The sequence below is a fragment of the Manis pentadactyla genome, chromosome 4 (assembly GCF_030020395.1).
Source record: "Manis pentadactyla isolate mManPen7 chromosome 4, mManPen7.hap1, whole genome shotgun sequence".
Lineage (NCBI taxonomy): Eukaryota > Metazoa > Chordata > Mammalia > Pholidota > Manidae > Manis > Manis pentadactyla.
The window spans coordinates 80,770,872-80,981,199 of record NC_080022.1 but is presented as its reverse complement, the minus strand read 5'-3'; the positions used below and the strand labels follow the sequence as shown (position 1 = coordinate 80,981,199).

The 210,328-nt window shown below is 44.1% G+C and overlaps 1 protein-coding gene across 1 annotated transcript; it reads left to right on the top strand.

Annotated features, from left to right (window-relative positions):
* The first annotated feature begins 34,696 nt into the window (after nucleotides 1–34,696).
* ABCA4 (ATP binding cassette subfamily A member 4) lies at nucleotides 34,697–164,130 on the top strand. The gene is given in 50 exon segments (XM_057499461.1): nucleotides 34,697–34,968; nucleotides 41,557–41,650; nucleotides 42,516–42,657; nucleotides 45,540–45,679; nucleotides 50,771–50,898; nucleotides 55,378–55,575; nucleotides 70,727–70,816; nucleotides 73,100–73,340; nucleotides 74,337–74,476; nucleotides 75,097–75,213; nucleotides 75,893–76,090; nucleotides 90,976–91,181; nucleotides 91,830–92,006; nucleotides 93,915–94,137; nucleotides 97,314–97,535; nucleotides 99,390–99,594; nucleotides 103,001–103,066; nucleotides 105,601–105,690; nucleotides 107,427–107,601; nucleotides 109,381–109,512; nucleotides 110,429–110,568; nucleotides 111,024–111,161; nucleotides 112,135–112,328; nucleotides 113,406–113,490; nucleotides 116,210–116,415; nucleotides 116,770–116,818; nucleotides 120,244–120,485; nucleotides 121,164–121,288; nucleotides 121,757–121,855; nucleotides 122,677–122,863; nucleotides 126,984–127,078; nucleotides 128,550–128,582; nucleotides 130,035–130,140; nucleotides 130,263–130,337; nucleotides 130,588–130,757; nucleotides 132,358–132,535; nucleotides 142,663–142,778; nucleotides 143,797–143,944; nucleotides 146,810–146,933; nucleotides 147,283–147,412; nucleotides 149,747–149,867; nucleotides 150,314–150,376; nucleotides 151,443–151,549; nucleotides 153,551–153,692; nucleotides 156,972–157,106; nucleotides 158,470–158,573; nucleotides 158,660–158,752; nucleotides 159,562–159,811; nucleotides 161,086–161,172; nucleotides 164,053–164,130. Coding segments are annotated over 50 exon segments (6,870 nt in total). The 5' UTR covers nucleotides 34,697–34,902.
* Nucleotides 164,131–210,328: the final 46,198 nt, after the last annotated feature.

Genomic DNA, 210,328 nt, shown 5'->3' with positions numbered 1-210,328 from the left:
CTATCTTTAGGGCTCTCTGGCATCTTGTCCAATTTATGCCATCAGTCTGTAGATGCTTTCTAGTTTCCTGGGGCATTAAGCGAGTAACTCCTAAGAAGATGTTGCCATTTCTAGAACACCCACAGTGTGCCCTGCACCCTTCTACCCAGTGATGTGGCAGTCAGTCATTCATCAGGAAGTTGTTTTATGACATGTGGAAAGAACATGAGCCAAAGAAAAGGGCGATAGTGGGGAGTCCTTTAAGAGCTACCAGAACACCAGAAATTTTTGTGGAAAGCATATTGTTCAAGTTCCAAGAAGTCATTTGTGAAGGGCTGATCATAACTTCCTTAGATAAGCTTGTTTTATATGCTGAGAACTTAATTAGAATATGAGTATTTAAAATTACTTTGAGTGCACTTTAGTCAATGTATTTCTTTTGATATAGAGACCAAGAAGGTTTGATCCCTGTGAGGGACTTGTTGTCTAGAGAGCTCAGAAGCAAACAGAATCATACCTCACTCCCTGGGTGATTTAACTTAAAGATGGTACTGTGGCTCCACTATTCCCGGTAACAATGTGTTACTTCAGAGTATTTGTACAACTATAAAATACAGTAGCAACCATTGTATATTTCTGTGACAAGTGATAGTTGATGTAATTCTCCAATGTAGTTCTCCAGCTTTTTCTTTCATAGAGGCAGGAAATTGTTTTGATGCATTGATGTGATTATACATGTAGACAATTCAGTAACATCTACTGTTTAGCAAAATTACTATATTCACAATCAGTATACAAAAGTCAGTTGTATTGTGTATCAGCAACTAACAGAAAATTCAGAAAACAAAGTTTTTAGAAAGATTTCAAACAATAGCATAAAAAATTTTATAAGAAACATTTTACATTAAAATTTGATAAGAATAAATCTAACAGTATATACAAAATCATTGTGGAGAAAACTAGACTATCAAGAGGCATTTAAGGAGATCTTAAATAAATGAACTGCACTATGATGTAAATGGATTGGAAGCCTCAATATTGTAAAGATGTTCGTTTACCTTATTTGTAATCCCATTCAACATAGTTTTTGAACCATTTGAAAACAAATTGCAGACATAATGCCCATTACTCCTAAATTCTTTAGTAAGACTTCTTTAAAACAAGAACACTCCTTCATTAACAATAGTATGATCATCAAAATCAGGGGATTAACATTGACATATGACATCTAATCCACAGACCACATTCAGACTTTTCTGATTGTCCCAGTAATGTTCCTCTGCTCCAGCATCCTAAGCCAGGATCATGGACTTAAACATGGTGCATTTAGTTGTCCTGTCTCTTGTCTCCTTCAATCTGAAAAAGTTTTTCAGTTTTGGTTTATCTGATGATTCCTCATGATTAGATTCAGGATATACTTTTGTGTCTGAAATGCCACAGAAATTATGTCTTCTCACTATATCATGCCAGGAGGTGCGGAATGTCAAACTGTCCCATTCCTGATGATGTTAACTTTGATCCCTTGGTTGGGATAGTATCTATCAGGTTTCTCATTAATAAAAAAGAACATTGTGAGGAGCTTCTTGAGACTAAATGTCCTGTTTCTCATTGTCATCAGTTTAAGTCCATTAACACTTCTTGCTTTAATCAACTATTAACTATCCTTGCTGCCAAATGGTGAGTCCATCATTCGTTGTGCTTTAACTAATATTCTGTGAAGAAGAGCAGTCCCTTCTCCATCCATTCATTTGTTTATTCATTTACATCAGTATGGATTCATGGAGTCCTACTTTATTCACCTAGTTATAATATATTACTGTCATTTATTTTGATACTGAACTTTCCCCAGATTTGGTCTATGGGAATCACTTCAAAATTGCATGTTTATATGTCCTTTTGACTCTGAGCTGTTCCTTATTTTTTGGCACATCAAGGTGTCCCAAGCTTATCTTGTACTTTGCCTGCCCCAGACATTTTTCCAAAGAGCCCTTGTTCCTTTAAAAGGAAAATAGCATGTGGAAACTAAGAGCTTAGAGGGCTTACTGCTACTGGAATGGCATTGGTTTTAAACTCAGTTGGTGGACAGATCAAAGAAATGTGTATGCATATATATACACATCTATATGTATTTCTATAAATACATATTGAAAACCTTGAGTTCACATTGACATCTTCAAATCTAATTCAATACCTCAGGGCTTAATTTAGTCTTTTCCTTTCCATATGTGTAACTCCTCTCATAGAAATCTGGCTCCCATAATCCTAACATGCCAGGAGAGACTAGCCTCAGCTACGAGGGCCAGGCTGGCTGAATCCATGACCCCAGTGATGTCAATCCTGACCATGGTGATGTCAATCCTGACCATGCCACATAACCCTGGCCCTGGTCATCTGGCTGAATCCTCAGCTCCAGCCAGAAGGGAAGCAAGGGACAAATTCATAGTGTTTCAGTAATGAGCAACTATTAAATATTTGTTCATTGAGTTTACTAGGAAAATTTTTTAAATGAATGATTATACATATTTATCAGAAATATTTAAGCATGGATATATTTATGGCATTTATAGAAAGTTTCATGATTTTGCTATCTTTTTTGTCTCAGCTCTAATACTTGCAAGTAATTTTAAGTATTACTACTTGTAGTAACTAAATCATATTACATAATGCTGTTTAATGTCCTTAAATCAGCCAGTTTCTCCATACATAAAATTAGCATACTTACAGAAAATAGAGTGAAAGAAACTAATTATCCATGTTTCTGAGTTAAAAGTTTTATTTATGTTCATTATTGGCTTTTAAGCAAACAACAAATAAGTTAATATCTATACATCACATGAAAACCCATCTCAGGTTTCTAAATATGGTCCTGCCCACTTATTACAGAATATTAGAAGTCTTCCTTAACAGTGTTGAAAGAATTGGAAAGAAAAGATTGTAATAGTATGAATAGACTAGTAAACTTTTTTGTCTAGAGAGTACTGATCAATAAGTGAATGTGGCTCTGAAATTTTAAAATGGGGACATAGACTACTTGTGGTCAGATCTTATTTACAACTGCAGGCTCCTCACCTGGCATGTAATAGTTGCTGTGTGCTGAATTAATTATCTGCATCTCATTTTACACCTAAAATTTGCTTTCTGAGATATTTCCAACGAAATCAGAACTTATCTGTATCCAGCTATTCACATTGTAAGAGTTCATCCAATAAATTGCCATTCAAATCAGAATACACATTTTCTACTGTGATTCAACACAGTTAGAGAGCAATGAACTATGAATTCTCCATCTGCAAGTGCAGATACCTAGTAATCCAGATTCAGTGGGAGGTTAAATGATTTTTTATTTTAAACTGGATCATAAATGCCAAAGTGTTTGTTTATGTATCATTTAAAGAATAATTATAAACTCTCATTAGTCCCGATCCCTTAATAGAATGTTAGCCTCCAGAGCACTCCTCCCGCATCACAAGCCTGTTCCTCCTGCCATGACCACGCCCAGGTCCCTTGAATTTTATGTTAATCATCCCCTAGCTTTTTAAAAAATTGTGCTACCTATGTATTATTTAATTTTGCCTGTTTTTTTAACCTTTTAAAGTAGAATCATTGATTCTTTTGTGGCTTGCGTCTTAGAGTCAGCATGTTTTTGAGATTAATCCATGTAGATGTTTGTAGCTGCAACATATTTTCCCTTCTTCCCTATTTTTAAACTACAATAAAGTATTCCTGTGGTAAATATTACTACAATTTATTCATCCCGCTGTTGCTAGATGTTTAGGTTGCTTTTTTTTTTTTTGTCATGAACAGTGCTGCATTGAAATTTTAATCTTTACTGTTTAGAAAACAAGTTTGCTTTGTGGTTGTCTCATTTAATCTTTACAGAGATATTCTTAGACAAGCAAATAGACATCAAAGAGGTTAAATAACTTACTGAAGGCTACATATCTAATAGGAAAGGGTGACAGGACTTGAAGCCAAGGGTCTTTATTATAAATTGTGTCATTTGTAAATAATTTCATCTTTAATTTTTAAGCCAGAGGCTTTTATAAATAGTATACTTTCAGACTATATTTTTTCTTTCTGGTCTTAGGATACTGAAGCTAAGGGTTATCATAATCCACTTCCAAGGTCATTTAGCCATTAAAGTTTATTCATTTAGTTAAAACAATTGCATCTAAAATTGCTAGTTTTTCTGGGTTACAGTGAGTTTGATAGGTTAAACTGTGCTAATAACGTGATAGCAACAGAGCAGATGACAAGCAATTCTCAAAAGATTTGCTCCTCCATCCCAAAAGATGCCCTCCCACCCATCTACACTCTATCCCGAAAGAACAGTTTGGGAAACAATGCTTAGTGGAGAGCTGCTAAAGATTTTAAGCATGAGGTATCCTAGCTTCTGCTTGTAATCAGGAAAAGAGTCAGCAATCCAGGTGAGAAATGGGCCCTAAATTAAGCCACTTTCTGTGGGGCTGATGACCTAAATTCCAATTTATTTTTAGGAAGATAATTGACAGGGATTAGTGACCCATTGTGAATGTGCAGTGGGTGAAGGTTGAGAGTAGAGTTGAGCAGAGTAGAGAAAGGGATGTCTAACCTGGAAGCCAGGGACATAACAGCTTTCTTCAAATATTTTAAGTGAAAACAAAGGATTCAACTTAAACATCTTAACTGTGCACTTTTAGGCAGAATGAAGTCTCATGACTGGGGGTTAAACAGAAGCAGATCTCATTTCAGTACCCCCTAAGGAAGCTATTTATGAATAGAACTGTTTTTAAGTGGAATGTGTTATCCTGTGATTTGGTGAACTCCCCAAAACTGGAAACATGTTCGAGATAAAAATTAAACCTCCTATGAGGATTATTATTATTAGGGAGGAAGTTGGGTTCAATGATCTTAAAGTCTTTTCAAGCTCCAATGATGATTCTATGACCTTGAATTTACAGTGAAGGAGATTCTTCAGGGTGCTACTAAATCCTAAAATTACTGCATTATGTAATTTCAGTATTGTCCTTATGCCATGGTTATTAATATCAACAAAGAAGCATTGGAACCTCATTAACTAGAAGACATCTTTAAAGTACTGGGGGAAAAACATCAACCCCAAATCCTATAAATAGTAAAAATATCCTTCAGAAATGAAGGTGAAACAAATGTTTTTGACAAACAAGAAAGGATTAGTTACCAGCAGGCCTGCATTAATCAGAATTCTGTTGAGGGTTCATGACAGAGGGAAAATGATCCCAGATGGAAATACAGAAATGCAGAAAAGGCTGAAGCCCTCTAGAATGGGTGAGTATAAATGAATACTGACTTATAAAACAATATAGTACGTTACATGGAGTATAACATTCAATAGAGTTAAAATACATGACAACAATCATGGAAAAGATGAAAAAAATAGAAGTATAAAGTTCTAGCATTACCAAGGAAGTGGTAAATGTAATAATATGCATTCAATTTAATCCAGATGTTTGTTGTAATTATCAAAAAGTATGATAACCTAAGAGGAGAGGAAAATGAAATATCTGAGTAGTCCAAAAGAAGACAGAAGAAAAAAAGGTAAATGAAACAGTGGATCAAATAGAAAACAAATAGGATGGTAGCTCTAAAAATCACCTAAATCAATAATTACATTAAATGAAAACGGCCTAATACTCCAAATAATAAACTAGTATCAGGTTAAGGAAGAAAGCAAAACCTGTGTACATCCTGTTGAAGAGACAGGTCTTAAGTAAAGGTGCACAGGAAGTACAAGGATGGAAATAGACCACGCAACCACTAGTGGAAAAGCTCGTATCGTTATACTAATGTCAGCTAAAACGTTTATCACAAGAAGCATTCCTGGACATAAAGAAGGATATTCTGTAATGACAAGTCAGTTTACCAAGAAGACTTCACAATTATAAATAACATTGTTTCAAATATATAAGGCAAAAATAAAACTAAAAGGAAAAGGAATACAACTAAAAGGAAAAATGGACAAATCCACAATCCTAAGGATTACTTTAACATACCTCTGAACAAACAGGCAAAAAAGGAGTGAAAATAAAGATTTGAAGAACAGTAAACTTGACCTGATATATAGAGGACACTGTCCACATTGACAGAATTCGTATTTCACCTGAGTCCATATTTAAAACACCAAAACTGACAACAAGCAGGCCATAAAGTCCCATAATATTTCAGGGGATTGGAATAATTCCAAATAATGCTCTCTGACCTCAGGAAAATTATACCAGAAATTGTAACAAGATAACTAGAAAATCTTCAAGTGCCTGGAAATTAAACAGAACACACTTACAAATAATCCATGGATAAAAGAAGAAATAACAACAGATATCAGAAAATATTTTAAGGTGGATGATAATGAAGATGTGCCATACCAAAAAATAGGGGGCTGTCGCTAAAGCAAAAATGGATAGCCTTAACTACATTTACTATAAAAACCAGAAGGTTAAAATCAAACTTTATCTCAAAAGGCAAGATGTGTAGTAAATCAGATCTCAAGAATGTAGGAAGAAGGAAATAATAAAGATCCAAAAAATCATTGAAATGGAAAATACAGAACGCTAAAGAAAAACAATAAGCTGAAAGCTGGTTCTTTGAAAAGTTTAATTGATATATCTCCAGTAAGACATCAATTAAAAAAGAGAAAAGAACATCAGGAATGAAAAAATATCATTAGAGCTTCTAGAAACATTGAAAAGATGTGATGAGATATTCAGCAACTGGACATTGATTTGAAAATATAAATAAGGACAAATTCCTCAAAAAAACCAGCGAAATAAATAGGAAATCTAGAGTCTCCTCTGGTAGTAGAAATGGAATCAGTTATTGAAAAGCCTTTCCACAAAGAAAATGTAAAGCTTTACCAATGAATTCTTTCAAATATTTCAGGAAGGAAGTACCCCAATTTTATGAAACTTTTTCCTACAAATAGAAAAAGGGGATACTTCCAAACTTCCTAAGTCTTACCTAACTGTGATACCAAGACCTGACAAGGACATCACAATATATAGAAAAGGAATGTGGGATATATAAAAAGGATAATATATCACTACCAAGTGAGGTTAATTTTCCATGTTGGCAAATGTAGTTTAACATTTGAAAAATCAATATGATTTACCATGTTAATTTTTAAAGGGAGAGAAAGATAGTTAACAGATGCAGATTGAAAAGAGGATTTGATGAAATTCAACAACCATTTATGATAAAAACTGTTAACAAGCTATGAATAGAACTTCCCTGCAATGATAGAGATACAGCCTACCTGAGACATACTTAGTGGTAAAATATTGGAAGTGTTGCCCCATTCATTGGAGATTCTGAATGACACAAGGATACCTACAATCACTACTTCTATTCAACATGGTACCAGAGATCTTAGCCATACAAGGCAAGGAAAAAAAGGCATAAAGATTGAAAAGGAGAAATAAAATAGTCATTTGTTTGCAGATGATATAATTATGTGCATAGAAAATCCAAATTAACTTACCAACTATTAGAATTGCTAGGTGAAATTAACAAACTGCTTATAAGTTCAGTACTCAAAAGCCACTATTATTTCTAAATTAACACCAAAAAAAGAAAATGGAATTTAAGAAAGTGAGACCATGTAAAATAACATCAAAACATCAAAGCACTAGGAAATCTAAGGAGCTATACATAGAAATACATATTTCTACACTGAAACACACAAAATATTTTTATATACATTAAAGAACTAAAGAAATAGAAGAATATGTATGTCATTTAGGAGAAGATCCAATATGTGAAGACAGGAGTTCTCCCCAAATTGATCTATACATTCAACCCAGTCTTATTTATTCTTGTTAATTTTGTAAAATGTACTTCGAAATAGGTAATCTCACGATCCTCAGAGAGGCAGAGTAGATGTGTTGAACTCTCCCTCAGTGGCTTCAAAGAGGGTAGCTTGCCATAGTAACACAGCTAGCGGAAAAAGTCACACTTGAACCCATGAGCTTCTTACAACATTCTTTCTCCTCTGCTCTTCTACCAAAGACTGCTCCAGTCATGTTCTTCCTGGCCACGGTCCTTCCTGCTAGGATACCAGCCCTACAGGACATATGTTATAGAATTTAACCTACATCAAAGTTTAAGGCCTTTTTTAAAGTGTTCTATATATTACAGAAGTTTTATTAAATTAAGCCCTTGAATTTAAAGTTAGAAAAGCTTTTCCATGCAGCACTGGAGTTTATAAACTGGTTACCAGCAGCTACTTTGAGTACTACATTAAAACTAGCTCTGTTCAAAGGACATGTAAGAGATATGAGCCTAAGTATTTAACTGAATATTTGTGATTAGCTTTGTAAAAACAAGGTGGTTCTAGCTATCCCCAGAAGTTAAGATATGTTCTAATACTTAACAGCGAGAAGCTGAAAGCTTTTTCTTTAAGATCGGGAACAAGACAAGGATGCCCACTCTCTCCACTTCTATTCAACACAGTACTGGAGGTCCTAGTCACAGCAATCAGACAACAAAAAGAAATAAAAGGCATCCAAATTGGCAAGGAAGAAGTTAAACTGCCCCTGTTTGCAGATGACATGATATTGTACATAAAAAAAACCCTAAAGAATCCATTCCAAAACTACTAGATCTAATATCTGAATAGAGCAAAGTTGCAGGATACAAAATTAATACACAGAAATCTGTTGCATTCCTATACACTAATGATGAACTAGCAGAAAGAGAAATCAGGAAAACAATTTCATTCACAATTGCATCAAAAAGAATAAAATACCTAGGAATAAACCTAACCAAGGAAGTGAAAAACCTATGCCATGAAAACTACAAGACACTCATGAGAGAAATTAAAGAAGATACCAATAAATGGAAACACATCCCGTGTTCATGGATACGAAGAATTAATATTGTTAAAATGGCCATCCTGCCTAAAGCAATCTATAGGTTCAATGCAATTCCTATCAAAATACCAACAGCATTCTTCAATGAACAAAGCAAATCGTTCTAAAATTCATATGGAACCACAAAAAACCCTGAATAGCCAAAGCAATCCTGAGAAGGAAGAATAAAGCTGGGGGGATTATGCTCCCCAACTTCAGGCTCTACTACAAAGCCACAGTAATCGAGACAATTTGGTACTGGCACAAGAACAGAAACATAGACCAATGGAACAGACTAGAGAGCCCTGATATAAACCCAACCATATATAGTCAACTAATATATGATAAAGGAGCCATGGACATACAACAGGGAAATGACAGCCTCTTCAACAACTAGTGTTGGCAAAACTGGATAGCTACAGTAAGAGAATGAAACTCAATAACTGTTTAACCCCATACACAAAAGAAAACTCAAAATGGATCAAAGACCTGAATGTAAGTCATGAAACCATAAAACTCTTACAAGACAACATAGGCAAAAATCCCCTGAATATAAACATAAGCAACTTTTTCCTGAACGCATCTCCTTGGGCAAGGAAAACGAAAGCAAAAATGGACAAATGAGACTAAATCACACTAAAAAGCTTCTGTACAGCAAAGGACACCATCAGCAGAACAAAAAGGCATCCTACAGTATGGGAGAATATATTTGTAAATGACATATCTGCCAAGGGGTTAACATCCAAAATATATAAAGAATCACAAGCCTCAACAACCAAAAAGCAAATAACCCGATTAAAAAATGGGCGGAGGATATGAAGAGACAATTCTCCAAAGAAGAAATTCAGATGACCAACAGACACATGAAAAGGTGCTCCACATCACTAATTGTCAGGGAAATACAAATTGAAACCACAATGAGGTATCACCTCATAACAGTTAAGATGGCCAGCATCAAAAAGACTAAGAACAACAAATGCTGACAAGGATGCAGAGAAAGGGGAACCCTCCTTCACTGCTGTTGGGAATGTAAACTAGTTCAACCACTGTGGAAAGCAATATGGAGGTTCCTCAAAAAACTAAAACTAGAAATACCATTTAACCCGGGAATAGCACTCCTAGGAATTTACCCAAAGAACACAAGCTCTCAGATTCAAAAAGACACATGCACCCCTATGTTTATCGCAGCACTATTTACAATAGCCATGATATGGAAGCAACCTAAATGTCCATCAGTAGATGAATGGATAAAGAAGAAGTAGTGCATATACACAATGGAATACTATTCAGCCAAAGAAAGAAACAAATCCTACCATTTCCAACAACATGGATGGAGCAGGAGGGTATTATGCTCAGTGAAATAAGCCAGGCAGAGAAAGACAAATACCAAATGATTTCCCTCATTTGTGGAGTATAAGAATGAAGCAAAACTGAAGGAACAAAACAGCAGCAGACTCACAGACTCCAAGAAGGGACTAACGGTTACCAAAGGGGAGGGGTGGGGGAGGGTGGGTGGGGAGGAAAGGAGAAGGGGATTGAGGGGTATTATGATAGTACACATGGTGTGAGGGTATCATGGGGAAGACAGTGTAGCACAGTGAAGACAAGTAGTGACTCTGGTGTCTTACTACACTGATGGACAGTGACTGCAATGGGGTATGCAGGGGGGGGACTCGATAATATAGGTGAATGTAGTAACCACATTATTTTTCATGTGAAACCTTCATAAAAGTGTATATCAATAATACCTTAATAAAAAAATGGCATTAAAAAAAAAGATACATTCTAGAGCAAGTCCTAAATTTGGGGGGATCCTGGTCAGAGCTCATGTGATAAAGACAAAAATTTCCTAGCCTGAGGTATTTGGGCGGGTTGCATTAGTTACAAATTCTTTTGGTTGTCCACTGAATAAGACATTTCTTTCCTCACTACTTCCCTCTTTTTAAGTCTAATTTCAAAGTGAATTTCTTAAAGCCCATAATTTTATTTGGTCTAAACTACGGTCTGACAAGGCTCCTTATAACATAGTGTGCTCTGAGGTGTTCGGGATTTCCCCAGTGTTACCCAACTCCCTTGGAATCATACTGAAGTTATCACTGGTTAGATAACAGTTGGGGTAAAATGTCTAATAATTAAATGAATAATTTTTAAAGAAAGTAGGCATATACCAGTTGGCAAGTGGAGCTGGAGCACTAGGGACTTATTCAAGAAATGTTGAGGAAATTTAATTGATTTTACTGACCTATTAATGTGGAGTTGGACAAGGTAGAGAATGGTCAGCATCTGGAAAACTGGTCACAGGATAAATGGGTGAAGACCTGGGGATGTAAGCATCCCTGGGAAAGAGGAAATTTGGGGACATGACAGTTTTCCTCGAATAGTTCTGGAAGTGAAAAGAGATTAAAGGTAGAGTGTTTGGTGCGCCTTTAGAGAGAAATATGGCCAAAGATGATTTATAGGGAGGCAGATTTCTGTTCAATAATATAAGGAAGACATTTAGATTAGCTCTACAATTAGAATAGCTCTAAAATGAAACGTGTGACCTCATGATTTCCCAGTCATTGGAGACACATTCAAAGCAAAAACTAGATGTCCATCTTTTAAACACATTTTGAAGGAATATCTTTTCGGGGAGAGGACATTGGCTTAAATAATTTATAAAGCCTTTTCTAACTCTTTAACCTGAAACTGTTAAGTCTTGAGCTAAGTGAATTCTTCCACTTAGACATATATAGCCCTGTTTGTACTATTAGCAGGGAGCAAATAAACCTCATTACCCAGCTAGGCTGCTTCCACACACTCTGATACGCAGGGCAGTTGACCTTTGCTGACGTAGCTTGCATCCTGTGCTCTCAGCTCCCTGCCAGGGATCCTCGCTTCTGGTTCCTAGTGCCCTGTCTCATGGGTAACATAAGTGTGATGTTACTATTGTATTACTGTCTTCATGGATTTTTGTATATTTTAGAAAGCTCTAGGTTATGTTATATGTGTTTCTTCATAACTTAATTCAATGAATATTTAGTGACAACTTACCATGTGCCAGCCACTATGCCAGAGACAAATCAAATTTAAAAATACTTCCTGTCCTTGTTTAGCTTACAACCTAATACCATCAGAAGTTGACTCTCAGTGAATTCTACTTTTTCACATTTGGAAAGGTCAGATTTGTTTAAAGATCATTTTTTTTCCAGTAATGAATAGAAGAATTCTACTGTATAAAAAGTCTGAGAACAGAAGCAGATTTTTATATTGAAGCTCAAATAGTATGACTTGTACTTTTCCAAAAATATTGTCATTACGCATTTCTAAAATTCTGCAGCAAGTAATCAGGATAGTTGTATCCTGATTTAGGAGACTTTAACTGATCACCATTATGAACTCCATCTAAATGGAAATATGTCTTCCATCTAGATCTGATTTGTCAGTACAATAGCCAGAAACTACATGTGGCTATTTACATTTCAATTAGTTAAAATTACATAAAATAAGAATTTTACTTGTTTAGCTATGCTATCCATGTTTCAAGTGGGTAATAGCCACATGTGTCTGGCAGCTACCATTTTTGGAAGTGTAGATATACATTTCCATCATGGCAGAAAGTTCTGTTGGATAATGTTAACTTAAAGAACTAAACACATCCAGAAGCTGGTACTGTTGATATAAAAAAGAATTTCTGATAAGATGCAATACCCATTTATGACAAAAACTCTTAGCAAACTGAATAGAAGAGAACATCCCTAAACTGATTTAATTCCTGCTAAATAACTTGAATCAATAGCAATGCATGATATTAGGAAAACAGATAATTTGAAAAATAGACACTTTGTTGTGTATACACAAAAAGTACCACAATGACTTAAATATATCCCAATGGTTTGTAAAAATGTGCATTGATAATGTATTGATCAAGTGTTACAAATACATAGAATAACCGGTAGAGCTAATTTATCTAATATGTATTGGCATGGTACTGAGACAGACTGGAAATCCTGCCATGAATCCCACTAAATAGAGTAATACCAAGTCAGGGATGTTGCAAAAAGTGAAAATTCTTTAGAACCTCTAGTTCCACAGTTAAGTGTATTAGTCTAACTGCTCTAAAGGGGTTAAACTATAATTTTGAAATTCCTAGGTGTTTCTTTCTAAATACTTTTGTCTATGGTCTGCCTTTAGCTCATTATGCACACATATATGTATGTGTATTTCTTAAATGTATCATTTTATTCGCTTTTTCTCTGTATAATAATTTTTTTAGTTGTAGGAGGGCATAGATACTGATGGAAAAGTCTCCTCTGTTGACTGCAGTTTTATGCACTAGAAAAGCTAAATTCCAATTCAGGTTTTATTTATTTTTGAAAACAGAGCCCTATATGTTAAGTTTGATCTGTAATCTAGGATCAATAATCACATGGTCTAAAAAAGATGGTGATGAAAACCAGCAGCTTCCTACTTCCTTTATTCTGGGCATTGTGCTAGATGCTTAATTTCATTTATTTTATTTCATATAACAATTCTGTGATATAAAAAAGGTAGAATTAGCCCCATGAAACACGATCCAGCAGGCCAAGGTCAATTTTATAATATGGCCCGTATCATGGCCCTAATAAATTGTTAAGTCAGGAGTTGAAACCAATCTGATTCCTTTATGATTATTTCACTGTCCATTATCTAGGGCTCCCAGTTGAGAAGTAATACTAATAAATGCCTTTTTGCAAGGGGATGCCTTAAAAAACAGACATTTTTTTCTCACAGTTGTAGAGGTATGAAGTCCAAGATCAGGATATCAGCAGATTCGGTATCTGGTGAGAACCCTCTTCCTGGTGCAGACAGCTGTTTTCTTACTATACCCTCACATGGCAGAAAGAAAAATTGTCATTTTTTGAGTGCTTTGTATATGCCAGACAATTCTAAGCATTTTTCTTGATCAGACGATTGAAGCACATATCATCATCCATAATTATGGTTGTTTTTTGACAGATGAGAACACTTAGAGACAGTGAGACTGCCTCACCCAGTGCAAAAGTAGTAGAGCTAAGCTAAACCCAGAAACTGGGCTTCAGAGTCTGCTGTTGTATCCATCAGGCTCTAAGCTCTTCCCTCCAAACTTTAAAAATATACTTTGGTGGGTGCCTACAGCCTGAGCACAATGAGTTGGGTCCCTTAGAGTGGTCCATCAGTGTGGGGAATGACCTGGGAAAGCCAGAGAACATTGCCCTGGCAGCCCCGGGGAGAGAGGGCAGCAGCTCAGGTGAGGTGACCACTGCCAAGCGGTTCTGAAGGGCTCCTGTCTGCAAATGCTGCCCAAGACAGGAGTGTGAGCAGAGGGCTGGAATTGTCCAAAAATGGGACTATTTTAGAGGAGATGCTATGAAAAGGTACAGGGTTTGGAGGAGCTGAGGGTTCTAGTTTGAGAAAACATGGGCCATGGGTCCAGACTTGATAGGAAAGAGAAGGAAGTCAGCGTGGGAGTAAACACTCTGGGAGGACGGCCTTTTACTTAAAACTATTCAACCTTAATTGGACAGGATGAATGTTATAGTGCATTATTAGTTGATCAGATAAGGGCATCTTAGGTGTTCCATGTGATATGCTCTCACTGTGATTTGAGTATAATCTGAAAAGCAGTTTAAGTGGGTTGGTCACAGCGTTGGGACACAGGACTCATCTACATTTGGTCAGTATGTAAATTTTCTCAGGTTAATTTACCAATATCTGCCTATTGAAATTGTGACAACCTTTTGACTCAGATTTCACTTCTGGGAATTTGTCTTACAGAAATACTTCCTGAAATTTTCAGAAAAGGAATTTCTCAGAAGCACGTTCTTTTTAAAACTGTGTATTTTGTAGTTGTTTACATTAATTTAAATATACTATACACACACATATATATATAAGTTTACCATTTCATTCAAAGCATACCCTTAATCCTTTAATACAACTTTAGAGATAGGCGTTTCTACTGAGTAGGTAATAGTTCTTGTCTGCTAAGCAGAAAGAAATATTCACTAATTCTTCTGTCTTTTAGACTGAGAATAGCTTGTTCTAAAAAATTATATAATTTGTCTGTTATTCTGGGAGTGTGTCCATCTTTCAACTCAGGCTTTTTTAATCAAGTGCCATACAGTTTGATTTTGAAATATAAAATCACAATCCTTACTTTTCTCTTTTTTAGGTGACATTATATACCTGCCTTCATACCAAAAGCTCAAAATACCATTCCTTCCTCAAAATGAAAAATGTCTGAAAAACCCCTAACCTCTTTCTCTAAATTCCAATTACACCTGTAACTCTGCCCGTGGTGAGACTACTTCTTGCAAATCTTCCTAATGAGAGAAATGGAAGAAATAGGAAATGTAAGTTAACCTAAGTCTTTCAAGTGTTTTTCTGTAGTATCTGGAATATCACCACTTTGCCCATCGTGAAACTCTCCAGGGGAAGTTAAGCACTTTGGTTTTGTCAAGATGTGAACCTAAGCCAGTCTAACTTCCAAGCGTCTGGTAGTTCTGCCTTCCCAAAATGGTATCATGCACATTTTAAGAAATACTGATCATAATAAAATAGCTAAGTATATTGAGAATGTACTAGGTCAGGCACTGTTCTAAGCACTTGTATCTATCTCTCAGCAAACTTTAGTGACCTATTGATTTATAAGGTTATACATCTATGAACTCAGTCAGACTTGGCTGTTAATTAAGTGCCCTTCAAGTTTGGTTTGTAAAACATTAATTGACATTCATTCCTTTTTTTTCAGGGAACATCAGCGTTCTGGCCTTGGACCAAGATGTTCTTTAAAAACAAAATCTGTAAATATCTAGATCTTGCTCAGCTTCACATTCTTGAACTGCTTTCAGAATGCTGAGAACATTGCAGCCCTAACATACAATGACATTCTATAAGCCTCCTGAAGGACCTCTGAGCAATATGCGCATCATTACATCTTGTGTTTCGAAATTTATAAATGCAACATGTTGATTTAAAATTTTTTAAGTTCCATTTATTTATTTATTTTTGGCTCCTGTGAAATGGTCTCTTTTAATCTATCTTCAATAAGGTACAGTTGTCAACCTGATGGGTACAATCAATAGAAGCAGTTTCACTTTCTAGAGTGGAATTAAGTTGCTTATTTGTAAAAATAATAATTCTCACTGCATTGGTTAAAAAAAGCCTCACCAGTGTAAATTATGTAATTGTAAAAAGATATGACAGGATTTTTTTAACAGTTTTCCTCTGTTAAACACAAGCTTTTATATTCCAAATGACAACTGACAACTTCATCATCTAATATTTTCTGTGTTAGCCAAAGACTAGCAACTATATTTATATATTTTCATAGTAGGATTTTAATTTTTACCAGGGACAGTCGTTTGGACTGCATAAAGAAGATACATGTAAGCTTATTTCTAGACCATGTGGTTTAGTTAAATCTCATTACTTGGATTTTAAGATATTTTGATATATTTTGATAGTTTGTCTTTCAGCACTTGGGCTTTGACATATGTAAATTATATGTAAAATTTTCCAATCAAATTTGATGCTGACAACTTAAGTATTTTATGTAATGGTGAAGAAGTTCAGAACTGGATTAGAGATTTAAAAACCAGTGTATTTGCAACAAAGCAGAAATATTGGTAGAGGAATGAATTATTAGTGTTTTAAAGCCATCAAACCATAATCCAAATAATATGGATTTGGAATCTCATGATTCAAAGACCAGCTGAACTGTACTTTTTCACTGTGAAAGGACACAAGATAAAACTGTCAACTTAAATATGGCCATAAAAATAAATACAATAGTTTTTAGCTTTTTCACGAATATACGAAACATTAAAAACCTTGTGATATATTTATATTAATTATATACATATAACTATGTATCTTCATATGTGAACAATGCACAAATTGTTAACTAGTACAAAGATCAGATTAATTTATGCTTGTTTCTGAGGAGCTGAGCAAGTCCAGTTGTTCAGAGTATGATACATGGTTTTGAGCAGGGTACCAAGCCATGGCCCATAGACCACATCTGACCTGATGCCAATTTTTGTAAATAAGGTCTTACTGGAGCAGAGCCATGCCCATTCATTTATATAGTTAGTGTCTGTGACTGCTTTCCTGCTACACCATCAGAGTTGAGTAGTTGTGACAGAGACTCGACAGACTGTAAAGCCTAAAATATTTATTATCTGTCCCTTATAGAAAAAAGGCAGTTTCCTGACCCCTGGATTTATGAATGAGTCAGACTGTGAGATGTTTTGCTTGCTAGTCCAATAAGTGTCTGTTTTACATACAGGTTTCCCCTCTTCTAGGTTTTCACTAATGTCTAAAATAGAATATAAGATAGAACAAGATTGCATATATATATATATATATTATACTCAATTTTTGCAACCTATTTCGAGGACTAATGGCTCCTCTGAAATTGTGGTCTCTTAGACTTTATTCAAGTCTGTGAGCCACACACTTGGTTTTCAATATCTTGAATCATACTTCCCTTGTCTGTGAGATGCACCACAGTTCACGAAAGTCATATTATAGCCCTGAAAGTCTCTGAGCACCAGAAAGTAGTGAACAGCCCTCTCTCTTTGCCTTGGAGCTTCATTTTCATTCCTCACCATATGACATTTAAAAGAGTTGTATTCCTTAAGGAAACCTAAAAAAAAAAATCATAGTAGCTAACATTTCCTGAGCCTCCATTATGTGCCAGGCACTGCTAGGTACTCTACTTACACTCTCTTATTTCATCCATATAAGCTTAAGAAATAGGTTGGTGTAGGATCCCTGTTTTATAAAGGAAGAAGCTAAAGCTTAATTAAGACACTTACTTGCCCAAGATCACACAATCAGTAATTGACAGAGCCAGGACTCCGACGGAGAACTGTCAGATTACAAAATCAGGACCCTTCATTTTATTATTGAATAATAGGTGTTAGTATTTTTGCATTTTAAAGTATCCTCACATGTCTTTTAATATATTAAGACAACCAAGCAAGGTAATGTAATGGAATTACCTGGTAAACCGACATCTTCATTTCCCCTCACTAGCAAACCTCAATGGGAGAATCACTCGTTGCTGTCATTCCTTCCTTTTGCTTAGTCTCCCTTTCCCAGCTCCCAGCACCGGCAACTTACATACTCTGAGATGAGTCGGGCAGTCCTGCCTTTGGGGTCTCTGTCATCTCATCCCACTTATAACTGTCAGCCTGTAGACACTTCCCAGCTTCTGGAGATCATTAAACAAGACAAGCAAACAAATAAAGATGCTGCTATTTCTGTTAATGGAAATCACTAGCTGGAAGGTGCCCTACTGCAAACGGGCAGAGAGATCTGACTGATGGAAAGGGCAACAGCTTTGCACTTGGAAGCCCACTGTCTACCAGCAGTCCTCATGGCTGGTGAGCTACGCGGGTGCATGAAAGCCAGTGTCCAGGGGATTGGAGGACTCTAAGGAACCTGGCTTTATGACTTGAGGACTCAATTACAAAGATGGCAGGGCAGTTGAAAATGTCTCTTACAATGCACATTTGTGCAATGAATATTTGTTGACACAGAGATGGATAAAGTATGTTTCCTGTGATGAATTTTCAATGCAAAGCTCTCAAAAGCAAACAGAATAAGATCCTCTCTTTCTTAGTTCATTTACTTGAGGAATAGTACTATGGCTTACGTAAGCCCAGCCAATATAATGCCTCTTACATTTGTAAACTCCGGAGTTTATTTGAGGAATGCACAGATGGTCCTATAACATAAAATCTATTAATGTAATTTTATCTGGGGAGGGAGTGGGATGGTAACCTAAAATATCTGCATTATACTTAAAGGACAAACAACACCGGAGACATCCTGATACTGAGAAACAAAACACGAATGTCTATCACCACCATTTAACCTTGTACTAGAAATATTGGCCAACATAATTAAGCATGAGAAAGAATGTAGAGCAAAAATCTTAGAAAGGACAAAATAAAATGATGACTATTTGTAGATGAAGTGTAACTGTAACCCTAAACCCCAGAGAATACTGACAAACCACAACCTTAGAGAGTTGAGTGAGACAATGGGGTGGAGGGAAGGAGCCTAAGAGCAGCCGCTAAGAGCTGCCCCGCAACAGCACCCCTGACCCACCTGCTGGTCACAGTCACTGGTGAGGAGCAACAACACAATTGGCTGTTTTGTTTAGATTCTCTGATTTAAAAATAATATGTATATCCTCCCAACTCTGAAGATTCCCCTCAAGTCCGTGTCCTCAAATCACCCAACAGAATCTTCCTGAATCAGTGAATATATGGTAAGCTAATTAAGCATTTTCCCCAAACAGCCTATTAGAAACGAAAAACCTTAATGGAATTTTGGGCACGTACGTCATTGGAGGGCTCCCTGGTTGGTTCCCTTCCTGTCATGGTGGTCCTGCCCCAAATTCTTCACCTCATGTGAATTGGGTCTCTGGAGGATTTTCAAAGAAAAATCAACTTTCCAGGCAAGGTTGTTGTCACTCTTTCAGTAATCCTTGTGCATACGTATTCCTGTTATAATACTTTAAATCCAATGATGCTGACCCAGTTACAGCTAAGGATTAAAGAAATCTGCTTAGAATTGAATTGAGTCCAGTAGAGCAACGGCCAAGAGAAATGCATTCCACAGCATGCCCTTCAGAGAACCTGGCCTTAGCCAGACTACAAGTCTGATTTCTTTTCACATGATGTGAGTTTCATTTAAACATGGATGTAATGTATGTTCATACATGTTCATGGCATACTGGTTTAGTCTCATGTTTCCTGGACAACATATGCAGGGTCTGATGCAGAACTTAGTTATTTGCAGCTCTATCCTAAAATAAAAATCACGGACCATATAATTTTAATACAAATTGTATACATTCTAGATACTTTCTGTTTGTATGACTTTTACACAACTTCAAATGCATCAGAATTATGAAAAAGTTCAAGCACTGCCTTTTAAACTAGAACCAGTTTTTCTGACTATAAGCCTTTAATTTGAAATTCCAAAAAACCAAACAGCAAAGTCTGTTACTTCTGCCATCAGCCAGAATCTGCCCAGAAATATCTCTGTACTTTCCCTAATCTCTGCCAATTTGGCATTTATCCTTCTATCTATACATTTGTTTCTATGTTGTATTTGATGTTATCTGTCACTATAGTGTTTTGTCTAAAATGTGTTCTTACTGCATGTCCTATGATGGATATATTTTTGTCAATATTATCTATTGTAGACTAAAAATTCTCAGAGGTAGCACTTTTAACGCTATGGTTTTAAACCTTAATTCTGCATTAAGACCACTTGGGGAGGTTTGTACATTGAGCTGCATGGATGTTACCCCTGAAGGTTTCAGTTCAGTGGATGTGGGGTAAGCCCATACTTTGGTATTTTTTAAAAGCTTTACAGATAGTTCTGATGTACAGCTAAGAGCTGAGAGGCACTCTTTTTCAATACCATGCCTAATTCTACCTACCCAGCATAATTGCCTGGCATATAGACAATCTTCAAAAAACTGTTTACAGAATTGAGCTGATTTGAGGTGAGTTTCACTTGAGGGTCATTGGCAGTCATTACAACGAGTAAGTCCCATGATTCTAGGTAAATAAAATGCTCACAAAGTACAGCTACACGTGCCTGAATTGCGTCATTACACCCACCAAATTAGTGATTTAAACCGGACAGGCCCACTCTCCCTTATAATCAAAAAATTTTTCTTTTTGGTAAGGAGATTCCAGTTGCCTACAATCTAACACTGCAGGAGAAATATGCCTTTGTTGTCATTAAACATTCTTCCTAATTATGGAGTCCTTTCCATTGAATTAAAAATAGATAAATAATCGTGCATTCACATAAGGGCTTCACGTAAAAGATCCCAGAGCTGAGTTATATGATTCAATGTGTTAAACATCCCAAAGATTTGCAGATAATAAAACGGAAGTCAATGTTATCTTTTCTTAGTGGAAACCCTCGTGGTGGTTCCCCTGAGAGTGACTGGACTATAGTGATCCTAAGACTGACAGTTAATGGGTCTTGGGTGGCAGAGACTGAAGGCCCACTCTGGCACCCCAGGGGAACGCGGCCTGTCTTCTGGTTTCTGGAGTGCCTCACAAATGCTAGGTGCATCTGAATCACCCAGAAGGCTTGTTCAACATGCACAGAGCTGGACCTCATCCCCAGACATTCCTGCTAGGAGGCTTAGGCACCCAGCCTGGGAATGTATGTGTTTAACAGCCATTCCAAGTTGCTTCTGATGCAGGTGGTGTGACCCTTACTGAAATTGCCCTGGGATGTGCCTTGTTGTACCCCCCGCCCTGCAACATACAACCTGCTCCCCTCCTCCCTCTGAAGAAAGCCTATGCAAGGGCTTGACAACCTAAGCCCTCGTGGGGTTTTCCCAGGTGAGGTACACACTAAACTGGTTTTTTAACCCTTTTTTTTCACAAGTGTATGGTACACCAAATAACCTTTTATGTCCCCCTGGAGACATTTATTCCTGGTTGAAATTCAGTCTCAGAGCCAGTGTTTTCAAAGCCAGTGAATTAAACTGTCTTACTGAAGTGTTGTACAAATCCTACCTTTGATCTGAGTGAAAATAGAATACAGACTCTACTGAAACAACTTCAAATATAATCTAAACAAGAGAGAACACTGCCAAGTAACCTGACTTGGTAACAGTTCTCTGTAGCGGGGAGCAGCTGGTAAACAGTTCTGCCAAAGTGCTCATCTGAAATGGTGACTCAGCTGAGAAGACTGTGCGGGGAAACGAAGAGTAACCAGCTCCCCAGCTGCTGCGGGGCGGCTGGGATCTTCCCGTCTGTGGGCGAAGGGCCCGCGGGGGGCCGCAGGCTGGCGCCTTCCCCGCTGCCTACCGGAACTGTCCTGGGCGTTTTCCTCTCCTTTGCTCTCCAGTTCATTTTCCCTTACTTTTTCTCAGGAGTGTGAGTAGACCTCTGGGACCCAGAGCCCTTTGAAGAGTATTTTTTGGCCTTTTAAAAAGATGATACATTTACCTGCAGCCTCTCAGTCAAAGGTCTCATCTCCAGGATTGAAAGGGCATGGCAGTTTATAAAACCAACCCGTCTTTTCCTCCCTTTGGATGTTCACGGTGTTAATTAAAGTCTATTGTGATGATTTCTGAAATGAGAAGGAAATGGGAAATTAGTATCCTGAAAATGAATTGGAACCCCAGACAAGCTGCCAATACGTGAGTGAGTCATCAAAAGGTCTGGCAGCTATTTGCCATCTCTCAGCACAGAAGGAGGTTAGAATGGAAATCAGCGAAAAACAAATGACTCAGTTTTCCGTTTTAGAAAAGGCTCCATTCCAGCTGTCTGATTTCCCTGTTTTAATAAAAGGGATAAAACCATGACTGATCAATGGCAGTCTAAGATGGAGAGCTAATGACTGCTGCTTGCGTTGCTGTCAGTCAGAAAGGGGATGCTTCCCCCTCATTGAGGCACTGGGGACCTTTTTTGCAGAATCTTATGACATTATGTGCCAGGAAGATGAGATGTAAGTCAAAGGAAGAGTCAACCATGCATTTATTTCCTGCTTTGTCAGAGACTCAGGTGGTGGGAAAGAATGAGAAAGCCTGTGTTTCTGTCCCAACTCTGCTATTTACAAACTAGGTGACCTTGGCAGGTCATCCAATCTTTTTGAGAGTATTTCCTCATCTGTGAAAGGAGAATAGTATCTGTATCACAAGGCAGTTGTGAAGGACAGTGAGTTAATATGCCTGAGTTAGTGTTCATTTTCAGCCCTATAAAAAGGTAATGTATCTTCTGAAGGTTATTTGGAGGGATGGAGACAGTTACGAAGTCACAGAAGTGCAGTGGAGAAAGGAGGATGTACTTATTACATTTAGACGGAAACTAGTAAATGTTTGGATGGACATTCCTATTATCACAGGTATATCTCTGATGTGTGGAGAAGGACCTGCATTATAAAAGCTCCGTCACGTCATCATTGATTTCGGAGTATGGGTTGCAAACGCATCAACAGTAGACATTTCCTCTCAAAGTAATTATAGCCGTCAATTAATGCTCTCCCGATGGAGCACAGTGATGACTCTTCTTTTCATCTCCTTTAATCACAGCTCCCCGTGCAGGAGTTTTCAGCAGCCACCACGTACACCAACCCCAGGCATCAACTACTATTACTCCTACTTTACAGATGATGATCAAAGCTAAACTTTTAAAAACATTCCCAGGGTCATAGACCTAATAAGCAATGGAATGTAGTTTCAAACCTAAATATGTCTGACTGTAAAGCATGTATCCTTAGCCACCCAAATCTTGAAGAGATTGGCACAGTTTTCCATTGAATTGGAACAGTAGTGTTGTCTGTGTGACAAACTGACCTTGACTTAAGTTCTTATCTTTGAAATTGGTGCATGAAGATGAGAATACCACTCACACACACACACACACACACACACACACACCTCTCCCTCACATCTGGCCCTTTAAACCATGAATTTGCCAAGGAGAAGTGTATAACTGACAATTGAAGAGTCAGAGAGCTTAGGTTCTTGTTCCTGCCTTATTCCTGACTAGCTCTGTGTCTTTGAGGAAGTAATTTAAACCCTGAACCTTAATATCTTCCATGAGTGGGGGGTCATGATGTTTATCCAGACCATTTCATGGGGAGTTGTGAGGATCAAATGAGATGGTGCTCATGAAAATATTTTCAGATACTCAAGAAAGGGAGAGTTTTATTAAGAGCTTCTTCAACTAGAAAGAGGTTGGGAGGAGGTTTGGGAAGTAATATAGAAAGAGAAAGATAATCATTAACCCCCCACCTGTAATGTCACTTCCTTCATGATGCATTTGATCATTTAAAGAATTGTCTCTCCAAGTATGGTATACCAATTGGCATACCACAGATTATTTTAAGAGACATGTGAAAAATGTATTTTAATAGTTCTGTACACTGAAGTATTCTAGAAAATATTTTAAAAACTGTGATTTCTCAGATTATTGTGAAGGAGTCAGCTAAGTATAAAAAGAGTCAATTCAAAGTGAGTGAAACTCTACAAAGTACAGGTGTTAAACGCATCTGGCAAACGTGCTACAAATAGAAGGCAAATGATTTTAGGAAACACTGACAAAAGCTTGCTCTGTTTGAAAACAGTCTTAGAGGAGTTTGTCAGGGCTATCTCTGATTGATCTCTATTGATCCCTTCAAGTCTTCAACAAGGGCAGTAATAACAGCAAAGAGGGCTGTTGACAAAATCCCCAAAGCTCTCCCCACGCGCCCACCTCCCCTACTCTGGCTGAGGGCACTTACCCCAAAGGAAGGCAATTTGAGTCAAAGGGTTGTTGCATTCCCTTTCTAAGAGATATGCCTTTTACCCTGCATCACATAGAAAACCCAAACCATGGATGCACCTTCTCCATGGGATGTGAGTCTCTAGTTTGAAAAGTGAGAATTTACCTTCGGTATCTTAAAAGTCTGATCCACTGTATTTCAGAGGAAAAGCCCAAGAGCCTTGGAAAACGTTTGTAACAGCCCTGCTGGGATTAATTCCTCAGTTTAGGCCCTGAGTGTCTGCCATTCTCTAGCTGCAGTTTCGCTGCTACAGGTTGAAAGCCAAGGATAACCATTTTCCTATAAGGTTTGTTTTGTCTTTGAGGACAAGACTTTCACTTAGGATGGTGTGGATAAAATGTGAGTTCCTGTGGCCAGGATTCTCATCTGCCCTGGTTGACTAGCTCACTGCACACCTGTGAGCAATACATAGCTGTTGACTCTATAGAAAGAGCTCCGCCCAGTGCTCTGGGTGCATGCCACAGTGGCAGGGCTGCAAGGCTGCAGGAGAGCAGAGCAGAGCAGAGGCTGGAGTGGTGGCAGTGCTGAGGACAGAGGCCCAGAGGACAGCTGTGCAGGATAACTGTGCAGAGAGGCCCACAGGACAGCTGTGTGGGACAGCAGTGCAGACAGAGGGGCCCAGAGGCAGAGACCAGCTTGCTGCATGCAGACTCGCTCTGAGTGAATGGGATTTTAGTGACTGACCTGCCACCTGGAAATAAAGTTGGGTATAAGCCTTTCACCCCAAGAACGTTTTGCTGTCATTTTCTTTGGTCACATTGAATCCATAGCGAACTTGCCTGGGGCTGAAACCCATTGGCAAGACAGATGGCTTCTCCAGGCTTTGTTGAGGAACTAGTATTGACCTGATATGGTCTCTTAAAAAAGCAACACAATTTTCTGTGTTAAGGGACTTCAATGGACCATGTCCAGTCTTTCTCCAAATAAAATCTAGAAACTTGCTCTCAAATAGCTGTTGAGAGAAAAATGACGAAGCAGCATTTTTTAAGAAAAAGAACCCTTCAGGTATTTTTGTGAGGAGCTCCTGGTTTCACGCATTTTCCCTCATCATTTTAACAGCAACATCCTGATTTTTAAGACGTAGAGAGGTTTAGAGAGTCACCAGCAGGCCACAGCTGAGGCACAGATCTGAGTCTGAGCCCAGGTGTGTCTTGTTCTAAAAACCATGACTTTCTAGCATATCACATAGTGCTCACACTTAACTCTTCATTGATTAAGTGGTAACGAGGGGTAGCTCTTGAATAATTCAATTTCATTAAGGAGAAAAGAGAATCGGAATTTGATCAAGCTGTGGCACAGCAGCTGCTTGCCCACCTTTCCTGGGGGCTCCTGGCATGATGGCCAAGGGCGACTGCTTGGACTCCAGCACGCCAGGGCTCCTTGGGCTCGATACGATGACAAAGCAACATGCCCACTGGGCCGAGCCGCGGTGGATCCAGGGCAGGAGCCCAGACTGACACACCTCTTCCCGGCCCTCTTTCCCCGACGGCGGAAGGAAGCAGAGGGCCGGGGGTCTGTGAGTCAGGAGCAGGGGGAGTCCGGAGTTGTCTGAAGAGACTTCCCTTACCAAAAGAGGATTTTTCCCATTGACAAAGTTAGCTGAAGGAATCCGACGACAAACCACAAGCTTTCCTTGTCAGGCTGAGCAGGCGAGGTCCACGTGACGTATTTTCCCATGCCGTTTCTACCACTTCACAGAACGCTGCCTCAGGAGTTTTCATTTTCCTTCTGTTCTCCCCACACTCAAGGTCAGACAGTAACTGAAAAACTGATATTGTTTCTGGCCTTGCTTGGGTTTGCCACATAGTGGGTACATTGGAAGGGAGCGCCCCCCAACCTTTCCCCGGTAGCAGGGATGCGAAAAAACAGGCTCTGCACCTGTTGTTGGAACTTGTGCGGACACACTCGGCAGGGTCTGCGGAGATTCGCTTGCCGACCTCCGGACGGCAAACCCCAAGGGCCGGCCCCAACCCCTCCTTAGCATTGTAAAGCAGGAGGCACACACTTTCCACACAGGCACTCAGATTACTGCCACTGTTTGTCTTACTAAACGGATCACCACAAAGAACTTGCTCTGAATTAGTCCAGGCCCTGATTCTCAAAAACTACTTTTGGCGCTGAGAGGTCTCTTTCCCTCTGTTCTTTACCTTTGTCACTTCGTTGTATTGCTTGCCCTTTGGAATGCCTGCTCTTGAGCCGAGCTCAGGATGCTCTGAGATTGCAGAGGGACGGGTCTGGCCCGGGAGCGAGTTGCTCAGGTGTTATCAGACTGCGTGACCAGCAGCTCAAAGCCCTGGCTGCAGCTCCTGTGATAACAGCCCAGACTCATGGTCTGCTATGAAACACTTCTTGGCATGCCCTCAACTCTGTTATCTGGCACTTAATACCCAGAAAATGTAAAATCTCTGGGCTCTGGTGGGTTTTCTGAATGTCAAGACAGCAAAATTCTAAACAGCTTTTGAAGTGAGTGTATAAAATGTGCTTGGAATAGCAACCTGTCTTCTCACTTTTGATAACACTTGATTTAGTTTTATTCTGCTAGAGCAGAGCTCTTCACTCTGGGGTGTGTGGACTGTCCCTCTCCCCCACCTCACAGACTCCACAAAGACCCCCCCACCCCCACCCCAGGCCAAGATAGATTATGTGCAGACACTTCCAGATCCTTACTTTCCACATGCATTATTTCCCCAAATTGATCTGCCCTTGATGGAGGTGGGTGAACATAGGTGCTTCATATAGTCTGAAGAATGAGACGAAAGTTGGTCCAACTCCCAAGAAATGATCAGGGCAGGGTGTCCAGGAAAGAGAGGGATACAGAGAACCCAGTGGGGGTGTGGCTGGGTGCAGGTACATTGAGGTGGACGATGAGACATGGAAACAGGACCATGTTTTCCCAGAGAGAGCAGACCCTTGGAAGAATCCAGTCCTCCAGGAGCAGAAATAACTTACCTGGGAAAGGAATCTCTTGAAAACATTTTTGTTGGCGCCAATTATTGGTTTAAACTGTCAAGCTGAATTGAGTAACAAGACTCCACCTGTGATTTGCCAACTAATTAGATGAATACATTAGCATGTGTGTGTGTGTGTGTGTGTGTATGTCTGTGGGGGGAGCAGATTGTCTATGAATAATTTGGCCCCTAAGAATTCTACACACCATATGCAAGTTACTCTCCCATTGTAAAGAGCTGACTAAACATATACTTTGCTTAGCAAAGCCCATTGGAGGAAAAAAGAAAGATGCGACTATCTCTAAATTTGCATGATTTTTACCAGTTTATAACTCCCAAAGCATTTTCACATTATCTCACTTAGTCTCCTTATTTTTCCTATGGCACATTTAAGATAGGAGCGCCAGGGTGCACTCCCCCAATTCCCTACCTCAGCTTCCTGAGCAAACCTGCATGTACAGCCTGCTGGCCTCCCTCCCCACGGTGTCCTGGAATGCAAGCCCCCCTCTTCTCCTCCCCCCACCCCACCACCGCCTGGCCTGCCCAAGGCTAATTCCTCCTCCTCCCCTGCCTTGGGACCCCATCAATCAGCCCCCACTACCTTTAGCATCTTTCTTTCAACTGACTCTTTCCCACAGACTAACAAAACCAAATCCCTCCTGTCTTCAGGGAAGCAAAGACCCGCCTGACCCCAGTGTCCCCTCTAGCTCCTGTCTCCATCACTTCTGCCTGCACAGTCCGCTTCTTAGGGGGCTGCGCTCACACGGCTCACTCTTCAGCACTCTGTTGTCTGGTTTCTGCCTCCCATTAAACCACTCTTTCAGAGCTCAGTCGTCAGATCCAAGGGACAGCTTTCGGGCTTTGTCCTACTCGCCTTTCTTGAGCCATTTGGTGCTGTGGACCAATTCCTCCTTCTTGAAACATCTCCTTTCTGTGGTCTCCAGGACACCCCTCTTTCCAGATTTTTCCACATTATCTCTAGCTCATCGTGCCCATACTCCACTGGGTTCTCTTCCTTCATCTGATTTCCAAAAAAAAAAATTTGTAATTGAACTGTAACACACAGAGAAAATTACAAATCACAAATTCACAGACTGATAATTTTCACAAACAATACAACCAAGTAACTAGCACCCAGATCAAAAGAAAGACTCTTTCCAGTACCTCCAGAAATACCCCTGGAGCCTCTTCCACCCACAAAGAGTAGCCATCATCCTTCAAAAATCAGAGATGAGTTTGTACTTTAGGTAAGTGTGGCTCACAAATGCTTTGTGTTGGGCTCTTTTGTTCAGTTTTGTGGATGAGAGAATTATCTGTATTTTTGGAGCTTTCGTTTGTTTGTGCTCATTGCTGAACAAGCTGTGACTGGGAGAGTACATAACAATTCATCTGTCCCTTCTTCTGTAATGGGCATTTGGTGCAGCGCAGCGTTTTGCTATTAGAAGGTGTGATGTGGTAAAACACTCATGTGCTGTTTTTTAAATGGTGAGCTCCCTACATGTCCATCCAACCTAGACATCTCCCTCTACCTAGTGCTCAAGAGCAGCTCTGAAATATTCAGGGGAAGTAGATCAGCAAAGGTTTCTCTGACAAGACAGCAGCATCTCTTCTCACTGAGACAGAAAAAAGCTCATGGAAATGTTGCAGGTGAGTATTCTTTCAAATAGTACTGTTTTGATAAGCTAAAAATTCAGTATCTGCATATTATCTAACAATAATAGCAAACTGAAGTCCAAAAATCTTACAGAAAAGTTTAAATTAGTGCCTCTGAATGTGCAAACTTCTCATCAGAGGGATGAAATTCATAAAATATAATTCATTTCTCAGCGCATATGACCAATGACTCCATAATGCCACCAAACGCTTAAGTTCAATTATTTTGGCCATTAATTTCTACTCGACAATAATTAATGGTGGGGCCTGGACCTCTTTTATGACACTTTGTAGCTGTTTCTAGCAAGGCAATGTAGAAAATGGGCATGCCGGTCTCCCTGCAGTGAGTTCCAAGTCAAGGCAACACGTGCTAGCTGGCCACCACGAGACTTGCTATGGAGACCATGTCAAATGACAGTCCAGACTGACAGCTGAAATTGAGCTGTAGATTTTTAGGTAAAGGCAAAGTTTTGGGATTACACTTGCATCAAGCCTGTAAAGAAAATTTTAATGTATTTTTATGCTGTTGCTTTACTTAATAATTCAAAAATTACTTTTGTTTTGGTATACTCATTCTCAGGAAAAAAATGTGAATTTAAATCTAGTAATATGGGTAGTACTACATAGTAATAGATACTAATTTTATTCTATCCTAAAGAGATGGGGGGGAAATGCACTACCCAAATTCTCATTATTTCTAATGCTTTCTCCTCCAAAGATATTTTTAAATATGGGACTTTCAGAGATTATTTTTCTGGAGAAATTCCTCTGCTCTGTGCCAAATGGTTTTGAAATATTCATTTCTCTCTGATGATAAACTATGTGGTATTGCTTCTACTTTTAAAAACAAAGAAAAAAATGCGTTTACAGTTTCACTTTGAGGCTCTTTGGAAAGAATTCTTGTAACATTTAGTGAATAGTAAATAAGTTTTAAACAAAAGTTCCTTCAAAACTGGGAATAAGTACCAATATCCCACTTGATTCATGGGCCACCAAAGTATGAACAATCAGTTGCTCTAACTGGCAATGTTTTGGTAAAGTATGAAAATGCTTCAGCTCCAGCTAATAATGTACAATGAGTGATGTGATTTGAATCTGCAACACATCTTCCTCTGTGATATCCTTCACACTGCTTAGTGTGTTTTTAAAAACTGTCATCTTTTCCTAATACAAGAACTGGCAATATTGAATATTTCAGAGTTCTTTTACTTTCTCATAAGACATTCATGACAGTTCTTCTCCTTTAAATTTTGCTGCCACCCTATTGAGATTTCTACTTTTATTCATATCACAATCATGTACCTACCCAGGAACTTTATTCAGATACTTTCCAATAGGCTGCAAATGCATTTATTTTCCCTATGCCAATTGGTCTGGCTCATATCCTCTCCTTGATTAAGATTACTCACATCAGTCAGGAATCTTTTGGTTGTAATTGATAGAAGCCGAACAAGCTAATTTAGGCAAAAGGGGATTTTAGTGGAAGGATTGGGGTGCCTTACAGCTGAATTGCTTTAAAGAAAAACAGGGGAGCAGCTGTGTCCTACGGACAGCTGGAAATGGGGACACAGCTGCAGCTGGGACTCACACTGTCTGCCTCAGCCTCTCTGTGCATTCCCCTCATTCCCCTTTACTGCAGATCAGATTTCCCTGTGGGGGCCTGGGGGGCCCACAGCCTCCGGGTCTCTGCTAGCCTGTACAGCACTTTTGTGTGCAATTAGAAAGGGTGCTCCTCTGTGTAGGGGCAACCTCGCAGTTGCATAGTTTAGTGAGCAGAAGGCACAATTGTGAAAAGAAAAGGGTGTTCCCTTTTTCTTGGATGCAGCCCTCTCCCAGGGCCCAAGGTTGGGTCAGCAAAAGTAAGTGAGCACTCTTTGCCTGGGCCTCTTTGCACAGGGTACAAGCTGAACCTACTGACCTGGCATAACGTCTTTCTCTACTGTCTCATAGCTTCTGTACTTCTGTAGTGATGGACTCATACTTCTCTCAGGTCCACTGTCAAAAATTCTGTGAATAAGCTCTGATTGGCTCAGCCAAGGTCACATAGCCACACATGACCAGCAGGCTATGGCGAGGACCCTATAGCATTTGCAGGCCAGCCGTACAGCCTGCCGTTAGCATTGGAGCCATCCACAGAGAAGCACAGAGCTTGGTAGGGCAGGCAGCCGACTCACTGGCAACCTCTATGGAGCTTTGGATTTTTTCTTTATGAGTAACTTTCATAAACTGATGCTTATTAATCTATTGCACTGTTATCAAATATTATTGAGTAAACTGAGGAAATATTAGGTTATTCAGGGCGATTTAAGGGATTTCAGGTATTAATTACCCAGTGATTTAGTTTTGAATTTGGTAGGAATAAACTCAAATTTAGAAATCAAGATTTCCTTATTTATCTTACAGTTCTGATGTCTCAAAACTCCCTTTATGCTTACAAAACAGATTTGTAATGCTTTCTGCTTCACCTATAATCACTGTTTTCACAGAAATATAATATGTTCAATGATGTGTTCCAAATAGAATTTTTAAAATTGTGAATTATTTTCCTCCAGTACTGAATTTTTGTTTGAAGAGTATCTGGTACAAGTAACAGAATGTGTTTTCCTTGATAACACTGAATTTCACTTCTCAGAAATAACAAGGACAAAAATCTTTAGAACTTCACCATTTGTCTTGGCAACTTTGTACTTCTGAAGGTAAATATGGTTGATACGGTCCAACACTTCACAACTCTCAACCCATGTGCAGGGTCCTAGCTTGCATTCTCTATGTTTACTTCAATTCCAGATTTACTTTAGTCAGTTAGTGCTAATGGTGATTATTATGAAAACAAAATATACAGTAAGCACCATTCTCGATTAACTAGGTATATTCTTGGAAATATTTAAGAAAACTGAGAACACAGGCTTTTATTTTGACGTAATTTTTAAATAACTGTAGTTACCTAAGGGGTTAGAAAATCACACCAAAATAAAGTTTAATATTGAAAGAGTAAGTGTCCTCAACATCACTGATCATTAGGGAAATGCAAACCAAAACCACAGTAAGACATCATTCTACACCCATTAGAATGGCTATTATAAGACAAAACAAAATAAAAGACAGAAAATAAGTGTGGATGAGGACATGAGGAAATTGGAACCCAAATGGGAATGTAAAATGGTGCAGCTGTTAGGGAAAACAGTATGCAGTTCCTAAAAATGTTAAATATAGAATTGCCATTTGTTCCAGCAATTCCACTTCTTAGTGTATACCAAAAAAAATTGAAATCAGAGACTCGAAGAGATGCATGCACACCCATGTTCATGGCAGCCTTATTCACAATATCTGAAAGGTGGAAACAACCCGATCACCATAGACTGATGAATGAATAAACAAAATATGGTATATAACTACAATGAAGTATTTGGTTTTGAAAAAGAAAGGAATTCTGTCACATGCTACAACAGGAATGAACCTTGGAGGTTGCACTAAGTGAAATAAGCCAGGCTCAAGAAGACAGATACATGATTCCACCTATGTGGATACCTAGAGCAGTTAAATTCTTAGAGATGGAAAGTGAACAGGGTGGTTGCTGCGGGGAGGGGGAATAGGCAAGGGGGGGTTACTGGGCAGTAGGGAAGGTGTCAGTTTCACACGACACGATGTAAAAGGTTCTGAAGATGGATGATGGTGATGGTTGGAAAACGATGTGAATGTCCTTGACACCACCGTACACTTAAATATGATTAAAGTGGTAATTTTATGTACATTTTATCACAACAATAAAAAGAAGAGTAAGTGTCAACATCAACAAATAGATTTGTTCAGGCAACCCCAGTTAGATGGGAATAATGCTATTGGGGTATCATCATTTGAATTATAACAAAGTGCTCGTAGTTTAGCTTTTTCTCTTGTAACTCAGTGAGAAGTGGATTATGTTAAAACTACAACAGAACTCAATTTACAGAGCTGATATATGATGGCTACAACTTTTTTCTTCCCTTTGGGAATTTGGAAAGAGGCGTATTCCTTCCCCACAGCACCCCCAGCCACTCACCAAGTTCATCTTCTCTGGGGAATCTGCTCAGTCACTCCCAGGGCTTAGCCTTCAACCTCTCTGATGATGACTCCCAAATCTGGTGCTCCATCTCAGAACTGCCTGCTGAGTATCTCCACTCAGAGGTCACTTCATAGGAGCACAGAGACCTCAAAGTCAGAATATCAAATATGATACATTGATATGCTCTTTTCTCCCACATCCAATTAGTCCCCAGTGGCCCTCTTCTGGCATTCCCCTCAGTTATGAGCCCTGCTGTGTCGGTAATCCAGCCAGCCGAGCCCCAAGCCCTCATCACTCAAGCTGGCTTCTTGCTCTTCTTCATTGCCTCCTTCCAATAAGCCACCCAGCCCTGCCGAATCTCCTTCCTTCTAGCCCTCCAATACCTCCCCTATTTCTGCCTTTGCTTGGGCCCTAGGCTCCCCTCAGCCAATGCCCGCTGCCGCCAGAGTGAACTTATACTTTTGCCAGCCATGGATTAAAACCTGCCATAGCCACCTGCGTGATAAAACGTGCCCTCTTTAGCATGCAACAAGATCCTAATGCTTCTGCACAGAGCTTGCTTCTGCTGGAGTGCCCTGCATCTCTAGGCTGCTCAGAGGTCACTTCATAGGAGCCCATGAAGTCTCAGTAGAGCCAATGGTCATCATCAAATCCTCAGTGTAGTCTCAGTGTCCCTTCCTAGCCTCCTCTTATAGCTCTCCATCGTCCACAGCCTCCACGCCAGCCATGCTTTGCTTCTTGTCACTTCCCTGGACAGGAAAAACTATTCCTGCCCCCTCTCTTTGCATAGGTGTTTACTGATGTGTGACCCTGAGCAAAGCATTTAATCCCTTTGGGCTTCAGGTTCCTCATCTGTAAAACAGAGTAACTATCTACCTCGAAATATTGTAGTGAAGAAAAAATGAGATAATATATGCACAAGGAGTTTGAAAGCCATTAAAGTACCATAAAATGTTATTTTGCAATCCACTGAAGCCTACCTTTAATGCCATCCCTTCCAAGAAGACTTTTTATATCCTAAGCAGAAATCGTCCTCCTCCTGGAAGGCCCCCATGCATAGCCCACCACACACATACTCCATCACTTCTATCATGTGTTCTTTAATTTACCCAAGCTCACGGCTCACGTCTGCAACCAGATCACAAACTCCACCCCATCAGCATCCATTTCTGCTCTATAGCTCTTCCTCCACCTCACCCAGGTCTCAAGGGTCTAGAGTATTTCAAAGAGAAGCAACTTCTGAGATTTGAGGAGATAGAAACTAAAAATTCCTGGGAGCAAAGTAGCAGGGAGGCTCCTGTTCAGAGTGCTCCTCAGGGTCATGGACCCACTCCCGGAGGGCGAGTCCACCCAGCTACACCTCACTGCAAGCTGGATGACACTGCGTGGCCCACCTCAATCCCTCCCTGCATCAGACACAGCTGGTCAGTCATGGGCTCTGGCCTCCAAACCTGGAGGGATTCTGGAACATTTTCAGCACAGGCTCCAAGGAGCTACAGCTAGTTGATCAATTTTAGCACAAGAGATAAAAACTGTTTACCTTCCACTAAGTTCAGAGATGCCCCCAATAGCTGGCCTAAAGTCACTACAGAGTAAGAGGAAGGGCTGAAAAAGGGAGAGAGCACTTCAGCTGTGGCAAGTGGGTTGATTGGACTAAATGGGGTAGTTGAACCCTGGAAGGCTATTGCAGAGGACAAAGTCCAGCATATATTTAGGCAAAGATTTTGTCCCAAACTGAAAGTCAGTGATTCCCAAAGGCATCCCCTTAGGGAGCCCTTGGAACCCCTGTGATGGAGGAGGGGGCCTGAAGGTCTTGGTTTCCCATTTCCCTTCAGTTTGCTTAGTACCCAGTCACTTGTGTCTTTAAGTTTCTCTTTTCCTAAAAAGGAGCCAACATTGTCGGCCTGCTTTCCTCAACAAACAGCTTACATGTAATTAAAAGGGATTACACTTGGAAGGGGGAAACCAGCCTTTAATCCCCTGAGAAGGACACAGCGGCCTGCGCTGGACGTGATCTGAGCAGCCTTTCTGTGCACTGCTGTCCGTCCGTAGACAGAGGCTCCTATGATCGTCTGCTCATGTGGTGGGCTCCAGCATGGGCTTCTTGAGACAGATCCAGCTTTTGCTCTGGAAGAATTGGACCCTGAGAAAAAGGCAAAAGGTAACAGGTGCATTCTGTGGTCTCAAAATGAGCTTGGAAGGAGGACAGGGTGGAAGACCGGCTGTGGGGAAGAAGAGAACAGATTTATTCCAAGCACTGAATCCCCATCAGTTCAGGGAGGTGGAACAGGGTTTTCCTGGGCACTGGAAGAATATGAGGGAAGAAAGGGGGCCACCTGCAGAACATCTGAAGACCTGTGATTCAGTGTCTCAGTCACGGTGCAGTCAGAGAGGATCTAATGGGCTAGGGCATTAGCTAAGGGCAAAGCTGGTAACTGATCGGGTAAAAGAGACTCCAAGGTATACGGAAGTAGCAATTGCACGACACAGCTACCACCCCCAGAGCTGAGGGAACCAAGGGGAGAAAGTGGAATTAAGACCTGAAAACACAGAGGAGATGTCCGTGGAGCTGAAACTCGGGCCCGGGAGGGCAGGTGCACTAAGGCTGCTGCGGGGTCCCTGAGCCTGGCCTCTGGCCCAGTCTCATGAGGAGGGAGCCCTGGCTGGTGGGTGGGTTTGGAGCTGAGGGACAATAGCACAAACCAGCACAAAAGGACACAATCTGCTGTGTGCGCGGATGGTCTTTCAGCTGTGTGTGGCTTGGACGGGACTTAGGGAGGCTGGACACAGAGCTGAGTGGGGATCCCCTCAGACATGGGGCACAGTCCTTAGGCTGCTTTCCTTTGATTAGCTGGTTGGATTTTTAAATTAGTGTTGAAGTTACTTGCCCTCAGGAGCCAAGCGCTAACAGTAGAGACTCAATCCCTTGGTTCCAGAGCTTTCCTTCTAGAATGAAAATACATAAAACCTAAATAGGACTCATTATTAAATTCATTCATTTACTAATTTATTCCTTCAATCAACAACTATTAATAATCACTAAGTACCATGACAGGTGCTAGGTACAAAATGCAAACAGGACAATCTCAGTCGCTGATGACATGATGTTTGTAGTCCAGAATGGTGAGGAAAATCTAGTATGTGACTGTTCTCTCTGTCACTCACTCTCTTTCCCATAAGAAATTAAGATTGTTGATTTTATTCTCAATGTGCTTTTCATTGTCCTCAAAAAAAATACCTAAGGGCAGTAGCTACTGGCCTGAAATGATTTCGTTCCTGTGGCCAGCATGTTGCCATTAGAGGGAATAACCTTATTATCAAAGATGGGGTTTGTCTCAGTGGCCCTCACAGTCTCCACTTCCTTTCCCTGGTGTTGGTGGCTGTCCTCTGTTCGGGACTTGGGGGGGCTTCTAAGGGGAACACACTGTCAGCCCTCTGTGGTGAGATGGGGCCCTGCAGGCTGAGCACCGTGGCTGGGGACCCTCCCAAGGTGTACGCAGTCTGGGCTGACATTCGTTTGATGCCGTTCCAATGGCCCGGGAATCGATCTCTGTCTGGTGCACCTCCAGCCAGGCTCCCCACAGCCACCACATTCTGGGGATTTCCAGCATGCTAAGTGTGAGGGAGGCAGGCCCCGCAGTCCCCAGTCACTCTGAGAGGGGGCTGGGTCTCCTTCCACAAGCCTTTGGTCCTTCTGGAAGCTTCTGTCTCCTCAAGATGGTGACTCTAAGGAGGAAAAGTACAACACACTTAGCCCATAACACAGCTCCTAGATTTTAAATTCCTCAAACTTCCATGGTTTGGGGTGTTTACTACTGTGAGCAAGAGCAAAAACAGATACCAGATTTCCCCATTTCTTCTCTCCCAATCCCTAAAGGCATAAGATGAAAATCTTCAGATCTCTATGTTCCTCCCTCCCTTTTTTCTTTTTCTGTTAACATTTATTAAGTGTTACTAAGTGCCTGCCACTGTACTGCACCTCATTTAACCCTCACCTCAGTTCTGTGGTAGGTATTACTGTTTTCCCCATGAGTCCAGATGAGGTCATCGAGTCTCCAGGAAAGGTTGCTGACTGGTAGGGCTGGACCTGGGGCTCCAGGACAGGCAGACACGGCTGTTGCTCCACACTGTCCCCCTGTATCAAGCTCTATCTAATAGACTGGTCATGGAGACCACAGAAATAAGGGGGCCATCTGATTTATCATCCAAACCAAGGCAGTTTTGAAAGGGAGAGAGACGCTATTAACAATCGCAGCTGGACAAGAAATGTAAAGTAGTACTAGACCTGGCAAACTGAGCCATATGGTCGCCCTGTATCTCCCATACAGCTGGGTGAGTCGGCCACAGGCCTGTCTTTATGGACTGTGGGGCGCGGGGGGCCTGTGCCCACACACGCTTACTGACCCAACATTATGTGCAACATGGAGCAGAAGGAAGCACCTGGTGGGGGTGAGGATGCGCTCTGGGCACTCAGAAGAGAAAAGGGGTGGAGAGGATGAGAGAGGACTTCCCGAGGAGTTCATCCTTAGAAAGTGCATGCCCAAAGGCAGGAGCTCTGTCCACTGCACAGGACAAATGCACATTGCTGCGGGCCGGGCGCTGTGTCGGGGCGGGTTCATAGAGACCATTAGGTGTGTCTCTTGTCCCCAGAGCTCATACTCTAGGGCCCCTTGGTGTCATCAGCTGGCCCCAGCTTCCATGTCAGGACAGGCTATTTAGGAAGTCCTGAGGGCTCCTGAGAGTAGGGAGCCTATCATTTCCTGGGCCGCAGACCCGGGCACCTGGTACAGCTGCCCCCTTCCATCCTGGGCCAGCATCAGGTGAGGAGAACCTGGCAGGTGCAGGGAACCTGGACAGCCTGCTGCAAGTGTCCCCAGGTCCTGAGTCATATTAGTCCAGTCCCAGAATCCCATCTGGGTTCTCAGGGCAGAAGGGAGAGTCATGCAGATCACTTCCAGCCTTGGCTCCCCGCTTTTAAATTGGAAACAGAGTAGGGGGGAAGAGAATCTAACTGGCCAAGATTTAAAGCAAGCACACCTCTGCCCTTCCCTGGGACCCCTCCTCCCCCACATAGACTGAGTGGTAAAGAGGCAGAGGAGGGAAAGCAAAAAAAGACAGAGAACAAGGAAATACTAGTTTGGGGAAAAAAAAAGAAAAATTTCCACCGGCCCCTTCTGAGCCTGGGCTGGGGTTAATTAAAGTTACAGACATGTATAAAGGGAAGGGGCGGGGGGGTCAGAGCCACCCTGACAACATGTTTTTAATTACACTGTGGAATTTCTCCCTGGGGTATGCCTGCTCACACTGGAGCATCAAGGACAAGGGTGCCCCTCTGGAGTGAGGTTGCCGAGCCAGCTCTGGGGGAGGGAGAGGAGGTGGTTGGGAGGACCGCCCCGCTGGAAAAGAAAAGAGTCGCAGGTGGTCTTTGTGCGGGCGTGAGTGTGAAATGCAGCCCCTCCAAAGCAAATGCTTGCTGAGCTTCAGCAGTAACGCTGACCTCTCAACAAATGTTTGTCAAAGATTGCCGGCCAGTGGTTCTTAGTCCTGGCTGCACACTGGAATTACCTGAGAAGTGTAATTTAAAAAACAAACAAACCCCAAAACCCAAACTGATGCCCTGTGCCCAAAGGCACTGGCCCAACTGATGCGCCAGGCCTGGGCTCCACCCAATGCCAGCACGTGGCCCCTGGGGACCGCAGACTTTGGTTAGTGAGGGTGATCCATTGAGGGGCAGGGATTATGAGCAGAAAACAGAAGCCCTGACTCAGAGAAATGGTGAAGCGAAGCACCACAGGCCAGGCAAAGAATGAAGGAGGAAAGGAAAATTCTCAGCTGGCCTCCCACTGAGGGCGGGCTTTTATCCCAGTGCCCTGCAAAAACTGGCACTTCACCAATAGGAAGATGAGTGAGTGAGTAGATGAGAGGGTGGGCAGCTAGTACTGCAGAGATGGGTGACATGCACCAGCTTGGCTTTGGAAATTTTATCCACGGACAGTAGGCCAGCCCCTCCCCCTTGGTCCAAACCTCTCTAATAGATGGAGAATGTGACAGTGTGTGGTTAGTTTCTTAGGAAGCCCTGTCCTTCCAAACTGGCAAATAAGCAGTTCTGATTCAAGGAAGGGAGGGAACATGAATGTGAGTGGAGGGCAGGCCTAAGAGCTTGCAGATGATTTTAATTACATCTCCTTACTCGTGAACCTTTACAACGTGTGTCCCCTACAGTGTCCCCGTGATCTTTGTGAGTACAGAGGGTCATTAATAAATGGCTCGTTATTAAATGTTCCTTGTGCCGGATTCTGCTTTAGATGTCTTACATGGTTGATTCACTTCATCCTCACAACTGCTCTGAGAGGTGGGTCCTGGTATCAGCCTCCATATTACAAATGAGCCCCTGAGGCATGGAGATTAAACAGGTTACCCAGGATCATACAGCTACTAGGGAGCAGGGCTGGATAAGAGCCTCAGTATTGACACTTAACCCTCAGTACACAGTGTACACAAATTAGTCCCATTTCACAGATGAGAAGACCGAAACTCAGCAATTGAGCAAGCTCCAAAGTCATTCTTCACCCAGATCATCTTATTCTCAAACCAGCATTGGTGTGAAACATACCAGACTACTCCCAGATAGACATTGCTACATGGAAGGAGGCTGATTTACTTGGCAGAAAGCCAAGGTTACCAATAATTGTCTTAAGGATCAAATGTGTAGAATCTTGCCTGGTTGCCTCATTTCCTTGGTGAAGACACCGGGAACAATTTCTGGTTTCATTGTTTGCATCTCTCACTCCCATTGCTATCTTGCCAGACTTGCTCCCCGACTTACTCACTGATGGCAGAACCTAGGATGGAAGGTGTGAAGCCAGCCATCCAGTCCATGCCCCTAGGGGTGCCGTTTGTTCAGTCTGCAAACTGCTAGTGGCCTAAGCTTCTGGGTCACCTGGACTTTCCCCAAGGAGCCTCCTAGACCAGTCTTGACAGTTATTGGGCACCTATTATGAGCCTGGCCCTGTGTTGGGTGCCAGAATCACAGCAGTGATGAGGGCATGCTCTCTGCCCCCAGGGAGGGTACATCCAGAGAGGGAACCACTTCCATGAAGGAGTACCACCCTGATCTATGGTGCTGATGTGACGGCGAAGTGCAGGCTGCTGTGGGAACAGCAGTGCTGGTCTAGGCAGGGTGAGGCATTAGTGAGATGGGGTCACTGGGGGAGAGGCTCAGCCCCTCCTCCCTCGGTCAGCAGGCCCTGCGGGAACTGCCAACATTCCGGCAGCTGTCAAGTGTGCTTGGGGTCAGTTCCTTTAACACTGGATGGGAAGCATCCAATACTGGTGTTTTGCTGTCTCGTGGGAGAATGTGTACAGGGAACCCTGAAAAGTGAGTGCCTTCAGGAAAATCTACTGTTCTTTCTTCTGCCCACAATATATGACTGTTGTCTTTGCCACATTCTCCATAGTCATATTTTGAGTAAAATATATCATAAAAAGTTACAACTACTTACTACCTGCCCTAAACATTTTTTGCTTTTTCTTCAATGCATTATCTTTTTCCTCCAATGACTTACAGTATAATTTGTAATGATTTGGTTGCCAATAGACCTTACTAGCAGGAAAGAAACAAAATTTATTGAGTACCTGCTATGGTATCCCCCATTTTGCTGAGAGTACATTTCTTTGGAAGGAACAGCAAAGGGTTAAATTAAAAACCATGAGAATGGCCCTTAGCTGATGTATCTACACTAAAGTCTCTATTCTTAGCCATCTGCTTAAGTTCTCTTTCAGATCTTCTGTTTCCTTCCTAAGGTCTCTGGAGGGGGGTTGCATAGAAGAACTATTACCTTCCCTGATTCACATCCCCTTCTCTCCCTCTCCTCTCACATAACCCCACACCTCCAACCCCACCCTCATGTGTAATCGTCAGCATGGGCTGCAACAGCCAACTGGTTCTTCCTGTGGAGTCAAGAGTCCTTCAACTCTAAAATGAACCTAAATTTAAATGCCAACTTTCAACTGTATGTTGGTATCATCAGCCTCTTCCAATATTATAAAAACCCATGGCAGCATGCCCTGCTTTGTTTCCTTGTTAAAGAAAAAAATGTCAGAAAATCCAGATTTCTGTTGACTTTGCGGTGGATCACAGAGCCATTTGCTCATTCATTCATCCAGGGACCACATATGCAAGGTCTGATGTGCACTGGGAGGCAGGACAACACAGAGGGGCAGAAGGAACACTGGCCCTGGAGACACGAGGCTGGGCTTTGGCACCAGCGCCGTCACTGCTGTGGTGACACTGCTCGGGTCGCCTGCCTTCCCTGGGCCTGTGTCCTCATCCACAGACTGAGAGGTCACAATGAGATCTTCACTACCTGTGACACCAGCATCATCTGGGAGCTTGTTAGGCCCAGGAAATAGGGTGGGACCCTACAGAATCAGAACCCGCATTCACATGCACAGTGACAGCCACCAAGCACTAAGGCAGATATTTTGATCCTTGATAGAAGTCCTGTGCTGATGCAACTTCAAAAAAATAGAACCACAGTAGAACCCAGATGGACACACAATCCTGTTAGTCTGATACATCAGGGCAGAGGCAATGTGGGACAGGGGATGAAAGAAGAACATCCTTTAGGAAACAGGCCACAGCCAAGCCTGTTGCCTAAACTGCTGCTGACATGTGTGCGCTCTAGCTCTGCTTCCTATGATCTCCCAGCATCACTGATCTTCCTCTTCTTTTGTTTTGCTTTTCCAGATTCGCCTTGTGGTAGAACTCGTATGGCCTTTATCTTTATTTCTGATCTTGATCTGGTTAAGGAATGTCAACCCACTCTACAGCCAACATGAATGTAAGCATGATGGGGGAGCCTTGGAAACACTGAGGTCCAATCCTTTCATTTAGAACAGTCTTGGGGGTTGGGGTGCCAGGGTCAGATCTGCTTATCATCATTTTATGCCTACAGTGCAGAAAATAAAGACTCATCAGCATTACACAAACTAAGTTTTTAATCCTACATGTTCTTTGCAAATACTTATATGTGGTTACTGAAAAATTTGTGATTATTTTTTGTTTGTTTTTATTGGTTCTTTTTTTCTATACCAAAAGTCTTACTAGTTTTAAAGGATGCAGATTATAGGTGAATTTTCTGAAATTTTTTGGAGACCAATTTAGGGATATGTTTGTTATATATAGTGCTGGAGAAAAACAAAAAAGTTTTCTGTACAATTATGCCTAATAGAATATTATTTCTTAGATCCCAGAGGGGTCCTGGGACCTGAGTCCCTTTTTCATACCATGTCCCCTCTAGGAAAGCCTTTCTCTGGTTTCTGGCCAGGGTGATACCTTCTCTCTCCAGCAAGCTGATGAGGAGACCTCAATAAAAATGCAAAGCTGCTCATTAACTCATGCTCCTCACCTTCTCATTCATGAGTTTTAAGCCCCTTCCCCCTACCCCCCTCCCCATTTCTGTCCATACGTCTATTAGAACATCTTGTCTGTCTCCGCACTACACTGGGAGTTTGAGAGAAGAGACCCTGTCCCTGGCACCCAGTGCAGGGCCTGATATATATTATGCTTCCTGCTTCTTAAATGTTGATGCATAAAAGAAAGCACCAGTGGGGCCAGAATCCTCCCTGCAGGGGCCCAGGCAACAAGGGTCTGCATCCTGCTTGGTCTCAATAACTGACTCCTTGTCTTCATTTCCTGTCTTAAAGGCCATTTTCCCAACAAGGCGATGCCCTCAGCAGGAATGTTGCCATGGCTCCAGGGGATTTTCTGCAATGTGAACAATCCTTGTTTTCAAAATCCCACCCCAGGAGAATCGCCAGGAATTGTGTCAAACTATAACAACTCCATGTAAGTGTTGAGATTCCCACCATACAGAGAGGCAGTTGTACACCCCTTCATTCTGGTCCTGTGTGGGAGCACACACGTGTGCACTCACAGAGCACATAGCGCTGAATGTTTCTGTGGCCTGTTGAGCCCTTAAGCTGTTAGCAGCAGGACATGTCTCCTCTCTGGAGCATTCTGTTAGGGCACTTGGGGAGAAAGTTTCAAAATAAGGCTACCTGACATAACATTTTGGTCTTTATATTCCCAAGATGTGACCTAGAGCACAAGGGCAGCACCCTGCTGAGATGTGCCCCCTGCCTCCAGGTCACCCCTCTGCTTGGTGGCATCATCAGATGAGAAAAACTCAGGTCTCTTCTGTTCCCTTACATCACTTTAGCCCCATAAACCCTGCAGAGGTCTGTTCCTTTAAAAGCCTTCTTGTACATCTAGAACCTAAAAAAAAGTCAGAGGACCTTGTGAGGGTGAAGGAAATCAGGATTATAAAGTAAAGTTTGCTCCTTGCAAGAAAAGACAAATTTCAGATCCTCTGTTGTAAGTGCCATAATTTCCCTTCAACTGCAAGATCTTAGACTATGACTCCAAAGCAGTGGTTCTTAACCTGCAGGGCTGAATGAAGACTATGCTGAGAAGCTGATGAAAACTGATGGTCCCTCTCCCAAGAAAAATGGACACACACATACAACACTACATTGTGCCCGTGATTTCAGGGGACTTGTGACTGCAGGTTAATGACCTCTGATATGGGGGCAAATTTCAAGTAAAATCCCACAGGAAGCAAGCCTACCTTCCAAATTTCCTTTCAGAGCAGGAAGTAGAAGTACACGAGGTGAGCATGTTCTATAGACAGAGACTCAGTGATATGGACAGGGTCACCCTTCACCCCCTGGGCTGACCTTGGGCTAGAGATTGTGGAATCTGCACTGGAGGGTCACTAACAAGGGCCTGTTAGGGAACAATTCCAACAACTTGGATAAACACCAGGTCAGATGGAAACTGATCATTTGGTTACTCCAGTTTTTCCTCAGAGGAGCTCTGGATCTAATTCCTCTCAGACAAACCTGCATTTCAACTCAGCCTAATACTAAGTCAGCCTGATGCTCAGAGGCTGGGAATGAATTGTGGACACATTTGCCCTATAGCGGCAGTGTTGAGCGGTTATGGCCAAGACTGTGTGCCCCACAAGCCTGTTTCCTGACCCCTGGATTAGAGGAAGATAGAAAAGGGAACACCTCTCTTCCCAGGAAAGCTAGGGAGGCAACATTTTAGCTGGGCTCACATGGCTGCAAACGCTGCCTGGAAACTAATTTGCAGTCTGCAGTTTCAGCTGGGTCTCCTTCAGGCTCCTGAGAAGAAACAGCTGCCCATCTGGAGAGGGATCCCACGTGGCCACACAGTGGAGGCTAGATGGGGCCTCAGTGGGACTGCAGGTGATGTCTATAGATTGAGGGGTGGGAGCTGGGGAAGGATGGCTTCAGACTCCAGCTATACTCGGCATTCAAGCCAGGAAATCTGGGTTTCACACATACATTATGGGTGAGATATTGGCTTATTCAAGGTTCTTTTCCTTGCAAGGTGCAGAAACCCATTCAAACAAGCTTAAGCCCCAGAAGGAAATGTCTCATTTGGGCACTAGACCCTCTGGCAAAGCTAAAGCAGCCAGGCAGACCTCAAGAGGGGGAGAACAAGAACTGGAGAGCTGTCAGGAGCTGCTCTTTCCCACTTGGGCCTGCAAGGTCAGCCTCCTTGTCTACTGACCTCCAAGGTCAGCATCTACTCCATCCACTCTCTCCGTGGACCAGTGTCCTTTGCATCTCAAAGTCCAGGCCAGTTCCCAGCAACTTGGCTTGGACAATTGGAAGAGCATTCTTGAATATCATTCAGATTCCTGGAAACAAATCTGGTCCAGCTTCACGCTTCTTGTCCACTCTTCTTGTCAGCCATGGCAGAGGGGTGCGTGTGTATGCGTGCAGGTGCAGGGAAGAAGTGGTGGATTAAGTATGGCTGTCAGAACTTATAATTATGAATGGTAGAAGGGCAGGTCTCAGAGAAATGGGCAATGGCTCAGAAGAACCTCCAGTAATGTCCATTAGTATCACCTCTATGGATAAAATGAGAGTTCCTGTGGCCAGGATTCTCACCTGGCCCTGGTTGACTAGCTCATTGCACACCTGTGGGCAATGCATTGCTGTTGACTCTATATAAAAGAGCTCTGCCCAGTGCTCTGGGTATGACACAGTGGCACGGCTGCAAGGCTGCAGGAGAGCAGAGGCTGGAGTGGTGGCAGCGCCGAGGACAGAGGCCCAGAGGACAGCTGTGCAGGACAACTGTGCAGAGAGGCCCAGAGGATGGCTGTGTGGGACAGTTGTGCAGGCACAGAGGCCCAGAGGACGGTTGTGTAGCCAGAGAGGCCCAGAGACAGAGACTGGCTTGCTGCATACAGACTTGCTCTGAGTGAACAGGATTTTAGTGACTGACCTGGCACTTGTAAATAAAGTTGGGTATAACCCTTTCACCCCAGGAACGTTTTGCTGTCAATTTCTTTGGTCACATTGAAGCCACAGCAAACTTGCCTGGGACTGAAACTCATTGACAAGACAAACTTGTTTACGATTTCTCTGGACAGGAGACAAACAGAACATAGGGTTGAGAGGTGACCCAGCCCTGCCAAACTAGAAGACTGAACAAGTTGCTCACTACCCCTGTGTGTTAATCCTATATGTACAAAGAAGTAAAATATCTCTTTCTCCCTTGATCTTTGCAGTGTTGTTAAGGATACATAGTGTGGCAGCTGGGTAAAGCACATGGTGTGTTTAAAAAATAGCACTAGGTGTTATTATGAAAATGACAGCAGTATCTTTATTGATGAAGCTTTGTCTTTTTTACAGTTTGGCAAGGGTCTATCGAGATTTTCAAGAACTCCTCATGGATGCACCAGAGAGCCAGCCCCTTGGCCATGTTTGGACAGACCTCCAGACCTTGTCCCAACTCATCAACACCTTCCGGACTCACCCTGAGAGAATCGCAGGTAAGATGGGTCTCAGTGTTCTCAGCCATCACTTGCCTGGCATTTGCCGCATCTGTTAGAAAGGCTGAAGTCACAGGAAAGAGTGGGGAGATTTGGTGGGAAAAGAAGCTAGAGGAGGCACAAGACCCACCTTGGTAAGGACTCCCTTCCCACCAGCCTGGAGAGTAGGAAGTTGGGAAGGAGGACAGGGAAATTTCTCATCCCAGGTAAGTCCAGAGACAGAAAAGAAAATGCCAAGAGAGATCATGTGCTGGGAAGTTTGAGGCTAAGTTAAGTGCTGGAAGCAGGAGGAGAGTACGGGAAAGACATGGAGCAGCTTTCTGAGAGCCCTGGAGAGCGGGCTAGCAGGAGCGTGCGGGAGCAACAGGGCCAGGGAGGCCAGGGAGCATGTCTGTCATGACACAGACATGTACAAGCATCCCGTTTCTTCCAGGCCCTGAGGCAGAGCAGGTGCAGAGTGGGGTGATGCAGGGTGGGCTCTCACGGGCAGGTGCCCCAGAAGGTCCAGGAGGCAGGCCGGGTGAGGGTGGTGGTGGAGTCCATGCATCAGGTCCAGGCTGCATAGGTGAGAAGGGAGTGAAATGGGTGGGCGGTGGGGGCAGGGGGACCGAGAGGTGATTCCCTTGCCTCAGGGGGTTCTCTGACCTTGTTTCTGGACTGAGGAATGAGCAGGATGGAAGGATTGATGGCTGTTTTCAGAAAGCAAGATATTCCACTTTAGGATCAAAGGCAGGCAAGACGGGCAGGTGAGAGGAGCCCCTAGGTGTGGCCATGGTGGCTGAAGCAGAGCAGAGGTGAAGGTTTAAGTGATGGGGAAGTGAAGAAAATGAGAGGCCAGGCTGATGGGTCACACATGGGCACTGAGGGTACGCGAGAGGGTGGCAGGAGCTAGGCCAGGACTCCGGCGTGGTGAGGGGGCAGGATGCAGGCGCTCCCTCTCCTGTGCCTCTCTCCTCCCTGGGGAAAAGCAAGGAGCCCACAAGCCCAAGCCCAGCAACCACACTGGCAGCTCTGTTGGAAGCTCAAGTCGATGTCGTGTCATGTCCACAGCAGGCTCCTCTGCAGACGGCCAGGGTGTGGTGGAGGCCTGGGCGCCAGCTGGAACCCACCCCCAGGGAGGGCAAATAAGCAGCTGGGAGGGAGCAAAACATGCCAGGAACCCAGAAGTTACTGCAGTCCTGGGTGAAGAAAGGCTGCCTGTGGGGGAAAGGTTGTTCCGGAGGTGGGGCTCAGGGTGTCAGGAAGGCATTTGGAGCTGCTGGATACATCCTATGCTCCTAGGACGGGGAATGGGGGGGGTGTGACCCTCAGATGACCTCAGAGGATGACAGGGATGAGGAAGGGGTCTACCAAGGGGATAGGAGAGGCTGGATAGAACTGCTCCTACTCAGGGTTCCAAACAAGAAAAGAGAGAGAATGGTAGAGATCAGCCCCAGGAGCTCCTCACCCATGCGGCTCCCTCAGCCAGGAGCCAGGCAGTGTGCTAGTCCCTGGGGAATGGGGAGGTGGGGCAGAGCAGGTACCCACCCCGAGGACTCCCAGAGCAGAAAGTGGAGGACTGAGGGAGCAATGACCCTACTGCAGGGGGTGGGCAGTGGAGGGAAGCCCAGGGAGCTGAGAGCATGGGGAGTCAGCAGGGGAGAGCTCCCCAAGGGGAATGTGATCCTCTCCCCCATCTGGCCACCTTCGCCGTCTCTCCCCATTGGAGCAACAAAGGACAGGAGTTATGTTCAGATGGTACATTAGGATTGCTTCACTACATTCTAGTTCTTTCAGAAATAGAACGCACATACTCTAGTAATTTTCTATAAACCAGATTATGAACATTACCTTCTTTTCTGCTCTGGAAGGAAGTTTACTTAGCTCAAGCTTGAAGGACCTTGTAAGGTATGAGCACAATTAGCATTTTAATGGAAAGCGAAGAGTCCGGGAGGCACCATCCAGAAAGCATTTTTCTCCCAAGTTTAAGGAAGCAGATAAGAACAAGAGCTTCCAACTCCCGGAGTGATTGTTTATCCCATTCATCCAGTAGGATCTGGGATGAGGCAGACATTTCATTTTGGTGTCTGACTTCATATGGAGTCCGGCTGGAAGGAAGTGTAAAGGAAGTCATCTCAAACCGCAGTTTCTCTGTGGTCGTGACAGTGTGTATATGAGAACTCAAATCACTACTTCCTAACCCAATACAAGACTAGTTCGAACTGGCATACAGATGGCTCCTTCTGCAGGCCTTCAGGCTGTGGGGGAAAATCCTCTAAGTGAGAACAGCTTTGAATGTCTGGGGAGACCAGATCAGGGAGGCCTGCCAAGGCTCCCGCAAGGGGTTTTGGCCCCTGGGAACAGAGCCTCTGCAGAACCCTGGGCGTTGGTGGCCTTGAGAGGACACCAGGAACCCTCCAAGAGTAAAGGGACAGAGTCTCTGAAGAAGGCCCAGGCCGGGGCCTGACGCCCACCACCAGCACTGTGGACTCTTTCTGAGTCTGTCCAGGGCCACCCGGGGAGCACCTTGCTCACCGTGAATATCGAGTCGGCCCAGAGCCTCCGTGGAGCGTTAGAGCTCTGGAAGCTGGCGGCTGTCGCTGGCGTGCGCTCTGCCTGCCAGGCCCCAGTCACCTGGGAAAGTATGCCGCCGGCTGACCCTGTCCTAGCAAACCTGTAGTACTGCATTCTCAGCAGGGGAGGGTTAATGGTAAAACACCAGACAGGAAGCCCCCTCCCCTCCCACCCGCAAGCAAGCTCTGCGGTCTCTCAATCATCATTAAACACTTGGTTCCCAGGAGCCTCTCGCATTCTCCCTCCCGGCTTCTCCCTGCACCCCCCCAACTCAGCTCCCATCAGCTCTGTGGGCCTCAGCAGCCCCTCCCCCAGCCTCTCATCTTCCCAGGGAAGAGAACAAGACGAACCACATTTTAAACTAAATTTACTTTTCTTTCCTCAGGCTCTGGGTTCACATTTCTCCCTTGGGAGTCCAGGGGAGCTTCTGTCTGGTATCGGCCACCTCTTACACTTTGGGCCCCCATCCCTGCTCAGCGTGTGGGGCCAGCACCCTCCTGCCCCTCGCCCTAGGGCCATGGCCACCCGGACCCCAGGCAGGGTGGAAATCACTCCAGTCTCTCTTGCTCTGTCCCTCTCCCCAGCAGGATACCTGCCTGTAAGGTCAGGTGAGTGAGTTAAAGAATAACCAAGAGATAAACAGTCAAATGGGGTCCTGACTCTCAGGTCAAGACAACAGGTATTTATTGGGTGCCTCCTGTCATTCCACACACATTTATCGAGGCCCTGCTTCCATGTCAGGCTTTAAAGCTGGGTGTCAGAGAGAGGTGACTTCAAGGGCTTAGGCTGTGTGCCCAGCCTCGCCAGGTATGCTGAACATGCTGAACAACAGCATCTGCAGCCTACTCTCGAGACCGCATGTGGGTGTTGAGGGTGGTGTCCCCCGAGGCCAGCGTATACACCATAATGCTTTATAAAAAGTAGGAAGAACAACTGAGCTGGCGCCTGGGGGAAGGAAGAAATGAAGCCGGGTTGGAAGGTGGCAGGACTTAGGTTATCGAAGAGGAAGGCAGGCAAGAATAAACTAAAGCAGCCCGTTCAGCCCTCTCCTCCTCTGGGCCCCCTCCTGCATTTGGCTTCCCTAAAGCCTTTGGGCTTTTCCTCTACAAAAGGTAGTAATTTGGCCCCCCAAGTGGCACAGCTCTAGAGAGGCACTGTGGACTGGAACCTCAGGATGGTGGCCCCTACCCTAGCTGTGTGGCCTGCGACCTGTCCCCTTTTAAAAGGAATTAGCACCAGCATCAATCTGGACAAGACCCTGTGTGGGGAAAGCCATCATCTGAAACTAAAGGGATGGGAGTCAAACTCTCAGCGGGTAGGCCTCCTGGTTGCCTAGTGAGGGAAGAATTTGGGGAGGGAGAGGATGGTGTTAGGGACAGGAAAGAGCAGGGGCGTTTAAAGATAGTTAAAGAAGAACTGAGATAAGCAGTCAGCCAGGCTCCCAGGAGAGTTGAGATGTAGAGATACACATTTTCATGAACTGTGGCCATGGCCAGCTTTAGGCTGAGTGTTGGTCCTGGTAGCAGGCAGAAGAGATGGGTGGCCTGGGTGTGAATCCCTAGGGAGGTGTCAGAATATGAACGCCATCAGAACAAGCATTTGTTGAGCGCTCACCATTGTCAGGCCTGGGAGCTAACCACTCAGCATTCTTTATCCAGAGTCACTCCCGCAATAACCATGTGATGTCGATATGGAAAGTGCAGACACAGAGATGTTCAGTCACTTGCTCCAAGGTCACCTGAACTCTTAGGAGTCCTTTATGCCTCCTTATGAAGAAATGTCTGTTTCTAGCATGTTCTAAGAGGAGTTAGAGGGAATGTGACTGGGGCTGATCGGGGTATGAAATTGTATCCTCTCGCCCACTGGGAACTTTCCTTGCCCCAACCATTCATCATCTCTCCTAAGTCAGTACCTGAGCTGAGAGCCTTAGCTGAGCTGACAGAGCACCAAGAAGGGTCCTCTACCCCACGACAGTGGCAGTGTGGACACAGCACGCTTCTCCTTCAATCCTTGACTAGGGTTTTCCACCCTTTGCATTATTGACATTCACGATCAGACAGTTCTGTGCTTTGGGGGGGATGTTGTGGGGGGATTGTCCTGTGCATCGTGTGGATGTTTAGCAGCACCCCTGGCCTCCACCTAGTAGCACCTCCACAGTTATTACCACCAAAAACATCTCCAGACATTGCCAGATCTTCCCAGGGGAGACAAAATTACCCTGCTCTGGTCCCTCACCCCCTCTCAGTTAAGAGACAATCCCAGCCCAACCCCACAGGGCATCTGACCATGCCATCCGCTGTCCCAAGCACACTTTTCCCCTCTTAGGTGCCATCCCCCTGAGTTTCGCCCAGCTGCTTCGACATGGCACCAGCACTGTGACTATCAGTGACAGCAGGAGCCCCGGCCTCCAGGCACTACCAGGGAACCTGAGAACAGAACCTTCTTCTGAGAGTTGTTTAGACATGTTTCCAATCAATTCTAGACGTTCTCCCTTTTTTGAGCCTTTTCCCCTTCAACACCCTGTTCTTTGATATATAGGAAGAGGAATACGAATTCGGGATGTTCTAAAAGATGAAGAAACACTGACCCTGTTTCTCATGAAGAACATTGGCTTGTCTGACTCAGTTGTTCACCTTCTGATCAACTCCCAAGTCCGTCCAGAACAGGTGGGTGGATGTCCCTGGTCAGTGGTCCAGTGGGGGGTGGGGGAGCCCTGAGCCTGAGCAAGACAAGGGAGACTTTGTATTTTTTTCCCTTTTTGCTTTCACATTCAGAATCCACAATTCCTGCCACATATTCAGAAAGATACCTGGGGGTCAGTTGAGATGATGAGGATTCCCATTCCTGCATTCTGAAGTGGTGAAATCCTGGCAACACTTCAGACATCTCAGATTTTTATAACTGGAAGGAACCTTGAGATCACAACCTCTAATCCTCTTAGAATTGAGGAAACTGAGGTTTACTCATGTGTGTATCAAATATCTGGGGACACTTCAGGTGCTAGAATGCAGTGTGGACAATATAGGCAAGCCTTTGACTCCAGGAGCCTAGATTCCAGTGGGGGGCCAGGTGGTAATCAAGTAGACAAAGGATGCCAGGTGAGTCAGGTGCTGTGAGGAACACCTAGCAGCAGCAGGTGTTAGAGGGTGCTTGGGGTGTGGGATGAGATGGTCAGGGAGGTGGTATTTGAGCAGACCTGACTGAGACAAGGCAGCTTGGAGAGGAGCACTCTGGGCCGAGAACCTGGCAGTGCAAAGTGTCTGGGCGTGCTAAGGTAACCTCTCCAGGTCACAGAACCTGATACAGTGGCACGTAAAGCAGGCCTCTGATTTCTGCACCATTTTCTTCTCAGTGCCAGGCAAACTCCTCTTCCATCCCCCTTGCACATTGTGACCTATTCCCCCGACCCCAAATCTATTCCATCCGTTTTCATACGCTCCTATATTTACTCAGTGTTTTACCACTATCACATGACTTTCACATCTGTCAGCTCCTGCGGTCCTCACATTGATCTTGGCATGGCTCACACAGATGGGGAAACTGAGGCATCTGGTGATGAAGTGATCTGCACACAGCTAAAGGACCCAAAATTGTCAGAGCTGGAGTGGAATCCAGGTCTTCTCAGTCCTAATCCAGTATTCCTTATGCTAGCTAGTTCAGTGGTTCTGAGTCCAAGATCTGTAGCACAGCCAGGACTGGGAGATTGTTAGGAATGCAAATTCTCACGCCGCACTCCAGACTGACCAGAGGACTGTGTTTTAACAAGCCCTCCAGGTGATTCTGACAGGCTCAGGGGTGAAAAACTCCACTCTACTGTGGGGCCTCCCAGGCTCCTGGCCCAGCGTCCTGGGTGTGTGGGTTCTGAGCATGATGCACACTCTGAGATTGCAAGATACGCAGCACAGATAGCACAGATGCCCCTCCCACCTCTTCCTGGCCAGGCGGCACCTCCTCCAGACTCCAGGGGAGGCCAGCACAGACACAGAATTTCAGGGCCTGTGTCAGTGCTGAGATAAAGGTCTATGCAGGGTGCCATCTGAGCCCGGAGGAGGGGTGGGGGTGGGGGCCCCCCCCGCCTGGTTGGGGCTGGCTCTGTTGAAAGGGAGTTCTTAAGCTGCTTTTCTGCACAAACAGTGAAGAAGCCCATACCTGCTTTTCTGGCTTCTCAGACCCTGAGGTTCTCACCAAAACTAGGTGAGAGGAACTGAGACTCAATCCTGGGGCGGTGTGTCAGGCCCTTGGAGCAAAGCATGCGCAGTGTGCAGGCCTCAGCTGCAGGGGCTCCCAGCAGGGCCTTTAAAAGTCTGCATCCCCCAACCCCAGCCCACGGTCGGTGGGGGCAGGAGCATGGATTACTCATTTTCCCCTTTGCTTTCTCCTCTGCTCATAAAATCCAAGTCCTGGAAATGCCTGTGATGACTTCCAGTTGGTAATAAAAGGCAGATAAGGGCAGGAATTTAGGGGAAATTTCTTTCCAGTTCCTCACTGACCTGACGTTGGGTATCTAGTTGCTGTACTCCTAGCGTCAGTGCTGAGGCCTTTAGTGGGGAGAGAAGGAGGGGCCGGGTCACCGGCTTGGGCCTTTATTTGGCACTGCTGGCTCTGGTTAGCTGATGCTTCCCTGATCAGCAAACTGCCAGAGCTAAGAGGGAGCTCAGAGCACTTGGGCTTACAGGGGCGGTCCTGCTGACCTGGCTCTCTGCATCTCCGTGCCCACCCTGTTCTCAGCCTGGTGCCTTGGGCGCCTGCCTCCTGGTGTCCACCTCCGTCTTCCTCCAGCTCTGCGACTCCTTAACAGCACTGTCTACTAGAACTTTCCTCTCTGATGGCAGTGTTCTCTCTGTGACATCCAGTATGGTAGCCAGTAGCCACAAGTGCTGGTAGGCCCTTGAGATGGCACTAGTGCTGCCGAGGAACTGAATTTTAAATGTTGCTTAATTTTACTTTAAATAGTCACAGGTGGCTTACAGCTCTCTAAATGATCATCCTCATCAGACGTGGAGTTTTATTTTACCATCAGGATTGGGTACCCGTCCTGGCCCTTTCTGCTTGGTATCTGAGCATCTCTATCTCCATCTAAGGAATTATTAGACAGTGAGAATGGTATAGTTCTCTGGCCTGTCACTCACCTCATCCTCTGTCCCCAGCCAGTAAACTCCTGGACTTGCTTGAAGCCCCAGCTCAAATTTTGCCTCCTCGGTGAAATCTTTCATAAACCCTCCTTTCTTTGTCCTTCCCCTCCCTCTTCCCTACCAGATAAAGAGCTAACTAGCAGTGGTTAAGCACAAGCTCTGGGTTCAAAATCTCAGCAAGGCCACACGGTTAACTCACCACTCTGCAAGTTAACTACTCATTGCCTCTGTTTCCTCATCTGTAAAATGGAGATTATGAAAGTGCCCTACAGCACTTAGTGCCTGGCACACAGGAAAACAATAAGTACTAACCGTTTTTACTAGCTATTCTTGACACTCCATTTTCATGCTCTGGTGTCACTACATTCGGTCTAGCTCTTTAAATGCCTGCCTTTCCAGCTAGCTGGTGAATTCCTTGGGAAGCAGAAAATTCACCTTATTCTCTCTGTATCCCCAGGACCTGTCCTAGTCCCTGCAGAATGGGAGCTCAGTGGATGGGCATGGAATGAATGACTAACTGAGTGAAAGAGTGAGCCGGGACCTTCCCAGTGCCCCAGCTTTCCCACTAGCCCGCTATGGAACCTTCTCAAGTCACTAAACCCCTCCTCCATCACTTTCCTACCCTGGAATATTATAGGCTTGGACAAAATGAGCTCATTGATTACATCCACTTTAAAATGTTTCAGCCTCTGGAATTAGAGATGGGGGTGGGATGCTGCCTCGGCATAATAAGCAAAGTGTGGGAGAAATAGGAAGGCTCTGCCAGAGCATGCACCCAGTTACAGTCTCCTGCGATGGATAGCACCCATGCCAACCCAGCAGGCAGCCTCGACCTGTGTCTCACTGAGGGACCAGGCTTCCATATGTGGTCTGGACATTCTCCATGCAGCTGGGTAGCAGAGCATGGGCCTGCTCTGCAGTCCAGCCCAGAGGACTGGCTAATTGGAAGCTCTGGGGAAACTGTGGAGGCCAGGGAAGCTCCTGAACCTGTTGGTAGTACTCGGGATCTTGTGCACAGCTGGGAGGCCAGGACTCTAGGAGGCCAGTTACTCTGTTGGGTGACCAAGGGTACCTGGCTGGGGTTGAGGACACTCTAGCCTCTGGAGGTTGTCATGGGATTATGTTTCAAGAGTCACTGTCCATGGGCTCCACAGGAGCTGGAGGGCGTGGACTTGCCAGATGTTGGAGTTGTCAAATAAAATACAGGTACCTATTTTAATTTGAATTTCAGATAAACAGCAAATGCTTTTTAGGCGTATATCCCATTTGGATGCTCTTTGGGACATGCTTGTACTAAAGCTTGTTCATTGTTCATCTGAAATTCAAATTTAATGAGGCATCTAATATTTTTAGCGATATCTGATGAGAAAAGACAGAGGGGATTGGTCATCTGCCATTACCCCAAATGCATTCTAACCCCTCCCCATCCCAGCTCCAGGGGGTGGATCCTGATGGTACCTCAGCATCAAATGCCAAGACGGTCTCCCAAATCATAAATGGTTCTCTGATTAAATAAGTCTTGGGAGTATTAACTGCCTGTTGCTACTGTAAGAAATTACACAAACTTCATAACTTAAAACAACACATATTTTTTATCTTATGGTTCTAGAAGTCAGAAGTCTGAAAGTCAAGGCATTGGCAGGGGCAGGTTCATTGAAGGAAATCTGTTTTCCAGTTTCCAGAGTGTCACACGCCTAGGCTGGTGGCCTCCTTTCATCTTCAAGGCCAGCAGTGGCCAGTCAAGTCTTTCTCACATCACTCTGACATTGTTTCTCTGCCTTCCTCTTCCATATTCAAAGCACCTTTGTGATTACATCGGGCCCACCCAGTAATCCAAAATATTTTACCTTAAAGTCAGCTGATTAGCAACCTTAACTTCATCCGCAATCTCAGTTCTGCTTTCCATGCAACATAATTTATTCACAGGTTCTGCGGGTTAAGACATGGACATCTTTGGGGGGCTGGTATTCTCTTATCACAGGGAGGTTTTCAGTGTTGCTTCTCCCCCTGCAGTTTGCTCACGGAGTCCCAGATCTGTTGCTGAAAGACATTGCCTGCAGTGAGGCCCTCCTGGAGCGCTTTGTAATCTTCAGCCAGCGCCGCGGAGCACAGGCAGTGCATGAGGCCATGTGCTCCCTCTCCCAGGGCACCCTACAGTGGATGGAAGATACTCTGTATGCCAATGTGGACTTCCTGAAGCTCTTCCGGGTGGTAAGTGAGTTTGGAGCTGTTCGTTCCTGGGAAGGTAATTCCTGGGGGCAGCAGGGCCTGGTAGTAGGCCATCGGGAACTCATGAACTGACAGTTGAGGAGGGCATGAGTCTGGTGTTCAAGACAGTCCCTGAGGAAACTCCAGGTTCCAAAGACCCAAGGAATCTTGACTGGTAGTCATCCTAGAGCACGTGGGCGTCACTATATAGTTCGCCATTAGGTACGTGTTGTGATAAATCTTCTCCAACACCTCTGGCAGCATGGAAAGGAGGAGGTCTTGTTGAAGTCCCTGCCCTACCATTTCCTAGGTGAGCATGGGCAAGATAGTTGACTTCCTGACCCCTTTGCTCAGCTCTGTAACAAATTAATATTTTATAAAGTGCTAAGAAAAGATACATGAAAAAAATTAATAAATTTTGATAAATGAGAGCTTTATGCTTCCTCCTTTAGGTCTGTTCTTGACCCCAAAGGTTGCTGTTTCTGGGTTTAAAAAAAAAAAAGAGCCTAGAATTATTATTTTTATAGCCGGTAGAAAAATAATAGTCTCAAAAATCTGGCAAGTCCTGATTCTCCACTCTGTGTTCCAGAATTGCACTGAGACACACTGCTTGGAACTTGATAAGGTCTCCTCTTTTGCCAGAAGAATAAACTGAGCAGGAATTACATAAAGGGAGGTGTAGAGCAGTGGTTCTCATACTTCAGTGTAAGAAAATTATCAGGAAAGCTGGAAAAAAAATGCAAATTCCAATCCCCACAGACTACTTCAGTCGATCTGGGCTGGGCCAGGATCTGGCGGTGCCTTAGGTGATTCCAATGGAGGTCATTTAGAGGCCAGGCTTTAAGAAACACTCAAAATAATCCTTCAAAGAAGGTGACATAATGTTTCCAGCATTTAATTGGGCTTATTCTTGTGCCTACATTCTCATTTCCAGAGCTATGTTGTGGGGTGTATTAGTTGCTGAGGACTTGGTTGAGGAATTTGTGTCTTGCCTTTCTATGATCGCTCTTTCAAATCCAGAACACCTACTCTCAGCTTGTCTTAAAAAGCAAGCTGAAGACTTTTTAATATGCAGCAAAATAAAACAAGACCCCACAGTTTTGAGTTCACACATTATCCCTTTCAAAATGTGACTTCCCCTAGAATGTTACTCTCCAGTGCGCCCAGCTCACTGGGTGGGCCTCCAGAGTGGTAAGAGGGGTTGGGACCTGTGGATGTGCCAGAGATCCCAGGACCCCAGAAAAGATTTCTCAGCTCCCGACACTGCAGGGAAAATAAAAAGCCATGTGGCTCAAACTTCTCTGTCCAAAGATCCAAGAGGAACCCAATACTGGACTCATTCCCTGGTGTGTTTTCAGAATCAGACAGAAGAGTAAGGTTGTAAAGATCCCTGTTCTGGGCAGCTGCACAGCCACCCAGCGAGGAGACCAGTAACCTGTGTTTGCAGAGATGCAGGAGCTTTCCTGGGCAGCCAGGATCAGCAATCCCGGCACTAGGAAAGGGGCAGGTCATGCATTTCTTTTTGAAGCACTTTGACCACTGGTATAGATAAATGTATCTTCAGGGCCTGGCCAGCAATTCTAGGAGGATAGTTGTGGATGTAGCAGGATAAAGGGGCACCTGGGCAAATCTTTTCTTTAGAGACTGGACCATGGCTTCAGGATGTTTATTTATCAGACAAGAAAGACCAGAAAGTCTTTCCTTCTGCCTTTACATGTTGCTTGGGCAACTGCTAGAGTTCAGAAACCAGAGACCTTTGGCCGGGCATTCTCAGTGACCTGAGCCAGGTCTGCATGCTTGCTCCCCACCTCTGTCTGTGTGTCTGTGCACTCAACCCTGACCTGGGTGCCTGCAAAGAGGCAGGCACTGTGCGCAAGCCAAGCTCCAACCGTGAGCTCTCTTTGAACTCTCAGCCCTGAAACAAGCAAACCGGCCAGGTCGCAGCAGCATGGCTTACGGATATCAACAGCAAGATCACTGGGCCTTGAGCAGTGGCTCCCAGCCTGGCTTCGTATCAAACCACCTGGGGAGCTTTTAAAAACTAGAAATGCCTACATCCCCACTCCCAGAGATTCTAATTCAGTTGGCCATTAGTATTTTTTAAACCTTCCAGATCATTCCTATGTCCAGCCTAGGTTGATAATCACTGACCTAGAAAGGAGCTTGATTTACATTCTCAATTTCTGTAGACCAAACATAATATGATAGTACCCCAAATGCCTCTAAGGCTTTAAGGCACTTTCATTTGATCACTGGTAAGTCCAGGCTGCTGTGGAAACACATCCCCTCGGCTGTTTTCTTCACAAACCGGGGAGTGGCCCCCCAGAGACCACCTAGAGGAGAAAACCCTGGCAGGAGCTCGGCTTGAGGGCTACCCCTACCCCTGCTCATCACTGGAGAAAGACCTGGCCAACGCCAGATACATGGGTCCCAAGCAAAGAGGACAAACACCCTGTCCAGTGCCCTTAAAATGTGCTTTTCCATTTGACAAGCAGCAAAGTGGCTAAACATTTTAAAAAATTACTAATAAGAAGACCTAAATGAAATTGTAGGCATTATGACAGATTTTTGCTTTTACTGCTCCCTTACCCATCCTATTAGTGTTTTTAGAAAAACAGTCCTGAGGCAGCACAGGACAATTCAGGCCAGACCCTCTGTCTGACCCTCGGTGGGGGGCGCATGGCGAGGCAGGGCTGCTCGGAGGTGAGGGGTGGGGGCCTTTCTCTGGGAGGAGGCTGTTATTGCAGCTGGTTGGCGAGCAGCCATGCTTAGCTCCAGGGTAGGGAATGCTGTGCCCTCTGTTCTCCGGGGCTGCTTCTCATACACACGTACACCAGCATAAAACTAAGATTTTATTAAATGCCAAGTCAATGCTCATTAACAAAGAAAGAGGGGCAATGTCAGTAAACCACTGTGACGGCACCTGCCCCTATTGTGTAAGGAGCTGGGGGTGTGGGTGGGGCGGGAGTGCGACCTCCAGACCCAGGAATCCGTGCCGCTGAGAGAAGCAGAGAGGGGCCGTAGGGGGTCAGCGCCAACTGGGTCCAGCTGTGTTTTTTCTCAGCCCCTTGGAAATTAGCAGGGAGTGTTGTCATCCTCAAATAATCCAAACGCAGTACCCACAGCCTTACTCCACGCCACCCATCCCCCTATGTACCCTCACACACACTCAAGTACAAGTTCACATGTGCACGCACTCATGCAGAGGGGGCCCAGGGGCCTGGGTGGGCTGGGAAGGAAACAAGCAGTCAGGTGATTCACTATTTTTTTTTATTATTTCTTTTTTCTATTTAATTGTTTAATAATGAAGTGTAGTTGACATACATACAATATTAGTTTCAGGGGTACAACATAGTATTTCACCATTTATATACATCAAGAGATGCTCGCCATGATAAATGTAGTCGCCCCTGTCACCATGCAAGTCATTACAGTATCAGTGACTGGATTCCTCACGCCGTACGTACGTTAAAATCCCTGCGATTTGTTTTTTACCTGCAAGTGTGTACCCCATGATCCCCTTCACCTATTTGTCCATCCTCCACCTGCCTCCCCTCTGGCAACCACCTCTTTCTCTGTATTTGTGGGTCTGTTTGTTCATTTGTTTTGTTTTTTAGATTCCACATGTAAGTGAAATCACATGGTATTTGTCTAGCTGCCTGGGCCTCCGTTGGCCTCCCCGTGGCTGAGATAGCCTGAAAGAGTCTGGCTTCACCTGTGGTCTTTTCGGGCTCCACGCCCCCAGCTTGAAGCCCAGCAGCTCAGAGCGGGGCCCCAGCGTCCTGACTGCCAACTGTACCTGAAATGTTTCACACCTCATAAAAAATGGTGTGTCAGTTTCATGTTGGGACGTTTTCCCATCTGATTTGGCCCAAGGCATGCGTGCCCCTCCTTCTCCTCCCTCTCTGATCCTTCCTGTTTTCTCTCCAACTCTGGTGCTCAGCTTTGAAATCTTGCTGAGAAGCAAATCTGTCCCTTCTGCTCTACGTGTTTATTTGTGGAAGTTCGGCAGGGGAACTGAAGCGGATGCCAGGGCCTGCCACGCTGCTGGGAAATCTGTTCCCCTCCCTCCCCCGTTCTCAATGGACGCTGATAGAGGAAACCTGGCCTCCCTGGCATTGGGCCCACGGTTTTCCCCTTTGCAGTCGCTTCCAGTGTGGCGTGATTCAGCTTTCTTTACTTCCCCTCAGCCACTACTCCGTAGCTGCCTTTACTTTTCTGCCTTCATTTCACCTGCATCTCTGACTACAGGATGGCTGACCATTGAGTTCCAGGGGAAAAAAGACCCAGTCCTGGGGGTCCAGACTACATACTCCTTGCAGTGTCCTGCTGTGTCCTTGGCTCTGCTCCCTAAATTCCTGGACCGCTTGGTATACATATGGGTGGACTGCCCACTGTCCAGTGTAAGCTGGCTATGGTTTCTGCTCCACAGCAGTTTGTTAAATTCCAACTGTGTTTCAATTTTCAGATGATGTTGCTGCATTGAAATCTGGAAAGCCCCATGTCTCCAGGATTTTACAGTGAGATCCCATTAGCGACTTAACTTCATGATTTTCCTCTCCCTTCCAATCCTGGCTCACTGGGCTACCAGCTTTCTCCCCCTGTGCATGAGGGTCTGGGGAGGGAAGAAGAGAGAGGACTGGCAAAGGGCACCTGCAGAGCAGGGGTGGCAGCATGGCTATTGGGGGAAAACAAAACCAAGTCAGAAAATAGGTTTTTGAGGGCTTTTTTTGAGAATTATTAAGCCATAGCAAGCAGATTTGATGTACAGCATTAATATCTGTTCTGCCTACATCTATAAAATTTTGTGTCTATTAGAATCAAAATCTCCCCTGGATGTACATTAAATGTACATTAGAACTAAGAACTTGATCATCATTGATTGGCCTGGCCTTGATTTCTTTTAGGCTCCAGGCATACAGTAGGCCAGAGCTTATTTTTCGTGACATATCAGATGTTGTTTTACGAATTTAAAAAGAAAAAATATACGGAGAGATAAAAATTAAGTCACTGAGAACATGAACTGCCCCTGTGAAGGCCACTCTTAGGGTGCTGTCCTGAGGCCCTGAGCTTTGTTCAGCAGACAGTTTGAGCACCAGTGCGTTAAGCATCAGTCTCTCAGGGTAAACTGGCTTGAAAAAGGATTTTGGTCTCTGGTATTTCTTTTCTCTACGGAGTAGTAGAGAAAAGTTCTTAACCTTTTTCTGGATTAGGACTACCTTTGTAAATCTGACAAGAGCTCTAAACCTTTTCCCTAGAGGAGTGTGTCCACATAGACACACAGGGCATTGGTGCTCATGGGCCTCTGAAGCCAGACCCCAGGTTAAGAGCTCTTGTATTAAAATTTCTTTCCTACCTACCATGAATATATGTCTTTTCCTATGGGTATCAATACCATAGAGTCTTGCTTAACTCTCTTTATGAAGCAATCAGCTTCTCCCCTGAGCATGGGATGTGGAAGTCGGAGGAGCTGAGGGTGGGCAGCCGCTGGAGCACACAAAGACCTCCTGGTAACCAGGAGACATGGTCCTGCCTCGGGGCTGGCCCCCAGCTTGATGTCATTTAAAAGATCTCAGCTTTCCCATCTGTAAAATCAAGATAACAAGACCTCTGCTGTGTGTGTCATGGGATGGTAGTAAAATTCACATTGCAGAAGGTGGAAAAGCCCTTTGGAACCAGAAGGCGTCTGTGCTTTCCCCAGAGCAAGGGCACAGTCACTTCCGGGCAGATGCCTCTGTCCCCCCATCATGGCTCCCAGACACGTCCTCCTCAAGCACAGGCGGCGCTCTTCCCGCCTCAGACCCCTCACACTAGCGGGAGATCTGTGTCGTGAGGGAACTTGTGACTGCCCCTAGATTCCAAGCTCAGTTATGTTTTCATCAACCACAAATACCAAGATTCAAGTCACAGCAGAGAGAAAAAAAGGCCTGGTTTCTGTTGAGCCAAACAAAGTCCCATAACTTGTCTGTTCACATACCCCAGAGCCCACTCTCTCATTCAGATGCTCTGTCCCCTCCAGTCCTGGGAGACAGCATGTCTCTGTGAGCTCTCTGGGTAAAGACAGTTTGGCATTTCCCTCCCACCCCCCTGAGTGATTTAGTCTGAATTCTCCACTCATGACGCATTTCCTGGTACTAGGGGTGCCCCCGCCTGGTTGCCCCTCACCACAGAGGCCAGCTTCCTCTCTTTTCATCTGATGCTTAACAACTGTCAGGTTGCAACAAACATGCTTCAAATCCACATTCTCTCTGTTGCCTAGCAACAACTTCCCTCCCGGATAAATCTGGATTTCCTGTAGCAGCAGCCTGGGACTGAATGCAGCAGGTCCAGGTTCTGCCCACCACTTCATCTGCTTTCTGCATCTGTCTGGGTGCTTTTAAGACAGCATCTTATCCTTCATTCCAGAAACTTCCACTGGCTCCCAGAGGCTGTCATCCCTGCAAAGACACTTTGAACCTAAGGCTACCTTTTACCCTTGCTTTAGGTAGATCTTCAACTTAGAAATCAGTGCTGTTTTCCAGATGGTCTTCTTTGAATCGGGGAAAGTAAAATAAACAAAAATTCCGAATCATAAAAAGTTTCTTTTGTGTGCTGGCAGAGCAGCATCTGCTTAACTAACACATTGGATCCAAAGCATCGGCAAATATGTCTCAAACAGGATTTTTTAGTAGCTAATGTGCTGCTAATGTTCTGCTTTAAGAAAAAATATTTCACAGCCCCAAAGGCAGACATGTTTCTTGTCCGTTGAGAACCCAAAGACCTTCTTGGTTGCTATCTAGGGCCTTTATTCAGTTCTCAAGCACAGGATCAAGGCCCAGGGGCCCCTCGGTCCAGCCGCAGCTAATGGGAGGTGATAGGGACACATCCTTTCTGTACCCCTATTTGCATACCCAGTCTTCCTTAGGAGGGCTAGTGAGACCTTACCTTGGCTTGGTAGGACTGGCCTAGTAATGACATGGAAAGGTTATTTGTTATTTGAGAAATTAAGAGAACTTGTTTGGCATAGGAAGCAGTGGTGTGTGTGTGTAGTAATACTTACCATTTTGGCCTATGACCTTTTTTCCAGAAATGTTTTCACATTTCCATTCAAATCAACTTATAGTCTTTTCCAGTTGTTTTGGCAAGAACAATCCATGCACATTTGAATAGATACTGGGGGAGGGAACAAAAAGAAGAGGAGAGCCCTAGGAGAGTCATTCTATAATTTATGGCCATATCAGTCAGACAAGTAGTGAGCAGACACATGTGGGGGGCTCCCCAGGGGGCCAGGCACCGCCCTGAGGTGGAAGTGGTGTCTAAAACAAAGGCTGAGTACTAGGCCTTCATTACTTACCATCTCCAATGGAAAGAGCTAGGAAAGGAGTTACAGTTATGGTGGCAGGCACATAGCTGGAGGTCAGTAAATACTTGAAAAATGAATATTATTAAATTATTAACAAGATCAAAAAAGAAAGAGTTAGCCAGACACAAAAGTGCTTCTCAATCTGTGTTCCTCCAGTTTCCTCTTCCCCAAATTCCTGGTCGTGTACTTAACTCACTGTCTTTCTAGTCACTTTCTCTTGCTGGCTCTACTCACCTCCCTCCCTCCACCTGGAATCCCTGGTCCTCCCCTTCATCCACAAACAGTGCCCTCACACTCATGATCATCAGTTTGTCTTCTTTTAAACATCAGCTCAAGTGCCACTTTCCCCAACCCCAGGTGGAACTGACCACTCCCTTCCTGTAAGTCACCATCATACCTATAGAGACATACCTCATGGAACCTAACAAACCTCAATGGACTCTGTCTCTTTTCCACTAGATTAGAGTTAATTTACTCATTAATTAATATGACACATATTTGTAGAGTGCCTACTGTGTACCATGCCCTGAAGTTAGAAAAACAACATAAAGACTATTCCTATGCTTAAGGAGTTTGCAGTGTAGTGGACAGACAGATACACGAACAATAATAGCAAACCAATATAAAATTGATAAATGAATGCACTGGGAATTCTAGGAGCAGCTAGGAGGGCACATCACCCATGGGGAAGGAAGGCAGGAAGAGCATGGTAATGAGGGAAAGAAGGCTTTCTTGAGGAGGTGAGGTGGTTTCACATGAGTGAACTCTGGCCCCCAGGGATGGAGTGAGGATGTGGAATGGGGTGCACTGGCCATTTATATATGAGGCCCTAAAATGTAGGCATAGTATCTAAGAGCTATGAGCTTCGCAGAGCCTACAGAAATGTTCAAGACATGAAAATAAAAAATTATTGTTCTGAAATACAAAGAAAAATCTTTACAGTTGAAATTACTAAGCGTTAAATTGAATGTTTAAAGGAGGGAATATTATTCAATTTTATTGTTGAATTTAATATTCATAAAATTTGAAATTCAAAAACTATTTTATAGTTCAGGTTTTCCCACTTTAAAAAGTTCCCTAAGTATTTGCAGTGATGGCTGAGAAATCATACCAGAATTACTTTTTATTAAATGAGTTATTCAACGCCAAATAATTACAAAAGCAAAAAAAAAAAACCTTAAAAAATGTACTTATAGATATCTATATCAATATATAGATATAGAGACATACAGATATGATAGAGACACGGGTACTTTTCAGTGCGTTGAATTTGATGTGGGATGGAGTTTTAAGACCAGAGTGTACCTGGAGCCTATGGAGGTAAAGGAGAAGAGATGGAAAGATGCCTGCTTGGGAAAAACATAGCCACAGACAATCTCCAGCTCACACTCAAGTGAAGAAAACAGTCAACAAACTCATAAAGAAAGGGAAATAATTAATAGCAATAGGAGCTGGTGACTTATGTCCAATCTCTCTGGACACATGACTGTGACAATTCCTTATTTTCTGTGCCTCTGGGCTCCTGGCTCCTCTTAGGTGCCTTCCCATCATCTAGGACCTGATTGTTTTTTCTCTGCACAGCTTCTTTGGACTCCAGCCCTTGATTCCAGCTTCCTTTTAAAGCATTCTTTCAGATATCTCTTGGCTACCCTCTTTGCAATTGGAAGGCTCATCCTGCCCCACACTCAGAGCAGCACCAGTTCCTAGATTCCAGGCTGGGGATATTGACAGTGGGATGGGAATGGGGAAGAATCAGTGACGTCTCTCAGACTTCTAGCTTTGGTGACCGGGCAGAGGGTGGTGCCACCAACTGATGAAGGGTGTGCAGGAACAGAAGCTGGGTTGGGGGAAGGTGGTGTGGTCAGTTTAGGATGAGTCAGATTCAGGCAAATGTCCACCAGACAGTTGGGTTGGAGGTACACATTTAGAAGTCATCAACAAAAAGGTAGCAGAGTAAATGATAAAGGGAATGTGAATGCCCAGGAAGAATGTGCAGAGTGAGAGAAACGAGGGTATGGAGGCCCTTGGGAACCTTAGCACTGAAGGGGAAGGTGGAGGCAGAAGAGCTTGTGGGAAAAGCAGAGGAGGAACCAGGCAGAGAGCAAACCAGGCAAGAGCAGTGTCACAGACAGCCAGGAGGAAAAGAACATCATCAAAAATGTCAAGAAAAGCAGAGAGATCTGCAGAAACAAGAACCAGAAGTATCCATTAGACTTAAAAAAGAAGAGGAAACAGGGGGTTCTAGTTAAAGTGTCTTAGGACGATGGTGAGGGTGGAAGACAGGAGTGTTGGTGCGGAAGCATAGTCACTAAATAGTGAGGGAATGGAACACTCTTCCAAGAAGTGTGGGGATAAAGGGTGGGCTATAAGGAGGGGAATTAGACTGTAGCTACAGGGGGATGAGGGATCAGAGAAAGTTTGTTCTTTCTTGTGAGATATATATATGTGGTAATAGTGATGGGAAAGCTGAAGAGTTCTTGAAGGTAAACTTCACAAAGGGAGGACTTCATTCTGTTCATTGTTGTACCCCAAGCACTTAGCACATAGCGGACACTAAATACGGATTTGTCAAATGTGTAATCATGTCATTTAGAAACTGCAATTGGCTGTGAGTAACAGAATGCAGAAGAACAGTGGGTTTTGCTTCCCTCCCAAAATCCTGTGGTGGGTTATTCAGGAGTGCTTTAGAGGCTCCACAAATTTTTTCAAGAACTTGGGCCCCTCTTCTTTTCCCTCACTCGTCTCTAGCATGTGCTTGTCATCATTTGGCGACCTGGACATGTCTGCTCTACCTCCTCCAGCATGTCAATGTTCAGGGCAGGGGGAAGAAGGGGCAGAGGGCCCTCCTTTAAAAGACCTTTCCTGGAACCCCACCCTAAAGCTTCTCTTGATATCTTATTGGTCAGAATTCTATCACATGATCATACCATACACAAGGGAGGCTGGGAAATGTGGCTTTTTAGCCAGGCATTATCCCCTTTAGCAAAATGGGGTAGAGATACAGAGAGATCTCTGGTACAGTGAGAACCAAGTCACAGAGGAAGCAGCAGGGAAAGGATCAAGGGTCTGTGTGCAGAGACTGTCCTCAGAGGAGACACTGTAGCTTCTGAGGGTGGGTGGATGTAGCTCAGTTTGTATCCAGTGAGTGGACGGGAATGAGAGAATGATCGTGACCACTGGTGTTAATATTCTCAGTGAAGACAGAGATCTGTTCATATTTGTATCTTTCATGTTTAGCACATAAATTCACTGCCAGTCAATGTTTAGGGAACCAATAAATGAGTGCTTTTTTTTTTTTCCTGTGGTGTTTTTATGCTGTGTTACTGACTTATTAGAACTCTTAGACAACAGGGTAGTGAAAGTGTGTGAGGGGATGGGTGATGCTTATCCTACATTATTGGAGTGAACCCTTAGTCTTTAGGAAAAGCAAAAACACCATTTGGTCCAGGATGTTCTCCAAGCCTTGCCATATAAGCTCATATGATTGAACTACAAACTGTGATCAAAATGCAGAGGTCTATGGAATTGTCAACCAGGTGAAAGATCTAAAAATAAAGTTAAAAGATTGCTGCTTCTGGAAGGACACATGCTAAGTTTTAATAGTGATTTGTCTTGTTGGGGAGAGGTGCAGGTTACACAGAGAGCCTTACCTCTACTTCATATAAATAAGCAGTTACTACTTTTTTATCCTTAAAAAAAATAATCAAAGTGTAATAAATCCAATTCAGAACTACCTGGGAAATAAAATTGATTCAATTAGTAAAACTCAATAATTGTGAATTTTCAGAAAAATATTAATTTACTACTTCTTCAATGCATCCACTTCTAACAAGATCTCAATACAGGAAATTTGGCTTCAAGATAAAAAGACCAAAATTGATTTGCTTTCTTTTTTTTTAAAGACCATTTAAAAGTAGACTTATCTTGCAGAGCCTTCTCTAATTGGACATTGATGAATTATCATAGCCTCCAAGGCAAACTTCATTCCACTGCTCAGTATTATGATTCAGAAATGTTTCCTTAGCTACTAAAGAAAATTCCAATGGATAAGAAGTTTGAGTGATACCAAGATAAAAAGATAGAGTCCCTGCCTGTGGTGGTTAATTATATGTGTCATGGGGTACAGGTCATGGGGTACCCAGATATTTGGTGAAACATTATTCTGAGTGTTTCTGTAAGGATGTTTTTGGATCAGATTAGCATTTAGATTGATACACTGAATAAAGCAGATTGTCCTCCCTAATGTGAGTGGGCTTCACACTGTAGCCTGAATAGGACAGAAGGCCTGACCTCCCCCAAGTAAGAGAGAATTCTTCCTACCTGCCTGCCTGCCTCTGAACTGGGACATCAGCTTGTTTTATGTCCGCAGGCTCACCTTGGAATGCTGGCTCCCTGTGTCTCCAGTCTGCCAGCTCATCCTGCTGACACCGGCATTTGCCAGCCTCCATAACTGTATGAGCCAGTTCCTTATAATAAATCTCTTCATGTATAAAATTTATATATATCCTATTGGGTCTGTTTCTCTGCAGACCCTGACTAATACATTGCCCTAAGTGGGCATACCATTCCATGCAGTATCAGGCATATGAACAATTAGAGTCAATCTGGTTTTGCTATAATAAGGATATTCATTCCTTCATCAAATAATATATATATAACAGAAGTGGTGCCTATCAACATGGAGCTTAGTGTCTAACTGGAGACAGATGAGAAGTAAATGATAGAATAATTACCAGTGGCAAAGAGTTCAAGGAAGGATATAAACAGGGTGTTTTAAAAGAGCATAACAGGACAAGGGTAAGCAAAGAAGCATAAAAAAGGAGTATCATCTAAATCTACCAGGGAGACACTGTTTTATAGACATTGTGTTAGGAATAAGACTTGAAGGATGAGGAGAAGTTTGCTAGGCAGAGAAGGGTTAGGGGACAGTGTATAGAGCCGGGAGGCCTGAGAAAGAGACTGACATATTGGAAATGTAGGAAGAAGTCTAGCCAGTGGAGAAGAAGCAAGAGAGAAGGCTAGAGAGGGAGCCATGCATCAGCTTCTGAGAAGCCATGTCTGTCCAGCACTGGTATTGACTTTCTCTCTTGGGCAGTAGGGAGTCAAGGAAGATCTTTGAGCAGAAGTGACATAATTGGATTGGCCTATTAGGTACCTCATGCTACAGTGTGGAGGATGCACTGGAAGGGAAGATCTAGTGGCAAGGGGCCAGCAAGAAGTCTATTCTGACAAAATGTTCTGTGAGAGAGCCTGAGCAAAGGCAGCCTTAGGGCAAAGAAAAAACAAGAGGAGAGAGTATTTACTTAGTAGTCATTCACTCAGCAATTATTATTTTTGCATGCAAGGAACCTCTTTTCTATTTTTATGTATTTATTTATTTATTTTTCTTTCAGTTGCCCACATTATTAAATTCTCATCCCCACTAGTGCAGTTACTATCTGTCAACATAGGAAGATGTTACAGAATCATTGGCTACATTCTCCATGCTGTACTACTATCCCCATGACCAACCTACATTATGATTGAGAATTTTTGTGCCCCTTTATCCCCTTCACCCTCCTCACCTACCCACCCCAACCCCTCCCCCATGGTAACCACCAGCCACTTCTCAGAGTCTATGAGGCTACTACTATTTTGTCCATTCTGTTTTGCTTTGTTTTTATATTCCACAAATAAGTGAAATCATATGGTATTTGTCTTTCTCCACATGGCTGATTTCACTAAGCATAATACCCTCTAGATCCATCCATGTTATTGCAAATGTCAGGATTTATTTTCTTTTTATGGCTGAATAATATTCCATTGTGTATATGCACTACCTCTTCTTTATCCATTCATCTACTGATGAACACTTGGGTTGCTTCCTATCTTGGCTACTGCAAATAGTGCTGCGATAAACATAGGGGTGCATGTACCTTTTCAAATCATGGATTTTGTTTTCTTTGGGTAAATTCCTAGAAGTGGAGTTACTGGATCAAATGATATTTCTATTTTTAGTTTTTTGAGGAACCTCCACACTGCTTTCCACAAGAAACCTCTTTTCTATTTTAAAGCTTTTTATTATACAAATAAGTGTAAAAGTAGTGAGAATACTATAATGAACCCCTATGTATCCATCACCCAGTTTCAACAGTTTTCCACAACAGGCTGTTCCTGTTTTATCTGTCCCTCACTTTTTTTTCCCCTGAAGTCTTTTAAAGCAAATCACAGACAACTCACCATAGTATTAACTAATACTCTGAGATTGTTACAGCTGGTTTGTTCAGATCAAAACCAAAATAAGGTCCATACATTTTTATTGATGTACCTCTCAGATCCCCATTCATCTCTAGCAGGCCTTACTGCAGACAGTGAGGAGGGCAGATTGACAGAACCTGGTGATCACTTGCCACTGGCACCCATTTTTACCTGCTGGCTTCCTCCCTTCCTACCTACTCATCTCAGCCCGTCCCTCCTATAGGAGAAGCAGGAATGAAAGTGCTTTGCCCAGCACACACTGAGACTATTTTCAAGGAGTTTGAAAAGTCACAGCAAGACCCAATGCCTAGGCCCAGTTTTAAGGTTAAGGAGAGAAGACGCTCCTCAGTGATATAGTTTCAATGGTAGCTTTGCTACTACCTCCTCTGGAAAATTCTTCCCCAGTCTGCTTTGTTGCTTTCATACATCACAAAGGCTTTCATTTTACAGTTAGAAAATAAGCCTGAAATGTTAATGCCCCATGATAGTACCTACTTATTCTTTGGTTTCAGGGTCAGTGATGATGGGAAGCCCTGCCCTGTGGCAGGGAGAAGGGGAGCAGGACCACAGCTGGAAATGGGAGGCCAGGCTGGTTGAAGTTTACGTCCACCTGTTTCTGAACTGAGTCACAGCTGGGTCAGCTCATGCATCATTTAGGAGAACTGTCCTAGCAAATAAAAAGTGGATGCTTGTGACTTGTGGTCCACAAATACTTGAATCAGAATTACATGTTGAGCTTGTTAAAATGCAGATCCCCTCCAGACTTACCCAAGGTGCACATCTGAGCTTGAAAACCACCATCTTAAAACTTTGCATTCAGTCCTGAAAGACACAGGATCTGTGATGCAATCAGTTTTGAAACCGTGAAGGATTCCAGAAACACGTTGTTCTCATGAGGCTCAGATCTGAAGCCAGCAAACCTCTAGGCTTCCACATTCCCCAGGGAGGTGGAAATGCATGAACAGTTCATATTGTTGCATAGGCCAGGGTGACCAGAACACCACTGTCAACTGGAGAATCTGCAAGGGAACTCCTCTCTCTTCCAAGCTGCCAGCAGCAGCTTTAAAAGAAAGGTGAGGTAACGGGCCAAATCGTCCAAGTTAGAAAGTAATGTTGAACAGAGGAAGAGACACAGTCTACCTGAAAAGGTCATGGAGGGAGCAAAGACAGGAACAGTGATGAGGAAGCCTGAGAGTACCTGCCAAGCCTGAGGCAGCCGGCTGGGCACCCCCACCTGCCCCTCCTTTGCATGCCAGCAGCCATGCTCTGTTTTCCTCCCTCCAGGAGTCTTGTTTGGTGTCACTAAACCTGTGATCAGAATACTTTGGTGTATTGAATGTCACCATGAAACTGTTTGTGATGGACTGGCTCAGCAGGGTGACTTGGAATAAGAGCCTTTGATTTTCTCAATTAGATAAAAGAAGTTTGTTTCTGAAAGCAATCTTGCAGAAGAGGTCCTGTGATCAGAAAGAAGGGAGGAAATGTTTTTCAAGCATACAGGAGATCAGATAGTGCTTATGTGTATATGTACAACTACATATATTTTTTAAAATATATTTTTTTTATCAATTACAGCTTCCCACACTCCTGGACAGTAGTTCCCCAGGTATCAATCTGAGATCCTGGGGAAGAATAATATCTGATATGTCAACAAGAATTCAAGAGGTAAGTGGCATGACAATAGTATTATAATTTCATTATATCTTTCCACCATCTTGCCACACTTATTATATCAAACAACTTAATTGTACTCCAACCTTGTTGAAGAAGAAATACATTTGAGCTTTCCATCTAGCAATTTCAAGGCACCTGTTCATATCCTAAATTATCTGTGTTCCTGGAGTGGAGGCAAAAAAAAGGGAACCATCCTTTTGATTTCATGCCTAGGAAAAAATACCACCTTGTTGGTATGACACATTATCAGGAGACTTACAATTAAATCTAGGTCTTTCCAGTGCTGACATGACCCATTCTTTTATGCTCTTAAAATCCATGTAAATCTATACTACTAAAAGAAATAACATACACTTATAGAGTGCTTCCAGGCACTGTTCTAAAGTGTCTTAACATATCAACTCATTTCACAATAAGGAAAATAATTAATTTTTTGTTTTGTGAAAGAAGGGCATATTTCAATTAACATCTAGTTGCACAAGGCTTTGTCCATATAGAAATTGATTCTCCACTCAATAAATGAGAGGTGCTGATGGCATAATGATGAAGAGGCAGATATGGTCACTGCCCTTGTGAAACGTACAGTCCAATGGGGAAGGGAGATGTAAAATAAACAATTACTTTCAAGTGTGTTGAGTATTATAACAGGGAAGCCAAAGGTGGAGCTTAATTTTCCCCAAACTTTTCCCCTCTCCAGTATTCTCAGCTGCCTTGAGCTTAGTCAACCTGGAAAATCGCATAGTTGGAATCTGGCTTCCTAAAACAAAGCTCAACCTGGATAGCGTGAGAGCAGGGCTGTGCAGAGAAAGCTAGAGAAGGGCCCAGTGTATTGATGGCCACCTGTGACAGGGGGTCTCTCTTTAGCATTTAAAAAATTCTTATTGAAATAATAGAGGTGAAAGTGATAGAGAATGTAAAAAAGTCCCCAACCATACCAACACTTAACTCTTTGTAGGAGTTCCAGAAAGCTTGTTGCCTGTCTAAGCATTTGTGAACTAGGTTGAAACAGATGTCAGCCTTTATATTAACTGATACTAGACCATTTGACCCCAGAACAGCCCCTTCATCTCCAAATGCTTTGATTAAATGAGAAGCATAATAATGGTAATAACCCCTTCCAAGACTGTCCTAAGACTTACTGTTGTTGAAGCAGTTTGAGAATCCAGCTTTATTGTGGAAGCCTAGACTGTGATTATAGGCATGACTCACTGTGTGGATTCTACACAGTGCTCAACAGTTTCAGAGGGCAAGTGTTGGCATGTGGACAAAGACAGAGATGACAGGTAAACATCACTTACTGAAATAGGGGAACTGATTTCAGTCTCACCTGACTGAATCCTAATGTTTTTTTAAATTCCCGAGTGCCTTTGAAAATGAGTAATAAAATGTGTTTTGGGAATAAAAGCAGCATTGTTTTTAATGTTGCGTTTTCCCCTTAAGCAAAGCCAGATGGCATTTTGGGAACTGAGACCCTGCCAACTCTTACACCTTCCCCTTAGTCTTTCCTCATCCTTCCAGATCGACCTGCAGAGGATGAGGCCAGCGAGGGCCATGGGTGAAGACCACCAGCCTCTTCAGACTTTGACACAGAATTTAAAAAGTGTTTTTTTCAAGAATGGAGACTTCATCTGTTCCATATTCGCTTGGATCTTAAAACACACACACACATGCGCACACCCACACACCCACACACACACACACACACACTCTAAAAACCACAAACCACACATTTCAAGGAAATGGAAGAGTTCACATCTGGTAAAACTAAACTAATAAGAAAATAATTTTCCAAATATAAGAATGAAATTCTAAACTAGTTGGCTGAAGAAATTTACCCTGATCTTGCCACAAGAACAGAGCCATGCCCCCATCACATTATTTCCTAGTTTTTTCTAGTATCCCCCTCTTGGTGGGATAATAGCATCCAAGAACTGGCTTACAGAGAAATGTTCTGTACATTTCTCTAAGGATACATTCCCAAGGAATTCTAAAAAAAATGGGGACTGGAAAAAAGAAGTGATATTAAAATGCTTTGGGATTCACTCTTTGATTTTCTTTAAGGCTCATCCTAGTTTCCTTCTAGGCCCTGAGTAGATGCCAGTAGTTTTTTTATTTCACAGTTGGATTAAAGATTGCTGAGAATAGGGGAGTTTTCTTGTAAGTGTAGAAGCCAACTGCATATGTGGGGGTCTCCCCAAACTTTGGAGGTTTGTCTTCACAGGGGCTATGATGCTGGCTACCTCAAAATAACCCAGAGCCTTTGCCTTACCCTAGTTCATCCATCGACCAAGTGTTCAAGACTTGCTGTGGGCAACCAAGCCCCTCCTGCAGACTGGTGGTCCAGAGACCTTCACACAGCTGGTGGGCATCCTGTCGGACCTCTTGTGTGGCTACCCAGAGGGAGGAGGCTCTCGGGTGTTCTCCTTCAATTGGTATGAAGACAATAACTACAAGGCCTTCCTGGGGATTGACTCCACAAGGAAAGATCCTATCTATTCTTATGACAAGAGAACAAGTAAGTCTCCTGAGTCCTGTATGTACACTGGCTTCTGATGTTAGAGAAGCTGATGGTTTGACACTTCCAGGGGAAACCAGTTCTGGAGTTGACTCTCCCTGGTCTCGTTGAGGCAGAGGCTTCTCCCCCCAGAAAGTCCACTTCCCCTGTCAGAAAGGGGCGGTGCTCATGCAGAATTCTGGACATGAGCCATGGAAAGAACTGAGGCCCACTTGGAAAAGGAACAGAGGGGACATTTCCCACTGATCTGATTGAACTAGGGTTAAGTTCTGGAGGAAGGGAAGAAAGATAAATGAGGAGGCAGCGCAGAGCTGCAAGCAAAGCCGGGGTCATAAGGGCCCTAGCAAGTAAACACGGCTGTGGGAGATTTTTACAAACACAATACACCGAAAATCTGTGTGTGTAGTACTGAATTACGTTCCAAATAGCAAGTCCCTGGCAAGTCATCTTTCCCACCTTACACTGTTTTTTTTGGCACCTGTGGGGCAAAGGGGGGTGGGGTGGGGAAGAAATGGGTGATGCTCTAGTTAAAAACTGAAGAGACAGCAGGCAGGCACCAAAACTAGTTGGGCCTTAAGATACCCATACACAACAAAAGAGTTAAGCAGCTAATTGAAAGGAAATTATTGAGACTAAAGCTGAGATTCCAAGGGGAGGCCTACTTGGCTCCCTGGTCCCTTGCCTGCGAGACTGGCCTCTCTGTTCCTTGCAATCATCACACGCAGGCTTCTCAGCACCTTCTTCTGAAACCGAGGAAACCACAGGGTGAGCCCCATCCTTTGTTTCTCCTCCGAGGCCCTTGTTGGGATGCACTGTGGCAGTTTGTTACCCACTAATGATGACTTTGTTATTGGTGGGGTGCAGCCTACCAACCGAGGATGTTTGTGGAATCCTCCACCCCAGAGTTGAATGAGACATGTGATTTGAACACATAAATGACTATGTGTAGCTCTGAGCCACAGGGAGTTTCTACAAATTCTATCCCTTTTCTGGCAGCAACCTTTTGTAATGCATTGATCCAGAGCCTGGAGTCAAACCCTCTAACCAAAATAGCTTGGAGGGCAGCAAAGCCTTTGCTGATGGGAAAAATCCTCTTTACTCCAGATTCCCCTGCAGCACGCAGGATACTGAAGAATGTAAGATCCCCGCTGGTCTTGTCCTTCTGCTGTGTGTGTGTGTGTGTGTGTGTGTGTGTGTGTGTGTGTGTGTGTGTGTGTGTGTGTGTGTGTTACTGTGCCCTCCTAGTATCGAGCCTCGTGTTTGTTTTTCACCAAGTGGACTCCTGAGATCCCCCCGCCCACAGACATCAGTGGAATGCTTTGAGCCTGCTCCCCTGCCTGGGCCCTCCCCTCTCCATGCAGCCTATGATGACGTCTTCTCCCCAGAACCTAAATTATGTCCCTAATGGAAGGGTGCACAGTTCTCTGAACCGTGGGTACCCAAAGAAAGGGAGGAAGGGAGGAAGAGCATTTGCTCACAGGGAGTCCAAGTCCAGCTTTATGAGGTTCTGAGACAATGCCATCATCAGTATCACATGTGCCTCTGAGATACTAAAAAATTAGGTTCTGTCCATGTGGGAGGCTGGGGAATAGCCCATTGTTCTGGGAAACATCAGTAGACTGAGAAAACAAATATACTACCTTAAAAAGCCTTTCCCAAACATTGAGGGTTTGTGTCAGGAGCAGGAAAGATATAACCAAACATTTTCTCTCACATTTTTCTCTCCATTCTTGTCTCTATCTCTGTCTGGTTTTAGGCCAACTCCACTTTTGAAGAGCTGGAGCGTGTTAGGAAATTGGTCAAGGCCTGGGAAGAAGTAGGGCCCCAGGTCTGGTACTTCTTTGACAAGAGCACGCAGATGACTATGATCAGGGTACAGCTGGTGGGGGCTGGAGGTGGGGGGAGGAGGAGGGCCAAGAAAATTCCATATATTGCCTTTTCCCAGTAAAGAGTTAATCACCATTGGAGTCAGATCAAAATTCCACAAGCAGGGCCCAAAGACACTAGTTCCAGAAGCTGTCACCAAGTGAAGTTGTTGACTTTGGGTGGGAAATAATGTTTCTTGAATTCTGGGGGAAATTTAAAAATTGCTACAAGACCAGTGGCTTCCTGAGGTTTCTTATTTTTATGAATACCCTTGAGGGCCTCAGATTCAAGGGCGTATCTCAGGGGGACAGCTTCATAACTGCAAAGATGATTGAGTATGTCCATCTGCTCTCATTTCAAGCCAGGAGACAGGAGTCCTATATAGCAGGGATAATTAAAAGATAATTAAAAATTCATAAGAAAAGGAAAGCTTCCTATATACCATTTTCCCTGCCCCTCTCCCCAACTCCCAACATGGACATCTTGCTTCTATTATAGAGGCCTGTGTCTTTGGGGAAAACAGTATATAGATAGCTATGCCTTATGATGGAAGAAAACCCACTAGCTTTTTAGGGAGCATTAGACTCTATCCCTATTCATTAAAAATTAGAAACAGCCTAAAAAGAAGACATTTCAAAGACCCTGTGGAATTTCTAAATGCTCTGACTGCACTGCTTCTTCCCAAGGACACCTTGGCGAACCCAGCAGTAAAAGCCTTTCTGAAAAGGCAGCTTGGTGAAGACGGCATTACTGCAGATGCCATGCTGGACTTCCTGAATACGGGTCCTCGAGAGAGCAGGGCCAGTGACATGGCCAGCTTTAACTGGAGGGACATATTTCACATCACCGATCGCACCCTACGCCTGGCTAATAAATACCTGGAGGTAAGCGGCAGCAAGCGAGCTGGGGGCCAGCCTGGACCCCTCAAAGACAGCCCTGTGGGTGGGGCCAGAGATCCCTTAGCAAGTCAAGTAGCCTGGTGTTTCTGCTCCCATTCTCCCCACCCAAGAAATACTACTTCCGGCGGCTCCCAAAGAGAGGTGGCACCTGTTCTCTGAGAGCTTGTCCACCCTGTGAACAGTTCCCTCTTCACATCTCCTGCCCCCTACGGGCTCCATGATTCTTCCTTGGCTGCTCCTCCTCCTGTGTAGCCTGCAATATCCCTGTCTGTCCTTAACCCTCTCCTGTCTGCCCTTGTTTCCATGCCCATCACTGGCCAGGGTCCACCAAACCTGAGTTCTCAGGTCCCACTGCTTGCCGGACACTCCCACTCCCAGGCTCTGTAGGCACATCAGACTCAACATGTCCGAAAACAAATTTGTGTTCTTCCTCCCAAAAAACTTATCCTCCTGCACCACTTCTTTTCCTAATCACTGTCTTCAGCATTGCTCCAAATTCTCAAGCTAGAGATTTTAGGGTCACCCTCAATTATCTTTCTTCTTCATCTTCCACACAAAAGCTCTCATCGAGTATTACTTTGTGCCAAGCACCGCGAGAAATGCTTTTAATTTCATCAGCTCATTTAATCCTCACAACAGCTCCCTGAAGTATGTTACGCCTGCTGTACATTGTACAAATGCAGAAGCTGAAGCTTGAAGAGGTTATATAAGATCTCATTCCATAGATGTTAGATGTAGCAGACAGGACCCAAATCTGGCTGTGCCTGAGTTCACAGCCTGCCCTTCTGGTGCCCCTACTGCCTCTGCCATGTCAGCCACTGAAGATAGTTCGGCACCCTATCCTAATGCCTGGGGTTTCTCCCCATACCACCATACAATTTTGCAAAACCAGCTGGGTGTCCTACAGTTCAGCTCAATTCTGGAGATAATGTCAGATCCCAAAGGTTAAGGGTTCAGTCCTACAACACTGCCCCAGCCCCGCTTCAGACACCAGTCACAAGTCCAGCTTGTCCCCTGCCCGTATTACCTACTGGCTATAGATCAGGGGTTCCATGATCCCATCCCTGGATTCGTTTAATTTGCTAGAGCCACTCACAGAAGTCAATTCTGTGAAACAGAAACAGTTTAGTCATTCAATTACCAGTTTATTTTAAAAGAATTTAAAGAGATACATGGGGTGAGGCACGTGGACATGGTGTGGAGCTTCCACGTGCACCCCCCCTCCCTAAAGCTCCATTTGTTAACCAGCCTGCAGCTCTCCAGGCCCCGTCCTTTTGGGGTTTTATGGAGGCTTCATTGCATAGGCATGATGATTAAATTACTGGCCGCTGGTGACAGAACTACGTCTCCAGCCTCTCCCCTCCCAGGAGGTTAGGGGGGTGGGACTGAAAGGAACCTCGAAGCACTTGGTCAGTCCGTCTGGCATCCAGCCCCCATCCTAGGTGCAGTCAGGAGTCACTTCATCGACATAACAGAAGACACCTTTATGGGCTCATCACTTAGGAAGTACTAAGGGTTTTAGGAGCCTTGTGTCAGAAGTGGGGATGAAAACCAAATACAAATTTCTTACTATAAAGCACAGTGTCACACCAAGCTTTGTCTACTCAACCTCCTAAATCCCTCTCAACCGCCAGCTTTCCAGGCTCCCTGAGGCCTGGAGGCCTTGTCGCCTCTCCCCCAGCCTGTTTGAGCAGCATCCTCCCCGTACTCCAGGGTCCAGTCTCTGTCGGCTCAGGTGTTTCTCATGCTGACAGTTACATTCCAAACATACATTTGCTGGCATTACTCTCATGCTTAAAATCTTGGTGCACTCTCCCTGGCATACAAATTCCTCCCAGAACTGCCCTCATCACCCTTTCAGCCACAGCTCACCACACATCTCTGCTCTACTGGCTCTGCACCCGCAGGCATACCCTGACCTTTCACAATTTCACCCTTTGCAAATGCTGTTTTCTCTGCCCATTTACCAGAGCTTTTTTGCTTAAACAAAAGAGGAGTTTATTAGTTGACATAACCTGGAAGTTTGGGGAATCTAGCAATTGCATGCTGCCATGAGACCCTTGTGTCCTTCCTCTGCACCTTTCTGCTTGCCTCCAGCAGGCTTTGATCTCAGCTAGGCCCGCTTCTTTTAGGAGGACAGCTTCTCACAGCCCTCAGGGTCATCTCTGTGCTGAAACCTCCACAGAAAGAGGGAGTGGCTTCCCCATAGAATAAGCAGCACACCTGGACAGTTTTGCATTGGCTTGTCTTCCCTATCTATCCTTGTCTCCCTCGAGGGATTGTGTACGTGAGGGAGGTCTGGGTTACATGCCCCCAGGGTAAGGAAAGCAGACTTAGCCTCTTCTGATCCTCAGGGACTGAGCAGGATGACTGGGAAATGGGGTAGGCTGCTTCTGCAGAAGAAATGCAAGGCACAAAAACCTGAAACAACTTTTCCTTCCCCATCTGTTGAACTTCTATTCATTCCTCATTCATTCTTTGAGGCTCAGCTGTCAAATGTAACCTCTGCTTCAACAGAGGCTCAGCCATTCACTGCTCTGTGCTTCCCTGGCCCTCTCGACACATCTCTCTTAGACCTTGTCTGACTGAGATCTGAGGTAGCTGTTAACATGACCATCTCGGGCTGAACAGCCAGAATGGAGTTCCTCAGGGTCAGGAAGCACATCTTGTTATTTTCCAGTTTTCCATCCAAACTCCCAGGGAACATCTCCATTAAAGGCTTATCACACCTGCCAATGGACCAGGTCAGGGCTAGGTCGAGGTCTCAGGTCATCAGGAACCATTAGAAGGCAGAGGATGCTCTGGGCACCAGGAGAGGGAATTAAGCCAAGGGCCCGGGAAGCAAGCTGCCTGTCCCGCCTCCTGGCTCCTGAGGATGAGCAGCCAGTGAGGAAAAGCCTGCCACCATCAGTCTCCACGTGCTCTTGAAGATTCCCTTGGCCCCTGGTGCCACAGGAATTTTCCCCAGCGTGTGTGACGCTCCCTTGGTGGCCTTTCAGAAGGGGCCAGGTGTGGCAGCAGAGCCACCAAAGTTCAGGTCAAATGATCCCCAGCTTGTCTGAAGGCAAGAATGACCTTGGGTGCTTTTTACAGAACTGATTCCTAAATACCAACCCAGATCAATTGACTCAGGATTCCCAGGGAAGTGGCCTGGCAATCCGTGCATTCACAGACCTGTGAAATTGGTGGAGCCTTGGAGTGGCCTGTACTGTTACTCAGTTGCCATCCCCTCCTCTCCCAGGGCCTCCACCACCTAAGTCCCTGGCCGTACCCACCACTGTCTGCCCCCTGCAGTCATAGTACAAGCAGGATGCTTGAAGGGGGCTTGGGTGGGGGAGTTTGTCTCTCTTCCTTGAAACTTGCAGAGCAGAGTTCAGGGGTTCTCACATGTCTTTGTGAGGTGCCATCAATAATAAGAAATACTTCCCACCTTTTGTTTGACTTGACATTTGCACAGTGACATAAAGTTCTTGTTTTCTTGAAGTATTACTTCTTCCATGTAGCTTGCACTTAATGTAGCACCAGGCACCCTAGAGATGCTTAATATATGTGCACTGCTTCAATAAATAGTTAAGAATTCTGTCTCTGGAACCAGACAGCCTGGGTTCAAATCCCTGCTAGTTGTGCCTTAGTTTCTGCATCTATAAAATGGGGATATTAATTGTACTTACCTAATAGGCTTGTTATAAGAATGAACTGAGTCAATTCATCCAAAGCACAGGAAACAGTGCCTGGCATATAGCAAGCACTTAAATAGTAACATCTTAACAAAATACAACTAAAAAATACTGCTTAGGAGGAGGATGGTGGCATTAATGAAATGAGACCCAGCCACGAAGCTGCTTGTAGTGCTCCTCTAGGGATTATGAGGCCGCTAGTCACACCTTTCCTCAGCCACCAAGACTTCCTGAAGGCCTTGCAATCCCAATAGCTCAGTGAAGAGCTCCTAAGCAAGGCCACGGGAGCCACATGTCCCTGGTCTTCCCCAGGGGTCCCTAAGAGGGGTTTTGATGGTGGCAGAAGCCGAGGAGGTGATGATTCTGATGAGGTTTCTGATCTTCTTGCCTTTGGTGGGGAGCAAGGAGGAAATGCACTGAAAGGAGAAGATGGGAGGAGGCCATGTGGTCCTGGAATTGTCTGCTTGTGTTCCTGTGTTTCGGGGAGTTTGGAGGAGCCTTGGAGACCTCCCTGCTCCCACCTGGGGGACTGCTCAGCAGCAGCAGAAGCAGAGACCCCTCCCCACTGGCACTAAGGGTTCACCAGGGCAGGGCAGCAAGTGAGTTCCCTCATGGGCTGTTTAAAGCTCAGCTGAAGCTCTCCTTTTCAGCTGTGTGACTTGTACGGAGGAGATTTGGGAACTTCCTCCTGGGCCAGCCTCTAAGCCTACTTCCCTGCTTGCTCCAAAAGAGAAAAAAAGAAAACCTTTTTTTTTTCAGGAAAATTAAACAAAAACACTCTTTAAAGTGAAAATCATGTCAATCTAGGTCAGTGTGGCACTCAGATGTGGTACTGAACAATAACAGAAGCCCCAAGAACTAAGAACAAAGACAGTTAAGCCTTTGCCTTCATAGGAAAGGGAAGTGATTCAGTAGGTTTTCTCTACAACCAGCAGAAGGGCTAAAGCCCCCTCCTTTCTGCTGGGGGTGAGGCCTTAGGTACTAGGCATGCCACTGAGTAGCCTGAGTGAGTCCCCTTCCCCTGGAGCCACCTTGCTGGGCCTCTTGCCTGCCGTGGTAGGCTACTGCTTATGGCACCTTCTCACCCACCCAGGGAGGACAAGTGAGCCTGGATCCCTACTTCTTGTGAGCTGCATCACTCTGAGAAAGTCACTTTACCCACTAGGGCTCGATTTTCTTATCTATAAAATCCAGATAACACAACAGACTTCCTAGAGTTGTACTTGAGGACACAGTGAGAGAAGATGCAGAGCATGCAGCACATTCATGCCACTGATCGCTAGGCGCCTGTGTAAATTCTAGACCCTGGGCTCCCCATCCATGAGGTATGGGGTAGGTAGTGCCCTCTTCTCCAGGTGGCATAAAATGGGAGAGGGCTGGGTGCACAGGAGGGATGTTGGGTGCCCGGCAGCACTTACTACGAGCCACGTGGCTGTCTGCCCCTGAGCCACAGCACAAGTAAGGAATGTACCTTTTTGTCAGAGTCAGAAACTTTGTGTAAACATTAGCCAGAGGTGAAGCTACTCTTCAGAATACCCTTAGCGCATTGGCTTAGGAATCAGGGCCTCCAACCCATTCTGGCTCCTCTGTGGACAATGGGTCAGAGGCTCCAGAACTTTTCTTGTCCTCAGAGCACATCCTCAGTAAGGGGCTTCTACAGTCTCATTCATCTCATAACCACATTCTGCCTTTCCCTTGATCCTTGGCCTTTAGCAGGAAAAAGTAAAGGAAGGTGGACGGTGGACTAGGGAAAGTGGTGGTGGTGGTATTTGGGGAGACTCACACCCCTAACGTGTGTTGAGATTCATTCCACCAGCCTTCAATCACCCTCTGCTCCAAATTGAAGGAGATTGAGAGTAAATGAGTCTTCATGTAGGTAAATATCTTAAACTGATTGTGTATATACTTCTATAGTCATAATTCATATGTATCTTATTCACATACACTTTTCTTCTGGAGAAAAGCACAATTTGAGAAATTAAAAACTTATTCCTCTGATTACCCTTTAGTTAAAACAAACACACACACCCCTGCCCTTTGATTTCTTTGTTTAGCAAAAGGTTAGACCTGGCACAGATGGAACCCTACTTAGAGATCACAGTGTATTTCAATTTCATGGTATATTTGAATTTCAGGTCTTGAATTTCTCATCAGGAAGCTGAATTCAGCCAAACTTGAATATGAAAATACCTCTGATCATGGCATAAAATTGTACTTTAACCAGTCACAACTACTTCTCCCTAAGTCTTGAAAAAATACGTACTCATTAACTGCTTTGTCTTGGCTGTCAACACAGTCAATATATATGTCCATTACTCTTTTTATCATCTGCATGGTGATTATCTTGTTGATGAGTTATCAGTACCAGGATTTGGGAGGCTACTTTTCCTCTGTACCTGGCATGCTCCTGGCCACATGCCACCACCACCCAACCAGAAAGTGCTCAAGGAGTGTATTTTATTTAGGCTAGCCTAAATAAAAATAGGATTAGGAAGATAAAGCCGCTGATCACTTAATGTCTTTAGAGTCAGATGTATCAGTCCTACTGCTTCTGTTGATTCATTGACTCCAGATATGCATTCAGAGGCTAGAGAGAAATCAGAGGAGAGAGAGGAAGGTACAGAAGGCTACACCACAAAAGGGATGTTATTTCAAGGGCCATGAAGTGGTTCATAAACAACTCATAGGCAGTGACCTTGTTTTATCTCTTCAAGTCTCTCAGAAACATAGAACTGGGCTGAGCTAGGAAAACGTGAGTCAGGGACGGACTGGGGTCATGGGTGGGGGGAAGGGACTTGCATTTGAGCCTGCTATGGACCAGCCACTGTGTTGGGCACTTTGACATGTCATCTCATATAGTGCTCCTAATTACCTGACTCCTCATTATCATTTTATAGAATTAAAAAGAGCCTCAAAGAGCTGACTAACTTGCATAATGTACTGAAGCAGATAATGGGAGATCCAGAATTTTAATCCAGACTTTTTAGCTCTGATGAGGATGTTCTTTCTCCTATAATATGAGGGGCACATTAGTATTGTTTGGAGAAATTATATAATGAGTAAGGTGAAGGGAGTAATTATTCTTTAATACTCAGGATAGCAGACACTATTCCGATTGGGTCTTTTCTGCTTGAAAATAACTAGACTTAGAATAAAAAACTGAAGGGATTTGAGTCATTCAGTCATGCATAAATTCATATGTATTGATCCACCCACACCTGAATAAATATCAATAATTCCTGGCCCCTAGAAGCTCACATTCTATGGGGAGAGATAAACATGTTATAAGCAATTCTGTAATAGTGGTTTCTCAAAGGACTACTAGAACCATAATTCATTCCAATGGAGTAGAAACAAGGTAAACAAATCCAAACTCAAGATGTCACAGATCTTCCAAAGAATGTCAACTCCTCCTCCAACTTATCTCCAAAATCCCTCCTTCCTCTCCCTCTGCACATACAGCTTCTGTTTACAGAGCCGGTACCATCTCTCCTAGCTGGTCTCTGGTACTCCAGGCTCTCATGGCTTCTATTCAGCTCCCACATGGCTTCCTGTGAGATGTTTCTAAAAACCACAGTCTAGCCACGATGTTCTCACCGACAGGTCCTCAGTGACCCCTCATTGCTGTAAAGGTGAAGCCCATCCCAGTCTAGCCCCTTCACACCTCTTCCACAACACATGGGATTGCACACTGTCCCAGGCCTCCTGCTTTGTGCAAGCTGGTCCCCACACTGCTTCAGGACTCTGCTCCTACTCCTATGTTTCAGGCCTTCTTCTATGCACCATATTCTTCCATCATAGCCCTTGATAATTATTTGTTCTTATGCCTCCTCACCCCCATAGTCCTGAAGCCCTTAAAGGCTGAAATGCTTATTAATATCTTGATTTTCCAAGTTACCTTAGTGGAGCTGCAGTGTAATAAAGTTGATACCCATATATGCCAAATTAAAACTGAATGCTGGGTCTTAAAGATTGAATTTGCCAGCTAAGCAAGGCAGAAAGAGAATTTCAGGCAGGTGGAAGAGCATAAGCAAAGTTCAGAGGGGTGAACCAGCAGACAAGTTCAAGAGAGGCAGATAGTTGAGATAGAGTTGTGGCTGCAGAATCGGGGGAGTGGATGGGCATGGGGGAGATGCAGTTTCTAGTCCCATTTCTAGTCCTAGAGATGGGACTAGAAAGGTCCACTGGCCTGGCTTATGACAGCTTCACCCTGCAGGTTACAGGACACCATCTCCAGCACTTCCTCACAGGCTGTGTGATTTGGGGCAACATCACTGTTCCACTGCCTGAAAAATGAGGATGATAACCAAGCTTCAGTTTCACCAGCATGACTGAACTGGGTGTTTGCGACGAGAATGTACTCTGATTGGTCAGTGCCCAGCTCTTTTGATTATTAAATATTTTAAGAATAGTAACACCCACCTCCCAGAGTGGCTGGAATGATGAAGCAGGAAAGCTTGAGAGCTGAAGTACCGCACAGTTGTCAGCCAGGTTTTTATGTCTTCCCTTGGGCCCAACTAGGTACAAAACGTTACCTGGTGCCTTTACCCCAGTGTGAATCTTTGTGCTCCAAGTTGACCATTTTATTTGTTTCATTATGATATTTATTTATTTTAGAAGCAGACATTTTTTCACAGCTGTGCATTTCCTGTCCCTTTGTTTTCCAGTCTGGTGCATTTCCTCACTCATTGTGGTTGAACATTTCAGATGTCTGCTCATAGTGCCCAATATGTTAGATAAAATTTATTGCAGTGCCTTCGGCCTCTATCTCACCAACCCAACCAACTCAAACAACCCAAAGCTATTTTGCCCAGTGGCTTTTTCCATGGGAAATGCATCTTGAGTGTTACAGTCCAGGTCTGCCAGGAAATTTGTTCTGGGATGTTTGCCCACATCCACTGGCATTTTTCAAAAGGAACCCCAGGTGTCCACATGAAGACCAGCAGGACCACTTCAGGCCACCTTGGCATTCATCACCCACTCTGCTTTCAGCCTGGGAGGCAAGGTTACAGAGCCAACATCTCTAAGGGTGCAGAGCCCCCCTTATGCCTGAAGACTCACCTCTGACTTGTCCTGGGTTTATTAGTCAAAATATGTCAGCACAGGGTGTCAGGCCTCTTTGATTACCTAGTTCAAACAAAATAGAGGTTCTTTCTTTCTTTGCCTCACTGGGCATTGTTTCCTACTTAATAACTTAATTTATCTCTTACCTAATATGTCTGAATTAGAGTTGGGGGGGGAAGCACCGCAGCTTCTCCTCCCAAAGTGGTGTTTGATTTGGCTGTGTAAACAAGTGAGTGCATTCTGGATAAGTCTTAAACACAGCTGCCGGCCCTGGAGAGAGCGTGAGCCTTTTCCGCCAGGGTGAACTCTGCTTCCTGGTGACTATCAGCAAAACAACCAGCAAAAATTGTAGTAGTTGTATGGACTACAAATGGTGGTGGCCCTGCCCCCCAGGCTTGGCTACAGCAGGTAGGAACTCAGGGGGACAGGAAGGCCTCTTCTCTTGCTTTACTGCCCTTCACTATCGGAGGGCATTAGAGTAGTTTGTTTTGAGATTCTGAACACTGGTTGCAAAGGTTGCCCAGAAGCTGCCTGTGAGGCCACAAAATGCTGTTATTGTATTTACTGAAGATGCCCTTTAATTTCTTTTCCCAATAGTGCTCTGCTGTCTCTATTTGAGTCCCTTATACTAGCCAATTCTTACCTACCTGCAGTATTGTTCCCTAACATCCATGACCACAGAGTCTCTCTCTGTGTGGAATTAAATAGCTTTAACAGATGGACTCCATGTCTCAGCCTTCTTAAAACCTACTACTATGTTTTAACTTACAAGCTAATTAGATCAGACCAAATATGTCAAAATCCATGATCTTGGATTTTGCCTCCCAAACACAGTCATGCCATACTCACATGAATATACATGCCCATTAGCCAAGATTTTAATTTCAGGGGTCAGAGCAAGTATCACTAGGGAATGAAGCCACTGGCTGTGAGGCAGTGGCCTTCCCATGAGAGTGCAAGGGTACATCAGGAGTCACCTCAGAGGGGGACCCAGGGACTTCTGACTCATGTCCAGAGCAGCGTCCATGACTGCTGTGCCTTGACCTCAGGGAAGATTTGGTGAGGGTAACATCCTGTATTATCTTCATAATACCTTCCTCTGGGTAGAGTTGTCCAACGTTTGCACCTGGTGGCCACTGAGCAACTACTGAACACCAGGGATTTAGGACCCGCCGCCACCCCCACTGCCCAGGGAGCACCAGGATTCAGCTTCCGTCCATAGCATTGTTCTAACCAGACGAGGTGCTATGGATCAGCTCAGGATGGGTTGTGTTCCCTGACACACTGTTTAAAGAAAATAACTGCCTTCCTCCCTGGGTAAACAGTTGTCACAAATGAAAGGTCAGCAGGCAGGGGCTTCAAAGCAGCTAGACTCTGTTGGCTTTCAAGACATTCTGCAAAAACAGTAATTAAAATGGTATATTTGAGTCCTCATTATTTGTGAAACAGTTTAGTATCCTACGTGGTTAAGACTTAGGCTCTATCCAGAGGAAGCTTTCCTCATTACGCCTCATAAGCAAGCTTGAAGTGACACTCGTAACTGACCCTATGAAGTGGTTGCAAGGATTCAAGGGGCTGATGCGAGCAAATTCCTTGGACTAGTTTTGGGTGCATAATAAGCCTTCAATAGGCATCAGCTTTTATTCTTAGCAGGAGGCACTGGCTAGGCTTATCAAATGCTATCATGGGATCCTAAAAACACACTTATGAGGAAGGACGTATCTTAGTCGTGTACATAGGGAAACAGGCCACACAGTCGGAAAACTGCTGAGTGGTGATGGCATCCAGGGCTGCCTCATCTCACACTCTACCCTGTACTGCTTTCCAAGATGGGGAAGATCACCCAACTTTGAAAATGGGTCAGGTGTTTCAGGGTAGAAATGAATGTTTGAGAACCTTTTAAGTTTTGTTTTTCCAAAGAATGTCAGGGTACCAGTCTAGAGGGGTGCAGCAGGAAATGTGACTGTGAATCAGCTGCCTGATAAAATAGCCAGGATGGAGCCCGCGTCATTGCAGGACTCAACAATGTCACTGAAAACGTCAGTTGCTTATTTCAGTGTCTATTTCCCTTTAAGACATGAAAGGAGAGTTCAAAGAGAATGGCCCAGATAGCACCACAACTCACGTTATTAAAATATATTTGTTTTTATTAGCTGTTTGCTTCAATGACAGTTATACTCTCATTAGCATGATACCAAAAATTTACTTTTCACTAATTTCTCCTAGTGTGTCAGCTGGATCCAGGGTGTACAGGATTATGTTCAAAACACACAGTGGTGTATCTATATTTCTTGCAGCACTCAAGACCCCTGAGTTTAAATCAATCCAATTCAGTGAACACTGAGTCCCTTTCATGAGGAAATACTATTCCAGAGCCCACAACGAATGAGACATGGTCCCTGACCTCCAGGAGCTTCCTGTGTCTAAACTGTGCTGACCAATACAGTTATCAGCAGCCACATGCGGCAATTTACATTTAAATTAAAGTGAAAAATTCAATGCCTCAGAGCACTAGCCACATTTCAAGCACTCAGTAGCCATATATGGTTCCTGGCTCCCATGTTGGACAGGGTAGTATAGAGCACATCCATCATTGCAGAAAGTCCTTCTGGACAGGGCTGCTCTACTGGACAAGGGCAAGAGTTCTTCTTTGGCAAGCCTGCTGCCCCAGTTGTGGGGTTGGAGTGTGGGTCACTCTTAGGCAACATGTGGGAACAGCACTGCTCTCTGGCTTGACACTTGAAGACATGGATTCGGATTCTGCTTCTGACATTTGTTGGTCTTCGGCAAGGCTCTTCCCCTCTCACGCTGGTTTCCCCACCAGAAAGCATGGACACCAGGCCACAAGAGCTCTATGACTCCTGCTGTCCAAATGCTCTGGGATGCTGTGAATGAATCAGCCGAATATGTTGTCTGTGTGTGTCACGATGTGTCAAAGCTAAAAGAAACTCCAAAGAATGCTGTTTTTCATTTTAGAAGTTTCATTTTAAGTTGACTCTAATTGTCAATACTAAAAGTCTATATGTGCAGTCCTACACTTGCCAAACTGATTTTTAAGATGACATTATTTTTTTACCCATCTTTGTAGAACATCAGGGTTTCCCTAAAGGAAACTTAAATGTGTTTCTTTCTTTATTTTTTTTTAATGTGCTCTAGAATTTCAGTTTTGATGCCTCCTTACCCAAGCAGCAGGCTACCAATTTTCTGTCCCCAAAGTGTTGTCAAGTTAAGTGCTGACAAAAACCAGGAGCCAAGCCCTTGGTCTGGACTGTGGTGATTCCTCACAAAAAGAGAAAAGACAAAAAAATCATAGAAATAGCAAACCCCAGGTTATTTCTGTCCAGAAAAAAATGAACATTCACTGAGGACCTTTGGCATTATGAGGTACATAGGTCCTTCACCTCATTAAAAGACTGGCCAGTGTAGGCTGGGCAATCCCTGTTTGCAAAACAATAGCTGATTAAAGAAAAATTTCCATTTCCTTCAAGTCTATGATGTGTGACTATACTTACTGGTGTTAAAGAAATACCAATTCTATATCCTTTTTTTTTTACTATTAAAGTATCATTGATATACAATCTTATGAAGGTGTCCCATGAACAACATCACAGTTACACCTTCGCCCATGTTATCAAGTCCTCACCCCCCCATTGCGGTCACCGTCCATCAACGAAGTAAGATGCTATAGAGTCACTACTTGTCTTCTCCATGCTGTACTGCCTTCCTTGTGACCTACCTATATTGTGATTGCGCCAATTCTGTTTCCTTTCAAAATGACTATCTTAGCATGGTGTCCTTGAGCCTTGGCCCTCTAGATTTTCTCATTGACAGTGTTCTTTTTCCCGTATCAGCTGGCAAGCCAACGGTTTCCTTCTTTTTATCTAGACCACTGAGAACATTACATGGGACCCACTCTAGGATGTGGAGCCCAAGGCAGGGCAGTCTAGTTCAGAAGACCCAAGGAGGGTGGCTTTGTGGCACTTTGTGGTTCAAATTCAGCTCCTCCTCAGTACCAACAGGGGAACTTCTGGGTCACCCTCTGCCCCCACCACCCCGGATACGTTTCAGCACGAGGGGTTTGGAGAATGAGTTGGGCTTGCCTGCTTCTTACCGGTGCGCAGCGAGAGCTTGGCCTCTGGTCAGGTGCTTCCAATCTGTCCACCTTTCTGCCTTCTTGACTTCTCAGGTAAGTTGTGGGGTCAAATGAACTAGAATTTGACACCTACTCTACCACTTTGGGGAAGTTACTAGCCTCGTTGAGCCTAAATTGCCTGGGCTACAGAGTGAAGATAAATAATAACTGTGTAGCACATGGACGACCTGCTGACCAGGCTGTACCTGTGGCTCCTGATGCGGGGAAAGGAGTCAGGGCCTGGAGCTGGAAAGTGGGGAGGGAGTCCGGGACCTGCCACTTTCTAGCTGCGCAGGCTCAGGAGGCTCTCCTTGAGTTGTTTCCTGTTCAGTAAAATGAGGATTCTTGGTAATTCACAGGCTCTGCATGGGAGTTATAGTGCTCCTTTAGGCCTGTTACATCAACAGCCTCTAGCCAGGCTTCCTGCTTCCCCCCACCAGTGATCTTTCAGTAACATGTCTGATCCCACGTGGCATACCCCTGCTTAAAGCCCCAGCGGTTCCTTACGGCTTTTTAAGGTTTGTCGGGAACACTTCTGGCGGTCAGCACAGAAAGCCCCATGTACCAGGAAAGCCCTCAGTTGGGCCGCCCCCCTGCAAGTCCCCGCCCCCCTCCTAGCACTCATCTCTCACCGCTCACCTCTGGTCACTATGCACTTCTCTGTCTACTGGATCCGCCTGGCGAGCGTTGGACAAAATGCCCTTGCCCTGGCCCTGCCTGTTCAGAATCTGATTTCACTGGTGTGGAGCCGGAAAGCTCCCCGGTGGCTCTAAAGCACAGCCAAGGTTGGGAACCCCTGCTCTATTCTTGCAGGTCTCCAGACAACCCATGTATTGTTCCCTATGCCTGAGCTGACCTTTCCCCTGGTTTCTTCCCTTGGGTAATTCCTGCTTATCTTCATCCAACTTAGAAGGCTCTTCCTCCCGGCAGCTGTCCCAGACCTCTCCAGGCAGACCCACCTACATTGCTCTGCTGGGCTCTCAGAGCACACCGGGCGTGCTTTCATCAGAATCTGATCGTTCTACATTATGATTGTTGGTTTACCCCAACTCACTCCCTCATTAGATCTTGAGCTTCTTTCAGGAAGAGATTTCATCTTTCCTCCTTGTATCCCTGGAGCCCAGCAGGCTCTGGCCCATTGCAGATTTTCAGTAAGTATTTGGTGAACAAATTAATCAAGACAAGGCCATCTGACCTCTTGTGAATTACAGTCTAAGAAAGAAACATCAACACAATAACCCAAGTCTATTATAGGAACAATAGGTTAAGGAAAAAATAGATCTGAGTACAATACAATGCTTTAACAAATCTATAAAAGTAGACAACCCCGATATTCAAATTAGAAGAAATTCTTAGTTTTGCTCTTCAGTGGGTATTGATTTTTTTCTATTCCAGGGGGAGAAAAAAGATACATTAGGAAATTCCTCCTCCACCCACATTACCTGTCATAACAATGTAACTGGAAATGATTTCTCTGACTCAATCATTTTGGCTCCATGATTTTCTTTTTTCCTCCTTGTCCTTCCCTCAGCTGGCCGTCCTTGTGTGTTTGCAGAGGCAGGAAGGTTCACTGCCAGGACTGTTTCTCTCTCTCTTTAGAGCTCTTTTATCAGTAGGCTTTCTGATCTTCAAAGCAGCCTGTCTCCAATGTGACCCCACTCCCTCAGACTCCCCATGCTGGGCAGTGAGAGCTGTGAGTGTTTTTGTCATTTTGACAACTTGCATGTTTGGACTGCCTTGGACAGCTGGATAGTGTGGCCCTCACTAAATCTGCAGGGAAGAGCAAGTCAGCATTTCTAAGCCCCCTTTCACCCCCAAATCTAGACATACTGGAAAATTAACACCAGACCCTGGAGTTAAGCAAACAGTAAGTTTCTAGGTCTCCTTGCCTTTGGCCCACCCCAGGGGCAGCAGCCCTCATCCTCTGCCTTTTCGTGTAGTCCAGTCTTTGCTGCTGGTGTTCCTCAAATTCTCTCAACTTCTGTGACTAATTGCAGTGTTTGATCCTGGATAAGTTTGAAAGCTATGATGATGAAATTCAGCTCACCCAACGAGCCCTGTCTCTGCTGGAGGAAAACAGGTTCTGGGCTGGTGTGGTGTTTCCTGACATGTACCCCTGGACCAGCTCCCTACCACCCCACGTGAAGTACAAGATCCGGATGGATATAGATGTGGTGGAGAAAACCAATAAGATCAAGGACAGGTGATTCTTCAGTCACTCTCAGAAGGCCCTGGGCAACCCAGGGATGTATGAGGCAAGGAGAGGGGGCTCCTCTGGGCTCAGGCCAACCACCTCCTCCTGACAGGGTGGGTGCAGGGGTAGGAAGGTTACTGGGAAAGGCATAGAAACACTTTGGTATCAAAGAAATAAGCTAATTAGTTGGCCCTATTAGTTGGTAAGACAGGAAGAGCTCAGCTACCCTACCTTACCCCTGCAATTCAGCATTTGTCCCTGCCTGGCCTTTGTACAATTTGGAGATGGAAACCTCTAGGTACTGAATTATCTTCACATAGAGATTCTGCAAATGGAGTTTCTCCAAAGTCACTGGGAAATCATATTTGGTATAGAATAAGGGACTGAGACTGGACTCAGCTTAGAAATCAATAAAATTAAGTTAAATGAGAGGAAATAAAGCTCAATGTAGAGTCCTTGAATGAAGGCAATTACAAGACATGTTGTGGGTGATATTCATGACTGAGATTTAAACTGTGAACTAGAACATAGAATCAGTTTGGAAAAGGTTAGGGGTAAGGTGTCAGGGGAGTGAGTTCTGAGTCACCTCGTGCTTGTGAGGTGTCAGCTGTCTATTCCTGTTCACATCCTTTGTCCCTCCCTCTGGTTCCTTCTTAGGTACTGGGATTCTGGTCCCAGAGCTGATCCCGTGGAAGATTTCCGATACATCTGGGGAGGGTTTGCCTATTTGCAGGACATGGTTGAACAGGGCATCACAAGGAGTCAGGCTCAGGCTGAAGTTCCAGTTGGAATCTATCTCCAGCAGATGCCTTACCCCTGCTTCGTGGATGACTCGTGAGTCGGGGACTCCCAATCCCCTATCCAGACAAGCTAATTGGGTTGCTGAGGTGGGGCTTCAATCTCTTTGGAGAGAAACCAGGCGACTGGGGCTAGCTTGTGGAGGATGGAGCTCTGAGGAGCCTGCTTCTCCGAGGCTCCAGGCCAGGCCAGGTGGGCCAGTGAGGTGGCAGAGAGAAAGGAGTTGGTGTGGGTGGAAAAGGAAAGGTGAAAATTAAAGCGATGGAAGAGGTTGGGGGAGGGGACAAAAGCTTTTAAAATTTCCACTGCGTAGTATGTTTGGCATGCGGAAGAGTTCTGTCAGTGTTTGCCCAATGATTGCCAAACCAGCAAATTAGGACCCTGCATCGCAAGTAGGTCCGGTTCCTAGGAGCCCCGGAATAATGCAGCTCTTTCCCTAATTAACATTCCCATGATGGACGCTTAATGAAAAGGCAGAGGAATGTGCTGGATGAGCTCCGGCCTTCCCTCCCTGCCCACTCCGTCCCCAGGCCAATGCGTTTGCTGGCCAGGAGCAAACTAGCCAGCTACCTACTGTTTTCTGAACGTGCATTTGGTGGGTGGTAGGGGGACAGAGAAGAAGAGGGGCTGGGAGGGCTCATTTACCATGGTGCTTGGGGGCAGAAATATTCCCAGGACAGCAGCAAAGGCCTACAGTTGGCTCAGGGATGCAACTCCTAGAAAAACACTGAGAAGTTCATCGTAGTGTGTCTTGTGTCTGTAGGGTTTAGGGAGGACAGAATCATGTACAGCCCGAAGAAAGGAAGAGGCAAATTGCCAGCTGGCAGCAAAGTAAAATAAAGCCTAATATGGGCGCAGGAAGCCCTCTCTCAACACCCGAGTCCAATCAGTTCTCCCTTCGTGGCCTACAAAAGACCACAGAGGTAACAGTGGTGGCCATTCTGCAGTCAGTTTGGGTTTGGGCAATAGGCAGGTATGGGAAGAAGAGCCAGAGGCAAAAAAACCAATTCCACTTTGAGGATCAGGATGGGAGCGGCTGGCAGGGCAGCTGGGTAGACAGTCAGGAAGCAGCGGGACTCTGGCCCTCCCGTGAGGGAGAGCCCTCTGGCGACAGGTCCCAGAAGTGCAGCCGTATGAATTTATGGTTCTCTCCCCAAGGCCATCTTGAGTGAAACCCTCCCACGTTGGAACTGGGCTCCTCTGGTGACACCCAACAGTTTTCAATAGATAATAATCCCAAAGGCTTTACTGGCATATCAAGTGCAGGGGAACATGTATAAAGTTCATAATAAAGTAATTCCAAAATATCAAATCTCCCCTGCTTGCTGGAAGGGATATCCACTGGTACATGGCTGGTAGAGTCAGCGGTGATTGGATCACTGACTGATTCATTGGTGGTCAGTTGCCTTCATAAAATGCCACACTGATTGGCTATTTGGGGCCTCTTCCTGCACAACTAGGGTATGATCCTCCAGGGTAGACCCTGCCGTACTTGCCACCCACCTCAGGGAGCCTCACTACTGACCTCACCACCACCAGTTCCCTGTTTGTGGTCCACCTTCTCGGACTTCACTGTCAGTCAGTATGTATCTGTCCATTCCAGCCACATCCCACACCATCAGATCTGTAGTTTTTTTCCTGTGAGATCTTTTAAGAAGGTCTACACTGTGTAACATACATAATACAATTTTATTTACACATTTTATTTACAGAGCATTCATCTGGGCTGTCCAAAAAGCTACCATCTTGCTCTAAAGAAAAATTAATCCTTCAGGACAAAGTGCAATGTTTGAAAAGATTCAAGGCCACTGAATGCCCAGGAGTGATTTTCTGCCTTTCCTTTTGCCTGGGCTTTGTTCTCAACACATTCATTTAACAAACATTTACTGCACCGCTAGCAGGTACAGAACATTCTACTAATTTGCTTTTCTCCTCTTGTTCCAGTTTTATGATCATTCTGAACCGCTGTTTCCCTATCTTCATGGTGTTGGCCTGGATCTACTCTGTCTCCATGACTGTAAAGAGCATCGTCTTGGAGAAGGAGTTGAGACTGAAGGAGACCTTGAAAAGTCAGGGTGTTTCCAATGCAGTGATTTGGTGCACCTGGTTTTTGGACAGCTTCTCTATCATGTCAGTGAGCATCTTCCTCCTAACCATATTCATCACGGTAAGCCAGATGGAGAAAGCCCAGAAAATCTTGAATAGTTTTTTTTATCCCACCTTTCTCCCCGTAAGCGAACTTGTGCCTACATTAGTCATCTGTCCACCAAGAATAGCATGACATCTTAGCTGCCCCGCCATTCAAGCCAAAGTGGAAATGCTCAGACAGAGTCTCCCCCAAAAAGCCAGTGTGTCATAGTGTCTTCCCTTCTCCCACTTCCTGCCCAGGGAGCTACAGTCTACATAGATTATCCAGCCCCATCCCAAGGACCATCTTGAGAAGCTGCTATTAGCAGAGCCCAGCACAGGGTGATTGTATGTACAAAGGGTTCTGTCTTTCCAAACACAGAAAAAAGTAAGTTCAAAGAGTGTTTTCCTGGGATTACTGTCCCAACCACTGGCTAGGGTTGGAACATGGAGAGCATTTTCAGTGTATTACAGGAGGAGACCTGGACTGTTTATTAATTACCATCATGGTCAACCATCCGTGGCTTGACCAAAGAACATTCTGCTGCCTAAAAAATCTCTCAGACCTCTCCCTTTTAAAGGATAGAATCTGGAATCCATTCTTTCTCAGTGAGAGGAGTTTTTATAGCTGCAGACAGCATGCATAGGTCTATCCTCTGCAAACTTGCAGTGCCTAATAAGCTAGACTTGGAAATAAAACATTATTTCATAATACAGTTACCCTTCATTTTTAATTCCTCCACATTAGATGACCTTTTGTGCTTGTTAAATAATAAGCATATAAATTTAGGTAGTTTTTTATATATGTTTGATAGCATTTGGTATAAGCTTTAGACTTTGGGCTTTGCAACCTCCTGATATAGTGTCATCAAGCTTGTTCTGCCTCTTAACCATCACCATATTGAGTGCACCTCTGCACTAGACTATATGTGTGCTGGCTCACAGACTGACTAGGTGTGTCCTATCCCACACTGGACTGTACCTGGTGTCTACTTGATCCAAGAGTGTTCCATCACACATCCTGTCCAACAACACATATCCAGTTAAACCAAATCCTGCCCTCTCTCTTGGCAGGATAACATGCTAAGTCTGTACTAAGTTTTAAGTGTTGTCCTGAGATCCAGTGAGCTGGGTCGTGGCCTTAACCACACCAGTGGTAGAGCCCTATCAAAGCCAAAGCTGACAGAGCAGTTATTCTGCTCAAACAACCTGGCCCTATCCAGAAGTGGCCCTTAAGTTGCAGAGTCCCAGAGCTCCACAGAGATGAGGGGAGAAGCTGAGCTCTCTGCCTTCCTGTAGGGGCCCTTGTCTCATCCCATCCTTCAGTCTGCTCCTTTTCCCCACTACCAAGACATTTTGTGTCCTCAGATCAAACAGGAGCCAAAATTCATAAGCATCTGACTTGTGCAAAACACATAAACAAGCGTGACATTTTGCAATGGCCTGAGACCTGGTGCTAATAAGTGACATTGAGATCTGCTTTCCTAAGAATGGGCAGTAGGACTTCAAAGCTTTTAGGACGTGAGGCAAAGAATGTTCATCAAGAGTTTCTTGCACAAAGGGGTTTCTCCTTGTGGGAACCAGAACATTGTTCCAGAGATGACGGAAACAGAGCTTTCCCCACCAAAATAGGAGCTTCCTTAGCATGCCACTCCCATCTTTCCCTTATCCTTCCGTCCCACCTCGGCTTTGCAGGAAAAAAGCTGGAAGCTGGGACAATGGGAAGGTTCCACTGTTTTCCAAGCTATTAGGAACAAAAGAGAAAAGTAGTCATTAAAGGAGGCCAAGGCCAGTGAAACTGTGGGTTCAGCCAAGTGACTTTCATCTCTGTCTCAAGTCAATGAGAAATTATACAGCCCCAGAGGTTTGTAGGACTTTACTTTGAGCTAAGAAATTGATTTCACTCTTCTAAGAATAGCAACAATCATCTTAAAGTTCTTACAGCCAAAAGCTACATGTTCAGCTGTGGACTTCCTTTTACCAAGTTGCATGTGGTTAAAGAAAAGATGTGAGCTTTTCAGGGTGTTTTAAAACACAAAATCAGGAATTCTTAGTCCTAATTTTGACTTTTGTTTAGCATTCCTCAGAGTTTGGTGCTAGTTAAGCATGGCCCTCTTCCACCCTTCTTTGCCATTTGTTTTATTCTATTTTTTTCAATCTGTTCTGTCAGTGCCTGCCAGGCAGGAAAATGTGAATAAAGGAGAATGTAGCAATAACAGATAAATGGCACATTTGTTCCACTCAGTTTTCACATGCCCATAATAGATGTTGCTAAATGGTCTCTTTATTGAGAAGAACCCAGTGCTTCAGAGCACCACCACCAATTGATCAGAACCCATTCAAGAGATGAACCTATTTATACATTTATGTTGCTGAGAAAAAAACAAGAGGACATGTATTTGGAGTTATATGTAATGGGTACAAACCCTCACAGGGTATCAATAGTAAAGGAGAACCAAGAAGGCCTGATAAATTTGAACATCTCAGTTTATCCTATAATGTAATTGGACAGCAGGTCACTTAGTGAAAATTGCTAATTTAGTCTTTTTTTCTACATAGCCAAAGTGATTGACTCATTAGTTAATGGGAAATATAGGGAATCTTGCCCACAAGTTTATGAAATATATTTGTAGGATATTAGTGGATGGCGAAGATTAATCCACTTCCAAATAATTTGAATTAATTACTGACATTTTCACCAATATGAAAATGGCAAATCTTAGAATACAAGTACAAATGATTGGGTCAGCAGGCCAGGCCCCAAGCAATGTGCTACAGTTTTTTGGGTGGTCTTCCACCACCCTCTTTTGTTCTTCATGTACTCACTACATCCCAGAGCTGTTGATGCTCCAAAACACCTCCACCACCCCTACCCTCTGTTACAGCAAATCTTCCTCCCTTGCTCTGGGCTCATTGCTCCACACTATCCCCTTCCTACCAAGGATTTTCTTAGTTAATACTTAATAATTAGTAGGTACTGATAGGCAGCCTAATGTGTTACCCTCCTAGGGAACGTGGCTTTCATAGGGATTAAAGGAACTCAATGCATTGAGTCTTGAATGTGGAAATTCAGACACAAACGGTAAGCTGGTGGGAGAGACCCCTCTGGGGCAGAGAGCTTCTGAAGGCCCTGAATCACTGCACAGAGGTCACCTCCTGAGACCTCAGTGCCCCTGGACATGGGTGGAATGACTCAAGTGTTCTCTTTGGTTTCAGCATGGAAGAATCCTTCATTACAGCGATCCGTTCATCCTCTTCCTGTTCCTGTTGGCTTTCTCCACTGCTACAATCATGCAGTGCTTCCTGCTCAGCACCTTCTTTTCCAAAGCCAGCCTTGCAGCAGCCTGCAGTGGTGTCATCTACTTCACCCTCTACCTGCCACACATTCTCTGCTTCGCCTGGCAGGATCGAATGACAGCCGACCTGAAGATGGCTGTGGTAAGCAGATGATACATTTTCTCCAAGGGGTCTCTTGCAGTTCTAGAGGACCGTCCCACCCTTTGAGGGGATCCCCCTTGCCTTGTGGCTCAAAATTATGTAAGGTTTAAAGATGTGGGAGCAGTCTTCACCCTGAGCAACCTAAGAATTCCTCCTCACCAAACTGCTTGATTAGTCTGGCCTGGGAAATAATTGAAAACCAGTTCAATTCAAACCAGCTCAACCCCTTTGTGTATCCATAACAGAACAGCCAGGCCCATTTCACTCAGTTTTATTTTCCCAACATCTGAGAAGATTTAGAAGAGAGGGAGCTTGTTCCCTATGTGTTCTGTCCAGAAAGATGTTCCCATGAATTGAAAGTTTTAGTTTTTCTCCAAAAGGACGTGAATTGAGGTAATTCTACAAGTGTCTTTATCATGCTCCACCAGTGTACATAGAGAGTGGAGCCGAAATAAGCCAGTTAAAAACCAAGCCCTGCTGCCAGAAGACTCCAGAAGTTGACTTTTGATTGCCTGAGAGACCTCTTAGTTCTCAATTCCCAAACTAACAGCCCTGTCTTTTTCTCTAATTGTTTCCAAATGGGTCATTTCCACCCTCTCATTAACCAAATTAAACAGCTTCCAAACCACATAGGGTGTATTTTCCCTTGTCCTCCAGAATCTCCTGGTCCTCGGTTGTCTGTGCTATAGGGTCCAGAAAGGACTGCCACCTGCTTCTCACTGGGGAAAGATCTGAGGTCTATGTGGTTCTCACAACACCAGCTTATTTGGCCTCAGAGCTGCCAGAGCATCTGCCTTTTATTTCTCATGTTAAATAAGAAACTAATTGCTGCTATTTGTAGTACCCAGCTTTCTAAAATGATCACAGTGGGCTAGTAACAAGAAATCCGTATGTCTGTCTCAGCCTGTGAGCAGAGCTGAGCCACCTTGGTCTACTGGGTAAATGGTTGGTACTTTGAGGCCACAGCTAGCGTCCTGGGTGTGTGGATCCACCGGAAAGCTGTAGTTCTGGCAGCTGCGTGGACCAGAGCTTGGATGAGATTTTTTAAATGTTTTTTGTAAACATATAGCTAGAGAGTTTTCCTTCTGCAGAGAGATATTTTGAACCCACCCTGGGTCCTGCAAACTAGAGAGAGGCCTTCTGAGCAGAGGAAATGGGAATAATCCATCCCTATGTATGTGGTTATGTGCTTTTTGACATGACAGGGACCACACGTGGGGACACAGCTGGGGAACTTCCTCTTCAGACTTCCTTTTGCATGCTACCTATTCAGTCAATGTGTCTCCCCACAGAGAAAATGATTGTCTCCAGTCTGGATATGGGAAAAGGTCATCATAGGTACAATCTGAGATTTTTCTGGTCTCTCTGACAGTCCTTAGGAGGTCATGGGGCCGTCTCCTGCCTGGCCCGCTAGCCTGCCCTAGGACACTGGTGGCTCTGTGGACACTCCTAGTGGGATTCTCACAAAGCAGCTCAAGTTAGTTTCTTTGCTCTGTCAAAAACTGAGTGATCTTAAGAAAAAGGCAGAAGGGAGAAAAGGTAGGAAGGTGAACATGAGGACCTTTGTTCCTCTGGCATGTTAGCCACGTGGTGTTTGTCTGCCCCATTACACAGCTGTGTTCCGTTGAACAAGTGAGAGGTGGCCTGGTGGGTATTGGGCAGGGGTCCCTGAGGCCTGAGTAGCATTCCCAGGATTCTCTTCTTGAGGGAAGACTTCCTTAATCCCTCCCTGGGGTGGCCTTCCCCCGGACACATGGAGACACTCATGTGGCTGTCCTCTCTACCTTATGGGTGCTGTTGGCTCAGGTAAAAGACCCTCTGCTCCTCTCGTGTGCCCTCTTTGCCCTGCTGCAGAGCCTGCTGTCTCCTGTGGCAATGGGATTTGGCACTGAGTACCTGGTTCGCTTTGAGGAGCAAGGCCTGGGGCTGCAGTGGAGCAATATCGGGAAGAGTCCCGTGGAAGGGGATGACTTCAGTTTCCTGATGTCAGTGAAGATGATGCTCCTCGATGCTGCTCTGTATGGCCTGCTTGCCTGGTACCTTGACCAGGTGTTTCCAGGTAAGGCTCAATCTCCATAAGGTAAAGGCAAATGGGTTCTTCAGATCTGCAGCCCTCTACTTTCATCTAGTTTTAATCTCATCCTTTCTAAATTCTTTCAATCTGAGTTGACTCTCAGAACCAGCATCTGATACTTGATCCAGGAGCAGTGAATGCTGTTGGCTCCACTTTAGAAACAGATCCAGAATTTGATCTGTCATCAGCTCTACCACTACCTTCCCAGTCCAAGCTTCCTTCCACCATCATCTCCTACCAGTCTGTTCTCCACATTAGATTCAGAGGATCCTTTCAGAATCTAGGTCAGATGGTATCAGCCTACTGTTCAAATCCCTCCAGTAACTTGTTCAGAGTAAAATCCTACATCCTAAACCCAACCTACAAGATGCTTCATTATCAGCCTCCAACTGTCTTCCCCATCTCATGTCCTTCCTTCTCCTACATGTCTCTCTGCTCCAACCATACCAGTCTCCTACTGACTGCTCTTCAATGCACAGAGTACATTTCCTCCACAGGACCTTTGCACCTGCTGTTCTCACTGTCCAGAGCATGTTCTATACCCTTCCCTACATCTGCAGGCTTGCTTCCTTACTTCGTTCAGGCCTTCATATGCCACCTTGTCACTGGGATCTTTCCAGACTGAAAATATCCACATACCTATCCCTATATAAATAATATTCCTTCAGTGCTCCTGTTCCCTGATACTACTTAATTTTTCAGTCATCACCATCTGACATGACATGTATCTGTATATGTTTATTAACTCTCTACTCTTAGTAGAATATGGGCCCATGAGAGGATGCCCACAGGCTGTTTTGTTCCGTGTTACAGTCTCGGTGCCCAGAAAAATGCCTCACTTTTGGTGGACACTAAGTAAATATCTGATTCATCTGAAGGTGGAAAATCAACTCTTAAAACAAAATTGGCTGTTTGCACAGTTTTGTGTTTGCTTTGTAGAAATTAATTTTCCTTCAAATAAGTGTTTCCTGGTAGCTAGAGAAATCCTTCCTCCACCTAAGTGGTCTCTAAGTTGACCAACAGCCGCTCTGTGCTGTGGCTGGAGCAGGTAAGGGCGAGGGATGCTGGGCCTGGTCCCTGGAGAGAAACAACTCAGATTGTCTTGGAGCAGCCTTTGTTGGCAGGAATCCATGGACAGCAATCCTGGAATAAGAGACAGATCACCAGGCTGGGTCAGGAGGCCTGGGTTTGGATCCCAGCTGTGGGACTAGATTAGCTTCCTGGGGCTGCCAGAGCAACGCACCACAAACTGAGTGGCCTTAAACAACACAAGTTTATTTGTCACAGTTCTGGAGGCTAGAAACCCCAAATCAAGGTGTTGGCAGGGCCATGCTCCCTCTGAAACCTGTAGGAGAGCGATCCTTCCTTGCCCCTTCCTAGTTTCTGGAGGTTTTGAGCAATCTTTGGCATTTTCAGATTGCAGACGCATGACTCCAGGGCTCCGTGTTCACATGGCATCCTCCCTGGGAGTGTCTGCACTCCCAGGGCCATCTTCTTACAAGGATGCCAGTCATATTGGATTAGGGGCCCACTCTACTCCAGGGGGACTTCATCTCAGTTTAATCATATCAGCAATGACTCTATTTTCAAGCAAGGCCACATTCTGAAACACCAGGGATTAAGACTCGGGGCCTTTTTATTTTTCTGATACCAAGTGTGTTGCTCTTTCCAAATTGACCGATTCTCTGACATTTACTGGCATCCAACAACTGGATTTCATTCTGACAGTAACTACCCAGAATTAGCACAGACCCTAGGCTTGGGCCCACAAGGCTGCTCCCCCTTCAGATGTCAGATGCAAATACAATGAATAGCCTACTCACACTTTTGTCAACTGTTCTCAGCAGCCCTGCGCAGTTTCAGTAATTCCCTAGAACAACCCACAGAACTCAGGAAAGTGGTCCCCTTACAATTACAGCTTTATGATAAAGAGTACAGTTCAGAAACAGCCAAATGGAAGAGATGCATGGGTGAAGTACAGGAGGAGCTTCCATACCCTCTCCAGGTGCACCAGCCTCCTGGCATCCTGATGCGAGCTTCCAATCTGGAGACTCCCTGAATCTAATTGTTTGACAGTTTTGTAACCCAGTATCCAGCCCCCTCCCCTCCCTGGAGTACAGGGTGGTGGGGCTGAAAGTTGCCATACTCTTTTCAATCGTAGTAGTCTTTCTGGCGCACAGTCCCATCTTGAACTTATCTAGGGGCCCCACCCTGAGTCCACTTCATTAGCATAAACTCAGGTGTGGTTGAGAAAGGGGCTCATTAGGATTAACAAAAGACATTCCTATCACTCTGGAAATTCCAAAGGTTTAGGAGCTCTGTGATAGGAACTGGAGACAAAGATCAAGCACTATTTTGTATTCAGACCTCAGACCTCAGCATATCCTTTTTTGAGGTGTGGGGGAACACAATTCAATCCAAAGTGGTGACTTTGAGCAACACATTTGAACTTGCTCAGCCTCAGATTTTCTGTCTCACTGGGCCATTAGAAGGAAATAGAATAAGTGAAAATAAATTGGATTGAAATTGAAATTTGTGCATAATTCAAGAGCTTTATTTTAACCAAACTGAAGTTTTAATATGTTCAACAACTGTTTGCTGAGCAGTGCCTATATGTTAGGCTCAGCACCAGTTTCTGGGAAAAGAAGGATGCAAAAAACAGCCCCAGGTTTGCCCTTGAGGTGTGTACAGTCTAGCAGTGGCCATGAAACACAGGATAACTATTAAATAAACAAAAACTGTTTTAACAAAATCAACGTCTTATCAGGAGCAATGCCTGCTAAGAGAACTGGACTAGAAATTTGGGAACCTTTTTCTTGAAACCCAAATGGGTCCAGTAGAATGAGGTGGTTAAGATCAGTGGTATCAGAACCAGATAACCCCCATCTTCCTGTCTATTTAATTAGCTGTGACCTTGGGCAGATGATTCGAATCTGGTGTGCCTCAGTTTCCTTGTCCACAAGAATACTAATACTACCTGTCTTTCAGGTTTGTTTTGAGGATTAAATTATGTAGCACATGGAAAACTCTTACAGTAATGCCTGACACATGGCACCCAACAAAGGCTAGTGATTAATAATCATCATTATCTAGTAACTGTTGGAAAAGAGCATGATTAAATTCTTCAATAAAATGTTTTCTCGGAAAACTAGTGTGAACCAAAATCACCAGTCTTAGTGTTGCTGGTTTCATCCAAAACACAAGAACTTGAATTAAAACATGTTGGAAGGAATTGTCTCCGTGGTGGTCCGTGGATAGCTATATATGCTTATACAAGAGCTGGAATATCTGTTTAATTTGAGGTTCAGATAGATTAATTCTAAATCTTATAAAATTGTGGTAAGGCAGGACTACTAAGGCTTTTTCTCTTTACTTACCTGTCTATTTCTAGGGGACTATGGCACCCCACTTCCTTGGTTCTTCCTTCTACAAGAGTCCTATTGGCTTGGTGGTGAAGGTGAGTTATTTATCATTAACAAAAAACACAAAAAACACAAAAAAACACAAAAAACACAAAACACCTTAATGTTTGAAACCTGCTCCTCTTTCGGCTATGTGTGGCTATGTGTGAGTTGCACCACACTGGGGTGTCACAGCCTCTGGGAACTCACCTTTTGGGAATTGGTGGGCAAGGGTAAGTGGCTGATATTGATAATCCCCTGTGCCCTATATGCATGTGCCCAGTGGATTAAAGCACCTGAGTAAAAGAAGGCCAAACCACTTCGGGGGGAAATGACTTTTGCAGCTTCTCAGTTTAAAGCAAAGAGATCCACAGAATCATGAAGGAACCTTTGCATTCATCTTCTGCTGCCTCCCCTCCTGCTTTTTCAATCCTTTCCACCTTCTCAAAATATAAGTTAATTTGTTCTCCCAAGGTGAGAGCCCTTCCAGAAGTTGCGGCACAGCTGTGATCTCTAAGGCAAACATTCCCAGGCTCTCCTAGTATTGATCTTTCTTGTGCTTGGTCACTGGGCTGAAAGGGCATTTGCCCAGAATGCATCTTAGATAAAATGTGCCTTTGCTACTGAACAGGACAGGAGGCTAAGGGAGAATCGTAGAAGGGGGGTGGGGGGACCACAGACTCTTCAGAGAGGTATGAGAAGGCAGAAAAATTCCTGACCGAAGAGCTGGGGACTCCCCTGGAACTAGGAGGTTCGGGAGCAAGGAAATACTTTCCAATCTGGTTGTTCCTCACCTCCCTGCTCTTTACTTTGTATTATGGGGCCTGGGCCAGGATTCATCTTTTAAGCACAAAAATAGATGTTTGTTTTCTCTAGGGGGTTAACCTAGGGCCTTCACAAGACATGGGTGGGTTTTTTGGTTTGTTTGTTTTTTAGTGTTCAAATAAACAGCACTTAGACACCTCAGTATTTTTCCATTATGTTGGTTTGTCTGTTTTGTCTATAAATTTTAAATTTCTACTATAATGAAGTTGTAATCCATCATAAATGGGATTTCAACACAGGAAGATATTCCTGGAATATTTCTAATCTCAATAGATATCAGGACATATGGGCATTTTTTTTTCTCTACAGCATCCGCTGATACTCTGCCTCTCAGAAAAGTAAATAAATCTTAAGACAAACGTGCTCCTTCAAAAATGAATCACATATATTTTTGCCGAGACAAGCCAAATATTTCTCACCTGTCTCACAGGCTAGACTGAAACCAATTCCTACGTTTCTCAAAAATCAGAAAATAGCTGAGGTCCTCCACCTAATCCCTTCCCCTCACAGATGAAGAAATGGAGCCCAGCAGACATCCAGTGTCTCACCCAAGTTCCCGTTGGCCACTTGGGACAAAATCTGGGACTGGGACCCATTTCCTGGCAAGAAACTCACTCCAGTGACTAAACAATATAAAAGCCTATTTCCTCCTGCTAGAGGATTACATATCGGTGCCATATGACAGCTAGTAGAGTGACCAAAGGCAGGTGAGCAATTGAGGGGAAAACTCTTCAGGAAGCAGAAACAGAAGTACTGGAGGTGGCGGGTCCCTGGCCACCAGCCCCATGCCTTGCCACTCCACCGCACATCCTGCATACCTGCAGAGGGCGGTGGGGACAGCGGGAGGCCCCGGTCGGCTGCTGTGTTAAAAAAGTCACCCTGCTTATGTGCTCTTGAGGCTGGAGCCCTTAAATGCTTGACGACAGCAGGCTCGCCCTCCTGCCTCTGCTTTCCTCTCTGGCTGGCTCACTCTTCTGCTTCTCTTCCCCTTCCAGGATGTCCTGATGTCCTTTTAAACCAAACGCCAAGTTTACAAAAAATGCCTCAGGGTGGGGGTGGAGGTAGTGTGAGAGAGTATGTGTGCGTGTGTGCCTGTGTGAGTGACTGTGAGCATGTGTGTCTGGTGTGTGTGAGCGTAGGCGTGAGTGTGAGAAGGGGTTTGTGTGTGTTTCCACCACACTTCACAATTTGCGCAAGCCTGTACTTCACCCCAGCTCAACTCTAGTGTTAATCCCAAACACTTGAACGCCCATAAAAATGGATTTCTCGGATCAACCATTTCTCAGTCTGTAATTTAAGCTAGCTGCTCATCATAACACTGTGAACAGACTTTTGCTCAAGGTTCACCATGACTTTGATATCATTTAGATTGGAGTGAGAAGTACTGTTGGTAGCTAAAGAAAATTAATGCAATTCAAATTCAATCCTGGTTAGGCTAAATTTATTTTTAATCATGATTTCTGACACTGTGGTTCCCTCCTGGCATGTTAAGAGGATGAGGTGAAATGCCTACTACAAAACTCGCTCTGGACTCAGCAAAGGCAGCATAACCCGGCCAGCCGGTGGCCCCTTTACAGACCACAGGTCAGAGGCTGGCAGAGCCCTGCTCAGGGCTGGGCCCTGGGAATGCTGACTGGGCCTTCTGAGGAGGCTGTGTTTCAGCTCTGGTGGGAAACTCTACTCCCCCCTCTTTTCCCTTCTTTTCCTGACTTTTCTGATTCTCAGCTTCCACCAGGAGAGTAATAATGGCTTCTGATTGGTGCAGGGTGTTCAACCAGAGAAGAACGAGCCCTGGAAAGGACTGAACCCATAACAGAGGAAATGGAGGACCCGGAGCACCCAGAAGGAATGAATGGTAAGGAACTCAATAGAGAGTGCAGAGTAGAAGCAAAGGAAAGGCCCTGAACACTGCAAAGGACCAGAGCAGAACCCCTCCTGACCAGGACGACATGGGACCCAGGAAGCTGGCTCTGTTGACAAGGGTTAAACCTGATAGCTTCCTGAGGGTCCAGCTGCATATGTGTGGAATGAATGGTCCAGCCAGACATTATCGCATATTTCCTGGAGAAAGCAGGTCCCAAGTATGTGGTGTGTGTGTGTGTGTGTCCTTCTTAGGCAGATCCCAAGTGAGTTGCACAAATGTGCTGACTTCCGAGGATTTAGCAAGAACAATAACTTGGGTCACTGGGACTCAAAGCGGATATGATCTATAAGGAAAGACAAAAATAAATGCTTCTGTGCACGGGGGGAAACGAGTCTAGTGGAGATGACTACATCTCACTGTGGTTTATAAACCTAGAAGCCCATTCATTCAACCATCAAAAGCCTTTCCTGACTGTGGAAGTTACCTAATAATTCCTGAATGATAAACGAGGTTTGCAAGTGTTTCCCTGGCCTTTGCCTCCCCTGTCTTCCCTCTTGAACCAGCTCTGTACTTCTCCCCATGTTCTCCATTCCCTAGGCACATGCATTTCTCTGTGGATTCTGGAATGCTCCTAATATCCTCACCTTGGGTTTAGAAAGGTAGCAAAAGGACTCTTGACTTTGTATGAGAGGATCTGGCCTCCACACCTCTGGCCCACCCCAGTACCACTTCCCAAAGCTGAAGTCAGTGGCCTGTGGGTCCTGAGAGAGCTAGCATACAGTCAACAGTGCCTCTGAGAAGACCTTCCTCCCGGAGAGGAATTCCAAGGCCAAAATCAGTGGTGGTTCCCATCTTGGTTATAGGCAAGACCAGAAGACACAGACAGAAGAAGCACTGGGAGTGTTTTTGCAGGGGTGTAAAGGCTCATAACTACGATATTAAGATAAACTAAATAGTTTTGTACAGGGAACTAAAGCTGAGAGAGACTGGAGGTCAGGGAGAAGGGGACACCACAGTCATGAGTGGCTGCCCTGGAAGGGGGTGTACAGTAGAAGTGGAGGGGCAGAGTTTGAGGGACAGTGATGAGGAAGAGTAGACTGTCCTACCCAGCTAATTGAGAAACTCTGAAATTCTGAGGAGCAAGAAATCAGCTTTAGTCAAAGTTGACTCAAGGATTTGAGCCAAGGTAACTAGGAGAATGGTGGTTTCAGGAAGGGACATGGGAGAGTCTAAGGAGAATGTTCTGGGAAGAAAATGAGGAGCTGCTAGCAGAAATCTATGTGGAAATGCCCCGAAGACCATTCACAATGAGAACCTGGGACTAAAGACTGAGATAAGGGCTAACTCTCCAAAGAGGCAGTGAGCACACTCTGGGTTCAAACCCCAGCTCTGCCATTCATGGGCTGTGTGGCTTTGGCTGGATACTTGATGACTCTGTGCCTTAGTTTCCTCATCTGTAACCATGAGCTTGATAACATCTATCACTACAGAGCTGATAAAAGGGTGAAATGAGGTCTTCCATACAAAGCACTTGAAATAATGTCTCATACATAGTAATATCTCGATAAATGTTAGATACTGTTGTTACAATTAATATTCTGCAGTCATCCTAATCAAGGTCACAGCTAAAGCCATGCGGGGAGAAGACAATGGTCTGAAGACAGACCCTTTGGGAATAAGTACATGAAGGTGTTATATTTACATCGTGTTCATTTTTTTCCTCCAAGACTCCTTCTTCGAACGTGAGCTTCCAGGCTTGGTCCCTGGGGTATGTGTAAAGAATCTGGTAAAGATCTTTGAACCTTATAGTAGGCCTGCCGTAGACCGTCTTAACATTACCTTCTACGAGAACCAGATCACCGCATTGCTCGGCCACAATGGAGCAGGGAAAACCGCCACCTTGTGAGTCTCCAAGCAAAAAGGCTGTGTTGCCATCCTGTCATTTGCTAGCTCTGTTCTGCCCCCATCAGCTGCAGTCTATGCCTCCCTACTGAATTTTAGTGACAAAAGTGTGCTCTGTATTTGTGTTCCAAGAATGTGTAAAGAACGCTGATCCATTAAGTTTTCTCGCATATATTGTTTTATTTGATCCTTACAAGAAGTTGGAGAGGAGGTTGAGGAAGCTCCTTGCCCCTTTTGTGTGCTGGGGAAGTGGACATCCAAAGAGTTGAAGTGATTTTCCCGAGGTCCCCAAGTTGTAGCGGTTCAGTGGGGGCAAGAGCCAGGTCCTCCAACAATTGTGTCTTGTCTCTGACACTGTGAGCCTGTTTCCCCATCCCCAACATCTCCAGTGTTACTATTACTGATGGTGGTGAAAAGTTATGGCCATCAGCATCACATGCCTTCAGGTCTGTCTGTGGAGTACTTTTTATTTTCAGAGTATTGCTTTTCCTGCCATGAGGGCTGGCTGTAGTTCTGGAGAAAGTAAAAGGGTGCAGAGGGCCGGTGGGGGTAACCGCCCGGCAGTTGAAGGCCAAGAGTAGGGAAGATGAAGGCTTTGCATGGAAATTTCAGCTCAGGAAGCTGCCCTCCCCTTTCTAAGAGACCTGAGCGCCATCTGCTGAGCAGGAGAACACAGCCAGCTAAGGTTTCCCAAGGAGCATCAGCGGCGGCCCTCTCTAGGGGCAGGGAACCCACGTGATACACAGTCTTCTGCTCCTAACAGAGCCCCAGGAAGGAACGGCAGTGCACGCCCTGCCTCGGAATGTGCTCTGAGGGCGGAGCAGTGTAAATGGAATGTGGGGCTGGTGCCATTATATTTGGTTCTGTTTCCCTCTAGTGGCTGATCTACAGAGATTTCAGTTTCTAAGTACAAGTTCAGAAAGCCTGAGATAGTATCTGAACTCAGGGGCAGAGCAGGGTGGAGTAGCTAGATCTACCTGATTTCTCTCCTTATTAACTAATATGGTCAGAGAGCCCCAGGCTCCAGGACCCCAGGGCTTCCCAAAGGCAAACACATGACTTCATCAGCTGCTGAAACGCAACTTCCCTTGGGGTTTGAAACACAATGTTTAATAAAAAAATAATAATGTTTTTTAGTTTTACTTTATGCCGGCACTGTTCTAAGTACCTGTCAGGTATTAACTCACTTAATCCTCACAACAACCACATAACATGGCAGCATCATTTCTCATTTTCCAAAAAAGGCCAGCATTGCTATCGGGCTTTTTCTGTTTTGGATCCAAAGATGAAATGGTTGGTGGTAACTCCCAGGCCTGGCGTCAGTTAATCAACAAATACATACTGAATGCCTAGGCTTCCTATTCAGCTCCTTCCCCCGTGCTTTGTAATGGTGACAACAGGCAAAGTGTGGACCCACACTCAGAGCGCCTTTGAAGTCCCTGCAGGGCCAGAAGCTGTGACTGCTGGGCTGGGAGGGACCTTCGGCTGTAAGGAATGCTCTGCGGCCAGGGGTCCTGGGGGCCATCAGTGCCTGCCTGGGACACCAGGAAACTGGTACAAGGGCAGATGAGGTCATCAGCGTTAGTATCTGGCTGTACACAGGGCTGCTAAGCCCTTTATGGGAAACTGCTGGGCTCCACAACTAGTGATGGTTTCAGATCAATTGCGAGGCAGGGGCAGGAATCACTGTGAGAGTCCTCACTGACCCTGGGGTGGGGGCTGCGACCACAAAGCGCTCCTCAAGCCATCTTTTCTGCCCCTGATGTCTGTGTTTGGCAGGTCCGTCCTGACGGGTCTGCTGCCCCCTACATCAGGGACAGTGCTCATTGGGGGAAAGGACATTGAGACCAGCCTGAATGCAGTCCGACAGAGCCTCGGCATGTGTCCACAGCACAACATACTGTTCCATCAGTAAGTAGAGCAGGAACTGAGACCCTCCCCATGCCTTATCCTCACCCTGTTCCCAACACACATGTCCGCTGGAGCCCAGCTCAGGGATGCCAACATTGGGGTCAGGAGGCAATACTCTGGTTTAGTTTCACCCATGTTTGACGTACTTTGCTCTGCTTGCAATGAGAAGTGTCCCTCAGAACATGGAGCTGTGCCTCTGGCACTCAGAGCTGAGGCCTCCCCTCTTGGAGGTGCGATGCCCCCTCACTGCCAGGCGGGCCTCGTCGGGGCCTGTTGCTCAGCCCTGAGGTACTCCCTCTCAGGGACCAAGGGAGGGGACCATTGTTTCTTCTTCGCTCTTAAGCCAGGCACTAAAAACTGACTTTTCAGTTGCTTTTATGTCTAACCTAAAAAAGTTATATATGGTCATTGAACAAAGGAAGAAAGGAAATATAGACTAAATTAAGAAAATTAATTACCTGTAACTTTACCACCCAAAAATAACCACTGTTAAACACCTTGGTGTATAATTTTTCAGAACTTTCTCCTATGCATGTATAGATACACAAATATACTTTAAAATTGTAAAGGAAAGAAGAACCCTGCTAACAATTATGTCACCTGCCACTTTTAAAAAATGTGACTTCTTTAACCCAAGATAATCATGAACGTCTTTTCATGTCATTACATGTTCTTTTATAAAATAATTTTTAATGTTTACATACTCTCCCATTGTATAAATGTACTATTTAAGCTGTCCCCTCTTATTAGATATTTTATCAGGGTCTGTTTTTCGTTCTGTGTTTGTATTATAAAAAGCCCTACAACGAACACCTTGATTTGCTAAAACTTTGTGCTCATGCTGATTATTTCTCTGAGGTAAATTGCCAGAGGTGGGATTGCTGAGCGGTTGCCCTTCTCATTACCCACCCCATAGCCTCACAGTGGCTGAACACATCCTGTTCTATGCTCAGCTGAAAGGCAAGTCCTGGGAGGAGGCTCAGCTGGAGATGGAAGCTGTGTTGGAGGACACAGGCCTCCACCACAAGAGGAACGAGGAAGCTCAGGATCTATCAGGTGCTTGTTATCAGAAAAAGATAGGGCTCCAGGTGGCAAATCCACTGTTTCCCAGCGTATGGGGCAGTCGCAGAGGGGAAGCCTTATGACAGACCTCCTAAGAGTTGGAACATGTCTACAAAGTTATTTTGAACATCTAAGAACAGCCCACCTCTGGCTCATTCCCACATGCGGCCTTATCTTGCGGTAGCCTGGGCTGTATTTGTTCTGATGTTTACGTGTTTGAACTAAAAATGTGAGAACAGCCTTTAGACAGTCTGGTCCTAGGAGGCAGGAATTGCCTTTTATGCATTTAAAGAGGCCTGTACGTCATTAGGGTTTGAATATTGTGTAAACATCTAAGGAGGCAGCATCAAACCCCTGCAGGACTTAAGGTAACCCCGTTATGCCGCCGGCCCTGGGGTTTCTCTTCCTGTCCTCCACAGCCCCTGTGACCCCTCTGCCTTGTTCTCTAGGTGGCATGCAGAGAAAGCTGTCTGTCGCCATCGCCTTTGTGGGAGATGCTAAGGTGGTTGTTCTGGATGAGCCCACCTCTGGGGTGGACCCCTACTCGAGACGCTCAATCTGGGACATGCTCCTAAAGTATCGCTCAGGTAATGGCCATTGTTCAGTGCCCTGTGCTCTCACTGAGGTTCTATCTATGGGCCTCACTCTCTCACACCTGCTGTTTTGCAGCTGAGTATAGTAACAGCATAACTACACTTGGGTGGAACTTGATCATTGACTTGGATGAACCTAAGTTCCAGTGGAAACCTCCTGAGATTTTTAAACAGATATAAGCAGGGAGTCACTGATTGAGCAGCCTATTTCCCAAAATATTCTAGAAAATTCTCCTGACCAGAAGCTCTTCCAACTGAAACAATAGATGCAACTCTAGGTGAAATTTCCCCAAGCCCCCAGCAAATATTCCCAGAAACTCTATAGCTATTGGTGACCACTCAGAACCAGATGTGAGGGCAACATGCAGGTATTCGTGCTCCAGAGAGCTGCTGCAGGTAGAAATGTCTCAAAATGAGATGCAGTCCCTCCTCTGTCAAAACCAGAGGGTGCAGATCCAGGAGAGAAAGCAGCAGACCCTGGGGTGCCCTTCTGTGGAATCAACAGCCCGGTTCAGTCCTGTGGCCAACTTGCCATCCTCATCACCATTTTTTTGTAATGATATATCCAGTTACTTTTAAAATGGGTGTGTGTGTATGTGTGTGAGCATGTGTGTGTCCTTTGCAAAAACGGTAGCTGGAGTGCTTCGTGGTCCAGAGAATATAGAACTCAATGGAGGATGACTGACAATAATAAGTATGTCCTATGTATGTCCCATATGTGGTGGTCTATTTGAATCAGGTCCAATGCTTGACAAAGAGATACTGAGTGTGACAGTGCTTTTACAGTGTGCAGGCTACTGTTAACTGTCATCATTATGTTGTCCCATCAGATGTTGTCCCACAATTCTAGTGTTCTGGACTTTTACAGACTACTTGTTCTATTAACTCCCAGTGGTTTTGCCCGTGTAATGGGATGGCAGGGGAGTATGTCCCTTGACAAGTGACTCCTCTGACCTCTGCCCTGCAGGCAGAACCATCATCATGTCGACTCACCACATGGACGAGGCTGACCTCCTTGGGGACCGCATTGCCATCATTTCCCAGGGACGGCTCTACTGCTCGGGCACCCCACTCTTCCTGAAGAACTGCTTTGGCACGGGCTTCTACTTAACGCTGGTGCGCAAGATGAAGGACATCCAGAGCCAAAGGAGAGGCTGTGAGGCAGGTGTCCGCCCAGGGCACGAGCCCATCCTGGTGGGCGGGGATGCATAGTGTAGAGGGGCCACTCTAGAAGTTCTTCCCAGATCAGGCTGTGGTGGTCAGAATCGACCTCTATATTTCTGGAGCCATTTGCAGATTTTAAGAAACTGACATTCTGAACCTTCCTACAAGGGGCTTTGCACCTAATGGAACAACTAGTTTTAAATAACCTGAGATTATTATACTCCAGAATCCTAAACCACGCGTGTGTGTGGTACAACATAGAAGGGAGAGTCTCATTCTGTGAGGTTACACTGTTGTAAGGGGAGTGGTTATTTAAGCTTCCTTTTTTCATTCCAAAATTTTTGGTTCCTAATTAAATCTGAATTGCACTGGTAAATGAAAGCTAAGAGAAAGCTTCCATGGAAACTATAACCTAAAAATGATGAAGCCAAAAAACACCAACCAGTAGAAGACCCCCTGAGCAAGTCAGGAGATCCAGATCAGGTCTGGGCCACAAGGCAGACAAACTGTCATTCTAGGCAAATTACTTAATTGTTGTTTTTTTTGCATCCAGAAAATGACACTGATAATCTCTGCTTTTGATTCATAGGGAAGGGGCAAAAAATAAATGAGATAAAGTATCTTGAATGTGCTCTGGGTTCCTTGAGAACAAGCACTGCTCACATTCAAGTTGTCACACTCATTATTTCACAGTATTATTTATGCCTCCAGCCCCTGTAGTTTAAGTGTCTGGCTGCCCTGGGGTTTCCTGCCTGGGTAGATTCCCAAGCCCAGCATGCATCCACAGGGAGGGAGGAGCAGAACTTCTTGCAGACCTGCCGCTGTCACGTAAGTGATGACAAGCTGAAGGGGTTCTTTGAGACTTGGCTATTCTTTGAGCTTGCCTCACACTCTCTGGGAGAAAATCAAATAGTCACACCTTCAAAAATGTTCAGATGAAGAAATAGATGCAAATGGTGCAGAAAAAATGTGTTGAGCACACTTGGCAGTGAGGAACCAATGAGGTGTGGTGGTGACAGTGATCGGCAGCAGGGAGATGCTATCACTGACATGACGGGCATCTTTCTGTTGTAGGGGACCTGCAGCTGTACCGCTAAGGGTTTCTCGGTGAGGTGTCCAGCCCACGTGGACGAGCTAATTCCAGAGCAAGTCTTGGATGGTAAGGACCAGGGCAGGCCCAGTCTCCATTCTTGTCTGGCAATCATCTTGGTATTGCTGGGTGTGTCCTGTTGGAACCCATGTTAATGGGAGCAAGAGAACAAATGCTCTTGTGTACCAAGCCCGTGATCCTGCAGTTGCTCAGTTTTTTCTTTGAGCTTCTTTGTCCTCCAACATTCACAAAGGGATTTTAAAACTCATGGGATTTTAAAAGTCTAAAGTCCTCCTCCCTTTAATGAGGAATCCAGTCTTCATTCACTCCTTGCCTGTGCTCACATTAGCCTCCATTCCTGGGCTCCTCCTGCCCTGGCTCTGGGCAGCGTTCCTTCCCCTTTGGAAAAAAGGCTCCCATAGGGGCCCAGGGCAGCCCTCTGGTGCGGCCACGGTGGCCCTCTGCTCTCTGAGGGAACTCTTCAGGTCAGACTGCATGGTGTGGATACCACGTCTGTGGAAGAGTGCACAACACTGCTACACTCCTAACTTTCCCCTCGGCCTCCCAGCTTTCCAACAATTCTCCCATGAATTCGGGTGCACTAAACCGCATCAGGGGCACCCCTGCCTCCAGGGAGATGCTCTCATTGTAGTGCTGCCCCTTGGGATCTGACCTCAGGGACGCAGAGTGCTGCCATTCTCCAGTAAGGCCTGCCTCCCATCCCACTACTGGGGTGTCTTTACACGTGGAATACCATACACCCCAATCCCTAAATAGGAACAAAATTAAATCTACAGACTGACTCAGGTTAATGAAGGGGGGAAAGTATCTGCTTTTCAAAGAAAAAAAGTTTCCTATTGAGCACAATATTTTTCTAAATATGAGGAATTTACTAACTAAAATTTGGTAAAACAAGAAAAAGTAGACATTATTTACGTACTATGCTTGAAATTTGAGGGAAAAAGCCAAGCCAAGAGCTGCTTCACAGTTATTCTCTCATTTGTCTTTGCACTGACAGAACCTGTGGGGAACACGAACACATCCTTTTAGGATGACAGTTCTGTGTCTTTTTCCTCACCTGCCTTGCTATGGATCGCTCCCTGTTTCTGGAAGTTTCCTCCCAAGAGAAATCTTGGTGAAGAAATTTATCATTTTAAAAATGAATTCAGTGGTGCACCAAAGTCAATTTGGAATCAGGGTCTGTGGCTGGAGTGATATTTTTTATTACTTTATTTCTAAAAAATGTTTATTTTCTTTGAATAGAATAAGGATGCCGTGAGTGGTAGGAAGTACAGTGAGTAGTTATTCCCCAAACAAGAGAAGGAATCATTCCTAACCCCAGTTAGCTCCTGGGAAGGCTTTTTCCTCACACGCGCACCCGCAGGCCTCCCTGTCGGACGCTGAAAACCCTGCTTACTTAAAGGACTACTTCTGGAGAGGCTGACACACACGTCCTCGACACAATTCCTGGGAATCCAGCAGCTTCAGGTTCGATTTCCTTCCTAAGAGAACAATGAACGTGACCCCTAGAGAGCTGTCAGGCGGGGCAGCTTCCTCCCCAAGGAGCCTTCCAGCCCTGGATGAAGTCCTCCCCCCCGGGTAAAAACAATGAGTCCAACCCAGAGGTCTGACATAAAACAAGTCTTCCAGTCCAGCCAGGCAGAAGGATCGGGTTGAAAGCCATGGAATCCCTCCACGTGAGTCATTTTTAAAACAAAGAAAGCAAAGAACCCATGGTGTGGTCCTGACTGAGGGCTGTTGCGCAAAGGCGCACGCTGGGTTCTGAGTCCCGGGAATTTCTTTCCCTTTGAGCTTCCTCTCAAGATAGTGTGGTAGGGCACTGCCTCTTCAAATTGGATGTTTTAAATTTTTTCCATTTTTAAAGTAACACACTTGTATGCAAAATTCAATTCCAACAGTTTGAGGTAAGTACTTGATAGTGGACATGTGCCTCTTGCTGTGCACCCCACACACCACCATCACCCTCTCCCCGTGCCCGGTCTGTCTCCACAGTTTCTCAACCCCCTTCTGCATTCCTCGAGAGCTGGGTGTTTAGAGGTTTGTCTGTCTGTGTGTTTGTGGAGGTAGGTGAGATCCCAAGGGAAATGGCACAGTCCTCCAAAGGTGGACCAGGCATGGCTTTGTGACTCAGAAAGGGGAGTTCTCAGCCAGCATGGCCACCAGGTCCCAGCATGTGACTCAGGCAATCCTCCGGTAACTTGGGCCAGACCAGGGAAATGCAAGCAACTTTGGCTTAACCCTCAAAGTTTTGATGAGTAAGCATGAGCAACAGTGATGACAAGAGCTTACTCACCTGAGATGACATTCACAACAATAGCAGCTAATGCTCACCTATGTGCCACATACATCATTCTAAGTGTTTTATGTATATTAACTCATCCAGTGTTCACAAATAACAATACAGTGTTACACCAATGAAGAAACTAGGGTACGGCCTGCCTGATGTTACATAGCTTCTAAGGGACAGAACATCCGATTGAACAAAGGAGGAAATGGCATGGGGATGTATACGACCTCCCCAAGGTCACACAGCCAGTCAGTGGGGAGCACTGTTGCTTTTACCTCCATCCTCACTTCCCCCTCACTGTGTGTCACAAGGCCAACCAGCTAAAAATGGGCACAGCACCATGTCAGGTCTCCACAAGGGTCACTACCAAGAAACAAAATGTCCCTTCCTCAAGTGGATGGTGGGAGAAAGGACACCCAAGCAGGCTGGCAGTCCGGTTCTGGAAAACAGAGTTGATATCAGTCACTTTTCTTGTCCTAGGGGATGTGAATGAGCTGATAGATATGGTTCACCACCATGTCCCTGAGGCAAAACTAGTGGAATGCATTGGTCAGGAACTTATCTTCCTTCTTCCAAATAAGAATTTCAAGCAGAGAGCATATGCCAGCCTTTTCAGAGAGCTGGAGGAGACGCTGGCTGACATGGGGCTCAGCAGTTTTGGAATTTCTGACACTCCCCTGGAAGAGGTAAGGCAGATTCCACTGGCTTGTCAGGTTCCAGAAGAGGCAGTTCCTTGCAAAAGTCTAACACTGGAGGGAAGTTTTACAAAGGCAAAAAGTCATAATTCCCCACCAGGTCATAGCTACTATCTTCATTTTTGGCTTACTTCCTCCTGTCTTTGTTCAAATGTATACATATTTTATGCAGTTTTGGTCACTGTGTGCATATTCTTTTGTATTTATAGAAGACTGTTTCTTAGATAGAGTCATAATGTATTTTCTTCCCATTATGAAGCAATACCCAGCAAAATTGAGCTTGCTTTAATTTTTCTGAGAGTGGAAATGCCTACACCAAACCCTCTTTTTTTTCCTTCTTGACAGATTTTTCTGAAGGTCACGGGGGATTCTGACTCAGGAACTCTGTTTGCTGGTATGGTGCCAAGTGTGTAGCTTGTTCCCTCCCCACATCCCCAGGTTCTATCCTGAATGTCTAAGGAAAAAAACTCTTGAAACAACAAAGCAGGAAAATACTTCTCCAGGGTATTTATCTGAACCCCAAATAACAGTCATTTTGTATTCTTGTCCTTTGCATGACAAAGAACGACAAATGGAATCAGGTCGGGGTGGGAAGTCTCTAATTAGAGACAAGATTTTTCAGGAAGTCAGACTGGGAGCTCCACCATCCCCAAGCTTCTCATCCCACTTCCCGGTCTGATTCCTGCCCCGTCACCATCCTCATCTCCCCCTCTTATCTCCACGGGCCTCTGACACACTCCCGTCTGCATGGGTGACAGCCTGCAGAGTCCTAAGGGGTAACAGTGACAGTAAATACAGTCCAGATACCAGCTGAATCTCCTGGCCCCTTTGAGATGGGGATAAAATTATTATGAGCCCTCTTTAGTACCCTGTGGAATTTTGAAACTGGGGAGACCATAATTCCTGTGGATTCTGGGCGGCTGCCTTCTGCCTGTGAAAGCCTGGGCAGTAGTAACCAGCCCTTTCTGTGATCTCTACCAGAACACCAGGCCCCTCCCAGCATTCACGAGTGCACTAGACTCACTTGGAGGGCGAGGGTCGGGAGATGGCCGTGCAGGAGGGGTTACTGCCACAGCACAGTCACTTTTGGTGGGACAAAAGGCATGAACACACACTGATCAAGTCCTCCTCCTGCTCCTCTCTCTCTCCCACTGGCTTTCCTCTGTCCTGCTCAGGGACAAAGCTGAGGAAGGAGCTCCTGCCACCGTCACTCCTTCTGCCTGGCATGACATACCACAGCATTATCCTGTGCAAACACTGTTCCCTCCCTGTAGGCTTTCTGATGCCAGTTCTTAAGATCCTATGGTCTTCATTTTGCTTTATAAGTGATGCCAGAAATTTGTTTATTTTATGCCTTGAACAACCAATGGTTAAATTTACCAACCCAAACATGCTCCATGACCCAGATAGGTTGTTTGGTGGCCAGAAGAGGCGGCCATCCTGACAGAGTAGGGAATGAAGGGTAGGCCTCTGGAGGGGCGGAGGCTGCCCACCACAGGGCCCAAGTTTTCTTTCCAGCTTTACAGACACAGGAATTGAAGTCTGTCAGCTTACCCAAAGGCAACACCTTACATTAACCAAGACCAGAATGAAAATATGCTAATTTATATTAGATTCTGATATTAGATCTGCCCAGAATACTCCTTAATAATTAGGTCCCCTCAGGAGAATAAATTACATATCATAACATTGGTCAGCCTGGACATAGACTAGGATGTTCAAAACAGTCAAGAGTAGAGGTTAAGAGTGTAGCCCCTGGAGTGAGGCAAGCCAAACACCAAAGCTGACCAAACAGCTGAGCTCTGTTAATTTGCTTTGTTTTTCTGCCTCTTTTTTAAAATGATTTTTTTTATATCAAGGCACATACAATAAAATATACAAATCTGAATGTACACTGAGCTCCATAATTTGCTAACTGAGTGACTATGGGTAAATAGCCTTTTTGTACCTCAATTTCCTTATCTGCAAAAATGGGGATAATTACAGTATCACCTTTTAAGGGTGTTGAAAGAATTAAATGAGGTAATACATGCCAAGTCTTAACACAGTATGCAATTTCTGATTAAGATTCAGCAACATCCTAATCCCAACATTTATAAATCATCTCTTACCTCAGACTTGTTTAGTCCTTTATACTTGACAAAGTACTCAACAACATACAGTGTTTATCCGATGGTCACTAAAATCTCATGAGGCTGGTAGGGCAAGGACTTACCCTGTCTGCGGGAAACAGCTCACACAGGTTGGATGACTTGCCTTAAATCACAGATTTCTAACTTTTCTTCCCTGGTCTTAGCTCTAAAATCTAAGATCCTTGACTCCATAATCTCACAACCTCTGTTTTTCAAATGACTAAATGCATTTGTTTTAAATTATCTCAGTTTTAGAGCAGAACATTTTCTGATCTTGTCTCCTAAGTCTGAAGGAACCTATAGATGTCCTTTAGGGTCACAAATTGCAAGCTACTAAGAGGGTCAATGCCACCTCTAAAGGGAGGGGCTCACAACCAGTGACCACTAACAGGCAGCAGAAAGTCAGGGGCTCACAAGCTATGCTGCACCGACCGAAGCCCTCAGCTCTGGCCGGGACAGTGGGCTCCAGTCTGGGTGCAGCAACAGGGACAGCGCAAGGATTGTAAGGTAGACTTGAGGAGAGGCAGGGGAGATCATACCTGAGGGAGAGGCAGCTACAGCAGACATCAAACTGAGACCAGATCTGGAAAGCCGGTGGGACTTTGGCACTGGGTAGTGCCTGCAGAAGTTGTCCACCCTCTGAGCAGCCCAGCCTGCTGCACTGACCCCGACCATTAGCTGAAAGGCTGGCTGGGCTGACCCACCTCCCTTCGCAGCTGCCTTTGTCCTGCAGGACTTTGGGAGGATTAAGAAAGCAACTGGGGACCAGCCAGCAGTCCCAGTCCCGGTCCCGTAGGCTCTCCCTTTATGTCTGACATATTCTGCAAATGAATATTAATCAGTGATAATAAATGATAGCTGTGACATAACTGATGACTTAGGAAGGTTTATAAAGCACCCTCACATGTGTTAGCTCATCTAATCTTAACAACCCTGTGAAATGTTCTCATTTTTATCTGACAGATAAGAAAACGCAGATTCAGACAGGTGGAGTCACTTAGCCAGATTTATGCGTCTAGTAAGAGTCAGGATTCAAACGCAGATCTGACTCCTTGCTCACTCGTCTTCCCACCCCTTCTCAGTGGCTTCTAAGAATTTAGAAAGAACCAAGTCAACTAACTTTCTTACTTTTTCTAGGTACACAGGCTTATACATGAAAATATTGTTAAATAATTCAAATAATACAAAAAAAGGCTAAAGTCACTTCCCCCTTCATCCCCTGCCCCTTACCCAGCTCTGCCCCTGCCGAGCAACACCCTTCAGTGGTTGGTGGGTGGCGGGTGTTCCTCCAGAGCTTTGCGGTTACCTGTGTGTGTGTACATATAAAATACCTTTCTTTGTGTATGATACACATGCTCTCTAATACGATCTTATTACACATACCGTTGTGCAACTCCCCTTTTTTTTTTTTTTTTTTTTTTTACTTTTAGGTATATGTTTGAAATCTTTCTGTCACTGCATTCAGATCTTGTTCTCTTAGAGACTTGTTATGCTATGTCAGACAATTCTGTCTATAGATGATTTACAACAGAAGATAGGATTTTTTAAAGTTTTACTAACCTACCTGGGCTTGATATGCTATTGGTGATTTAGATAAAGGGAAAACCAGTGCAGTGAGAAAAAAAAAGGCATATGAGATCCATATTTTGTGAGTGTTCTGAATTAGTAATTCCATGTTCCAAACCAGATGGCACTCAGCAGAACAAAGACAACCTCCGACACCCCTGTTTGGGTCCTCGGGAGAAGGCCAGCGAGCACCCCAGGGGCTCCGCCAGAGAGCCGGCCGCTCACCCGGAGGGCCAGCCCTCCCCACACGGGCACGGCCAGCGGCTCCACACGGGCGCGCGGCTCCTCGTCCAGCACGTGCAGGCGCTGCTGGTGAAGCGCTTCCACCACGCCGCCCGCAGCCGCAAGGACTTCCTGGCCCAGGTACTTCCGCCGGCCTCTGGCGGGGCTCGGGCGCCAGTGCCCGGCCTGCTGGCGCCCCTCCGGCCTCTCCTCCTCTCCCAGGCTTTCTCGCACGCGGGGCGAGCACAGTGAGCTCAAACGCAGCACTGAGCACCCGCTTTCAGTTCTGTCCGCTTTGGTTCCTCCTTGCCACACTTAATTTTGATTCTCAGGAACACAAAGCTTCTTTGTAAGTGTTAGCAGAGAAAATAGAATAATACTGAATATGTTAATATTGTTTTTATGTTTACATGAAGGGTAAAGTCATGTTTTCAATGACTTTCATTCATTTTTGCAATGACCCTTTCCATCAAGGTCACTGTCCTCTTCTTTTCCTTTGATACTTTTTATTCAGAAGCAGAAATTCTGGCTCACTTCTGGCTGAACATGGGCCTACTTCAGTGTTCAGTGTTGGCCTACTTCAACCATTCTTCAGTGTTACCAGAACGTTCTGTTTTTTCCTGAACATCCTCCTTTACACACCCTCCCTGTGATGTTTCCCAGACACCTCACTCCACCAGGGTCCCTTCATGAGGCTGCAGGATAAAAGAATGAGTGTGTGTGTGTGTGTGTGTGTGTGTGTGTGTGTGTGTGTGTGTGTGTGTGTGTCCTTAACACACCATTTGCAACAGCCCATATTGCCTGTTCATTTTCCCACAGATTGTGCTTCCAGCCACTTTCGTGTTTTGGGCTCTGATGCTTTCCATCATCATCCCTCCATTTGGTGAATATCCCGCCTTGACCCTTCACCCCTGGATATATGGGCAGCAGTACACCTTCTTCAGGTCTGTAGACTCCTCCCCAAAGGTCATCATTCACCTCCATGGGTGGTGGGGCTCCTGGGTCACATGCCGCTGGGTGGGGTCCTGGCCTTCCCACTCTGTGGGACAGTCACCAGAGGTAGAGGTCCTGGAGCTGCCCTCCAGAAGAAAGTTAATGTACCTGCCATTTGGGAAAGGTGATCCCAGGGTACAACCAGGACCATCAGGAATAAGGAAAAAGAAGGGAAAGGGTTGAAACTCCAAATCTTGATGCACAGACATGATATGCTGTCAGATCACTCTCAGACATCATGTCTGAGTCACCTGCCCTCTTCCCAGGAGGCCTGTAACCATCTCAAGGCAGTATTCTGTGCCTTGTGTACATGTCTGGTATGGGATAGCCATTCAGTAACGCGTGTTGAGTTTCATGTTGGCTGCTCTGCCCTCCATCCCAGTTGTGTCCATAGCATAAGCCCCCCTCTCTCTGTCTAGCATGGACCAGCCAGGCAGTGAGCAGCTCGCAGCACTTGCAGATGTCCTCCTGAACAAGCCTGGCTTTGGCAACCGCTGCCTGAAGGAAGAGTGGCTTCTGTAAGTCCCTCCATACCCCTGCCATAACACCAACCGCTGCTCCAGAAGAGCCTGATGGTGGGGTCCTGGGACGGCCGGGCTGGCCAAAGCCCCCATCTCCATCCTGCTCTGAGTTACACAGTCAGCCCTCTCCCTGACCAGCACTCCCCCAGCCTCTCCTGCAGCACCTGAGTGCAAGGGTGCTCAGACCTCTCAGGAGGCCCGGGCCTCACTGGACAGCTCTATATTTCTATAGTTCTTAATACAGAAAGTTCCATACTGTGTTGACATATGGTTCCCACAACTTATTTGAAAGGAATCTGAACAGGAGAAGGAGGGAGGTGAGGAATGTGTTTTTGTGTATTTGGACCTAGAATGGCACTCATCACATATGGCCAACTTCCAATTGTTGCTTTAAGTATAGAAAAGGGAACTAGAGAGAGCAGGTAAAATCCACCAAGAATCCTAAACTTCAATATAATTTTAACTGCTTCTCTCATCCAGTCTCTTCCAGAGCTATTGACAAGTACCAAAATAGGCTAATTTCAATTTTCTCTTTTATTTGTTCTGTCTCTTAACCACTAGAGCTGCCAGAAGAGAAAAGAGAGATAAAACCATCCACAAGCTAGATAATTATTCCCCAGCCCCACACCTAGTCAATCAACAAAAATTCTAGTTTTGATTTTTCTTGAACACAAACTGACTTTCAAGAATAGAAGAAAATACATGGGTCGGAGGAGGAGGAGGGAAGGCTTAGGAGAGGGTTGGGCTCTATTTCTCATCTCTAGGTATTTTTATCAACTTTGGAGCTGATTGTGAAATATTTTCTTGCCTTCCATGAGGGAGTACCCCTGTGGCAATACAACCCCCTGGAAGACTCCCTCCGTGTCCCCAAATGTCACCCACCTGTTCCAGAAGCAGAACTGGACGGCAGACAATCCCTCGCCCTCCTGCAAGTGCAGCAGCCGAGAGAAGCTCACCATGCTCCCTGAGTGCCCTGAGGGCGCAGGGGGGCTCCCGCCCCCACAGGTACCTCAGCCCTCGGGGAAGCGGGGCCCTGAATCTGCCTGCAGCAGGAGGGTGGGGAAATACACTGTGCCTCCTGGGTTTGTAGCTGACAGACATTTCAAACTGACCCTTGAGTGGAGGGCTAGGTGAGGCTCTGGGTACTCAGAGGTCCCTGTCGCAGCCACCTGCAAGAAGTCACTGACCACTAGCTTTGTTTTCCACTAGTCATTCCCTGATCGATCTAGTAAGAAAACATCTTTAAACATTAAAAAATCACACAAGTCATGTGTGCTTATTAAATAAAAATTAGAAAACACAAATAAGATGAAAGGAAAAATATCATCCAGTCATTTAGAGATAACCACCAATAACATTTGGTTCTTATCCAAACAAGATTATATTCAGAATGTGCCTTGAAAACTGCTATCTTCACTCAATAACATTATGAACACATATCCATGTTTATAAATATAAATCTACATTGTCATTTTTAATGTCTAAACACTATCCCACTGCTTGGATTTATTTAACTATTCTCTCAGTGTGTGGGACATGTGGGTTTTCCATTTTTCTCCATTGTAAACAGCGTTATAGTGTTCATTAAATGCAAATGAATTTTCACACATGTTAACAGTCTTAATTAAGAAGCTTGCCATGTGCTGTGTAACTGCGCATACACACACACACACACACACAAATGCGCGTGCGGCCAGAAGCCTATATTTTGCAGGGAATCAGCAACCTGAGCAGCGCCCTCTGCTGAGAGCTCTGAGCTCCACATGGCACCACAGCGAACCTCTCCTGGGGCTTTCAGAGGCAGTACAGAGGAGGCTGACTTAGTCTTGAGTTGTTTGTTAACAGGCCCTCTCTGATGATCTGCCAATAAATGACCAGAGGTGGTGTGCGTCAGGGAGGAGCACTAGCGTTGGCGCCAGAGAGCCCTGGGTTGGCTGCTTGGCCTCTCTGAGCTTTACTTTCCTTACTTAAAAAATGGGCATGACTGTACTTATTTCATGGCATCAGTATGAGAATTGAAGGAAATAACATAGGTAAAGAAACTGTATTATTTAGGATTAGATTCAGTGCAGCTGATAACAGTCCTAAACTAACAGTAGGTAAAATAAGACAATTTGTTTCTCTGTCCTCTCTGAAAGTTTATGGGGATGGTACATGAGGTTCTGTTTTGTTGCTCCTCCACAGTAAGTGAGCCTCAAACTCATTGGCCAGGGTGGCAGAATCTATTTTCTAGGCAGCAGAATGGACAAAGGGCTGAAGAAAAAGAGTAAGCAAAGTGTGCAAATGTGCTGTCTTTTAAACAAGATTTCCAGAAGCTACTATGCAACAATTTCACTTATACATCATTTGCCAGAACCAAACAGCAAAGGAGACTGGGACTGTAGTCCTTATTATGAGGGTCCTTGACCCCAACAAACAATGTCAATCACTATGGCATATGGCAGAAGGGCAGAGCAGACAATGGGGAACAACTAAATTTTGCCATAGCAGCAGTCACAGTTGCTGGCTTGTAAATGATTCTGTAAATGATGAACATCCTATCTTTTGTATATGTTAAGAGCATATACCTTTATCTTTCTCAAACAACATATTTTCCCTTTGAATCATAGCTCAACCACTGCAGCATCATAGAGATCTCAAAAGAGGGGCCCAGTGAGCTTGGTTCTTCGCTCCCAATTCTCTGGGCCCCACGAGGACATTTTGCTTCTGTACTGTTTGCTGAAGGCCCCTGTGGCTGCTTCTACTATCCAAATACATCCAGCTTCAGGACCCCAAAGCTATGACGCTGCACACTGAGTTCCTGGCTGGGAAAGGGAGGGAAGGCCAAGCTAGCTGCTTGGGGATTTGTTTCCTCAATGAATCCTAACCTCAAGCTGCCTGCTGAGTTTAGAAACTTACTCTCAGTAGCTAGTCCTTGGGCCTGGGGGAACAACTTAACAGTCCACTATAGCCAAAGTCCTGTGAAAACCAATTCCTGTGACTTTCTATCACTCCTGCATTTCCTCACTATCATTCATGTTTCTGAATGTGAGACATCTGCACAAGAGCTGGTGTGTGTGTGTGAGTGTGTCACACACACACTCATTCACACCCACTCACCCCACTCACTCAAACACACCCTCCCATTCAGTCTGGAATAAGGCCAGAGGGTATGGGTTTGATTCAGAGGTAGTAAATTGTCCTCATCTGGAAAATGAGGTGGTGGATGCTATCTTCTCTAGGGTCCCTCCCTATCCTAACATTGAGTGGTTGTGGGTCCTGCGGTGGAAGTGCCCCATCTTTGACTTGTAAAATACATAAAGATAAAGTCTTAAGAGTATTTTATGTAACAGAAAATAATGTGTGATAAATTCCAGCCTAGATTCTACCCAGGGAACTTGGCAGCCCTCAGCTTGAAAAGCAGGTGATAGAGTGAAAAGAGCAAGGACTGTGGGTCAGACAGGCACAGTCTGTCCTCGGTCAGCCACTTCTAAGTTCTGTAACCTGGTGTAAGTTAGCAGCCTTTCTGAACCTCAGTTGCTCTGTCTGTAAATTAAAGTAACAGGTCCTCTTCCATAAGGGTATAAGGATTAAGGGAGGTAATATATAGAGCATTAAATCAGCGCCAGGCTGCAGTACTCATTCAGTAGATGCGAGTTCTCCTCCTAGTGTTGGAAGAACAAGGTGAAGAAAGTGAATTAAAGAAGGGAGTACAATGGGAAAGGGGAAGACAGAAAGTGTATAAAAATGCGAAGAATAGTGTGTGATGACAGTTGTTTTAACGCTACCAAAAATTCCCTCAGCTACCTCTGAGTGGCACTCTTGACTCTCGATGTTCATGACTGATCAGAAACTGAACACATTCCCAATTTAAAGTAATATTGCCACCTGGCGGTCAAATTCATGAACTTTTCAATTCTTCAATGTACTGATGAACGAGCTTCCAGCTCTAGAAGTATTTTGAAGGTGATTTCTAAGTTGTAAAGCACTGTTTGAATGCTTTCATTCATGTCACACATTCATTGTTTCAACTATATGCCAAGTACTATTCTGGATGCTTGGGCTACAACAGCTAACAAGTCAGAGGAAGTCCTGAGTTTCATAGAATTTGTATCAGATGGCAGTGTGGTGGGGGCAGGGGGTGCATTGCAGACAAAACAAGTAAACAGATCAATTGGAAAGAAAATTTCAAATAGAGATGAAGATATGGAGATAGAACAGTATGTTATGATAAAGGGCGACTAGAAATAGAAAATGATTCTCTAAGGAATAAAATTTGGGCTGAGACTTGAAAGAAGAGGATGTAGCCGTGTGAGGTTGTCCAGGTAGAGCAATCCAGGTGGAGGGAACCCTCAAGTGCAAAGCTAAGCAGGAATGAGAAGTGTGCGTTTGAGAAACCGGAAGCCTGGGGATGGCGGTGAGGGGCAGCAGCCGCAGGTGAGCGCCGACAGCAAGGCAGCGCCGGTCACGTGGGCTGCTTGCACCTTGGAATGAATTTGGACCTGATCCTAGGGTTATTGCAGTGCAATAAGCAAAGTGACTGGGGTGTTCTGGTTTACATTTTTAAAGCTCAGTCTGGCTGCTGGGTGAAGAATGGACTGTGCAGAGTCAGGTTGGAGTCAGGGAGACCAGTGGGGAAGTTTCTGTAGAGGTCCAGGTGAGGGCTAGATGGGGGCTTGGGCTCGGGTACTGGTAATGGAACTGGAGAGATGAGGGGGGACTGAAGGTTTATTTTGGACTTAAAGCAGTCTTAAAGGGTAACCCATACACTATTAAAAGTAAACTAAGACAGCACAGAATTTATCCAATTCAGCCTTGTATCTTAACTAGTGAAGAGAGTGAGAGACAAAGTTTGGAGGGAGGAGGGAGAGTAAAGGGGAAAAGGTAACAACAGGAGAGAAGCAAGAAGGAGAATGGAAAAAACGAGACCGAGACGGGTCTATCCAGCCAGTCAATGGATTGGAGGAAAGAGAGGGGTCAAAGATGACTCCTACATCGCTGAGTGAGGAGTAGGGAGATGCCAGCGCCTTATTTAGTATGTTCCCAGTAGCTGAATTGATAAATAATTTTTGGAGAAGGACAAGTAGTTTCACAAACTGTAAGGCCGCCAGCTGCAGTCATTAATGCACACATCTCACTGCCTCAGAGAACCCAGCGCAGCACCGAGATCCTACAAGACCTCACGGGCAGGAACGTCTCGGACTTCTTGGTGAAAACGTATCCTGCTCTTATACGAAGCAGGTAAGAAGAGACCCTTGTATATGCTTCATTCTGGCTCCCCAGAGTAAATATTAGCTAGGGACAGAAGATACTTAACTCTCATGATTTATCACAGTCAGGGCAGTGGGATTCTTTTCTTTTTCCTAATTTGAGGGCCATATCCATCAGAAACAGCAACTGACGCGTGTACAGGTAAAATGCTACTTAACATTCATCTTGGGTTTTTTTGTTTTGTTTTGCTTAGACCAAGCATTCTTAAAGTGTAACTGTGCACTATTCAAAGTACAATAAGAAAGCATAGAATTTATCCAGTAATTCAGCCTCATATCTTAGTTAAGAAAAAGAGAGAGAGTTTGGAGGAAAGAGGGAGAGTAAAGGGGAAAAGATAGTGAAAAAAAGAGAGAAGCAAGAAGGAAAAGTAAGAAGCAAAAAAGGAGCAAGGAAAAAAGTTGACTGGGACGGGAAAGAGCCCGCAGGACAGTGCTTGAGAGAGATGGAGAGCCCTCAGGCTGGCCAGGTTAACTGCACTTGTCACACTCTCACTGTAAGTCGTCATCTCTCACTGCCCTTTAACATGCCAAAGAGCTCTTCTAGAAGCTCTGCTTCTCTCAGCTCTGCGGCTGTTCCTAACAAGCACCCCCCATCAGAGCCAACAGCTTGACAAGAGCATGCTACAGAAAGAGTACCTCTAAGGAGCCCTGATCCAGCCCCACATGCTCTGGGGCTTTAAAATATACTTTCTGGCTTTAGTAGTACTTTCCATTGCTTCCCCACCAGATCCTGCACAAGGGACAAATGAACTCAGTTGAGCAGAATCCACTTGGATGATAAAAGCAGCTGTGAGAAGGCAGCCAAGCTAGCAGTTAGCAAAGTGAAGAATGCCATCCAAGCACAAAAATAAAAGCAGGATGCATAGAATTTATTCCATAATGCAGTAAAAAACAAGTCAGCCCCAACTTTGTTCTCAGCAGCCAAGTTGCACATGGAACTTGGTATTTTGTGTTTGATGACTATGATAGTTGTCAGGCCTCGCCGGGAGGTCTCACAGTGGCATCTACCTGTTTTCTCTCTTGTCATTTTACCCTTGATTGGCAGAAGTCAGTCTCTTAACTCCCCCAAGTGTGCAGGTGCTTAGCAGAGGCTTGTTTGTGCAGGGTGGAAGAGGGGACGGCTGCAGACTTCACCCCACACTGGGTATGGTAGTTGCCGCATTTTCTGGGTCCATGATCTGACAGATTACCCGAGGACAGGGCCACCCAGGAAGCTCAGCATGCATGCTATGACTTGGGAAGCCACTGGTGGAAAATATCAGTCCTTTGTCCAGATGTATATGTCGGCTTCACTTCTTGGCTGGGAGGTTTCCACATTGCTTGGATATCAGGAAATACTAAAAATACCCTGAAGACAGACACCCAAATGGGTGCTTGGGGAGGAAAGTTAACACTACTGTTGTGCTTGTGGCATTCATTGTATGATTTGTTTTGGCTTTCAGCTTAAAAAGCAAATTCTGGGTCAACGAACAGAGGTAAGAAACTACTTTTGTAAGAAATTAAAATCTCAGATTGATTCACTTAAAACAACTGCACACTAAAAAAGCAACCCTTCAAAGCCATGTGTGTGGGCTACTCTGTGTGTGCTTCCAAAGACATGTCCTGGAGGATGTGTGGCTAAGGACACCCTGGACCCAGAAGCGCCTGGAGCAGCAAATCTCCTGGGAGGGCATACATAGGAGGTGGTACTCTGCGAAGGGCAGTTTGGGAGCATTTGCACTCAGAAGAGGTTCTGACCTCCCAGCATATGATGGTTTAGGAGGCTGCAATGACAGGACACAACCTCAGGCCTTGCACTCTGTGGTCCATTCCTTCTAAACCTCACAGGGTCTGGCCCAGCCACAGACTCAACCACTCCTGAGGCATCCTGGAGGCTGCAGTGCTTCCAGGAGTTTGGGGAATCCTCCAGGACCTTCTTGGCATGAGCTGGCCTCTTGGGCTCCCTCAGTAATGGGGCCTCTAGAATGAATGCAGAGCTGAGGTTGACTTGATATCCTGGGCAGATTCTGGACCATAAATGTGAAATCCAGCTTTTAGGATTGCTCCCTAGAGGGAAGTGTAGGGCCTCAGCTGAAGGAGAAAGGAGGGACAGAGAATGGGACATTTGAGTCCTTGAGAAATAGAGTTCTTCTCCCCTGCTTGCTGAACTAGCAAATTAATTTTGTTTTGTCAAGGAATTTTGGCTTTCATCCTGCCTTTGAAGGTTTTAGGCTGCAGATCAGCACACCCCAATCCATGCCTGAGCATGGTCACCTGAGATGGCCGGAGCAGTGTGGAAGACGTGTTAGAGCAGGAGACCCAAGCCTGGGGCCTCAGTTAAGGAGCCAGCACACCAGACAAGGCAGGAGCCCAAGGGGCTGCCTGAGCCAGGGGTGTGGTTGGCAGTCAGGAGAGACGGATACGACAGGGCTGGTCCTGACTAGCTGTAGGTGAGCCCAGTGCTGCCAGAAGAGCCTGTGAAGTACAGAAGCGGCACAGAACAGAACTCATTGGTTGGGGCAAGGGAAAGCCAGGGAAGACCTCACAGAGAAGATGACATAACAGGTGAGATGGAATTGGCTGGAGGCTCAGCAAGGGAAAGGCACTCCCAGGAAACTTGCAGCCCCTGAAAGGTGGAGAGACATGAGGGCACCCTGGACCCGGACCACTGAGTGCTCTGGGAGAGATTCGACAGGGCGGGGACACAGGGAAGGCACGAGGCAGGTGCAGTCGGAGAGACAGCGCTCAGGAGGGACCAGGAGTCCTTCCTGGAGGCAGTGAGCAAGCATTACAAGTTGGTTTGTGAAGTGGAGCCAAGTAGCTCTCTAGTCCAGATGATTCCCCTAGAAGTACACACTTTCTACACAAACAAAGAGCTACTGGTGCGCACTGAGCACCACAGACTTGGGTCATGGCGCTGATCTGAGGACTTCTTGTTCCCTTGTCAGATATGGAGGCATTTCCATTGGAGGAAAGCTGCCCGGCCTCCCGATCATTGGGGAAGCACTTGTTGGATTTTTAAGCAATCTTGGCCAGATAATGAATGTGAGCGGGGTACGTACACAGACTGGAGATTTGGGTAGCACTTGCAATGCACCAGTTATCATGAAACAGAAATTATCATAGATACTAAGGAAGGAAAAAAACCTCTTGCTTGTTTCGTATGGTCTTTCTAGGGCCCCATGACCAGACAGGCCTCTAAAGAAATGTCTGCGTTCCTTAAACATCTAGAAACTGAAGACAACATTAAGGTATTAGCCCTGCATAATCTTCCCTAGAGCTAAACCCTCACGTGAGCTGGTAATTTAGTTTTTTCCCCAGCTTAGTTAAATTCCATCCCTCCTCCTGTTGAAATCTAGAATGGAATGTCTTGCAGCTGCCAAAGCCTTGCTCCTCCTTGCACCCTCTTTCCTGCAGTTCATTTTGCCTTTAAACAGCTGTGAGCACAGTGCCTGGATGCACTCCGGAGCCCAGCCTGACAAACCCGTGTGTGCCCTGTAGGTGTGGTTTAACAACAAGGGCTGGCATGCCCTGGTCAGCTTTCTCAACGTGGCCCACAACGCCATCCTACGGGCCAGCCTGCATGGGGACAGGGACCCGGAGGAGTACGGCATCACTGCCATAAGTCAGCCCCTGAACCTGACGAAGGAGCAGCTCTCCGAGATCACAGTGTAAGCACCGCACGCCCTGCCTCACAGCTTTCCCATCACCCTCTCCACTCTTTGGATGCCCCGAGAAGATTTGCGCCAGCATGAGTTCTGGACTGTGTGGCAAGACTGTTTAACCCGGCACACGTTAAGAGAAGACTTTCAGATGCTTCATGTACCAAATTGTTTAGCTATTCTTTCTCCTCAAATTTACTTAGAAAGTAGGCATGTATTTGGTTCTGTTCCCTTTTGGCTCTTGATAACAAATTGCTCCTGGAGCTCCTTTCTAGCATGTGAAGTGAGTGCCCTGATTTCATCTCCCCAGCAGGAATATCTTAGGTTCTGGTAATTTCTCTCAGATGGCCAAGCTTTCAAGATGTCAACAGATCCTTGCCTTCCTCAAGCTGAGGCTCCTACCACACAGCTTTGGGCAGTAAAAACATCAGTTCTGCAATTTATAGTATGTTTGCTCTATTCCAGGCCTGAATTTGGCGGCAAAGCCTGTATTAGTGTACACCTCTTCTGGGCTGTACAGGGCCTCAGTTTCTTATCCCGGCCCTCTGAGTGCCCTGACCATGCCAAGTGTCACCAGCTAACACTTGAGTGCTGGCCCTTGGGGCCTTCCTCTGGACACCCCGGATGCAGGAAGAGTAGCCTGTCGTATGTGAATTCTCACTCAGCCCAAGTTTCTGTACCTGCTTCAAGCCTTCTGAGTCTGAAATATCAAATAGGAGTCTCTTGTGATTATAAAAGTACTACATAAAATAGTATATGTTCATTAAAGAAAGTTTATATTAGTTTAAGAACTGATGATCTATAACCCTACACAGTTTATAGAGTATTTCCCTCAATGTTTTGTGTGTTTCCTTCCTGCTCTTTGCTCTGTTCTTCCTACATGTGTGGATCCCGCACCTTGTAGTTCTGTCAGGGCCTGTGACAAGCCCATAGGGCGCCTTTGTGGGAATCAGTAGGTGGGCACTGTCCCACGTCAGGACGCATGGCTGGTGTGAAGTCTGGGCTGGATTTCAGCCTGCTTGCCCTGTCAGCCAGACGTTTCCTATTTGTTCCAGGAAAGAGTGAATAGAACCAAGCTTCTGCATAACTGGCCTGTTCTCTTTTCACTTTAACTTACATTGGGAACATTTCCCCATGTTATAATGCATTTCTTGAAAGCATGATTTAGCAAGATAGTTTATTTCTTTTAACAAAAATAAATTTCACAGATCATATAGCTGTCAAGTGTATCTATGACATTATTAGAATAAGAGTATTGTAGTATACAAGATTAATATATAATATGTTTCTATACACCATCAGATACAAATAATTTAAAATGTAATGAAGAGAAAACTTGACTTTCATAGTAACACTGAGTAATATTCAATATTAACATTAATAATAATATTCAATGTTAATATGGAACGGGAAACCCACAAACATTCATTTCACCTTGACCCAGGTTGACTTAGATAATTGAGTGGAACAACAGCCTTCAGGCTTGAGAAGGGGGAATCTGGAGCCCATTACCAGGGCTGGGTGAGGTCTTCCCAGGGCCAGACTTTGCTCTCTCCTGCTTCTGCCCCTTCTTCACCTCCCTCCATCTGCGTCTCCTGACCTGCTGCAGGCTGACCTCTTCGGTGGATGCTATGGTTGCCATCTGCGTGATTTTTGCCATGTCCTTCGTCCCAGCCAGCTTCGTCCTTTATTTGATCCAGGAGAGGGTGAAGAAAGCCAAGCACCTCCAGTTTCTCAGTGGAGTGAGCCCCACCACCTACTGGCTCACCAACTTCCTCTGGGACATGGTAAGTGTCAGCTGGTGGCGTCTCTCTCGCCTGCCTGGGCCCCAGGTGGGCGGGCCTTTACATCTGCGCTGCTGGAGGGGACACGGCAGGGTGGGGCTTTCGTTCCACCAGGACTGCTGGAAGGTGCTGTGCCGGGGCCTTCTGTGTCTGCTGTCTCTTCACATCTTAGAAGGGTAAGAACTGGGAGCCCCAGGCTGGGGAAGGATGTGGGCTCAACTTAACTGCTGAGTGGGAGCTCTGGGAACTGTGCACCAGGGGCCTTCTGACCCACTGCAGGTGTGAGCCTGACCTTCTTGGGAAAAATCTGGAGCTATAAAGGTAATATCAAGATGTTCTTCACCCTACGTCCTCTTCTTAAACCCTGCCTCACCCCCAAAGGGGTAAGGATGGAACTTCCCCTATGGTAATTGGCAGATATAGGACCCCCAGTTAAACTTAAATTGCAGGTAAAGCAATGAATAATTATTACATGGGACATACACTGAAAAATTCATTGGTTGTTTATCTGAAATCAAAATTTAACTGGGCATTCTATATTTTTATTGGTGTAATATGGCAGCTCTATTCAGTGGCCTTATTTTGCTTCCCAGAGTAGCGAGACCTTCACTGTATCAGATTCAGCAACACTTTAGGGAACATGAAGAAAGTTATTTATTGCCAACAGCAGATGCCACCTCTCTCAGGAGCAGGGATGGTAGGGGTAGGAAGGGATCAGGGTGGGTCACTTTATGACAGGACTCCCAGTGAAAATGAATTGGCAGCACAGGCCTAGTTATAACACTACAGAATCATTACTGTACCAACCCCAGTCTATTGTGGCCTCCTCAGGCAATGACATTCTTTGTTTTATCTCAATCTTCTAAAACTAACGTGAGTCTCCACTTCATGTGATGACAGGATATATCACAATGGACACCAACACAAACAGCCTTCTCCAAGTATGGTTTTTAATAATGATGGCAAATATTAGGGTTTATGAAGACATGATTTCTTTTATCTTATTCAACTTGTTAAGCAGCTATCACTTAATATTACTAAACCAGAAATCCATCAGTAGTAACTAAAATTTTCCCCTCTCTTCTATCCACATGAGAAACACTTATGAACACAAAGGAGTAGGTCAGAACATACACGCCTCAGTTTGGACAAGAACATCATTTGCGGGCCCCCCACTGGCCCTGTGCTTTACCCATGAAAGCAGCAAGGCTCATCTGCACTGACGAGCTATAGAGGTGCTTGGTTTGGCATTCTACTATTCCATAAAGACGAGGAATAGAATTTGCACTTGGGGCTGACACAGGCCTGACTGAAAACAGAAATCTCTGAGCCTAAGGAGAAATATGTGGGCAGAAGGGCACAGTGAATATCTGAGTGGGAGGTGATACTGGAAAAGTAGACACTTTGCAGCCCAGTGAAGAGTTAGAAGATGGGGGAGATGATGTTAGCAGGCTTCTGATGCTCTAGAATTTTAAGACTGGCCTGCAGTCTGAACTCTAGGATTCATGGTGTTGGAGCTTAGCATCCTGATTAGCTAGGGGCAAAACCATAACATCTGCCTGGGGTCATTTGTTCAATGAATGGTACAAACACTTATTCTATCATTTATTCAATTATTTTTTTATTAAGGTATCATTGATATACACTCTTAGGAAAGCTTCACATGAAAACGTTCTGGTTACTACATTCCCCATACCCATATTATCAAGTCCCCCACATATCCCAATGAAGTCACTGTCCATCAGTGTAGTAAAGTGCCACAGAGTAACTTCTTGTCTTCTCTGTGCTACACTGTTTTTCCCGTGAACCCCTCCCACACCACGTGTACCAATCATAATACTGCTCAATCCCCTTCTCCCTCCCTCCCGACCCACCCTCCCCCACCCCTCCCCTTTGGTAACAGCTAGTCCCTTCTTGGAGACTGTGAGTCTGCTGCTGTTCTGTTCCTTCAGTTTTGCTTCATTCTTATACTCCACAAATGAGGGAAATCATTTGGCACTTGTCTTTCTCTGCCTGACTTATTTCACTAAGCATAATACCCTCTAGCTCCATCCATGTTGCAAATGGTAGGATTTGTTCTCTTCTCATGGTGGAATAGTATCCCATTGTGTATATGTACCACCTCTTCTTTATCCATTCATCTACTGATGGACACTTAGGTTGCTTCCATATCTTGGCTCTTGTAAATAGTACTGCAATAAACATAGGGGTGCCTATGTCTTTTTGAATCAGATCTTTCTTTCTTTGGGTAAATTCCTAGGAGTGGAATTCCTGGGTCAAATGTATTTCTATTTTGAGTTTTTTGAGGAACCTCCATATTGCTTTCCACAATGGTTGAAATAACTTACATTCCCACCAGCAGTGTAGGAAGGTCCCCTTTCTCTGCTTCCTTGCCAGCATTTGTTGTTGTTTGTCTTTTGGATGTTGCCATCCTAACTGCTGTGAGGTGATACCTGATTGTGGTTTTAATTTTCATTTCCCTGATAATTGGTGATGTGGAGCATCTTTTCCTGTGCCTGTTAGCATCTGAATTTCTTCTTTGGAGAATTGTCTGTTCATATACTGTGCCCATTTTTTAATAAAGTTATTTGCTTTTTGGATGTTGAGACATGTGAGTTCCTTATATATTTTGGATGTTAACCCCTTGTCAGATATATCATTTACAAATATATTCTCCCATACTGTAGGATGCCTTTTTGTTCTACTGATGGTGTCCTTTGCACAGAAACTTTTTAGTTTGATGGAGTCCACCTGTTCATTTTTACTTTTGTTTCCCTTGCCCAAGGAGATGCATTCAGGAAAAAGTTGATTTTGTTTATATTCAAGAGATTTTTGCCTATGTTTTCTTCTAAGAATTTTATGGTTTCATGACTTACATTCAGGTCTTTGATACATTTTGAGTTTACTTTTGTATATGGAGTTAGACAATAATCCAGTCTCATTCTCTTGCATGCAGCTGTCCAGTTTTGCCAACACCAGTTGTGGAAGAGGCTGTGATTTCCTGATTGTATGTTCATGGCTCCTTTATCATATATTAATTGACCATATATGTTTAGGTTTTTATCTAGGTTCTTTATTCTGTTCCATTGATCTATGGGTCTGTTCTTGTACCAAATTATCTTGATTACTGTGGCTTTGTAGTAGAGCTTGAAGTTGGGGAGCATAATCCCCCCACCTTTATTCTTCCTTCTCAGGATTGCTTTGGCTATTTGGGGTCTTTTATGGTTCCATATAGATTTTAGAACTATTTGCTCTAATTCACTGAAGAATGCTCTTGGTATTTTGATAGGGATTGCATTGAATCTGTAGATTACTTTAGTCAGGATGCCATTGTGACAATATTAATTTTTCCTATCCATGAGCATGGGATATATTTCCATTTATTGGTATCTTCTTTAATTTGTCTCATGAGTGTCTTGTAGTTTTCAGGGTCTAGGTCTTTCACTTCCTTGGTTAAGTTTATTCCAAGGTATTTCATTCTTGTTGATGCAATTGAAAATGAAATTATTTTCCTGATTTCTCTTTCTGCTAGTTCATTGTTAATATACAGGAATGCAACAGATTTCTGTGTATTTATTTTGTATCCTGCAACTTTGCCTAATTCAATTATTAGTTCTAGTAGCTTTAGGGTAGATTCTTTAGGGTTTTTTGTGTGCAATATCATGTCATCTGCAAACAGTGACAGTTTGACTTCTTCCTTACCAATCTGGATGCCATTTATTTCTTTGTGTTGTCTGATTGCCATGGCTAGGACCTCCAGAACTATGTTGAATAAAAGTGGGGAGAGTGGGAATCCTTGTCTTGTTCCCGATCTTAAATGAAAAGCTTTCAGCTTCTCACTGTTAAGAATGATGTTGGCTGTGGGTTTATCATATATGGCCTTTATTATGTTGAGGTACTTGTCTTCTATACCCATTTTGTTGATAGTTTTTATCATGAATAGATGTTGAGTTTTGTCAAATGCTTTTTCAGCATCTATGGAGATGATCATGTGGTTTTTGTCCTTCTTTTGGTTAATGTGGTGGTTGATGTTGATGGATTTTTGAATATTATACCATCCTTGCATCCCTGGAATATATCCTACTTGATCATGATGGGTGATCTTTTTTTTTGCATTCGGCTTGCTAGTATTTTGTTGAGTATTTTTGCATCTATGTTCATCAGGGATATTGGTCTGTAATTTTCTTTTTTTGTGGTGTCTTTGCCAGGTTTTGGTATTATAGTGATGCTGACCTCATAGAATGAGTTTGGAAGTATTCCCTCCTCTCCTATTTTTTGGAAAACTTTAAGGAGGATGGGTATTAGGTCTTCACTAAGTGTTTAATAAAATTCAGCAGTGAAGCCATCTGGTCCAGGGGTTTTGTTCCTAGGTAGTTTTTTTGATTACCAATTCAATTTCATTGCTGGTAATTGGTCTGTTTAGATTTTCTATTTCTTCCTGGATCACACTTGGAAGGTTGTATTTTTTAGAAAGTTGTCCATTTCTTCTAGGTTATCCACTTTTTTAACATACAGTTTTTCATAGTATTCTCTAATAATTCTTTGTATTTCAGTGGTGTCCGTAGTGATTTGTCCTCTCATTTCTGGTTCTGTTTATGTGTGTGGACTCTCTTTTTTTCTTGATAAATTTGGCTAGAGGTTTATCCATTTTGTTTATTTTCTAGAAGAACCAGCTCCTGCTTTCATTGATTCTTTCTATTGTTTTATTCTTCTCGATTTTACTTATTTCTGCTCTAATCTTTATTATGTCCCTCCTTCTACTGAGTTTGGGCCTCATTTGTTCTTCTTTTTCTAGTTTTGTTAATTGTGAGTTTAGACTGTTCATATGAGATTGTTCTTCTTTCCTGAGGTAGGCCTGTACTGCAATATACTTCCCTCTTAGCACAGCCTTTGTTGCATCCCACAGATTTTGTGGTGTTGAGTTATCATTGTCATTTGGCTCCATATATTGCTTTATCTCTGTTTTTACTTGGTCATTGATCCATTGATTATTTAGGAGCATGTTGTTAAGCCTCCATGTGTTTGTGGGTTTTTTTGTTTCCTTTGTATAATTTATTTCTGGTTTCATACCTTTGTGGCCTGAGAAGCTGGTTGGTACAATTTCAATCCTTCTGAATTTACTGAGGCTCTTTTTGTGGCCTAGTATGTGATCTATTCTGGAAAGTATTCCATGTACACTTGAGAAGAACGTGTATCCTGCTGCTTTTGGGTGGAGTGTTCTGTAGATGTCTCTTAGGTCCATCTGTTCTAATTGTTATTAAGTGCTTCTGTCTCCTTGTTTTCTGTCTGGTTGATCTGTCCTTTGGAGTCACTGGTGTATTGAAGTCTCCTAAAAGAAATGCATTGCATTCTATTTCCCCCTTTAATTCTGTTAGTATTTGTTTCACATATGTAGGTGCTCTGGTGTTGGGTGCATAGGTATTTATAATGGTTATACCCTCTTATTGGACTGACTCCTTTATCATTATGTAATGTCCTTCTTTGTCTCTTGTTACTTTCTTTGTTTTGAAGTCTATTTGTTCTGATACAAGTACTATAATTACTGCTTTTTTATCCCTGTTAGTTGAATGAAATATCTTTTTCCGTCCCTTCACTTTTAGTCTGTGTATGTCTTTGGGTTTAAAGTGAGTCTCTTATAGGCAGCAAATAGATGAGTCTTGCTTTTTTATCCATTCAGTGACTCTGTGTTTTGATTGGTGCTGACCAGTTTACAGTTAGGGTGATTATTGATAGGTATGTACTTATTGCCATTGCAGGCTTTAGATTCATGGTTACCAAGGCTTCAAAGGTAACTTCCTTACTATCTAACAGTCTCATTTAACTCACTTTGTATGCTGCTATAAACACAATCTAAAGGTTCTTTTTTTTCCCTCCTTTTTCTTCCTCCTCCATTCTTTATATATTAGGTATCACATTCTATACTCTTTGTCTATCCCTTGACTGACTTTGAGAGTAGTTGATTTGATTTTGTATCTGCTTAGTAATTAATTGTTCTACTTTCTTTACCGTGGTTTTATTTCCTCTGGTGACAGCTATTTAGCCTTAGGAATACTTCTATCTATAGCAGTCCCCCAAAAATATACTGTAGAGATGGTTTGTAGGAGGTAAATTCTCTCAGCTTTTTCTTATCTGGAAATTGTTTAATCCCTCCTTCAAATTTAAATGATAATCTTGCCAGTAGAGTATTCTTGATTCCAGGCCCTTCTGCTTCATTGCATTAAATACATCATGCCACTCCCTTCTGGCCTGTAAGGTTTCTGTTGAGAAGTCTGATGATAGCCTGATGGGCTTTCCTTTGTATGTAGTCTTTTTTTCTCTGTCCTTATCCTTGATCTTTACCATTTTAATTATCATTTGTCTTTGTGTTGTCTTCTTTGGGTCCCTTGTGTAGGGGGATCTGTGGATCTCCATGGCCTGAGAGACTATCTTCTTCCCCAGATTGGGGAAGTTCTCAGCAATTACCTCCTCAAAGACACTTTCTATCCCTTTTTCTCTCTCTCTTCTTCTTCTGGTATCCCTATTATGAGAATATTGTTCCGTTTGGATTGGTCACACAGTTCTCTCAATATTCTTTCATTCCCAGAGATCCTTTTTTCTCTCTATGCCTCAGCTTCTTTGTATTCCTGTTCTCTAATTTCTATTTCACTTACCATCTCCTCTACTTCATCTAATCTGCTTTTAAATCCCTCCATTTTATGTTTCATTTCAAATACTGTATTCTTCAACATTTGTATCTCATTCTTGAATTCCTCCCTGAGTTCTTGAATATTTTTCTGTACCTCTGTTAGCATGTTTATGATTTTTATTTTGAACTCTCTTTCAGAAAGATTGATGAGTTCAGTTTCACTTGGCCCTCTCTGGTGTTTGTGGGATTTTGGTTTGAACCAGATTCCTTTGACATTTCATATTTGTAGGTGGCATCCTCTAGTGCCCAGAGGCTCTACTCTCTGGAGCTGCTCAGTCCCTGGAACAATGGCGGGGGTCACAGGCGAGTGGTGCTGGTGCCTATAGAGAGGAAAGAGATCTTTCCTGCTTACCAGCTGCAGTGCCTGCCCCCACTGCCAGGGCCAGTGGGCCGAGTGTGCAGGGAGAAGCCTCTGTGCTTTGTGCTTGTAGCCGCCATAGCCAGGGCTGCCCTCTGGCTGCCCTGGCACAATGTTGGGGGCAACCATTTTGCAAGCTGTTGATGGTGGGGAAGAAAGCACATCAGGCTGCATATCACAGTGGGGAGCATCATAGATGTGTAGCCAGCCAAGGGGATGGAGCGCCTGAAACTCCTGAAAGTTCCCAACCTGCTGGACAGAGTATGCCTGGACAATTTTGTCCACCTGTCCTTTCCACTGAACAGCAAGCTCTGTGCAATCCTTACCCTTTTAGCAGCCTTCTCACTATTAGGAAGTTTCTCAAACTGCCCACCTTTCTTTTGTCCCAGAGCAGCCAGTCATGTATATGTGTTTTCCATAAGTGGCTGGAATCTCAGTCACTCCAAGTATTCCGCCTGTCTTAGCTTTCCAACCCCACTCATCTCCAGAGCACCATGTAATGTAGGTTCTTTCTCCTAGAACAGATCTCCAGGACTGCGTGTTCAGCAGTCCTAGGCCTCCACCCCATCCCTGCTCCATTCCTCTTCCTCCCCATGGTGAGCTGGGGTGGGAGGAGTGCTTGGCTCCCTCTGGATCATCGCTTTGGTACTTTACCCTCTTCCTTGAGGTCTGCTGTTTTTCCCAGGTGTAGGCAGTCTGCTGCAGCCTTCTTTCTGTTGCTCTTTCAGGATTAGATGTATTTGCTATATTTTCACATTATATGTGGTTTGGGGAAGAAGTTTCTGCTTCACCTCTCATGCGACCATCTTTAAATTGCTATCCTCAATAATTTTTTATGTCATATTTTTCTTTTCTTTTAAATTTTGAAATACTCACAAACTGAAATTAGAAAAGGTATTACATTCAAGACTTTTCCTGAACCATTTGAGAGTAACTTCTCAAAAAAATGCCCCTTCTCACCCACACACACACTCACCAGCATCCCTGGTGTGTACCTCTGACAAATGAGGACACACCCATTACAATCAACACAACTGTCAACATCAGGAAACTAGCAGTGATTCCTCACCTCATCTCAGGCCCCACTCAGTGGTGTCTTTTATAGAAAGGATCTGACTCAGAAGCATACACTACATTTAGTTTCCTGTCTCTTCAGTCTCCTTCTGCCTGGAAGGGTTCCTCAGTCTTTCCTTGACACTCATGACCTTGATACTTTGGAAGATTACAGGCCAATTATTTTGCAGAATGTTCATTTGTTTGTGTTTGCCCAATGTTTCCTCAGGATGAGTGTCAGGTTATGCTGCAGTATTTTGAAGCAGGAGCTCTGTTCTTCCCACTGCATCCTATCCAGTGACTTCTGATTTCAATTTTCCCATTACTGGTAAAGGTCACTTTTGTCACTTGATTAAAATGGCATCCATCAAACTTCTCTACTGTAAAGTTAGTCTTTTCCCCCTTATAGTTAATAAGAATTTGGATGAGAGGTACTATTTTTAAAATTGAAATATGGTTGATATACAATCCTATATTGGTTTCAAATGTACAAACAGTGGTCCAACAGTCACCTCCATTATTAAATCCTCACCCCCTCTACTGTGGTTACTATCTATCAACATAAAAAGGTGTTACAGAATCACTGACTATATTCTCCATGTTGTACAACCTTTCCTTGACCAACTCATATTGTGATTGTGAATTATTGTGCCCCTTTATTCCCCTCATCCCTCCCCCACTGCCACCTGCTCCAACCCTGGGAGAGGTACTCTGAAGCTATGTAAATACCAATTTATTCATTCATTTATTTATTTATATCTGCATTAATCCTGTGTTAATCTGTGGATTACAGACTTGTACCATTCCTATTTATGTTGGTGCTCACATTACCCTTAGCTGGGGCAGTGGGCGCCCTGTCAAGCTGCTTCTGCCTCACCTTGACTTGCGCCCCATCCTCCCTGAGCACCTCTGTGCTCTCTGGTACAGCAAGAGTTCCTGCACCTCCCTCCCCCCCACCCTACCTGGAATGAGCCATTTTCCCAGGGATCTCTGGTTCCCTCCAGTGGAAAATGTCCCTCAGAAATCATGATCTGTGTGTAAATACTTTCACTGCCCCTGGGTTCTGTCCCAGGCCTTCTCAGTAGAAAGACTAGAAGAGATGTGTATGTGTCTACATAGACACGCATACATTTATATCTGTACTTCTCTATCTCCACACTGAATGTGAGCTCCCTAAAACCCCTAGTTCCAATCCAACACCACAAGCTCATTCTGGTTTTCTGTGTTTCCATATGTGTAACTCCCTTCTCCAAGAGTGAGAAATTGGCTTCCATTACCCCTGATTCATTTAACCTACCTGAGCAATACCTGTAGGAAGTCACCATTTCTGCCACCATCCTCTCCCCCATGTAGATACCCTCCTCTCCCTGCTCCAGCCTACCCCCCAACCTGGAGGTCCTCCTCATTCTGTTTTGTTTCTCATGTCCTACACAAGACCAATCTCCCCTTCCCCCGCTGGGCTCCAGTTCCACCCCCAGCCCACTTCCACAGGATGCCCTTACCCTTCTCAGGCCCTTGCCCTGCTCAGGACCACTCTGATGCTGATGCCTCCCCTCCACTGTGTGGCCTCTCACCTCTCCCTGTCTATCCTAATGGCCTGGGGACTGAATTGTGTAGGAAGGAAAGAAAAGGGAAGAAACAATAGAAGGGTATCATCTGGTTGACCTTCATGAACAGAAGGACTTTATTTTAAGTTTTTCTAAATTCTGAAGACTTGCTTAGAAAGGAGACTTAACATGCCTTTGTGGTCAATTAGAGAGAATGAGAGATCAGGTGGAATTTTATAATTCATTCTTTCAAAAGTTATGGACTGAAGGTCCTGCACAGGAGGTGGCGTGGGGTGGGGGATCCTGCACAGAGAGGAGGACTGGGGACAACTTACCACATGCTTGCTCATCAAGAACTGGTTAGACTAATAGAATCAGAATCCCAGGCTGTAAGTGCTGGAGACGCTGGCCCAACCCTGTTTTAAGGAACAGGAAACAGAGGTCCAGAGAGGTGAACTGTTTGCTTTGGCCTCCTCGTCTCTTCCAGATGAATTACACTGTGAGCGTGGCACTGGTGGTGGGCATCTTCATGGGGTTTCAGAAGAAAGCCTACACTTCTCCAAATAATCTTCCTGCCCTTGTTGCACTACTCATGCTGTATGGGTGAGTTGTCTGAGCCATTAGCTAATGCCACCAAATTGGAAGCCACGGAGGGGCAGGCTCACCCGACAGAGAGCAGGCTCTGTAGCAAGGTTATTGCCAGCCACTGGCAGGGTCTGCATCTGCTTGGCAGGATTCTGTCTGGCTTCTGTTTCTGACTGCACCCCTAGAGGTATTCCAGGTCCTGAGGACCAGTCCACTCAGGGACAATGGAGATGCCTCACATGGCCTGAATCTTCTTCCACTAAAACTGTGGCCTGACCAAAGTCTGGGAATCCTCACTCCCCAGTTCCTCACCTAGCTCTGATTCTGATTCATCCCTGGCCAATATGTGCATCTCTGTATTTCTGTCTGTACTGGCCAAGAGTTATCTGCACATGGAAGACTGCAGCTAAAGGCTGCTCCTGAGCTAGGGCCAGAGGGTGACACAGGGATTAAACCCAGTAGAATTAGAGCACAAAGCATGCAACTTTATATCCAGGCCTACAACTTACTATATACATACTGTGGACAAGTAATTCACTCCACCTGGGCCTCAGTTTCCTCATCTGTAAAATGGAGATGATACCTGGCCTTTCCTGAGTGGGCCAGCAGAGTCCTGCTGGAACGATGGTTTCTGTTCATCTCTTGGAAATAGACAGTTCAGAAACCAGTGTGACTGTGACACATCAGCTCTAGTGAACTATAAAAATGAACCTGATAGGATCTCAGCTCAGCTTTGCTGATCCAAACTAGAGTGGGAAGCATTTCAGGATAGAGAATTCTCCTATGTATTGTATAATTTACAGAATACATTCACATCAGCTACTGTCTCTTTTGCTCCTCACAAAACCCCCATGAGGTATTATTCAGGGAGGACATTATTACCTCCATTCAAAGATAAGGAACAAATATCAAGGGATGGAGTATCTCTTTGGTCCGTCTTGGACTCTTGTCAGCTCATGCCACCGGATGTCTAGGGGGCTGGCAGATGGCATGGAAGTCGGAACTTCATCCCACTGAGTTGTGTCATTTCCCACAGATGGGCAGTCATCCCCATGATGTACCCCGCATCCTTCCTGTTTGATGTCCCCAGCACAGCCTACGTGGCCTTGTCTTGTGCTAATTTGTTCATCGGTGTCAACAGCAGTGCCATCACCTTCATCCTGGAGTTGTTTGAGGACAACAAGGTGAGCATGATTTTCTTGGCTTCCGGATGCGATGGTCAGGCAGAGCCACAGCGGGCACCGTGGCTGGACATGCTTGGCACATAAATGAATGTTGCCTTCTCCTTCCCTCCCACTCTCCCCCTTTCTTCCTTTTTCTCATCCTTTCTTCATTTCTTTTTTTCTTTAAGATCTTTGTTCCTTTGCATGCTCTGAGTGTCAGGGTTTTCTGAGCTCATTCTGCAAGCTGTAAATGACCTTTCTTTATCCTAAGCTTTTATATTTTCTTATTCCTTCAAGAAGGTTTCCTTGGGGACTTTCAGAGTCAGGTTTTATACACATATACACACTCAAACACATAGGTAATACGGACGTGATATTTTAGGATTTAAAAAGAACAAAAAGGCACACAATCAAAAGTCTTCTTCCTAGCCCTGTTTCCCAGTTAGTTTCTCTACAGGCACCTTCCATTTGAGCTTTGGTGTTCTGGAGACATATATATATGCATGTATATTCTTTCTCTCACTTTCTTAAGCAAATCATGACAGTAACATACACTATTCTACATAAAGATTAATCCTGAGGCTAGGGTTAGGGATTTAGGAGTGGATGACTCATACTTATGAGGTCTGAAGCCCAGTTTTCCTGCCCATATCCCCCCGACTTCTCCTTGCCCAGAAAGAACTGATCAGACTGAATGCTTAAACAATGGCTGTCTTTTCTCTGTGCTCCAAGCCTGAGCCCTGGGCATAGCTGTCCTGGGAACGTTCCCAAAGACTGGTGGGCTCACCCACATGCCTGTTTCCCCAGCAGCCTCTCTCGCCATTCCCTCCTGCACTAGGTCTCCCTAGTTCTGAGGGTGGGCACCAAGCATCACACCTGCTGTTGCGGGGCTCCCTGTTCCCACTCTGCCTCTGGGCCCTGCTGGGAGGAGCCAGGGCAAACCACACTGACCACCCAGTCCCGTGGCCTCCTGACGGTGAGCCTTTCCCTGACTGCATCAGGCCTCTGTGGCCACTAAGCAAGAAGCACCTCCCCTTCTGTCCCATAAAAAATATACCATGTCATGGTCAGACCCCAGAAGGGAGATGGATGAGAATATAGAACATCCCTGCCCCCGCCTCCCGCAGTGGCCAGAGCATCCCAGTGGACTGAAAATGCTGCTCGTCAGAGCTGTTTTGTCACTGGCTTACAGCCCACTAAGTGTTAAGAGAGTGTATTGCTTCAGAATAATTAAACAGTTAGCTTAAAGCAATTTAAAACATTCCTCCTCATGCGGGCTGCACTCATTCAGCCAACATTTACTGAGTACACTCCCTGCCCTGAAGAAAAGCTGGTTGGTTTCACATAAATCTTTGGATAGACAGATGCTGCAGAAATTCTTAGCATCCCACAGGAGGCTCCCCAGGTCCCAGGAGCTGCTGTCCCTGCCCAGTCAAGTGGTATCAACCAGCGGTGGATGTGCCCATACAAGCCACATGATGAATGTGCCCATATAAACCAGAGTGATCCACTCACCCTACTCTTCAGGAACTCTGTTCCAGGCAGGAAATGACCAGAGCATCAAGTTAGGAACAGTTATAAACCATAGTACATGGCCTTCCATAAGATAGTGTATGACAGAGCATCAAAGGAGCAAGACTGATAAAAGGCTGCCCATCCGAGTGGGCCAAGGGAGCTGGGCTGCAGGGCTCAGGAGAATCTTGGTGGAGGAAATTCTATCTGAGCCTGGCCTAGAATAAGTAGAATTTAATTAGCCTATGTAATAAATAATGAAGTGCCTACTATGAGCTGATCATGTGCACAATATTTAGGAAGAACACCAAAATGATTAGGCTCCAGTCCCTGTCCTCCAGGGACCACTGACGAATAGAGAAAGTAGGCAGGTAAAAAATTATTAAGCATGGCAGTGTGGTAAGTCCTGTAAGAGAGGAGTGGCTGTTTTACCAGGGGAATGTGGGAAGGTTCATGAGAAAAGGGGTTATTTGAGCTAGCTTTCTAAAGGGTAGGAATCTGCAGAGAGCAGCAGGGGAAGAGCATTATTTCCTGCTAATAGCAATTGTTAATAGATGCTGCAAGTGCAAAGGCCTGGAGGCAAAAGAGCATAATGCCTTCCAAGAAGAGTAGTGGTGTGGGGACTGTGGGGAGAGGTAGACGGAGAGAGACGAGGTCACATGAGCAAAGGTGTGCCGCCGGAGAGGAAAGAGCTCATGCCAGGGATGAGCCAAGTAAGTGGGCAGCAGTGGCCTAGCAGCCTCCTCTCCCACCCCATCCCTTACAGCCCAACCCACCCACCTCCCGCGGTGTCCCTTCTGCCTTCTTGGGGGAGGTCCTCCTGACACTTCCAGGCTAAGGCAGCAAGCACAGTCTGACCACCTACCCACTCAGCACAGACACCAGAGAGAGTCTCTGCCCTCTCTCTGCTGAGGGCAGCAGCAGAGAGCCGTAGTGTCCAATGGGAGCTGAGACGCAGAGCTGTGAGGTGTCAGCGCTCGCTCCCTTTAGGTACAAGCTGGACTGAGATACAGTGGGTGAAAGAGCCTCAGTCCCCAATGGTGGCCCCCAGTGAAGAGAGCGCCTGGGCGGCTCCCAGCAGCTGCTGTAATCTCTGAGCAGCAACCGTCTCTGAGGGCTTCTGTGTAATCTCAAGGCGAGTCTGCGGTGAGAGCTCCCCAGGCAGGCTGTCGGGCCAGAGGCTCCTCCTATGACTATTCCAACACTTCTGTACCTGCTGGACAAGTCCTTGCTGTGGCCTGTCTGGCCCCCAGGCCCCCCTCAATGTGTGGGCATTACCCTGGTCCTGCCACGTGAGTCCCAGCCCCACCCCACTCAGGAGGAGCAGGTGACCTCTGCCCTAGCTACTGACTGTCCTGCTTCTCTGTGTTTCAGACGCTGCTCAGGTTCAATGCCATGCTGAGGAAGCTGCTCGTTATCTTCCCCCACTTCTGCCTGGGCCGTGGCCTCATTGACCTGGCGCTGAGCCAGGCCGTGACAGACATCTATGCCCGTTTTGGTGGGTGGCAGTTGAGGGCCACGGAGCATGGCCCGGGCCTCCAGGCTGGGAGGGCTGCAGCGGGAGTTCCGATGCCAGACCTGCAGCCTGAGTTAGGGCTAGGGGCTCCTGAGGAGATCAGTGTGCCTCTGTTTCTGTGGCTGAGGAGCCACAGGAGGGGTCAAGGGCAGGCTCTTTCCCCTCCCCCCCGACCTGAGGAGCAAGAGGAGGCCCCCATGTGGTTCTCTCTAACTGCCTTGCATAAAGTCTGGCCTCATGGGTCCATGCCTTGCGGCGAGATCTTTAGGGACAGTTGGGGTAGTAGCTGAGTGAACTAAATTCCTGTCGATTTCTGTGGCCTCTGTCCCAGGTGAGGAGCACTCTTCGAATCCATTCCAGTGGGAGCTGATTGGGAAGTACCTGGCGGCCATGGCGGTGGAAGGGGTGGCGTACCTTCTCCTGACCCTCCTCTTCCAGCACCACTTCTTCCTCACCCGCTGGTACGGAGGAGCTGCTGCCCTGAGGGTGCCCAGGGCAGCTCTGGCACAGTCCAGGGACTTCGCTTCACAACCGCGCGGTCCCCACTCCAGGATGGATTCTTACATTCTCAAAGCCTGGCTTGCTCTGATAACATAAGGAAATACATATTAAAATAGGCACACTCCAGTTTGTGAAAAATCTAAACTTTAAAGTTTTTAAAACACAATGTTATTAGTTTCAATCATTAATATTCAATCTCTCTCATTTAATTAACAAATACTCATTTTAAATTGGAGGATAGTATTGCAAATGATAATGGTTAAGGGGTACTCAAAATACTAGGAAATAGATCTATGCCTTCATGAGAAAATAGACAAGCAGGCTCCTCTGCTAATTAGAGGCTTGAGAGAGGGAACAGGGCAGGGAAGGAAGCGACCAGAAACATGGGTGTGATATCTGAGTGAGTGCGGCCAGGAGCAGGGGGCGGGAAGAGGCCGTGATGGTGCCCCCCACCTGCCCAGGGGGAGGGGGCTGCCAACCGCAATGCAGCCTGGCCCTACCATCCTTACTCAGGCTCCTACTCCAGGCCCTGCCTCATTCTGACTAGGGCACTCGAGTTCCCAGAAGCCAGCCGCTCTGCAATCCGGGCTGGTCTTTACTGGGCTCAGGCCAGGCGCCTGAACTGCAAATCGCTGGGCCCTCAGAACAAACTTTCCTGGACAGCTCATTTTGTTTTATCCTTTCATTCTCTCAAGTTGAGTCCGTCACATGTAAATAAAGATTCAGAGGACTTGTTTTTAGGTTTTGATCCATGGGGAACCAAGTTATTGGAAACAAGTCTATGTCCCTCCTCACAGAGTTGTGAGGACCGAATGAGACAATGTGTCAGCACACCTAGAATGAGACAGCATGACCAGACATGGTGGTAGCTACAGGAGGCAATCGTGAGGGACTGTCCGTGGGGCCCTGAGCCCTTGCAGCCCCCCTCTGCAGCTTTGGCAACATCTTTAGGAGGCCTTGGGGTAAAGGGGGAAGCAAAAAGATATTGATCAAAGTAGAACCATTAACTCCAAATTCTGGTCAACAAAGTTGAATGAGTCCTGACATAGTAGGCCCAAAGGAGGACCTGAGAAGCATTCCACAACCTCTGGCTCCAAGAAGCCCCCAGCCCAGCCCATACTCAGGCAGCCAAGCAAAGAGAAGGGAAGGGAGGAAGAAAGGGTGCTCTTGGTAGAGGACATGCCTCGTGTGAGGCGTTCAGGATGGCATGAAGGGTGAGGGTGAGGGGGGATTGAGATGGGCCTGTAGAGGTAGGCTGGCCAGCTCCTGAAATGCCCCCTTACCTTGGCGAGGACTTTGAATGTAAGGGGGCAGCAGGGAACTGTTGCAGTGTTTTAATCAGGGAACTGAATGATCTGCTGGGGCTAGAAGCAGAGACACCAGACAGCAGGCCCTCTTGTCACAAAGGCAAGAGACAGTGGTGGCCTGGATAGGAGTGGGGGCATAGGGAGATGGAGAAAAGTGGGTTGATTGGATAATCAGTAGGAAGTTTATTAGATGAGACAGTGATGAACTGACTGTGGCCAGTGAAGGTAGAAGGCAAGATAGTAGGCCAAGGGGGTCAGAGAGGGTCTCAGAGGAGAGGCTTTGTCTGTAAGGGTGTGGACTATTCCGCTGGCAGGACAGAGGGAAGAGAACATAGAGGCACTGGAAATGCCCACAGCTGGGAAAGGCCAGTCAGGCTGGGGACCAAGAGTAGATCAAATGACTAGTGAAGGAGTCAGTTCAAGTGGATGGGAAAGGTGGGCAGGGCCTCTGCAGGGTCTGGGATTCCAGCTGAGGAGTCAGGACTTTATCCTATAGCTGACGGAGGACCATGAAGGGGTTGGAGGCATGAGGTGACCTGATGGGCGTGAGGAAGGAGGAGGATTGGTTGCTAGTAACTGTCATTTGCAGAGTGCTTGCCATGGCTGAAGTGATTTAATAATGACAACAGCTGCCAGAGTTCAAGACACATGCTATTCCACGGTCTCCCTCCCCACAGCCCTGTGAGGTAGACAGGACTGTCCCCTCCCTGTCCTATGGGTGAAGGAGGTAAGGTGTAGAGAGGTTCAGTGACTTGCCCAGGGTCATGCATGGGAAGGCCAGGCCTGGAAAACCGGGGCTGACTCTGGACGTGCACTTCCCTCTCTGCCTGATGCCTCTTCTATTGGGAGTCCTTTTGAGAATTCAAGCCTTGGGGAATGGAAGGCCAGGCTAGAGCAGAAGTGGGGGAAGAGGAAGAAGGTAAAGAGTAAGAGGACAGTGCCAAGGATGCTGTATGCAGCCCAATCCTGACCCCTTCCTTCCTCTAGGATTGCCGTGACCACTAAGGAGCCCATCATAGATGAAGATGATGATGTGGCTGAAGAAAGACAAAGAATTGTTAGTGGGGGAAACAAAACTGATATTCTAAGCCTTAATGAACTGACCAAGGTAAGAGAACAGGTGTGGGCGTGTTAGTTTGGAGATGCCAGTTGGAACCAGAGATGGCAAGATGCTGTAATTTGCCTTCTATAGAATAACTGATAGACTTATACAAGTGATTTGCTTGCTTAATTTTATGTGGTGCTATCATCTCTGTGTTCTAACTCGTCTTCAAGAATATCTAATTCCAGTGTACTCGCCTATCATGCATCTTGGGAACTAACCTCAGTGAGGGCCACACAACAGAGCATCACAAATTTTTCTCCACTCCATTTGTGCACAGAGGGTCAGCTTAGATTTCTCAGCACTCGGAGTACTTCTCTGAACACCCATGTCGATATGTAGCCCCTTTGTATTGGTAGTTTTCACCTAAAGCATCCCTTGCTGTTTGCTGTCTCTTCCCTTCCCTGCTCTGACCCTCTCTACACTCAGTCCTGTTTCTCTGGATCTTGCAGATTTATTCTAGCACCTCTAGCCCAGCAGTGGACAGGCTGTGCGTTGGAGTCCGCCCTGGAGAGGTGGGTAGTCTGCAGATCGCATGTGAAAGGGCATCAGGAAGCCAGCTTCTGCACAGGCCTCGTCTCCCCTCTAGAGGAGAGCGAGCCAACAGAAATAAAATGCAAGGCACACAGGTCATTTTAAATTTTCTAGTCACATGAAAAAAATAAAAAGAAAATAGGAGAAATTAATCTTGGTTGTTTATCTTACCCAATGTATTTGAAATGTTATCACTTCAACATGTAATTCATATAAAACATTATTAATATTTTACTTTTTTTTCATTCTAAGTTTTCAAAATCCAATGTGTGTTTTACACTTATAGCACATGTCAGTTCAGACTAGATGTGTCTGAAATGCTCAGTAGCCACTGTTGGGGAGGGAAATTCTCTTTCTTACTACCTGCCTATGTTCTCTGCCTGGGGCGCTGAAGACTGGACTGACAAAAGACAGATTAAGAAGAGAAAAACAAATATAAGCTTGTTAACATGTGCACCGCACATACACAGGGGAGCAATCAGAGGTGAATGACTCAAACGGGTGGTTAGGGTTTGGGCTTATATAGCATTTTAGCAAAGGAACATTTTTAGAGAAGTGACAAGACCAAGGGAAAGGATCTTGAGTCTCTGAGGCTCAAATTGTAGAAAGGCAAATACATGGGACACTAATGGTAGATATGGGCTAATTAGTAAAGGTGGTTGTGTAGATTCCTCTGGGGCTGCCTCCAAGCTGCTAAGGGCCTAAAGTTATCTCTCTGGTGATTAACTTTTGTCCTTCCTGATAGAGAGGGGATGGGGGATACTTTTTAAATTCATGTCCTTTTTTTAGGCAAATAGGGGAGAGCAGAGAGCTTTTCTTACATCTGCATCTTCTTAACTGCTTTCAGCTCAAAATTATCCTTATGCCAAAGTGCCTTATTTTGGAGTGGCACATTCTACTACTCCATGCCACATGTGGGCGGTGGCTTCCATAATGGCAGCACAGGTCTTGAATGCCTCTCCCTTACCCACACGCTTGGCCTAGGGCCTGACATCCCAGACTGTCCTGGGCTCTAGGGTGAGGGCAATTCTGTGTGTTCTCCCTCAGTGCTTTGGCCTCCTGGGAGTGAATGGAGCTGGCAAAACAACCACATTCAGGATGCTCACTGGGGACACCACGGTGACCTCAGGCGATGCCACTGTAGGAGGCAAGAGGTAAGTGTCCTCATCCTGTCTCAGGGTGTCTCTCATAGATCCTGAGCCAAGTCCGCATCCCGACATAGGGAGAGTGAGCATCGATCCTATATCTGAGGGTGACTCAAGACATGAAAGACCTGTACAGAGGAGTGGACCTCCCAGCAAGCATAGTCCTAAAACTGTAAGACACAAACCCTTTGGAAAATGGAATTGTGATTGTTAAGAGAGTCCTCTGTTAGCATGGCTTCTCAGAAAGCCATGGGAAGCACTAAATGGTTCTCATTTTTTTGGGGTCATGGACTCCTTTGAGAATCTAAAGGATACTTGCACCTTCTCCCTATAAAAACATACCACTGTCTCCCATTACCTCCCTCCACACATTTTTTGCAGTTTCAGGGAATTTACTGAGCCCTGAAGACATTTATGACCCTGCAGGATCCCTGGTTCCCCAGTTAAGAACCCCTGTGATGAAGTATCCTTTCTCTGGGTTGAGTTTCTAGGTGGGAGCTGGTTCAAGGGCTCTTGGGGTCCCCAATCCACATTGGTTGTTTCTGTGCTGATGCTTGGGTTTGCTGGGCCAAGAAGCCTTTATAAGTGGAAAATTGGCATGTGCCCTTGGATTCCAGAGAGTGCCTGCTGCTCTCTGTAATAAGGTGTGAGTAAACAGACTGGTCCTCTATGGGACAGGGTGGAGATCCTGAGCTTGCACTTGTTTATCTCCTCCCAGACTGCTCCTTAAACAGCAGAGCTCACACACATTAGATGTGCCCAGAGGAGCCCTCCACCCTGGTTTACAGGTGCAGTCAGGCACTGCAGACGTCTGCCCAGTATCTGCATAATTAGGTCCTCCTTCCCTCACCTAAGAACCATCGTCAACAAGGCTCCATGCCCACTGGACAGGGGGAGCCCTGACATGTTTCAGTCCTGGCTCAAACAGGATGAATTAGTTTCCCCAGCCTTCCCCAGCCATCCCTGTTGGGTCTAGTGCAAAACGACTGGCAGGGGTGAGCAAGGTCATGGCCAAGTCTGTCTCAACTGCAGATCCAACTTAGCCTGTAGCCAAGCAAATGATTCCACAATGGTAACAAAACAAGTCCTGGTGGGGCAAGGGGAAGAGGGTAGGAGGACATAATAGGATTTACCATGAGACATCAAGTTATACTCCAAGTAAGACACAGTCTGACACCCAGAGAACAAAACAGAGATGGAAACTAGAAGGAGACTACAGGTTTCAGATGCAGGATTGAGGTTCTCTGACGGAGCAGCTCCTGTGAGTTTGGTGAGGCACCCTCCTTGCTTCCCTGGGTGGTTTTAATTGGCCCAGCCATACCTGAAGTATTTTTGTTATAGTGGGGGCCTCTCTGTGTCCCATCCTATTGCTTCCTTCCTTTATTCATAGGGGGAATAAAGCTATGAGGGAAGGGGGAAGAGATTAGGCCAATCTATGGACAGTTTATTTTTTCACCAAGACGATATATTTTCTAGTGGGTGAGAATATGTTAGTCAAAGGTAGTTGATAGAACTCAAAATTCACTTCATTTCTGCTCTCTGCCAGCCTCTTGCTCTGGGTGGTGATCAGAATGATTCCTCTTTCATTGACTGTATCTCTGCCAATAATTACAGATGGAGAAGTTGACTGCCATCGGGAAGCATGCATCCTCTCTAGCTACTTCCCAAATGTCTGGAAGGGATCAAAAAACACTGCTCATTTCTTAAGTCTGATCTTCCCTTTGTTTTTAAACTCACATGTGATGTGATCCACTTCAAAACCAAAGCTGACTTCAGTTACAGGTATTTAATTTATAGACATGGAAACTTAGGAGTATCTGACTGAATTCAAAGTTCAGAACTCCTGAAATTCATCAATTTCTAACCATAGGGTCCCTGCTCTGATTCCTAAATGTTATGCACATTTCCAAAGTAAAGGAGGAGAAGAGGCAGTTTGCTTATCCATTGATCAGAAGCTCTCTGGTCACCCCCTCTATAAAGGTATTTCCTAATTGCTTTCTTTTCTTGCAGCATTTTAACCAATATTTCTGATGTCCATCAAAGTATGGGCTACTGTCCTCAGTCTGATGCAGTTGATGACCTGCTCACGGGTCGAGAGCACCTTTATCTTTATGCCCGGCTTCGAGGTATACCAGCAGAAGAAATCGAGAGGGTAAAAACTGATTTCTTATGGCCACTCAGGAGTTTGGTAAACATAGCTTATCTCATGAAAGTGTATTTATGTAGACATGGAAAAGCTGGAGCACACTATCTATTCATTCATTCATTCAACAGATGCTTACTAAGGGCCTACTATGTGCCAAGTACTGTTTTAGAAGATGGGTGTATAGCAATGAACAAAACAAAAAAAACCCTACCTTTATACATAACAAAACAATACATACATTTACCTTTCAATTCAGCAGTCCCACGTCTGAGAATTTCCCTGAAGGTACACACCTCCCCACCAGTACAGATGCACGTGTGCGAGATGGTTCATTGCATTTGTGGACACAAAACATTGGAAATTACATAGTTGTTCAGGTATAGGAGATTGGATGGATAATTTATGGGATATACACACAGTAAGGTCTTATGCAACTAGGAAAAAAAGGAATGAAGCAGAGAGGAAAGGAAAGGACAGAAGAGAAAGAACAAGGAAAGTCTCTGCAAACTGATAGGAAGTTATTTCCAAGAGATATTATTAAGTGAAAAAAGAAAAGTACAAGAGAGTACAGATGGAATGCTACTTTTTAATGAAAGAAAGTAGGGAAAGTAAGAAAACCTACCTATGTCTGTTTAACTTTATAAATAGAACACAGGAAGAGTAAACCTGAAAACAATGAATTTGGTGATTGACAAGAGAGAAATGGGGTGAAAAGGAATGAGGAGGAAATATTTCTTTGAGGAGACGTTTTTTTATAGTTTTGACTTCTGGAAGCCTGTTAATGTTCTACATATTAAAAGAAACTAAATCAATAAGAACAGAAAAGGGATAAAAATGAAAGCAAAAAGAAAATCCTAACACTGAAAGCAAAATAAAACAAATTAATCCAATTTATTTCAAATAAACACTACAATCATACAGAAGAAAATAATTAATACAAATAACTAATGAAGTAGTATTTGACTATATATCCTTAATCTTGGGCAAGTAGAGCAGAAAGAAAAAACTACAAACAAATTCTGAGCTATTTTTAGTCAGTTTGTTTTTTATAGTGGCATGTGAAAAGCAATTCTGAAACAATTTTAGATGTGTTGTAGGATTAAGTAAAGGAATAAATGTATTAATCGTCTTTGAAGGCAGAGTTCTCACTGTGGAAGAAGGGACATACAAACATGGAAATTGGAAAAGCAAGAAAGAATCCCTCTGGGGATGGATTGGAATTGGAGATATCACTGTGAACTCATGAAATGTTTATATGCATGTTTGTGCATGCATTCATACATGTATATATGTATATTACACATATGCATATATATTACACATATGCATGTGTATGTGTGTATTATGTATGTTTGTGTATGCGCGTATCTGTCCACTGAAAGGGCCAAGAAGCAAAAATACCCCAATAGCAATGAGCACACTTAGCATCCAGATTTTGGTTTCTAATACCATTCCCCCCTCAAAGGACTCCTCAGGAAAATGATAAATTCCAGCACTGGGACAACATAGTTATAAAATGACCCTGGGACATCTTATTATACCAGAAAGTAAAGAAGAGTATTTTAAAAATAAAGAGTCATGTGACAAGTACAGATGAGTCATCTTGAAGGTGTTCCCAATGGATAATAAATATGGGACAATCTGAGCACTGAAATACTTAAATACCATGATAAGTTGTAAAACACTGGGGGAAAAGAAGGAATTTATAACTCCATACTGTTAAATGGATAAATAAATAGGAGAAAAGGGATGGTTCATATCACTTAGATGTGATATCTGAGGATACAACTTCAGTGATGTAATATTTTGACTGGGGATGCATAACCTGAATCTTATAATGAGGAAACATCAGACAACTGTAAAGGAACATTCTATTTAAAAAAAACACAGTGTCATCTTCAAAAGTGTTGAAGTCATAAAAGACAAAGAAAGGCTCTGGAAATGTTCCTGATTACAGGAGGCTAAGTAGACACAGTGACTGAATAATAGACTGCATTCTGTACCAGAGAGAAAATAATGCTTTAAAGGACATTTTTGGGCCAAATGACAAAACAAAACTATGAAAGGTAGATGAGGTAAAAGTATCATAACAACGTTAAATTTGCTGACATTGACAACTTTACTGTGGTTATGTAAGAGAATATCCCTGTTCTTAGGAAATGGAAGACACTGAAGTAATTAGGAGAGAAGGCTCATGGTGCATTATTTATCTTAAATGGGTCTGAAAAAATTTGTGTGCATGTGTGTGTGAGAGAGAGAGAGAAGGAGAAGGAGAGAGAAAAAGAGAATAAAGGGTTTATGAATATTCTTTACACTATTCTTACATATTTCTGTAAGTTGGAAACTATTCCAAGTAAAGTTTAAAATGTAGCTTACATTCTAGTGGAAGGGACAGACAATAAATAGATAAATAAGTAAAATATACAGCACATAGCACATTTGTGAGGGAAAAGTCATAAGGGGAAAAATAAGGCAGGGAAGAATGGTTAGGGTGGGGTTTGCACATTTAGCAGGGTGACCCAGGGAAAGCCTCACAGAGACAGTGACTTCTGCATGAAGACCTAAGGCAGTTGACAGTGAGCCATGTGGATATTTAGAGGAAGAACTTTCAGGCCAAGGTGCAAGTGCAGGAGGCAGAAGTATGCTGGTCTTGTCTCCAAAGACTTCCTTAGTGTTCTTGCTGTGCACATGCACAGGGCATTCTCTGTCATAATTTCCTACTGAGTCTCCTCAAAACACTGTTGTAATCTGTTGTTATTCTGTTTATTGATTGTCACCCCACCCCATCAGTGAATACAGCAGCAGTGGCTATATTCACCATTATTCTCCAACTATGCCTGGCTCATAGTTGTTGCTCAATGAATATGTATTAGATACACTTCAAGTGTGACCATGTTAAGGGGTGGAATCCACAAGTCTTGAGTTCACCATCTTCTCAAACAGACCCTTGGACTCTTCCTTTTCCAGTCCCAGCTATAGTCCAGGAACTGAGGTGACAAGCCCTGTTTTGCTCTTTGTAAGGCTCAAGGCCATTTCTAAGGGTTTGCACCCAACAGTGCTGAGCTAACCAAGCCACACCAGGATCTAAGGCACAGAGTGGAAAGGAGACATCTGGAGTATGAAGGCACTAAGCCACACCATGAGCCAGCAGGTGGCCCTGCTGCAGCCTAGCTGGGTCTGTCATCCTGGAGGTGTGAGATCCTGGGGCCCAGACTTTGACTGGTGGAGGTTGGGGGTGTTTGCTTTTTTTGTCTTTCCCAAATGAGATCTCTTTCTCTTCCATAGGTGGCAAACTGGAGTATTCAGAGTCTGGGCCTGTCTCTTTACGCAGACTGCCTGGCTGGCACCTACAGTGGAGGCAACAAGCGGAAACTCTCCACAGCCATTGCGCTTATAGGCTGCCCACCACTGGTGCTGCTGGTGAGGGCCTCAGGGAGCTGCTGGGGGCAGACAGATGGGCTGGTGAGGGCTGTGGGGAGCTGCTGGGGACAGATGGGCTGGTGAGGGCCGTGGGGAGCTGCTGGGGACAGATGGGCTGGTGAGGGCCTCAGGGAGCTGCTGGGGGCAGATGGGCTGGTGAGGGCCGTGGGGAGCTTCTGGGGGCACACAGATGGGCTGGTGAGGGCCACGGGGAGCTACTGGGGACAGATGGGCTGGTGAGGGCCACAGGGAGCTGCTGGGGACAGATGGGCTGGTGAGGGCTGCGGGGAGCTGCTGGGGGCAGATGGGCTGGTGAGGGTCGCAGGGAGCTCCTGGGGGCACACAGATGGGCTGGTGAGGGCTGCGGGGAGCTCCTGGGGACAGATGGGCTGGTGAGGGCTGTGGGGAACTGCTGGGGACAGATGGGCTGGTCAGGGCCTCAGGGAGCTGCTGGGGGCAGATGGGCTGGTGAGGGCCTCAGGGAGCTGCTGGGGACAGATGGGCTGGTGAGGGCCTCAGGGAGCTGCTGGGGGCAGGCAGATGGGCTAGTGAGGGCTGTGGGGAGCTGCTGGGGACAGATGGGCTGGTGAGGGCTGTGGGGAGCTGCAGAGCACAGATGGGCCCAAGAACTTTAACCAAGTACTGCATCTCTGGGGTTGGGTCAGTGGGTTTAGAAAATGCCAATGTCTGTGTTTGTCTGGATCCCTATACGGCTCGTTTTGAGCAAATCAGCCCAGTGTTTGGATCATAGCTCTCGGGGAAAACTGGAGTCACAGCACATTCTCACTCTGGGTTTCTGGGAAGTCCCTTGTGTGGCCACAGGCTCCCAGCAGGGGAGTTCAGGCCCTCTCTGGAATGTTAGTGTCTGGTCAGAAATGACTACTGCCTGAGGAGCTCTGTTTGGGATCGAAGTGGACAGGGGCACGGGCCTGGATCAAAGGTTCATGTGATTCTTGCCAGAACTAAACTCACACAGGTTTGGGGTTTATAAGGGCACGGGTTGTAGAACTTGGAAGCATCCAGAAAAGTCACCTGGGCTATCTCCCAGCCTCCTAACAAACATATGTGTAGGGTTTTGTTTTGTTTTGTTTTAAGGTAATTCTAACATTGCCTTAATCAGCCTTAACCCATTCATGGGCTGAAATGGGTCTGGAGGGGTGAATGTCGTTTCTTTACTCTCCTGATTCATATCTTGCCTTCCATCCCTGCACCTGGGTTCCCTGGGTCTCGCCCACTGGGGAGTGACTTTATGCATCGTCTGCCAGAGATCAGAGATGCTGGGAGGGAGTCGGCCAAGGAGAGCGCAGTAGCCAGGAGAGGCTGCCTCCAAGTGCAGCCCCCTGCCCTCTCTGCCTCCCCACAGGATGAGCCCACCACGGGCATGGACCCCCAGGCGCGGCGCATGTTGTGGAACACCATCGTGAGCATCATCAGAGAAGGGAGAGCTGTGGTCCTCACGTCCCACAGGCAAGAGATTCCCAGGGGCCAGGGTGGGGTGGAGCAGGTGGGCAGACAGGAGTCCGCCCACCCTCACTTTGTCTCCTGCCTCATAGCATGGAAGAATGTGAGGCCCTGTGCACTCGGCTGGCCATCATGGTGAAGGGTGCCTTTCAGTGTCTGGGCACCATTCAGCACCTCAAGTACAAGTAAGGATATGGTGGGGGGTCGCCTTTGTTACCTTCTGAGGGGGTCGACCAGGTCCTGCACTCTCTACTGACACTTTGGAGGGTCCTGCTGCCCCTTATCCCACTGGCACAGGCAGGTAGCATCTGGGCCTTGGTCTGCAGCAAGATGGAGAAAACCACTATGCCAAAAGAATTCCTATCTAGTGGGCTAAATGCCTGAGGCTGAAGGCTTGCTGGATGGGGCTCCTGATTGGGGCATATGCAGAAAATGGCTGGGAGCTGCTGGGGGCAAACAGATGGGCTGGTGAGGGCCATGGGGAGCTGGAGGGTGCAGACAGGCTGGTGAGGGCTGCGGGGAGCTGCGGGGAACAGACAGATGGGCTGGTGAGGGCTCATGCCACCTTCCCAAGTCTTTACTCCCACCTGCCCAGTCTCTTGAAGAACCCCTTTTTCCCCCTGAGGAAGCACCGGCCCCACAGGCCTTCATGGGCGGCCTGTGATCTCCGCATGGGGCTATAAGTACCTTTGACCAGCAGGTTTGTGAGAGGCAAAGGAGTGGGAAGCATCCATGTCTCCAGGGATTAGATATAGGAAGCTGAGGTCAGGTCTGGTGACCCACTTCACCACACAGGCATTCAGGCCTCTTCTAGACACTAGTATAAAACTACTTCCCCTGAGCAATGGTTGGTTTTATTTTCCTAATATATATAACATATATATAGCACGGGCCTTTCTCTCCAGTATTTTTGATGAGGCTATTCCTTATTTGGTGTTTGCCTTAGACCCAACTACTGACAGGCCTATGCCCTGCCTTGGTGTGCGTCCCCTAGGTTTGGAGATGGCTACATCGTCACGATGAAAATCAAATCCCCAAAGGATGACTTGCTTCCTGACCTGAATCCCGTGGAGCAGTTCTTCCAGGGGAATTTCCCAGGCAGTGTGCAGAGGGAGAGACACTACAACATGCTCCAGTTCCAGGTCTCCTCCTCCTCCCTGGCCAGGATCTTCCAGCTGCTCATCTCCCACAAGGACAGCCTGCTCATTGAGGAGTACTCGGTCACACAGACCACGCTGGACCAGGCGAGTTGCCCAAGGGGTGCCGAGCCGCAGAGCAGGGCTATGCAAAGCCTAGGCTGGAATTCCCAACCTGGGCTGGAGTCCACAGAGAGGGAGCACAACATGCCTGATTTTTAACTCTAGTTCCTCTGTCCATTAGGAAAAAATATGGTATATCAGAAATTGTTTTCTAGCAATAATTTAGCCATCAGAAAACTTCACTGACTATACATCAGCTTTCCTCACTATACTATGACTTTATTTCATCCTTCCTGGTTTGTGGTGGTGGATTATTTTTCTTTTCAAATCAACTTTCCTGATGCTTAATTTACTTACAATCAAATGCATCTACTTCAAGTGTCTCATTCGGTGAGTTCTGTTAAATGTATATGCCATGTGTCCCATTTTTTACTGTGATCACTTTTTTTATTATGGTAAAAATTACATAATTGAACAATAACTTCCCATTAACCACTCCCCTCAGCCACTGGTAACCACTGTTCTTCTTTCTGTTGACTACTCCACACACCTCATATCAGTACATTCATACAGTATTTGTTCTTTTGTGACTGGCTTATTTCACTTGTAATGTCCTCAAGATTTATCCAGTTGTAGCATGTGTCAGAATCTCCTTTTAAAGGCTGAATAATATTCCATTTAGTGTATATGTGTGTGTGTGGGGTGTATACACCATGCTTTGTTTATCCATTCATTTGTTTGATATTTGAGTTGTTTCTGGGGATTTTTTATTGTTGCTATTTGTTTTAAATAAACATCATTAAAGACTATTCAAGGAGGCAGTGGAAATAGGCAAGGCAAGTCTCCGTTTACACTTTGAGGAGCTTGCTCCCCAGCACCTCCCGTCAGCCACAAGCAGATAAGGCAGGAGCCACAGTCCTGGCCACATTGCACATTGAATAAAGAACAGAAAAAAGAAGAGACTGGAGTCCTCTTTGTTTGTTTTTGTTTTTAGTTTCTCCTTTAGGGGTTTAGGAGGCCTCTGCTCGCTGAGAAGCTGCCTTGCCTGTTTACGCCAAGCTCTGGGGATGCAATTCCTTTGAGTCCTCCCACGGGAACTCCTTGGCTTAGTGTGAAATTCTGAGAAAGAGCCCTGTCCAGGGCGCTGGCAGCAGGGCTTCCTTGGGTGGGCCAGCCTCCCCTCCTGCAGGATACAGCTGCTTCAGCAGGGTCGTACCTTAACTGTGGAAATGAGGAAGCAAAGTGGGTAGTGGGGCGTGGGGTGCGTGTGCCATTTTTCTAGAGACATCTACCTACTCTCTTTCTTTTCTTGCCTCCAGGTATTTGTGAACTTTGCTAAACAGCAGACTGAAAGCCACGACCTCCCTTTACACCCTCGAGCTGCTGGAGCCAGTTGACAAGCCAAGGTACCTCTGCCACCCTGTCACAGTCCACTGCTTGAGGCACACCCACAGCTCAGGAACGGTTCCCCTGGGCCTGAGAGCCCCCGAGGCCCAGATATGCCTCCTGCAGAGAGCCCCACCCATACTGGGCCTCCCATGTCCCCACCACATCTGTGCCACTCCCCAGTGGTCCTGTGCTGAAGGACTTTGCGGTCAGCAGCTGTACAGGTTCCTTTTACAATCAGGAAACCATCTGGATGGAATGGGAGAGTATTTTTGAAAAAAACCTTTCCCACGTGTTTTTGCTTACAGTGGAAAAAGTGTGGATTTTGAAAATAAGAAGCAGAGAAGACAGGAGAGAATAATAAAGAGAATATTAGAGAGTTTGGGTTGTTGGGATACTTAACATGTTTGTCTGATCATATGTATGAGTTCCAAAGGAAGAGCATTAACCAGCACTCCATTTCATTAATGGACATATTTTGTTAGAGCAAGGATTATTGTCTCATTTAGGAAGAGGGCTCTTTGTTCTTTATAAAAATATGAAGATGATGGAGCAAGAAGCAATAGTAGGTATGTCTCCTGGCCTCTGAAAACTCTTAGGACAGGTGCTTCCTGCCCTGGCACAGTTCCCAGTGTAAGGAGCATGCTACCCCATCCCAGTTCCCCAGAAAGAGAGAGAGAAAGCTCAAGAAAGTACTGGAGGAAGCACCAGTGCAGGTGCTTTGGCTTAAGCCTGGGATTTTAAAGGGAGGAATTAGCCCACCATTCTCTCCAGACTTCTTTGAAAAGTAAATCAAAAAAATCAAAGCATTTTCCAATAAGCAAGGATGTGCTGAAATTCTCATTCCTCCTACCAGTTTCTTAATTGCAAGAAAAAAGCCAATACTGCTAATGATTAGAACACTCCTTTCCAAAGCCATGCTTGTGTGATGAATTTTTCCCCTTCCTCTTAACCAGTAAAGACCTAATGGCTCCTTGTCAAGATTGACTCTGCCCCCATTCCTCCAGAGAGCCCAGAAATGCCTAAGTAAGACCATCCTGCTAAGATTTTCCAGCCACTCTCTCATTTATAAATTTTGCATTTGCTATTTACACCTGTAGAAAATTTTTCTTTGAAAGTGATTTGCAGTTATGAATCTCTTTTATAACTTAGAATACATAATTGGGCAACAAAAGTGTTTCCTAGAACTACCAATGGTCACCCCACCCCCACCTAGCATAGTCTCTCTTCAAGGGCTAAAACCAGGTCCTGTCTGGGTCAGGCAAGGGTTGCTGACAGTCTGTGACCTGCAGCAGTTAATTCCAAACTTCTCCCCTTTATTGGATGTGACAATTTTTCCATTCTTTTGATTATGTTTTAGCATGCAAATATTAGAAAACCTACTGCATCATGTTTATTAAATTGGTATACTTTTATAATAAATTTGTGATTCAAACATAATTTTAACTTTATGATAGTTATAAAAGTTTGCAAAAATCCTTCTGTATAGCACTGTATATAAATAAATGTCATGAACCAAATAGCAAACATGTTCTTGTTTACATTATACCACTTTAAAATGATTTCTTTAAAGTATCCTAAAAACAAGACAACGGTGGTTTCTCTTAATGAGTTCTAGAAAACAATCACAACTTGCCTCTGAACAAACGTGAGGGTCAGCAAGTCAGGAGGGTCAGCGATCTGATGGCTTCACAGCCCCAGTTTATGAATTAGGACCACACCAACATTTCATTATCTAGAGATCAGTGTGTCTATCAAGAATGTTTTAAATTCTTAAAGGACTCAGCCCTAGAAAATATCTTCGGGATGAGGCTTTGTGGAGTCTCACAATCTGTTTTATGAAAACAAGTGAGGGTCAAGGTTTTGACAGATGATTAGGTGATAGATGCTCAGTCAACTTAGAAACATCCTCAATGGGTTAATAACTGTATGACCATCACATGTGTTTTTAGAATCAGTAACAACTCAGATCAACTTCTGCTCCTTATTCTTACACACTGGCACAAAGTTTCCACAGATAACAACATATCCTTATCAGTTTGTCTCAGAGTATCTGCAGCCTTGATTGGGATCCTTGCCCCACTTCAAAGCATGCTCTTAGCCCTAAATACTAGATGAGTGAGTCATCTTAAGAGGCTGTGTGATTGTTAAACCAGATAATTGATAAGCCACATTTTGTCTAGACTGAGTAGGCCTACATCCAACCCCCTTCTTACTGACCTCTCCCCACCCCCATAGCTGGATATTGGTTCAGTTCATTCGGCACCTTCTAACAGGGACCATGTCTCTCCAGTTACAAAGGTCACCTTGGTATCTGCATCTCCAGGAGCCAGACTTAGTGCCTGAGCTTTGGTCTAGAGCTGCTGTCCCCAACACCAGCTCCAGTATCACCCCATCTATCCCCCAGTCAAATTTTCATGCTTCCCAGGAGCCATCTCTGTAGTAAGTAGACGTAGGGAATTCTGTATCTCGAGGATGACCCAAATCATGACTTCTTGGCTTTTAAGGCAGGAAGAGCATGGTAAATTTCTTGCTAGAAAGCAAATCAAAAGATACCATGACAGTCTTTGGAAACAGCACAAAAGGTGTAGCTTCCCTCTAAGATGTCAGCATGTGCACACAGAGGGTGTGAGCCTTTGCAGTGCTGGTGCCATAGAGCCAGAGGGACCTGAGGGATCATGTGGTCCAGCCTTTGCGCAGACAAGGAAACACAACAAAGCCCATAACCGTGGTGATCTGGCAGAATCACCATGCCCTTGGCTAAGTTTCTTTCAATGGTTGATGGCTGTTAAAGTTCTAAAATCTAAAAACTGTGGCATCATTTCTTCAGAAAGCCAAGATGACGAGTCCATCTGATCTCCTTCCGCAGGTCTGATCTGCCCTGGTGCTCCTCACTGCAGCTGGAAAGGAGCTCTGGGCTGCTGGAAGTGCAGGAGGGCTCACCAGATGGTCATCTGATCAGCAGCCAGCCTAAGTAATCCCTGGGCAGCAGAACACGTGCGTGTGCTGCATAACAAACTCCAAAGGGGACTCTTTCAGAAGCAAACCAAAACTGACCTGCTTACCTGGAACATCTGATGGCGAAACTGACCCAGCCAAACATATACAACACCTTTCTCATCCAGACCACAGAAGTAGAAAGCGCATCAGTAGAAGGCGCATCCTACTAGTAGCTTGGACTTCAATATTGCTCTAGTTTCAAGTGGATCTGCTTTTCTCTGCGTGTATATATGTGTATTATTTTTAAGGAGAAAATAAAACGTAAATGTACTGATCACAAACTATGTGAATTCGCCAGTCTCTCTGGTGTACATCATCTGGTATTTAGACATTCTTTGTGTCTATGAGGCTTCCTGTCATTGTGTGAGCTTCTGTGAGAGTTATTACCACAGGAGTGCTTGTCTCATCAAGATTCTGCAGCGCTGGGTGGAAGTGACTACACAAGTCTTGTTCTGGGTCAAGTCTGCTTTACAGGGTTCAAAGAAAACACCCAGTTAGCAGTGCATGTAAACATTATCCATTGCCAGCTGGGCATTATCTGAATCTAGGTTTCATGTCCATTTGCCCAGCTTATTTGGATCCTATGTCATCGGTGTAATTAGGATAGGAAACAAAGAGGCAGGCACAGGTGAGAATGGATCCTTGGTCGGATGGGAGAGCCAGCTTGTCTTTGTAAATGTTTAAAGATGTCAAGGCCTCATTTGTAAAGCACCAGGCCATTTCCACACTGATGAAGTGTGTTTCTGTTGCAGTGATGGTAAGAGGCAGGGCCTCACAGGGGTTCTAATTATTCATATAAAAGCTCACCAAGAATCAGAAAATAATAGTTTTAAGCCAAACCATTTCAAAATACTTGGGGATGAAGAGAGCAAATAGACCTCCTTGCCAAGGCAGTCTCCATTCCATGACCCACAGATGGGATTCCCAGCTCAAAGCTTTCTGGAGCAATGCTGCTCAGTGCACATTATACTGTGGGGATGTGTACCCCAGGCTCCAGGGTGGGGGGTGGGGAGAGATAGTGAGACTCAGTAACTTACTGAGAAGAGGACGTGAGAGAAAGTGAACATGAGGTGGTGACATTATTTCCCTCAGCAAGGAGAGTCTTGTGCTTCTCTGAGGCAACCAAAGGGCAGAGGGCTGTGCAACTTTAAATCCTTCACAGCCACTGGCTCACCACTTTGCATACAACAGATGCTGAGCAAAAACTGTAGAGATAATAAAACTATTTTCTGGTAGTCTCAGAGCTTAACCTGGTTTTGACTTTTTTTTTTTTAATCTACTAATGACCAAAAACATAAAATGATTCTAGCTAGGGTTAGAGTAGAGTTTGGGAAAGCCCAGAGCTGTGCTGTTGGTACTTACATCATGCTGTTATTTTTCTGGCTGGTTTTATAATTTAAATGAGCAACTACAACATCACAGGGAAGAAAACACAGGAGAGGGGATAAGCACTCAGTCGTGGTGGGTCGTGAGGATTTATAAAGGCATCATGGACTGGGAAGAGTCAGGTCTGGCAAACTCAAACCCTGCCTTTAGGAAAAAGCTCGGTTTAGTGGTCTGTCTCCAGCACACCTAAGTTCTCCAGTGGCAAAGTCTGTGTCTTTCTGTCATTTTCCTCAGCTCATGACACACAAAAAGCCCTCACCAAATACTTGCTGAACTGAGAACTATAAAAAAAAAAAAAACAGTAAAAACATGTGCAGAAAGAAGGAGGTCCAAGAAAATGATTACCTCAAAAAGCTAAAGGTGGTAGCAAGGGGCACATGAGGCAACAGGGATACTGTGGTTTTTAAGACATGAGTCACAAAACATAAGTGGAAAAAAATCAAGGAAGAGGAGGCATGCCCGCATTTTGCTTGGGTTTGGGGAATATTCCAATTGGAAATCTGGCCCAAATCTCCTGAGAATGTGTTACCCTAGTGAAAGACCTCCCTGGTTTTAATAAAGGAGATTTACAAAGAAGGGGAGGAGAAAATGGACAGAGTTAATTCAGAAAGAAGACCACTCGGACATGTTCCTGGAATATGACTTGCTGACAGATTTTATAAGCTTCTAGCTCTTCGTTGGAAGGCTCAAGATTTTGCAATAGCCACGATCAAAAGAGAATCTCTTTTACTATGAGTGAAAAGCTCCTGCAGAGCTTTGTTTGTGTCTGCTCCTGGGGCTCTCCTGAAGGGACGGGAAGGTGAGGCAGACAACAGTTAGCAAGCTCTGGCTTGGAAGAATCTCCAGACAGCCTGGGCACTCGTACCACAGCCAAGGAGTAGGAAGTTCTACACCAGCGGGACCGGGGAGCTTATGGAGAAAGGAAGGTTTTCCCAGGAAGTTTGGCAAAGTTACCCCCAGGGGAGAGCAGTTCCAGGCATTAGAAGTCCAAGCTATGGGGGTCTTGGTCTCCTCTGGGTTGTAATTCAGTGCCTCAGCAGGTCTCCTGCAGTTAAGTTTGTGACTCTTGATGTTCATAGAGGAGAATTGCCACCATATTTTCCCAAGGTGGTTGTCAAGATAGGGAAAGCTTAGGTACTAGAAATTTCAGATTCGTAGAATCACAGGCTTGTAGAATTAGAAAATACCTCTGTACTCAGATACAAAGCCCTTATATGATTTTTCTGTTTTGCATTGTTTAAATGGAAAAGGAAACCAAGTCCCAGAAAGATTAAATTGTTTGGCCGGCCACCCAGCCTTCCGTGAAAACTCCAGTCTGTTCCTCCTCCCTGGTTACTTCACTCCCATCTCTGGGGAGACATGACCACCAGACCCAGAACCCAGGAATTCCCTACTGAAATGCTCTGATTTCTGCTTCCAGAGTTTGTGTGGGCATTTTTCTGGGGTCAGAGGTGGTCCTTGATCATGCAGGCTCATTTCTACACAAGGCCCATGAGGCCCTTTTGGAAGACAGGAGGGGAAGAAAAGAGGGGTGAGCCATGGGGCAGCTTGCTCTGTGCCACCATGGTCCAATGTGGCACTCCATGGAAACCAAGAAGTTGACATTTGAACCTAGGCCATCATGAGGGTCATTATTTAGCAGTTTGCTAGCTTGATGGATCACTTTAAGAATGAGGCACATGGTAGAAGGACTCCCAGAAGGTCCTCTCCTGAGAGCCTTCCCCAAAGCTGGCCGTGACACACACTCAGCTTCCTGGGCACGGGCCTGGTACCCAGGCTCACATGGGTATGTCTCATGAGTCAAGCTTTGCCCAAACTAGTCATGCTCTTGGTTTTGTATGTTAGTAACTTCCAAAAGGGACCACAGCTTACTGTGGCCAAATGCCATGGGTTGTGCTGAGTTTCAGGAGGCCCATTTCATCCACAAAGCCCTGCAGAGACAGCGCCAGGTCAAACAGCATTGCAGGCATGCAGCAGAGCAGTGGTGGTGGTCTTTTCCATCAGAGCTCTGTAATCTCTTTGGTCTTGGATGAACTGACCACCAAGGTATTTCTTTCACAGCTACTGGGGTAGCAAAGGAGAAAGAAAAGACAGAGGAAACTCAAGTCAGAAAGGGATGAAAAACATTCAGTGTTCTGGGAAGAAAACAGTGAGTAAGACAACCTCTGTCTTCACGGTATTAACAGGGATCAGGGAACTTTCTGTAAAGGGTTGGATAACAAATGTTTTCAACTTGCAGGTCGTAGAGCCTCTGGCCACAACACTCAGCTGGGCTGTCACAGCACAAAAGCAGCTGTGGAGGGTACCTAGAGGGATGCGTGAGGTTGGATTGGGCCCTCAGGCCATACTGTGCCCACCCCTGTTCTAGTGAGTGCTCAGAGGTTAGTGTTAGAATGACACAGAAGCAGCTCTGGGTGCCTTTGAGGGACCTGCAAACCACTTGTCTCCTTTCCTCTGTTTTTCAATAGGGACTTCAAATAACTCCAATTTAGTGGGACAGCAGATGGCCAATGATAAGTCTAAGGGTGGAGATTGGAAATGATTTTCAAGCTCAGAAAATATGATTTTAGATTTCCAAATGCCCCAGCACACAGCTGATCTTTAGTGATAACAGCCAACAGCAGCCAGCCTCCAGGAATGGGTAGCGGAGCCTGGGGTTCTACCTGCCCCACATTCACATCTCAGACAAGACAGTTTATGGGCATAGCACCAATTCCTGCCTAAACCAGCAGCTGTCTGAAGTCCTGGCTCTAAACATTCATGTTTGTTTCCTTGGCTGACTGTCTAACAAGCTCTATAGAAACAAAATAGCATGGTCTGTATGTTGATTGATTTTTAAATCTGGGCTCTTGGGCAAAAATGTCAAGGAAGATCTATGAAGTACCCATTTACTTTTAGTCCCTATTTTGGAGAAGGTTTCCCTTTTTTGGACTAACCACTGGTATTTGCCACTGTAAGGACATGAGTTTCTAGAACTATAGAATGCTAATCAGTTATAGGGCAACCTTGCACTTTCTGTTATTTTAATGTCATTACTCTCTGAGATACTCAACTGATTAGTTTTCCTATTTCTACTACAGACATGACTTTTCTCCCAGTCCTAAGGCTCAAAATCTCAGAATCCTCCTCCACCTCTTCCTTCACCCTCCACATGTGACCAGGTGCCAAGATGCAGCTTCCCACATCACTAGGTCATTCCTGCCCCTCTTGTTTTGCTTTTATCACTGTCCTTTCTTTGCTACCTTACTCCTTCTTGCCAAGACGATGTTCCAGCTCCTAACGAGGCTGGCCTGTCCTCTCTCACATCCACTGATACTACATTTGCTTCCTAAAATTAAGCTCTTGAATTCTGTTCAGTAATCATTACTGAGCAGCTATTTTTTTACCAGGCATGTGCTAATCACCAGGATACAATAAAAAAACCCCACCACCACTCTGGCTGGGAAGCTGTCCCAGAAAGAGATCAGGTCACCACAGTAGGGAGAGGGTGCAATAGACTGAATGTTTACGTGCCCCCAAAATTCATTTGATGAAATCCAACTCTCACTGTGGTGGCTTTGGAGGTAGGGACTTCGGGCGGTATTAGGTCATGAGGGTGGACCCCTCATGAATGGGATTAGTGTCCTTGTAAAAGAGACCCCAGAGAGCTCCCTTGCCCCTTCTGCTCTGTGTGGTTACAGCAAAAAGACAGCCATTGACGAACAAGGAAGTGAATCCCCACTGTACATCAAATCTGCCAGCGCTTTGACCTTGGACTTTTAGCTTCCAGAACTGTGAGAAATAAATCCCTGTTGTTTATAAGCCATCCAGAGTGTGGTATTCTATTATAGCAGCCTGAACAGACTACAAGATAGAGGGGAGAGGGGGAAACAAGGAGAGGAAGATAAAGAAAGTGAATGAATGAATTACAGGAGCCCAGAGGAAGCCCACTCAGCCCTGACAAGCAGGATGTAGGGGATGCAGGGAAGTCCGCTCAGAGGATCATTCACTTACTCAAGTCTTCAATGATTCTCATGACCCTAAGAATTATGGACAAACTGTCATTTTGGCATTAAAGACCTTCCATGATCTGTTCTCAGTTCACCCTTCCAGCTTTATTCTTTGTCCATTCCTATACATGTGCTTCATTCTAGCCAAACCAATCCCCTAAAAAGCCTGCATTTTCCTGTCTCCCAGTCTTTAATCATTCCCTTCCCTCTTCCTAGAATCTTTACCCCAAAGTTTCACTTTTAAAATTTGTATTCAGCATTAACAGATTGTCTACATGAAAATGCAAAAAATTAAGTTAGTTATGTTTCATGCCATACATAAAAATAAAATACAAATAGATCAAACTACTCTTTTTAAAAAAATAAAAAGTCATTTTTACTTAGTTTTAAAATTATGAAATAATCACAAATTTACAGAAAAGTCACAAGTGTAGCAGAAAGAATTTTTTTTTAACCGTTTGAGAAAAAGCTACCAACCTGATGCTTCATTACCCCTGCATGGTTTATATAGATCTTACAAATCCTTTCTCCTACGTGATCACAGGATGACTGTTAACATCAGTAAATTATCAGTTACATCACTACCGTATAATTCTCAGACCCCATTCCAGTTTCAAGGACTATCCTAATAATCCTGTCCTTTATAGCAAAGGATCCAGTTCAGAATCACATGTTAGATTTAACTGACATGTCTTTTTTTGGTGTCATTCAGTTTGGAACAGCTTAGTCTTCGCAAGATTACAGGTCAGTAATGTAGAAGGAAGGTCCTAAATACACTTCCTCCCACATACATGGTGAGTCTACAGTGATATATAGAACAATTTCCTCTTAAAAACCCTAAAGCCTGGCTGAGAGATGACTACACATTGGACAAGTGAGAAGGAAAACACATCAAAAGAGGTAAGAGAGGCTGGGACACAATCTCACCATAAACCCCAACCCCAACTTGGCAACCCCAAATCAGGAGGGAACTCAAAACTCACAGCTTCTCCATGAAAAGCAAAGGGTTCAAACCCCACATTAGTTTGACATACACTTTTAAAACAGACCCTTGAGAGGGTAGCCCCCAAGACATCTGTTTCTGAAAACCAATAGGACTCACATTCCTGAGACTAAAACTGTAGTGACCTGAAACACCAATTTAAGGGCTCAAGTGGTCAGACTCACCTGCCTCAGGGTCTGGCTTAGAGGCAGCTGATCATGACTAGATGACTAGACTTAAAATGGACGAGGCTCACCAGCTTATATGAAAGCTTGTTGATCTGAGGGGGGACATCTAATTTAACACACACATCTAGGAGCCAGCAGGAACACTCTCTTGGGACAGAGACTGGTGGGTGCCATGCTCATGCTTTCCCCTTGCTGTGCTCCAGAGCACTAGGATCTCCAGAAAGAAGCTTTTACATGCATCTGGTGCCCCAATTTTTGTGGCTGCACCTAGGGATGACTCTTGATTACAAGGGGGAGGGGGGCAGGGTAGCTTGTTTACGTGGGCCCATGGGACTGTAATATTGGTGTCGCCCAGAAAGGAAGGCATACCCTGTCTGACACCTCAATATTTGCAACTGTTGCCAGGGGACACCTCACCTGGCTCTGTGGCCACTGGTGCTTATTCTCATGGGTCTCACAGGACTGTAAACAACAGAAAAAGAGTTCTTAAACAGCCATCATCCCCAGGGCACTGAAAGAGAAAACAGGCCCAGGAGCTCAGTCTTTTGGTGAAGGAGGCCTATTAATCATCCTGACCGCAGACTGAGGGGCAGGCTTCTAATTAAACACACATCTAGGGGTTGACTATAATCCTTTCCAGAGATCTTGGAGGATGGATACTATCTTTGCACTCACCTTCTGCCTTGCTGTAGACTGCTAGTGTCTCCTAGAGGGGAGCTTTATTCATGTCCAAAGACCTCATTTCATGTACACCAGATTTTTTGGCTCCCTTCTGGGGCACACCCCTTGATTGCCTCACTCTGGTGGGCAAAAGGACTTGCATTCCTGAATTCCATGGGACTGTGGCACTCAAAGAGTGGTTCTGGCAAACTACCATCCCTATGGCACTGCATAGACAGTGATTGAGGAACATCTCTCTTTCTGTGAAGGAGGCCTCTTTGCTTGTTCTAGAACTTTGATCTGAGAGGTAGGCTGCAGGTCTCACATACATTTAGTGACCTACAGACCTGCTCTAAGGAACATAGGCTGCAGACACCATCTTGATGCTCTCCCTCTGCCTTGATCACTGGCATCACCCATAAAACAGCTTATATACTTATCCAGGGGCCAAATTTTTGTGACTGCCACCCAGGAGACACCGCTAGATCACCTGGATGGCCATAGGGGCTTACACTTGTGGTCCCACAGTACTGTATTTATTTGCATACTTTGAAAGGTGATGTCTGAGGGTCTGGCTTCCAGTCAGCCCAAATCGAGTGCTAAGATCATCCCTTTTGGGACACTGACAGGTACCAAAGAACCCAAAGAGACCCTCACTAAGATACATTATAATTAAAATGTCAAAAGTTAAAGACAAGAAGAAATATTAAAATCAGCAAGAGAAAAATTACTTGTTTGTACAAGAGAACTCCATAAAACTATCAGCATATCTTTCAACAGAAACTTTCAGGCCAGAAGGGAGTAGCACCACCATGTGTTCAAAGTGTTGAAAGAAAAAAAAACTTCTAAGCAAGAATACTCTACCCAGCAAAATTGCCATTCAGAAGTGAAGAAGGGATAAAGAGGTTTCCAGACAAGCAAAAACTTAAAGGAGTTCATCACTACTAAGCCAACTTTACAAGAAATGTTAAAGGCACTCCTTTAAGCTGAAAAGAAAGGGTGCTAATTAGTAACAAGAACACTTGTTCTTGAAAGAATAAGTCTCACTGGAAATGCAAATATATAGTAAAGGTAGTGGATTAATCACTTATAAAGCTAGTATGAAGGTTAAAAGATAAAAGTAGTACAAAAAAACTATGATTATAATAATGAAGTGATATACAAGATAAAAAGATATAAAATGTGACATCCAAAACAGAACATGGTGGTGGGGGGTGGGTAGTAATGATGTTAACTTTTACAATGGGATTCAAAAGTTGTTATCAACTTAAAATAGAATGTAATAGATATAAGTTGTAAAATGGAAGCCTCATGGTAACCACAAAGCAAAAACCTAAAGTAAATACTCAAAAGAGAAAGAAAGGAATATATGAATACCACTAAAGAAAGTCATCAAATCACAAAGGGAGCAAGAGAAGAAGAAAGAAACAGAGAGTAACTACAAAATAGAAAAAGATTAACAAAAGTGTAATAAGTACACACATATCAATAATTACTTTAAATGTAAATGAACTAAATTCTCCAATCAAAAGACACAGAGTGGATAAAATAAACAAGACCTATCTATATACTGCCTACAAGAGACTCACTTTAGATGTAAGAGCACACATAGCCTGAAAGTGGAAAAATATATTCCATGCAATTGGAAACCAAGAGAAAGCTGGAATAGTTATGGGATATCTATAATATCAGACAAAAATATTAAACCAAGCCTGTAATAAAAGACAAAGAATGGCATTACATAAATGGATCAATCCAATAAGAAATATAATATTTGTAAACACTTATACACCAAACCCCAACACTAAATATATAAAGCAAATATTAACAAACTTAAATGGAAAAATAGACAACAATGCAATAACAGTAGGAGACTTTAATGCCCCACTGACATCAATAGATAGATCACCCAGACAGAAAATCAATAAGATAATATTGACCTGAAAGACACATTAGACCAGATGGATTTAATAAATATTTACTGAAAATTCTATCCAAAAGCAACATAATATACATTCTTCTGCAGTGCCCATGGAACATTTTTAAAGAAAGGTCATATGTTAGGCCACAAAATAAGTCTTAATAAATTAAAGAAATTGAAACCCTAGCAAGTGTCTTTTCTGACCACATGGTATGAAACTAGAAATTAATTATAAGAAGAACACTGGAAAATCCACAAATATGTGGAGGTTAAATGACATGATACCAAACTAATGAGTCAAAGAAGAAATTAAAAGAGAAATCAAAAATTACTTTCAGACAAATAGAATGGAAATGGAACATACCAAACTTATAGGAGGCAAGAAAAGAAGTTCTAAAAGGGAAGTTCTTAGCAATTAATGCCTACTTCAAGAAACAGCAAAAGTCTCAAACAACCTAACTTTTTACCTCAAAGAACTAGAAAAAGAAGAACAAAAAAAACCTAAAGTTAGTAGAAGAAAAGGAATAACAAAGATTAGATCAGAAATAAATGAAATAAAGATTAAAAGACTATAGAGATGATCAGTGTAACTAAGAGCTGGTTCCTTGGAAAAACAAAATTGACAAATCTTCAGTTAGACTCACCAAGAAAAAAAGAGAGAGGACTCAAATAAATAAGATCAGAATTGAAAGGGATATTAGAACTAATACCACAGAAATACAAAGGATCATAAGAGACCACTATGAATAGTTATAGGCCAACAAACTGGGCAGCTTAGAAGAAATGGATAAATTCCTAGAAACATACAACCAACCAAGACTATTTCATGATGAAATAGAAAATCTGAACAGACCTATAACTAGTAAGGAGATTGATTCATTAATCAAAAACCTTCCAACAAACAAAATTCCAGGACCAGATGGCTTCATTGGTGAATTCTACTAAACATTCTAAAAAGAATTAATGACAGTCCTCCTCAAAATTCTTTGAAAAAAAATAGAAGAGGAGGATCCTCTTCCAAATTTATTTTATGAGGCTAGCATTACCCTGATACCAAAATCAAACAAGGATGCCACAAGATAATAAAATTATGGACCAATGATGAACATGAGTGTAAAAATCTTCAACAAAATATCAGCAAAATGAATCCAACAATACATTAAAAGAATCATACATCATGATGCAGTGGAATTTATTCCAGGGATGCAAGGATGGTTCAATATTCACCAATCAGTCAACATGACATTAACAAAATGAAAAATAAAAATTGTATAATCATCTCAATAGATGCAGAAAAAGGATTTGTCAAAATTCAACATCCATTTATGATACATAAAAAAACCTCTCAACAAAACACGTGAAGTAATGTACCTCAACATGATAAGGGCTGTATATGACAAGCCCACAGCTCACATCATAGTCAATGGTAAAAAGCTAGAAGTTTTTTCTCTAAGATCAGGAACTAGACAAGGATGACCACTCTTACCACATTTATTCAACACAATATTGGAGGTCCTAGACAGAGCAATTAGAAAAGAAAAAGATATAAAGGCATCCAAATTGGAAAGGAGGAAGTAAAAATGTCATTTTTTGCACATATCATATTATAAAGAGAAACTAAAGATACCATTAAAAAAAGTGTTAGAATTAATAAATAAATTCAGTAAAATTGCAGGTAAAAATGCACAAAAATTTTCTGTATTTCAATACACTAATAATGAATTATCAGAAAGAGAAATTAAGAAAACAATTTCATTTACCATTACATCAAAAAGAATAAAATATCTATAAATAAATTTAACAGAAGAGGTGAAAGACCTATATCTTGAAAACTATGAGAAAATACTGAAGAAGACACAAATAAATGGAAAGATATTCTGTACTCATGGATTGGAAAAATTAGTATCAGTAAAACTTCCATACTACCCAAAGAAATTTGCAGAGTTAATGCAATCCTCATCAAAATTCCAATGACATTTTTCACAGAAGTAGAACAAACAATCCTAAAATTTTTATGGAACCATAAAAGACCCTGAATAACCAAAGAAATCTTTAGAAAGAAGAATAAAGCCTGTGGCATCACACTGCCTGGTTTCAAACTATATTACAAAGCTAAATACCAAAACAGTATGATATTGGCATAAAAATGGACACATAGATCAATGCACCATAAATAGGAAGCCCAGAAATAAACCCACAGATATGGTTAATTAATTTATAACAAAGGAGCCAAGAAATATAATGAGGAAAGGATCATCTCTTCAATAAACAATATTGAGAAAATTGGATAGCCACATGGAAAAGAATGAAACTGGATCATTACCTTACACCATACACAAAATTTAACTCAAAATGGATTAAAGACCTAAATATGAGACCTGAAACCATAAGACTCCTAGAAGAAATATAGGCAGTAAGCCCTTTTGCCTAAGTCCTGATAATGATTTTTTTAAATCTGATATCAAAAGCAAAAGCAACTAAAGCAAAAATAAGCAAGTAGGACTATATCAAATGAAAAACACTTCCACACAGCAAAGAAAACCATCAGCAAAATGAAAAGGAAACATACTGAATGGAAGAAAATATTTGTAATCATGTACCTGATAAAGGAGTAATATCCAAAATATATAAAGAACTCATACAACTCAACAGCAGAAACAAACAATCCAATAATAGAATAGGCGGAAGATCTGAATAGACATTTTCCAAAGAAGACATACAGATAGCCAACTGGTACATGAAAAGATGCTCTGCATCATTAATTGTTGGGGAAATGCAAATCAAAACCACAATGAGCTACCACCCACACCTATTAGAATGGCTATTATCAAAAAGAAAAGAAATGCCAAGTGTTAGTGAGGATGTGGGGAAATGGGAAACTTTGTATACTGTTGGTAGGAATGTAAATGGGTACAGCCACAATGGAAAACAATAGGCAGTTACTCAAAAAATTGAAACTGTAACTACCATATGATCCAGAAATTTCACTTCTGGGTATTTAACCCAAAGAAAATGAAAACGCTAACTCAGAAAGATATCTGCATCCCCATGTTGGCTGCAACATTATTTACAATATCCAAAATACAGAAACAACCTAAGTTCCCACCAGTGAATGACTGGATAAAGGAATTGTATGTGTGATGGAATATTTTTCAGCCATAAAAAAGAATTAAATTTTGCTATTTGCAACAACATGGATGGACTTCAAGGGCATTATGCTAAGTGAAAGAAGTCACACAAAGAAAGACAAATACTGTGTGATTTCTCTTATATGTGGAATCTATAAATAAATAAACAAATACCAAGCTCATAGATGCAGAGAACAGATGGTAGCTGCCAGAGGTGGAGGATAAAGAATGGTAGGAGAAATGGGTGAATTGTTTCTGTTTTTGTTTAAATAAATTGAATAAACATAAATAAATGAGACAGTTAACATAGATGATCAATAGATATAGATAGATGATAGACAGATGATAGATGATAGATATAGAAATAGATAGATAATAGGTAGATAGATAGATAGATATAGATGATAGATAGATGACAGATAGATAGATAGATAGATAGATAGATAGATAGATAGATAGATAGATAGATAGATAGAGATAAAGTACAGTGTGTGGAGAATCTGCTAGCTATACCACAAAATCCATTCTCCTCTTCTTCCATAACAACAGAGCAATGACCTGGTACATGGTTGCCCAGGCAGGAACTGCATTCCTCAAATCTCGTAATAAAGCATGGCTTTATCATTAACTTCACTCTGTCAGAACAGAGTAGAAATGCTGTGTGCATGATTGAAGCAGGATTGCCCCTCCATGCTCTCATCCCCCACTCTGTCTTCTGGAATTTGGTCGCGTAGTAACCCAGTTTCAACCATGGGAATAACCTCAAGGACTCTGGATGGCAGAGCCACAAGATAGACTCTGAGTCCATGAGGGTATGTGTGTAACAGAGCTGCCCAGCAATGCAGCACACTCCCTTCATGCCATTAGGTGGCTCAAATTAGTGTGCATCTTGGTTACAGCAGCCTAGCTTGGTTCACTTAAGTAATTTAAGAAAAATATTTTTGATTCATCAAACAGCCAAAAATAAGCCCTTCTAGTCTAAACCCAGTACCATAACAGGCCCCTAAGCTCTGTGCACTGGCAGCAGCTGGTCCTGGGCCAGCCCCAGAGAAGGAGCTTGCCTTAGAAGTGAAGTAAACTGCTCTCCAACCCAGGTGGAGAAGTACACACCCTCCCCCAGCTGTTTAGGAGGTCAACGTTCCTCAACAAAGCAAGCCTGGAAACCCTTGTGTAGATTTGTGGGTGTCCTCAGGGGTACCCAGAATCCTTCCTGCAAGCCTGGGGTGAGCTGCCACAAGCTCAGCAGCCCACTCTTTATTAGTCCTTCAGAACTGTTCTCTAGGCAATACAGGAAGCAAGATCACTGGACCTGAAAACCAGCTGGGCTGTTCAGATGGACCAGGGAAAGAGATTTGTTTATCAAGCAGGACTTGAGTCATCCAGTTCCTAGCAAGGCTACGAACAGCTCCCAAAGCATGTTAGCCCCAAATTCAACCAGCTACTCACCAGGGATCAAGATCAGATGTGACATTACACAGCACAGGGCCCACCTCAGGGATGCACACACATACACATCTTTGGCCACAGGCCTCAGCTCTCATAACTACATTCTACTTGAATTTGCTCAGGAGTTAGCTACCATTAATGAATGTCCATGCCTGATATTCCTAATTCCATGAAAAACAAGCCAGCTATCTGAAAGTGCTCAGGCAAAGGGAAGCTAGGGTATTCAACCCTCTACCTTGTGGAAAGACATTTGAAATTTGCCAAAGGACACAGCTATGGAGCTGAGAAGGGATCTGAGAAGATGTTTTCAATAACTAGCATTTTTAACAGTATTCAGCCTGTCCCTAAGAAACAGCCTGGACTTTTCATTAAAAGAATTAAAAAAGAGAAGAATTAAGGAACTTGCACAAAATCAGAGAGAGATGTAATGTCAGAGCCAGCATCATGTTCAAGTCTTGAGGGCCCTAGTCCTGCCTTCAGCCCACACTTGCATCTTCTCCCCATTTAATTAAAGGAACAGCCCAGAAACAGACTGGTATCAAGCAAAGCCAAAACTGCATGCATATGCTTGTCAGACCTTCTTCCAGAAAACACTGTATTTCTACAACTACCACCAAAGAGCTGGAAGGAAGGAATGGAATATTTTACAGTGCCTAAAAGACTAATAAGGAACAGCAGGATAGAATGGAGAATGGATTTGAAACAATGCTAAAACTGTGCAGAGAGACCAGGGTGGCTGTACACCACCTGGAGGCAGGCACACACCCAGGGTCATGTACATAGCCAAGCAGGGAGCCCCAGAGCCCAGGATAGAGGCTGGGGGACCTACAGGCAATTGGCCTTCACAGTACTCCCCAACAGCGTGGTTCCACAGGAAATACAATGAACCAACGTTGCTTCTTTCATTCAACTTTTTGATGAAGTGAAAAGAATGGTAGCTACTGGACAAACCAAAAATAAGACAAAAGGACTGTAAAAAGCAAAAGCAGCATGAGTGGTGAGACATTTAGAATAAACGCTCTGGAGCTGACGCCCCCTGAGGCTCTGGGAGTAGACTCAGTTTATGCCGGGAGCCTGGGCACGAGCTTCCTGTCAGGCTAAGGCAGAAAATGGCCGGCTGAGGTAAAGGTGTTTAGGGACCTGCATCCTTCTATCTCCAGAAGGAAAAAGGCTCAGGGCTGTAAAGTGTTAGGGAAGTTAGAAACATGCAAACTCACAGGCCCACCATTTCATGATCTGACTGCATTTGGGGGGCAAGAGATGAAGGGCAATTTGTGGTTGGCAGAACAGAAAGAGGGATGGTGGCCTTTTCTAAAACCACAAAAGCCACGGTCATTAGCAGAGTCAGAGAGAGGCGGCTGGAACAAGAGAGCTTGCCTCCTCTCTCCCTCTGCTCTCAGCCATGTGAGGACACAACGAGAAGTCAGAAGTCTGTAACCCAGAAGGGGGCTCTCACCAAAATCCTACCATGCTAGCACCCTAATCTTAGACCTCCAGTGTCCCAAATCGCGAGAAATAAATGTCTGTTGTTTAAGAGGGAGAGAGAGGGGAGAGGGGCGGAAGATGGCGGCGTGAGTAGAGCAGCGGAAATCTCCTCCCAAAACAACATATATCTATGAAAATATAACAAAGACAACCCTTCCTAGAATAAAGACCAGAGGACACAGGACAATATCCAGACCACATCCGCACCTGAGAGAACCCAGCACCTCGCGAAGGGGGTGAGATACAAGCCCCGACCCCGCGGGAGCCGAGCGCCCCTCCCCCCAGCTCCCGGCGGGAGAAGAGCAGGCAGAGTGGGAGGGAGACGGAGCCCAGGACTGCCGAACACCAAGCCCCAGCCATCCGGACCAGAGCGCAGGGCCCTCGATACTAGGAAAACAGGGCAGCAAGAACACTGAGCAGGCACTGGAGGCTGGGCGACAGAGGACATAAGAAAAGCGCGTGACCATTTTTTTTTTGCTTTTTTGCTGTTTTGTTTTGGCGAGTGCTTTTTGGAAGTCTTAAAGGGATAGGGACCCCAATACTAGGGAAACAGGGCAGAAAGACCGGTGAGCAGAGGCCTGAGGCTGGCACCAGAGAATAATGAAAAACGAACGACCACCTTTTTTTCCTTTTTTTTTTTTTAATTAAAAACTTTTTTTTTTTTTAATTAAAAAAATTTTTTTTCTTTTTTTTTTGGTGGGCGTTGTTTTGTTTTGGCGGGTGCTTTTTGGAAGTCTTAAAGGGGCAGGGCGGGTCACTTAATCCAGAGGTAGGGAATCCAGGATCTCCGGGCACCCTAACCCCTGGGCTGCAGGGAGCAGGGAGGCCCCTTATGGAGATAAATAGCCTCCCAGCAGCTCCTGCTCCAACGCGACTCCACCACTTTGGAGCAGCTGCCCGAGCCAGGCCACGCCCACAGCAACAGCAGAGATTAACTCCATAGCAGCCGGGCAGGAAACAGAAACCCTGTCTGCGCGCAGCTGCACAGCACAAGCCACTAGAGGTCGCTGTTCTCCCAGGAGAGGAGGGCCACAAACCAACAAGAAAGGAAGTCCTTCCAGCCGTCACTCGTCCCAGTTCTGCAGACTATTCCTATCACCATGAAAAGGCAAAGCTACAGGCAGACAAAGATCACAGAGACAACACCAGAGAAGGAGACAGACCTAACCAGTCTCCCTGACAAAGAATTCAAAATAAGAATCATAAACATGCTGACAGAGATGCAGAGAAATACGCAAGAGAAATGGGATGAAGTCCGGAAGGAGATCACAGATGCCAGAAAGGAGATCGCAGAAATGAAACAAACTCTGGAAGGGTTTATAAGCAGAACGGATAGAATGCAAGAGGCCATTGATGGAATTGAAATCAGAGAATAGGAACGCATAGAAGCTGACATAGAGAGAGACAAAAGGATCTCCAGGAATGAAACAATATTAAGAGAACTGTGTGACCAATCCAAAAGGAACAATATCCGTATTATAGGGGTCCCAGAAGAAGAAGAGAGAGGAAAAGAGATGGAAAGTATCTTAGAAGAAATAATTGCTGAAAACTTCCCCACACTGGGGGAGGAAGTAATCGAACAGACGACGGAAATACACAGAACCCCCAACAGAAAGGATCCAAGAAGGGCAACACCAAGACACATAATAATTAAAATGGCAAAGATCAAGGACAAGGAAAGAGTGTTAAAGGCAGCTAGAGAGAAAAAGGTCACCTATAAAGGGAAACCCATCAGGCTAACGTCAGATTTCTCAACAGAAACCCTACAGGCCAGAAGAGAATGGCATGATATATTTAATACAATGAAACAGAAGGGCCTTGAACCAAGGATACTGTATCCAGCACGACTATCATTCAAATATGACGGTGGGATTAAACAATTCCCAGACAAACAAAAGCTGAGGGAATTTGCTTTCCACAAACCACCTCTACAGAACATCTTACAGGGACTGCTCTAGATGGGAGCACTCCTAGAAAGAGCACAGCACAAAACACCCAACATATGAAGAATCGAGGAGGAGGAACAAGAAGGGAGAGAAGAAAAGAATCTCCAGACAGTGTATATAACAGCTCAATAAGCAAGCTAAGTTAGGCAGTAAGATACTAAAGAGGCTAACCTTGAACATTTGGTAACCACGAATTTAAAGCCTGCAATGGCAATAAGTACATATCTTTCAATAGTCACCCTAAATGTTAATGGGTTGAATGCACCAATCAAAAGACACAGAGTAACAGAATGGATAAAAAAGCAAGACCCATCTATATGCTGCTTACAAGAAACTCACCTCAAACCCAAAGACATGTACAGACTAAAAGTCAAGGGATGGAAAAACATATTTCAAGCAAACAACAGTGAGAAGAAAGCAGGGGTTGCAGTACTAATATCAGACAAAATAGACTTCAAAACAAAGAAAGTAACAAGAGATAAAGAAGGACACTACATAATGATAAAGGGCTCAGTCAAACAAGAGGATATAACCATTCTAAATATATATGCACCCAACACAGGAGCACCAGCATATGTGAAACAAATACTAACAGAACTAAAGGGGGATATAGACTGCAATGCATTCATTCTACGAGACTTCAACACACCACTCACCCCAAAGGATAGATCCACTGGGCAGAAAATAAGTAAGGACACGGAAGCACTGAACAACACAGTAGAGCAGATGGACCTAATAGACATCTACAGAACTCTACATCCAAAAGCAGCGGGATATACATTCTTCTCAAGTGCACATGGAACATTCTCCAGAATAGACCACATACTAGGCCACAAAAAGAGTCTCAGAAAATTCCAAAAGATTGAAATCCTACCAACCAACTTTTCAGACCACAAAGGCATAAAACTAGAAATAAACTGTACAAAGAAAGCAAAGAGGCTCACAAACACATGGAGGCTTAACAACACGCTCCTAAATAATCAATGGATCAATGACCAAATCAAAATGGAGATCCAGCAATATATGGAAACAAATGACAACAACAACACTAAGCCCCAACTTCTGTGGGACACAGCAAAAGCAGTCTTAAGAGGAAAGTATATAGCAATCCAAGCATATTTAAAAAAGGAAGAGCAATCCCAAATGAATGGTCTAAAGTCACAATTATCGAAATTGGAAAAAGAAGAACAGATGAGGCCTAACGTCAGCAGAAGGAGGGACATAATAAAGATCAGAGAAGAAATAAATAAAATTGAGAAGAATAAAACAATAGCAAAAATCAATGAAACCAAGAGCTGGTTCTTCGAGAAAATAAACAAAATAGATAAGCCTCTAGCCAGACTTATTAAGAAGAAAAGAGAGTCAACACAAATTAACAGTATCAGAAACGAGAAAGGAAAAATCACGACGGACCCCACGGAAATGCAAAGAATTATTGGAGAATACTATGAAAACCTATATGCTAACAAGCTGGGAAACCTAGGAGAAATGGACAACTTCCTAGAAAAATATAACCTTCCAAGATTGACCCAGGAAGAAACAGAAAATCTAAACAGACCAATTACCAGCAAAGAAATTGAAGTGGTAATCAAAAAACTACCAAAGAACAAAACCCCCGGGCCAGATGGATTTACCTCGGAATTTTATCAGACATACAGGGAAGACATAATACCCATTCTCCTTAAAGTTTTCCAAAAAATAGAGGAGGAGGGGATACTCCCAAACTCATTCTATGAAGCTAACATCACCCTAATACCAAAACCAGGCAAAGACCCCACCAAAAAAGAAAACTACAGACCAATATCCCTGATGAACGTAGATGCAAAAATACTCAACAAAATATTAGCAAACCGAATTCAAAAATACATCAAAAGGATCATACACCATGACCAAGTGGGATTCATCCCAGGGATGCAAGGATGGTACAACATTCGAAAGTCCATCAACATCATCCACCACATCAACAAAAAGAAAGACAAAAACCACATGATCATCTCCATAGATGCTGAAAAAGCATTTGACAAAGTTCAACATCCATTCATGTTAAAAACTCTCAGCAAAATGGGAATAGAGGGCAAGTACCTCAACATAATAAAGGCCATCTATGATAAACCCACAGCCAACATTATATTGAACAGCGAGAAGCTGAAAGCATTTCCTCTGAGATCGGGAACTAGACAGGGATGCCCACTCTCTCCACTGTTATTTAACATAATACTGGAGGTCCTAGCCACGGCAATCAGACAAAATAAAGAAATACAAGGAATCCAGATTGGTAAAGAAGAAGTTAAACTGTCACTATTTGCAGATGACATGATACTGTACATAAAAAACCCTAAAGACTCCACCCCAAAACTACTAGAACTGATATCGGAATACAGCAAAGTTGCAGGATACAAAATCAACACACAGAAATCTGTGGCTTTCCTATATACTAACAATGAACCAACAGAAAGAGAAATCAGGAAAAAACTCCATTCACAATTGCATCAAAAAAAATAAAATACCTAGGAATAAACCTAACCAAAGAAGTGAAAGACTTATACTCTGAAAACTACAAGTCACTCTTAAGAGAAATTAAAGGGGACACTAACAGATGGAAACTCATCCCATGCTCGTGGCTAGGAAGAATTAATATCGTCAAAATGGCCATCCTGCCCAAAGCAATATACAGATTTGATGCAATCCCTATGAAACTACCAGCAACATTCTTCAATGAACTGGAACAAATAATTCAAAAATTCATATGGAAACACAAAAGACCCCGAATAGCCAAAGCAATCCTGAGAAAGAAGAATAAAGTAGGGGGGATCTCACTCCCCAACTTCAAGCTCTACTATAAAGCCATAGTAATCAAGACAATTTGGTACTGGCACAAGAGCAGAGCCACAGACCAATGGAACAGACTAGAGAATCCAGACATTAACCCAGACATATATGGTCAATTAATATTTGATAAAGGAGCCATGGACATACAATGGCGAAATGACAGTCTCTTCAACAGGTGGTGCTGGCAAAACTGGACAGCTACATGTAGGAGAATGAAACTGGACCATTGTCTAACCCCATATACAAAAGTAAACTCAAAATGGATCAAAGACCTGACTGTAAGTCATGAAACCATTAAACTCTTGGAAGAAAACATAGGCAAAAACCTCTTAGACATAAACATGAGTGACCTCTTCTTGAACATATCTCCCCGGGCAAGGAAAACAACAGCAAAAATGAGTAAGTGGGACTATATTAAGCTGAAAAGCTTCTGTACAGCAAAAGACACCATCAATAGAACAAGAAGGATCCCTACAGTATGGGAGAATATATTTGAAAATGACACATCCGATAAAGGCTTGACGTCCAGAATATATAAGGGGCTCACACGCCTCAACAAACAAAAAACAAATAACCCAATTACAAAATGGGCAGAGGAACTTTACAGACAGTTCTCCAAAAAAGAAATACAGATGGCCAACAGACACATGAAAAGATGCTCCACATCGCTAATTATCAGAGAAATGCAAATTAAAACTACAATGAGGTATCACCTCACACCAGTAAGGATGGCCGCCATCCAAAAGACAAACAACAACAAATGTTGGCGAGGCTGTGGAGAAAGGGGAACCCTCCTACACTGCTGGTGGGAATGTAAGTTAGTTCAACCACTGTGGAAAGCAGTATGGAGGTACATCAAAATGCTCAAAACAGACTTACCATTTGACCCAGGAATTCCACTCCTAGGAATTTACCCTAAGAATGCAGCAATCAAGTTTGAGAAAGACAGATACACCCCTATGTTTATTGCAGCACTATTTACAATAGCCAAGAATTGGAAGCAACCTAAATGTCCATCAATAGATGAATGGATAAAGAAGATGTGGTACATATACACAATGGAATACTACTCAGCCATAAGAAAAGGGCAAATCCAATCATTTGCAGCAACATGGATGGAGCTGGAGGGTATTATGCTCAGTGAAACAAGCCAAGCGGAGAAAGAGAAATACCAAATGATTTCACTTATCTGTGGAATATAAGAACAAAGGAAAAACTGAAGGAACAAAACAGCAGCAGAATCACAGAACTCAAGAATGGACTAACAGGTACCAAAGGGAAAGGGACTGGGGAGGATGGGTGGGTAGGGAGGGATAAGGGGGGGTGAAGTAGGGGGGTATTAAGATTAGCATCCATAGGGGGGTGGGAGAAAAGGGAGGGCTGTACAACACAGAGAGGGCAAGTAGTGATTCTACAACATTTTGCTATGCTGATGGACAATGACTGTAAAGGGGTTTATAGGGGAGACCTGGTATAGGGGAGAGCCTAGTAAACATAATATTCGTCATGTAAGTGTAGATTAGTGATACCAAAAACAAAGAAAAAAAAAAAAAAGGGCAGTTCCTGTGTGGTAACCTCCAACGAGTTCTTCACAAGGGTATATAGGGCATATAAAAGTGTAGGCAAAGGGTCTGTTTGTGTTTATACAGAGGATCAAAGCCTAATTGGGCTACCCCGAAAATGAACTAAGATACGATATGAAAAAGAACTTCCAACATCTGCACTCTCTGGAAGACTCATGCCAGAAGATGATGATCAAAAAACCCCAACAAAGATCCACGCACTGCTACAGCTGTAGATGCACTCATCCCACCAGCTCCTGGACTTGCCATGGGAATGAGGAAGGAGATATCTAAGCTGGCCTGTGCATACAGTAAAACAACAAATTTGACTGGATCTATACTGTTGGAACTCAACCAAGAATTTGGAGAAGTGCAAATTGTAGCGCTCCAAACTCTTACAACTACAGACTATTTACTGTTAAAAGAACATATGGCACGTGAACAGTCCCCAGGAATGGGTTGTTTTAATTTGTCTGATTTCTCTCAGACTGTTCAAGTTCAGTTGGACAATATCCACCATATCATAGATAAGTTTTCACAAATGCCTAAGGTGCCTAACTGGTTTTCTTGGTTTCACTGGAGATGGCTGGTAATTACAGATATGCTTTGGTTATGTAACTATACTCCTATTATGTTAATGTGTGTGTGCAATTTAAGTAGTAGCTTAAAACCTATATATGCTGAAGTTACTCTACAAGAAGATATGTCAAAGAAATAATCAATCTTCCCATGTTTTCTTCCGCCTGCTACTTCTATAGCTTTTCTTCTTCCTTCCTAATTACAACCCTTAAATAGAATTCGTGCCTCATATCAAATTTACCGAGTATCATAATTCTTCCAAGTGGTAAAGATACCTCAAGACAAATGCTGGGCCTAGAAGCCACAGGGCATAAATATGCAAAGAAGTAAAAAGCTAACCTTTTCAAACAATAAGGCTTCCCTCTCACTTACCAACTTCACATTTCCCTGTATGGCCCCGGAAGATGACTGGTTAGCCAGAGACGGGTAAGATTCCTCAAGGGAGGAACAACCTAAGACAGGCACAGTCGCAGGGGGGCCATCAGGTGAGAAATTGGGGATCAACAGAGGTGAGGCTTAGAACCTCACCCTCCCTGTTCTGAGAGAAATCTTCTGCATACGTGGATGTTTTATTGCCCTCGTCTAGCTTGGATTAACACATAGTCTACAGGCACACACCTGATCATCTACATTTGCTCTCTTACAACACTAAACTATGTTTTCTACCTTTATCTTGTATCTACCTACCACTTCAGCATTTTATTAAAAATAATAATAATAAAGAGAGAAATGTGGTATCCACATATAAATCAAGTATAAAAACCAAATGAGTATTCATATTTGAACTGACTGTTTAGAGTTCATAATGCATGAGCAAAACCGAAAGTTTCTGTGATGACTGCCCTTGTACTGCTCACTATGTAACTTATTCACTATGTAAGAATTTGTTCTACATGTAAGAACTTGTTTGTTATGCCTCAGAAGATTGGAGACTGACGAAAATTAGGCTTGGGGTGGATTAATGATTGTGCACTGAGCATTGACTCCCCTATACAGAATTTTATTGTCGTTAACAACCATTTGATCAATAAATATGAGAGATGCCCTCACAAAAAAAAAAAAAAAAAAAAAAAAAAAAGGACAGACTTCCAATGGTAAAATAAATAAGTAACCGGGATGTAATGTATAGCATAAGGAATATAGTCAAGATATTGTAACAGCTTGGTAGGGTGATAGCTGGAACCTAGAATTATGTATATAAATGTTCTACCACTGTGTTGTACACTTGAAACTAATGTAATGTAATACTGTGCGTCAACTACCCTTCAATAAAAAATAATTATTTAAAAAAAAAAAAAAAAAAAAAAGAGGGAGAGAGAGCAGGTAGGCTGTTAAAAATGTTATCAAGGGTTTCCTGACCACTGGGCCCAGATGCTCAACCTGCCATAGATATCACGTTCCATGAACACACTCACAGGGTCCACAACTACTTTTCAGTCCACCCAGAACAAGGCCTTCACTGTAAAACCTCACTGCGGAGGTCTGCCACATTGTCCCAAGAGCTTGGAGAACCGTGGTAGCCCACCTCTTCCAAACTCCCGGTGGTTTTCGGCCCGGCGTCTGTCCGGTTCCAGTCTCTTGGTGGTGGTGGTGTACGTGGCCCCTGCCACACTCCCTCCAGGACGTGGTGAGGTTGTTTTATCTTAGATGTGCTGACCTCGGCACGCCTGCCAGTGCTGACCCAGACCTCTGACTCCTTTCTCCTTGGAGGTCCTGGGCTAGAACCTATCTTGGTTTCAGCCCCTGGGCGCCCTGACTCCCAGCCATAGCCTGCCTACCCAGCATTTCCACCAGCCCAGCCCCAGGTCTGTGAGTGTGGTTTTGCAGTCAGGACAGAGCCACACCATGACCGTGCCTCCATTTGTAATCTGTTGTGTACATTACGCCTAACAATCTCTACTATAGTGTACGTGGTTAATCCCACTGTCTGGGTTTCTCTCTTCTTTATTAATCCCTTGGTTATCTTTAGGAGACTTTAAATAAATTTAAAATAAATACTACAGCCACTACTTGGGTTTTGTTAAGACGATGTACTCAACCTGACTAGACTTAAGGCTCCGGTGCCTCTAACTTGAAAATTTGACCAATTTCCACTGTTTCTGACACTCTACTAAGGGTCAGGAAACACTGGGAAACCAGGAACAAGACACATTCCACATTCTCCCGGAGCCTACAGTCCACTAGGGAGTAATACAAGGACCCAGACATCATGGTTCAATGTGAGGACCATCAGGAGCTAAGTAGAGGAGGCGTGCAAAGGAGATGCAGACTGAGCTCACTGTTAAAAGAATAAGAATAAAGAGGGGAAATGGGAGGGAGGGTGTTGTAAGCAAGACCCTAATTTTGTCAGTGGCATCAATCTGGCTAGAGGCAGGGGTACGGGGTGGACAAGTGCTTCCAGTGGGGATGAAAAGATAGAGATGGGCAGATCCGCATCCTGCTGGGCCTTGTACTCTAAGTAAGTGGTTTGGCTTTATCCTGTAATGTGCTTTGGTTCTCAAATTTTAACATACATGATAATCAATGGGGGAGCTTGTTTTAACTGTGGGTACTGAAACCTGCACCCAGAATTCAGATTCAACAGGTCAGGAGTGGAGCCAGAAATCTGCACTTTAATAATCACTCTCTTCACTGGCTATGTTTGAGCCAGAAATGGAGGACACTTTTTCCAAATATGGCTGTAAGAGACACAGAGCCATAGAGAGGTGGTGTGATCAGATCTGTTTCAGAAAAATCACTCGGGCAGAAATACCCATACACACTACTCAGCACAGCCTCCTAATCCTTTGGTAATCCTCCAGTAACCTTCTGTTGCCCAGGGGCTACAAAGTTCAAAATTGGCTCTGAAAGAGAGTCTCCTGGGAAGAGAGGCTGCCGAGGTCGAGCCTGAGTGCTCCAGGACTGTTTGCCTTGGACCTTTTGTAGCCCAAAACCCAGGGCAAAGAGGGGTGCTGGCTGTGGAAGCATGATAGCCAGGCCCACTAGCAGACTTCTGGATTCTGGTGGACACAGGTTGTGCTGGTGGCTGGAGCCTGGAGCAGCCCCACTCCAAGTATATTTGGGGCTGCAGGAGCTCCTGACAGAACAGAAGCTGTGTTCATTTGGTTAACAAAGGCCCAGGGGGAATTTGGGTGCAGGCCATGTTGGCTGCTTACCCCTGGAATGCCAATCATATCATCTCAGAGAACGCAACCTGCCCTGATTAATGCAGCCTAGTTTCCTGCAGCCGGTGGTAATGAACGCACTGATAAGCCCACTCATTTCTTGGACCTGCCTTATCAATTGAGCTGGATTTCTGCAGAAATTGCCATTTGTATCCTAGTGATTCTGAGCCTGGTAAGAAATCCATGCCAACTGATGCTGGCTGATGGCACAGAAGACTAAGTGATGTTCACCCTACCTTGGTGCTCACCACCCATGCCCACCCAGGACCCAGACCCTATGAACCTTCAGAGCCTGTCCCATCTTCCCATCCTCTTCCACAGCAAAAATCACACCTCTCCCAAAGCTGCACAATGCTATGGTCAGTAACAGTTTGTTTCACATTCTACCAAGAGGGCAAGATCCATGTCTAGAGCTTTTTTTCTGACTCCCTACACCAAGCAGCTACTCAGATAAGCAGGTCTGAAATGACCAAGAGAGAGGCTGTCTAAGAGACTGGTCCTTACTTTCAGCACCCCCCTGCACCCCAGCCAATGTGCTGATAGCTCAACTCTACAGCCACCCAGTTACCAGCCTCTAAACTGGAACATTTACTTCCTGAACACTCCCCAGATAATTTTTTTGGCTTATGCTTAGCAGGATTGCCTTTTCGCTGGCTAAATCCTGACTGGTGTTTTTTGGGACTAAACTTCATTGACTATCTGGCAGGACACCAAGATTTAGAGGAAAAAAGTAGAAGTGAATCATGTTCAGCCATTAGGAGATGATTCCACTTAAAACAGCTACAGGAGAACTAACTCAAATATGTCAACTTGGGTTTCTAGGACATAAACATTTAAATGTCATTTGCATGTGCGATCTAATGACATTTGTGAGTATGTAATCAATAATCTAAAAACTCTAAGGAACATCAACCTGATCTCATTAATTGAAGGAGATGTTACAACACAAGTATCAAAAATATTTAAAATTAACAGTGCATTTATAGAGTTGATCAATTGCATCAACTTTCAATAGTATGATTAAATCTTGAAGAGAGGGCCATCAAGAATATTATTCTACTTACAGAACTAAATAAAGTAATAAAGTCATTATAATTAATTAACATGAGGAGTTGAGTGGTTGGCTTTAGTGAGACCCAACCAAGCGCCCATACACCTTGGTGCAGAGGCCAAGGGGTCTGTGATGCCTGGGGACAGGAGTTTGGGACTGGCCCAGCTGGCACTGCCACCATCCATTTTGACCTGGAATAAAGATACGTGAAATCTTGAGAGAATTTTAAGATTTAAGATGTAGGACTTGGTTTATTTTAATGAAAGTAAAACTATAAGTAGTCTTCAAAATGATGTTTGTGTCATTTTATAGCTATTTTGCCAAAAGTAAGGAAATACATGTCAGGCACTTTCACATACAAGAAATTCATGTCATTTAATTCTAAATAGTACTCTCCCAACTTTTATTAAGATGATTAAGCTGGGGCTCAGAGAGATGCAAGATCATAAAGCTGGTAAGTAGAAGAGTTGGGATTCACCCAGCTCTATCGGCCCCAGTCCCCATATTCTTTCCTATGATACATAAGTTTGTTCCCTTACAGAAGACACAGCTGTTTCTTGATCTTACAGTCAAGAATTTACATTTGGTGTAAGTAAAAATTATAATGAAAAGTCTACTTAATGGTCTTGTGTGTCCTTCTGACTAATGATGTCCCCCTAGCATATTTATACTAATGCCATGAAGGCTAGAATCAGAAGGTGGGGGCCCCTATGTTTCACAAGTGCCCTCAGCTCAGGGACACTACTTGGAAACAGACAACAGGTTTTCAGACACCAAATGGCAAGAGTGAATTTCAGGAAATCAGTATTTACACACATCCACACAGCTGGGCTGCCCTTCATCTTAACAGCCATACCAAAGATTTTATGTGCCCCAGGATCGTTTCTCTCAGAGACTATATGTCAGACAGGTTGGGCTGGTCTTTCCATCTCAAACTGTCCTCTCAGTTTATAAACTCTGACTTCCACAAGCTGTAATAATCACGTGGCAAGGGCTGTGACTCCCTAACCCACCCACAGCAGACAGAGAAGGCTGACAACACACAGTGGGAATGGGAGGGCCGCTAACATTCATCAAGTTCCTATAATGAGTCAAAAGCTTTCAACATAATCCTGTGAAGTAGTTATTCTTATCCCTACCTTTTTAGATAAGGCCACCCAAGCTCTAGGAGGTTGAATGATCTACCAAGCTGGAACAGCTATTGAGAGACAGAGCTAGGATTTGAATCCAAGCCTGTTTCTCTTAACACCCATATGTTACCTGTTACCTCACTTCATTTCATTTAATGTAATTTACTCTTCCTCATACCATGATGAAGGTATTATCCCTCGTTTACAGGTGAAGAAATTGAGGTTACTTCCGCAAGGGGTCTGCCTTCTGGAACACTCAACTCAGGCACTCTTCACACTATTGTAGATAACCATTATTTATATACAAGTCAAGACTCTTCACAGAACTTACTAGGACATCAGTTCCTTGAGAAAAAGCTCCTTTAAATCGAGATCTGAAATAAAATTCAGACCTGGAAGCAATTGGTGTCCTTTGTCTTTAGCTTCTCAGTTTCTAAGACTTCCTTGACCACAAATTACAGAAACAAATTCTTCTTCTAATAACAAGTTAAGTTCTATTTTGGTTTTTTAGTATTAGATGACAAGAGTAATGTCAGCACTAATTGTGAACCAGGTTCACAATTACCCTAATAGTAAATACTAATGTCTAACACTAAACAGCCAAAATGGAATTTAACTCATTATTAGAAGAAGAAGAATGAAGCAAGGAAATTTGTTTAAACCATATGCTTTATTTCTTATTGTGCCCTCTGGGTCCCCTCTTTTAATGATTCTATTCAGCACCAGCCACAGTACCTGAGTTCTGGTCTAAAACTAAATTAGTTCTCACCTGAAACACATTTAAAATTGTAACACATTTGCACTCCTGATGATCCTTACTCTGCTCTGCCTTATTTTTCCCCATAGCATTTATCACCTTCTAACATATCGTATCATTTATTATGCCTATTTTTATTGTGTTGAGTTAGCATCAACAAAACAAGGGTTTATTGGAAGGTTGAAATCCAAGAATTAGGACAAGACAGCTTAAAGGATCCCAGTAAGGGAATCTAAAGACCTTCCCTCTATAGCTTAGGCAACTTAAGCAAGTCAATTCCCAACTCCAGGACTCAATGCAAAATCTTAAGAGAGTCAATAGGTTCCAAAATGATCCAGTTAATTACAGAGCAGGGTTACCTGGTAGAAACATGGCTGTCAGAACTTACTCCTAGAAGGGGTAAAGTCCTTAGAGAAGATAGTCACTCCTAAATATTCATTCACAAAAAAACATAGTCATTCCAAATTCTAAGCATAAGATTATGCACAATATGGTAGGGAAAATAGCACAAAAGGAGACCTGATTTCCATTAATTCTCTGCAATAACTTTGGGTAATTCCTTCATCTATAAAATGAGGGGTTGAAGGAGATGACTGAACGCCTTCTAAAGTTACCCTCAGTGCTAAGTCTTTCTAGATGGTTGGTGTTTCAGCCACTTCAAGAAGACTGTAACACAGCTATCTGAGGAATGTACGTGTTTTGATGAACCCCAGGGTTTGTTTGAAGCCTCTCCCTACAAAACAAAGAGTGCAACATCTCAAGAATGTCAACATCCAGCTCTGTGAAAGGGGGAAGAAAAGATAAACATGGTGATTCAAGGCCTTCAGTGCTGGCCTCACAGACCATATTTCTAACAGGACTCCCTCAACCCCTATCTAATGTCCCGTTTGTCCTCAGCTCACCCAGCAGACCACATCACTGCAATATCACATTGCTACGCTGGATTTTTTTGTCAGAATTTTATTTTAATCTTGCTTCAAATTAACTCTGAACCTGGTTCACAATTAGTGCTGACATTACCCTTGTCATCTAATACTAAACAACCAAAATAGAACTTAACTCGTTATTAGAAGAAGAAGAATGAAACAAGGAAATTTGTTTAAATCATAGGCTTTATTTCTTATTGTGCCCTCCATGTGCCTTCTTTTAATGATTCCATTCAGCACCAGCCACAATACCTGAGTTATGGTCTAAAACTAAATTAGTTCTCACCTGAAACACATTTAAAATTGTAACATTTGTACCCCCGATGATCCTTACTCTGCTCTGCCTTTTTTTCCCCATAGTATTTATCACCTTCTAATATATATCATTTATTATGTCTATTTTTATTGTGTTTTTTCTCCCACAAGACTGCAAGCACCACAAGGGTGTATATCTTATTGTGGTATAATAAAATATATACATATTTGGCCTTTGTTCCCAGTTCCTGGCATGGAGCTCCTGAGAGCCTTGGAATTTCCTGAGTGATAGGATGTCTTTTTTTATTCATAAAAAACTTCTTTCTGACCACAGTTGAACTGATTTTAATGAGGTGACTAGTGGTTGGGCCCTAGATAACTTCATAATGGGGGCCGTTCACCAGAAACAACCATATGATTAGAGGATTAGAACTTTCAGCCCCACCCTCAACTTCCAAAGAGGGGAGAAGGGCTGCACATTGGGTTCAATCACCAATGACCAATGAATTAATCAGTTGTGCCTATGTAATGAAACCCCAAATAAATACTCTAAACAGCAGGGTTCTAGGAGCTTCCAGCCTGTTGAATACAATCACATGCTGGGAGCATGGTGCACACCAATTCCACCAGGAGAAAAGCTCTTGCACGTCAGAACTTTCCAGACTTCATGCTATGTACCTCTTCATCTGGCTGTTCATTTATATCCTTTATAACAAACTGTGGTCATAAGTATAAGTTCCTAAGTTCTGTGTGACATTCTAGCAAATTATCAAACCTGAGGGGTAGGGCAATTATGGGAATCCCTAGTTTTGTACTCAGAAGTGTGGGTACCCTGGAGACCCCATCTGCGGCTGGCATCTAAAGTGGGGCAGTCTTGTGGGACTGAACTCTTCACCTGTGGAGTCCTGACAGTTAGTGTCAGAATTGAGTTGAATCGTTGGACACTCAGTTGGTGCTTGAGAATCAGAGAATTGGTTGGTATTGGAAAATGACATACTTATGCCTGGTACAGAATAGGCACTCAACTATTTGCTGAATGAATGAATGAATGAATGGAGGGATGTCATCTCCCCTATACAGAAATTGCCATTAAAGTTCTCCTATTTTGACCATTATTGTCATGGGCATCCCTACTTCTTAATGGCTTTCTAACAATTCAACAAATAAATATTTTGAGGCCCCAGCAAGTGCCAGGCTGAGGTACCATTATTTGACCTTCAGGAGGCATAGCAGATCTTAGGTTCTTAGGGCAGCTCAGAACTCATGTATACTTGCCCACTCCACCAGGGTGGACAGGACAGTTCCAGCCCTCTCTGAAATTCAATCCTTATGGTCCACAGTGATCCTTCAGCTTGCCCCCACGTGCAACAAAATGCAACCCTAAACACCTCTCTCTGGACCTCCAAAGTCTGGACTAAAATCACATGGGAAAGGCTGGCTCTAAAGACACATGGTTTGAGAGTCATTCTCAGTAGGAAGCAAATGGAACTCCAAGCTCCCAGGAGTCAGTATTCTGTGTTTTTGGCCAACACACTTCCCCTACTCAGGGCATCCAAGAACCAGCAGTCACTCAGTTCATCTCTTCTCTTAATTTTTAGTTTCTACACCCCCAACTCTATGGGGAATTTTAAAGAAATTCCACTTTCCACACAAAATTCACAAGAACAAATTCCAGATATACGAAAGCATTTAACTTAAATACACAACTTCCATATTACTAGAAAAGAATATTATGTAATCTTGGTGAGGAAGAATCTTTATAAACAGAACAGAAACACAGAAGTAATAAAGGAAAAATCAGGTGGCTTTGACTAAATTTTGAACCTTCTTAAGGACAAAGGATGAGACTAAGAATGTTAAAGATAAACTGATACAAATATTTTCAATACACATAAAAAGGTTAATAGTCATAATATATAAAGAGCTTCTGCAAATTAACATAAACTCTTAGAAGACAGAGGACATATAGAAGAAATTTCTTTGTGAGGGTGGGCAGAAGCAACGAAAAGGGAGAAGAACAATGAGAGAGAAGAGTGTCTCCCCTTCCACTTGATTCCCAGACTGAATTTGAGGCCCCTACAAAAGGCATTACCAGCAGAAGCTAATGGAACCATTCAGGATTTTCTCAAGACTCAGGATCTAAGCAGAGCAGCCTTGGGGACCCTGATAACAAAGAAAGGTTGACACGCAGTGAGCAGATGGTCCTTTCCCCACCTATGCCTGAAGCTCAACGTCTCAACTCTGCCAACCAAGAATTGGAAAACTTGGCGACAGCACCCAGAGCATAGAGACTCTGGTGTTTGTCTTTTGTGAACTTCACCAAGCTTCTGTGAGCAGCAGATACACTAGAAGTATGGGGGAATGGGAACAGAGAGGTTGCTATTTGAAGCCATGACTAATAGACAGGCTTATGGACATGTGAGGCACCCTCGTGGGGACTTATAGAAAGAACTAGAGGACATTTTAAGGAAGTGAGACTGTTTTTATTTGTGATACTGCAACAGAAAATGTTTGGACACACATATATACGTATTTCTTTTAAAGTCTGTGTAAGTCCAGGGAAAGGAAATCCCAGGGCAAAATACTCAGAAAACCGAAATGAAAGGGGGAAATAAAGTTTAAAACCTGTTTATTGCTTACAAACTGCAGTCCAGCACCGTCTTTCTTTCCTGCTCCAGAAGGAAGCAAGCCAGCCAGCCAGCCCCTCCCCTTAAACTCTTAGGCTCAGATACGCCCTCGGTTGCCCAGGTAATTACCCATTGATATGGAGATGTTTCTCTCCACCCCTGAGGATATGCAAATGCACTAAAGCCAGGTGAGATATTCTGGAAATGTTACAAGTTTACCCACAGTCTGGAAAGATAATGATTTTCTTAGGGAAATGGGGCTATAAGAGGAGGGAGGAAATTCCACTTTCTATTGTATACACTTCTGGGATGGTTAACTTTTTTTATAAGCAACAGATATTACTTTCATAACAGTAACATACAAGAAGATAGTCCCATTTAGAAAAACAAACAAAAACCACACAGGATATCACATTTGGCTTTCAAGGATTGTGCCCTTCTCTGCAGTGTGCTACTGACAGCATGAACCCATGATGATGTCATCTAGTGCAACCTGTGACAGGGAATAAAGCACAGAGCAGTGGGATGCACAAGACTTCCCTGGCCCCAGTATCTAGAACTGAACCATGTCCAAGGGCAAAAGTTCGTTTGGTGACTTGCATCAAGTGCCGGGGTTAGTTATTATCTCTGGCATAGAAGCCCTGACTTGTTCTGCCTCCAGAGTTCTTAAAAAACACCTTCTTTAATGACCAGTCACTCCAGGGTTCAAAGGGTTTCTCTCTCCCACGCTTAGTCCAGATTCTATCGCAAGCCAGAGATAGAATTGAGGTCTCTTGCCTCACTGCTTTCATTAAAATGTCCAATGTCTTCGTCATGATTCATAGGCCTGTTCCCTACCTTCCTCACCAGCCTCATCTCTCTCCTCTTCCAGCTCTCGCTCCAGGCACTAAACGAAGTGTGGTCCCCAAACCATCACCTCCCTAACCTAGAAGCCCTCATCGGCCCCTTGCTCATTCTTCCATTCCCAGCTGCATTATTACCCTCTGCAGAGAGGTGGTAGGTAGTTCACCCTGGGCACCCCACTGGGTAAGATACCATCTGCTCTGCCCCCGAAACACTCTGAGGCAACATCCTCTGAAACATTACCACTCAGTAGAATGGTTGCCTGATTGCATGACCACTGCCCCTGCCAGACTGGTAGCTTTTTTGCTACTATTGACATAGTAGCTTCCAGTTCTAGGCATGAGACTCCATCAACATTTGCTGTCGGAGTAATCTGCTGGCCTGTGCTAACCCTCAGGCCTCCTTAAGTCAGGCACCACCCAGCTCTCCCTGCTCACCAGCAAGCTCCTCACAGTTGCTGAGGGAAAGATGGTGGCAGGACTCCAGCAAATGACTGCACTTACTGAAGTGTCTCTTCCTGGAACAGAAACTGACACAAAAAGAGAGTTACGTGCCAAGGTCTCGATGTGTCAATTTACCAAGAACAAAGGAGTGTAAGGACTGGCAGAACAGAGGAAAGTGTACCTGGGGAATTGCAGCTCTAGTTCTGACTCTAGCCCCAACTGCTGACTTTGAGCAAATCCCCGCACTTCCCAGGCCTGTTGGTCCTGAGGCCTATAAAGTAAAGGGCTGGCTCAGGAGCTGGCTGAGATCCTGGGAGGGGAGGCAGCAGAGAAGCTGACCAATCTGAAAAGTGCATCATCTGGACTCCACCCAATCCTGACCTCATTCCTGAACACAGCCCAGCCCCAATCCTCCCACCTAAAACAAACTCTCCATGCAGCAGCCGTTCAGTCTGGGTGGGTCACAGGGCAAAACCCCAACGCGGCCCTCGCTGTTGGTACTTGGTACAAACAAGCAAATCTAGACCGGACTGATACCTTTCCTTTGATAGGCACCTTTCCCCCTCACACCCCGTTTCCCATGGAACAAGTTTTGCTCAGACCCCATTTCTACCAAGACCCGGCAATAGCCACCCGATGGTGCTGCGCTCCCTCATCAGCCTGAACCTTCTTCCTCCCTGAGGCAACTGTGGAGGCAAATCCACGCCCCTGTCCCAGGTGCCGGTGGTAGGAGGCAGCCACCGGGGTTATGAGGAAGAGGGGAACTCATCTATTCCCACCGATTTTGCTGAACTTGGGGGAAAGGAGAGAGTCTTTGACGTTTTTGCCTCCCTTTTACTAAGAGAACAGGCTTGGACACCAATCAGACCTGGGTTAGGTCTCAATTCTGCCACTTCCTGGTTATTTGACTGTGGGCCCGTTTCCCACCTCTCTGCATCTCAGTTTTGAATCTGCAGAGTGGGTTATAATGCCCACCTTGAAGGCCTGCCTAGACAGGTTGTTATGAAGATGAAATGAAACACCTGTCAAATACAGCACAGGGCCTGCCTAGCTCAGGTTAAGTGCTTAGTAAATGTTAGCAACTGTTAACAGCATAGAGATGTCTGGCACAGAGAAATGCTGTTTATGTTTTTAAAAGAATTTCCTGTGAATCATGGTCAGGACTAAAATCCTGATCCCACAGCTTAGAATTCAGGCCCTGTCATGCCACCCCACTCACCAGCCAATAGTTTCAGCTCCTCTTGATTAAACAACTTGAGAGTTCAGAATTGTTAAAGTGAAAATCCCCATGCAAAGACTGGCCTGTTCCTGGCTGCAGTGCAGACCTCAACCTCAGGAATCCCCATAGCTCAGATCTGCTGTTTTTTTCTGCCCTGCAGCACAGCCCTGAGATCAGGTTGCCCGAATTCAAGTTCCTGACTTTGAGCCTACCTTGCCTCTGTCCCAGTGAGCTTTTGTTTACTCATAGTGAGACCTTTGGAATAGTTACTTTTTAATCTCATGAAAAATCCCTACAGCTGCTTTGTGGGGGAGTAAGTCCCAGGAAGCTGGGAGCACCCTCGGGATACATGAAGATAGATGGCCCCTGGAACTGAGAGGCATGTCCCCAGATGCCTCTGCCAGCTCTGGGACAATAAAACTTTTTGTTTATTTGGGTTAGCTTCAGTTTCCTGTATTTAAATAAAACCAAAGGATCACAGTGAGGCAGGCAATAGCATGAATAAAGACTAATGCCCCAAATGTAAGTTAGGGTCCTCAGCAAAAGTGTCCCTGGCTCTGTTCCAGTGATTTAGCTGCTCCAGCACATTCTATTCTGTAGCCCGGAAGGGAGCCTCCCCATCACAAGGGATGATAGATGCCAGCTTAGTAGCTTCAGGTCCTGTCCAGCTTCCCTGCATCTGCAGCTGCTGTACGTGCTGGGTGACAAGATCACCTCCAACCCCAAAGTCACTCCTGGGACACCGTCAGGATCAGAGAGGGCCCAGAGGCAAAGGGAGGCTTCTGGGGCCCTTCGTATGGGACTGACCCAGGAGGGTATGGTGCAAGCCTGGCACAGTGCATATACTCTACATATATTACTCACTGAGTCCTCATAACCCTATGCTGTAGAAACTATATTAGTGTGAAGGCTCAGAGAAGGTAAGTGGCATGCTCAAGAACTTGGCAGAAGCAGGTCTTAAACCCCACAACCTGGTGGGGGCGACTGTCACATAATATGCCTTTCCCATTTTACTACAAACGACAAATGTTGTAGTACTTCCAAATACTGGGAAATGCATGGGCAGTAGAGTTACTTGGGAAGGCTCGGTGGAAAAGGGGAAGAATCCGGAGGGGACCAGGGGAAGGCAGGCAGGGTGAGGAACTCATGTGCTGGGAAGGAGTCCAGGGGGTTCAGGAAGCAAGGACAAGACCAAGCACAGACCATGCTGTGATGCACCTAATCTACAACTTAAAGCTTACCTGAACATGTATGCCTGGGTGCTGTTGACACACTTGTTAATTTTAGCAGCTCTCATAAATGCCCCGGCCCTGGCACTCAGGAGGAAACTGCCGCAGGGCAGGCAAAGATGTGTCTGCCCCCACTGTTCTCCTCAGCCAACCTCTGCTGACATTCTGTTCCCTCCGAGCATCTGGGGCATTGCGAACTGGGGTGGCTCATGACAGCTTCTTCTATACAAGCTCGTTAGACTCAAAATCCTTTTTAAAAAGAAAGCTGGTCTTTCTTGATGCTTTTGAAATGCCTCTGTGCAGATGGTTCTGCAAGTTTAATTCACCCTTTGGCCTTGAGAGAAAATTTTTCATTTTGTTTTTAATACATTGCCACAAACCAAATATATAATACTTCTTTCAAAACTGAGGTCATCTAGGTGGCTAGTTCAAGATTTAAAACAAGATACATCCCGGGTTGTACTGACACAACCAGAGAGGATGGTCACCATCTGGTCACTGTCTCCCAGCCCCCTGAGGAAGAACGTGAGCCCGCAGGGTCAGCCCCCAGCTCAGAGTCAGCAGGAGTCTCTCCCGCCGTCTCAGGCCCCTCAGCCCCAGGTCTATGGCTCTCCTGGACTCTCTGCCTCTGACCTCATATCACAGCTGTCTGTGAGCAGGTCACCAGGCAGGAAGTTCCAAGAGACTAAGTGCTTCATCCACTCTCCCAGCAAGTATACCTTAATGCTTTCTAAGTGCCAAGCAAATTACTGGCCTTTGGGACACACCTATGGCAAGACCACCCTGGCATTGGACATGTACCACGCCTCAGAGTATGGCCTCTGGAGCTGGACTGCCTGGATTAGAATCCCAGCTATGGCATGTGCTAGCTGCATGACCCTGGACAAGTCACTTAACCCCTGTGTCTCTTAGTTTCCCCATGTATACACTGGTGATGATAACAGTGCCAACCTCATAGCAATGAAAGGATTAAGTGAATTCATGTATGTTAAGTGTATTTTTGGTTAGTACCCAGTAAGTCTTATGTGTAAATTAGTATTATAGGTAGTAGTGATGATGAAACAGATTAATAAAATAAAATGTAAGTGCCCTTTATAGCAAAGGTAAATACAAGATGGTTTAAGAGGACATAGAGGACTACATAACCCAGACTTAGGAGAGCTTCTCTAACCATAGCAGGGGGACCCAAGGACGGAGAGAAGAGTGTTCCAGATTGAGGGAATGCATGTGCAAAGGCCAGGAGGCAAAAGTCCATGCTTTCCTTGGCAAGGTTGCTTCCTTTTAAAATATAAAACAAACAGTAAGCCAGTCTCTAAGTAACAGTTCTTACAGAATTTGTAATGTACCTTCCATCCACTGAGGCCTTAATGTACAAACAGCAAAGAATTCAGATTCAGACCACAGAAAGCAAGTCTGAGTTAAGTTCATCTTTGAAGGTTATACCAACAAGGTCAAAGGGGCTCACAAGTTCTCTTTTTATTTTCAATAAGAAAAAAACATTTATGAACCTCAAATGTTCAGGTTAATTGAATCATGTCTTGGAAGACTTCTGATCTTGTAGACTCCCTCAGAGAAGACCTATGTGGCCTTTGCTTTTACTCCCCACCTCCACCTCCAGCACAGCACCTGGCACATGCTAGGTGCCCAACAAATGCCTTTTTTTCCCTCTAATACTTGAATGCGCTAAATTTTAGTTTGTATCCTAATTTTTTTAAACAAATGCTTTTTAAATGTCTAATGTTAAAATGAATGCTGCCAACATCCAATGATCCTCTTTATCCTCTTTATCCTCTTTACACCTCACAGAAGGCCAGTTTGGGCCTGCCTTTGATCTCTGAGAGCAGCAAGTCAGTCTGCAGAATGACCTGGCAGCAGAGCTGTGTTTTGTAATCAGCTAGCAAACCTCCGCATGAACTGAGAGGGAAGGTTGGAAAGACAATGAAAACACAAACAAGCCACGATTGTACAAGTCATTACAGAAAACTGGATTTCAATTTTAAGAAAATGAAAGAGGGAGAAATCTTCCCAGCAGGTAATAATCTTTTTCGAAAGATCAACAAAGCCTTTTTTTTTTACTGTGGCTAAAATTTATTATAATTTTTTTATTAAGGTATCATTGATATACAGTCTTATGATAGTTTCAAATACACAGTGGTTCAACTTTCTCTCAAGTCCTCATTCCCTCCGTTGGGGTCACTGCCTATCAATGTAGTAAGATATTATAGTCATTAATTGTATTCTCTGTGCTGTACTACCATCTAGTGACCTACCTATATTGTGATTGTGAATGATCATGCCCCTTAATCCCCTTCTCCCTCCCCACCCACCCACCCTTCCCAAACCCTCCCCTTTGGTAACCACTAGTCCCTTCTCAATGTCTATGAACCCACTGCTATTCTGTTCCTTCTGATCTGCTTTGTTGTTGTTTTTTTTCAACAAAGTATTTTTTAAATTAACAAATGGAGGACTATGGCTCTTGAGATAATAGTTAGAGGAAAAGGATTTTAAAATTCATCCAAGCCAGAGATTTTCAAACAGGTTCTGGCTGACAGAGTCATTTATTCAAATTAAATATTACCAAGATGTATAAACAAATAAAACACATAAAGAGAGAGCTGCTCTTGTCAAAGGCAAGGTCCAGGCCCCAATTCCCACTACCCTTGACCTAGATTACTCTTGTAATCTAACACACTGCCATTGCATTTTACAGTCATACCACTGTTGTCTCACAGAGCCAGGGTGAGTTCCTAGGTCTACTTACTCCAAATTCAAAGACCCTTCCACTACACCATGCAGATGGCAGGGAAATATGCTTACAGATGGGGAAGGGGTACCTGATGGAAATAGGTGGTGCTTGAGAGGAGGATTGCCCTGTCAAATGCCCAGAGCAACCAGGCAGGGCAGTCTTGTTGTGGCTACTAACTGGGGGCTCCGAGATGCCTGCTTAACTGAGAAGCCAGAATATCCCATCTTTCTGTTGGGTCGTCAACCTGCAACAATTTATTTGCATGTTCAAATCAACAGATGTTAACTAAGCATCTGCTGTTAGGCACTAGGCATTGTGCTGGGCACAGCACTACAACAGCGAGTAAACCGCCTCACCATCCCAGTGCTCACCATCTAGCTAGGGAAGATAAATTGGAAACCCCGACTAGAGTGAGCGTGAGACAGAACTCAGGAATCTGCAAGGTAGCTACACAAGTAGATGGAAGGGGAGAGGTAGATTCACTGGGAGAATCAAAGATGGCCCAGGAGACAGGAAACCCATGCACAATGTTTTTTATTAGTTTGTCACCAGGCAGAGAGGAGAGGAGGAACATCTCATTAAGAGAGAACAGAAATGGGTTTTAAACGAGGCCACAGATGCTCATTTGCAGTTTAGAAGGATCACCCATGTGGCACTGAGGAAATCCACAGCATGAGGGGGCTTCTGCAATGGTTGAACAGATGGGACTAAGGTCAGGGATGGAAAACAATGGTGGTTTCCAGAAGGAAATTCAGCATGGAGAGTGGGAGCAATAAGAGGCCAGGAGGGCTTTCCTGGCTGCCACAGTTCCCTGGGAACTGCTGGAAAGTTGTGTCACCAACCTAGATACAGAACAGTTCAGGAGGGAAAAATAAGGATCCAGTTTTAGCTGTCAAGAGTTGGAGGTGCCACTGGAATTTACTGAAATTCTGTGTTGGAGGTTTTCTTTTTCTCTAAACTACCTTGGAGAGTCCAAACCCTATCAACTTTTACCACAGGTTAGCTGGGGAATGTAGTCACACCCCAGAAGAACTGGCTGCCTCTGTTACGTCTGGATTAGGAAGCAAATTTATTTTAAGCAATAATAAAAATACAGAACATTGAGAAGTAGAGAGCACCTGTCCAGCTAAGCTTTGTCCCATTCTTTCCTGGAATAACATGACCATTTTTCAAGTGAAGAAAATAAGATATGAAGAAAGCAAATGTACAGCTGCCTAAGGCAAAGAACCCTGTCACTGAAGTAGGTGCACAGCAGTCATTCATCAGTAAGTCTTCCCCAAGTAACCTATGGCACTGAGACACAACACTCAAAACCAGGGGAGATATTAAATGGAAGTCTAAGAAATAGTACAAGATCCAGGAGTTGATAATTAATTGATTAGATAATCAAATACAAAAATGAGAAGCTATCTTAAATGTAGGGCACATGTAGAAAGTCAAGGGCATGAGGCAAAAGGCAGACTGCAGCCAGCGGTGCTGCCCTATAGGGAATTTGGACTTTACCCAGCAGGCAGTGAGACTTGTGGAAGTGGTTGATAAGAGTTCTTACTGAGTCAGAAGCCATGTGTGAGGGACACTGGTAATGATAGTTCCACTGTTAACCCTTGACGATATTCACAGCATTTCAGTTGGGTAGTAAGGACGGTCAAGACAGATTAGAGAAAGCTCCGAAGGCAGGGCAGAAAGAGTGGAAGGAGCAAGACACAAGGCAGAGCCTGCCTAAGTGTGAATGTGGGCATGGGGAGGAGAAAAAGGAGGGGAGTGAGGGACATGTGGTGGCCTGACCTAAAAGTCTGAATGTGTTATAGGAGAGAAGGTTTGGAGGATTTGAACACCCTCATGGACATTCTGCTTCTGTGAACTGTGAACCATTCCCACATCATGCTTACATCAGTGGCACCCTACCTGTATAAGGATCCACTTCTCCGACTATTTTAAAAACCTCTCTACACACAGGCTTGAAAGGCACTCTGAGTGAAGTAAGAACTTCTAAAAACATTCTTAATTGTGGACATTATCTTTGCAGACGATGCATGCAAAACATTGGTGTATCTTAAAGAATTACTGAAAGGTGAACCCTTGTGTAACCTCCCTGAAGTCAGGAAATAAACTGATGGCAGCTTTCCAGAGCCAGTTTTGTGTACCTCCCAAGCCACAGTACAACCCTCACTCTCTTGACCATTCTCTTGAATTTTGTGGCCACCATTTCCTTCCTTTACTTTCTGCTTTTAACACCTGCATATGCTTCCTCAAATGGTATTGCATATACCAATGTAAGTGAAAGCATACTGTGAGACTGAAATAAATGAAATAAAATAGCATGATTGCTAGTGTGCCACCAGACAGAAGGTAGATCAATGGAAGAGAACTGACAGACTAGAAACCCCAAGTATGTATATGAGTTAGATGATACCATTGTCATATCTTTTATCAAAATAAATTCCAAATGGGGTAAAAATTTAGTATAAAAACTGGAGCAATAAAAGTATTAGAAGAAAATAAAAGGAGCTATTTATGTTATCTTGAGGTAGAAAGGCCTTTTATGCATAATGCCAAAGGCCAAAGCTATAAAGGAAAAGAATGTCAGATTTGTCTAAAAGAAATAAAATGTTTCCATAAATCAATAAACATAGAAACCAAAACTAAAAGGGAAATGACAAACTGGGGAAATTATATGTGGCATAAGACTAACAAAGCAATTTTGTCCTTAGTTTTCTTACAAATCAGTAAGAAAACAAAACACTACAGTAGAAAAGTGGCTAGAGCATTGTATCACTTAGTGATTGCCACAAAAGTGATTAATAATAAACAGGCACAGAATTCACTGGCATAAAACAAGGTTTATTCTCACTTAGGACATGCAGGTCAACCAAGGTCATTTGGGCATGGGCTCAGCTGGGCTTGTCACAAACTGCAGGTTGGGCCTCGGTCTGTTCTATGTATTTCTCATCTATCTGGCTAGAAGGCAGGCTTGGGGCATGCTCTTCTCACAGTGATGGTAGAAGACCAACAAGCACATTATGAGCAAGTCACTTGGCAAAGTCTGACTTTAATGGAGTAGTAAATAGACTCTACTATTAGTGGGAGGGAGAGTAATCAATGTTTGATGGGTCATCCAAACAATGGCAGGTGTCTTAGACTGAATGTTTGGGTCCCCCAAAATTCACATGTTGAAATTCTAATTCCCAATGTGATGTTATGGTATTAGTGGATGAGGCCTTTGTGGGGTGATTAGGCCATGAGGGTGGAGCCCTCATGAATGGGATTAGTGCCCTATGAAAGAGACTCCAGAGTGTTCCCTCAGCCCCTCTGCCCTTGGAGGACAGTGAGAAGGTGTCTCTAAACTGGGAAGCAGGCCCTTACCAGACAGTGAAATGCTGGTGCCTTGATCTTGGACTTCCCAGCTCCAGAACTATGAGAAAGAAATTTCTGTTCTTTATAAACTACTCAATCTATGGTAATTTGTTACAGCAGCCCAGATTGACTAAGACAGCAGGTATCAAGAGTCTACTCACTGAACATGGACAAATGACCAATCAGCATGTGAAAAAAGTGCGGCATTATTAATACAGAAAACTGTAAATTAAAATAAAAATAAAACATAATCTGTGGCCTATCAGATTGGCGATAACAAATTGACAGCATCTGGTGTTGGTGATGATGTTCAGAAGCAGGCCCCTCAGTATTCTTGATGAGACTATAAATTGGTACCATCTTTTAGAGGGTAATTTGACAACATTTAAACTGTGTATTCCTATGGCCTGCAATCTTCCTTTAGAAAACTATTGCACTGATTTACTAGTGTGACTGCATCATAGTGTGTCACATGAATATTCATCACAAAGTAGCTTGTAATAGCAAAAATCTAGAAATGCTCCTAAGCCCAAGAATAAGGGACATAACAGGATGTAGAATTACATAACAAAAGCCAGAAATAAGAGAACTTTTAAAATTGAAGATGATAAAAGAAATGATAATGACCAGAGCTGTCAAGAATATAGAGATAGTAACTTTCAACATATATGTTTGGTGCCAGGCACTACTCTGAAAGCTTTATAAGTATTAATTCATTTTAGTCTCATAAAATCAAAAAAAGAACATAATGTTAAGTGTGCAAAGATTTGGCTACAATGATAATCATCAATATAATTTTTAAAAGTCTAACAATTTGAGATTTATGTCAAATGAAATCAATTTATGTTTAAATCAATTATGCCATCTCCATAACATGGAACATTATACTATTCAGTCACTAAAAAATACACAGATGATTATTTATGAAAATAAAAATATTCACAATATAGTAAATAAAAATAGACTATAAAACACTTCAAACAGTTATGTTTTGTTTTAAAAATAAATATACATATTATGTATGTGCAAGAAAAGTCTACATAGAGATACATCATAGAACAATGGCAGTTTCTGAATGGTAGGATTATGGACTTCATTCTCTTTTCTTTGTGTATTTTAATTGTTTCTATAATAAGAATAGGCTTTAATTTTCTCATAAAAAAATGCAGGTTAATGATGCTTTAAAACAGTCTTAATAACGGAAATGTTTGCTATGATAAGCTATTTAAAAAAGGAAGTTGTTGAGATGGTATGAATAATAATCATGTACAACATATGCATTTAAAAAACAAAGTAGATAACTTTGAGTAGTATAAATAATTTTTCTTTCTACTTTACTGCATTTTCCAAATATTCTACAATGAAACTGTATTTTTTTTTATTAAAAAGATACATACTTTTAAAAAGAAATGCTCACAAAATCCTAAACAATTAGGATCCCTTAACAAATTGAATTGTCTCTATGGTCAGTTGTCAAAAAAATTACATATATGAGACAGTGGTTCTCAAATTGTAGTGTCTCTAGGAAACACCTGGAAGACTTTGACAATCCAAAATAAGCATAATATGAATATAAACATTTCAACTCAGTATCTGCTAATAAGGACCAATTTTTCATTATATTTCTAAATATTTTAATACTATTCCCTATCTTACCTCTGAATTTCAACCCTTACGATAATAAACCTTTGCTTCCTTAGCCGCCAGTTGTTCAAAAAAGTCCTTCTTTTTAGCATATGGGCCAGCTGTTGGGAAACAGCATCATCCAGTCCAGTTCCTTCACTTCACAAATGAGATTCTGACACCAGAGACAGTTGGGAGTTTGCCTGAGGTGTCCCTCTGCTGCTTACTATCTGAGCCCCTGTCCCTGCTCCTATTCCCTGGTCTCCAGAGTCCTCAGAAGCTGGGGTTTTTCTCCAACCCCTTCAGTTTTTCCATGGTAATTCTTCATTTAATGCTAAACATGTTATTCTGACTTGAGTCCATGTTCTTCCTGGGATGGGGTCCTTAGGCAAGTTAAGACCGAATCTAGGTCTCCACACCCCACTGTGCCTGACAGCATAGACTTGGTGCTCAAGTTCACAGGCTCCCAAAACAATATCCCACAATGGAATGAAAGCCCATAGTCATTGGCTCAACACTAGTCAGATTTTGAATATAACTTGTGCAGAATTAGCAAGTATTAGCAAGGTTTGAGTACATTTGAAATTAATTTCTGTCATCATCTAGTATTTCCTCAGGGATTTTAGACAAACCTTTGAAGAAGGCAGCCAACATACAATAGATCATATGAAATAATATATAGAAGTAACTAAAACTAGACTCTAGTTAGTGTTGTTTCCTTGCCAGAAAATTATAGAATCCTTGTCCTGGCAATGATGTATTTTCTAAGTAAATCATGCAAAAAAAAAAAAAAAAGGTAATGTATCTGTTCCTACTACAGCTAACATTTACTGAACTATATATGCCATGTATTATACTAAGAATTTTACATATAACACCTTATTTACATACCAACTGTATGGATTGAGTGCTAAGATTACCCCTATTTTATAGATGAGAAAATTAAAAACTTACCCAGACACAAGTGTTGCAGACAGGATTTGAACAAAGGCTGTCTGATACAACATTCTTGCTCTCCTAACCATGCTACTATAATGCTTTTCTAGCTATCATCCATCATTTAGCTAGCTAGCTATGAACATAATCTTCAGAAATACACATCAGAATTATGAGTTTTTCCCTATTTTTAATCTTCCTAGAATTTGCTCTTATATTTTTATATAAAAAATACATTCAAAATATGTGTATCATATTTACGGGTGCTCTTTTATGTATATAGCTGAAAACTGAAGTTAGCGCTTTGCCCAAATGTGTAAACACTTATATGACCCTCAAACATTGTAGTGATGTTTTCAGAGATGAAAGAAAATTTTATATTACATTTTCAGTATAGTAGTACATTTCAAATGTGATTATGTGAACAGAAACACATTAGACAAGAGTGTGATTACAAGAAACAGAAACCACTCTGTTTTAAGCAGAAGGTATTTAATATAAGGAGTTAGGTGCTTACAAGATTGCAGGTTGGACAAACAAGCTCTCAAATGGGCCTCTAGAAATAACTCCAAGAATAACGCTGCTCAACTGTCCTCCCAGGAGAATTGCTCCCATGCCACAATAAAAAGGGTAAGCAATCAGAAGGACGTAATTGAATCACTGTGTTTGAAACTTTATTGCCATCACTGCAATCAGAGATCAGAAAGTGGCCATAATTGTCCCCTGACCCCTGCAAAGCTGGAGACCGGACATCAGACCACGGCTATGGCAAAACTCAATAGCCAAAAATGCAGAAAGATGTCCTCTATTGCACTTTTAAACTTTGAAATCTAAAACCAGTATATGGAACTGACTTAAATCTAATTTGTACCTAGAATGAGAGCTGCAAGGGATTTTGAGAATCACAGTGTTTATCTTCCAGGCTCTTGTCACACAGGAAAGCACTCTAGAAGGAATTTGGGGATTCAATGCCAATTTAAGATTTCCACTACAGAGCACCTTATCAAACAATGTAGCAAGGAATTCCTATAGCTGTGAGGCACTGTGGTCTGTGTCCCACTAGCAAACCACCTCCTCAGTAATTAGCTAGCAGCCTCCAGTGCTTCGCGCAATGTTGTCTAACATGCTCCGTCAGAGTTGCTACAGAAACAGGATCCAGGAGAGAAGAAATTTGGCTTGTGGATTTTTTTTTACTGTGTCTAAACTAATCCTTGCTGAAAGCTTGTTTGTTTCCAGGGTTACATACTGTCAATAGATATGTGATAGCCACCGTGATTAGACATGTTTTAAGACTAAAAATATGACAAAAATTAGCAATGTTCTTGTCTGTGTGTTAACAGAGACTAGAAAATAATTTAGCATAATAACAAGGGAAAAATGCTTATGATACAATATTACTTTAAAAAGGATGCAAAATTATATAGCATATGATCTCAGTGTATCATGAAACAACAATATCTTAATAGCAATCAAGGAATGAAATACCACTGAACATCTATGAGATTAGCAAAAATTGAGAAAGATAACATCTAGTTTGGTGATTGCGGGAGGAATTGGTAGTCTTACACAATTTAGATTTGAGTGTAAATTGGTTCAGAGAGTAAAGCAGAAAACGTGCACACCCTTTAAGACAGTAATACTACATTTAGTTATCTGCCCAAGAAAAATGTTTCCCATGTACAAAGAGGCAAGTACTAAGAAGGTTCATGGCCATGTTGTTTATTCTAGCCCAAAAAACCTGAAAACAACCTACCTGGCCATCAACTCATATA